A 288,358-nucleotide genomic window follows, 5' to 3' on the forward strand; every position below is an offset into this window, starting at 1 on the left:
TGAATAACAAAGGGATGCTTCACTAGGGCTGGGCACAAGGGCTTGAAGATGCAAACAAAAGGTGAACCAACAGTTACCAACTCAACCCCTCAGGGTGTCCCGTCCAGGGGTATGAAGGCGAGGCTTCGCAGGCCTACAGCCAGGGATTCACACTTCAGGCCACCCCTTTTCCAAAAGCATTATGCATGGGTCCAGTCCTTTTGCCCAGTGGGTGTAGCCTTGTTCAGGCCCTCCACACAGTTCCTCTGTTTGCCGGCCACTCCTAACTATCCACCAGGGCTCGCATTGGCCCCCTGCCAGCAGTAGGCTACTTCTCATCCTGACTCTCAGACCCAGCTCCCAAGCTGCCCAGCCTTCTCTCCGCAGCCAGCTCCCAGTCTGCAGCCTCCAGCCTGCTACTGCTCACATGCCTTCAAAGCCAGTCAGGGGCATTTATAGTATAAATCATGGATAGGCCACAGGCTGTGAATTTTTGTTTATTGCCCATGACCTGTCCATGACTTTTACTAAAAATACGCATGACTAAATCATAACCTTACACATGGAGTAAGATATTTTAGTATTTGTGGGCCAAGATTACATTGAACTGATCCATAAGGTTTCAATGAGTTTTAACTATATAGGAAGTTTGAAAAGTCTGTGTTATACTGTTACTGAGATTATGAGGGCCAAAAAAGGTCTGACACAGGGTGCTAAATTTCATAAAGGACCCATTTTAATTAATTTTAATTCCTAAACAGATTTACTTGTAAAATTCTCAGTAAATTCCTTCTGTATTCAATGAGTAACTGCTGTAACTTTGGGGCAGATATGCTATATTTTCCATATGTGACAAAGAGACTGAAACCCAGCGTTAAATGCAAAAAGAATGGTTACCTACCGTACAGTAAGTGTGGTTCTTCAAGAGATCATAGCCAGCGCGGATCCCACTGTAGGTGTACATGTCCCTCGTGCACACAAGCTCAAAACTGAACAATAGTGGCTGTTGGGGCTGTGCCGCTTCCTATTCCCATGCAAGGGCACAAAGGATGGAGCAGCCTTAACTTGCCTCAGTTCCCCCACAATTCAAAGCCCATGGTAGCTGAAGGACTCTGAATGCAGGGATGAAGTCATCTGTAGTGGGATCCACACTGACTATATCATCTCGAAGAACCAGTTACTGTAGAGTAAATAATCATTCTTCAGAGAGTATTTGTCAGTGTGGACCCCACTGTAGGTGACTGGCAAGCAGTATCCTCTTCAGGAGTGGGGTTGAGGAGTATCAACTGCATCCAAGATCCAAGAGTTGGGATGTGATTGGACCAATGACATGCTCTGGGAGACATAGGATTCTATCATATATAAGTTATTATCACCATAGTATCTGAGCACCTTCCAACAGTGCATTAAGCAATACGAGTAACATCAGTCACATGTTTGGTCTCTCATCTTCTTCTCAGGGGAGAAATTCATGCAGTGGAATATTTTGTTTTGGAATTTTTAAAATTTATATTACACATACAGACTCACAGCTATATGTTTATATTAGAGAAGATAGGTTAAAGAAATGTACCTTGCACTCGGAATGGAAGTTGATGAGGTTTGTGATGGTCCTCAGTTCCTGCGGGAGTTCATTACAGTCTCAGACCACCCCATGAAACCTGTGTCTCCTGCACAGACAAACTTCATTCTGATTGTAGAGAGCTGCACTGTGCCAGGGGAGTGGAGCTGTCCACCATGATCTTCATCCTGGATCTTCAGTCAATCTTTTAGATACCCTGGGCACCGGCTATTGAGTGCCTTGAAGATAAGTGCCAAGACCTTGATTTAATATTCTTTGGGAAGCCAAAGCAGGGAGTGCAGGACAGGTTTGATATGTTCCCAGTAGCCGGTGTTGCTGAGGAGATAAACGGCAGTGTTCTGTTCTAATACTAGTCGTTGGAGTTTCCTACACGCTGAAGGCTTCATGCCCAGCTATACTGCATTGCTATAGTCCAGCAGAGAGATGATGAAGGTGTGAATAATTGAGGCCAGGCCATTATTTGTCAGGATGGGATGGAATTCCTAGCCAACCAGAGATTGTAGAAAGCATTACTCACAGATGCTGTTATGTGAGAGATTCAGTGTGAACCTCAGCAAGCAATGAAGAGACTTCACTCAGACACTATTCATGCTATAAGGCAGGTAATACTCCCACTTATCACTTTTAACCTGGCTACACTTTACACCTATGCAGTGCAGGTTCAAGCTCAAAATGAGGATAACAGTTACAAGCCATGTTTTAAATAGGGAGGGAGGCAAGGGGAGGGAACGTGTTAGGAGGCCATAACACTGTTTGGTGCACCAGTGTGAGGAGGACACAGGTGGCTTTCTGTCACCTTTCCATTGCCCTGATCCTGGCACCTGACAAGGCTGAACAAGCCCACGGCACAAGTTAGAGCAGTCTTGACAGGTATTGACTCCCAAGGAGCCATTCTGTTGGCTAGCCCACCTGAAATATATGCAAGAGGATCCAGATGAGAATTCCACTACATAAGGACAGGTTTCAGAGTAACAGCTGTGTTAGTCTGTATTCGCAAAAAGAAAAGGTGTACTTGTGGCACCTTAGAGACTAACCAATTTATTTGAGCATAAGCTTTCGTGAGCTACAGCTCACTTCATCGGATACATACTGTGGAAAATACAGAAGATGTTTGTTTTTATACACACAAATCATGAAAAAATGGGTGTTTATTACTACAAAAGATTTTCTCTCCCCCCACCCCACTCTCCTGCTGGTAATAGCTTATCTAAAGTGATCACTCTTCTTACAATGTGTATGATAATCAAGGTGGGCCATTTCCAGCATAAATCCAGGTTTTCTCCCCCCTCCCCACACCTCCCCAAACAAACCCACTCTCCTGTTGGTAATAGCTTATCTAAAGTGGTCACTCTGCTCAAATAAATTGGTTAGTCTCTAAGGTGCCACAAGTACTCCTTTTCTTCTTACGACATAAGGAGAATGTTCATCTACTGCCTTAAAGTAGCTTTAAGTTCCCTTTACACTGATAGAATAGTACAAAGGGGATGCATTAAAGGCCAAGTATCTGGCCTGCTATTGTTGGATTCTAGAAGGCAAAGCCCATTTTCAAGGAATACCAATTTTGATCAAAAACACTTAATTTCCTTTTAAAGGAATATATACACACACACACACACACACACATTATCAAATGCTAAAATATCAGTTGATTTTATTTGCAAAGGTCAGGTATAGGAACACATCTTTATGAATTATAATAAAATTTGAACAACTTTCAGTCTTGTTTCATTTTCTGATTATCACAAGTTTGTTAAAAACAACTAACATACTTTTTTTTTTAAATTGTGTAGTCAGAGGCACATCACATGATTATTTTCAGGTTTCCCTTATTTCCCTTTGTCAAACTGAATTAAATCACAAATTGCCAACATAAATGAAATATCAGCTCCAACAGTACAAATTATTTACTTATTACACAATTAGTATTTAAAATTAATTTGACATATTTATGTGTCTATAAACAGTGATTTCTTGTGTTGTATAAAATTTCACAACAATTTTGTGCGGATGGAGAAATTAACCCAGTAACTATTTTAAAATTACAAAGTCACAATATAGCTGTTTAAAATCAAAATCACCAGTAAAACAAGAATACAAGTTAAATTCCAGAAGGCAACATTTTTACATGGTCCAACAGATTCAAGCTCAGGGTAAAAAATTAAAACAACTTTCTTTCCTTGTCTTCCAGTTTAAAAACTATGCAGGTTTGTATGTAATATTAGGCTTCCTAGGATTTTGAAGATACTTAGAAATCATTCAGAATTTATGAACAGCTTATCCACCAACATTTCTCGAAAGAGATAATTGTTATCTGAAACTATTACAAGTAGTCAGTCTAAACATAATGGTGGATCTACACTAACGGCCTGACTCATGAACCCTTGAAGTCAATAAAGGTCTTTCTGTTGATTTCAATGGACTTTGGATCAGGCCTGATGGACCTAACCAGGGTGCTCAGCACTCTACATCCTTCAGGGTAGGCACTAGGATTTGGAAACTGCTCTAAGGACACAGGCAGATTGAGAAAGGTGGGTGTGGCTACTTGTCGTTGCCGCAGTTCAGCCCATCCACACACCAAACACTGTTTTTCCCAGAAGAGGTTTGGCACATCCACACAAAGTGTCTTACAGCCATGGTTGTCCCGGTGTATTTTGGGACTTCAGAAGCACCTATCCCATAGTTCCCATAGCTCCCACAGCTTGTAGCAGCGGATTAGAGTAATTTCTAAACATAAGGTACTGCGCTGTGGGATGGAGTTAGGTGGCCTGGATAAACTTGTGCAGCTGCAATGCTCTTAGTTTCCCACGTACACTGGGAAGAAATTATTAAACTGCATTGACTGAGACAGACCTGAGTCCAAGACTTTGTCTCAAGCTTTGTAACCAATAAAACAAAGTGCCCAGATATTAAAAAGTGCTCAGCAATCAGCAGTCGTCCCCATGCAGAGCACTTTATAATAGATGGCCATTTCACTGATCTGCTAAAGGGGAGCTCAGTAGTTTTGAAAATGTGGCCCAGGGTGGTTGTACGGTGTCACTAATACTTTTCGATACTATTGGTACGTCCTACAGTATCTCATGCTATTTGCTGGTCTCTATGGGATACGTGCATCTGGTATCATCCTTAATATATTATATCAAATGTTAGGAGAAACAACTCTAAATGACAGTAATCATTGTCAGTGCTATTCAGAAGCTGTCCACTATGGCCCACATAACTAATATTGGGTAGCATTGCTTTTTTTGGGTATTACCTCTGGCAGTTTGGGGAATGTGCCTGTGTCCAGTTATGAATCCCATTTGACATTATGAACACTATTTGTACTTGTAACAGTCAGTGTGCATTCGAATCACCATTTTGTGGCAGAAAACAGACTATACCTGAAAAACCGAAAGAGGGCCATAGACCTTGAACAGCCATACCCGAGTGGAACAATGGAGCCTACCGGCCAACCCATTGACTTTTAAGAACCCTCTGCCAGCAAACCTACCCAGTGGGGTCGGAGAATGGAAAATGCCAGTATAAGAAGAAAAGCAGAGAGAGGTCTCAGAACCTGGTTTTAAAAACAACATGCTCTCTGGCAAGGGGTGAAACCACTCTCAGAACCAAAAGACTCATCAAGGAGGAATGGGGCAAGAGGGACCTTACTCCCCTGAAAGACACTGAACAGAATCCAAAAGACTCAGAAATGGTGAGGTCTCTGAGAGAGGGAAATGCGTTCAGGTATTTGTTGTTTTCTATAGATCTGTAACTCTCTTATGCTGTTTGAGAGACAAGTGTGTAAGAAGTTCTTTTGCAAAGCTTGTGTATTCCTTACTTTAAGTGTCCCAGGGTTCTCAAAGAGTTAAACTGTACTCTGGAGTGCCGATGGTGGGTGGACTCTAGGAGAGCATGCATAAGCTAGTGGTATACTTTTCGGGGGTTCAGCACAGGGCAAAAGGCCGTTGGGCCACAGGGTCCCACATTCCAAGAAGGGGTGCCAGACAGGGAGTCTGCGCCCTTGAAGTGTTCCTGAGACACCTAAGACACAGTGCCTGGAAGTTGCTCAGATCCAGACGCTTGGAAAGCACAGGGGATCCAAAGTTTGGCCAATATAGCAGAGTGGCGATCATCCAAAGGGGAGACTGAATCAGGGCTGTAACACCATAACCAAATTATTTTTTGTCATTTAAATGATACACAGTCTGATGGAGAATCATTAAAAAAACCCTACATGAACAATTTAATTTTAACGAAGTGAGAATATAGATACATCTGGATTTCACTTGAATCATCATTTTTACTGCTTCTTGGCTAAATGCTGATCTTACATACATCATCATTGTCATAAATATAAAGGGAAGGGTAAACCCCTTTGAAATCCCTCCTGGCCAGGGGAAAGTTCCTCTCACCTGTAAAGGGTTAAGAAGCTAAAGGTAACCTCGCTGGCACCTGACCAAAATGACCAATGAGGAGACAAGATACTTTCAAAAGCTGGGAGGAGGGAGAGAAACAAAGGGTCTGTGTCTGTCTGTAGTCGTCTTGGCCGGGGACAGAACAGGAATGGAGTCTTAGAACTTTTAGTAAGTAATCTAGCTAGGTATGTGTTAGATTATGATTTCTTTAAATGGCTGAGAAAAGAATTGTGCTGAATAGAATAACTATTTCTGTCTGTGTATCTTTTTTGTAACTTAAGGTTTTGCCTAGAGGGGTTCTCTATGTTTTTGAATCTAATTACCCTGTAAGATATCTACCATCCTGATTTTACAGGGGGGATTTCTTTATTTCTATTTACTTCTATTTTTTATTAAAAGTCTTCTTGTAAAACACTGAATGCTTTTTCATTGTTCTCAGATCCAAGGGTTTGGGTCTGTGGTCACCTATGCAAATTGGTGAGGCTTTTTATCCAACATTTCCCAGGAAAGGGGGGGTGCAAGGGTTGGGAGGATTGTTCATTGTTCTTAAGATCCAAGGGTCTGGGTCTGTAGTCACCTAGGCAAATTGGTGAGGCTTTTTACCAAACCTTGTCCAGGAAGTGGGGTGCAAGGTTTTGGGAAGTATTTTGGGGGGAAAGACGCGTCCAAACAGCTCTTCCCCAGTAACCAGTATTAGTTTGGTGGTGGTAGCGGCAAGGACAAAGGGTGGAATATTTTGTACCTTGGGGAAGTTTTGACCTAAGCTGGTAAAGATAAGCTTAGGAGGTTTTTCATGCAGGTCCCCACATCTGTACCCTAGAGTTCAGAGTGGGGGAGGAACCTTGACAATCATCATGTCAGTGGAACTACTCCAAATGTACACCAATGTGACAGAGACCAGATTCTGGACTCATTTACACTTTTAGGAAAGACAGGAGTAACTCCACTGAAATCAATGGAGCTGCACCAGTGTAAAACTGGCATAAGTGAAGAGTATAAGGTCCATAATCTGGACCATTGTCTTCAGGAATTGATTGACAAGATAGAGGACTAAGCCATCAAAAAGTATATCAATTAAGCTGATTGTTTTTAAATTGCTACTAGCTCTCAATTTTAGTGGAAATCACAATATAACAATGCATCTTAAAACCATAAAAAGAAAAGGAGTACTTGTGGCACCTTAGAGACTACCAAATTTATTAGAGCATAAGCTTTTGTGAGCTACAGCTTACTTCATCGGATGCATACAGTGGAAAATATAGTGGGGAGATTTTATATACACAGAGAACACGACACAGTGGTTGTTTCATGTTCTCTGTGTATATAAAATCTCCCCACTATATTTTCCACTGTATGCATCCAATGAAGTGAGCTGTAGCTCACGAAAGCTTATGCTCTAATAAATTTGGTAGTCTCTAAGGTGCCGCAAGTACTCCTTTTCTTTTTATGGATACAGACTAACACGGCTGCTACTCTGAAACCTGTCTTAAAACCATCTTATGTTGATACGGTCACCCAATAGTTAAATATGCAGGACATTGCTCAAAGCACAATCACTCTTTAAATACAATTCTGGGATTGGCTGTATCCATTTTGTTTTATTAACTCCATTAACCCTGGCAACTGATTCCAGCAGTAATACTGTGTTGGTTTAGTTTCTACATTCTCCCAGACCTTGCAAAGTAAAGCTAATATTATTAATTATTTCTAAGCTTAAGCAATAAATTGCCTTGAGCCCTAAGGTATGGGGTCATATTTTTAAACACCACTCCTGCAGCTGGAGTTTACATGTGGCTCATATTCAGAGGCAGTTTTGAATATGATATTGCTGAAATAGAGAAGAATTATTTTCCTGTATTCCAGGTTCCTTGGTTCACAGTCCTGTGCTTTCCAGGCATGCAGCCAAGTCCGGTCCTGTCTTCCCCTCCCCCTCCCTGTTTAAGAAAACCCATTTTAAGGCAGCTTTCTTTTACATCATTCATTTCTCTGAACTTGGGTTGAATATCCATTCTGTCAAATCCAGTTTGCTGCCCTCAGAATCTAATACAACAGATCTTTCTTACACCTCAGCAGCTAAGCAGCCACAGAAAGGTTTTAATGGCAAACTGATATTTAATTTCTAAAATTATTATTATGTTTGAAAAGAGGTGAAAGGTTTATGATGAACAAAGATGGCTCTGCCACTGGGGTGAAACAAATACACCTTCATCCCAATATTATAACTCCATTCCCATTTCTAATTTAGCCAAATAGCTCTTTCAGATCAAGTATCCACACAGGGGAATTGCTCCAATGCCCTGGCACAGAGCATGTGTGAACATTCCAGTAGGGGACTCCACAGCAAAAGTAGCAGAACTTCTGTGAATGCAGTAGAACCTCAGAGTTATGAACACGTTGGGAATGGAGGTTGTTCATAACTCTGAAATGTTCGTAACTCGGAACAAAATGTTATGGTTGTTCTTTCAAAGGTTTACAAATGAACATCGACTTAATACAGCTTTGAAACTTTACTATAAAGAAGAAAAATGCTTTTTTAAATCTTAATTTAAATGAAACAAGCACTGAAACAGTTTCCTTACCTTGTCAAACCTTTTTAAAAAACTTTCCCCGTACTTTTAGTAGTTTATGTTTAACACAGTACTGTAGTGTACAGTATTTGCTCCTTTTTTTATTTTTTTCTCTCTGCTGCCTGATTACATACTTCTGATTCCAAATGAGGTGTGTAGTTGATCGGTTAGTTCATAACTCTGAGGTTCAACTAAAGTTTAGTAATGATAGCAGAGGCCTGGGAGGCACATTCAAAGGTGTCATTAAGATCTTGGTCACAGAACTCCCTTTGGTTTCAATGGGAATTCTGCAACAGAGGATCACTTACAGGATCAGGTCTTTGATGAGTATACATGCAGCTAAGGCAAGTTACAGTGTCCCACCAAAATTTTGATCAGGAATCATCCTAGACACCAACTACTGCATTTCAGTTTTAAATATTCACTACAGTACTGGGGCAGGAGTTGATTTTCAAAGACACACCGCAAGGTGCAACATATTCAGGGGCAGATGGCAAGGAGCCCATTTGCTGGGGATTACTGATGTGTGAAGATACTTTGCTTTGATCAGAGCAAAGCTCTCAGCCGAAAACATGGACATTTATAAAGATGAAAACCTGTCCCGCCAGCAGTGAATTTGTATCATAATGGTGTCACTACAATGACACAAGACAGCTGGAATATGGGGAAAGGATCTTAAAGAATACAGAGATGTTTTAAATTATCTCTCAAGATAATTATACTAATCCTATAGATGCAGTATAAGAAGATATAGAATAATGTATCCTATGGACTACAATCTACAGCCAGTATGAAAACTTTGAAGACTTAAGGTCTCCATTTAGCCACAGAACAAGTAGCAGCTGAGTACCAGCAGGGAAAGCTCCCCCATACCGCATCACCAATGTCCTTTAACCACTACGTTATAGTGTTGACAAGTAACCACCAGATGCTAGTTTATACCAGCTTGTAGGCTCACTGCATTATTGCCTTAACTTATACCTACCTACGCCTCATCTAGCAAATATCTATACTTATAGGCTACACTAGGGATAAGAAGTTACTTCAGGCTCAGTGCCTATTCAGTCCCTGCCGGGATGACTGCACTTACTGCCAAATATGGTGGGTTTCTGTGATGTAGGCATCTAGCCACAGGGAACTGGACTCCCATAACCAACTCACTTCATTTACAGTCCGATGATAGCTTTCTGCTACCAACTGGCACAAGTAAGATTTGAATCACTAATTTAGAGCTGAAAGTCTCTGTATCTCCTTATGAATACTCTGAGTTTTTCAATGCCCCTACTGTAGAAGATACTGCAGTATCAGCCCAACTTTAATGTTATTCTCAGTCCAATCTTAATTTTGGAAATTTGTTAAGGAGCAGCTGTTTTTCATGACAGGTATATATTACTCATCCACCAACAACTGTATTAAAAAAAGTAAACAATCCTGAGCATACAATTGACTGAGCTGGGTTTAATGTTAGCAAATGTGTTCCCCAAACCTAGGGCCAAAGTCTCTACTGGTGTAAATAAGTGAAACTCCACTGAAGTTAATGGAACTGTGCCCATAATTCTTTACATTGGGAAGGTCTAATATTACTGTTGCATAATCTTAAGAATCTGCAAACCCTTTAGACATGGCAAATACATCTGAGCTTTAAAAACTGATTAATTTGCTATAGCATTTCCCCGTTATGAAAAAGTTCACAATTTGTGATAAGCTTCGTGAAGGAGGAGCAATGAAAAATAGGTTACTTAGCAATAACAGTAGTTCTCCAGATTTATTGCCTCTTCAGATCCACAATCTAGGAGCCATGCACTATGCCTCATGAGTCCCAGAATCAATTCAAAGCAGTGAACCGATATGCAACTTAATGTATACACTCAAGACTGTCAAACAGAGATTGATAGAGGCCCATGCTTCACATTTCTTCAATACCTCTTTCAGCTCCCAGAATCATTACTAATTCAAAAGAAATGGGAAAGAAAGAAGAACAAGTGTAGATCTGCAGAGACAATAAATTTAGAGAACAGCCAAGAATCCTTTCTTCTTCCTTCATAATTACTCACTAGTTTAGAAGATTAGCTAAAAATACCAATCTAACCTAGAAGGAGGAAGAGGAATATTTAATTATAGATTAAAATAAACTCACAGACAGAGAGAGAACAGTGCCATGTAAAGATTTGGATGACCTCCATGCAGCTGCTTTATAAATCACTGCTATGGATATGTTACCAAGGCAAGCTACAGAAGCTGCTATTGCTCTGTCTGAATGAGCTTTATGGCTTTCTTGAATCTGGATTCCTGCCTGTGTAAAAAGCATGCTAGAATGCATATATCCACTCAGGTAATCTTTATAACAAGATTGAACTCCCCCTGGATTTCTCAAATGCTATCAGTAGACAGGAAGATTAATGCTGTCCAAATAATAACGAATAGTACACTTCTCATCCAAAATACAAGTCTAGCAGCACCAAGGAATACTGTGGACTAGGAAAATACATTAGAAGATTAAGATGAAAAACCAAAACCACCTTCTGTAAAAACCTAGGTGGGACTTAAAATGACTTTGTCTTTCTCAAAGACATTAAAGGATGGCTTTATTCCATGAGAATTTTAATCTCACCAATTTGGTCAAAGTACCAACAGGAACCATGATATGGAAAACAACGTTAGAAAGTCCATTAGGTGACAGAACAAAATTCAATGTCTCAACACTTTTGTTTAAATACTACTTTTCATTATACAGGTTCCAATTCATATAAGGACTGATCTTGGGAGATGCTGACTATTTTAAATGCCTATTGAAGCCAATAGGAATTGAAAACACTGAGTAACTTGCAGGAACATACTCATAATGCATAGCTCTAGTGCTAACGATGCCAGGCAAAAATGCTGAAGCTGTTAATTAAAAATAGAGATTTAAACAAAAGTAGCTTTGTATTGATTCTCAGCACCCTTGTTTTTCTCACTCTTGACAGTAATCAGAGAGGGGAGGTCTGATGTCCTATAAACTCCTGTCCGCATCCTCCCCTGGCAAGATCTCAGTTCAGAGATACAGCCTTCGAAGCTGAGGTTCCCTTCTGAATCATCACAGGATCGTGTGCCACTGTCTTCCAGTTTAACTCCATCCACATCAATTACTCTGTTTACAGAAGTGGGAAGATTATCCCTACCACCAGGAGGATTAAGGCTTCTGTTGGTCTTTGTTTTGTGAGAGCTTTGCTCACAGAAGTTTCCTGCAGCCCCTGGGGAATCTTTTTTCTTTCTGTGGTTCATACCTAACAAAGAATAATAATAATAAAAACACAAATTATGTATCTTCTGATTTATTGTAAACAGTTACAGTCTTTAAATTACACTGGGCAAACTCTTCTCTCAGGTCCTCACGGCAAGTAGTCAACCAGGGTATTCTACTATTCCACTGGGAGATTTATGTATGTACCAATAAGGACGGGGAAAAAATGCCAGTTTGGTACCTACTCAGGTGAATTTTGCCATAATTTAGTCTGTACCTTTCTTAGTTTAGAAATTGTAATTAGCATTATCCAATGTATACAAAAATGAGCATACAGTAAATGATGCCTTAATAGAACAAATTATTGTCCAGGATGAATCTCTACTGACTCCCCAAAAATTTTAACACCAGCAGGGGCAAACCCAAAGAGGAAGGATGCAACATTTCCAGCATCAGCCAGAGGATGAAAAAATAATGGAACAAAATGGGAGGACCACATTTCTTCATTTTATCACCTTATTGAAATATTATTTTTACTCAGCTCGAGATTCATCTGTTCCCAGAAGTTGCAATTCATTCTATTAAGCTGAAAGCTGCCAATTATGGACTGCTAGATTTCAGTGTAAGACCCAATGTAGCATATAGTAGGATGAGAAATAGCCTAGTTTGTTAATGGGGGGGAACACACCTTGTTTGAACAATGCTTGACAATTTTTGCCACCGGACTCCTCGTTGTTTTTGACAATCCTTGATTGTGTCTGATTTCTTAAAATAAAAGTTTAAGGGCTGAGAACAGTATCCACAATTGAGAGGAATTGTTACAGCTTGGGTCCATTCTCTGGCATTAATCATGCAATCTTATCATTATATCCCTGGTGCTCCCCTATCCCAAGTCTTCCCCATCCATGCTGGTAGGTCTCTCACATATTTTGTACAGTGCCCAAAATCGGTGCTTTGGGCTGAGCACTCAGGCTGAGCTTTTCAAAGGTATGCATACACTTAGAAAGCGTGTCATGTTAGCAAATACGTTTTAACTATATAATAAACATGATTTTGCCCAAAGTGAGAACTTTAATTACCCAGATACCTGTTGGAAAAATAATATGGAAAACACAAAATCTTCAATATGTTCTTGGAATGTGTTGGGAACAATATTTCATTTCAGAAGGTGGAGGAAGGTTGTTTTACATGTGAATCTGAAGGTGAAAGGCAACTTGAAAGTGACCATGAAATGATAGATTTCATTATTCTAAGGGAAGAAAGGAGTGATGGAATCAGAATAAGGAGAATGGACGTCAAAAAAGCAAACTTTAACAAACTCAGAGAACTGGAATGCAAGGTCCCATAGGAAAAACATCTAAGGAAAAAGATTGTTCAGGAGAGCTGGCAGTTTTTCAGAGAGACAATATTAAAGGCGAAACAATCAACCATCCTGATATGAAGGAAAGACAGGAAAGAAAGACACCAATATGGCTGCATCAAGAGCTCTTTAATGACCTGAAAATCAAAAATGAATCCTACAAAATGTGGAAACATGGACAAATTGCTAAGGACGGGTACAAAAGAATAGCACAAGCATGCGGAGACACCATTGGAAAGGGTAAGGCACAAAATGAGTTACACCTAGAAAGGGATATAAAAAGCAAAAAGAAGAGGGTCTACAAATACACGAGGAGCAAGAGAAAGACAAAGAAAAGTGCACACCTACTATTTAGTAGGGAAGGAGACCTATGAATGACATCAAGAAGACTGAGGACTGTAATACCTATTTTGTTTCAGTCTTCACTAGAAAGGTTAATTGTGTCTAGATGCATAGCACAATTAATATTAACAACAAGAGGGAGAGCAGGGAAGGAACAGGTTAAAGACATTTAGATAAGTTAGATGTATTCAAATCAGCAGGGCCTGACAAAATTCAGGGAAGGGTACTTAAGGAGCTAGATGAAGCAATCTCCAAGCCATTAGCAATTATCTTTCAGAACTCACAAAGGATGGGTGAGGTCTCAGAGGGCTGGAGAAGTGTAAACACAGTACATATCCTTAAAAGGGTGAACAAAAAGAAATCATAGATCAGTCTGCATAACTTCAATACCTGGAAAATACGGGAACAAATTATTTAACAATCAATTTCTAAGCCCATAGAGGATAATAGCCAACATGGATTTGTCAAGTGCAAATCATACCAAACCAATCTAATTTCCTTCTTTGACAGGGATAATCATGGAATCATAGAATATCAGGGTTGGAAGGGACCTCAGGAGATCATCTAGTCCAACTCCCCTCCTCAAAGCAGGACCAATCGCCAATTTTTGCCCTAGATCCCTAAATGGCCCCCTCAAGGATTGAACTCACAAACCTGGGTTTAGCAGGCTAATGCTCAAACCGCTGAGCTATCCCTCCCCCACATGGCCTAGTGAATGATGGGGGAAGCAATAGCTGTGGTATATCTTGATTTTAGTAAAACTTTTGACACAGGACCACCTGACACACTTATAAGTAAAGTTGGAAAATATGGCTTAGAAGGAATAACCATAATTTAGCCGCTCAACAGGCTGAAAACCACACTCAAAGATCAGTTGCTTTCAAACTGGGAGGATGTATCTAGTGGGGTCCTGCAGGGGTCTGTCCTGGGTCCAGTACTATTTCAATATTTTCGTTAATAACTTGGATAGTGGAGTGGAGAGTATCCTTGTAACATTTTCAGATGACACCAAGCTGGAAGGGATTGTAAACACTTTGGAGGATAGGATTAGGCTTCAAAACAACTTTGATAAACTGGAGAATTGGTCTGAAATCAACAAGATGAAATTCAGTAAAGATAAGTGCAAAGTACTACACTTAGGGAAAAAAATTAAATGCACAACTACAAAACGGGAAATTACTGGGTCAGAGGTCCCCAAACTGTGGGGCGTGCACCCCTTGTGGAGGGCATGGAGGAATACTTGGGGTGAGGGGCACAGCTGGGGCTCAGGCCAGCCCCCACAACACCTAGCTCTCTGCTCCTGCCCTGGCCCAAGGTGCCGGCCTCACACCGAAGTCCCCGCCCTGCCCCTGCCCCCAGCCTTGGCCCCCTTACTCCTGTCCATGTTCTTCCCCTCCCTGGAGCTGCAGCTCCACTCTGGGCCCCGGGGCGGGGGGGTGCAGGGGGGAGAAGGAGGACAGGGTAAGGCAGACTCAACCCTGAAAAGTTTGGGGACCACTGGCCTAGGTAGTAGTACTACTGAAACAAATCTGGGGTTTATAGCGGGTCACAATTTGAATCAGAGTCAACAATGTGATGCAGTTACAAAAAAGTCTAATATTCTGCGGTGTATGAACAGGAGTGTTAGATGTAAGACATGGGAGGTAATTGTTCTGCTTTACATATCACTGGTTAGGCTTCAGCTGGAGTACTAGCTCAAGTTTTGAGTGCTACACTTCAAGAAAGATGTGGAGAAACTGGAAAGAATCCAGAGGAGAGCAATCAAAATGATAAATGGTTTAGAAATCTGACCTATAAGGAAAAGTTAAAAAAATGAGTACGTTTATTAGTCTTGAGAAAAGAAGACTGAGGGAGGACCTGATACAGCCCTTAATGTATTTGAAGACTGTTAATAAAGAAGGCTGTCTTCAGCTGTTCTCAAAAGTCCACTGAAGTAAAGCAAGAAGTAATTGGCTTAATCTGAAGCAACGAACATTTAGGTTAGATATTTCTAACTATAAGGATAGTTAAGCACTAGAATAGGTTACCGAGGGAGGTTGTAGAATCCCTGTCACTGGAGATTTTTAAGAACAGGTTAGACAAACACATGTCAGGGATGGTCTATGCATACTTGGTCCTGCCTCTTTGCAGGGGGATAAACTACATTGTCTCTCAAGGTTCCTTGCAGCCCTACATTAGTATGATTCTGTAAGAGCAATCATGTTTAAGAATATGATAGCTGGTTGTCATTAACCCTAGAGTGGAGCTCTCAGTTTAACCTCAAGCAGAAAACACATTTTTCAACATCATTTCCACTACATGCATCCGACGAAGTGGGTATTAACCCACGAAAGCTTATGCTCCAATACATCTGTTAGTCTATAAGGTGCCACAGGACTCTTTGCCATTTTTCAGCATGACTTTTCCTGTCTACACAAACTGCTAAGCAGGGGTTAAAGCAGTTTGAAACATGAGGAGGGGGAACACTCCCTATACTTTTAGTAGAGGAGGGGGAGCAGAGTTAGGCTATAGATATTCAGGCCTGTCTGTAAAGGCCTATACTCTAAGAATTTAGGTGTATTCTTATCACTTGGCTAGTTATAGAGGTATAAAAGAATCAAAATCACTGTCTGCCAGTGTAAGGGCCTTCTCTTACTGTGACAGTCTGAGGCCCTGTTCTTAGGCTAAGGCCTTTGGCTAAGCAGCAGAGGCAGCCATAACCTGGGAAGCGAACGGTCGCGTCCTCACATTCCAACCTAGTCACATTGAAATAAGGTGCTATTCGGCTGTTAAGAATACAATCCTGTCCTGATAATGCCTATCGCCTCCAGAGAAAGGGAAGTGCCTAGAAGATGTAAAAGGAAACTTAGTTTGATAGCATCCTGTCTGGCGAGAACTCACTTATCAATAGCTGGGATGTGAAATCCTCATTTCTGTGTTTGTTCTATCACTGTAGTCCCCATTTCCCTATTGTTTGGCTGCATAATCTCTGTCTGGTTCTGTGATTGCTTCTGTCTGCTGTATAATTAATTTTGCTGGGTGTAAACTAATTAAGGTGGTGGGATATAATTGGTTAAATAATCATGTTACAATATGTTAGGATTGGTTAGTTAAATTTCAGTAAAATGATTGACAGGTTTCAGAGTAACAGCCGTGTTAGTCTGTCTTCGCAAAAAGAAAAGGAGTACTTGTGGCACCTTAGAGACTAACCAATTTATTAGAGCATAAGCTTTCGTGAGCTACTAAGCAGAACTCAAGTTTTACTAAATAGTCTGCAGTCAATCAGGAAGTGAGTGTGTGTGTGGGGGGGGAATGGGAACAGGGGTGGGGAAATTGGAATCATGTTTTGCTCAGGGCAGGAATGGAAACAGAGACACAGGTAAGGCTCTGTGGTGTCAGAGCTGGGAAGGGGGACACTAAGGAAGGAAACTGGAATCATGCTTGCTGGAAGTTCACCCCAATAAACATCTAATTGTTTGCACCTTTAGACTTCGGGTATTGTTGTTCTCTGTTCATGCGAGAAGGACTGGGGAAGTAAGTGAGTGAAGGAATAAGCCCCCTAACAAGCAGCGTTCCCTGACACTCTCCTTTAAGATCCAGAGGTTGTCATGTTTAACATCATGTTAGTTAAAACATGTCAGTTAACATGTTTTCTATGATGATATATTTTCCCACAGGCAAGTAGGGGATTTAACCACACAACTCCCATGGGGATATAATATAACCCATGGGAGTTGTATGGCAAATTCCATAGCTGACTTTGAAAATCTCAATTAATGTCTTTATATTTATTCTGTAACACACCTAGTACACTTCCGGGTACCATAAGATCTGGGTACCATAATTATTAATAAACATACTAATTAAGATCACTTTGATATGAAGATGTGTAAAATTGCCTAGGATGCAAATGAAAGCAAATTTCATGCTGTTGCAGAGAATCCTTGAGAAAACTTCTGTACAGAGAGGTTTCTATAAAATTAAACTACATTCCAAATAATGCAATAATATTCCACTGCTTTAGATAAAGTGAAGAGGGATGCCTCAAACCGGAAATGTTAGCTTTTTTTACTTCCCAGGGAACTAGATGAAATTCTAGATAAACCAACTGAGTAATAGCAGAGGAAAGGCAGGAAGCTTCTTCTGGTATGTCAGCCTGCTAAATTATAGCTACCCTTTAATGGGGCCATATCAGATATATTATTGTGTTTATGTGGTAATATGTCAAACAAAGCATCAGCTTGATCTGAACTACTGTTTGCGTGGCATGGGTGAATAAATACTGTACTCCTACTCCAGAACGTTTGTTCTATATGAGGCAATGAAATATTTCTCTTACTTCTCTTTATTCTATCCATAAGAACAGATCTCTGGCTCTACTTTCATGTCCTTTTAAAAATGGTATTCTCTGCAATGCCAGATTATACTAACAACAACGAGCAAGAACAACGAATAGTTTGCACTTATACACCAACTTCTGTCCAGGAATATAAAAATGTGATATTATTATTAATATTTTGTTATATAAATTAATGAAGCATCATATCACTGTGAGGAAGTACTGTGTTGTTCTCATTAAAGACATTTAAAATTTTTCTTTAGTGCCCTTTACCATCATATCTAAGCAATCAGTATTGTACAAAACGCCTTAAACTTCATTTTTTGCAAGGATAAAAATAGAGGAGATAAACAGCAAACACAATTAAGGTATAAAAATAATGAATGACATGGAGAGGGTAAACTGTGTGGTCCTATTTACTCTCTTATATTATAGGAATGGGATAATCAATGAAATTGAAAGTCAGCTAAGTGAACACTGATATAAGTCAATACTTTGTTATGCAGCACAGTTAGCCTGTGGAATTGCCATCTGATAGCATTACAGCCAAGGACCAGATGCTCAGCTGGTGTAAATTGTCCTAGCTCCATTGATTTCAAATGCAACAATTTCTACAAGTTGAAGAGCTGTCTACAAAAATTTAGAAGGATTAAAAAAGAACTGGAAGTACTTTAAGATCTACCAATGAAAAGCTCTGTGTAAGAACTAAGTATTATTGTTATACTTCTATGGATAATTAAAACATCTACAACTACACTGGAGCTCAGCTGTAACTAAAAAGGCTCACCAAGGTGAGTACAGATTGCACAGCTGGGCTCTTACATAGGATTATAAACAAACAAAAAGCAAAAGTTTGGAAGTCTGAATGCTTAGGAGGACATGTGCTCATGTTTGCAGTTTCCAAAGAGTTAATGAACAGGCAATTCCTTAGATAACCTCATCTTCTGGTTTCTTTCATCATTCCCTCCCTTTCGTTTAGAGTCTATATATTGTTACTATTCACTCATGCTGATTGTAAAAAATCCTACCATGAAAAGGTGTATGCATTTATGCAGAGTGCACAGTACTTCAGTGGATTTATTGCTCTTTTGTATGAACCATACCTTGAACTGAGAAGCAAATCTAAGCAAGGTACTTGGATTTTCTCAGGTAGTTTCTTTAAGACTCATGAAATATTTTATTGGGGGAATTCTGCACCACTGTGGAATGTAGAATTTTGCAAAATTCCCTGTTTTCTCTGAAGAATTTCTGGCCACCACTAGGGCCACTGGACTCTGCAGTGGCCAGCTTGCAGTGAGTTGAGCGCCCAGCCTGGCTAGGCTGGAGGCTGCATGCTCTTTGATCCTCATTCTCCCAGGGACGGGAGATGGCCTGGGACACCCAGCTAGCTCTGGCAAAGGGTGAGGAAGGGCAGGGCCGCAACACACCATGTCCCCCGGTGAGACAGTAAAGAAGTAGGAGGGGTGTAAAGGCTCTGGGGGTGCTGGTGTCTGGGCTGGGGGCTGCCCCATGGCTGGGCTCTGTGGAGAGGTGGGTGCTGGTGTCTGGGGGTGCCCCATGGCTTGGCTCTGGTGGGAGCGGTGTGTGGGTGTCTGGGCTGGGGGGGTGCCCTATGGCTGGGCTCTGGGGGAAAAGGGGTGTAGGTGTCTGGGCCAGGGGGTGCCCTGCAGCTGCGCTCTAGAGGGATGGGAGTTCATGTGTCTGGGCTCTGGGGGCCCCACACAGCTCCCTCCAGCTGGAACTGGGTTGCTGTAGGGGTTTCTTTAACTCTCTACTCCTGTGGGGTTTTTTTTCCTGTTGTCTGTATTGTTGACATATGTGTTGACAGGTATTTTGAAATAAATTATCACAATAATTTAAACTGGAGTGATTACTGTATATTGTGTTATTTTAACAAATAAAATATGCAGACTTTTTGAGAATTTTAAAATATTGTGCACAGTTTTTAATTTTTTGGCACAGAATTCCCCCAGGAGTAAATATTTGACCAAGTGCAGACATGCTCAAGGTAACTGAACATACTTTGGACATTTTAGAAAAGGATCTACCCACCAAACACATGGTATAATGCTCAGGATATAATACTTTGAGGAAGTAAATAAAATATTTTAGGGCTTGTTGGCATAGTCACGACCTTCTGCAATGCTATATGGTAAAACAGAGCAAAATTTAAACTACCTTGCTGACTCCAAAACCAGCCAGGACTGGGAACTAGTGCATTCCATCTCTGAGGTTAGGGAGGGAGGACCAGAGATGGAATGCAGCTAGAGTAAATAGGAGTAGTTCCATTTACTTAAATCTGATGTGGTGATTTACACCAGCCAATGATCTACTCCAAATATTTTACATTAACTACAAACCTTGTGAGCAGAAGGAGCACATAAATTGTGTGGCACAATTCCTATAACTAATTACTTAGTGGTGTTGAATGGCACCAGAATCCAATTCTTTTTCGTCAGAAAAACGGTAGCTTCAAGGTGTGGCCTTTAATACTGGTGATTTTGTAGATGGTCTTCTAGTCTCTGAGTCTGTACTGAACCAATATGTTGCTGGAGAGACCATATTTCAGATGTGACTTAAAACAGAGGATCTTCCACTGTGATAATTCAATATACGATGGCACTTTTCTTAGTGGGGTTTACCTTGATGCCCTAGCTAATTGCATTCTGTATGCCTCAAATTACTTCTGTAGTTTCATCTGGAAACAGTCCTACGCTGTTGGGAGTAGGACTGTAAGCTATTAGACACCGATACATGGCTGCCTTTCAGTGGGGATGAAATGATCCCCATACTGGTCTATAGTGTGCACATTATTTTATTATGTGCTTTGGGACCTTTGAGATGAAAATTACATTTCACATTTTTATAGGGCTTTCATTTAATTGTATAAAGCTATCATATTTAATTATGGCAAAAGCCCTCAATGGTGTCTGTGACACAAAGGTAAAGTACATGATCACTTGTCCTCAGAATAAAAATGAAAATCATTACATTCTGGTGTAATTCCACAGGGAGATTATTAGTTATCTGTTGTCAAAAAAGTCTGTCTCTGCCTTCAAACAGGGAATTGCAGCAAGGGGTTAAAAAGGGCTTTGTTTTCTTTCACAGAGACCAACAGCTGTAAGTTAATATACTGATACATTGGGAAAAATGGAGGCCTCAGTCAGCAAAAAAGGTTAAAAGATAAGGTGCTCCAACAGGCTTTGCAATCCTGCTGTGGAGAGGCCATCTCTAGAAGTGACAAGGGTAGTTCAGTCTCAATAGCTGAGACTGCCAAATGAAGGGGCCATTATGTTGGTGGCTTCACTTACAACTGAATTGAGAATACCAATTCACTTCAGAGACCAGTGAAAAATTGGTGACTCTTACAGAGTAAGAAAAAGAAATGATTGAGTACAGGATTTAGCCCATGAATCCAAAGACAGAAAATAATCTCTTTTCAGAGAATTCAATGTTGTTACTACTATTCAAAGTCGTCGTTGTTCTTACTCAAAGAATCAAAATACACTTTGTATGTGACAGGAGGTAACAAGGAATCCGAGAAGTAAAGATTTCTAAGATTTAAATACTTTGTTTTTCAAATTACAACATGGTTTACATTAATTGTAATAGACATACTACCCACACTGTATAAGTACTACAGGCCAATCTGCTTTCTTATCTGTCCGTAGGTGTGTGCCTGCAGCTGCCACTGATTTCAATGGGAGCTGCCAGAATCTAAATGCAACATCTGGCCCTATTTAAAGGGCCTGTATTTAGGATATTAAATTTTCTCCTCATAATTTCTCTACTATCAAGTTTGTCTCATTGTAATTTTGTTAGTTGATACCTATTAATATGTATGTTACAAGATCTGAACCGATACCACTATGTTAAATAGATGAACCAATATTAGGACATTTAAAATATAGTAAGGTTAATGTAATATTTACATTTTAATTGCATTCAATCTGTTAAATTAGGCCTGTAAGTTTCTACAAAGACAGAATATTTTTAAAATAATGAAGAAAATCAAAGCTTAAACCAGTCTTGTATAAGTAGGTATAGAATTTATTACTCCTGAAAGAACAAAGATACAAAATACATGTGAAAACTACATAAAGATCTCTACAAAGTGAAATTAGAAAGTAAGAAAAGTGAAAGTACAGCAGTTACACAGAAAGGTATGGCATGCATTAAAATATTGTAAGTTCATAATGTTTTTAAGTGCAAATGTTCTTATATCAGCTTCCATTGAAAAGGATGCAAATTGAATTCCATCTTGTACACTCATCAAAAGGACATTGACACAGATATATAAATATGTACATAAACATGTCTTAAATACACTTTGTGTGTTCTCCTATGGAGGCATCTGGATTACAAGTCTGTTTAAAATCTAATTTAAAGAATTAAACTGGTAGCATTTATAGAACATTTTGCAACTACTGTTAAGATAGAGCTTGTTTTGTTTTGTTAAGAGCAGCAGGATGCAATAGTTCACATTGCCATTTGTAAGCATGTAACAATCAAAGAAATATTTACAAATCATTGGCAGTACAGATAAGAAACAGGATCAAATACTCTCTGTAAAAAGATAAATAATTCAAATGTATATTTTCACATCACAAAGAAATGTGAAACAAATCATGGCACTGAAACATCAAAAATAACTTTAGCACAGAAACCTTTTCTTATATTTTTCATTAAAGAGTACAGTACAATGACTGTAAAATGTAAATGCCACAACACTCATTATCTATCACTTCTTGTTTCTGGTAATAGCAATTATTATGAGTTCATGTTTATGAGGAATAATACTGATCCGTGATACTGCTGAAACTTACATTCTAATGTCCTCCATTTTCTTAAAAATGGTCTGCTATAATAAGCTGTTTCAAATATGAAAACTTTGGGAATTATATTTTAATGCAATCTATTGCTTTGGGTACCAAAGGAGAAAAGAGAAACAGTGTAAGGGTTATATTTTTAGATAAAAATATAGTTTATTAAAGATTAAAAATATTCAAGATTTATCCTGTTTCTGTTTTACTGTAAACAGTGCTGCAATTTTCAACATATATTTAGAGTTCTTCCTACAACACCGGAACTGCCAAATGTTTTTTTTTTTTAAAAAATAGTGTGTGTGGGGGGGAGGAAATCATTAAACTTGTGATACTAAAAACCCTAATGATTTAATCTCATTGTTACTAATGGTTCAGAAAATGTTACTGAGTCACTGGTAAGCAGGTCAGATATTTCTATTTAAGTATTGTGTGATGTATGAGATTAAACCATAAATTACTTAATTATAGCATCAGAGGAGTAGCCATGTTAGTCTGTATCCACAAAAACAATGAGGAGTCTGGTGGCACCTTAAAGACTAACAAGATTTATTTGGGCATAAGCTTTCGTGGGTAAAATAACCACTTCCTGCATCTGAAGATGGATAAAAAACCACTACCGTGCATCTGAAGAAGTGGTTTTTTACCCACGAAAGCTTATGCCCAAATAAATCTGTTAGTCTTTAAGCTGCCACCAGACGCCTCGTTGTTTTAATTATAGCAAATATTGTGTTTGTTTTTTAATGTGTGCATTAAAGTCTCACACTGAAAGGTCACTTGCAGCCTTTCATTTTGTTTAGCACACACGTACTCAGTCCAGACAAAAATATGTTTTAAAGGCAACCAGAAATGTAACTTAACAGTGAATAAAGGAATAAAACTTATTTAAAATTAAAATGTAATGTGCAGAGATAGTTTTGTTTGTTTGTTGTAGTGATAAACAATATAAAGGGAAGATAATTTTACATAAAAGGAAAGACTATTAAAAACTAGAAATACCTGAATTGGATCTTTGATATCCAGAATTTTCCTGATTACCTGCCAGTGGAGTTGGTGGTGGATAGTTGGCTTCTGTGAGTTTACTGATATCTGATCGTGGTGTTGGTGGCGGCGGCAGTAAGGTGCTGTTAGGGCTACTAATATCTCCTTCAGCCACAAGAGTCAAGTCTGCTACATTTTCATCATCTATAGTCTGTATGCCTTCAGCCTGTAATTCTCTTGATTGCCTTTTCCATATTGTTGTATTGTTTTCCTGTACATGTGCAATTGGAGACAATGGGGCACTAAAAGGAACATCGTAAGTCTTCTGACTGTTGAGCGTTGTCAAAGCAGACTTATGTTTATTTTCTGAATGCCCTGTTTTCTTAATTGAATTTTCATTACAGTTTTGCATAGACTCCCGTTTTCCACTTGGCTGTGCACATTTATCCTTGCCATCATTTTTTGCAATTCTCTTGCTGAGACCTTTAGAGCTCACTGGTGTAGATGAGGGTGGTTCTTGTCCACTGGGAGGTAAACAAAGAAAATCAGGTAGAACAAGGTCTTCTTTCCTTAGCAGCCCACGTTGGTCATCTGCTCTGTTACTTTGAGCTTTGGATATGAGTTCAAAAAACTCTATTTAGAAGAAAACCCAAAATTGACAAATTTTTGTCAGAAAATGAAAGCCATTAAAATGTCAACCATTAGCATATTTATTCTCAATGAATACCTTCAGTTATTTTCAATGCTGCCTTGAAATTAGATTTTATATTAATTAGGAACTTTTTCAATTGCAGCAATGTTCACTAGCAGCATTATAATTAAGATAATCAAGATTGCTTCTGTAAGCAGTTTTGCAATTTAGAACAGCTGCATTTCACTCTGGGCTAAAATTCTGCATACCAAGTCTGCGTCCTAAACAAATTTTTTATTTTACGCATTAAAAATGAATCTTTATGTGTTTTTAATTCTTATTACATAACAAAGCTTTGGTCCTACTGAAATTTAACGGATTGTAAGATTAAGATGCACATTTGTATATTCTAAATGCTTCTTTGCACACCTCAATTTAAAAATAGTCAGCTCTCTGAAAGCTTATTGGTCCAGAATGTAGACAATCCTCTTACAAGACTTTTTTTTTTCCAGTTTAATAATAATGTGTCAATCTGGAACTTTTAGCCAAAACTTTGAATCTCATTGATGGAGTAGATTTAAGAGAAAAATCTTAGTTTTATCATAATGTTGTTTTGTGATTTAATATAATTTATATATGTGTAACTGATACACATTTAGGATAATTCATTATTTTGTTCTGGAAAGCCTCAAAGCTTAGCAACCAGAAATTTTAGACCTTGAGCCAAGAAGGATACCGCTCCCAAAAATGAAATAACTTAACTCCCAATGATAACTTAACCCTTTGGTACCAATCACCCAACTGCTTCAACATTGCTAAAATGGGAACTTCTCACATTCCCCTTACTCAGGAAGAAGGGCAGGATTACACCCTGGATCAAGCTCCAGGAGCTATTCTATCTTTACATTTCTGGAGATTAAAGTTCAAACTCATTTTAGGACCCACATGAAATCAGTTTTGTGGTTTCAACCCAGTTTACACTGATTGTCCAAATAAAAAAAATCAACAAATTTCACTGCAAAACCAAAATGTTTAGTTTTAGCAACAATGTTTTTTTGACATAATATGAAGTCAGATGTTACACTCCTAGAACTTACTTTACTTACAACTTTCTAACACTACTTTTGGGTGGTTTGGCAGAATCAGTAGGAGTGTTGTGTGAAAATAATTTTCAATAGGTTTGCAAAATGTTAGAAAATACATGGAGTTTGAACCTAAAGCATTTTGTAGCCCCAAAATATAATTTTTGCAAAGTTTTGCAAAATGGCAGTATGCACATCAAAACATAAAATATTTCAGAAATGTGTGTGTTTTGGACAAAAGCTGATTCTTCCTGAATTTTCAAATTTCATAAAGATTTTTCATTAAAAAATGTTCTATAATATTCAATAGGTCTTTCCCAAACTTGGATCAATTTCACAAAATCAAAATAAAATATGAAAGACTCAGATTCTGAGGTCTTCAAATTATGTTAATATTTCACTTGGCCTCAATAAGAAAATGAATTTATAAGAATGGGTAAAACAAGCTACTCAAGTAGCAAACAGAAATAAATCAATCAAAACGACATTAACATGTTTTGCAGCAACATTCAGAAACTAACAGCCATTCACAACAATGGTTTCAGCTACAGTACTTCCTTGTGTACAAACCTACAGACAGTTATTCACTTATATAAAGTAATTTGTGTGCAGCTTTTTGCAGGATCGGGCCCTTTGTTTGAACATCAGGTGGTAATAATGATGAAATTTAAATTTTTGCCCTAGCTAGCATATGTGTTCTGATTTTCACATTTTATTTTGAAGCTAGTGGGATAGGAAACTGTTTCAAATAATCCTTGAGATTGGTGGGTGGGAGGGAGTAATATATAAAGATATCGACCCTTAAAATGATCTTATTCCTTCACCTCCCTGTGACCTTTATTATCTCTCATTTTTTCACATCAGAAAACATACACGGAAAGGCAAATTCTGCTGTCATCAGTGAAATCCCCATGAAGTGATCGTCTCTCAAAGATGTAATTTAGGGAAGAATTTGGCTCAGAAAATGCAAAATGACCAGTTATGGCACAGCCTTGTCTCTTGTACCATTTCTAGCCACCTTTACAGAACATTTACTGAATGAAAAGTAATCTTTCTGTTCTTGTCCACCACCCCACACAACCACCACCACCCCTTTTCAAGTAGTGGTAATCTGGCTATCATAGGCTAAGGATAAAATTGTCAAAAGTGCCAAAGTGATTTAGGAGCCTAAGTCTCCCTTTCAAAAGTAACTTAGGCCCTTAGGAGCCTATGAGACTTTTGAAAAGGGGATCTAAGTCCAGACTTTAAAAGTTGTTTAGGCACCTAAAGATGCAGATAGACATCTAGTGTGTTTTCAAAAGTTCTTAGGCATCTAACACCCATTGATTTCTCTGGGAGTTAGTAACCTCAGCCCTTTTGAAAATCCTGTTAGGCATCTTAAGATGAGATAGGTGCCTACATACCTTTAAGAACCTGCAGGCATGTTTGAAAATTTTATCCTAGACTTCAATAAATTAGCAGTTCAAAGTTAACAGCAACAAGCATATAAGGAACTTGCCTGTTATTTTCGTCATACAGTGATAAATGCACAGTCCTTATGATTTCCACAGTCATGAATTGGAATTATCATTTTTCCTTGAACACTAATGTTATTACATATACTTAAAAAGTTGACATACCCTCTGCTTCGTCCAAATTAATTTTCTGATATTTTTTTCCCCCAATCTTTGCAAGAGATTCTTCTCTCTTTGATAGCCGAGCATCCCTAGCATTTTTTCCATTTTCGCCTTTTATTTTAATTGAATTAGACTTTCCTAGAGTTCTTCCCTCTCCCTGCATTAGAAGGAAAGTTAAAGTACTTCTTACAATTAGGATATACCACAAAATGTGCGTAATAGATTCTAAGTGAATAAAAAGGATATTTTATAAACAGCTCTCTCTGATTAAAAAATACAACAAATGTTATAGCTTAACCATTACAAAAAAGATTTAACACTGCACACCAAAAAAGAAAAAATCCCATTTACAAAGAGCAAATTGCTTGCACAGCAAAATTTACATGAAAGTAGTAGGCTCAAGCACTTGCCTTGGCTTTCCAAGAAAGTTAATGGGTTTTGATAAAGATGATCCACTCAGCTGATATAGAAAGCCAAGAATATAAAAGCCATAAAACACTCACTGCTACTCAATTCATGGTTGCACACTGGTGAAAAAGCAGGATTAAACCCCCACAGATGAAGTCTGACAGAAAGAATAGGATGATTTATAGCTGCAGCCAATTCAATTAGGTAATCTGGACACTGTTTTTAGCATAGATACCTGAAGCTTCTACTTTATGATGAGAGAAGAAAATAAAAGGTAATCTGAGTGGCAGAAATCATTTAAGAAAAACTTACTGTAGATGACTGATTTCTTGAAGTAGAAGTTACAACCGTACTTTGTTTTACTGGGGCGCCTTTTTGTCTATCTGTGAACATTAAAATAAAAATGTCTTCTATAATTATAAACATATCACTTCAGCAGAATATTAACATTTAAAATACAATGACACATAAAATACCCTGCTATGGGGCCCCCCAGAACAAGCTCTAGTAAAACCAGGGAAGATCAAACTTGACATCCCCAATATTTTTAAGTTAAATCAAGCAGAAAACAACCTAGTCTTTCCTGGATTTTCTGGGCTCAAATCATATGTATTATGAGTTTTTACACCTTTACTGAAAAGATGTGGCAGGGGTCAAAAAACTAAAGGGAAGACAGCTTTTCTTCACAATATTGAGTACAATAGCTGTTAACAAAATACATGAAAAGCAATGAGTGAGTAAAAATCTCTCTTCCTCTCTGTTCCTAAGCTTTCAATTTTCTTGACTTCTGTGATGACATAATTTCACTAGATCTGCAGTCACAGGGTTCAGTTTAGATGAAAACTGAGTCTTTTTTTAAAAACAGGAGATGCAGAAAAATGCATTAAGAAACCCCCAAATCCTTTCAGATCTGCTTTGTGCATCAACTGCCCTTTGGGAATCTCCATTTTTTCTCCATACACTGTTAAATTAAGCTCAGGGCTGCTTTAATTTACATCTGCCTGCAACAGACACAAAGGGCCAAAACCAGCTCAGGATCAGCTTGATGTAGGTTCATCCTGACAAAGCACTCTCTCTTTAATCATGCCTCTTTTTCCCTGGTGTATCAGGAAGCATATGTGGCATGAGAATGCCTATGTTGATTCTATGCTGCTCCAGGATCATCTTTCTACTGTGGTGATTCTGTGATGATTTACGAATGTTTAATGCCCAAAATAACTTGGCGGTGTAGAAAGAAGTGGGTCATTTGTGCCTAGTTCCTATATAACACTACCAATAGGGTTATAGAAGTTTTAAGGTAAATTACATTTTGTGGTCTGTCTCTCTTCAAAATGATTGGACAGATGACTCTGGTCCCCAAACAAAGTGATAAAATTTGACTCCCCTTCCCCCCAGCCAAATACAGCTCTCTTTATTTTACTCATTTCCCCTTCGAGATCCACCATTCTAAACATTTATTTTAATCTAATCTACATCCATTAACAAAATCACGTGATTTTTACCTATAAAGGGGGATACTAATGGTACATGGAACCTTTAATCTACAGGCCCCTGTTCTGAATCCAGTGAAGGTCAGTAGTGACAAAAAATAATTATTTAACTGCTGTTCTCTGGTCAATTTGAAGTGAATTAAGTCTTAGTTCAGCTTCTATTTCACAGAGATCCACCACCTCAAAAATCACAACTGGCACTCTTTTGCCAGTCTCTGCAGAGCCCAAGGATTGCATAGAGATGGAGACTGCACTGTCTTCTCACCTTACATGATCCATCTCTCCAGCAGTTGTAGCTGATACCCTAAGTTGTACCTGTCCTGTGGTAAAAGAGAGAACTTCATTCTCTAATGAACTAAGTGCTTGTAGGGTACTAAGGAGAAAAAATATTTTTTAAGAGTTACAAAATTTGCTATAAGATGAAAAGTCACACATTTACCTTTAATTCCTATAAAATGTTTTCCCATTCTATCCTATAAATCAAATCCTTCATCCTAACACTATTTACCTCATGTAAATTTATTTTTTCTATGAATGTAAAGTCAGGCTTAATGAGGCTCGTTACGCACTTCATAAAAACTTTCAGAACCTCTTACCTCTTCCTTTTGTTGGCTCTTTTTCATATAATACAACTCGTTGACCATCCAGATTAGATATAGGGACACCAAGATCTAGTGGTTCCTGATCACCATTCTGAAGTTAGATCACAGTTTGTGTAAAATAGAGAAAAACAATGGTTTTCAAAACAACTTGAATTTACAACTTGGTATTTAAAATAGAACACTAGCTAATACAGTTATACTTCAGCGTACCCCCAAGAATCCTCTGCTATCTTCCCTATAATTGTCAAACCAACACTGTCCATAATTGCTTTGATCATAATGGACACGAGTCATTTGTCTGCAACGTATTATGGACTGGCCAGTCTGACAACCCAACGGTAGACCTATAAGCTGTCAACAGTCTGGAGCTGATTTCTGTGCTTTCCAGGTTAATAGGGGCAACAGTTTTAATTGCTCTCAAATGACACCTTCTGGCTGACAGAGGAATGGAAAGAATGGACTATGGAGGAGGCTTATGTTCAGCCTTCCTCAGTTGGTATGTTTTGGTCTGAAATGAAGCCTCTTAAAAGGGAGCAGGAATTGGGGGGGGGGGGGGGGGGCACAGAAGGCCAAGACAAAGCAGGCCCAGACAAAGCCATAGTCAAACTATCTGAAGAATGAAGGCTATGACTATTGCATATTCTCATCCCAAAACACAGGCAGTTATAGAATACATTTTCATGCATAAAGATGAGCCTATACTAAATTTCTTGGAATACTCTATACTCTTTTCCAGACAAGCAATACTACAGATTTTACACCTGGGGTGGGCAAACTTTTTGGCCCGAGGACCACATCTGGGTATGGAAATTGTATGGCAGGCCATGAATGCTCACGACATTGGGGGTTGGGGTGCGGGAGGGGGTGATGGTTCCAGCTGGGGGTGCAGGCTCTGGGGTTGGGGGCACAGGAGGGTGCTCTGGGCTGGGACTGAGGGGTTTGGAGGGCAGGAGGGGGATCAGGGCTGGGGCAGGGGATTGGGGCACTGGAGGCGGTCAGGGATGCAGGCTCTGGGCAGCACTTACTTCTAGCAGCTCCCAGAAGTAGTGACACATCCCCCCGCCTCTGGCTCCCACGCAGAGGCGCGGCCAGGCAGTTCTGAGTGCTGCCCCATCCGCAGGCACCATCCCTGCAGCTCCTATTGGCCGAGTTTCCTGGGAATGGGAGCTGCGGGGGCCACGCCTGGGGTGGGGCAGCGTGTGAAGCCCCCCAGCTGAACCTATGCGTAGGAGCCAGAGGGAGGACACACTGATGCTTCCAGGAGATGCATGGAGCGGGGCAAGCCCCCAATCCTGCTCCCTGGCAGGAGCTCAAGGGCCATATTAAAAAGTCTAGAGGGCCGGATGAGGCCTTGGGCCGTAGTTCACCCCACCCCTGTTTTACACCAAAAGATACTTACTAGTTTTGCCACAAGTTCATTAAGATTTAAGCCATATTTTGCAACCACAGGCCGTAAAACTTCCGTTACTGGCTTAGTGGGTTTAGCCTTCAAACCAACTGATCTATTGATTGGAACAAGATCCAGCCTGAAACATATCAAATGTTGCAATAAGTGTTTGCTATTCAAATAAACCAAAAGTGAAAATGTTTGTAATCTAATCTAGGAACCAAATAAAGTGAGTTTGGATATAGTGTACTTCCATTAATAAGCAAAAATCCTCCCCACTCTTCTGCAAGCGCAGAGCACCTTCAGCACAGTGGAATCATTGCTGTTTCAGCAGACAGAATGAGGAAAGGTCAGGAGCCCACATACATCTGTAGTGACTCCTAGTGTAGCTACACAGAGCCTCCAGTCTTTTACCTCTTTCCTTGAAGGCTACTTGGACCATTATGATACAGCAGCTGTGGAGTAACTCTGTTCCTGTTCTACTGACTGCTATGTCAGGGCAGGCTCTGTGTAATCTGCTGAGACAAGTGGAACCAGCTGGGTGGATGATTGGGAAGAAATATAAACCCAGGGAAGAGCTCAGTGAGGGGTGGCTAGCCAGGCAGGAGAATAGGAGGGTTGTGGCTCTGTCCCTGCTGGCTGACACAAGCCTCAAAGGCCAGAAGACCCAGTGAGGGGTCGAAGCGGGGACCGGTGTTGGGGGAATTGGGACTGTAAAGCCATTGTAAATAAAAGAAAACAGGTGAAGCACCTACAAGAGGCGTCTGAGGCCCTTTCTTTTGCCAGCCCAAGCACAGGGTGCAGGGACAAGGGGAAGGAAACTTGTGCTGCCCTGTGACACGGAGAAAAATAGTTTTCCCACCTCTCCTAAGGAGGTCCATGGCATCCAGCCCAGCTAGTCAGGCTGGGCAATGGGAAAAGGATTTGAACCACAGCAAAGTCTAATGAACGTCCCAATTTATCAAACTGAAATGTATAAATTACTATTTCAGATAAAGTAAATTTATACTCAGGATGATACTGTTTTGTGAGAATAATGACTTTGCTATAAGAGGATTGGTATGAAACAGCAGTAAGAACAGCCGATAGAATGTTAACCTGAAATAAATATTAATACACTCCTGTTCAGAATCAATTATATCATTTTATAATGCTTTAGTAAAACCACATTTGGAATAAAGTCTCAGTTTAGTTTTAAGTATCACAACTTATCACAACATGCTGGGCATCACAACATGGGGAATAGATGGCCAGCCCTCTGTGGAGAAAGAGGTGGTTAGGGACTATTTAGAAAAGCTGGACGTGCACAAGTCCATGGGGCCGGACGAGTTGCATCCAAGAGTGCTAAAGGAACTGGCGGCTGTGATTGCAGAGCCATTGGCCATTATCTTTGAAAACTCGTGGCGAACGGGGGAAGTCCCGGATGACTGGAAAAAGGCTAATGTAGTGCCAATCTTTAAAAAAGGGAAGAAGGAGGATCCTGGGAACTATAGGCCAGTCAGCCTCACTTCAGTCCCCGGAAAAATCATGGAGCAGGTCCTCAAAGAATCAATCCTGAAGCACTTAAATGAGAGGAAAGTGATCAGGAACAGTCAGTATGGATTCACCAAGGGAAGGTCATGCCTGATTAATCTAATCGCCTTCTATGATGAGATTACTGGTTCTGTGGATGAAGGGAAAGCAGTGGATGTATTGTATCTTGACTTTAGCAAAGCTTTTGACACGGTCTCCCACAGTATTCTTGTCAGCAAGTTAAAGAAGTATGGGCTGGATGAATGCACTATAAGGTGGGTAGAAAGTTGGCTAGATTGTCGGGCTCAACAGGTAGTGATCAATGGCTCCATGTCTAGTTGGCAGCCGGTGTCAAGTGGAGTGCCACAGGGGTCGGTCCTGGGGCCGGTTTTGTTCAATATCTTCATAAATGATCTGGAGGATGGTGTGGATTGCACACTCAGCAAATTTGCGGATGATACTAAACTGGGAGGAGTGGTAGATACGCTGGAGGGCAGGGATAGGATACAGAGGGACCTTGACAAATTGGAGGATTGGGCCAAAAGAAATCTGATGAGGTTCAATAAGGATAAGTGCAGGGTCCTGCACTTAGGACGGAAGAACCCAATGCACAGCTACAGACTAGGGACCGAATGGCTAGGTAGCAGTTCTGCGGAAAAGGACCTAGGGGTGACAGTGGATGAGAAGCTGGATATGAGTCAGCAGTGTGCCCTTGTTGCCAAGAAGGCCAATGGCATTTTGGGATGTATAAGTAGGGGCATAGCGAGCAGATCGAGGGATGTGATGGTCCCCCTCTATTCGACATTGGTGAGGCCTCATCTGGAGTACTGTGTCCAGTTTTGGGCCCCACACTACAAGAAGGATATGGATAAATTGGAGAGAGTCCAGCGAAGGGCAACAAAAATGATTAGGGGTCTGGAACACATGACTTATGAGGAATGGCTGAGGATTGTTTAGTCTGCAGAAGAGAAGAATGAGGGGGGATTTGATAGCTGCTTTCAACTACCTGAGAGGTGGTTCCAGAGAGGATGGTTCTAGACTATTCTCAGTGGTGGAAGAGGACAGGACAAGGAGTAATGGTCTCAAGTTGCAGTGGGGGAGGTTTAGGTTGGATATTAGGAAAAACTTTTTCACTAGGAGGGTGGAATGCGTTGCCTAGGGAGGTGGTGGAATCTCCTTCCTTAGAAGTTTTTAAGGTCAGGCTTGACAAAGCCTTGGCTGGGATGATTTAATTGGGGATGGGTCCTGCTTTTGAGCAGGGGGTTGGACTAGATGACCTCCTGAGGTCCCTTCCAACCCTGATATTCTATGATTCTATCAGAGGGGTAGCCGTGTTAGTCTGGATCTGTAAAAGGGGCAAAGAGTCCTGTGGCACCTTATAGACTAACAGACGTATTGGAGCGTAAGCTTTCGTGGGTGAATACCCACTTCGTCAGTTGAAATTATGCAATCTCTCCAAACCTAATAATTGTTTTAGAGAAAGAGTAGCAACATATGGTATAACCATTTTAGAGCTAAAATAATTTGAAAACTGAACAAAACCACAAATAATAAGATTGCTCAGAGTCTTAGCGAGAATCAGTAAATTAATGAAGATGTATCCTTCTACAGAAATCAATCCTACAAAAGTAGACAAGTAACTTATAGATAAAATAAAGAAAATATTAATTAAAATACCAAAGGACTGCTAGGAAATTAAAGTATTTCTAGCTTGAAAAATGTGGTCTGAAAGTACAATAAAGCTAAATAAATAACTTGGTCAAGCAATGCTGAATGGGACAAATAGGTTCATAGAATCAAATACCAGGGTTGGAAGGGACCTCAGGAGGTCATCTAGTCCAACCCCCTGCTCAAAGCAAGACCCATCCCCAATTTTTTTACCCTAGATCCCTAAATGGCCCCTTCAAGGATTGAACTCACAACCCTGAGTTTAGCAGGCCAATGCTCAAACCACTGAGCTATCCCTCCCCCTAACTTATAACAGGTTGACTGTTTATAAGGATGTAAAAACTAAGGGGGAGACTATTAAGTTAGTGTGTTCCAAGGAATATATATTATGCCTTTTCTATTTCTAATTCCATTAGTCTTCTCCTTTATTTTCAATATAGTTTCTCCATGTTAAACATTGTATGTGCACCACACCATCAAGCCGGAATTCTTAGAAAACAGTGGCCACTGTAGCCACATATGTACTTCCTCATGGTACCATGTGTTCAGCTGGATGGTAAATAAAAATGGAACTACAATCAAAGAGATATAAAACTGTTATAGACAGACAGGTTGAAGGGGAACAATTTTCTTATTATGCTTGATTGTAACATCAGTATTTCCCCTGTACATCTGAGAAAAAAATTAATTGACTATTGGAGACTGAGATTTGTTATAGATTCCTATAAAGATTAATTCTAAACTTAATATGTAAGATTGCTAGGCAGCACTCCAGTTTCACATGTAAGAACAGAAACAACGATAGCGATGAACAGAGGATATTTATCTTTGAAGGAAGTATGTTTTAAGTACTCCATTGCAGAGAAGTTAAATTAATTCTTTGCATCAGTCGTCATTGCAGAGGATGTGAGTGAGATTCCCACATCTGAGACACTCTTTTTTGGTGACAAATCTGAGGAACTATACCAGACTGAGATGTCAATAGAGGAGGTTTTGGAACAAATGGATACATTAAACAGTAATAAGTCACCAGACCGGATGGTATTCATAGATTCATAGATTCATAGATATTTAGGTCAGAAGGGACCATTATGATCATCTAGTCTGACCTCCTGCACAATGCAGGCCACAGAATTTCACCCACCACTCCTAAAAAAGACCTCACACCTATATCTGTGCTATTGAAGTCCTCAAATTGTAGTTTGAAGACCTCAAGGAGCAGAGAATCCTCCAGCAAGTGACCCGTGCCCCATGCTACAGAGGAAGGCGAAAAACCTCCAGGGCCTTCCAATCTGCCCTGGAGGAAAATTCCTTCCCGACCCCAAATATGGCGATCAGCTAAACCCTGAGCATATGGGCAAGATTCATCAGCCAGATACTGCAGAAAATTCTTTCCCGGGTAACTTGGATCTTACCCCATCTAAAAACCCATCACAGGCCATTGGGCCTATTTACCATGAATATTTAATTACCAAAACCATGTTATCCCATCATACCATCTCCTCCATAAACTTATCGAGTTTAATCTTAAAGCAAGATAGATCTTTTGCCCCCACTACTTCCCTCGGAAGGCTATTCCAAAACTTCACTCCTCTGATGGTTAGAAACCTTCGTCTAATTTCTAATCTAAATTTCCTAGTGGCCAGTTTATATCCATTTGTTCTTGTGTCCACATTGGTATTGAGTTTAAATAATTCCTCTCCCTCTCTGGTATTTATCCCTCTGATATATTTATAGAGAGCAATCATATCTCCCCTCAACCTTCTTTTAGTTAGGCTAAACAAGCCAAGCTCCCTGAGTCTCCTTTCATAAGACAAGTTTTCCATTCCTCGGATCATCCTAGTAGCCCTTCTCTGTACCTGTTCCAGTTTGAATTCATCCTTCTTAAACATGGGAGACCAGAACTGCACACAGTATTCCAGGTGAGGTCTCACCAGTGCCTTATATAACGGTACTAAAACCTCCTTATCCCTACTGGAAATACCTCTCCTGATGCATCCCAAGACGACATTAGCTTTTTTCACAGCCATATCACATTGGCAGCTCATAGTCAACCTATGATCAACCAATACTCCAAGGTCCTTTTCCTCCTCCGTTACTTCTAGTTGATGCGTCCCTAGCTTATAACTAAAATTTTTGTTATTAATCCCTAAATGCATGACCTTACACTTCTCACTATTAAATTTCATCCTATTCCTATTACTCCAGTTTACAAGGTCATCCAGATCCTCCTGTAGGGTATCCCTGTCCTTCTCTAAATTAGCAATACCTCCCAGCTTTGTATCATCTGCAAACTTTATTAGCACACTCCCACTTTTTGTGCCCAGGTCAGTAATAAAAAGATTAAATAAGATTGGTCCCAAAACTGATCCTTGAGGAACTCCACTGGTAACCTCCCTCCAACTTGACAGTTCACCTTTCAGTAGGACCCGTTGTAGTCTCCCCTTTAACCAATTCCCTATCCACCTTTCAATTTTCCTATTGATGCCCATCTTATCCAATTTAACTAATAATTCCCCATGTGGCACAGTATCAAACGCCTTACTAAAATCTAAATAAATTAGATCCACTGCGTTTCCTTTATCTAAAAAATCTGTTACTCTCTCAAAGAAGGAAATCAGGTTGGTTTGGCACGATCTACCTTTTGTAAAACCATGTTGTATTTTGTCCCATTTACCATTGACTTCAATGTCCTTAACTACCTTCTCCTTCAAAATTTTTTCCAAGACCTTGCATACTACAGATGTCAAACTAACAGGCCTATAATTACTTGGATCACTTTTTTTCCCTTTCTTAAAAATAGGAACTATGTTAGCAATTCTCCAATTTTTTGGAGTATTCACTCAAGAGGAATTCAAATACAAAACTGCAGAACTACTAAGTATGGTATGTAACATATCATTAAAATCAGTGTCTAATCCAGATGACTGGAGGACACCAGTTTTTAAAAAAGGCTCCAGATGCGATCCTGGCAATTACAGGCCGGTAAGCCTAACTTCAGAACCAGGAAAATTGCTTGAAACTATAGTAAAGATCAGAATGATGAGACACACAGATTAACACAATTTGTTGGGGAAGAGTCAAAATGGCTTTTATAAAAGAAAATCATCCCTCACCAATCTATTAGAATTCTTTGACAACTGTTATCCAGTGGAGTTAATGTGCTAAGACTTTCAGAAAGCCTTTGACAAGGTCCCTCACCAAAGTCTCTTGAGCAAAGTACATGGACATGGGGTTAGAGCAGGGGTGGGCAAACCTTTTTGCCCGAGAGCCACCTCTGGGTTTGGAAATTGTATTGCGGGCCATGAATGCTCACGAAATTGGGGGTTGGGTTTCGGGGGTGGGCTGTGAGGGCTCCGGCTGGGGGTTGCAGGCTCTGGGGATGAAGGGGTGGGGGTGCAGGAGGGTGCTCCGGGCTGGGACCGAGGAGTTTGGAGGGCAGGAGGGGGATCAGGGCTGGGGAAGGAGGTTGGGGGGAAAGAGGGGGTCAGGGGTGCAGGCTCTGGGCAGTGCTTACCTCAAGCAGCTCCCAGAAGCAGCGGCATGTCACCTCTCCATTGTCTATGCAGAGGCGCAGCCAGGCAGCTCTGCACACTGCCCCGATTGCAGGCGCCGTCCCTGCAGTTCCCATTGGCTGCGGTTCCCAGACAATAGGAGCTGCGGGGGCGGCACTTGGGGTGGGGGCAGCGTGCAGCACCCCTTGGCTGCCCCGACACACAGGAGCCGGAGTGGGGACATGCCACTGCTTCTGGGAGCCGTGTAGAGTGGGGCAAGTCCCCGACCCTGCTCCCCAGCTGGAGCACCAGAGCAGAGCAAGCCCCAGAACCTGCTCCCCTGCTGGAGCTCAAGGCTGGATTAAAATGTCTGGATTAAAATGTCTGGAGGGCTGGATGCGGCCCCCAGGCTGTAGTTTCCCCACCACTGGATAAGAGGGAAGGTCCTCTTATGGATCAGTAACTGATTAAAAGTTAGGAAACAAAGGGTAGGAATAAATGGTTAGTTTTCAGAATGGACAGAGGTAAAAATGATTGGGTCTAAATTAGCTATTACCACTCAAGAAAGAGATCTTGGAGTCACTGTGGATAGTTCTCTGAAAACAACCACTCAATGTGCAGCGGCAGTCAAAAAAGCAAACAGAACATTGGGAATCATTAAGAAAAAGATAGATAAGACAGAAAATATTATATTGCCTCTATATAAATCCATGGTACGCTCACATCTTGAACACTGCATGCAGATGTGGTCACCCCATATCAAAAAAGATATACTGGAATTAGAAAAGATTCAGAAAAGGGCAACAAAAATGATTAGAGGTATGGAAGGGCTTCCATATGAAGAGTGAAAGACTGGGAATTTTTGAGCTTGGGAAAGAGATGACTAAGGGGGGGGATATGATAGAGGTCTATAAAATCATGACTGATGTGGAGAAAGTAAATAAGGAAGTGATATTTACTCCTTCTCATAACACAAGAACTAGGGGTCATCAAATGAAATTAATAGACAGCAGGTTTAAAACAAACAAAAGGAAATATTTTTTCACATAACGCACAGTCAACCTATGGAACTCCTTGCTAGAGGATGTTGTGAAGGCCAAGACTATAACAGGGTTCAAAAAAGAACTAGATAAGTTCATGAAGGATAGGTCCATCAAGGGCTATTAGCCAGGATGGGCAGGGATGGTGATCCTAGCTTCGGTTTGCCAGAAGCTGGGAATGAGTGACAGGGAATGGACCACTCAAGGATTACCTGTTCTGTTCATTCGCTCTAGGGCACCTGGCATTGGCCACTGTCAGAAGACAGGATACTGGGCTAGATGGACCTTTGGTCTGACCCAGGATGACCGTTCTTAAGTAGTTTCAGATAATTTAAAACTATCTATTAGCTCAACATTTTTATATATAGCTTGCATGAAGTATTATTTCATTTTGAGATAAATCTAAAAAAACAGATTAATATGTTCTAAAATAATTTTTAAAAAAATATATGGGAAATACAGGTGTCCCCCCTCCGGTCTCCTGCTAGTAATAGCTCACCTTACCTGATCACTCTCGTTACAGTGTGTATGGTAACACCCATTGTTTCATGTTCTCTGTGTATATAAATCTCCCCACTGTATTTTCCACTGAATGCATCCGATGAAGTGAGCTGTAGCTCATGAAAGCTTATGCTCAAATAAATTTGTTCGTCTCTAAGGTGCCACAAGCATACTAAATGTTATTCTGTGTTACACTCACCTTTATTTTATTGAACAGATATAACTCAGAATGCATTCTGGAGCATTTACATTAGCTGGAGCGGAAAATGTCACAAAAAGATAATATTTTTTCTCTTACCGAAATAAAGTACGCTTTTCTAAACGTAGATCCCGAGAATCCAAGATGCTACTGTCTTGATGCAATACAAGTGGCTATAGAGCATATGGTTGGAACAAAAGAAGAGAAAATATGTTAAATTGGGTACATGTCACTTGTTATATATCATTTAACAATATGTAACAGCTGCGCAGAACAAAAGAAGCCATTTTAAAATTAGCCCAGGAAGAGAGACAGAACTATTATTAAGCTTTGTGTGTATGGCTATTATTGTATTAATTTACAGCAAGCAACATGATTAGTTTCTTTTTTTCTCTGGCTAGTTCCAAAAGACGTAGGGGCCAATTCTGTGAGGTGCTTAGCAATTTCCTACTTCCATTAAAGTCAATGGGTATTGAGAGCTCTCAGCATCTCATACAAGGCCTGGGCACTTAAACATAAGGGGCTGAACAAACAGAATGATACATCAGAAAATACGACAAAATAATGTTGGCAGAAAGATTTAAAAGAACAGATTATTTTACAAGGAAGACAAGTAAATTAGGATCATAGTCACAGTTTTTAAATCTAGAAGGGATCATTAGTCTTATCTCTTGCATAACACTAGACAAAATCTTCATCAAGCCCATAACTTTTTTGAACCATAGCATCTCTTGTACAAAGATATCCAGTTCTGATTTAAAGACTTCAAATGATGGAGAATCCATCACCTCGCTTCATACATTGTTCCAATGGTTAAATACCCTCACTGTTAAAAAAAGTACACCTTATTTCTGATCTGAATTTGTCTAGCCTCAGCTTTCAATCACTGGATCTTGTTATGCCTTTTTCTGTCAGATTAAAGAGTTGTCTATCAAAAACTTCTTCTCCATGTAGATACTGTAGGTTGTTATGAAGTCACTGCTTAAACCTCTCTCAGACAAACTTAACAGACTGAAGTTCTTAATCTCCTCCCTCTAAGGCATGTTTTCCAGACCTCAAATCTTGTAGCTCTCTCCTGAACCCTTTCCATTTTTTCAATATCCTTTTAAAAATGTAGTATCAGAAATGGACACAGTATTCCAGTAATGATCTCACTAATATTCTTCCATTGAGCAACACACATAAATCCCATTATTGTCAATGTGAAGTCTGAATATAAAGTGGTAGAGTATTCCTCTAAATAATCAATAATCCCATATATGTAAACTGATTAGGAAGTCTGAGTTTTTGAAAAAAAGCATAGGAACATACAGTACCTTGTCTCCTCCAACTAAAAATAGGTCTACTGCAGCTATGTTAATGCCATGTTTCTCACAGAGCCCAGATAACATCTCTTTGACTGAGAATCCTGATTTAACAACCATTTTACAGGACGAGCCATCTGGAAGGTTTATACAGCAGTATTTTGAGGATTTCTCTTTATCAGGTAAAGATGCAGATACCCGAGAGGCATCAGACTTGTCAGAAACAAAAATGAAAGTTAAGAACAAATACACAATATTACAGTCCAACAAATCAAATTAAAAAAGGGAACACATTTTTAACCATGTTTGGGGTTTACCCTTCCTTCAGAATATTTCGATTACCAGGTAATTGTTTTAGAATTATTTCCACTTAAGACAAAGACGCTACCACAGACCAAACTTCACAAATCTAAACATACTTTAAAAATAGTTGAATTTTTGGATGGCGTTTTGCTTTCAGAAAAAACGTGTAAATCAAAGAACTTCAATATCTTGGGGGGGAGGGGTAGTGTAAAAGAGAGCCCACCCTGTAGAGTAGAGTAACATCTTGTGAAAATATATAAAGCATAAATAATTATAAAGTTGCTTAAGTTACAAATAAGTAACTGTCTACATTAACTAATTATCTGCATATGTAATGTACCACTGTTTTCCTATGACAGCACTACAGATATACGAAGATTCTATGTATAAAATGATTGATGCCTAGAAAAATCAATTTTCTCAAAAATTTTCTGCCACGTTATATACATCAACCAACGTCCTACAAGCAGAAATGCATCACAGAGAAATGGACGCTGGTAGTCTATGGTCCAGATTCACCCACACAGGTGGCAACAGGCTCCAAATTATGCCAAACTGCACTTCAAGTGCAGCCACCCCAGGAAAGGAGAAGTCAGCCCAGGGGGAAAGCAGGAGGCAGTACCACACTGCCTTCCCTGAAGTTTCCATGCAGCGTTTCTCAAACTGGAGTCCACGTACCGCTGGGGGTCCCCAAGTGTACTCCCAGGGTTCTGTGGGCCCCGCTGATCAACTCCTCCCCCTCCAGAGGTGCCGTGGGGCTAAGGCAGGCTCCCTACCTGCCCTGGCTCTGCGCCACTCCCGGAAGCAGCCAGCACGACCCTGTGGCCCCTGGGGGAATAACCGCTGGGAACTGCCCTACCAAATTCACAGTTCAATTTGACAAATTGCACGGTCATAGGATTTTAAAAATCTTACATTTCACGGCTTTAGATATTTAAATCTGAAATTTCAAGGTGTTGTAACTGTGGGGGTCCTGACCCAAACAGAGGTAGTGGGGGCAGTCACAAGGCTATTGTAGGGGGTCACGATATTGTCATCTTTACTTCTGCACTGCTACTGGCAGCAGGGCTGCCTTCAGAGCTGGCTCCCAGCCAGCAGCCATGGAGCTTCCTGCAGCCAGGGAAGTTCCCAGAGGTGGGTCTGATCTGGCCCTGGGAGTGGCCTGTGCAAGGGAAGAGAAAGTCCTGTCCCTCCCTAGCCCGGCAGCTCAAGCTCATCGCACAGTAGGAGCCCCCAGCCCAGACCGTCCCCGGGCCCACTGTTTCCCCAACCTATAAGGCCGGCCCTGCTCCTCCGAAAAGTGATGACCCTCTCCCATACCATGCGACTCTCACTTCTGCACTGCTGCTGGCGGCGCTGCCTTCAGAGCTGGGTGCCTGGCCAGAATCCACAGCTCTCCAGAATCCAGCTCTGAACACAGCACGGAAGTAAGGGTGTCAATACCGTGACCCTCCTTCAGTACCCAGATTTCACGAGGAAAACCAGATTTCACAGTTTGTGATACGTTTTTCACGGCTGTGAATTTGGTAAGGCCCTAATTATAGCCACGAAAAGTCATCTTAGTACACACAAAGCATTGTTTTTACAAGGTAATATTTTGAAGTATTTAATAAACACTCAGTTTAAATAGATGCTACCAATATGGCTCTTCACTGTTTATTTCTCTGCTTGCTCACTAGCATCACATATATCAACAAGAATCTGTCTGATTCTTAGAATCAAATTTGTAAGTCAAACAGGTACTGTCAGGATAAAAAAGGATATTTTAAAATTATATTCTTTTATACGCTTTGTTAAAATTCACTTTAAATCTAGGGTTATATTAAATTTTAAGTTTACTTTTCATTATTTATATTGTTTACTTTGTGCATTTCATTCAGCTTGGACTGTGAAGGTGGAACTACATTGTTTATAACTACTGTGTCTTCACTTCTTGTTTCTCCACATATGAGCATGTGTTGTGGTGTTTTAGTTGCAAATGCTGCTGGGGAATGCATCACTCTTTTATCCCTCAAACACTGGGAACAGAGTCAAGCTACAGTGATCAGGAGGAGGGACACTCAGCTTTGGGGCTGGAGAGAGCTGGGGCATCAAGGAAATGAGCTCAAACTCATATATAGTCAAGAGGAAGAGGACCAAAAAGCAATTCAACAGGCAATTGCTCATGGCAGAGTTAAGAGCTGCAGTGGCTGGGAGGCAAGGTGGGTCAGTTTGTAAAGAGCTTTAGTGTCCTTGGATTGAAAGACCCTATAAAACCTTTATTATAATGTCCAAAGGAACAGGAGAGTTGGGGTAGCTAGGAGACAGGATAGCTTGTAGATGGCAGGACAATTTTAAAAAGCAGGTATATGAAATGCATAAAAGAGATATTTATCCTTCGATTATAAGCAAGATAGTTTAGGATCACAAGTAGCACTATAAGTGTTCTTTAAAAATATTTAACTATTCATCTGACAACCTGTTTAAACAACCAGACCCTTCTTATTTCACAAAATGAGTATAGCTCATTGTATAGCTAAAAAAAATTTAAAGTTCAGTCCAAAAAGTATTATGAAATTTACATTCAAATACATATATACATTTTGTTTATTTATACTATTGCAGAAAAATGGGGCTATTATTGATTTCCTAGGTAACAATCACTCCCATTTTTTTTCATTCCTCTCATACTATTTGATTCTAAGGAGCTGGCCCTTACCAGTTCAAGACTTGCAGCTGATGACATAGAGCCTTGTGATTCACGTCTGCAAAATAATCCGTTGGTATGCATAGAATCTGAGAGTGGGAAAAGCAGAGTGATAAGTAGAAATGCTTGCTTTTACTATTCATTAAAGGTGCTACAAAACCTCAAGTCATCTGGCTAAAATATTCATTTTCTGATCTGGGAAAGAAAAATTCCAAATCCTTGTACTATCTTCACATGCTGAACATTTAAACATCTTTTAAATGTAATTATTTATTGCTTATATAACACTACGGGTGTTCATGGCTTTTTGAAAAGACAAAGTCCCTGTTCTTGGAGGTGATTGCCTATATTTTAAAAAGTGACTACCAATTTACAATACCTTCAAGGTGCGTACCAGCTCCCTGAAAATCAGGCTCTTTTAAGGTGTCTCAAGTTGGACACCCAAAAATTGAGAACTGAATCCCTTGTCACTTATTAAAGTTTAGATCTATAACCTTAGTATCTGATTCTATAGCCCTCATTCACGTACATGGCCCCCCTGACATCAACTGGACAGCTCACAAGGCTTTTTCAAGAACCATGGTAGGCAGATGGTGTGGAAGAAGAAACAGCAGTAAATACAATGCCTTAGAGCAGCTGACTGCTGCAGTGGATTTCAGAATTTGTAGTTTTGTTTTTGCAATTTTTTTTAAAACTGTTTGCCTGTTAATTGTTTTGTGCAAGCCTCTGCAGTTGCCAAAATGTGGTGCTCTTTCATTGCAATGAACTACAGAGATGCAAATACTTTCACTAATAGAAATTACTTCAAACACAGTGCAATTAGCCCAGACCTCATTTATCTAAAAATAGTTTAGTGTTGCCATCATACAAGAGCTGCAATTTTCTCAACAAAAGCTACTGACTGACTAGCAGTTGAATGAACAGGCTACACAACCCAGTCTCTGCCAATTAGATTGTGTTTTAGTAACATTCTGTGCCTGTGGAATTCATTCTCCCTCCTTAAATTGTTCCTTTATGCCTCCTTCAGGGATTTTGTTTTGTTTTTTTATAGGGAGAAGTAATTTCCCTATCTGTAAACTAGGTTTCTACAACAAAGCACTCACCACTTTGACTGAGTGAGGGTTTCCTTCTGCAGTTCCAACTTACTAGACAGAGTGAAAAATCAATGGCTTGCAAAATTTTCTTTTCTCAGCTACACTCCTAGTAGAGGCTGGTTTCTGTGATTTCTTCAGCTGGATTGTTCCTTAGCTTTTTAACACACTTACAATAAAACTCAGGTAACAGACCTATAGAGTAAATCCCTTCTAAGAAAACATTTCTTCCTATGGAAACTGTAAGCCCATATTTTAAAATAAGGGTCTGAGAGGAACATCCCAATCATTTGTGAGAGGATGTGGGAACTTGTGCACTGTGACCATGGTGCCTACAAAACACAATGCACTAACTTTCTGATGAACTATCCTGACTTGGGGGAAAGGGAACTGGAATATTTTGGTTTTTTTACTCCATGTCTCTGCTTTGTTTTATCTTCTAAAAGTTACTTTGTCCCTGCAAGATGAATTGCTTGAACCTGTACAACCATGCTGTAGGACTGCAGTAGGGGGGCTCCTTTGAAGAACTACTCACCCCAGACAGAGAAGTGCTGGAGAGAAAGGGGCAGCCAGAAACTGGCTCAGAGATTGCATGTGACATGTCACCTGCTGTGAATGGGAGGCAACAGTTTCAGTTCCTAATGTTACCAGCCTGGTTGAAGTGGGTGGACTCACCAATCTAACCCCAAGGTAAAGTGGAGCTAAAGTCTCCTAGTCTGCCACAGACCTGCTTGTAAGGGGCCAATCTGTCTGCCCTGAGATGGGAGACAGACTCTGTAACTCTGGATCTACAGTAGTTGGTCGTGAAGGGAAGCAAAAGGAGCACCACAATTGCAGCACCATGAACTTCAGCTGAAGGAACTTGGGCATAGCCACACCTATGGCTTTATTTCCATATCTAGCTGTTTGGCCTTCATGGAGGAGTCAAGGTAGGATATGAATGTAAGAGAGGGTGAGAGTCAACTTACAGTGAGAGTGCAGCTGGGTGGACAGAAAAAAACCTCTTGGAAATTGGTGAAAGCACATTTAAACAGCTGAGGGAAATCCCATTGGTCCAGAACATCAAAATAATATTACCAATTTCTCATTCCCCAGCCTTTTGTCTACAGACCTCCAGGACTGTTCCTGGCTATTGTGGTGCAGGACATCACCATTTCCCTCTGTCACAGCTCAGCAGATCATTAAAAATCTCGGGTCATGTGTAGTAATGAGGTGTAGATTCCTTGCTGAGTGTTAACAGTGGGAGCAATTCTGTCTGTTAATAAAGCAATCTTGCAACAAAGCAGGACTTGGAAACTCACCATTTTGGTAGTCATCATTTTCCCTTTTTTTCTGCGATCTACCCACACTCTTACTTCTTGACCAGGAGAAAAATGTCCCTTTTTTTTTTCTCTCAGCATCTTCCTCTCCAGATTCTTCATTTAAGGACCTTCCTGACTTTGATTTTCCAATTAACTACCATCAAAACACAGATAAAACATTAGCTGGAGCACTCCTGCAAATATATTGTCTAAAGCATGGATTCTCAAACTCTCCCAAAGTGGACTATATCTTAAGAGAGAGAGGCTGGTTGATTGTCTTTTTGCCTTCTCATTATTATGTACGCCAGTTCCCCTGAGTCTGGTAATCAAATAACATGCCAGCACAACAACAAAAACTGCTCATATGGAAAAGTAATATTGGGAAAAAGTGACACAGCTGGAAACAAAAAGAAATACCAGAATAATGTGACTAATCAGCTCTCCACAGATTACTGGCAGTCTACGGACTACAGCTAGAGAACTAATGGTTTAGCAGGGTTATTGGATTTCCATTTACTTGGTTTTAAAAAAAAATATAGAATTTCGTATACTGTGTAGCAATCTACCTAGGCTTGAAATATAAATTAAAATTAAATACAGGTATCTGATAATGTCTTCCTTAACTAGCACTTACTTACATATAACAAATAATAGTCAATGATGAAAAGTATTAATGCAGATATATTTTTAATAATGTTATGCCCACATTTTCTTTTAATGAGCATTTATCTTTTTCACATTAAAATATTTTTTAAATGCTGAATTAAAGAAACAACAACCTCTACCCATAAAATAGTGGATGTCCCAAAAATACAGTGGCTGACATAAAAAAAACAAAGAGTTAAAAATTACCTTTACAGCTAAATAATGAATACTGTGGTAACATTATCTAGTTGCAAAGGTAAAACTCTCACATTTTAAAATGGTGATCAATGACTGTGGAAATAAGAATGAGCAAAGTTCTGATTCCTATGAAAGTATTAAAAAATTTTAAAGCTTCCAAATCTTTTGGAGTTTTTTTTAATTTTTATTTACCTAGACAAATTTTATAATAAAAAATGTTTAAACAACATGAAGAATTTGGCTGAAAACAGGCCAAGAAATTCAAAGAGTAAACTCATCAGTTACCAGCACAGACATCCAGTCACTGCCAGGAATTCTGGCTTTCCAGGTAGGACTTTTTATTATTAATTAATTAATTATTATATCATGTGGGATGAAGGTGTGAATTATTTCTTCTGAAAGATACCAGATTAATTCAAGTCCTCTTTTTCCATGGAATAGTTGCATCAGAAAAGCAAACTTCCCACATTGCCCTAACCAACATGCCTAAATCATATTCTACAGCAATAACCTTTTCACTTTGAAGGTCAAATATATTATTTCAAAAATCAAAGGGCAACAGTCAAGATTTGGGACAAATTCTCTGCTTCTCTGCTCAAAGGCAGCACAAAGAAAGCAGAAACCACCTACAAGTCTCCAGCTGGGGATTCCACAGGTATAAGGGAATCCCAAACAGGCAAGAGACCTGGTGTAGTCAACTTTTATATGTATCGTCCCACAACTCCTGGTGCAGAAGGATGTGACAGGCATAGGGAGAAGTGGGTAGAGCATGCTGGCTATCCCGCTAGCATGCTACCTTAGGAGACCATTGTCAGTTGATGCAAGTTAGAGCAACTCTAGAATATTCTCCAACCTGTGTTGGAGCAGCGAATCCGGAAGCTGTAATTGGATTTTGGTTATCACCTTCTCGTCCCCTTCATCTCTCTAGGGTTGTGTGGTGGAAGAGGATGTCTTTTGCTACCTGCTCTCTGATGCTCAGGTAGAGACAATCAAGTGCTTTTATCATGCATTCCTTAGGGCTCCCACAACCTGTCAGGGGAACAGATAATGGAGCAGCCAAAGCTCCCTCCTCTCTCCCCTTCAATGTACCAGGTGGCCAACCCGTGACGTTGTGATTATCAACTGTAGAGAACTGCTGCTCAGTGTCCCCTACTTCCTTCCTGTAGCAACAGGGCCGATTCAATCATTTCAGTTTAAAAATCTCAGAACATGGCTCATAGGTAGTTTTCAATTCATATATATCATCAGATACAAGCTTTCTTAACACAATCACCCTTAAGGATCAGAAGCTGGATACTACTCTAGTAAAGGGATAAATTCTAAGGATGAAAGGGAAGTTCATTTTCCATCATTATTTAACCCTTGACCTCTCTGCTGGATGGACAGCAAGGATGATATTTTGAGACAGTAGCAGTGGTGGGTGTTGTGACATAGGCAATTGTCCACTGGGAACTTGACTGAAATTACCAACTCACTCCACCTAGGTCATTGAAAGCACCCCTCAATTGTACTAGTATTCACTACTAACCCTGGCTGAATTGTAACTGGCTACCTGCGGTTGAAAATACCAAAACTTAGTTTTCTAGCAATTGTGGACTTCAATCAAAATCAACTTCTGAATTAGCGCATGAAGTATAATTACCTCATTTCATTAGCTGTAGAACAAAATGCATTTATTTAAGCAATACATAAGGGAGTTAGTAACTTCTGTTATAACGGACAAAAACCTATCCACAAATAAAACAATTTGTACATTAAGACTTGGCAACTAGATACTTTGTCAGCGCTAGTAAATTTGAAAACTCATTAGCTTCTATACATTCTTGTTGATCTTCCAACAAGTTTGGGGAGTGGGAGGAGAAGTTCAGCTACAGATAAGAACTTAGTTTTCAGAAAAGTAACAATTTAATCAAAAGTTACCTTTTTTGGTGTTGAGATATGGGACCGCTCTGAGCTGATACTGTGTTTAGATGTAGGGCTGCTGGGAACACGCTGTGGATCAGGAATAGGGCGACCTTCTACTTCAGCCAGAATGCATTCTTGGTAAAGCGGGGATTTCAGAAAGCGAGTATAGCTATCAAACTTCATCAGATTAAAAATCTGAAATGTAAATGCAGTGAGATAATGGTTATACAAGATTAAATCTCATATGAAGAATGCAGGCCTATTTTTCAAGAATTACGTTCTTAAAACTCAGAGCATTAATGTGAAGACATAACAGGCTTGCTTTTGTTGAAGTCAGTGGGAGTTGTGCACCAATTTCAAATGAAATAGAACTGAGTCCTAGTCTCTTAGCATAAGGCTTTATTTTTACATAAGGTCCAAGAATGGTCAAAATGAAAACCAATGTAGATTAAAAAAAAGGTTACTTACCTTTCGTAATTGTTCTTCAAGATGTGTTGCTCATGTCCATTCCATTCTAGGTGTGCATGCATTCCATTCTACATGTGCGGCTGTTGGAGATTTTTGCCTTAGCGGTATCCGTAGGGTCAGCTGTGGCGCACTCTAAAGTGCTGCGCTCATGTGTCAGTATATTAGGCACTGCCGGCCTTAAGCCCTTTCAGTTCCTTCTTGCCGGAAACTCCAACACAGGGGCAGGAGGGCGGGTAATGAAATGGACATGAGCAACACATCTCGAAGAACAACAGTTATGAAAGGTAGGTAACTGTTTTTTCTTCTTCTAGTGCTTGCTCATGTCGATCACATTCTAGGTGATTCACAAGCAGTATCCCTGGAGGTGGGCTCAGAGTTCATGGTTGTGCGGCTTGCAACACTGCTCTACCAAAGCTAACATTGTCTCAGGCTTGCTGGGTAAGCGCATAAACATGTGGACAGATGACCAGGTAGTGGCCCAGCAGATATCCTGAATTGACACCTGGACCAGGAAGGCTGCCGATGAAGCCTGCGCCCTAGTCAAGTGGCCAATCACTGTCGCCGGGAGAGGCACCTTCACCAGATCATAGCAGTAACAGATGCAGGCCGTGATCCAGGATAAAATCCTGTGAGCAGACGCTGTGCAACGTTTCATCCTGTCCACCACTGCAACAAACAACTGTGTTGACTTGCAAAATGGCTTAGTCCTGTCAATGAAGTAAGCGCTCTGATCTCAGAGACCATATGGGCAGACGTTATTGTGACCAGGAAAGAAACTTTCCAGGAGAGGAGGAGAAGGGAGCAGGAAGCTAGAGGCTCAAAGGGAGAACCCATGAGCCGTGACAGCATGAGGTTCAGGTCCCAGGGTGGGATGGGATCCCCGATGTGCAGGTAGTGACACTCCAGACCTTTCAAAACCCAGTTTGTCATGTCATGACCGAAGACCAACCTGCCCTGGAGCAGAGGATGGAAGGCCGAAATAGAGGCCAAGTGGACTTTGATTGATGACAAGGACAACCGTTGGAGCTTGAGATGCAGAAGATAGTTCAGGATCGCCTGCAGAGAAGCCTGCTCAGCCCGGATACTCCGGTCCGAGGTCCAGCACATAAACCTCTTCCACTTGGCCAGGTAAGTCACTCTGGTCAAGGGCTTTCTGCTACCCAACAAGATCTGTTGGACATGGGCTGAGCATTCCTCCTCATTCAGCCATGCCGTAGCCATGCTGTCAAGTGCAACACCGCCAGATTTGGGTGAAGAAGACTGCTGTGGGTCTGGGACAGCAGGTCCGGCCAGAGGAGTAGCTGCAGCAGGGTGGCTACTGAAAGATCCAGCAGCATGCCGGACCAGTGCTGTCAAGGCCACGTGGGGGCTATCACAATAACCTTCACCCTATCCTCTTTGATCTTCGCAAGGATTCTCTGGGTCAACAGCACTGGCTGGAAGGGGCCCCAACCATGGGAGCAGAAAAGCATCTGACAAGTAGCCCATGTCCATCCCCCGGATCAAACAGAACACGTGACATTTCCTGACCTGATGGGATGCAAACAAGTCCACCTGGGGAGTCCCCTACCTCCAGAAGATCATACTGACTGCCTCCGAATGGAACAACCACTCATGGTGAGACAAGAAGGTCCTACTGAGGTGATCTGCTAACACGTTCCTGGTCCCAGGCAGATGCATGGCTACCAGATGAATAGCATGCTGCACACAGAAGTCCCAAAAGTGGAGAGCTTCTTGGCAAAGGGCTGACCATCTGGCTCCGCCCTGCCTGTTGATGTAATACATCGCAGCGGTATTGTCCGTTAGGACCTGCATTACTTTGTTCCTCAAGTGAGACAAGAAAGCCTGGCAGGCCAGGCAAACCGCTTTGAGCTCTCTGACGTTGATATGGAGGGCCAGATCGTTCCATAGCCAGCAGCCTTGCATGCTGAGATCGCCCAGTGGGCTCTCCAGCCCAGGTCCAAAGCATCAGAGATCAGGGTCAGCGACAACGATGGGGCCGTGAAGGGAACTCCTTCCAGCACCGACCCGGAGTCCAACCACCAATCCAGGCACAACCAGATGTGATCCAGCACCCTGACTACCCAGTCTAGGTTGTGTCTGTTGGGTATATAGATCAACGCCAGCCACACTTGCACAGGCGGAGATGGAGCCAGGCATGACAGATCATGTATGTACATGTGGCCATGTGGCCCAACAACCAAAGGCAGGTGTGAGTAGTCGTGACTGGGTGGTTCTTCACATGGGAGATCAGGTCCGAGACGGCCTGAAAACGCCTCCGGAAGGAAGGCTCTGGCTTGTGTGGAGAACTCTATTCATTGGACCAGCCTTAATGTGGATTTTTTCTCGTTTGTCAACAGGCCCAGGTTGTGACAGGTGGAACACACCAGACTGATGCTCCTCTACACTTGTTCCTGAGACCAGCTCTTGATGAGCCAATCATCAAGATATGGAAAGACCTGGACCCCTCAATGCCTCAGGTAAGTGGCCACTGGTGCCATACATTTTGTGAACACTCTTGGCGCCGATGAGAGGCCAAAGGGCAGAGCCGTGAATTGGAAATGACGTCCACCCACTACGGAGGAAACGTCTGTGATCTTGGAATATGGAAATAAGTGTCCTTCAAGTCAAGGGTGGCGTACCAGTCTCCTGGATCCAGGGAGGGGATGATGGAGGCCAGGGAGACCATGTGAAACTTCTACTTCTTGAGGCATTGCAGGTCCAGAATGAGTCTCAGGCCCACTTTTGCTTTCAGGATTAGGAAGTAGAAGGAGTAGAATCCTTTTCCTTTCATGTCCCGAGGGACCTCCTCTACTGCCCCCAAGTGCAGGAGGTTAGCCCCGAGATACCATCACCAGCATCCAGTGGTCCGAGGTGACCCGAGACCAGGCCAAATGGTAGGGATGAAGATGGTCGAGGAAAGAACAACGTGGATCCGGGGAGCTGACTGGGGTGTCACTCTCGAGCGCACCTTCAAAGTGAATGCTTCTGGCCCCTGGGATGCTTTGCCAGGCCGGGCTGCGGGGATGAGCAGGAGGAGGAAGGGCAGTGACTAAAGCTCGTGTCTCTATCCCTTCTCTCACAGACTTCTGTCGAGGCTGCCAAGGCCTTGGTGGTGGCGGCCGGAATTTCTTCCTCGCTGATTGTGGTATATGCAGACCCAGGGAACGAAGGGTGGCCCGAGTGTACTTTAGGCCATGCAGCTGTGCATCTGTCTGCTCTGCGAAGAGACCATTCCCATCAAATGGGAAATCTTGAATTGAGGCCTGCATTTCTTGGGACAGGCTAGTGGTCTGAAGCCAGGAACCGCGCCTCATGACCACCCCAGCTCCGAGCCAGCTGTGTCCCACACCATTTGAAGGAAGTACTACTGCAGTACCCTCCTCCACCATGGCGCCAAACTCCTGGGCCAAGTCCTGGGGCAGGGACTCCTTGAACTTACGGAGGGAGTCCCATAAGTTAAAATCATATCTGCCCAAAAAACCCGGTGGTTCACCATCCAGAACTGAAGGCTGGCTGTTGTATAAATTTTCCTCCCAAAATGGTCCAGCCTCTTGGCCTCTTTATTTTTGGGGGTTGAACTGCTGTGTTTTGCTTGTCCTTTTCGTTGGCCAGAGAGACGACCAGCTAGCCTGGAGCCATGTACTCGAACCCCTTGGCTGGGATGAAGTACTTTTTCTCAGCCCTCTTGGAGGTGGGAGGGATGGACAATGGGGTTTGTCAGAAGGCCATGGCAATTTTCAAGACCCCATCATGCACTGGTAGTGCAACACGAGCAGGGGTAGACGCCAAAAGAACATTGAATGGGGTGTCTACATGCTCAGCCATTTCCCCTACCTCTAGGCCCAAGTTCTCGGCCACCCATCAAAGCAGAGCCAGGTGCTCTTTAAAATCATCCGGCGGGCCCATCACCGCCTCATCCAGGGATGAGGAAGACTGTACTGCCCGAGAGAGGCCCCAGGGCATCATCACATGCGGAGGAAGGGGGTTTTGGGGCGGACACTCGCTCCTCTACCACGACCTACGAGTGCTGTCAACTGTTGCTCCGAGGTGGTGGCTGATGAATGGTACAAAGAGGGCATCAGCATCACAGGCATGCTCCACGCACTCCAGTAGGGCCACTGCGTTGGCCACTGGTCTTGTTGCCAAGGCAGCATTGCAGAGGTTGACAAACCCTCAGATGCTCAATTGCACTGGTGATGCCTCAGCGAGGGGAAGAGGAGTGAGTGCCCATCCTGAAACCCCCTTCCTTCATGGGGGATGATGCCGGCGGTACAGTCATCCTCATCCCTGGACAAGGCGGTGCCTGAATCTGTCGGCTAACCGTCGCCACTGGAGACCAGCACTTCAAATAGGAGGACCAGTACCACAATGGAGATCGTTCCCACAGCGTGGTGGATGGTGTTCTGCACCGAGAAGACTACCGGCAGGAAGATGAACAGTTCCAGCAATATGGTAACCAGCACCTCCCCCTAGGTGACCCACATTGAGAGGGTGGAGACCGTGATTGCGGTACTGGTGATTTGGGGTGAGCCGCAGAGGACCTGGGCTGCGAAGCCAGAGATCCGTGGCATGGAGCTGGAGAGTACTGCCTTGGCTCTGAGGATCGGTGGCACTCAACTGCCCTCTGGGTGGTCCTGATGACTAGCTTGCTCTCATAGGGAGCCTTTGCCACTTCCTGTGGCACATGAGGTGCCGCAGAGCTGGTAGAGGCCTCTGCTCTCTAAGCACAGGGAAAGCCTGGGAAGGCATCAGTCCCGCCACAAGTCTGGGTCTCCTATTGCTCCCAGGAGTCAGTGGTGGATCCCTTGTGGCGGCAGGGGCCCCGATTGGGGAGACACATCCATGTGGCTTTGGTGTGGGCGGGCAGCCTGAACTGGGTCCTTTGCCCTATACCCAATGGCCTTTCTTGCCGGGTGCCAGGGAGCCCTGCTTCTTGGCCTTCTTTTTGGGCACCGGTGACAGAGTGTGGTGCCGGGTGGAGCTCAGTGTCGGGGGTGTGCTACGCACCCAGGCCGAGGTACTACGGGTAGAGTCCGGCCAGGAAGGTTCGGAAGCTGGGTGGCGAGCAGCCTCCATGAGGAGGGTCCTCAGATGGATATCGCACTTTTTCTGGGTCCTGGGTCAAAAGTTTTTGCAAATGCAACACTCGTCCTTCACATGCGACTCCCCCAGGTACTTCAGGCAGCTGCTGTGGGGTCACTAACAGGCAAAGGCCTGTTGCAGTCCACGCAGGGCTTAAACCCCAGAGACCGGGGCATGCCCCGCCTGGGGCCAAGTCCGCATTGGGACTCTAACTTTTAACTACACTTAACAACTACATTACACTAACTATTATGAACAAACTATTTACAAGGCCCTAAGGCTCACAGTCAGACGAGACAAAAAATGCTAGCCCTTGCTAGGCAAGGAAAAGGCGCTCTGACTAACCACCACAGGCAGTAAGAAAGAACTGAGAGGGCATAGGGCCGACATCACCTAATATACCGATGCCTGAGCGCGGCACTCAAGAGGGTGCTATAGCTGACCCTAGAGATACCACTGGGGAAAAATCTCCGATGACCGCACATGTGGGTGTGTGCACACTTAGAATGGAATCAACATGAGCAAGCACTCGAAGAAGAATCAATGTTTTTTAACATATACAAAAATAATTTAATTAAATCAGATTTTTTAAGTAAATTAAAAACATGTTTCTTTTTAAAATTCTATTTTAAAATTAAATTTGAAATTATGAGAACCTACAAAGCCTAAACTTACTCTATTAAAATCATTTACATCATTTTAGAAAAATTAAGCAGTATATATTTACTGCCAAAGTCTTAAAGAAAGTTGAACCACTTGAATTGATGCACGGCAGCCAGAAAACTTTTACCCTACCAGCATCCGTCAGGTCAGCCTGGGTGCCTCCTGGAGTTGCGCCTTCATGGCGCTCAATATAGAGCTCTGCCGACTCACCACCCCCCTCAGTTCCTTCTTGCGGGCTACTCCGACAGAGGGATAGGAGAGTGGGTATTGGAAAGGACATGAAGAACGCATCTCAAAGAACAGATATGAGAAGGAGAATAACCGTTTTTCTTCTTCAAGTGTTGTTCATGTCAATTCCAATCAGATGACTCACAAGCCCAAGCTCAGGAGAGGGAGTCAGAGTCATCCACTGATTGGAGCACCACTCTTCCAAAGGCAACATCGTCTCTGGCCTGCTGGGTGATTGCGTAGTGCGTGGTGAAAGTTTGTATGGAGAACCACACCGCTGCTCTGCAGATTTCCTGGGTGGGAACACCGTTAAAGAGGCCTGAGTCCTGGTGGAGTGCGCAGTGATCAGGGGAGCAGGCACCTACCAGGTTGTAGCACTCACGGATGCAAGATGTGATCCATGACAAAATCCATTGAGAAGAGTCAAGAAGACCTTTCATTCTGTCTGCCACTACCACAAATAACCAGATGGACTTTTGGAATGGCTTCATTCTCTCAATGTAGAAGGCTAGTGCTCTGTGGACATCCAATGAGCGAAGCCTCTGCTCCCTGACACTTGAGTGTGGCATAGGATAGAACACTGGGAGGAAGATGTCCTGGCTAATGTGAAACTGGGAGGCAACCTTTGGGAGGAAAGCTGGGTGAGGCCTGAGCTGATCCTTGTCCTTATAGAACACAGTGTTAGGAGGTTCTGATGTTAAGGCCTTGAGCTCAGACACCCTCCTGGCTGAGGTTATCACTACCAGAAACACCACCTTGTATGAGAGTTAGAGTAGGGAGCATGTTGCCAAAAGTTCAAAGGGCAGACCCATGAGTCTGGAAAGGACTAGATTGAAGTCCCAAACTGGTACAGGCTGTCGGACATGTGGGTATAGCCTGTCGAGACCTTTAAGGAAACAGCTGACCATAGGATTAGCAAAGCCCAAGCGGACCTCTGCGCCTGGGTGGAAGGCAGAGATGGTGGCCAAGTGAACCCTTATTGACGACATGGACAGCCCCTGCTGCTTGAGATGGAGAGGACAGTCCAGTATAAGTGGTACAGAGGCGAGCATTGGGGACCAACGGTGCTGCATCGACCAGATTGAAAATCTCTTCCACTTGGCGAGGTATGTGACCCTCGTGGAAGGTTTCCTACTGCCAAGGAGGACTTGTCTAACCAGATCCGAGCAGGAGAGCTCCATTGGGTTCAGCCATGGAGCTTCCACACCATGAGGTGTAGCGACTTGAGGTTCGGGTGTTGGAGACAGCCGTGATCCTGCATTAGTAAGTCCAGGAAGAACAGCAAGGTGACTGGGGCTTCCATGGACATTTCCAGGAGTAATGTGTACAAGTGCTGACGGGGCCAGGCTGGAGCTATCAATATGACTGAGGCTTGCTCCCTCCGTACCTTGAGGAGCACCTTGTGGATGAGAGGGATAGGTGGAAATGCATATAGGAGATGGCCTCCCCATGGGAGGAGGAACATGTCTGCGATGGAGCCCAGGCTGTGACTCAGGAAGGAACAAAACTGCTGGCACTTCCTGTTGCGTTGTGTGGAAAACCACCCTGATGGAAGATTGAGTTCACAACATCCAGGCAAAGGGACCACTCTTGGCTGTGGAATGATCTGCTGAGATAGTCCACCAACTCATTCTGTACTCCAGGGAGGTATGATGCTTGCAGATGTATTGAATGCTCTACACAGAAGTCCCACAGCATGAGGGGAGAGGAACATGCATCCCCGTTTGTTGATATAAAACATTGCCATGGTGATGTCTGTCATAACTTATACACATCTCCCTGTCAAGTGGGCTCAGAAAGTCTGGCAGGCCAGGTGCACGGCTCTCAGCATTCTGACATAGATATGGAGAGCGAGTTCTGCCTGCGATCACAGGCCTTCTGTTCTGAGTTCTCCCAAATGTGCTCCTCAGCCCAAGGCTGACACTTCCATCACTAGCGAGAGAGACGGCTGAGGGCTGTTGAAGGAGACCACTGCACATACTACCTGTGGGTCAAGCCACCACACGAGGGAGCTGAGTATTGGGCGAGGCAGGGTTACGTCTTGTCCAAACTGTCCCGGACTGGCCAACACACTAACACTAGCCACGACTGAGAAGGTCAAAGTCTGAGTCTGGCATGCTGTACTATTTAGGTACAAGTCACCATGTGTCCCTGTAGTTTCAGGCAATTCCTTGCTGTGGTGGTGGGGAACTGCCTGAGACCTTGCCGAGGGACCGAAACCTTGCTTCTGGGAGGTATGCCCTGGCCTGTGTCGAATCCAGTACTGCCCCTATAAACTCCATCCTCTGAACCGGGGACAGTGTTGATTTCCCTTCATTCAGAAGGAGGCCCAGTTCATCGAACATCATTCTTATGAAGTTGACTTGTGCCTCCACTTGAGACCTGGAGCAGCCCTTGATGAGCAGGAACGCAGCCACGACTACCATTTACTTAGTGAACACTTGAGGTGGTGCTGATAGGCTGAATAGGAGGACTGTGAACTGGTAGTGGGTGGTGTTCACCACAAACTTAAGGGACAGAATTATTGCTATGTGAAAGTACACATCTTCAAGTCGAGGGCAGCATACCAGTCTCTTGGATCCAATGAAGGGATGATGGAGGCCAAAGAGACCATGCAGAACTTGAGCATCTTCATGAACTTGTTGAGTTCTCAGAGATCTAGGATGGGCCTGAGCCCACCTTTGGCATTCGGTAGTAGGAAGTATCGGGAATAGAAACCCTTGCCCTTCTGCTCCTGAGGAACCTCTTCCATTGCCCCTAACGAAAGGAGTGAGTGCACCTCCTATATAAGGAGTTGCTCATGAGAGGGGTCCCTGAAGAAGGACGGGGAAGGGTGGTGCAAGGGTGGGAGGGCACAGAATTGGATGGAATATCTGCTCTCTACCGTGCGGAGTACCCAGCAGTCTGAACTGATACGGGGCAATGCACGGTAGAAAGGGGATAGTCGGGACGAAAAGGTAAGACAGGGTAGATCCAGTTTTTGTCCTGGGGCGCTGTCCTCGACCGCACCCTCAAATGGCTGTTCTGGAGCTGGAAGGTGGTTTGGGCTGGCCAGAGCTCTGCCCTGAGGACAGGTGCAGCCTTTTTTGCTGCTCCTATGCCTCCTCTGAGGAGCATCCAGCTGGTTCTGCAGTTGGTAGAACTGCGAGGGAGGCTGCAGCCGGAAGTGCCTGCGCTGAGTTGCGGGAGTATGGAGGCCCAAGGACTTGAGGGTGGCCCTGGAGTCCTTTAAACTGTGGAGTCTTATCTGTTTTCTTGGAAAAGAGGGCCGAACCCTCAAAGGGGGGGTCGTCAATGGTCTGTTGGACCTCGTAGGGAAGACCCGAGACCTGCAACCAGGAACTCCTCCTCATTGCCACCCCTGTGGCCATTGCGCAGGAGGCAGCATCTGCCCCATCCAACACTGCCTGTAGGGAAGCTCGTGCAATTAGTTTCCCTTCTTCCACCAGAGCAGAGAATTCCACACTGGAGTTGTGCAGCAGCAGCTCTGCAAATTTGGCCATCATGCCGCACGTGTTATACAAGTATCTGCTCACGATGGCCTGCTGGTTCGATACGAAAAGCTGCAACCCCCCAGTGGAGTAGATCTTCCTTCCAAACAGATCTAGTTTTTTTTAGCACCCCTATTTTTAGGGGAGGGCCCCTGGTGGTCCTGGTGCTCATGCTGATTAGCTGCATCGACCACCAGGAAATCAGGGGGTGGGTGGGTATTTAAGTGTTCATATCCTCTTGAGGAAACAAAGTACTGCCTTTCATTTCTCTTGGGGAAAAAGAGGCTAGGGTCTGCCACAAGGTCTTTGTGGTCTCAGTGGTAGTCTTAATTAACAGCAAGGCAATATGGGCGGGGCTGAAGAGGGTGAGGATATCTACCATGGGGTCAGCATCCTCTCCTCCTCTGCCTGGATCCCCAGGTTCTGGGCCTCCTGTCACAGCAGCTGCTGTAGGACCCTGTTGTCTTCCAAGGCTAGAGCCGTCAATGTCCCTGCCACAGTCTCATCTGGGGAGAATGAGGAGGAAAGCACTGGAAACGGGCCCTGCTCACTCCCCTCAGTGCCCAGGGGGTCACGTGGCACCCAGTATTGCTGCAATGCCATGTCAGCAGCATGCGGTGCCGGGGTCGCTGAGATCATCGGTGCCAATGTAGTCGGTGCCGAAGTCACTGATGCCAGCGGTGTCGGCACCGCAGGCAAAGGGAGGGGCGTCGGTGCTGCCGATGCCTGCGGTGGGACGAAGGAAGCCAATATTACCAATGCAGATCTGGACCTCGACCCCTAGTTCTGTCCTTGGCCTTGATGATATGCCCAGGGCATCCAGAGGGGCCACCGAGGTGGGGGTTGCCACTGAGGTGGCCACAGTGCCGGAAAGGGCTGGAGGTCACGCCGGGACCTTCTGTTCCTGGTCCTATCGGAGCAGTAGGATTCTGCCTCCGACTCCGAGGTCTCCGAGAAGGAGGACCACAGAGGAGCAATGCTCCACGGTGCCGGTGAGTGGTGCCGGGAACGGGGGGGACCTGTGTGGCTCCCCCACGTGGGTGGACCATGCCTGGGAAAGGTGTGCTGGAGATGGAGATTGGTGTGCCATCATTGCCGGCTTACTCCTTGATGGGATCGGGCGGTCACCGGCGACTTGTCCCTCCTCTGTTGGGAGGACGGCGCCGTGAGGCGCATAAGGTCCTGAGTTGCCTTGAATGCCTCTGACATAGAGGGGAGCTGGAGCTCTCCACCATGGCAGTTCAGAGAGCAGCGAGGGTTCAGACTCAACTGGACCCCTGGGAGGGGACGTGGCCCGGTTTGAGTCACCCTGCCACAGGCTCCTTGGGTTTGGAAGGGGAGAGCAACCCCTCTCTGGCCTTTTCTTTTTCTTGGGCACCAGGGACTGAGACTGGTGCCTCACAGAAGTTTGTCTATGGGCAGAGCCGTGGCGGTGCTGCGACTCCTCGTGGCCCTTTCACGGCAAAGGCTTACGCATCGTCAGTGCTGGGTGTGGGTTCTGCTGACCCCGGGTCAGATTGTGTCCAGAGTGCAGCCTCCATGAGAAGGATCTTGAGCCTTTGCTCCCGGTCTTTTAAGGTCCTAGGGCAAAATCCTTTGCAAATTCTGCACCTCTCCTTCTGGTGGCTCTTAAGCATAAATTTTCCACAGTCCCCGCAAAGTTTGAACCCTGGGGACCGAGGCATACCCCGGTGCCGGGGGAGCGTTGGTGTGTGTGTGTGTGGGGGGGGCACTAGACCCCCAAAAGGAAATTTATGTCCTAACTACTAATACTAAATTAACACTAGTAAACAACTGAGAACTAACTATTAACACTAAAAGTGCACACTGCCCAAATGCATTTGCAAAGCAAGAGCAACAGTTTGTTCCAGCTAGCCATCACCGGCGGTAAGAAGGAACTGAGGGGGTGGCCGGTCGGCAGGGCTCTATATTGAATGCCATGAAGGTGCGACTCCAGCGGGAGCCCAGGCCGACTGAACAGATGCTGCTAAGGGAAGTTTTCTGGCTGCCGTACACACACGCACACACACCTGATTGGAATTGACATGAACAACCACTTGAAGAAGAAGGGGAAATTGCTATCCATGCCCTTCTAAATCCTGCATTATATTCTGTAACAACTTTCCTTTAATCTCCAAGCAGGTATACAAGCAGCCTTGTCACAGTAATAACAGAGATAGAGAGAGAGAGAGTGCGCAAAACATGCCAACCCCTTCACTTTATGCACAGTCATTGTAGTCTTAATGCAGTGCTTTAAGTTTAAGTTACTTTATCATCAGTTGATTACCATTTGCCCTGTATTATTATTTCCCTAACATGTGCTCCATCCCCAGCTTGCCTGAATTTAACATCACTCTCATTATACCCAACAGTATGCTTTAGAAACTGTTCCTCCAGAAAGCCTATAACTAGACTAATCAGAAACTGGAGCAAAGTGAATTCTCATTATTAACCCCATCAATACAAGAATTCAGAGTCTCTGTTGTACATCGCCTAGAGAAAATGGTACTCAAACTGCTACAGTCATTTATGAGTTTTAATCCTGAGGATGAGAAGTAAAACAGTAGAGCAGATTATGTTCCCCATGTGTCAGGAATGTAGTATCACCTAAGAAATTACTTGCATGTCCAGATATAGCACTTTCAAGGCCTTTAAGTATCTTCCAGAGGTATATTTCAGAAAATGGAAATGTAAATCTTTGGTTGAATTGTAGCATATTTTGTTCATATGTGCAAAGCACTATTGATGTTATCACTTCTACGTACAGAGGAATAAGAGAAATATAGCTTTTTTATTTTATTTTTTTTAGCAACTTAAGTAGACCTCTCTGCTCCTTGTAGGACTGCTTCGGTTTCCTGCAGAGAAGCTCTTGCTACGTGCACTGGCAGAGAGGTTTAACAGTGTGACGTTATATGATTAAAACATGATAGATCATTGTTGCTACCACTGTTATATAATTGCAACAAATCTTATACAAAATGTGTCAAGTAAGCTGTTAATAGAAAAGTTATGATTTGCTGAATATGATTATGCTATTTGTATGCATGTGTCATTTGTATCTGAAGTTATGAATATTAACTATGTATCTGTATTGCAAATGTTTGCTTCTGTGGTAAGACCAACAAGATATTTAGCCAGCACATTGTGAAGGAACTATTCAAGTTGAATGGCCCATCAATGAAGACTTAACTCACAATGGACTATGGAAGACACCTATCTACACTTAATGGACTTTCCTGAGGACGTTCTAACTAGAGTATGGGTAATGGCCTCTGCTATGATTAAGTAAAGCATGCATGGACATGTGACTTGTCCATGTGACTCCAAACCTCATCTTGTTACCTGTAATTTTCCACAAACTAGAACAATGGGTTTTCCCTTCACTTGGCAGAAGCTATAAAAGGCCCTGGAAACATCTCCATTTTGCCTTTTTCCTGCTCAAACCTCTGGACTATGGACTTATAGTAATGGGAGCATTCTAACCAAAGGACTTCCAAGGATTTGGAAGCAACCAGAGACTTAACAAGCCAGCAGTTTATTCCATCACTGCTAAAAGCCTGATCCAAGAACTTTGCAATTATTGTATGTATTTGACTCTTTTAGCGAATTTTAACTCTCACCTTTCTCTTTCTTTCTTTTTTTCTCTTTCTTTCTTATAAATAAACCTTTAGATATTAGATACTAAAGGATTGGCAACAGTGTGATTATTGTGTAATATCTGAGTTATATATTGACCTGGGTATGTGGTTGGTCCATTGGGATCAGAAGAACCCTTTTGTTTGATGAAATTGGTTTTAAATAACCACTCATCATTAAGTCTAGTGTCTAGGTGTTGAATCTAGGACTGGAATACCTAAGGAGGCTGCATTTCTGACTTCTTGTTAGCCAGTGTGGTGAGACAGAAGTTTACTTTTGTTGCTTGATTGGTATATCTCATGGAAGAATAACCACTGGTTTTGGGGTATGTCTGCCCTTTTTCCCAGTAGCTTGTCCTGAATTTGGTATTCTCAGTTGTGACCCACGGAGACAATCAGTAATCCAGGAAGGGAGATTCTGGCAGTCAGAAACAAAATCCTTTTGGAAAAAAATATGCAAAATGCTAAGATGACAAACTCTATAACCCCAGAGGAAGCAGAATGCAGAATAATTATTTATATTCTTAGAAGCAGCTATAGGCTATCAATATCCTTTTAATTCAGGTCATTTTTATGCTAGAAATATGTGTACTACAGTTTATCTTCAAACGGGCTATGTTGTCTTTGGACCCTGAAATGTCTGTTTCTATGCTACTAAAACATAAAAACAGACACCTAACTAGATATTTTAAGGCTATCTTTATCCCAGTTAAGAAAGGTTGCTTCAACAAATATCTTCTCCTGTTCTGGATTCTGTTCTGGAGCAACAGGAATCATAGGATCATTTGGATTAGAAAAGAGTATGTCATATAATCAATCCTCTGCAATGTGAAGAATATACACTGCAAGGGAATGGACTACAGTATTACCCAGTAAAGCAGTGTTTCTGAACTTGGAGGTCATGGGATAGGTCTTGGGGGTGGGAGGGTGTTTCACAAGCAGGGCCAGCATTAGGGGGCTAGAAGCAGGGAAATTGCAAGGGGCCCTATGTCACAGGGGACCCCAGGAAGCTAATATATATGTTTCAGCCCCGAGCCATGCAGGATGGCTGAAGCCCCGCGCCGTACAGGGTGGCTGAAGCCCGAAGCCCTCAGCCTAAGGTGGGGGGGTCACAAGATTTTTTAGCAGGGAGATCACACTTTTTTTATTTATTCCAAACAGGATTGCCAGCACAAAAAGTTTAAGGAAACACTGCACTACAAGGTCTCCTTCATTTGTGTTCAACTCCAGTATTTGGGTCATGAAAAAAATCAAAATAATAAATAATAAACCACAACAATAAATGTTTACTACTTCAAACCTGGATGGCCCAGCTTAAGTATGGAATAAAAAGACTTTGCAGAAAATAGTTTCCATTTAAGACAGGATAATCTATTACTGCGCCAAAGGTATATTCACAGAAGAATATACAATAAGTTACAGCAGAAATTGCATTTTAAAAGGTCTCAGTTCCATATCTGACAGGTTGCTAGTAATTTACAATGTGGTTGTGTGCAACATGTGCTAGGCACTTTCCAGTTAGAGGAAGATACAGTACCTGCCAATCTACATTCTCTGAAAGAATACAAAGTAAGGCTTTGTCCGAGCTAGGACTAAGATGCTAACGGAAACACCATTAGCTTAATTTTAGCTGGTCAAGTTATAGCCTAGGTTCCTGAGAATTCCTCTTTTAAAATTGTTTCTAGGGCCTACCCACTCTGATAATAGGTATGTAGTAGCACAAATGCAACACATCAAAAGAGTAAGAAAATTAGACCAGCAGACTCTGTAGAAAGTATTCCCAATTGTTCAGTAACTGTTTTGTTCTGAATGCAAAAGGTTATAATATTTAAATTGCATCAACCTTTAGAGTTTTTTCAGAGACAAAGCTTTAAAACGCCCCTTATTTGACCATTTCATCAAAGTAAAAGCAAAAGTCCCTAAAGACAAACACTTTCATGAACCATTTGGGTTGAAAATGGCAGAAATGTATCCAAATAGCATTATTTATACTATCCCTTATTGCTGAAGTAACATTTCAATTGAATTAAGATTTTTAGATTGTTTGATGTGTTAACAGTTAGTAGTCTCATACAACAAACGTGCGCACGTGCACACACACACACACCCCCCCTTATGCAAATTCTCCCATGCAAACTCCTGTGTGGGAATTCCAAGGTACAATTACTAGATTACATAACCTGTTTTTATATTTGCTATCATCTATTTTCTTCGTACATGTGACAAAAAATGCAGCAAGTGAAAATGTTTGTTTGTTTAAAAATACATAAACAAATATATAACACATTAAAGGAAAAAGTAAATTACATATGTTAATAAAGAGCAGTTAAATATTTAGTAGTTACCTGAAGCTGCTGTTCTTTGAACATATCTGGACGTGGAGCACTGAGAATATCATCCGCCAACTGTGCCTGGCTATCAATATTAACTGGGGTTGTAGCTTTGCTACACAAAAACCTGCTGAAGATCTCCCGAGCTCTGTAAGAAAGCTACAAAACAGAATTCTTATCAGCATTAATTTATTTTTACAAAACAAGACATAAAAACATAATAATGACCATACTGGTCAGACCAATGGTCCATCTAGACCAGTACCCTGTCTTCCGACAGAGGCAGATGCCAGATGATTCAGAGGGATCAAACAAAACAGGGCACTTATTCAAGTGATCCACGCCCTGTAACCCAGTCCCAGCTTCTTGCACTCAGATGTTTAAGGACATCCAGAGAATGGGGTTCCGTCCCTGACCATCTTGGCTAGTAGACATTGATGCATCTGTCCTCCATGATCTTATCTAATTCTTTGTGGAACCCACTTATACTTTTGGCCTTCACTACATTCCCTGGTCATAAATTCCACAGGTTGACTGTGTGTTCTGTGAAGAACTGCTTCCTTTTTTGCTTTAAACCTGCTGCCTATTAAATTTATTGTGTTATTCCTACTGCTTGTGTTATGTGAAGGGGTAAATAATTTTTCCCTATTCACTTTCTCCACACCATTCATGATTTTATAGACTTCAATCATATCCCTCCTTATTCGTCTCTTTTCTAAGATGAACAGTCCCAGTCTTTAATTTCTCCTCATATGGAAGTAGTTCCATACCCTTAATCATTTTTGTTACCCTTTTCTCTACCTTTTCCAATTCTAATATAACGATTTTGAGATGGGGCAACTATAACTGGATGCAATATTCAAGGTGTGGATGTACCATGGCCTTTTATATTTATAGAGGCTTTATGATCTTTTCTATTTTATTATCAATTATTTTCCTATTGGTTCCTAACAGGCCGTTAGCTTTTTGGACTGCCAGTGTACATTAAGCAGATATTTTCAGAGAACTAGCCACAATGCCTCCAAGATCTCTTTTTTGAGTGATAACTGCTAATTTAGACAGCATCATTTTGTATGTAGAGTTGGGATTATATTTTCCAATGTGCATTACTTTGCATTTCTCAACATTGAATTTCATCTGCCATTTTGTTGCCCAGTCACCCAGTTTTGTGAAATCCCTTTGTAACTCTTTGCAGTTAACTTTGGATCTAACTATCCTGAGTAATTAGATATCATTTGCAAATTTTGCCATCTCACTGTTCACTGCCTTTTCCGGATGATTTATGAATGTGTTTAACACCACAGATTCCAGTACAGATCCTTGGGGGACCCCGCTATCTACCTCTCTCTATTCTGAAAACTGACCATTTATTCCTACCTTTTAACCAGTTACTGACCCATGAGAGGACCTTCCCTCTTATCCCATGACTGTCTACTTTGCTTAAGAGCCTTTGTTGAGGGACTTTGTCAAAGGCTTTCTGAAAATCCAAGTACACTGTAACCACTGGATCACCCTTGATCACGTTTGTTCACCCTCTCAAAAGATCTACTGGATTGGTGAGGCATGATTTCCATTTACTAAAGCTGTGTTGACTCTTCCCCCAACATATTGTGTTCATCTATGTGTCTGATAATTCTATTCTTTACTATAGTTTCAGCCACTGTGTCAGGTACTGAAGTTAGGCTTACCCGCCTGTAATTGCCAGGATGGCCTCTGGAGCCTTTTCTAAAAATTGGCGTCACATTAGCTATCCGCCAGTTTTCTAGTACAGGGGCTGATTTAAGTGATAGGTTACATTCCATAGTTAGTAGCTCTGCAATTTCATAGTTGAGTTGCTTCAGAACTATTGGGTGATAACCATCTGGTCCTGGTGACTTATTACTGTTTAATTTATCCATTTGTTCCAAAACCACCTCCACTGGCACCTCAATCTGGAACAGTTCCTCAGATCTGTCACCTGAAAAGAATGGCTCAAGTGTGGAAATCTCCCTCACATTCTCTGCAGTGCAGACCAATGAAAAGAATTCATTTAGCTTCTCCACAACGGAACTGTCTTCCTTGAGTGCTCCTTTAGCACCTCAGCCAGTGGCCCCACTCACTAGTATGGTTCCTGCTTCTGATGTGTTTATAACAATCCAACTGTATGTTAAATATGCTATTGCTGTACACTCTAGTTCCCAAATGAAAAAGATAAGCAATTATGTATCTCAGTATATGGGGAGCCTTAATTTGGTCTCTAGAGAAAAGGAAGGAGCTTAGTTTTTCAATCTTTCAAATAAACACTGATGTCTTTTGCCCACCTACATTACTCCTTTTGTTTTCCTTTGTTGAGATTTAAAAATCTAAAAGATACTGTTTATTGCAATTTTAGTAAACATCTCTTTTTGTAAATTTTTAGGTTGCCAACATTTTTATTCCCTTTAACATTACAAATATTTTTGTCAGAGCAGTTCCTAAGTAATTAAATGTTCCGATCAAGAGAATTTACCATAAAATTTAAAATATTCAAAGTGCAATAATAATAAATGTCAAGCCTGTCAAATGTTTCTTCAAAAGTATAATAAAAGCTTGTGACTTAGTGTTTTTTAAAAAAAAATCATTAAAAAATTCTTTAAGACTTAAATTAGAGAAGGCAGTAAAATTTAACCATATACTTGAATATCTGCAGTAAAAAAAAATCTTGATCTTTCTATTTTTTACTTGCTTATTTTATAAACAACTAAATTCTGAATACAATGAAAGGAAATTAAACCAAATTGGGTTCAATACCCTTAGGTGGTTTCAGAAAAACAAGGGAGTACTAGTGAAAGGCTTTTGACACAATCCCACATGATATTCTCATAAACCAACAACAGAAATGTGGTATAGATTAAATTACTATAAGGTGGGTGTAAAACTGATTTAAAGATATAGCATAGTTATCAGTGGTTTGCTGGGGGGATGTAGTGGGGTCCTGGAGGGGACTGTCCTATGTCCAGTACTATTCAATATTTTCATTAATGACCTGGATAATAGAGTGGTGAGTATGCTTTAAAATTTGCTGATGATACCAAGATGGGAGGGATTGAAAACCCTTGGGAGGATAGGCTTAGAATTAAAAATGACCAGATAAATTGAGGGATCATTCTGAAATCAACAAGATGAAATTCAATAAAGACAAGTTCAAAGTAGTGCATTTAAGATGGAAAAAAATCAAATGCACAACTACAAAATGGGAAATAACTGGCTAGGTGGTAGTACTGCCAAAAAGCATCTACGGGTTATGGTGAGTCGCAAATTGAATATGAGCCAACAATGTGATGCAGTTGTGAAAAAAAGCGAATATCATTATGTGGTGTTTTAACTGAAGTATCATATGTAAAACATGGGAGGTAACTGCCCTGCTCTACTCTGCACTGGTGAGGCCTCAGCCACAGTACTGTGTCCAGTTTTGGGTGACACACTTTAAGAAAGATGTTGACAAACTGGAGAGAGCCCAGAGGAGAGCAACCAAAATGAAAAAAGGTTTAATAAATCTCACCTATAAGGAAAGATTAAAAAAACTTGGTACATTTAGTTTTTAGAAAGAAAGACCGAGGGGAGAAAAGATAACAGCCTTCAAGTATGTTAAAGGACAGTTATAAAGAGGACAGTACTCAACTGTTATCCATGTCCACTGAAGGTAGGACAAGAAGTAATCAGCTTCATCAATGGAAAGGGAGATTTAGGTTAGATGTTACAAAAACTTTCTAGCTGTAACGATACTTATGCATTAAAATAGGCTTTCAAGGCAAATTATGGAATCCTCGTCATTGGAGGATTTTAAGAACTGGTTAGACAAACATCTGTCAGGGACTGTCTAGGTTTGCTTGGTCCTGCCTCAGCACAGGGAACTGGACTAGATAACCTCTTGAGGTCCCTTCCAGTCCTACATTTCTATAATTCTACAAAAGTAGGGTGTCCCACAAAATAAGGACTAAATAAGGACTCAAATAAGGACTAAATGGAATAGAAAGGCCTTTCACAGAGTCCTAAATATAACTACAATTGGATTCTGGGAGATACTCTCATAGAACTGAGATCACCAGGAGAGACCCCTGAAACAAAATGACTGTGTCCCCAGTCCAGCTCAGATAGAACCGCAAGACAAAGACCAAGAACAGTCCAAATTATCTCAATTGCCTTGGAGGAGAATAGCTTTTAGCTAGCAACTTTATACCTGAATATATAGCATTATTTTACCTCTTTTTTGTCATGTGCAGGTACATGGTTAAAATATTCACAGGCCTGCCAGAATAAAATATTTTCTTCACTAAACTCTTTCCGTAGAAATTCCTAGGGGAAAAGATAAGAATACAAAACATATGTCACAAAATAAAGACAAGTTGCTTACATTTTAAAACAACATATTTATAGGGGGAGAAGAGGGGAGGAGAAGTTGGAGTTTGCATAATGTTGGGATTTTTTTTAAGTAATGAAAATGTTATTATTGGTCTCAGAATCAGGCTTTTTAAAAAAATAATTCCTAAGTTTAGAATCAGATTTCCCAAACACTGACCCTTTCCATTTATTTCAAACTTGTTCAATTTGCAATACTGAATCAAGTTACAATCAACTATTTCAATGTACGAAGACTGTTTAAAACTGTGCATTGTGAGACTGGTTCACAGACTAACGAACAAGATTTTAATAAGGATTTCAATAATTTTTAGTAATACTAAAATAGTTACACTGTAGGGAAGTTGCTTATCTTTAACTGAAGTTCTAACAGGGTACAATGGAGACAGTGAAAATGTTTCCCTAGAGTGCAATTTTTAATCATGTAAGTGGTCCTCACTTACATCCTTTGCTAGTTGCTTAAATTGGTATCAGCCTTACTATATTTTTTAAAAATCTTTAATTAGAATAAAACCTTTCTAAATATAGCACTTGAGGCTGCCACTTTGCTGAAAAGAGGTAATTTGTGACATTAGCAGTGTGAATGCCCAGTAGAAGAGGCTGAAACCAGGTGAAACCAATTTCCAACCTGATTTAATAATAATTCCTTATCATAAAAGAATTAATATTTAAGGAGTTTAATTCTTAAATATAAACATTTCTTTTTAACTTTTAAACCAATATTAAAGCACATCAGAAACTGGTTTACAATCTATTCAACCGTCTCCATAGAGCCACAAATTACATAATTTTTCAGTAAGGCTAATACTAAACTCAGAAAGACTTAAGTGTCATTTAAAACTAAAAAGAAAGTCACTCTTTATTCACAAATGCTGAGAACTTTAGGCTGCTAGGCTGAGCAAAATAGAAGCAATGGCAAGAAACAAACATACAACTCAAGGCAAAGCACTTTTTAATATATTAAACAAGCATTTTACTTTCACCCCTCTCCCTCTGGATGGGCTCTTTGTTAATGTGTTCATTAAAGTGTTACTCTATTTAGGATGGAAAGAAGTTCTAGTTTGCGCTTATTTATCCAGGACATTTTGTCTTTTTATTTCCTAATATCAAATGTATAACACAGGGTTTGTGTATGAAAGGAAAGTTACTCACCCTGTGCAGTAACTGAGGTTCTTTGAGATGGGTGGCCCTATGAGTGTTCGAATTCAGGTGTTGGTGTATCCCTGCGCCTTTGATCGGAGAATTTCAGCAGCAGTGTCCGTCCAGGTTGTGCATGCGCTGTCCTTGTCTCGCGCTATATAGTGCATGCGACCCAACCCCTCTCAGTCCGGAAATTGAACTCCGAAGTAGAGGGGAGGAGAGTGGGTGGTAGATCACCCCCAGGGACACCCATCTCAAAGAACATAAGTTACTGCAGAGGGTGAGTAACCTTTTCTTCCTCTTCGAGGAGTGTCCCTGTGGGTGCTCCACTTCAGGTGACTGTCAAGCAGTGCCCTACAATTGGATGGAAGGGGCTTCAGAGTTGCCTGTGTAAGTGATGATAATACTGTAAGATCTACCAATGCATCTGATCTTGAACTCTGGTTGATTGCACAGTGTTTTGTAAATGTGTGTACAGAAGCCCAAGTGGCTGCTCTACATATGTCCAGTAGCTTTTCTAAACAACAAAATCATGAAGTTGAAAGGGATCAGGTAGAGTGAGTTCTGATCCCCAATGGGATTGAAGGTTCTTTTGTTGATAACAGAGGTGGATGCACCCGGAGATCCATTTAGATGGTCTCTGTGTAGAGAAAGCGGAGCCTTGTAGAACACTCCGTACTGGAAATGTAAACCCTCGGAGATTTTTTGAAAGGCTTACTTTTGTCAAGGTAGAACAGTAGCACACACCTGATGTCTAGGGTACGTAATACTGACTCCCGCATGTTCCTGTCAGGTTTAGGGAAGAATGGGGAAAGATGGATTGGTTGGGTTACACTGAAGGAGGAAGATTCTTTAGGTAGAAATTTTGGGTGCGACCTTGTCCTTGAAAAAGATGGTGTAAGGTGAGTGTGCCAGGAAGGTCCCTAACTCACCCACTCAGCGGGCTGATGTTATAGCCACTAAGAACACCACTTTCATCGATAGATGTATCAGAGAGCATGTTGCTACGGGTTCGAATGGGGGTACAGTGAGGCAGCATAACACTGAAGTTCAAATCCCAGGGTGGAGTAGGTACACACACTTCGGGATAAACATTCTTGATACCCGTAAGAAAATGTTTGGTGATCGGATGGGCAAATCTCAATGTCCCATTAATATTGTAGTGAAAAACAGTAATAGCCGCAAGATGTACCTTGACTGAGCTAATGGAGAGCCTCCAGATGTCTTTAGTCTCAAAATATAGTCCAATATCCAGGGTAGGGGTATGGAAATGGCACTAATATGTTTGTTCTGGCACCACATGTGGAACCTCTTCCATTTGTGAAAGTAAGTATCACACGTGGTTGTCCTTCTACTGTTTAGCAATATGTCTTTAACCCGGTCCAAACAGGCTAGTTTGTCATGATAGAGCCATGTAGAAGCCATGCTTTCAAGTGAAGTCTCTCCAGCTTCGGGTGGTGAACCCATCCAGCAACCTGTGATAGAATTTCTCGCAGAGGTGGAAGAGTGAATGGTGAGCATACCCCCGTCTGCAATAGGTACAAGTACCAAGTCTGTCTGGGCCACGCTGGGATTATCAATATGACTTTGACCTTGTTGGTACATATTTTGTGTATCACCCTTGATAACAGGGGGATCAGAGGGAATGCATATAACATGTATGCATCACATTTGAAGAGGAAGGCATCCCACAGGGACTGCAGCCCCATACCTGCTCTTGAGCAGAATTGTGGGCATTTGTTGTTCCAGGATGTTGCAATGGATGGGTGACCGCAGTGTCTGAATATGTTTTGTAGGACTGTGTTATTTAGTTCCCATTCACGATCCTGGGAAAATTCTCTGCTCAATGTATCCCTTGTAGTATTTTGATGACTTGGGAGGTACAAGGCTTAGATGTTGACATTGTGCCAGACACACCAGTTCCACAGTTCCATGGCTTCAGTGCATAGGGGATGTGAACTGTGTCCCCAGCAGGGTGTGTGAACTGTGCCCCTCCCTGTTGATTTATATAAAACATGCAGGCAATGTTATCTGTCATTACCTGTATATTCTCCTTCCTGATCAGTGGCAGGAAGTGCAAGCACGTGTTGTGAACTGCAAGCAGTTCTAAGAGGTTTATATGTAAGAGTATCTTACAAAGAGACCACCTGTCCCAAATCCTGTGGTGTTGTAGATGGGCTCCCCAGCCTACCAAGGAGGCATCGGTTGTGATTATTATTGAAGGTGGAGTCTGAGGGCAAAGGACTTCCATGCACACATTGTTGGATTGCATCCACCAGTGTAGAGAGTCTTTGGCATTGCAAGGCGTCTGTTTAGGCTGTGTTTGTGTGGTATGTAGATGATTCTTAGCCAGCCCCGAAGACAACACATGTGAAGATGTGCATATCATACCAGGAATGTGGTTGCCACCATATGTCCTAATAGTTGGAGGCAGGTTCGTGCTGGATATGTGAGGACTGTTCAATGATGATGAGATGAGGTTGGATAGAGTGGTGAACCTGTTCATTGGTAATGATGCTCTGGCTTCTAGAGAGTCGAGATGGGCCCCAATGAAGTCTAACTTCTGTAAGGGATTTAGAGTTGATTTTTGTATGTTTTTTTGTAAACCCAGTCTCAGGAAGAGGTTGAGTGTCCTGTGTGTAATGTCGAGGGAGTCTGCCTGAGTGGGAGCTTTTAATAGACAATCTTCCAGATGGTGAATATTATTACACCTTGTTTGCGGAGATTCGCTGCCACCACTGCAAGAATTTTGGAGAACACTCATGGTGCTGGCAAGAAACTGAAAGGCAGAACTTTGAATTGGTAATGTTCTGTTCCCAGAGTAAATCTGAGAAACATCCTGTGAGCAGGGTGTATGGTTATGTGGAAATAAGCATCTTGGAGGTCGAGAGCTAAAAACCAGTCCCTCTTTCAGTGCTAGTGGGACCATCTGGAACCGTTGGATCCTTATGAATCTGTTGAGATTTCTGAGGTCTAGAATAGGCCTCCATCCTCCATTCTTTTTCTGGGTTAAGAAGTAGTGGGAATAAAAGCCCTTCCCTCTGTGTTGAGCTGGTATTGGTTATACAGCACCCATATGTAACAGATGGTTTACTTTCTGCCATAGAAGTTGTTCATGAAAAAGGTCTGTGAAGAAGGATGGGGAGGGAGACTGGGTTGGGGGGATGGAGATGAATGGTATTGCGTAGCCTGTATGGATTATTTCAAGGACCCATTTGTCTGTGGTGATGGAAATCCGCGCTGAATAGAAAGGGGTCAAAAGGTGGCCAAAAACAGAGGATGGACACGCTTCAGCACTGATGGGTGGGGAGGTTGCTCGAACCCTCGACCAAATCCGCAAAATTGTTGTTTAGCAGAGGATAGCTGAGACGCAGATGCTTGAGGCGGAGGTGGTCGACGCCTCGAAGGTCTCTGCCTTCATAGCCTGTCACTTTGTCTTGCAGTGTTTCTGTTGTTGAGCATATGGGGCGACCGTGTGTGCTGGTAGGGAGAATATCTACCTGTTTTCTTTTGGTTGCAGGTGTATACGTCCCCAAGGTGCGGAGAGTTGCCCAAGAGTCCTTCAGGGTGTGGAGGGCTTGGTCTGTCTTTGAGGCAAACAGTTTCTGGCCATCAAAGAGGAGGTCCTCCATTGCAGACTGGACTTCCCTGGGGAAACCGGACACGTGAAGCCACGACACTTGGTGCATAACAATGGCAGTAGCCGTGATCATGCTGCCAGGGCTGCCACATCTAGGGAAGCCTGTAGGGTGGTTTTGGCCAGAAGCTCACCCTCAGTTAAGATGGATTTGAACTCATCCCTTTTCTCTTCTGGAATATCATTAATAAATTCTGCAAGTTTGGAGTAGTTTACGTGGTTGTACTTTGCCATCAATGCTGAGTAACTGGTAATTCGTAACTGCAAGGTTGCTGAAGGGTAGGCCGTCTGACCAAAAAGTTATAGTCATTTCCACTCCTTGGAGGTGGATCTATATCAATGTTGTCTATCGTGCTGGTTGACGACTAGAGAGTTCAGTGCTGCGTGGGAAAATAATAAGTGTATCCCCTTTGAAGGAACATAATACTTTGCATTAGCTCTCTTGCAGGTGGATGTTATTGTTCCTGGAGTCTGCCATATGGTTTTGGCTGGTTTCATGAATGCATCATTTATTGGAAGCACTATTTTTGAAGCCAATTAACTCTGCAGAATGTGGGACTCTGGGACATTCTCTAGCGCGACCTCCTGGCAGTCTGCAACTCTCCTGAAGCGTTCTTGAAAGTGTTTGAAATTGTCCACGGCTGTGGGTGGTGAAGGCATTATGGCCTCATCTGTGGAAGAGGAGGAAATATTGACAGGTGGTGTCGTGTACTGTTCCAGGGCTTCCTCTTGTTCCTCAAAGCTCTCCTCAATGGGCTCTGATAGTGCAGCCACAGAGGGTGATGGGAGAGACTGACGCCTTTCCCTGTGCAGACTCGGGGGCTTGGTATATTGCAGCCCTGGTGTCACAATAAGGCCACTCTGTGAGGAATGGCATACGTGGAGGCAGGCCATGCCAGTTCTGGGTGTTAGGACCGGATGAGGTCTGAGCCGTACAGGTAATCCTAGCAGGAGTAGGTTGGACAGGAGAGGAGTGGTGCAATGAGAAAACACCCTCCTTCTCATTATCCTCTTCCTCAATGGAAAATGGAAGGGCCAGCAGTTAATCAGGTTGGCCTGGTACCATGTATACCAGGAAATACATCAGTGCTGAAGAGCGGGTATTCAGGCATCGATGATACCAATAAGTCCTTATGTTGCAGGAAATGGTGTGATGCTAATGGTTTTGGCACAGAAGTAGTCGATGCCAATGGCATCATTGAAGCTGTGGATGTCAGTGCCAATGCCTAGGTGCTCTGTGTTGTCAGGTGGTGGCACTATATGCCACAAGGGAAGTCTCGGTCCGCATCTTTCAGAGGTTCCACTGGTACCACAACAGAGGAGATGGGCTTTTGTTTGCCTCTTGACTCAGAGTCTGCCCACTTGGGTTCAGCAGAAGGTATGGCATGGGCGGCGCTGGAGGTTCCTCATGCCTCATACATACTCAGCCACAGTGTGGTCCATACCAAGGATATCGAATGAACTGCAGACCACTTCTTTTTCGGGGGTGCTTTTGAAGGAGAAAATGCTGTTCTTTTCCCTGTTACTTTTTAGTAGGGTGTCTGCTGGCTGGAATGAGATGTCAGGCACAGAGACTTTTCCATAAGGATAAGTTTTAGATGCAGGTTTCTGTTCTTCCCGGTGTGAGCCTTTAAGTTATGGCAGTGAAAACACTTTTGTGGGATGTGTGTCTCACCTAAGCATCGGACACATTGAGAGTTACCATACAATACCCTGATAGCTTCCTGGCAGGAAAGGAAGAGCTTGAAACCCGGTGAATCGGGCATGGCTTGAATTATGGTAAGGGTAGGAAATAAATTTTTAAAAAATTGATAAAAATAAAGGAGGAAGAAAAAGGGTAGGTAACTCTAACTAGTAAACAAACAACTACTCTAACTATTCTACACAGTAAATAAAGATATCAGCTATCACACTGCTGAGAGCTCTGTCTCAGGCCAAGGACAGTTGAGAAGGAACTGAGAGAGATCAGGTCGCGGAACAAGATAGGCGCTGAAAACAGCGCAAGACAGTGACATCGCGTGCGCGACCCGGATGAACGCTGCTGCTGAAATTCTCTAAAGATGCAGAGATGCATCAACAGGAAGTGGAGCACCCACAGGACACTCCTTGGAGAAGAACTGCAGCTTGTGTGCATGCATCAAGGACTCTGCAAGTCAGGTGTGTGTAAAACTATGCTCTTCAAACTCAGGCCCTGGAGGATTAGCACACTGTACTTTCTTATTTTAAAATAACTGGACATATTATTTTGTAATGGGATGCTAGGGAGACAGAAGGTGTGCATTTTGCCATTAAAGGCTCAGCACATCTCTTCAATGACTTCTCTCTTTCTCATGAGAGTGAATCATTAAGTCCATACATAGATTCAGATCTCTCCTTTATTTGCTGATGCAATTATAAAGAGACCCTGTAGATTCTGCTTTTTTTGTCTGGCTATCTTCTGATGTCGTTTTGCAAACATTTTCGTAGTACAGTTACTTCATTTAGGTTAAGCAAATTGTATAAAATTATGAGTGATCCTCTCTAAATGTTGCAAAAATGCGTTAAAGAAATTTCCATCAACACTGGCAAAAATGTCCACCATTTCAACAAATCTTTTCCAGAGATCCTAGTTGTTGCTAGGATAATTAAAAGCCTAAGGAACAGAAAGGACTGTTTTGGGTGTGAAGGCTTTCTGCAGAATTTAACACATACCCCTTACATTTTTATTTAGTTTGCTTGTGAAAATAGTTTTGACAACATTAACTCATTTTCTTGACTCAGATCTGTGTTCTGCAACAGGCTTTGTGTGACTGTGGCCAAGTCAAATAACCTGTAAGTGCCTCACAATTTCCTTATTTTTAAAATGGGGATAACATTACTTATTCCCTCACAAAGGTGCTGCGAGGTTTAATTCACACTTGGGAAATGCACCTGTCCAGTATAACTGGACAGACTTGCACATCAATTGAAAGAAACTTCCATGTGGACAAAACAAAGTTTTGATCATGCAAATAGCTGACTAGTCTATCAATTCTTTAAAAATTATTTAGAAAGACATTTACAACTGTAAAAATAGTATCTTGCCTACGGTTGCAAATCCAGTTGAATGCCACTGACATAGGAGATATGGAAGCCTTACTAAATATTCAGTCACAAAGGATAAGGGAAAAATGTTCATTGCCATCAGCTAAAAGAGTATTGGACATCCACTGTACTACAGTATGTAGGAACCTGCAGGTTTTCTTTAAACTTGGTCCAGCTGAAAAGACAGTTAGTTTTTTCTAATAAATATGCTTGAAGTGTCAATCCTTTTGAGTTACAATAATCTCTTGACTCTAAAATCTAAGGACAGTGCCAAGAAAAACAGAAAACAAGCACAGGAAAAAATCTTTGCAGAGATATTAGATGTTTTGGAAGCCCCCTTCTTGCCCCTCACTACTTACTGAGAAAAATCTAACTCCAACAGGATCCTGCAGAAGACGTTCAAATGAAACGGCCCAGCTTGCAACTCTTCTTTCTCGGAGTCGTCGACAGCTCTGTACACTAGGAAGACTAGCATTGCTACTCAGGCTATTATCACTGATACAGTCTTTTAAATCACTACTGTTTAGCTCTGTTGAAAAAGCACAAAGACACCTGCCAGTAGAATTATTTTTTTTCTATTCTCCTTTCCTTCGTAACGTTTTAGTGGGCTTTTCATGACACCTATTGATGTTCACAATACCACAGACTTCACAAAACACTCTTCACTCTTTTAAGACCAACTGCACTGAAAAATAACCTTCTCTCAAAATTCTCTCCTATCTGATTACAAAGGTAATTAACTATTGTAAGGGCAATAATGCACTTCTTTGGAGCAACTACTGCTAAGAGCACCAATGAGCCAGGATGAGGGGAGACAGTCTCCAATCCCCACCACTCTGAACCAGCACTTTGGGCACATATGCCCTAGGAGTACCCCACCATTTCACGATCACCAGGGGGACTTCAGTTCTCCACAGAATTTCCCAATAGGAATGGTCCTTTAACAGGAATCCATAATTCATCAGGAAGTGTCAGTAACACCAGGCAACAAAGCCTTATGTGCAGTTCCAAACTCTATGAGTTGATTTGTGTGGATGGGATTTGTGTGTGATATTGACTACTGAATATGGAAAATGAGGGAAAGGATGCAACTGAGGAAGGGAGTAGGTAATAAATTGGCCCCAGAGGTACCTTCTCATCCTTGGACAGCCAGAGCTTTGCAGTACACACTCCAAACTTGGTCAGTGAGCGTTCTGACACTGGCAGGGACTCTTCCCTGCTCTACGTACAGCAGCAAAAGGACTGCAAGAAACCTTGGGGCCCTAGTGACCTCCAAATCCATGTGGGGCAAACAACCCATGGTAAGGATCTTCTTAGAGCCTGCTAATGTTCAGCCTCCCCTTCTTAGGGGATGCTGCATTCTTCTTAAAGTGATACTGCCCCTAAAAAATTCTCTGGAAGGCTAATAAGGCGGCAGTAACCTAGTTTACTACACCATTCCAGTGTTTCTAAATAGAATGTTTCACCCTCTTTGGAAAAACAAAAGTAAGAAGTGCAGCTAAAAATATTTTCTATCTGAACTTAGGAAAAAACAAAAACATTTAAAATAAGAAACCACTAGTCCAACTACATACCACAAAACAATGTTGATAAAATATTCTCATTACCCCACAGATATATATAAACTATGTTAAAAGCTGTAATATGATGTTGCTGTGATTTAAGAACACCAAAAAGGCTGGCTGCAACTAAAAAGGCTAAGAGAGGATGATAGCTGTTGTTCATTGCAAGGATGAAATTGTAGGTGAAGAACAATAATAACCCCAATACACCTAACAAACATACCTAACAAACAGACTTAGGCCAATTACACCCACCTCCAAACAAAAACAATAAAACAACACAACCCCTGCAAGAGTAAAAATATTGCAGGCAGAAGTCTAGCAGCACAGTGGGCGATGTCAAATTTATTGCACTGCATGTAGCACGTATGATTACCTGCCTCATATGCAGGAGCTGTAGGTGTGCATGTGGTGCAAATTACTCATGTCCCCCAGAGACATAGGCACCAACTTCTCCTGGCGCCGGTGTGTGCTAGACCCCCTCCCTATCCCACCCCAACTCCACCCCTGCCCTGCCCCCATTCCAACCCCTTTCCCAAAGTCCCCGCCCCAACTCCACCCCCTCCTTGCCCCTATTGGACTCCTTCCCCAAATCCCCACCCTGGCCCCACCTCTTCCCCGCTTCCTCCCCTGAGCATGCCGCGTTCCCGATCCTCTCCCCTCCCTCCCAGAGCAATGCTGCAGAGGACCTGGAGGTACCAGTGATATAGGGAAAAGTAGAAAAGATGTCCTGGAGGTCAAATTTTGGTTGGTAGGTAAGAGATTAAGGTCCAGGACCTCCCTGGTAACATTCTGTGAAATGCTTCCAGTTCCATGAGCAGGGCCAGAAAGACAGGCAGAACTCTAAGGTCTCAATGTGTGGATGAGACAATGGTGAAGAGAGGAGGATTTAAAGGTTTATTACAAACTGGGAACCTTTTGGGAAAGGAGGAGCCTATGCAGAAAGGACGGGCTCCACCTAAACCAAAATGGAACCAGTCTGCTGGCATGTAAAATTAAAAAGGTTAAAGGGTTAAATTAAAGAGGATTTTTTAAACTAAGGGCTGGGTGAAAGCCAACAGGCACAGAGGACCATATGGTACAGGCAGAGACTTCCCTTATGGATACATTTATTAAAGGGGAAGTCTATATCCTCGTAAAGATAATAGGAAAGAAGTTGGTAAAGTACAAATAGTAGATAGTGAGGAAAAAATCAAACATGAGAGTCCCATTTAAATATAACACTTGAAGGCAAGCAACTGAATATTGACAAACTGTACAAGTGCTTATATACAACTGCTAAAATGGGCAAATTAGAGTGCCTAGTAGTAAATGAGGATAATGATGTAAGAGGCATCACAGGAACTTGGTGAAATGAGGATAATCAACGGGATACAGTAATACCAGGGTACAAAACATAAAAGAATGACAGAGTAGGTCATGCTGGTGTATGTGAAAGAAAGCATAGAGTCAAATACAATAAAAATCTTAAATGAATCAAACTGTACCAAAGAATCACTATGGATAGAAATTCTATGCTTGAACAATAAGAGAACAGTAGTAGGAACATACTACCAACCACTGACCAAGATGGCGACAGTGACTGTGAAATGCTCAGGGAGATTTAAAAGAATAACAGAAAATGCAATAATAAAAGGGAATTTCAACTATCGTCATGTTGACTGGGTAATATCACCTCAGGACGTAGAGATAAAACTTCTAGACACCATAAATGACTGCTTCTTGGAGCATCTTATCCTGGAGAGGCAATTCTTGATTTAGTCCTAAGTGGAGCACAGGATCTAGTCCAAGTGGTGAATACATCTGAACTGCTCAGGAAGAGCAAACATAATGTAATTAAATTTAACATCACTGAAGGGGGGAAAATGCCAAAGAAACCAAACACAGTAGCATTTAATATCAAAAAGGGGAACTAAACAAAATGAAGAAGGTAGTTAAACGGAAATTAAAAGGAACAGCTGAAAGGTCAAATGGCTGTACGGGGACTATTTAAAAACACCAAAACAGAGGTTCACAATAAATGTATACCCCAAATAAAAAAACCCCTAGAAGGACCAAAAAATGCCACCATCGCTAAACAGCAGAGTAAAAGAGGCAGAGGCAAAACCACATCCTTTGAAAATCTGTAGTCAAATCCCAGTGATGAAAAGAAAAAGGAGCATAAACTTTGATAAGTCAAGGGTAAAAGTATATTACTCCTGGGGCAATTCTGCGCCATTGCGGAATACAGAATTTTGCAGAATTCCCTGTTTTCCCCGCAGAATTTCCGGCCACCACTAGGGGCCGCTGAACTCTGCAGAGCCCAGCTCGCAGTGAATGGAGTGCCCAGCCTAGCTAGGCTGGAGGCTACACACTCTTTGATCCTCATTCTTCCCCAGATGAGAGAGGGCCTGGGAGATCCAGCCAGCTCTGGCACAGGGTGAGGAAGGGCAGGGCCACACCACACCATGTCCCCTGGTGGAACAGTAAAGAAGTTGGGGGGAGTAAAGGCTCTAGGGATGCTGGTGTCTGGGCTGTGTTGGGGGGAGCTGGTGTCTGGAGGCTGTGGGAAGGGTGGGCTGGTGTCTGCCCCATGGCTTGGCTCTGCGGGGCAGGGGTGTGCTGGTGTCTGGGGGGTGTCCCATGGCTAGGGTCTGCAGGAGGGTAGGAAGTGCCCCATGGCTTGGCTCTGGAGGGATGGGAGTTCAGGTGTCTGGGCTCTGGGGGCCACACACAGCTCCCTCCAACACCCTGCAACTGGAACTGGGTTGTTGTAAGGGTTTCTTTAACTCTCTACTCCTAGGGGAATCTTTTTTGCTATTGTCTGTATTGACATACTTGTTGACAAGTATTTTGCAATAAATTATCAAAATAATTGAAACGAGTGATTATATTGTGCTATTTTGACAAATAAAATATGCAGAATTTTGGAGAATTTTAAAATATTGTGCACAGAATTTTTAATTTTTTGGTGCAGAATTCCCCACAGGAGTATATAATAAGGCACTCCAAGAAAGAACTTGAAGAACAACTAGCAAAAGACACATAAACTAACCAACTTTTTTAAAAGTACATTAGAAGCATGAAACCTGTCCAACAGTCAGTGGCACCACCAAACAATTGAGGTGCTAAAGGAGCACTCAAGGAAAATATGGCCATTGAGGAGAAGCTAAATGAGTTATTTGCATCCGTCTTCACTACAGAGGATGTGGTGGAGATTCCCACGCCTGAGCCTTTCTTTTTAGGACACAAATCTAAGGAACTGTCCCAGATTGAGGTTTCAGTAGAGGAGGCTTCAGAACAAATTGATAAATTAAATAGTAATAAGTCAAGAGGACCAGATGGTATTTGTGACATTCTATACCTCAGGGGAGCACCCTGTAACCCCCAAATTCCTCATTTCTATATAACTGTGATATTGCATATAAAGAATGCCATATAAGGTATCAGGGGAAAGGTTATGACCTGCTGAAAGCTATTGTTCTAGCTAAATATGTATATCATCAATGCATATGAAATTATAAGAATTGTGTGGTTTTCACTAAAATATGCTGTGGGAAGTGCCAAGATACTAGCTCTCCAGAGACAATGACAAGGGAAGAGGTAACCAACGCCCCCGGGTGGGTGCTAAACAACCATCAACAGCTGCTGTCCAGCAAAGGAGTTACAATTCAATGACTCACCTGCACAAGGCCACACCAGGGGAATTGCTCAACCTTGTCTGGTGACCCAGCAATGCCCAACAAACATGTCTGGATTTTCATTCTCCAAGCACATGGACTAAGGGTATAAAACAGAACACAGAGGCCCACTGCTTTGCCTTTCTTCTGCCCCACCTATGCTGCAAGCAACAAGGACACTCAGAAGACTGAAAACTCCAACAGAGGAGACTGGTCCAGGTTTAAGGATCAAACCTATATATAAAGGACTGTAATATCCAGTGGGAAGAGAAAAAATTCTTAATCTAGATCTTACCCAGTCTAATAGGGTTGAGAGTTTAGACTGCATGCTTACATTTTATTTTCTTTTGGTAACTAACTCTGACTTTTTGCCCATCACTTATAATCACTTAAAATCTATCTTTTGTAATCAATAAACTTGTTTAACTGTTTATCTTTACCAGTGAGTTTGCCTGAAGTGTTTGGTAAATCTGCTCAGAGAATCTACTTTCCATTGATGAAGTGGTGAACCAATTAATAAATTTGCACTGCTCATCTAGAGCAGTCCAAGACGGTATATTCCTGAGGTACAAGGCCAGGAGCAGGGGGGGATTTGGCTGGTGCCCTTCTCTGTGTGATTCATGAGTGGCTCTGGGAGCATTCATGCAATCTAGCTCAGTGTGGGACTCCACATTCGGTTGTGCTGAGTGACAACAGCTTGCTGCTTGTCACCAGCAAAGCAATGTGAGAGACAGTCCAGGTTGGAGAGTTAAGGGGGCACAGCAGTTCCACGGTCCCAGGCTGTGCCCCAGGGATCCCGTCACAATATTCATTCAAGAGTTCTGAAGGAACTCAAATATGACATTGCAGAACAACTAATTGGTATATAACCTATCACTTAAATCAATCTCTGTAACAGATGACTGGAGAGTAGCTAATGTAATGCCATTTAAAAAAAAAACAAAAAAAAAACTCCAGAGGCAATCCTAGCAATTACAGGTCAGTTAGCCTAACTTCAGGACCAGACATACTGGATGAAACTATACTAAAGAACAGAATTGTAAGACATATAGATGAACACGATATGTTTGGGAAGAGTCAACACGCCATTTGCAAAGGGAAATGTCTCCTCACCAATCTATTAGAATTCTTTGAGGGGGCCAACAAGCATGTTAACAAGGGTGGTCCAGTGGATATAGTGTACGTGGACTTTCAGAAAGACTGACAAGACCACCAAAGGCTGTTAAGCAAAGTAGACAGTCATGGGATAAGAGGGAAGGTTCTCTCATGGATCAATGACTGGTTAAAAGATAGGAAACAAAGAGTAGGCATAAAGGGTCAGTTTTCAAAATGGAGAGAGGTAAATAGCGGGGTCCCGCAAGGTTCTGTACTGGAATCTGTGGTGTTCAATATATTCCTAAATCATCTGGAAAAGGCAGTGAAGTGTGAGGTGGCAAAGTTTGCAAATGATACTAAATTACTCAAGATAGAGCCAAAGCAGACTACAAAGAGTTACAAAGGGACCTCACAAAACTGAGTAACTGGGCAACAAAATGACAGATGAAATTCAGTGTTGACAAATGCAAAGTAATGCACATTGGAAAACATAATCCCAACTCTACATACAAAATGATGTGGTCTAAATTAGCAGTTATCACTCAAGAAAGAGGAATGAACAGAGGGGAAGCAAACAGAGGGAGTTTGCCTTGAAGCTATCCGAGAAGAGTGCTCTTGAGGTAGGTGCTGCATTGGGGGGGCTGTGTTTTGAGTTAATGGGATAGGTATCTGAGTGTTTCTGCTGTGACCATCTGTTTGACTAGTGTGTGACTGGTGCTTGTTGCAGGGACTGCTTGACTACATGTTTGTTTGTTTGAAAAGTGTGAACAGGGAGTGCTTTGTTCCAGGTAGGCCTTGAGTGGTGGTTGATTGAAGCGTGAAACAGAACATAAGAATGGCCATCCTGGGTCAGACCAAAGGTCCATCTAGCCCAGTATCCTGTCTTCTGACAGTGGCCAATGCCAGGTGCCCTAGAGCGAATGAACAGAACAGGTAATCCTTGAGTGGTCCATTCCCTGTCGCTCATTCCCAGCTTCTGGCAAACCAAAGCTAGGGACACCATCCCTACCCATCCTGGCTAATAGCCATTGATGCACCTATCCTCCATGAATTTATCTAGTTCTTTTTTGAACCATGTTATAGTCTTGGCCTTCACAATGTCCTCTGGCAAAGCGTTGACTCTGTGTTGTGTGAAGAAATACTTCCTTTTGTTTGTTTGAAACCTGCTGCCTATTAATTTCATTTGGTGACCCCTAGTTCTTGTGTTATGAGGAGTAAATAACACTTCCTTATTTACTTTCTCCACACCAGTCATGGTTTAAAAGACCTCAATCATATCCCGCCTTAGTCGTCTCTTTTCCAACCTGAAAAGTCCCAGTCTTATTCATCTCTCCTCATACAGAAGCCGTTCCATACCCCTAATAATTTTTGTTGCCCTTTTCTGAATATTTTCTAATTCCTTTTTTGAGATGGGGTGACCAGATCTGCACACAGTATTCCAGAAGTGGGCGTACCATGGATTTATGTAGAGGCAATATGAATTTTTTGTCTTAATAATAAGGCTCTATGTTTGTCATGGATTCCATGACTTTCCGTGACCTTGGTGACTTCTGCAGCAGCCTAGTGCAGCTGGCTTGGGAGCCGCCTGAGCAGCTCAGGCAGCCCCTGGGCCAGTCACACTGGCTGCTGCTGGGGCAGTCTTGGGCCCCCCTTACCCCTAGCAGCAAGAGGTTTTTTTTGGGGGGGGCGCTCAGGGCTAGGGTGCGGGGCAGTGCTTACCGGGGGATACGGGGCTCCCAGAAAAGTAACAGGAACTTCCCTCCCTCAGCTGCTAGTTCCATGTGCTGCCTCCACCTGCAGGCACCGACCCCGCAGCTCCCATTGGCCACAGTTCCCAGCCAATAGGAGCTGGGAGTTGGGCCACAAGAACCATCTTAAAATAGTCCCAGAATTGTAAATATTTACAGATTTTATTAAACCAATTCAGATTATTTCAGAAAGGGAATTTTTTAACTATTAATATGAATAACTATTCCAAAACAATTCACCTGAAAGATCCTTTCTAATCCCAAACACATGCTCAGTCAGTGTCCTTCCAAAATCTGCACAGATTTCTGCAATGGTTTCAGTTAATCTGAAAACATGGGACAAGATTTTTTTCCCAGAAGTATTAATAAATGCCTCTATTTATTTTACTTTCTGCAATCTGTTTCAATGACTGGGATTAAGGTAATTTCAGAGTAGAGTAGGTGTGAATTTACAAATTAAAATTACTTTGCTTTGCACAAACCTCTGATGGAGCTGTGCAGATGGCAAATGTGAGAGTCAGCTAGACAGAAAAATCTGAGATTTGTCTGCTCAGTGCAGAAAATAAACATTCTGTTGTACACGGTCTCCACTAGTTCTCTTGTGGCTTCTCAGTCTGAATTCCTGCCCCCTTACCTATCCCCAAATGGTTTCTGAAAGCAATACTCACAGTCCCTCTCAAAACAGTTTTGGGAGGGCCTTCAGAATTCCTCATTTTATTCCAGTCCCTGCAAGTGCTGCTGGTTCTTTGTTATACCTAACTACTGCCTCCAAGGACTCCATTTCCACTTTGTATACACAATCCTCTTGGCTAGTCACATCTAATTACACACACTCAGGGGTGAAAGTAAATTAAAGGACTTACTGGTACGCCGGAGTCCTGAGCAGGGGGTGTCGCCTCAACCAGAAGAGGCAGGGCCTTAAATCCCCAGGCCCTTTAAATCTTGATTTAAAGGGCCCGGGGCTCCAGCTGTGGTAGTGGAGGCTGGGAGCCCCGGGCCCTTTAAATCACCCCTGAGCTACCAGCTGCAGAGGCGGCTGGGAGCCCCGGGACTCGGGGGCAATTTAAAGGGTCCAGGGCTCCAGCTGCCACTACCGCAGCAGAGCCCCAGGCCCTTTAAATCACTGAGGAGCCCTGGGGGCTCCTGGCTGCCATCGCTACTCTGGGGCTCTGGCAGAGCTTTAAAGGGCCTGGGGCTCCGCTGTGGTAGCAGCTGCCGGAGGCCCGAGCCCTTTAAATCCCTGCCTGAGCCCTGCTGCCCAAGCCCTGGGGTAGCGGTGGCAGGGCTCCGGTGGGTGCTTAAAGGGCCCCGGGGCTCTAGCTGCTACTACCACCCCAGCCCTTTAAATCACTGCCGGAGCCCCACCACCACTCATCCAGGGCTTCGGCAGCAGGGCTCTGGTGGAGATTTAAAGGGCTGGGGTGGTAGCAGCGGCTGGAACTCCGGAGCTCTGCCGCCGCTACCCCAGGGCTCGGGCAGCAGGGCTCAAGTGGGAATTTAAAGGGTTGGGGCAGTAGCAGCAGCGGCAGCTGGAGCTTCGGGGCCCTTTAAATCCCCGCCGGAGCCCCGCTGCCGCTACCCCGGGGCTTTAAATTGACATCTGTGAAAGCTGGTACCAGTACGGCGCACTGGCTCTTGCCGGTATGCCGTACCAGGGCGTACCGGCTTAGTTTCACCTCTGCACACACTATTACTCAGTCAGATTCATCCTTCAAATTCCCTCCCCAAATACCCCACTGTGACACAAAGGTTCCTTGGCAAAGAGTCCCCTAATCTTTGCAAACAATTCTCACCTCAGACATGACAAACTCACTATACCAAACAAATGTCTTACCGGATATTTATCCATAAAGAGTCACATGTAAGGTGTCAACAGAAAGCTTATAACTTGTTAAAAGTCATAAACATTGTGAGATGTATGTACAGGTAAATTTAAAGACTAATGTATTTATACTGAAAGCGTGCTTTATGGACCTCAGGGGGAAATTAAACACATGGGGTTAATATGTCTCAGTGATGTCACCCTGTCCTGAAATACAAAGACTCAGTTGTTTAGCCTTGCTCAATCCCAAGACTTTCATGGAAAACCATCAGAGACAATTGTAAACAATCAAAACCTCTTAAAATGTAGAAAAGGAACATTACAACGAGGCAGGAGTTTCACCCGTCTATGAATAGAAACCAAAGACCGTTTCAATATAACAGAGAGGAGGGGGAAATCCTCTGAATCCTTTCATTCAGGAGACATCTTGAGTTCTCATGAAAAATTGGTTCCTGGTTCTATGAAGCCAGCCAGCTCTGCAACAGACTGAACTTTGGGGAGGCGGGGAACCTACTTTACTAGGTAAGAAAGGACCGGGTTCATGTTTTATGGTTTTGTTTTGCATTGCAATCATTTGTTTATAAACTCTCTTGTTTATAACTAAATCATAATTATTTCTTAAATAAACCTACATTTGTTTAATTATAAGTGCTCACAAGTGCTGTGTGGTTTACAAGAGAGGTGATTTAAGGTGGTTTAAGATTTTTTAAAGTACATCAGAAGCACGAAGGCTGCCAGTCAGTGCGCCAGTGGACAATCAAACTGCTAAAGAAGCACTCAAGGAAGACATGGCTGTTGCAGAGAAGCTAAATTAATTCTTTGCATCCATCTTCACTGCAGAGGATGTGGGGAAGAGTCACATACATGAGCCATTCCTTTTAGGAGACACATCTGAGGAACTATCCCAAATTGAAGTGTCAGTTGAGGAGGTTTGGGAACAAATTGATAAATTAAACAGTAATAAGTCACCAGAACCAGATGGTATTCACCCAAACATTCTGAAGGAACTTCTATATGAAACTGCTGTGTTATATAACCAAGTTATATAACCTATTGCTTAAATCAATCGCTGTACCAGATCACTGGCAGATAGCTATTGTAACACCAATTTTTAAAAAAGGCTCCAGAGGCCACCTTGGCAATTACAGGCTAGTAAGCCTAATTTCAGTACCAGGCAAATTGGTTTAAACTACAGTAAAGAACAGAATTATCAGACACATAGATGAACACAATAAGTTGGGGGGGAAGATTCAACACGGCTTTAGTAAAGGGAAATCATGCCTCACCAATCGATCAGAATTCGTTGAGGGGGATCAACAAACACGTGAACAAGGGTGATAGTGGATATTGTTTACGTGGATTTTCAGAAAGACTTTGACAAAGCTCCTCACCAAAGGCTCTTAAGCAAAGCAGACAGTCATGTGATAAGAGGGAAAGTCCTCTCATGGATCAGTAACTGATTAAAATATAGGTAACAAAGGGTAGGAATAAATGGTCAGTTTTCACAATAGAGAGCAATAAATAGCAGGATCCCCCAGTATCTGACTGGGACCAGCACTGTTCAACATGATCATAAATGATCTGAAAAAAGAGATAAACAGTGGGGTGGCAAAGTTTGAGGACAATGCTAAATTATTCAAGACAGTTAAGTCCAAAGCAGACTGCAAAGAGTTACAAAGGGATCTCACAAAACTGTGTGACTGGGCAAGAAAATAGCAGCTGAAATTCAATGTTGATAAAAGCAAAGTAATGCACACTGAAAAACATAATCCCAACTATAATACTAAATAATGGGGTCTAAATTAACTGTTATCACTCAAGCATGAGATCTTGGAGTCATTGTGGCTACATTTCTGAAAACAACTTCTCAGTGTGCAGCAGCCAAAAAAGGTACCAGAATATTCGGAATCATTAGAAAAGGGATAGATAATACAGAAAAATATCATAATGTCTCTATATTAATCTATGGTACGCCCACACCTTGAATATTGTGTGCAGCTCTGGTTGCCCCATCCCAAAAAATATATATTAGAATTGGAAAAAGTACAGAGAAGGGCAACAAAAAAGATTAGGGGTTTGGAAGAGCTTCCATAGAAGAAGATATTAAAAAGACTGGGACTGTTGAGCGTAGAAAAGAGACAACTAAGGGGGGATATGACAGAGGCCTATAAAATCATGAATGTAAAGAAAGTGAATAAGGAAACATTATTTACCCCTTTACATACACACAAACCAGGGGTCATCCAATTACATTAATAGTCAGGAGGTTTAAAACAAACACAAGGAAGTCCTTCTTCACACAACACATAGATGACCTCTGGAACTCATTATTATGGGATGTTGCAAAGACCAAAATATAACTGGATTAAAAAAAGAATTAGATAAGTTCATGGAGGATAGATCCATCTATGGCTATTAGCCAAGATGGTCAGCGATGCAACCCCATGCTTTGGATGTCCCTAAGCCAACGTTTCTCAAATGCAGCCACCCAGGGGTTTTCGTGTGGCCACAACAGCCTAGTGGACGATGGTGGGGTTGGAGGTCAGAAGCAAAGCATCGGCCCCTCCCACCCACTCCTTTTTGCTCCTGGATATGCCGCCCTACACCACCTCTGGAGAGAGGTGAGGCACAACTCTGCAGGAGTAAGGCGAGTTCTTGACCCACCTTGTGGGGAGAGGGTTTGGTCAGCAGGTTCCAGCAACGGGACATCAGGAGCCTGGCCATGCAGCCCTGGTCTCCAATCACAGGGCAGTGAGTACTGACCCCTCTGGCTCCAGCCACACAGCCCTGGCCTCCAGCTGTGTGGCAGCAAACACTGGCCCTTAGCTACAGTCCCAAGCTCCTGCCATGCAGTGGCAGGTGCTGGCCCCAGGCACTGATGACCTCCAGCCCCAGCTGCACGGGAGCGGGCTCCACCATGGGGCTTTGGGCATCAATCCCTGGCTCTGGCCACGGAGCCACAGGTGCTGACACCTGGCTCTGGCCATCGAGCTTCAGTTGGCCTCTGGACCCCAGTTCCAGCCGTGTGTTGGCAGGTGCTGGCCCCAGGCTCCAGCCGCACAGCACCAGTGCTGATCCCCTGCCCTAGCTTCACAGCAGCAGGCACTGACCCATGGCTCTGTTCCTGGGCTCTGGCCACATGGTGACAGGAGCCAGCCCCGGGTGCCAACCCCTGGCCCAGGCTGAGCAGCAGCAAGCGCTGGCTCCAGTCACACAGCAGTGGGCAATGACTCCTGGCTCCAGGCACGCAGCCCCGGGTTCCGGCACCCAGCTCCGGGCGGGCTCTGGCCCTGCGGCAGCAGGCACTGGTCCCAGGCGCTGACCCACAGCTCCGGCTGCACGTCAATGAGCGCCAAACACACAGTTCCTGGCCCCAGCTCTGGGCTCTGGCCGCGGGCACTGAACTATGGCCCTAGCCGCATGGCAGCAGACAACAGGCACTGGCTCTGGACACGCAACGGTGGGACTCATCACCCATCCTCACTGGCTCCCGCTGCCTCCCACACCCCGCATCCATCCCACGCGGACTCTGGCCCCTGCTGCCTCCCCTTGTGGCCTACCCCGCCCCATCCAGGGCTTAATGGGTCCTGGGGCTTGCTGAGAAAAGTGATATTAACAAACATGCAAGTATCCACTTTTCACAGCAGACTTACTAGCCATCTGTGAAAAGTGATAAATGAGATTAACAAACATACAAGTATCACTTTTCATAGCCTTCCAGGAAGCTACTAAGTGTGCTGTGATATTAACAAATATACAAATATCATTCCCCAAGTGGGAGGCAGCATTATTTTTGTTATTGAGTCTGCCAAAAAAAAACCTACAAATATACGTTACAATGATTTGCATGTGTATCTGTGCATATTTAATTGTTTTTCCTAAAGTTAATTAAGTATTTTAGGAAACAGTGTCAGTGAGACCATCAGTAAGAGTTGGTGGCCGCACTCTAAGGCCATCAAAAAATTGGTTGTGAGAACCCCTGCCCTAAGCCTCCAACTCTCAGAAGGTGGGAGTGGACGACAGGGAGTGGATGATCACTTGATAAATTGCCCTGTTCTGTTCATTCCCTCAGAAGCATCTGGTACCAGATACTGTCAGAAGGCGGGAAACTGGGCTAAATGGACCATTGGTCTGACACAGTATGACCAATCTCATGTTATTTAAAACCAGTAAAGTGGGGCACATTGTTCTTTTGGGGCAGAGGATCACAGGGGAATGATTCAAAGTGCCTCATGACCTGGGGTGAATATATTGTCAACCTGCAAGGTGAAGGAAGGGCTGACATAGCCCTGAGGAGACTGCTTGATTTCCTGAAAGACTGGTGGCCTTGGGGAGCAGACACCAAACCAGACACAGGCAATACTCTCTCAGGCTGGAGGCAGAGGGTAACAAGGTGATTCTCAGTCCTGAGTGCCCCCAGAATGGTGACACCCACATCATGCTTTTATCTCCATAAGGGCTAGCATCTGGCTCACTTTGGCTTTTCTGGTTGAAACCAAAGATTAACAGTTTGTTGCATCTAGGAATCCTTTGGGACACTTCTCTGAAAAAAAAAATAGTAGGCTTGAGTGATCAAAGTTACTCTTTGCCTTTGTCCCAAAATTTCTTAAAAACGGTTATTTTCCTCCAGCCCCTCACAGACATCTATACAGACTTATGACATTCAAATATGCTATGAAATGACTATTCACATTGACTCCTCTCAGCCTTCTTTGTCCATGAGTCAGTATGCTCCAGGACATTTTTACACTGCATTTTATTTCATCCTATTCTAGGACCACTGCTACCATCTGTCAAGGAGCAATTGTAGTTTTGTGCCTCATTTTCTTCCAACAAACAATAAATTTTTTTTCTTTTATTCTTTAACTGAGTGGGCACCAATGATACTGCCAAGAATGACCTTGAGTGGATCACTGCAGACTACATGGCTCTGGGAATAGGGATAAAGGAGTTTGAGGCGCAAGTGGTGCCTCCCTGTGGAAGGAAAAGGCCCGGTTAGAGACCGTCGAATTGTGGAAGTCAACAAATGGCTACGCACGTGGTGTCAGAGAGAAGGCTTTGGATTCTTTGACCATGGGATGGTGTTCCAAGAAGGAGGAGTGCTAGGCAGAGACAGGCTCAACCTAACGAAGAGAGGGAAGAGCATCTTCGCAAGCAGGCTGGCTAACCTAGTGAGGAGGGCTTTAAACTAGATTCACCAGGGGAAGGAGACCAAAGCCCTGAGGTAAGTGGGGAAGTGGGATACCGGGAGGAAGCACAAGCAGGAGAGCGCACGAGGGGAGGACTCCTGCCTCATACTGAGAAAGAGGGACGATCGGCAAATTATCTCAAGTGCCTGTACACAAATGCAAGAAGCCTGGGAAACCTGGAAGTCCTGGCACAGTAAAGGAATTATGATGTGATTGGAATAACAGAGACTTGGTGGGATAAGTCACATGATTGGAGTACTGTCATGGATGGATATAAACTGTTCAGGAAGGACAGGCAGGGCAGAAAAGGCAGTATGACTGGTCAGAGCTCCGGTATGAAACTGCAGAAAAACCTGAGAGTCTCTGGATTAAGTTTAGACATGTGAGCAACAAGGGTGATGTCGTGGTATGGGAGTCTGCTATAGACCACCAGACCAGGGGGATGAGGTGGATGAGGCTTTCTTCTGGCAACTAACAGAAGTTACGAGATCGCAGGCCCTGGTTCTCATGGGAGACTTCAATCACCCTGATATCTGATGGGAGAGCAATACAGCGGTGCACACACAATCCAGGAAGTTTTTGGAAACTGTAGGGGACAATTTCCTGGTGCAAGTGCTGGAGGAACCAACAAGGGGCAGAGCTCTTCTTGACCTGCTGCTCACAAACTGGGAAGAATTAGTAAGGGAAGCAAAAGTGGATGGGAACCTGGGAGGCAGAGACCATGAGATGGTTGAGTTCAGGATCCTGACACAAGGAAGAAAGGACAGCAGCAGAATACGGACCCTGGACTTCAGAAAAGCAGACTTTGACTCCCTCAGGGAACTGATAGGCAGGATCCCCTGGAAGAATAACATGAGGGAGAAAGCAGTCCAGGAGAGCTGGCTGTATTTTAAAGATCCTTACTGAGGTTGCAGGAACAAACCATCCCGATGTGTAGAAAGAATAGTAAATATGGCAGGCGACCAGCTTGGCTTAACAGTGAAATCCTTGCTGATCTTATACACAAAAAAGAAGCTTACAAGAAGTGGAAGATTGGACAAATGACCAGGGAGGAGTATAAAAATATTGCTTAGGCATGCAGGAGGCAAATCAGGAAGGCCAAATCACACTTGGAGTTGCAGCTAGCAGAAAATGTGAGCCCTTTACTGAATGACGGAGGCAACCTAGTGACAGATGAAAAAGCTGATGTACTCAATGCTTTTTTTGCCTCTGTCTTCACGAATAAGGTCAGCTCCCAGACTGCTGCACTGGGCAGCACAGCATGGGGAGGAGGTGACCAGCCCTCTGTAAAGAAAGGAGTGGTTCAGGACTATTTAGAAAAGCTGGACGAGCACAAGTCCATGGGACCAGATGCACTGCATCTGAGGGTGCTAAAGGAGTTGGCGGATGTGATTGCAGAGCCATTAGCCATTATCTTTGAAAACTCCTGGCGATCGGGGGAAGTCCCGGAAGACTGGAAAAAGGCTAATGTAGTGTCCATCTTTAAAAAGGGGAAGGAGGAGAATCCAGGGAACTACAGGCCAGTCAGCCTTACCTTGGTCCCTGGAAAAATCATGGAGCAGGTCCTCAAGGAATCAATTCTGAAGCACTTAGAGGAGAGGAAAGTGATCAGGAAGAGTCAGCATGGATTCACCAAGGGCAAGTCATGCCTGACTAATCTAATTGCCTTCTATGACGAGATAACTGGCTCTGTGGGTGAGGGGAAAGTAGTCGACGTGTTGTTCCTTGACTTTAGCAAAGCTTTTGACACGCTCTCCCACAGTATTCTTGCCATCATGTTAAAGAAGTATGGGCTGGATGAATGGACTATAAAGTGGATAGAAAGCTGGCTAGATCATTGGGCTCTATGGGTGGCGATCAATGGCTCCATTTCTAGTTGGCAGCCGGTATCAAGTGGAATGCTCCAACCGTCGGTCCTGGGGACAGTTTTGTTCAATATCTTCGTTAATGATCTGGAGGATGGCGTGGACTGCACCCTCAGCAAGTCTGCAGATGACACTAAACTGGGAGGAGTGGTAGATACGCTGGAGGGTAGGGATAGGATAAAGAGGGACCTAGACAAATTAGAGGATTGGGCCAAAAGAAATCTGATGAGGTTCAACAAGGACAAGTGCAGAGTCCTGCACTTAGGACAGAAGAATCCCATGCACCGCTACAAACTAGGGACCAAATGGCTAGGCAGCAGTTCTGCAGAAAAGGGTTACAGTGGATGAGAAGCTGGATATGAGTCAACAGTTTGCCCTTGTTGTCGAGAAGGCTAATGGCATTTTGGGCTGTGTAAGTAGGGGCACTGCCAGCAGATCGAGGGATGTGATTGTTCCCCTCTATTTGACATTGGTGAGGCCTCATAGAATCATAGAATATGAGGGTTGGAAGGGACCTCAGGAGGTCATCTAGTCCAACCCCCTGCTCAAAAGCAGGACCCATCCTCAATTAAATCATCCCAGCAGACGGCTTTGTCAAGCCTGACCTTAAAAACTTCTAAGGAAGGAGATTCCACCATCTCCCTAGGCAACGCATTCCAGTGTTTCACCACCCTCCTAGTGAAAAAGTTTTTCCTAATATCCAACCTAAACCTCCCCCACTGCAACTTGAGACCATTACTCCTTGTCCTGTCCTCTTCCACCACTGAGAATAGTCTAGAACCATCCTCTCTGGAACTACCTCTCAGGTAGTTGAAAGCAGCTATCAAATCCCCCCTCATTCTTCTCTTCCGCAGACTAAACAATCCCAGTTCCCTCAGCCTCTCCTGATAACTCATGTGTTCCAGACCCCTAATCATTTTTGTTGCCCTTCGCTGGACTCTCTCCAATTTATCCACATTCTTCTTGTAGTGTGGGGCCCAAAACTGGACACAGTACTCCAGATGAGGCCTCACCAATGTCGAATAGAGGGGGACCATCACATCCCTCGATCTGCTCGCTATGCCCCTACTTATACATCCCAAAATGCCATTGGCCTTCTTGGCAACAAGGGCACACTGCTGACTCATATCCAGCTTCTCGTCCACTGTCACCCCTAGGTCCTTTTCCGCAGAACTGCTGCCTAGCCATTCGGTCCCTAGTCTGTAGCTGTGCATTGGGTTCTTCTGTCCTAAGTGCAGGACTCTGCACTTATCCTTATTGAACCTCATCAGATTTCTTTTGGCCCAATCCTCCAATTTGTCTAGGTCCCTCTGTATCCTATCCCTGCCCTCCAGCATATCTACCACTCCTCCCAGTTTAGTATCATCCGCAAATTTGCTGAGAGTGCAATCCACACCATCCTCCAGATCATTTATGAAGATATTGAACAAAACCGGCCCCAGGACCGACCTCATCTGGAGTACTGCATCCAGTTTTGGGCCCCACACTACAAGAAGGATGTGGAAAAATTGGAAGAAGTCCAGCGGAGGGCAACAAAAATTATTAGGGGGCTGGAGCACATGACTTATGAGGAGAGGCTGAGGGAACTAGGATTGTTTAGTCTGCAGAAGAGAAGAATGAGGGGGGATTTGACAGCTGCTTTCAACTACCTGAAAGGGGGTTCCAAAGAGGATGGATCTAGACTGTTCTCAGTGGTAGCAGATGACAGAACAAGGAGTAAGGGTCTCAAGTTGCAGAGGGGAAGGTTTAGGTTGGATGTTAGGAAAAAAAATTTCACTATGAGCGTGGTGAAGCACTGGAATGGGTTACCTAGGGAGGTGGTGGAATCTCCTTCTTTAGAGGTTTTCAATGTCAGGCTTGACAAAGCCTTGTCTGGGATTATTTAGTTGGGGATTAGGTCCTGCTTTGAGCAGGGGGTGGGACTAGATGACCTCCTGAGGTCCCTTCCAACCCTGATATTGTAGGATTCTATGAATACATACTATGGACAAAATTTTTTTTTTCAAGTCTTGTTCAATTTGCCACTTTGGTTTTCTATACTCAAATCTGAATAGATGATTCAAAACACAGAAGTATATTAACCTTAGTAAATGTACAACATGTAAGCAGCTGCACCACCATGCCGATACTAAAACATGCTATTGTCTAAGGGGAGAAACAGAAATCTATCTATAAAACATCTAGCAAATTAATTCTCTTTATGGCTGAAAAGATAGCACACATCATGATATACCTATAGGAATTTTCCCAATTTTTCAATAAAAATAAAAATTAAGAGGAGGAAATCTGCCACTCTATGGACAGGCAGTCTCTTTCATTTTATTTTCTTGTTTACGTACATGTGTGACAGATTGGCTAACTTACTCTACACAAACCTAAATCCTTCAAAAGAAGCATGATACACCTTTTGAGTTATTTTTATTTTATTTTATTTACAAAACAGATTGCTATTCCATAGAACACACATTATTGTTATCAATTAAATATTGAAAAAAGTGTTAAAAAATAATCTGGCTTTGAAAGCTCTCATTTAAACCTTGCAAAAGAATAAGATTAGAATATATTTCAGTGATGATTTATTTGTATGCAGCTATTAATAAAATCTACATAAATATTTCAGACAACAAACTTTTTTATCATGAGCAGCTCAGCACATTCCTGATAATTACTAACTGCCTAGGGTTGCAGGATGAAGACATTCTATAAAACCATTAAAGACATTACCTGGATAAAGCTGATAAGAGCCACTGTTGTGCCACTTAACCAAATACTTCAAACCATTCACTGAAAACCATCCTCCTGAATCCATACCAAACTCAGCTGTAATTGCCCAAAGCACATTGGGTGAAGATTCTTTCCTCAGCTTGGAACATTTTTCCTTTGTAACTTCTTCCTGGATAAGGCAAGCTAATGCCTTTTCCTCCAACAATTCCATTTAGCCTTTTACACACTTATGAGAAAACTGATTCTTTTCCCTCATGGCTTCAAGCTGAAGAAACCAACAGTATACTTAATACAGAGCACTGTAAAATGCTACATAAATAATTTAAAGAAAAGACCTTTCACCACTGTTGCTAAAGGAGCTTTAATTATTTATGTCACAGTGGAATCCATCTACTGTAACTGTGGACTAGTGGTATCAGAACTAAAAGATAAGTCATAGGTCTGTTAGAGGAGACAATTCAGGTATTTGCAACTTAGATAAGAATAGCGTTTTAGTTTTTTAGAATTGTCACATTTTTATTGTATCTTCTGTGGTTGTGTTTTAAAAATGTAGTTCTATATTATTTTGCAGTTGTAAACATTCTAAGCTTTCCAAACAGATTACTTATGAAAAAATAAACTGGTTCTGGTGATGAGAACAACAAAAAATCCACAAGCAGCAGCAATTACAATGAAATACTATATAAGAGCTCAAAATTCAGAGTTTAAAGATTCACATACATGCAATTACTATTCTTTGAAAGTAAAAAGTAATAATAGACACCCACTTTGTGGAACTAATCGGGGTGGTGGGGAGTGACAGGTCAGAAATTACATACCTCAAAATTCTGAAGTGTTAAATTACCTCACCTACTATCTGGGTATTTCAGTGACCAATAAATGCCCACATCTCTGAGAAGGAAGGCCAGGTGGATGAGTGCTGATATACTGTAAATATATACCCACTGATCTTGTCAACACTATATTATGCCTAAAATTTCCCCCTTGTGAAACTCCATCAGTGACAGCAATGGTAAGAGAGGAGTGAAGACATCTGGCATTTTAACTACAGTCTCTCTAAACGGCACAATGTTTAAAACACCAGCAAACCTGAATTCTATTGTTGCTAGTGCTCCCACTGTTGCTGTACCAATAGTACCAATAGTTGGAAGTGTGAGGAGAAAAGACTACTGTAGACATAGCCTCAGAGAACAAGAATTACAAGCAGTGAAATAAAAATGGTTTCTGAAGATCCCAGGGCAAAGACGCAGTATAGTTACTGATCCGTACCAATAACCTCATTTCTCAATTTTATTATTTTCTGCATTTTGAATGGCTGTGAGTAGGGTGACCAGATAGCAAGTGTGAAAAATATTGACAGGGGTTGGGTGATAATAGGTGCCTATATAAGAAAAAGCCCCAAAAATCAGAACTGTCCCTATAAAATCAGGACATCTGGTCACCCTAGCTGAGTCATTATGCAAATCAGATTTTATTGTTTATTTCTCAGTTATTATTCAGTAATTCTGAATCCCTGTTCTTTAGCTAAAAGAAAAGGAGTACTTGTGGCACCTTAGAGACTAACCAATTTATTTGAGCATGAGCTTTCGTGAGCTACAGCTCACTTAGCTGATCGCCATTAGTCAATCTGAAGAGAAAGGGTAGTGTATGTACAGTTATTCCTGAATAACTCCATACCAGTTATGCAAATCCCTCTGTTCTCATTGGCTACTGCCCTTAATATTTCTCCAAAAATATGCACACAGGAAAAACAGCCAGTTTTTTGAATGCTCAAAAGTTGGTATTTTTATTGCCCTGAGGACTGAATTTGGTGTGTGAACTGGGAGTTTGTTTAGAGCTCAAAATTCAGCTTCAAGTAAGTTAGATCTAGAAGCGCTCTTCACCTTGCACAAAGTGCAGCTGGTCAGTTGAGGGCAGAAGGATGGAGGAGGGGAAATACAGGAGGAAGTGAGGTTAGAGGCTTAGCCTTCCTTCAGCGACAGCCTGTAAGACTTATTTTCACATATCTTCAAGGGAAATGTACTTACTATAATTTTCCCATATTGATCTTTTTCCTCCCACCCATTGAAGAAAATGACAACATTTTCAAACTTTGGTGTCTTAAGTTAGGTAAATGGCTTGATATTAGGAGATGCTCAAACCCTATCAAATCCTGCTGATTTAAATGAGTACAGTGGCTGCACAGCACTTCTGAAAATTAAGCCATTTATTTAATTTGTCTCAACCTGGATTCCGGTACATAACTGAAGGTGCCTAAATCTGAAAATTTGGCCAGTGGTGACTTTTTATTTTGGTGGTGACAACTCAAACATGCACATTTGGAGTTACTACACAATCTGACTGAATATGGCTTTGAGCAATCAGCATCCAAAGCCAGACTCTAATGTAAAGTTTTTACATAACATGAGGCACTAGTGATTTGAGAGATAAAAGTTGGTGTGCCCCCTGTTCTAGTTACAAGGATAGATTTAAAAACATATAATTATTTTTACAAGTGGATATACTGACATAAATGGCTTGTATAGATAAGGGAAATTTGCACTGTGTTAACTATATTAATGTTGCTACACTGGAACAAATTCCTCTAACCTAGACAAGCCTGAAAATATGTAATTCTGTGGGTCTTCTAATGAAGTGCTTATATAAAAAAAATAGAAAAAATTCATTGCTGTGACATTTTCAAAGAAAGTAAAAGTCTGAAATTGCCATACAGACATTAATCAGAACATTATACTTAGTGCAGCTCTAGCTGAAATTAGTTAAGATTTTATTTCTATTCAGTTTTTCTTGTTTCACTCCCTTCTCTTGGGTCTTATTTTTCCAGTTTACCTTCTATACAGTTAAACATTTATTAAATATTACTCTTCATATAGTCTACATTTTATAGCTTTGTACAGAATTTAGGATCCACTGGTACCTTAAAAATTGAGAGAGTGTATGGTGTTAAATCTTCAGCACTACCTGAAAAGACAGCTAAAATACTAGGATATAGAACAGAATACTGAGTGCAAGTTACAATCTGTTCTTTTACCTCAGCAACCTACACAGCCCTCAGACTTCACGACTCTACCAAATTCTACAGTATTAATTGTGAAAACACAATTATCCCTAGACTTGAAAATAACTTCAGTAACAATACTGGAGAAGCAGAACCTGACAAGCCAGAGATCTCCAATAAAACTGACAAATGGAAGTACATTGTGCTTGATGTTACTATCAAGGGAGTGCTACTTCAGGGATCCCATTTCATCAGCCAATGGAGATTAGACATGCCATGAAGGAGAAATACTTTTCATTGTAGACAAGCAGATAATGCATAATCTTTTTTCAGACCAACAAATTTATAATACATAAACTTTCAGGACACAAAAATCATTTCTTGGGGAATTAGTAGTCTGTACAATATGCAGATTAGTAAACCTACAAACACTGTGTTTATGTTAGTTTATGTCTTGACTGCAGAGAAAAGGATGTGTTTTTACACTGAGATGGGAAACTCAAGAGAGCTAACTGGATGTAAAATCATAGTGGAGACAAGGCATTATAGTTTTTATCTCGATGTAGTTAGTCAGGGTCAACCCTACACCTTTCACCTAGGGTTTTTATCTTGAGTAGCTACATTGAGGTAAAAACAACCTGTGCCTTGTCTCCGCTAGAATATTCCATCAAGACAGACTACTCACTGTAAAAACACACCTTTTTACAGTGAAGATATAGCCTTTGTTTAAGAAACAAGAGATGAAGTAGGTGCACACTGTCTTTTTTCCTGTTATCCCATGGCCAATTAGTGGTTGGGCTTCAAACAGATTCTATGTTCTACCTCCCATCCAAGTGCTGTGACAGTGGTGACAGCTGAAAAAGTGAAAATACCTGATGGGATAAGTTAGCTGCTAGCAAAATGACACAGTGAACTCTGTCTAGGGTTTTATTTCTGGCTGAGGCCCAAACAGACCTCATTTTTTTTTTATAAGAAATGACAAAGAAAGATAGGGGAGGAATGAATAATGAGAGTTGCTGTGAATATATTTGCCTACTCTTCCACTTAGATCAAAAACAGGCAACTAATCCTACCCTCCTCCAGCTTCAGAATCTTCCTTTTGTTTTAGTTCGCTTTTTCCTTAAACAGGTGTTTGCATCCTTTTACCTAGTTAAACAGTATATATGAAAGCCAAAATGAGTAAAATACATGCAAGACTGATCCTTTGCAGGACCAAGTGAGGCAACTCTAGAAGCAAACCACCTCTACTGTAAACTAAGCTATACTAAAGGCCTTGTATACCGTTAAGGAATATTTAAACTGTTCCAGCTAAACTGGTTTCTAACACAACTTGATTGGTTATTATGGATGGGCCCAAATGGTGCAAGGGCCATGCTAAAAGAGCATGCTCTAGCCTATGTAGAACACATTTTTGGTTTTTTTTTTTTAAATGTCCAGCATGGATTGAACTTCTTCAGTCACTAGTTACAACTTAGCTAAAAAAATATTTTGTTTTTAAATAAGGTTCTACCAAACTTTTTCCAGCTGCCAAACCATATTAGAACCTTAATTAGCTGAAACTACCACTCAACTGAATTTAAACACAATTCTTTATCTCTGTTTGAAGCCCGGCATAGTAGGAGGCCCAGGTAGCAATGTTAATCTAAATGGTGGATTTTGGTTCAGAGTTCTCAAAAGAAAGAGTCAGATAGCTTCTTCTCAGTTCCTCATGGCTCAACACAAAATGTAGCATAGACAGTGACTCTACCCAACAGTTATCCCAGAACAGCAAGAACTTCAGGCTGGGTTACATTTATTCAGGTTTTAAGGATGCCATCTTATTTATCCAACACGAAAGCACTACTTCATTATAAAAAGACACTCCTTTTAGCCCCAACAAGAGCTCTGAGATCACACCTAACCTATGAGCTAGAAGCCGTCTCTGCAAGACAAAACAGTAAAAAACTTGTTTTAACATGTAAAATGAAATGCTGCTGATGAAAAATGCAATGGTAAAAGAATATACAGGACATAAAGGATATTTAAAAAATGAGAGAGTTTTTATCAATTACCAATTTTATAATATCCCACGAGATCAACTTTTTAAATAAATCACAAATGAAGAATTCTAATTGTAATAACATGTGTGTATTTAAATCCATATGCCACAAAGAATTTATGTAGGTAAACAAAGGAATATGACCTGAAAAACATGAGGCCTGATCCTTCAGGATTTTCATAGGCACAATTCCTACTGAAGTCAGTGTATCATGAAGGATTGCAAGATGGGCCCATCATGTCTATCAAGCAAACACTTCTTGTCATATGACATTTAATTTATCACACTTTACCACACTATTTAATGTGGGAACTTTGATTTTCTGAATACTAATAAAAGTGTCAACAAATTTTAGCTTACCTCCATCAGACACAGTTGCAGACTACAATAAAAGAGAGAGAAAGAGATGAGTTACATAAATTTCATGACAATACAGAGAGAAACTTTTCTGAGTAACATACAATACTGAAAGTGCTGATCAGTCTTTGCATTTTGGCCCAGAAAATCAATCAGCCCCAGGTGACATGTGGGAGAGACAGTATAAATGAGTCAGCAGTTATTTTCCAACAGCTGCTGCCTCCCCCCTAACAAACTTCTCCCAAGCTATTGAACTAACGTCTTATAGCCTGATCCCAAAAATATTTATTGGGCAACATGCTTCTCAATGTCTGTAGTCACACTGAGTTCAACAGGACTGCTTACAAAGTTACTTGTGTGTACATGTTTTTAAGATCTGATCCTTATATTCTTAAAGGTAACCTTCAAAGGTTAAAAAAAAAGTTGTATCCTTTTTTGTCCCTCTATGACGTATAAAGAAGATCTGAGAGGTTCTCTTTTTTTCCCACCTTTTTTTTTTACAATAGAAATTCAGGCTGGACTCTATATGTCTTTACTGGGGGAAACAAAAAGATGTTTTTACATTGAGTTAGCCATCTTGATGTAAAATCCTAGTGGAGACAAAGTACAGGTAGTTTTTACCTCAGTGTAGCTAGTTAAGGTACAACTTATACCTCCCAACACACTATGTCGAAGTAAAAGTATTTATCTCAACTAGCTATGCTGAGAGAGCCATTACCTGTCTCCAACAGGATTTCACATCAAATTTTGCAGTGTTGACATAGCGTAGGGCCCTAGGATGAGTGGGCAACCATGATGACAATGTGGGTTTGTCTACGCAACACTTCTTACCTTGAATTCCCAATTAATTTAAGGTAGTTAAAACTTTTGTAAAAGCTAGTGGGTGGACATTCCCCGAACATGTGTTACAGTACACATATATTTGCTCTTTACCCTGAGCTGAGCAGAAGTTAAGAGATGGAAGCAATTTTTAGTCAGACTGAACTTTTTCTGTTCATTCTTTTTTGTTAGCATCCATTCAAACAACTAACATTTTAAATAGGGAAAGTCCTTATTGATTATTCAAAAATCCTTGTCCTTTTAATTAACTTATTAAATGCTCACATTTTTACCCCCTAGTGGTCTTCTAACAAGACCAGAAAAGTTCAGACCATTCATTTATGGTATTTCCCAAATAAGGGACAATCAGTGCGGGAAAAAACACTTACATATCTCCTTTCAGGATGTGTACATCATAAAGAAACAAAAAATAGGGCAGAGGCCAAATTAAAAAGCAAAACCAAAAAACAAAAACCCACAAAAACTTTCAGTCACCTTTAAAACTTTAATTGCATTTTTTAAATGAAGTCCTTTCTATAATATTTAAGGACTAGATCAATAATATTGAGTGGTATAAATTAGTACAGCTCCATTAGCTTCACCAGCTGAGGACTTGGTCCCATTTTTTTTTTAAAAAAAATTCAGTTAGTAGTAATTTCGAATTTTCAAAGCCTGTCATTTTATTATGCTAATGTTAATCAAAATAGATTTTTAATCATTGCTTTTCTTTTCATGCATCACTGAAAAAACATTTCTTTTGAAGTTATATAAAAATAAATCTCTCCCTTTGAATTTGTAAAGCATAATAATATAATCCAAGCAGCATCTGTGAATCTCCTTCAAACTCATTCAACAGCACCACCTAGGCACTCTAGCATTTGGGATGATGCTATTCATGAAGGTGCATAAAATATTTTATGCTAACTTATAAGAAAGTATTCTGCATGACAGTCTAGCAACTATTCCACATTCAAATCTGGCATTTTACAATAATTCATAATTGTAAAGTTACTTTTAAAATGGAATCTACATGATTGAAAACTGTGTACTAAATATAATCCACTACATAGTACTTATTGAACTCTTATGAAAGTAACAGATCAATGACTGTTTTTAGATTCCTTTTGTTTTACTCATACATATTGCATGGTGAAACTTTGGTTATACTGAATACTATGACTTCAGCACCATTACTCAGAACATAAACAACAAAGACTGCCAAAAAGGTAATAAAAATAACAAATGAATATAGGTGTACTTTTCAGGCAAAAAGTAATCAGATTACTTCTCAGAATATATTTTTAGGTCTAGTCTGTTACCTTAGCATATCTGTTTGCATCTTAATTCAAACATTAATGGTGTTCCTTTTTTGCTATATTTGAAAGGCATCAATGGAAATGAACAGAATCTTCACAAGCGCCTTTAAGAGTGTGTCATTTACTTCCCATTCAGTAATTAGGCAGTTAAAAACTGTAAAGTAACATTTCTTAGCCCTGGTCTACACTACAAAGTTAGGTCAATGCAACGCAGCTTACATCGACCTAACTCTCTAAGTGTCTACATTAAAATTTCTCTCCCACTGATGTAACTGCCCACTACACCTACTTAATAACTGCACCTCCACAAGAGGTGTAGAGTCAATGTCGATGTAGTTCGGTTGAAGCAGTGTCAGTGTAGACACTGCGTAGCTTACATTGACTGTTGCTGATGTTGAGAAGCTGTCCCACAATGCCCCACACTGACAGTTCAATCAGTGCAAGTGCTCTGGTGAGGACGCGCACCACTGACACAAGAAGCAAAGTGTAGACACACTCAAGCAATGTAATTACTGCACAGCTATATGCCGATGTAAGTTAGGTCTACTTAAATTTTGTAGTGTTGACATGCCCTTAAGGAAGAATAGTATGATTTCCAAACAAACATTAAAAGAACTCCTCCAGTTAACTGACTTTAGTGCTTGTGATAGGTGATAGAAGGCTTTAACTCAACTGATTTAGCATGTGTTATAGACAGAGTGCCTTGTCCACACTATGCAGTGTAGTTGTAGCCGTGTCATTGCCACAGAGACAAGGTGAGTGAGGTAATATTTTTTACTGGACCATCGTCTGTTGGTGAGAGAGACAACTAAATGCAAGGTGCAACAGATTGTTTAGCATAAGTAGTTAGCACATATTTTAAGGGACTCTTCAAGGTAGAATGGCCAGTTAACACCTCTACAGTCATATGACAAAAAGACGGAGTTAGCAGGTTTGTTGTAATAAGCCATATCAATTGCACCACTAAATCAATGATATACCTGAGACACTTGGACAATGTTTTCATCCTCTGGAGATTAAACTCCCTCATAGATTTCCACCACAACTTCAACCACAACCACTTACCCATTAAACTCTCTCTGGAACACTTCCACACTAGCATCAACTTCCTGGACAATCATCTGGAACAATGGAATCCAGAGAACCATATACAAGAAACCCACATATCACCGCATCTACCTTCATAGATTCTGTAACCATCCCAAACACACCAAGAAATCTGTTATCCATAACCAGGCACTCAGCTACCACAGAATATGCACTGTAGAGGAAGTCCGGTATATACACCTTAACACATTTAAAACCACCTTTACAAAAAGAGGACACTCCATCAGAGAAGTAGATCGCATCATGGAACAGGCCACCCAGACAACCTGAAAGAACCTGCTTCTATACAGAAATAAAACTCCATCTGACCACACACCCCTAGTTGTCACCTACCACCCCAGACTGGAACCCATATGGAGTATCATCAAACAACTACAACTCAAACGCAATGGGGACACTATCCTGAAAAAAATCTTTCCCAAACACCCCACTTCTGGCATTCAAACCACCCCCCCAACTTCTCCAAGCTCATCATCAGAAGCAAGCTCCCCACAGACCAGGACACACCAACTCAAAGCAGCACCAGATCCTGATAGAACAACAGATGCAAAACCTGCAGACATATCTCCATTGCTACAATGATCACCTGTCAAGATTCATGGATCCTAGACATGCCTATTACAACAACATGTGGTACACCTCATCCAGTATATTAAATGCTCCAATAACAACTATGTGGGTGAAGCCAGACTATCACTATGCTCTCAAATGAAAATGATAAAAGACAAAAACCACTCACCTGTGGGTGAACACTTTTCACAAAGCCAATCAGTCTATATCTGACCTATCAATCCCCATCCTCAAAGGAAACCTGCACAGTACATTCAAAAGATGAGCCTAGGAGCTTAAATTTATATCTCCGCTAGACACTGAAAATCATTGAACAGAGTCACTGGATTTATGGCTTATTACAACAATCTGTAACGCACTAAGGTCATGTCTACATTTACAAGCTTACAGTCGCACAACTGTACCAATACAGCTGTGCCGCTGGAAGATTGCTCACGCAGCCACGTTATGCCGATAGGAGAAAGCTCTCCCAGCAACATAATAAAACCAGCTCAACGAGTGGCGATAGCTATGTCAGCAGGAAAGCATCTCCTGCTGACATAGCACTATGCACACGAGCATTTATGCCGGCAAAACATATGTCGGTCAGGGGAGTTTTTTTTCACACCCCGGAGCGACACAAGTTTTGCCAACGTAAGTGTGAATGGAAACATGGCCTATCTCCCTCTTTTTGTCCTATGACTGCAGAGGTGTTACCGGATACTCTACCTAGAATAGTCCCTTACAATATGTGCTAATTACTTATTCTAAACAATCTGTTACATCTTGCATTTAGCTGTGACGCTCAGAGTACCTTTCCCAGCCTGAAGAGGAGCTCTGTGTGGCTCGAAAGCTTGTCTCTCTCACCAACAGAAGTTGGTCCAATAAAAGATATTACCTCATCCACCTGCTCTGCCTACAGTAGACTTTTAAAACATATTAGGGCTTGTCTATACGGGGACAGTCAGGTACATTAAAATGAATTAACTCATGGTGTGAAGTTCATTGTGCATCAATTAATGCCACACACAATAGACACACTATTCAGCAGGTTTCAGAGTAGCAGCCGTGTTAGTCTGCATCCGCAAAAAGAAAAGGAGTACTTGTGGCACCTTAGAAACTAACCAATTTATTTGAGCATAAACTTTCGTGAGCTACAGCTCACTTCATCAGATGCATTCAGTGGAAAATACAGTGGGGAGATTTATATACATAGGGAACATGAAACAACAGGTGTTGCCATACACACTGTGATGAGAGTGATCAGGTAAGGAGAGCTATTACCAGCAGGAGAGCGCAGGGGGAGGGGGGGCCTTTTGTAGTGATAATCAAGGTGGGCCATTTCCAGCAGTTGACAAGAACATCTGAGGAACAGTGGTGGGGGGGAATAAACACAGGGAAACAGTTTTATTTTGTGTAATGACCCATCCACTCCTAGTCTTTATTCAAGCCTAAATTAATTGTATGCAGTTTGCAAATTCATTCCAATTCAGCAGTCTCTCGTTGGAGTCTGTTTTTGAAGTTTTTTTGTTGAAGAATTGCCACTTTTAGGTCTGTAATCAAGTGACCAAAGAGATTGAAGTGTTCTCCAACTGGTTTTTGAATGTTATAATTCTTGATGTCTGATATGTGTCCATTTAGTCTTTTACGCAGAGACTGTCCAGTTTGACCAATGTACATGGCAGAGGGGCATTGCTGGCACATGATGGCATATATCACATTGGTAGATGTGCAGGTGAATGAGCCTCTGATAGTGTGGCTGATGTGATTAGGCCCTATGATGGTGTCCCCTGAATAGATATGTGGACACAGTGGCCTGAAGTCACCGTAGTTTAAACCTCCTCCAAGCTACAGCAAATTAAGGCCACTTTACTTCTGAATGAGCGTGTCCATGCAAGAGTTTAATGTGCATTTAATTTATGAACATTAACTTCACACCATCAGTTAATTCATCTTAAATTTTCTGAGGCCTGATCTACACTTAAAAGATAGGTGGACATAGCTATGTTGCTCAGAGCATAGGTGCCGACTCCATGCGTGCTCCGAGCACCCACAGAAAAAGAATAGGGGATGCTCAGCACCCACAAGCCAGAGTGGCTCTGGCCCCAGGGCTGGCTACGGATCAGCTGTTCACCGCCCCAGGGGAGGTGAAGAGGAGTGAGCCGTGGGCATGCAGGGTGGGGTCTCAGGGGAAGAGGTGGAGCGAGAGCGGAGCACCCACTAGGGAGGAAGGAAAAAAAACAAACGAACAAAAAAAACTCAGTGCCTATGGCTCTGAGGTGACCCACTGAAAGAGACAAGCTTTCAAACTCCACAGAACTCTTCTTCAAGATACATAAGTACATTTTAAGATAGCCTAATCTATAATTTAAACTAATCTGCCTTTGACAGCTGTATTTAGTACTAGTTAAAGTTGTTAATGATTGCATTTGAATTTACAGTAATGGGTTCTAAACGTGTTTGTAAATGCTTAAAAAAATTCAATTTACCTTTGTCAGAAACAGTATGCAGTCAGCATTCAAAGGCAGCAATTTCTCGCTTTAAATCTTCAGTAAAAGCTTGTCTAGATTTGTCCATGAGAGAAAGTTGCAAGACCTGATTTTGTAAGTAGTATGGTGATCTCACTTTAACACTTTATGGGTCATGTTCTACTCTCAGTTGTCTATGTAGAATACTACTCAGAGCACTTATGGAACAGATTTGATACAGTATGTGTATAAATATGATTTCACGGAAATAACTTTTTAACATGGAACCAGTAAAAATTGGTAAGCTATTTAGATTCTACAGTATACATGCACAGATCACTGATTTTATTCAACATTTACACACCTCTCTGATTCCTACACAATTGCATAATTCCTACCTCAAGTAAAATGATAAAATACCATAAAATCACCTGGCTACTCTCATTTATTGCTCAAAAGAACCTGGAACCTAATTTTAATGATATTTCTAAACATAATAAAATATTTTATTAAAAGAAAACCTGTTACTACAGTTTATTTGAACTCTGAGAAACCCTTAGACTTTTATTTTGCTATTTCATATCAGATATGCAATTTTGTTTTTTTACAAAAGTATTTAAGTTAGCTAAAAGATTGTGAGAATAGCCAAGAGTAGAAATCTGAATCGTATTAATCATTCAAAATATTTTCACATCCAAATTAGAACTCAAGAGATCCTGGTTTCCAAATAACTTCAATAATAAAGACATGTTTATATGCCAGGAGTGTGGTGGTAACCAATAAATGAAATTAAAAAAAAAAAAGAAAAAAAAAAGAATTAAAGGCCTGCAAAAACAAAAACATCTTGTAGTATCTTCCTCGGCAGGAATCCTTCCTGCTTACCCACTTGGTATGTCTATGCATGTAGGAGGTAGACACTAATGTTCTTCCTTGCAGCTTATTACAGAGTCCTGATTACCTATGATTAAAGTAAGGCGCTTACAGTGCAAAAGACAGCAACATAAGCCATGGCCTCCCTATTGGCCTCCCCATGGACTCCCTATGGAAAGGAGTCCAGGAGAGCTGCCTGTATTTTAAAGAATCCTTATTGAGATGATAGGAACAAACCATCCCGATGTGTAGAAAGAATAGTAAATATGGCAGGCAACCAGCTTGGTTTAACAGTGAAATCCTTGCTGATCTTAAACACAAAAAAGAAGCTTACAAGAAGTGGAAGATTGGACAAATGACCAGGGAGGAGTATAAAATATTATGCATGCAGGAGTGAAATCAGGAAGGCCAAATCACACTTGGAGTTGCAGCTAGCAAGAGATGTTAAGAGTAACAAGAAGAGTTCCTTCACGTATGTTAGCAGCAAGAAGAAAGTCAAGAGAAGTAGTGAGACCCTTACTGAATGAGGGAGGCAACCTAGTGACAGAGGATGTGGAAAAAGCTAATGTACTCAATGCTTTTTTTGCCTCTGTCTTCACGAACAAGGTCAGCTCCCAGACTGCTGCACTGGGCAGCACAGCATGGGGAGGAGGCGACCAGCCCTCTGTGAAGAAAGAAGTGGTTCGGGACTATTTAGAAAAGCTGGACAACCACAAGTCCATGGGGCCGGACGCACTGCATCCGAGAGTGCTAAAGGAGTTGGTGGATGTGATTGCAGAGACATTGGCCATTATCTCTGAAAACTCATGGTGATCAGGGGAGGTCCCGGAAGACTGGAAAAAGGCTAATGTAGTGCCCATCTTTAAAAAAGGGAAGGAGGAGGATCCGGGGAACTACAGGCCAGTCAGCCTCACCTCAGTCCCTGGAAATATCATGGAGCAGGTCCTCAAGGAATCAATTCTGAAGCACTTAGAGGAGAGGAAAGTGATCAGGAACAGTCAGCATGGATTCACCAAGGGCAAGTCATGCCTGACTAACCTAATTGTCTTCTATGATGAGATAACTGGCTCTGTGGATGAGGGGAAAGCAGTGGATGTGTTATTCCTTGACTTCAGCAAAGCTTTTGACATGGTCTCCCACAGTATTCTTGCCAGCAAGTTAAAGAAGTATGGGCTGGATGAATGGACTATAAAGTGGATAGAAAGCTGGCTAGATCATCGAGCTCAACGGGTAGTGATCAATGGCTCCATGTCTAGTTGGCAGCCGGTATCAAGCGGAGTGCTCCAACGGTTGGTTTTGTTCAATATCTTCATTAATGATCTGGAGGATGGCGTGGACTCCACCCTCAGCAAGTTTGCAGATAACACTAACCTGGGAGGAGAGGTAGATCCACTGGATGGTAGGGATAGGATACAGAGGGACCTAGACAAATTAGAGGATTGGGCCAAAAGAAATCTGATGAGGTTCAACAAGGACAAGTCCTGCACTTAGGACGGAAGAATCCCATGCACCGCTACAAACTAGGGATTAGGGGTTACAGTGGACGAGAAGCTGGATATGAGTCAACAGTTTGCCCTTGTTGTCGAGAAGGCTAATGGCATTTTGGGCTGTGTAAGTAGGGGCACTGCCAGCAGATCGAGGGACGTGATTGTTCCCCTCTATTTGACATTGGTGAGGCCTCATCTGGAGTACTGCGTCCAGTTTGGGGCCCCACACTACAAGAGGGATGTGGAAAAATTGGAAAAAGTCCAGTGGAGGGCAACAAAAATTATTAGGGGACTGGAGCACACGACTTATGAGGAGAGGCTGAGGGAACTGGGATTGTTTAGTCTGCAGAAGAGAAGAATGAGGGGAATGAAGATTTGATAGCTGCTTTCAACTACCTGAAAGGGGGTTCCAAAGAGGATGGATCTAGACTGTTCTCAGTGGTACCAGATGACAGAAAAAAGGAGTAATGGTCGCAAGTTGAAGTGGAGGAGGTTTAGGTTGGATGTTAGGGGAAAAAAATTTCACTATGAGGGTGGTGAAGTACTGGAATGGGTTACCTAGGGAGGTGGCGGAATCTCCTTCCTTAGAGTTTTTAAGGTCAGGCTTGGCAAAGTCCTGGCTGGGATGATTTAGTTGGGGACTGGTCCTGCTCTGAGCAGGGGGTTGGACTAGATGACCTCCTGAGGTCCCTTCCAACCCTTATATTCTATGATTCTATTATCATATTCCACATGGACCGTCTGAGGCTCCAGGAAGGGGAAATTCCTTCAAGGCATATCCAATAGCCTTAAGTTCCAGTTGAGAGATACTCTGTGAAATTCCTCTGTGCACCACTGTCCTAGCAAGTAAGGAAGACCATATGGTCATCCCAATTCCTCAAGTTCATCAAGAGTTTCACTGCAGCTTGTTTCAAGAAAGGCTTATCTTAGAGTAGTTTATTGGGAGATGCCAGCTATTTGAGGGAAGGCACTACTCTTTCATATTAGCAGTACCACAGACTTTAATTGTCTTACAAAGTTAAAATGGTAAGTTATGATTCTGGGATAGAGGGGGGTTGAAAGCAGTTGCCTTTTGACATCCTCAGCAATGACTGATACAGCACAGAACAATGTTATTTAATAAAGGCATTGGTTTCAATCTGATAGCTGCTTAAGGGTGTACAACTTGAGATGTCAACTGCACGGGGAAGTCTAAAAATATCCTGAAGTTTATCTTTCAGGGACAGAAGCTGGATTTCGAAATTGTTGCAACATTTAGAAGTCTACATACCTTTGGCAGCCAGCACTTCAGAACATACCATAGTTTTGAATCAAAGGACATAAAACTACGTGTCATATATTTGTCATCCCTTAACCTTCTCTTTGGTCAACTAAATAGATTAAGCTCCTCTAATCTATCATCATACGACAGGGACTCATCCTCATGGACTCTTCTCTGAATCTTCTCCAATTTTTTAACACACTTCTTGAATTAGGCACACCAAAACTGGATACAATATTTCAGTATAATCTCATTTGTGCCAAACACAAAAGTAATATAACCTCTTTACTCCTACTTGAGAGTCCCCTATTTATACACCAAGAATTGCATTAGCCCTTTTGGACACAGTATCACTCTAGGAGCTCATGTTCAGCTGATTATCCATTACTGCTTCCCACCATTCTGTAAGTATGGCCTGTAAGTCTTTGCTCCTAGCTGTATGACCGTATATCTGGTCATAATGAAATATATATATATATTGTTTGTGTGCACCCATCTTACAAACAATCCAGACCACCCTGTATCAGTGACCTGTTCTCCTCATTTTTACCATTCCCACAATCATTGTGTCATCTGAAAAATTTTAGCAGTAATGATTGTATGTCTTCTTCCAAGTCATTGATAAAAAAGCTCAACAGCATAGGGCCAAAAACTGATCCCTGAGGGGCCTCACTATCAACACACTCAATAGAAAATGATTACAATTGCATTTTCATAACCATCAGTCAGTAGTTTCTTAATGAAAATGTCATAGTACCAAGCCCTACAGAAGTCTAACTGTATTACATCAACACTGTTATCTTTATCAATCAAGCATCAGAGGGGTAGCAGTGTTAGTCTGGATCTGTAAAAGTGGCAAAGAGTCCTGTGGCACCTTACAGACTAACAGACGTATTGGAGCATAAGCTTTCATGGGTGAATACATCCACGCATCCGATGAAGTGGGTATTCACCCACGAAAGCTTATGCTCCAATACGTCTGTTACTCTATAAGATGCCACAGGACTCTTTGCAACTTATTAATCAAATATGTATTCACATCAAACAAAGATAAAAAGTGAGATTGACAAGACCTATTTTCCATAAACCCATGTTGATTGGCATTAATTACACTAATTATATTACCCTCCTTCAGTTCTTTATTGAATCCCATATCAGCTATCCGACTGTTTTGCCCATAATAATGTTTTTAGCAGAAGTTGCGATTTTCAAGGAGCCTGAAATTCAATGGGAGTTGAGTGCCTAGCTCTCTTAGACACCCTTGAAAAATCTCAGAAAGAAGTGTAGAACATTTTGTAAACACTTATATCATGCACTAGCCTGCAATAAACCGTGATAGGGTTCCTAGATGACAACACTACAGTAGCCTTAACGGGATACGCCATTACTTTCCTCCTACATCTAGCCCTCTAAACTAAACCAATATTTGGGGTTCCAGATTACAACAATATGGGGAAAATATCAGATACATGCACCCGCCTCCAACTCTCATCTTCTCATATGCCTTTTGGCTTTGCCCCTTCAGTTCATCCATTTCAGCCTGATGTTAACGCATCTCAGTGAGAGCAGACTCCTCTGTCCATGTCCCATAATTGAGACTAAGTGGAGGCTGTAAATTCCAGAAACTATTTACCCTTCAGAACCTCTTTCTAGAAGCTATGAAGTTCAATTATTTTGAGGACTTCTGTGTGAAGTTACTAATACAACAGGAATCTTAATAAAAACAAGATTAGTAAAAGAAATTGAAATTTAAAAATATATATATGGTTTGTTAAAAACAGACCAAGGTTTACAGATCTCAAGCAAAACTACATAAGGTATTCATCTTGTATGTCCAGACAGGCAGCCTCACTGGCTGTCCTCGCACCACCAGATCTTTGCTGTGGACAGAGATCTCCCTCACTGATGTTCTCACGACTTGCTTATTAAGCCTATAAATTGGGATCAGTGTGCAAGTCAACACATTTCCTCTGATCCAAGACAGCTATCTCCACTTTCCAAAGTGCTTTTCTCAAGATACCTATACACACAGAATATGGTCTGGGGACTAGCTTCATTCTCTAGGAGATGGACCACTGAGGACACCAAGACTCTTGCGATTCATACCCACCTTTCAAACATTTAACTACCTAGTTCAGAGAATGCATTTCACACATGAGGTTGTCTGGTTGTATTAGTTTTGATCAACCTCTTGATAAACTATCCCAAGCACTTTTTTTTTTTTTCCAAGATATATGAATTATGGCCAGTTGCCCAGATCCTCTGTCACACCATCAGAAGCATTACGTTATGTATCCTTTTTTTAACATTTTAAATTTATTAAATTTGAGTGTTTGCAAAAGTTTACAGTTTTTACTGTACTGTACTTCCATGACCCTTCTGGGGATTTTACGCCATAATTTGGGAAACCCTATTCTAAAATATATTTGACAATCAAAATTTAAAATATATAGATATAATATAATAAAAGATATATTTGTTAAATATATTTTAGAACTTTACTCTTGCATTTTCATTGTAATTAGTCATCTCAAATATATTTCTTGACCTAAACACCAGTAATTAATATTATTTCTACCTTCTTTTTAAAAAATGGTTGTAATTGATTTTCTGATGTAAGATTTTGTGAACAAGATCCTCACCCCAAAGCCAATTAAATAAGGCATGTTAGATAGCTTATTGCTTTCAGTTCTCTTATGAAAGAGGGTATTTACAATAGCTAATGGGAAAGACATTGTAAAAGTAACAATTCACAGGGAAAAAGAATCAATTTAAACTGCTGCACATTGTTACTCAATGGAGAATTAACTGAATATCTTTTCTACAGAATGTCCTTTAAAATTGTTTTCTTATCACATACTTTATCTAAGCTACATAAAAACAAAATATGCATAGCAAATCTGGCAAAGAAGAATAAATATTTTATTGCCACATTCAGAATTCCTCTAAGAGCTAGGTGATCCTATCAAAACAACTTTTTTTGCATGAACAAAAACAATTAAATAACATTTAAATCAAATGGCTAAAAATAAAATCCACTCTTAAAATGATTTTGATTAAAAACTATGTATGTGCTTTCAATAAAATACAAATAAAATATTGTACTATTTATGATAAAGAAAAGATATATGTAATACATAATGCACATACATTAATAAACAGGTATATATTATGAACAGCTGAATTTGTAAGTATTAGCCACATTTAAGTTTTTCAGTTAAACTTCAGAGTAAATCTGAATGTTAGGTTATATGATCAGGCTCTTTATACACAATTTCCTTAACGTAGGTAGCTATGATGAAAAAATAAAATATATGCCAATCAGAGTTTGTGTTAAAGAAAATCATATATTATTCCAAAAGTTTCTGATCTAACATTGTTTTAATGTAGAAGAGACAAAAACTAAGCCAAAAAAACGCAATAACTCTGAAGCCGATTATAATACTCTCCTCTAATTTTCACTGCAACACTGCCTTGCGTTGGCTAAATATAATTCATATCACTTACCCGCTCTTCAAAAGAAACAGCAGTTATTTTTGCTAACAGTACTCTTCCTAAATTCATCTTCACTTAAGATTGAAAAAAAATTCCTTGACCCATCAGCTACTCAAAGATTAAAATATATGATTCAGCCCTATTCTGTGCCTGTACATGCCAGTAAAGTTTAAAGGCATTTCGTATGAAGTTCTATTTTACTCCCTTTATGTTACCCATAGCAACAGGCCACTGCAGGAAGCTGTGGTTCGTCAGGGATTCAGATTAGATCTCAATTATCTCTCACAAAAATGCAAGATCAGTTCATATAAATCATGCTGTGATTTCATTTAAAGTATATCCTATAACAAATCAGGAAAATAAAATGAAGTGTGGTTGTGTGATAACCATTTATACAGTAAACCAGCTTCTAATAACTTGGCTTTTAATAAATCATTACTGTTAACCACCTTTGTTGTAGTTGTAGAAACATTTCCATAATAAACCACTGTTTTTCAGAGGTTTACACTGACAGACCAGTAGAAAGTAAAGCACCTCAGAATGGCCTGTTACATTAAACTTTTAAAGTGGCTAGCACTACAACTTACATGTAAAGATCTACATGACAAGGAAACTTTGTATACAGGGTTCATAGATTCATAGATACTAAGGTCAGAAGGGACCATTATGATCATCTAGTCTGACCTCCTGAACAATGCAGGCCACAGAATCTCACCCACCCACTCCTGAGAAAAGCCTCACCTATGTCTGAGCTACTGAAGTCTTCAAATAGTGGTTTAAAGACTTCAAGGAGCAGAGAATCCTCCAGCAAGTGACCCGTGCCCCATGCTACAGAGGAAGGCGAAAAACCTCCAGGGCCTCTTCCAATCTGCCCTGGAGGAAAATTCCTTCCCGACCCCAAATATGGCAATCAGCTAAACCCTGAGCATATGGGCAAGATTCACCAGGCAGATACTACAGAAAATTCTTTCCTGGGTAACTCAGATCGCACCCCATCTAACATCCCATCACAGGCCATTTGTTCAACTCATGAGCAAACTATTTCAGAGCAAAATTCTGCTCTCAGATCATCATAGCAGAGCTCGACTGATATTCTGCACTCCCTGCTTACTGTACACACTACCCATGCTTCACTGATGTCAAAGGTAGATATATATAGGTACTGTAGGAAGAGCAGAAGAAGAAATCCATCATGTGACTCTAAGAGTGGACAAAGCCTACTAAATTTGTCTTTTATCGGTGTTTTTATTCAAGTGATTAAATTTGTCCACAGTAGCAAATTTCACAAAGTCTGCTGCCATTTACAAAAAAAATCAAAAACTCAATTGCTTTTATTTCTGCAACATTCATAATACAAATATATTATTTAAAAGCCTCTAGAATTGCCTGCTGCATCATTTCTAATGTATTCCCTCTGTGGACCTGCTTAAAGCACTTCACAAACATGAATTCAGCCTTACAATACCCTTGTCAGGTTTGCAAGTATAAACCTCCTTTTACAGAGGGAGAAACTGAGGCACAGGGAAGTTTTAATGCCTTTATACAAGATCACTTAGCAAGTTAGCATCAGAGGCAGTTGACGACTTAGATCTACTACTATTCCCATCCCACGTTCTAACCGCTAGACAACACACACTCTTTGTTTAGTACAGCAAGTAACCAACATTTATGTCCCTTACTGATTTCATTTAGAGTGAGATTAGAGAACAAAGTTTACTCCAAACACAAGATGAAGGTAGAGGTAACAAGCCCTATTATGCAAGCATTCCAGAAACACAGACATAAGGTATGTAATTGAACAATATACATTCTGTGAATTGGGACTGGTTTGGATTTGATTTTCATCCTTTAAATTTTATTTATCAGTGCAAGTGTCTAGTGCCTTTGAAGTAAACTTGAAGAAAGAAACTTTGTTACACATATTATATCCTCCATTATTTAGGGGCTTAGCGTGCCAATCAACTAAATGGTCTTGTCAGAACAATATTAACTTTACCACATGTGACAATTAAGCATTAAAAACTAAAGCAAGCATCACCAGGAAAGGTTTTATGTTTAAACATTACATATTGCTTTTTCTGAACCACATTAAACTAGTAAAGCTATTCTCAAAGAATCAACAACAGTTTATAAAATCACCAATATTTTTTAAATTTAGCATTAAGTGCCAAATTCTAGTTTTCTGTGCAAAGCCGGAACAAACAGGTTTTTGCAAGGGGATCTCTGTGGGGGCAGAAACCCTTAATATCCACAGAATGCTGCCTGTGCAGCAACTGTAGTCAATTCTATTGTTGCAAGTGCGCTGGCCATGTAAATGCCCATCCTACAACACCACTTCAGAAAGAACCATCTCAGTCTACCTCTCCATGGAACATAAGGATTTCAGCACAATATCTTGTGTGGCCTGCACCACCCACTGCATAGTAAAACAAAAGTGGTTCCCTTACATTTGATGCAATATGATTCACCTCAAATAATTTTGGTTCTCTTTTGCAGTATCTATTTTATTTTACCATCCCACCACTACCATCACCTCCCGCAACCCTCCCAAATATTTTTTGTGCAGACTTTGTCGCAGAATACAAAACATTTCCTTTGCTGGGTATAAAATGGTGACTGATCTAGGTCTGGGAAACCTGATCTTTGGGGTTAGCTCTCGCTCCTCTCCTCGTGAGTGTAGAGGCCTACACTGGGAAAAGGAAATTTTTCTATCCTTTAAACTTCAAGTCTTTCTGCTGTAAAATTTCATAATTATCTCTGTGATCTGTCACATTCACATTTCATGTTCCTGGTTCACTACTCTGGTTGTTCTTCCTGATGTCTGTGAGAGTGCTCATCATATATAGAATTATTCTTTATGTTTAGTTCTTGTAGTTTATAAAAAAACTTTTCCATGGAAGTAACTGAGTCTGGGTCTTTCCTTCAGGAGTATAAACTTGAAACACTTAGATCACCTGTGATTCAGTATGATTGAAATCTGCTTTCCCTATGCCAAATAGTTTCCAAAAGCAGTACCTTGGAATTTATTTTTATACCCCGTTTATCATTTCATAAGTTATCAGGTTTCCCTCTTTCCTCATTGTTTCGGTCTACACAATTTTCAAGATTACTAACTTTTCCAAAGTCCACATACATGACTAAACATACGAATATTTCTATTCAGTGCATTATAAATCTGCCACAACACCTCTCCATTGGTTCCAAACGGAAACACCGCATTGGGAGTAAGGGTTTGTTGGAGAACCGACAAAGTATTCTAGGGCCAGGTTTGTTCTGGGAATTGTATCCTTGAGAATAGCACCTTTTTCTCCACTTATCCAAATGGAGTGCTTCCCAGAGAAAGTGAGATGACTGTTTGCTCACTTTGGACTTTTTCCATCAGGTACTGTACTGAGACAGTGAAGTGAGTTTGAACAGAGCATGAGGCGTGGCAGAGAACAGGATCTAAAGACCATGGTAGCACAGGATGAAATCCAGCTCTTGTTCTGTAGTGATTTTTGACAGCCTTATTATATTGCTCTTAATATTGCACCCAGCACTGCTTAATATTCTGATTTATGCTAAGCTCAGCCAACACAGACACTGTTCAACAAACTAGGCCATGGAGTTCCGTTTGGACTTCATCGCCTCATTGCACCAGGTCTTTAGAAGAGCCCTGATGTCTATGCTGGGCAACCTGACACCATGACGCTAGAACAGCTGGACTGCAGAAGGCATGACTTCAAATCACAAAATAGTGAGTAGCTTGTACAAGAACACAGCAACCATACTTACATGGATGCTGGGGACAAGGTGCATGACATTGTTACCTGAGATGAGGACAGGGCATCACAAGCAAGTCAGAGACTTCCTGGAGAATGTTCCTGTGGAAGCCCTTCAGAGGGAGCACAAATTAAGAGGATTCTTGTCTAAGATGTTCACTGAATGGTGAGTCAGAGTACCCCAGAAAGTATCCTGCTATGGAAAGACCAATTGAACTAGTGCAGCTCTAACACATGTGCTTCCTATCCACATAAGCACCAGAATGATTTGAAATAAACACATACAGCTGGAGACATTTGCAAGACTTGCTTGTAGCTGGTGTACGTACTCACAATAAAACACTAACATTAGGAACACTGTGTGTGGGCAATGTTTTATAAGGATTCCAAGCACTTGTACTTGGTGCAGGAAACCTAATAATTCTATAGTGTAACAGACAGAGTCACTGATTTTTATTTCACTGAAATGAACTTGCATTCCATGTGCACATTTTTTTTCATCTAGCTCACAACGAAAGCCTGTTAATGATGGTGGCTGCAAAGAAGCCCTTTTAAAAATTAATTTCCCTCTATTTTTTTCCGGAGTATCTCAACAGCTGCTGTATTCAAAATGTTAAATTATTTTGAAACTATGTTTGTATTTATAAACCAGCCAGAACAAAATCAGATAGCCCAAATTTGGAAGGGGCTAGTCTATAATACTCCAGCATATTAATTTACAGAAGCTATTAATGAAAAATGTTAAAATCATGACATAGCAGCTCTAAAATGACCAATTCAGATGTATCAACAGAGGCATCTGTAAGTCCACATTCATCTGCTTTGAAACTAAAAAGGGCTGAGGGGCATAAAACCCGGAATTATGTCTTTTTCTCTCCCCATCCTAGAAGAAGATATTTTTTTCCTTTTGTCTACATGGTTGCAGGAAGAGAAGCCTGAGAGAAAGGCAGAAATGACAGAAATGACAGAGTCAAGATTAGTTTTGGTTGAACAAAAAATGAACGTCAGTGAGCAAAAAGAAAGAAGAAAGCAAAAAATCTGCTAAGCAACTAGGAAAAGGGAAAGCTCTCGTAGTAAATTTGGAGCAGGCAGAAAACACTGTTTGGCTAAAATATCTTCATGCTCCTTTACCTTATATCACTCTTTTCTCATTCTTCACTATAGGACAAAGAAAATAACCATTTGCATGAAAAACGGAGCAAGAGAATTTTGTTAGGAACATCCCATTTAATTCAAATGCCCTTAGTTATTGAAATAAAAAAATAAGATAGGTGGAAGAAACACAGACAATAATATACAAATAAAATTACTTTTAAAAAATGATTTTCAAAAGTTTTCCATTAGCTGTCAACTAGTACTTTTTGGCAAGTTTTTGCCTGCTCCTAAGTAGTAAAAAGAGAACATACATTCCACTAGTAGAAAAGGAAAAAAGACTCCCATCCAATGCATTTTAATTTAACTATATCAGCAGAAGGCAAAATTTCTATTTAGGAATATATCCTAGCATATATACTCCTTTTGAATTTATACTTTACATAAACAATTCAAAGACTACACAACTGCAAAATTTGTTGAATACTAAGTTTTCCAATGTAACTCGTTTAGCAAAATGAAGAAGCCTAATTCAAATTGTTGTTGAGTGCCCTCTTCTGTCAACAAAAAATGCAAGTTTTACCAAGATTTTTGTGCACATATTTTCAAAGTTTAGATCCAAACAGACATTTGTTAAACAGAGAGCTAGTTTGAAAACAAATATTTTGTCCTCAAAGCCATATTTTAAACACTTAAAAGAAGTCTTTTGACCCCTTTAATTATAAATTGACTATTGAAATTAGCCTTTTTCATAATTCAAAAACATATTGTTGCTCGGTAAATACAACAGTTTTTTGCAAAGTGCTGATCAACGTATAAAGTTTAAGCCATCTGAATTTCCTTGACAGATAAAATTGTTTAAAAAAAAAAAAACAGGAGTGAATGTTAATTGCATGTCCAGAATGAAAGAAGATTTCATACGTGAATTACAGCCCAATAGTAAAATTTAATTAAATGACACATAAGGAGGATATGATTAAGTGACGGATCACCCACACACATTAAGCCTCTTTGAGCTTCCTCCTACCCCCAAACTGAGTTTCAGAGTTTCAGATTATTGCAGCCCCTGCATTAAAGGACTGCTCATTAGTAATGTAACTAGTGTACTCACTTCTCTTTTTAAGTCTAGCACTTCTAAAATACACATTTCCCTTTTCATTTTAAAAAACAGAGACTTTTCCTTAATCCTAAAATGAATCAGCAAAAAGAAGCTACAGTTTGAGACTTTCAAAAACCAAAGCCTAGTAATATATTTTGCCATTATCTGCAAAATGTGTGTGTTCTGACTAGCAAGAGATTAAGAAAAGAGAAAAAATGAAGCTCCAAAAAGTTCCAGAAGTTATATATTCTATAAACATTGTATAGAGTAAAAAGTTTTTATCTGGTAATTAATAATAAGCCATCGGTAATCTGAATTGTTGGCTGAATATCCAAACCAAAGAAAATCATCTAATCTATACACCTTGGAAACAACTGTGACAATTAACAGATACCTTTCTAAGTTTAAAAAAGCACCCTTATATCATGGATACAAGAGCATTACAGTTTGAAGAAAATAAAGTAACTGCCAATATGACAAAAAAGGAATAAAAACAAAATCCACTAGAGAAACAACTTTACAACTAGTGTACAGTTCCCACACTTGTAAAACTTTATGTTACTCAATCTATATTGAAAATACATCCATATAAACAGCATATTGATTAAATTCTCATTAGAGCTCATACAGAAAGTCAACTCATAAACACTTATAAACTTTGTTTTGTTAAAAGTCTAACTTCTTAGAAATACTTTGTATTGCATTAACAAAATTCCTTAGCTTTGAAAACTACCCTTTAAAGCATATTCCTGCCCTCTGTTCATTTTAGATAAACAAAACTTTATACTTACAGACACTTGAGTAAGAGTAAAAGCTTTCTCCATGTATAAATAGTGCCTGAGTAATGTTTCTCTCATTGTTAGGAAACAGTCCCCTTAACTTCACTGTTAAGCTCTTTCTGAAGTTGAACACATATTTACTTCTTGAGAGGCCAGTAAAATAAATGAAGCTTTCAACCTATTGTCCTTAATACTACCTCTCTCATTCTCCTCCTCCCCAGTGCATTCCCCGCCCTGACTAAGTACTGGTTCTGTATATATGCCTGTCTAAAGAACAAACTGCCTGCGCTCAATCTTTTAACACATTGTTTAGGCAAGTTATACATAATAATAAAGTTTCTGTCAAGATAACAAGATGCCACTGGAGAATCTTCTACTGCAAAACGCATTTAATGAAGGCCTAAGAGCCTCAGTTTTAACGTGTATGTCCAAACTTGTTTAGGTATTAAGTCAAATATTTTCCCCTCCAAATTAAACATTTTGTTTTTAATAAATTCCTCTTAAATGAACATTATATGAATGAATCAGGTCATCAACTTGTATTTTAAATATTATGTTTCAGAAACAAACTAACGTTAACTTAAAAAGAACACTTAAAATTGGTATAACTAAGCTTAGAGAAACTTCCTTGCTTTCTGTTTCTGGGCATGCAGCTGCATGTTTCTTCATGATCGCAATCACCTGTGCATATTATGCCATTTACCTCATCTTGCCTTTCTGCTCTCTGTCCTTCTGAGTAAGAAAAGTATTGAAATTTACAAGAATCCTGTTCCAGGTGAAGTATTCTTGTAAATTTCAATACCACACCTACTCATCAGAATGTAGCAGACAAGCAGGGCAGAGATACATGTGTAATATTATAAAGGAACCCAAACATGGTTTGCACAGCTAAGAAACTAGGATTTCATCTCTTTTTCAGCCTTTGGTTTGGAGACAGGCAGTAGGGAACGGGGTAGCAGTTTTTTCTGTATCAAGAGAACAGATAAAATGTATTTGGTGATTTCAGAATAACTTCTAACTAACAGGTGTCCATATGGTAGAAACACCTCAGGTGGCACCTTTTTGGTATTCTCACTTGACAAACTAACTTGCAAATGGATTGTAGAGACTGAATGGCACCAGCTTTTAGCAGAAGCCCCATCAAGTCAAAAGTGAAGCAGAGTATCAGAACAGTATGAGGGAAGCTTGCACTGCTGTTGCCCATGCTATACATATCCTGTGAATAAACAGAAGAATTCCATCTCTAGAGATGGCAATCCAACACATTTAATAAGCTCTTAATTCATTAAAACATGCACCAAGCCTCTAGCAGTCTCACTCAGCAACATCATGTGGGGCAGAAGCTCAATCACCCACCTACAGGGTGGCCAATTAAAAGCCATGAGAAAAAGTCACATCATCCAGAAGCAGAAACAGCAGAGTGGGGAGGGAAGGGTTAGGGGAACACTAGGCCAGCAAGTGACTTCTTGCCCCATCCCTGGACCTGAACTACACTGATGATTCACTGACCAAAAAAACTTAATTAACGCAGGGTTAAGGTTGCCTGGTAATAATCCTGTCCCCTTCCAGAATGCTCATTTCAGAAAACCCAAACTTTTGAAAACCAGGAAATATGGTAAGATACATGCCAATGCAACCTTAACTCTGACCCACTGGAGGTGGCAGTAGCCACTGGGAATTATCCCTTTCCCGGACACTTGATAGATCCAGTATGCCTCATTTCAGCACTGCTTTAAGTAGGTTGTCTTAGTAGCAGGGCACAGGTGTCTTCATTCTATGGGGATTGTCAGCAGTTAGCTGGGAAATGAGTATGGACTGTCAGTTTTATGATGGTTATGACATGATATGATAAAAGTATAGTTTTAGATGGCATTGTGTGCATAAAGGTGAAAGGGTTTGAAGATTTAGCAGATATTGTGTTCTTTTAGTGAGGTAAGCTAAATCTAAATGGGCGGCACATGTAATTAGCTCTTATTCAGTACAATGCAAAGGCAGCGTTATTGGCATATTGGAGCATCACTCAAGGAGGGCAGAGTTAAGGGTGTGTGGACACGTACCTTAACTCTGTATTTCCTGGTTTTCAGAAGTTTGAGTTTTGCTGAATCCAACATTCTGGAAGGGAACAGGATATCACCAGACAACCTTAACTCTGCTTTAATGAAATTTTTCGTCAATTAACGTCCTAGATGGGCGCCGTTAGTAAGCATTAATGCTCATTTAGGCAGTTTCAGTTATCATGTAGGTTTGCAGGTTAGCCCTACTCCTCAATAGATAGAGATTCTTGACAGTAGTAACAGCACCATGGGACCCAGGAGCTTGCTTTTACCCAACTGCACTGCAGAACAAACTTCAATTAACAATTTATTTGAGGGGAGGGGGCGTAAATTGGTTTGAATGCAGAGAAGGGGAAATACAGAGAGGACTCTGGGGAAAAGGTTAATAGTCACAATATAACAGCAATAAGTAAAGGCAAAGGAACTGGAGGGTAACAGAAAAGGGTCAATTAAACCAGGAAAGGGGGGGTGGGAAAGGACTAAACCAGGGGTCTCAAAGTCCTAGCCCGCAGGCCATCTGCAGCCCGAGAACCTCCCCACTGCGGCCCATCGAGGCGAAACGCATGCAGACACGCTGCCGGCAATGTCTGCCGCAGGCGCTACCCCACACGGCTCCTACTGGCTGGGGGAAAGGGACAGAGATACCATCATTAGTCACCAGGCAGAGTCAGCCATGGAGGCAGCATCATTAGTTGCCAGGCAGAGTCAGCCATGGAGGCAATGTCATCTTTTTCCGCAATGAATATAAACAAGTCAAAATACCAAACACAACTATCTGATGCACACCTTGCTGCAATCCTGAAGGTTTCAACTGCTTGGCCACTGAGGCCAAACATCAACAAACTGACAGAACTGAAGCATTGCCGGGTGTCTGGCAAACACTAAAAACTCTCTGGCAGATGAAGAATTGTATAAAGCGTATGACAGTTTTATTATTTCTAAGAAATTCAAAATAAAACATACAATATAAATGTTTTCTTTTCTGAACACCACCTTCAGTGACATTATTGGCCCACTGGAAGAATTTGAGGACTGGCATTGGCCGTAAGATAAATTGAGTTTGAGATCCCTGGGCTAAACAAACATTGAGTACAAAAAAGAGATTACAAAAACTGAGTGATGTTGGAAGAAAATAATGAGTAAAACAGGTATGATTAAAGGAAAAACATAAGACAAGAAGTAGTTCAAAACAAAAAAAAGAGCAGTAAGTAAATTAAAATCAGACAAGAGTTAAGATCTAAATAGGAAAAAATGAGAAATCACGAAATAAAAATAATTAACAAGGCAAACAGGCAAGGATTAATATAAAAATAGAAGAGCAAAAGTAAAGTACAAAAAAAAAAAATCTTGTGCTTCTTTCTTCCACTACTTTTATATCTTTAATGTTGTTTGTTTTGGGCCCAATCTTGCAAATGCTCACTACAGAGCACAGAACTTACTGCTGTGAGTAGCCATTAAGACTATTTGTGGAAATATGCATTTTCAAAATGGGGCCTTTTTGAATGTAACAGTCTTACATGAGTGAATCAGCTTGCACACTTTTTGAGATTATATAAATAATAAATGTTTACATCAAATGCAGAATGGTATTTTTAAGGTAGGTAAAATTTGATGCCCATCAACGCTGTCTGTGTCCCTTTAATCTATTATTACAAATTACAAAATATTTGCTGTATCAAAACAAACCTAGTAGTAATTATTGGAGTATACTGGTTAGCGATAACAGCCCTAACTCAGGAAATCACTTAAGCATGTGCTTAAGTCATTCCTATACAGAAAAGTACTTAAGCATCTACTAAAATCCAGTGGACTTAAATGGGCTTTAAACACATGCTCAGGTGTTTTCATGAATAGGGATGGCTTTCCAGAACTGGGCTTATAGGAAAAAAACAGGAGTTACAGTTCTGTCAGAGTTTCTGACATAAACCTAGCTCCTCAAGATTTATCAGTCATTATTTTTTTATTTTGGTTTTACAAATTATTTATAATCAGTTCAGTCATTTTTATTTAGAAATTGGAAAAATACACTCATTATTTCGCATGTTGGATTTTTGAAACAATTTGTAGACTATAAGCTGCTTAACTTTCTAAAATGAAATTTTGCAAGGAATTACTTCCTCAAAGGGACTATTTGCTTCTAAACACATGCATCCTGGAGAGGAGTACATGGCCATGCAGATGGTGTTGATGGGAGGGCTTTGGCCTCCTCAACCCTGGGATGCTGTTCTGGGAAGGAGGACTGCGGGGGAAAGATGTCATGCATCTGACCAACAAGGGAAATATTATCTTCAATTCGCCAACCTAGTGAGGAGAGCTTTAAACTAGGTTCAAAGGGGACAGGTGATTAAAGCCCAGAGGTATGTATAAAAAGTTGTAAAAATTATGGACAGGTCACGGGCAATAAACAAAAAAAATCACAGAAGCCCTGACCTGTCCCTGACTTTTACTAAAAATATCCCTGACAAAATGGGGAAGGAGGAGGGTCCAGCACCCTGTCCTTCCTGCAGCAGCTGGGAGCTACAGGGACCGCAGTGGCTGCGAGGGGTCCCCCTGCCGCCCTGTGGGGGGTCCCCGCTGCCAGCAAAAGCAAGGGAGCTGTGGGGGCTGGGCCTGCCAGCAGCAGAGGCTGGGGAGCTGTGTGGGGCCCCTGAGCAGCTCCAGCCTCCCTCTGCCACCACCACTAGGAGCTGGGGGGGGGTGTGCAGAAGGGGGACTGCCCATGGAGTCTAAGAGGCTGCAGGGGGTGCCCCTACCAGCGGTGGCGGCTGGGGAGCTGCGGGTGGCCCCCCAGCCACTGACCAGCTTTGCAGTCCCTTTGCCGCTGCCAGCAACTGGGAGCTACACCTACCCGCAGCCGCTAAGTAGCTCTGGGGTCCCTCTGCTGCTGCCACCGCCACCAGCGGCTAGGAGCTCGGGAGGGCGGTGCGGCTGCTCGTAGCAGCTGAGCAACTGCAGGGGGTGCCCCTGCCAGCAGCAGGGGCTGGGGAGCTGTGGGGGAGCACCCCGCCCACAGCCGCTGGGCAGCTCTGGGGTCCCTCGGCAGCTGCTCACAGCCAGTTGGTCAGTTGCGGGGGTGTCCCACCAACCGCAGCTGCTAGGCAGCTGCAAGAAGGTCCCACACCACTTGTGGAGGCTGGGCTGCCGCCGGGTCCCCTGCTGCCAGTAGCAGTCAGTCAGTTGCGAGGGCCTCCAGTGTCATGGAGGTTGCTGGAAGTCATGGAATTCTTGAAATAATCTTAGCCTTACTAATCATCTTTCTTGCCATGCTAAAGACCACCTTAACAGAGAACTAGATCTTTTTGTGTGCGTATGTTTTAGCGGGGTGATGAATTACAATAGGAGGATAGAAGCATCAAGAAGAAAGCAGGCTGGGGGGGGAGAGGCGGGAGGAGAGGTGCTTAGCATCCTAGATGTCTATACATAAAGGCAAGGATTATGGGGAATAAACAGGAAGAATTGGAAGCATTAGTATACCATTTAGTACATCACAGAGTTGGTGGGATAAATCTCATGCCTGGAATACTGGTATAGAGACGTATAGCTTCTGTATGAAGGACAGACGGGGAAAAGGAAGGTGTTGAATTATACATTAAGAATATATATGGTTGTTCTGGGGTCCAGAAGGATATGAGAGCCAAACCAGTTGAAAGACTCTGAATGAAGATAAAGTGAGTGCAAGTGGGGAAATAAGGGGTGACATGATGGTAGGAGTCTACTATAGACCACCAAATCAAGAAGAGGATGTGGATGAGGCATTTCTAGAACAAACAACAAAAATAGCCAAAACACAAGACCTGATAGTAATGGGTGACTAACTACTCAGATATCTGTTGGAAAAGTAATAAAGCAAAATACAAAATCTCCAATAGGTTCTTAGAATGTGTTGGTGACAACTTCTTGTTTCAAAAGGTAGAGGAAGTAACCAGAGGGGCAGCCATTTTAGGCTTGATTCAGACTAATAAAGAGGAATTAGTTGCAAAGTTGAAGGTGGAAGGCAACTTGGGTGAAAGTAATCCTGAAATGATGGTTTCATAATTCTAAGGAAAGAAAGGAATGAGTGCAGCAGAATGTGGACAATGGACTTCAAAAAACCAGACTTTAACAAACTCAGAAAACTAGTAGGTAAGATTCCATGGGCAGAAAACCTAACGGAAAAAGGAATTCAGGGAAGCTGTCAGTTTCTCAAAGAGACACTATTAGGAGCAAAAATGCAAAAGAAATATAGGAAGAATAGTAACCGATTCATATGGCCCCATCAGGAGCTCTTTAATGACCTAAAAATCAAAAAGGAATCCCACAAAAAAATGGAACCATGGACAAACTGCTAAAGAGAAGTACCAAAGAATAGCACAAGCATAGAAGGACAGGCACAATATGAGTTACACTTAGCAAGTGACAGAAAAGGCAGTTAGAAAAAGTTCTACAAATATATTAGAAGCAACAGAAAGACAAAGGAAAGTATAGTTTCACTACTTAGCAGGAAAGGAGAACTATAAATGACATCAAGAAGACTGAGGTGTTTAATGCATATTTTGATTATCTTCACTAAAATGGTTAATTGTGACGGGATGCCTAATGCTATTAATATTAAGAACAAGAGGGACGGAACACAGACCAGAAAAGGGAAAGAACAGATTAAAGGATATTTAGATAAATTAGATGTATTCAAATTGGCAGGACCTGACAAAATTCACCCTAGGGAATTAAGGAACTAGCCAAACCAGGAGTGATTTTCTTTAAAACTCATGTTGGACAGGTGCGGAGGTCCCAGAAGCCTGGAGAAAGGCAAACAGAACACCTGTCTTTAAATAGGGGAACAAAGGGGACCTGGGGAATTATAGACTAGTCAGCCTAATTTCAATATCTGTAAAGATACTGGAACAAATTAGTAAAATAATCAATTTGTAAGCACCTAGAGGATAACAGGATAATAAGGAATAGCCAGTATGGATTTGTCAAGACCAAATCATACCAAACCAACTTAATTTTCTTCTTTGACAGGGATAATGGCCTAGTGGATGGGAGAAAGCAGCAGATATTGGATATATCTTGATTTTATCACTTTTGACACAGTCCCATATTGTTAACCTATCCAACTATACTCTCAGCCCAGCAGAAGCAGCTGTTCTATCTCGGGGCCTCTCCTTCTGCCCCTCCACCCCCACGAACATGATACAGTTCTGTGGTGACCTAGAATCCTATTTTCGACGTCTCCGACTCAAGGAATATTTCCAAAATACCTCTGAACAACATACTAATCCACAGAGGTCTCCCTACCAACACTACAGAAAGAGGGATTCTAGGTGGACTCCTCCTGAGGGTCGAAACAGCAGACTGGACTTCTACATAGAGTGCTTCCGCCGATGTGCACGGGCTGAAATTGTGGAAAAGCAGCATCACTTGCCCCATAACCTCAGCCATGCGGAACGCAATGCCATCCACAGCCTCAGAAACAACTCTGACATCATAATCAAAAAGGCTGACAAAGGAGGTGCTGTTGTCATCATGAATAGGTCGGAATATGAACAAGAGGCTGCTCGGCAGCTCTCCAACACGAGTTTCTACAAGCCATTACCCTATGATCCCACTGAGAGTTACCAAAAGCAACTACAGCATTTGCTCAAGAAACTTCCTGAAAAAGCACAAGATCAAATCCGCACAGACACAGCCCTGGAACCCCGACCTGGGATATTCTATCTACTACCCAAGATCCATAAACCTGGAAATCCTGGGCGCCCCATCATCTCAGGCATTGGCACCCTGACAGCAGAATTGTCTGGCTATGTAGACTCCCTCCTCAGGCCCTACGCTACCAGCACTCCCAGCTACCTTCGAGACACCACTGACTTCCTGAGGAAACTTCAATCCATCAGTGATCTTCCTGATAACACCATCCTGGCCACTATGGATGTAGAAGCCCTCTACACCAACATTCCACACAAAGATGGACTACAAGCCGTCAAGAACACTATCCCCGATAATGTCACGGCTAACCTGGTGGCTGAACTTTGTGACTTTGTCCTTACCCATAACTATTTCACATTTGGGGACAATGTATACCTTCAGATCAGCGGCACTGCTATGGGTACCCGCATGGCCCCACAGTATGCCAACATTTTTATGGCTGATTTAGAACAACGCTTCCTCAGCTCTCGTCCCCTAAAGCCCCTACTCTACTTGCGCTATATTGATGACATCTTCATCATCTGGACCCATGGAAAAGAAGCCCTTGAGGAATTCCACCATGATTTCAACAATTTCCACCCCACAACCAACCTCAGCCTGGTCCAGTCCACACAAGAGATCCACTTCCTGGACACTACAGTGCTAATAAACAATGGTCACATAAACACCACCCTATACCGGAAACCTACTGACCGCTATTCCTACCTGCATGCCTCCAGCTTTCACCCTGACCACACCACACGATCCATCGTCTACAACCAAGCTCTACGATACAACCGCATTTGCTCCAACCCCTCAGACAGAGACAAACACCTACAAGATCTCTGTCAAGCTTTCTTACAACTACAATACCCACCTGCAGAAGTAAAGAAACAGATTGATAGAGCCAGAAGAGTTCCCAGAAGTTACCTACTACAGGACAGGCCTAACAAAGAAAATAACAGAACGCCACTAGCCGTCACCTTCAGCCCCCAACTAAAACCCCTCCAACGCATTATTAAGGATCTACAACCTATCCTAAAGGATGACCCAACACTCTCACAAATCTTGGGAGACAGGCCAGTCCTTGCTTACAGACAGCCCCACAACCTGAAGCAAATACTCACCAACAACCACATACCACACAACAGAACCACTAACCCAGGAACTTATCCTTGCAACAAAGCCCGTTGCCAATTGTGCCCACATATCTATTCAGGGGACACCATCACAGGGCCTAATCACATCAGCTACACTATCAGAGGCTCGTTCACCTGCACATCCACCAATGTGATATATGCCATCATGTGCCAATGCCCCTCTGCCATGTACATTGGTCAAACTGGACAGTCTCTACGTAAAAGAATAAATGGACACAAATCAGATGTCAAGAATTATAACATTCATAAACCAGTCGGAGAACACTTCAATCTCTCTGGTCACGCAATCACAGACATGAAGGTCGCTATCTTAAAACAAAAAAACTTCAAATCCAGACTCCAGCGAGAAACTGCTGAATTGGAATTCATTTGCAAATTGGATACTATTAATTTAGGCTTAAATAGAGACTGGGAATGGCTAAGTCATTATGCAAGGTAGCCTATTTCCTCTTGTTTTTTCCTACCCCCCCCCCCCCCCAGATGTTCTGGTTTAACTTGGATTTAAACTTGGAGAGTGGTCAGTTTGGATGAGCTATTACCAGCAGGAGAGTGAGTTTGTGTGTGTATGGGGGTGGGGGGGATGTGAGAAAACCTGGATTTGTGCAGGAAATAGCCCAACTTGATTATCATGCACATTGTGTAAAGAGTTGTCACTTTGGATGGGCTATCACCAGCAGGAGAGTGAATTTGTGTGGGGGGGTGGAGGGTGAGAAAACCTGGATTTGTGCTGGAAATGGCCCAACCTGATGATCACTTTAGATAAGCTATTACCAGCAGGACAGTGGGGTGGGAGGAGGTATTGGTTCATATTCTCTGTGTATATATAAAGTCTGCTGTAGTTTCCACGGTATGCATCCGATGAAGTGAGCTGTAGCTCACGAAAGCTCATGCTCAAATAAATTGGTTAGTCTCTAAGGTGCCACAAGTACTCCTTTTCTTTTTGCGAATACAGACTAACACGGCTGTTACTCTGAAATCTGAGTCCCATGTGACATTCTCATAATCAAACTAGGGAAATACAGTCTAGATGAAGTTACTATAAGGTAGGTGCATAATTGTTTGGAAAAAATACTCCATATCAATGGTTTATTATCAAACTGGAAGGACAATTCTACTGTGTACCTGCAGGGGTCTATGCTGGGTCCAGTTCCAGTCAACATTTTAATTAATTACTTGAATAATGGAGTAGAGGGTATACTTAACAAATTTGTGGAAGACACCAAGCTGGGAAGGGTTACAAGCACTTTGGATGATAGGATTAGAATTAAAAATTATCTTGATAAACTAGAGAATTAATCTGAAATCAGCAAGTTGAAATTCAATAATGACAAATGCAAAGTACTAAACTTAGGAAGCAAAACTCAAATGCTCAAATACAAAATGGGGAATAACTGGCTAGGTGGCAGTACTGCTGAAAAGAATAGGGGATCACAAATTGAACAAGAATCAATTACGTGATCTAGTTGTGAAAAAGATTAATATCATTCTGGGGTCTATTAACCGGAGTGTAATATGTAAGACACAGAAGGTAACTGTCCTGCTCTACTTGGCACTGGTGAGCTGGAGCCCTACGGCCAGTTCTGGGTGACAGTGTTAGGGGGCTTATTCCTTCACCCACTTACTTCCCTGGTCCTTCTCACATGAACAGAGAACAACAAACCCGAAGTCCAAAGGTGCAAACAATTTGATGTTTATCAGGGTGAACTTCCAGCAAGCATGATTCCAGTTTCCTTCCTTAGTGTCCCCCTTCCCAGCTCTGACACCACAGAGCCTTACACCTGTGTCCCTGTTCCCATTTCTGCCCTTAGCCAAACATGATTCCAATTTCCCCACCCCCATTCCGTTCCCATTTCCCCCACCCTCCCCAATTCCTGATTGACTGCAGACTATATAGTAAAACTTGAGTTCTGCTTAGCTATACCTTAACCAATCATTTTACTGAAATTTAACTAACCAATCCTAACATATTGTAACATGATTATTTAACCAATTATATCCCACCACCTTAATTAGTTTACACCCAGCAAAATTAATTATACAGCAGACAGAAACAATCACAGAACCAGAGATTATGCAGACAAACAATACGGAAATGGGGACTACAGTGATAGAACAAACACAGAAATGAGGATTTCACATCCCAGCTGTTGATAAGTGAGTTCTTGCCAGACAGGATGCTATCAAACTAAGTTTCCTTTTACATCTTCTAGGCACTTCCCTTTCTCTGGAGGCGATAGGCATTATCAGGACAGGATTGTATTCTTAACAGCCCCATAGCACCTTATTTCAAATGTGACTAGTTTGGAATGTGAGGATGTGACTATTCGCTTCCCATCTTATGGCTGCCTCTGTTGCTTAGCCAGAGGCCTTAGCCTAAGAACAGGGCCTCAGACTGTCACAGTAAGAGAAGGCTCTTACACCGGCAAGACAGTGATTTTGATTCTTTCTTTTATACCTCTATAACTAGCCAAGTGATAAGAATACACCTAAATTCTTAGAGTATTGGCCTTTACAGACAGGCCTGAATATCTATATCCTAACAGACACACCTTCACAAGAGAATCCAGAGGAGAAAAACAAAAATTAAAAAAGGTTTAATAAGTAAATAAATGGGCATGTTTACTCTTGAGAAAAGAAGACTGAAGAGGGGACCTCATAGCAGTCTTCAAATACATTATCAAGAGGACGGTGATCAATTGTTCTCTGTATCCAGTGAAGGTAGGACAAGAAGTAATCAGCTTCATCTGTAGTAATGAAGACTTAAGTTAGACAGTAGAAAAAACTTTCTAACTGCAAGGATAGTTAAGCACTGGAATAAGCTTCCAAGGGAGGCTGTGGAATTTCCATAATTGGAGGCTTTTAAAAACAAGTTAGACAAAAATATCTGTCAGGGGAAGTCTAGGTATACTTGATCCTTCCTCAGTGTGGGGGGCTGGAGTAGATGATCTCTCAAGATCCCTTCCAGTCCTACATTTCTATGAAACATATCATTTTATGTACATTTCTATCCTCATTAAATCTGTTATAATGTCACTCCAGGGAGCCTTTATATGTTTCAATATAGGATGACTTCCAAAGAACGGATACTAGAAGGAACACATTTAGGCTTGGTTCAAGAATGTGGATTGGAGACAATGCATTGAGAGGCCTACAAAAAAACTGTACAGAGGTCAGTCCTAAGCTAAAGAGGGAAGCAATTTTTGGGACAATTTGTAATGCAGGCAGGAGGGGAGGAGAGAAAAAACAAAGCAAATAATGTAGATATGTTTCAGAGTAGCAGCCATATTAGTCTGTATTTGCAAAAAGAAAAGGAGTACTTGTGGCACCTGAGAGACTAACAAATTTATTTGAGCATAAGCTTTCGTGAGCTACAGCTCACTTCATCGGATGCATTCAGACTCTTGACCTACATGATTAGTCCTTAACTAATTTTACTTCAGTTGATTGTGTTGCACCAATTGAAGTGTAACACCAACAGACCGCAGTTGTCAGTGGGCGGGATCGAACTTGGGAGCTCTGGAGCTTAGTGCATGAGCCTCTACTGCATTAGCTCACAGCAGTTTTATAGGGATAGCTTTTTATAAACATGGCTTTTAGCTCATGCAGTAGAGGCTCATGCACTGAACTCCAGAGGTCTCAGGTTCAATCCCACCCACCAATGACCAGGGTCTGTTGATATTACAGAAGTACCACCCACTGAGTTCACATTAGCCACCCTCAGTCAGTTTAAAATTTTGCCCTGCATCTACACTGTGGCTGCCTTACAGCATCTGAGATTTAGGCAGTAGTCTGTCACAGATGTCATTTTTGATGTCAGAGATTCACTAATTCACTAGCTAGAAGAAAAGGACTACTTGTGGCACCTTAGAGACTAACCAATTTATTTGAGCATGAGCTTTCGTGAGCTACAGCTCACTTCATCGGATGCATACCGTGGAAACTGCAGCAGACATTATATACACACAGAGATCATGAAACAATACCTCCTCCCACCCCACTGTCCTGCTGGTAATAGCTTATCTAAAGTGATCATCAAGTTGGGCCATTTCCAGCACAAATCCAGGTTTTCTCACCCTCCGCCCCACCCCCCACACAAACTCACTCTCCTGCTGGTAATAGCCCATCCAAAGTGACAACTCTCTTCACAATGTGTATGATAATCAAGGTGGGCCATTTCCTGCACAAATCTCACCCCCGCACCCGCCTCCAAAAACCACACACACAAACTCACTCTCCTGCTGGTAATAGCTCATCCAAAGTGACCACTCTCCCTACAATGTGCATGGTAATCAAGGTGAGACATTTCCAGCACAAATCCAGGCTCTCTCACCCCCCCCCGCTTTTTTCTGGGGAGACACACACACAGTTTTTGGAGGGGGGTGAGGGGGTGCAGGAAATGGCCCACCTTGATTATCATACACATTGTGAAGAGAGTTGTCACTTTGGATGGGCTATTACCAGCAGGAGAGTGAGTTTGGGGGGGGGGGGGCGGAGGGTGAGAAAACCTGGATTTGTGCTGGAAATGGCCCAACTTGATGATCACTTTAGATAAGCTATTACCAGCAGGACAGTAGGGTGGGAGGAGGTATTGTTCCATGATCTATGTGTGTATATAATGTCTTCTGCAGTTTCCACGGTATGCATCCGATGAAGTGAGCTGTAGCTCACGAAAGCTCATGCTCAAATAAATTGGTTAGTCTCTAAGGTGCCACAAGTACTCCTTTTCTTTTTGCGAATACAGACTAACACGGCTGTTACCCTGAAACCTGTCACTAGCTAGAGTCTCCTCTTCCTCTTCTGCCAAGCTCCCTTCAGCCACTGCACATGCTTCTCTCCAGTAAACTACTGGCCATGTCTTATTCCCTCTACACTATTCTAAACCAGCAATCCATCTCTAGACTTCCAGCTGCAAGTTGCCATTTGATGAGCCACTAGTTTTATCTATCTGCTTAATAACTAAATCCCGATCCTGACAACCCACATGAGTACTCCCACTGACTATTTTTCACTCCTTATAAAACTGCTAGGCCAACCAAGTGATGTCAGAGTGAGATGGATTCTATTCAGGCTTCAACAAAGTTAAGTATATTTCAAAATCTTTACTGTCAAATATGCATTGCCAAAGAAGAACACAGATCAACTCTCAAATTCCATGCTGAGTTTTCAAACTTGATTATTAGAAGAAAAATATTTTTATTTGTAAATTGGGTAGAGTTGTTCCAGAAGTCATTGAAAAAACAACTAACAGAAAACAGAAAACCTAACTGTTAAGGCTAATAAGTATCAAATAGGCCTAAACAGAGTGACTTACCTTGGACACCAGGTGGGTCAAGGAACTATCAACCCCCTACAGGCCAAAGTGGATGCTATCCAAAAATGGCCTGTCCCAAAGTCAAAGAAACAGGTCCAATCCTCCTTAGGCTTGGCCGGATATTACAGGCGATTTGTACTGCAATACAGCCAAATCGCTGCCCCACTGACAGACCTAACCAAAAAGAAACAGCCAAATGCCGTTCAGTGGACTGAAGAGTGTCAGAAGGCCTTTAACCAGCTTAAAGCGACACTCATGTCTGATCCTGTGCTAAGGGCCCCAGACTTTGACAAACCATTCCTAGTAACCACAGACGCGTCCGAGCTCGGTGTGGGAGCAGTTTTAATGCAGGAAGGACCGAATCAAGAATTCCACCCTGTAGTGTTTCTCAGCAAGAAGCTGTCTGAGAGGGAAAGCAACTGGTTAGTCAGTGAAAAAGAATGTTACGCCACTGTCTACGCTCTGGAAAAGCTATGCCCATATGTTTGGGGACGGTGTTTCCACCTGCAAACCGACCATGCTGCGCTACAGTGGCTTCATACTGCCACAGGAAATAAAAAAAAACTTATTCGGAGGAGTTTAGCTGCCCAAGATTTTGATTTTGACATCCAGCACATCTCAGGAGCTTCTAACAAAGTAGCTGATGCACTCTCCCATGAAAGTTTCCCAGAATCAACTGGTTAAAATCGTCCTTGAGATGTGGAAAATATTGTTAGTCTTTATATACTTGGTAATATATTTAGAGGTGCATGTGTCTTATTAACTCTGTTTTCTCCTAGAGCTCCAGGAAGAAATCACAGCCAGCGTTTCACACTATCTGAGATTTGGGGGGGGGGGTGTCATCAATATAAAGGGAAGGGTAAACACCTTTAAAATCCCTCCTGGCCAGAGGAAAAACCCTTTCACCTGTAAAGGGTTAAGAAGCTAGGATAACCTCACTGGCACCTGACCAAAATGACCAATGAGGAGACAAGATACTTTCAAAGCTGGAGGGAGGAGAAACAAAGGCTGTCTCTCTGTCTGTGTGATGCTTTTGCTGGGAACAGAAAAGGAATGGAGTCTTAGAACTTAGTAAGTAATCTAGCTAGATATGCATTAGATTCCGTTTTGTTTAAATGGCTGATAAAATAAGCTCTGCTAAATGGAATGTATATTCCTGTTTTTGTGTCTTTTTGTAACTTAAGGTTTTGCCTAGAGGAATTCTCTATGTTTTGAATCTGATTACCCTGTAAGGTATTTACCATCCTGATTTTACAGAGGTGATTCTTTTATTTTTTTCTTCAATTAAAATTCTTCTTTTAAGAACCTGATTGCTTTTTCATTGTTCTTAAGATCCAAGGGTTTGGGTCTGTGTTCACCTATGCAAATTGGTGAGGATTTTTATCAAGCCTTCCCCAGGAAAGGGGGTGTAGGGTTTGGGGAGGATTCGGGGGGGGAAAGACGTTTCCAAGCGGGCTCTTTCCCAGTTATATTTTTGTTAGACGCTTGGTGGTGGCAGCAATAAAGTCCAAGGGCAAAAGGTAAAATAGTTTGTACCTTGGGGAATTTTTAACCTAAGCTGGTAAAAATAAGCTTAGGGGGTTTTCATGCAGGTTCCCACATCTGTACCCTAGAGTTCAGAGCGGGGAAGGAAACTTGTGCCACTTTTTTCACTGTCACTTTTCAAGGGGAAGAAAATAAAACACTATTTACATCAGCCATAAAGGCATTGTATAATTTTTTTATTGACAATATCTTAGGTTAACTTACATAATGTACCGAGGGCTAATCATTCATGAGGAGTGCTATGAGCTTATACTCATGCCTATAAAACCGTATATTCTTTACCCGTGTTAAAGTCCAATTTAGTAATCCAATCAATAATTAAAAGCTGAAACTTTATTACAAGTTACATAACCATAAAATATTTTTATACAGTATTTTTCATAAAAAGGGCTAGAACATTTATCAGATTAACTCTATAAAGTCTTGGGGTGAAAACCTAGCTTCCAAGTCAATAGGAGTTTTTCTATTGACTTTGATAGGGGCAGAATTTCACTCAGCATGTACAAGTCTAGTACAAGTATAAAGGGGAACGTGATGCAGGAAAGCAGATTACAGTAAAAGGAGTGTTGTATACATAGCTGACTAATGTACTATTCCAAAAGGAGTCTATAATATGCTGAAGAAATTCTTACTAGTACATTTTCACGTGCCTAAATTTTTCTTTAGATTATACTGCTCGCTCTATGTTAGTGTCTTGTCTTTTGTCTTAAGCTAGATATGGCCACTAGTTTAAAGGAAGCACATTTAGAGGAAACTAAGTAGAAGAAACTTTTTTATAGGGCTTTCAAGCAATTAAAAATGAATCGTGATTAATCATGCAATTAATTGTGCTGTTAAACAATAATTGAATACCATTTATTTAAATATTTTGGATGTTTTCTACATTTTCAAATATATTCATTTCAATTACAACACAGAATATGAAATGTACAGTGCTCACTGTATATTTATTTTTATTACAAATATTTCCACTGTAAAAAACAAAATAAATAGTATTTTTCAGTTCCCCTCAAACAAGTACTGTAATGCAAGCTCTTTACCATGAAAGTTTAACTTACAAATTTAGAATTAAGTACAATAAAAAACTGCATTCAAAAATAAAACAACATAAAACTTTAGAGCCTACAAGTCCACTCTGTCCTACTTCTTGTTCAGCGAATCGCTAAGACAAACAAGTTAATTTACATTTGCAGGAGATAATGCTGCCCGCTTCTTTGTTTACAATGTCACCTGAAAGTGAGAACAGGCTTTCGCATGGCATTGTTGTAGCCAGCATCGTAAAATATTTACATGCCAGATGCGCTAAAAATTTGTATGTCCCTCCATGCTTCAACCATGATTCCAGAGGATATGTGTCCATGTTGATAATGGGTTCTGCTCGATAACAATCCAAAGCAGTGCGGACCAACATGTTCACTTTCATCATCTTAGTCAGATGCCACCAGCAGAAGGCTGATTTTTTTTTTTTTTTTGGTGGTTCAGGTTCTGTAGTTTCCGCATCAGAGTGTTGCTCTTTTAAGACTTCTGAAAGCACGCTCCACACCTCATCCCTGAGATTTTGGAAGGCATTTCAGATTCTTAAACCTTGCATCAACTGTTGTAGCTATCTTTAGAAATCTCACATTGGTTACTTCTTTGTGTTTTGTCAAATCAGCAGTGAAAGTGTTCTTAAAATGAACAACATGTGCTGGGTCATCGTCAGAGACTGCTATAACATGAAATATATGGCAGAATGTGGGTAAAACAGAGCAGAGGACATACCATACCAGGGTGCCAAACTCTTGGGCCAGACCTTCAGGGAGGGATTCCTGGAATTTTTTAAGGCCATCCCAGAGATTAAAATTGTACCACTTGATGGCTTGCCACCCGAAATTGCAGGCTGGCGGCTGAATAAATTTTTCTCCCAAATAAATTGAGTTTTTTTGGCCTCTTTGTTTTTGGGAGTTGAGGAGGTGGGGACCTGCTTGTCTTTCTCGTTGGCCGCAGACACAACCAGCAAGCCGCCAGGGGGAGTGAGGGGGGAAGGTATTCAAAACCTTCGGCCAGCACAAATAACTTTTCTCTCAGTCCGTTCTGAGGTGGGAGGGATGGAGGAGGAGGTCTGCCACAAGGCCTTGGCTATTTTGAGGACCCCCTCTTGTACAGGCAGACACAACCAGCCCCCTTTCTTGTTATCCCATTAAAAATCAAATTTCTAGGTGTCTTTTTGTGAAGACCTGACTGCTAAAATATTGCTAGCAATTACTATACATAATGCTTCAACAGAATTTGTCTCTGATTTGTAAGGAGACAATGGACTATATTCTGCCCTTTGTGAATGACTGCAACTCCCAGGACCCAGAATTGTCAAAAAAGGTTTGGACTATAGCCATATGTTTGGTACTTTACACATCATTTTCTGTAACACTACATAGTCTTGGAATTATTGTGCATTTACTTGGCTCCCTCCCTACCTCTTTTTCCCCTCTCTGCAAGTTTATAGTAATCTTGTTTAAAATATCTGCCAGTAAAGATATCATCTAAGGGGTAAATTCTACAAGTCAAAGTTAGAATATAAAAATTTACCACTTCTGTCAATGCATAAACTGATTTCTGCAAGTAAGCAGGCACCTATGATATTACACAGTTCTGACCTCATAAGAATATTGTTTATTCATGTTTAAATCTCTGAATGACTCTTTTTTTAAAAAAGGAAGAGGCAGAATATTTTCAAATTAATTATAACAGTAAACATACAATATTTTACATTTAAATCGCTCCTTTAACAACAGGGAATCCGAAAGGAATCATACGACCACATTTGGGGAAGGAAACCAGGCAGACAATTGGTACATAGCACCAGTGCATAATGGCCTGAGAGAGGAAATGTTACTCAAACACACTGGAACAAACTCATACGCCTACAGAATGGGCTAACAAAAACTCAGTTGATTAAACTGACTGAGCTACATTCAAAATACCCACGTACAAGAAACTACATGGAATACAACTTATCCTGCTCATCAGTACTGAAGACTATATTCTGTTCTACTTTATTAGAAACAATGGTTGTTTGGTGATTATAATACTGAATTATAGTGCTGCAGTAATGCTACTATATTTAGAACTGGACAGGTCCATTCCAAACACTTTTTTTTTCCGTTCACTTATGACATTTTTCAAATTACTGCCTGAGCTAATATTTCTCACACTGGGTCTCCACTCAGATTATTTTGCTTTGATGTTTAAAGGACAGCCTACCATTTTAAACTTCTGAGTTTATGGTTAAAAAAAAAAATCACATTCTTTTAAAACTTCAGACTGGGATATAGATATGTTCTCAATAAGGAATATTTGCTTTTTTCTTTCTTCAAAATATTTGAGATATTTGGGGAGAGAGAAATAAAGTAATGAATAATTGGACTATAGGGTCACACAGTTCATGGCTTCTGTAGGCTGAGCACTCATTGCATCCCTCCATTTCCTGATTCCCCTTTTTTCTCACCCCCACGCTCAAGGCTCCATTTGCACACCCCCAATTCCCCACCCATGCCTGGGGCTTCATGTGCCCCAATTCCTCCTCCTTCCTGCACCCATGCTGGGGAACCATGTGCTCTCCCAATTTCCTTGCCCCCAAACCAGGATCCCCCATTCTTCCCTTCATGCCAGGGGCTTTGTGTTCCTTCCCATTCCTTCCTCCCCCCATGCCAAGGGCTCTGCATCTCGGTCTTTTTTCTCCCACCTCTGAAGTACCTTTCTTACTTCCAAATTGGAAGAGACAGGCAGATTAGTTGGTGTCCTATCTTTCTCTCCCCTCACCCCACCATGGAGCAGCCTTTGGGGAGACAGCACTATAAGAGAGGAAGGAATGAAGCCTCCTTCAACCTCCTCTCCCTCTAGCTCCCCTTGCTGATTGAGCATCTGTTCCATAGTAGTTAGGCAGCTGTCAGCACTATATTTGTTGCTTCCACAGATCCTGTATCATTGGCAAAATTACTAAAATATCACTCCCCAGGAATCATTTAAAAGTTTAGTATAATGTAATGTTTTATGTAAAGCTTAGTTACCTCAAGATCATCCAGTGAACGAGTAATGCTAAATCGCTTAGATCTTCCAAATGATCTCCGAACAGAGGAACGTTGGGGAGCCAGGGCTAATCCAACTGGATGTCCAAATTTGGCACCCTAAAACACAATAGAAAATATAGGGTTACTTATACTTGTATTTTATTTTAGTACTTTATTTACATAAAACTCCTCCTCAGAGACAACATCTGATTTCTAGAGATGTCCGTCTTTTATCCAGTTTTACAATTGTGTTGACAAGCATATTGAACACCAAGGAGGGAGATCTTCAATAAAAGCAATAAAAGTGAGTTAGGTTCCCATTTTGAATGGGTGTTAGGCACCTGTCTCCTGTTTGTGTCTCTGAAATTCTCTACCCAAGTGACTTACTTAAGTTAATGAGGTAACTTTTCCAGCCAAGGCCCCAGTCCTGCAAACATTTAGACACGAATGACTTTATGAACATGAGTAATCAGTGGGACTACTCATCTGCATAAAGTAAATTGTATGTGTAATCAGCAGCAACATGGGAGCCCATATCTGAACATAAGAGAGACCTACCCCTATGTTGTAATGACTATAAAATGCTTGCTCACATTTCCTCCATATGATGCTACAACAATACTAGAATCCATCTCACCCAATCTTTGATGCACTCTTTCTGTATGCTTTAAATACAGCTGGAACATTCCCTGAAATTTTGGAACTGATCGGATGCAGCACTCAAGTTATCATATTACATCCAGACAAACAGAACTGACATCAAATTGAGAGTAAAACTATCTTGTGTCCCCACTTTGATGACTGACATTCCCTTTTTATGGCCTAACATCAATAAATTCCCACTTTCTTGCATGAGGTCTAAAATGAAGTCATTGACTACTCTTTAGCTTTGGAGAATAGAGTTATATCGCCTCTCCTCAACCATAAATGGCATCATAATCCACCTCCAAAGAAAATCAAAACGGTTTTCTGGATTTCAAATGTCTCTATGGAGATGTTCCATCAAATTCAGTTCCTCTTTAGTGAGGGCCTCTTCTCTCATTTCCTTCTCTCTCTCCACACCAGCCACAGCTGGAGAGTCACTATTTTTGTTGCTCCATGAATCTGAAACTTCCCCCAATTTATCATCATCTTCTTCCTTTATGCCGTTTTTCCCAGTGAGGGTCGCAGTGGCGACATGGAGAATAGAGAGAACCAGACCTCCTTTTCTGCCGCAATATGTTCCAGCTCCTCCTGGGGGATTCCTCACTATTCCCAGGCCAGCCAGGAGATATAATCCCTCCAGTACATCCTGGGTCGGCCTTGGGGCCTCCAGCCAGTGCAACATGCCTGGCAAAGTTCCAATGGAAGCCTCCCAGGGGCATCCTTAACAGGTGCCCAAACCACCTCAACCAACTTCTCTTGATCCGGAGGAGTAGTGGCTCTACTCCAAGGCCATCCCAAATAGTCGAGCTCCTCACCCTGTCTCAGAGAGTAAGCCCAGTCACCCTACAAAGAAACTTCATTTCTGCGCTTGTACCTGCGATCTCATCCTTTCAGTCATTGCCCAAAGTTAATGACCACAGGTGAGGATCGGGATGTAAAGCAACCTGTAAATGGAGAGCTTTGTCCAAGAACTCAGCTCCCGCTTCACCACCACGGATCAGTACAGCGGCCGCATCACTGCCGCCGCTGCACCAATCCGCCAGTTGATCACATGCTCCCACTTGCCATCACTCACGAACGAGACCCCTAGATATTTGAACTCTTCCACTAAATGTAGCAGCTCCCCCTGCACCTAGAGAGAGCAGTCCACTTTATTCCAGGAGAGGGCCCATGACCTCTGTTTTGGAGGTGCTGATTCTCATCCCAGCATTCTTCACACTCAGCAGTTCAACATTCAAGTGTGCATCAGAGATCACAGTCTGAAGAAGCAAGAAGGACATCATCATCTGCAAACAGCAGAGATGCTACCTCCGAGTCCTCGTACCGGATGCACTCCACAGCTCGGCTGCACCTTGCTATCCTGGCCATGAAAATTATGAACAGGCGTGGGGACAAGACACACCTTTGGCGAAATCCATCACTCACCTTGAATGAACTCAACTTAATGCCAAGAATATGAATACAACTCTCACTCCGAGAATAGAGGGACCGGATAGCACGCAAAAGCGGCACCAGCACCTTATACTCCCGGCAGCACTTCCCATAAGACTTCAAAGGGAATGTAGTCATATGACTTCTCCAGGTCTATAAAACAAAGGTAGACTGGATTAGCAAACTCCCACGATCCCTTGAGTATCTGCGAGAAAGCAAAGAGCTGGTCAGTTGTTCCATGGCCAGGACAGAATCCACATTGTTCCTCCTGAATCCAAGGTTCAACTAATGGGCGTAACCTCCTCTCAAGCACCCTGGCATAGGCTTTGCCGAGGAGACTGAGGAGTGTCTCCTATAGTTGGAACACACCCTCTGGTATCCTTCCTTAAAGATTGGGACCACCAGCCCAGTTTGCCTGTCCAAAGGTACTGCACCAGCCCTCCACGCAACATTGAAGAGGCACATTAACCACTCCCAATTTATGTTGTCTTAAAATGTTCCTTTTAATTATATAATACTTAACTATCCCTTATTTCATCTGCTGTGGTGAGGAAGGATGCAAGTTGACAAGAATATGTATTGTAGGCTATGTTGTCATGGCTTTGTTGGTCCCAGGATATTAGAGAAACCTGGGGAGACCATTTTATTGGCCCAATTTCTCTTGGAGAGAGATACATGCTTTCAAGCTTACACAGAGTTCTTCTTCAGGTCTGGGAAATGTACTCAGAGTGTCACAACTAAATACAAAGGTGAAAAGAATGTTTAGCATAAGTAAACATATTTAGAGGGACCATTTCAGGTGAAATAGCCAGATAATACCTCTCCAGTCACAGGGGGGGAAGCACACAAAAAAAGAAGCAGAGAGGGTTGGTTTAATGGGTTATAGACCATTGTAAAAAGCCATAACTCCAGTGTCTCTGTTCCGTCCATGATTTTTAGGGTCTAGCAAAGTTATGAACTTAAGCTCTTAGGCTTGTTTTTTGAAGGCACTGTGCAGTTTTCCTTTGAGGATGATGACTGAGAAGTCAGATATAGAGTAATCGCTTTGTGAAAAGTGTTCACCAAGAAGTAAAAGGGTCTTTTTCTCTTTTATAATTTTTCTGTGCAACATTTCCCAGACCTGAAGAAGAGCTGTGACTCGAAACCTGGACTCTCTCACCAAGAGAAGTTGCTCCAATAAAAGATATTACCTTACCTACCTTATGTCTCAAGAATATTTATTAGTGACGACATGGTTTTTAAATGGCAGCTATTACTTTTCCTTCACGTTTTTTTTCTTTTCTGCCTTTATGAGAGTCACTGTTCCCAACTCTAAAATATTTCTGCTTTATTTTCCCCCTAAGTGTTTTGTTTTGCTATATTTGAAATTTACATTAAGCAAAAATAATTCCATTCTTATAATTAGATGTTCACAGCTGATTGTACAAAGTAGGGAAAAAAACAGAACACTATGAAGTTATATCACTGTTCTATAAGATGATATATTTTTGACATCTTCTCGGAAGAAAATGAATATCTGTTTATTTACCCACATGTATTCAATGCTATTCTTTAACAATAGGACTCTCATTGGTGACTTTGCAATTCTCATTGGTGTATATTTACTAGAGACTCCATTTGGAAGTCTTCTTTATTGTAAGACTATTGCCAAGGCCCAGTGTACTTTGCAGGAAGCTGGACCCAAAGTCTGGAGAAAGCCCTTCTTGTTTCTGGGCCATTTCAGGAAAGCTTTAAATAAGGAGGTTCTTAACTCACTATGAAAACAAATGATGCCCTATATTTTCAATTTTCAGTGTACTGACAATGAATAACTACACCATAGAAGCTGCCAGGGAGAAGCTGAAAAAGTAGACTCTTGAGGTTTTTGACAGCCAGGAACAATTTCAGACTGGAACAAGCACATCAGCTAGATATTTAAGCTACAAAATCATCATCAGTTTAGTATGCTGACATTCTAAGTTGCCATCCTTAGGTTTCAAGGTTAACACCCACTGAGCTAAACAGGGCATTTCATATCCCTTCAGAGTTGCATTGGTTCACACATGGTTTATATTTTAAGGCTCTTTGCAATCCTAAGATCTAAAATAACATTTGCCCCTGCAAAATGAAAGCTTAGATCTGAAGCAATACTCTGCAGCAGACTCCACAGCAAATTCAGCAGAATGCACCAATATTAATTATAGATAGTCAAAACAATAGTGTGGCACCTCAAGAGTTATTACCAGTGACACTCGATGTTCCTTGTATGTAAGGATCCAAGTTACTTGCATGTAAGTTTCAGAAAGTTTCACCACTTTTTAAACTATGGAAGTACCCACCTTTGCATTTATTAAATCTTTCATTTAGTGAGAAAAAACACAAATGAGGAATGAAAGGCAGGAGGAACTCCAAAGGCTGGCAACAACAGTAACATCAGTACTTTGAGGGCAAATGGCATACTGAAGCCAACCGAGAAAGTATTAAAGTATACTTCAATGCATGCTCCTCACTGCTCCTCTGTAGTATCATCAAAAACAAAAGTTTTCCCAGCAGGTATCCATCTTTCATAACAGAAGGATGATGAGAAAGAAAACTAAATATCAAAACTGGGCAAACACATCTGGAACAACGGAGAACATGACATTTTCACTTTGTTTCCCAGTGCAGCCCAAAGAGAACACAGAAATAATTGCCCAACATAGGTTTAAATGGTGGCAATCCCTGTGTGCTACTCTGAGTGGTTATCATGTGCGGATAAAATATAATGCAAAAGATTTTAGAAACTAATTACGTCTAAATTTGGGGAAGAGGAGGAGGCCTGCTTTAAGGTAACTCCAACTGCATTCTGAGGGAAAATGAAATTGATCTGCAATCTTCAGAATCACTAGATTTGGTTATTCAGCAAATGTTGATGCCTGAGTTTAAAACTAAAAGCCTCTTGGGTTATATAGGGTCTGTAAATACAGAGACACAGAATGAAAGGGAGGATGAAAAAACCACACTTAGAATCATGTAAGAGTACAAAACAGAATAGGAAATTAGCACCCAGTCAAAATTTGATGTAAGGTTTTCTGACACTTGTACAAAAATAAATATCGAGCACTTGGTTAGAATCCAGCCGTAGCATAATAAAGCAAATGAGAAATATGACCCCAATAAAGAAAGTGAGAAATATGGCCCATCTATACCAACAATAAAGTAATGCTAGAGAACTGCTGATAAAAAGGTGGAAACCAGTTAAAGTTAACCACTTGCCTGGCCAATTTGGACAAGGCCTAAGTGTTTTGAAGCGGCACTTAAAGAAAAAATGTTCCCTAAACCAATGGTCTCTATCTTGCATTGAAGAGCCGAGTTAGAGATACCTATGGGAGATGAACAGAACTAGACACTGCTAAAAAAAAAAAAAAAAGACTACTACTTGAATCTCTCTGCAAAATATTTAAATTTCCAAGTGATTGTTGAAGTCTCCCTTCCTCTGCCTTCTCTTTCCAGAGATTTTGTCTGTACAAATGGGCCTGGTCTCTGGAAGAGGAAATATGTTGGAAGTCTATTTATCTCATGCACAAAAAAAAAAAAAAAAAAAATCTTACAGGAACAGGTATCTCCAGTTAACTACAGCCAAAGACTTTTACTGAGAATCTACTGAGGAAAAAGCACTATGGCTTGAACAGAAAATAGCTATTACAATTAGAATCTGAAAATCAGCTCAGCTGTAGGAAGTCACAGCATTTATTTGCGTAAAGCAGTGGTCCCCAAACTATAGGGGGGACACATCAGGGCCAAGGCCAGCCCCCACGGGGGCGAGATGGGAGGACCACTGAGCCCCACTCCGCTGCCAGCTGCAGCTCCGCTCTGCCCCCAGCCACAGCTCTGGCCCCAGCTCCACTCCGCCCCAGCCCACCTCTGGCCCCAGCCGCACTCCGCCCCAGCCCACCTCTGGCCCCAGCCGCAGCTCCACTCTGCCCCCAGGCCAGCTCTGCCCTCAGTCCCTCTCCACCCGCAGGCCAGCCCTGCCTCTAGCCTCAGCTCCACCCCCATCCTCAGTTCAGCCCCTAGCTCTGCCTTCAGCCCAAGCTCCTCTGCTGAGCCAATTGTGCAGTAATGGGAGAGGGGGGTTGGACAGATTCCATTACTGGTAAACAGGGGTGTGACGGGAAAAGTTTGGGCACCACTGACGTAAAAGAAGATTTCAGAGGCTGTGTCTCTGATGTTTTCTACTAGTAACTGAAAGGTTTTAACATGCATGTAGTCAGTCAGTAATTAGAGGAACTATTAGGGAAAATGTAAATAGTACTCATTACCCTTATTATATACAGTAAAAGCAGTTTTAACCGGCACTTCAATGGGAAAGCTCTATAAACCAGCATTTCTGATCTTCATTGAAATTCCGGTTTATAGTCCAGCTGGCACAGGGCCAAAAGTGGACTGGAGCTTGGGAGGGAGTGTGGAGTGTGGGCACTCAGAGGGAGTTTGGGTGCGAGAGGGGGTTTGAGGCATGGGAGAGGGTGCAGGATCCAGGGGCCGCTTACCTCGGGTGGCTCCCCACAAGCAGCAACCTGTCCTGGCTGCTCCTAGGTGGAGATGTGGCAGGCAGTTCCATGCACTGCCCCCACCTCGCTAGCAACACAGCTCCAATTAGCCAATGGGAGCTGCGGGGGCAGTGCCAGTGGAAGGAGGCAGCGCACAGAGCTGTTTGCCATGCCTCCCCTTAGGAGCAGCCAGGAGAGGTCACCGCTTGCAGGGAGCCACCTGAGGGGAGCAGCCCCCAGATCCAGTACCCCAAGCCACTGCCCTGAGCCCCCTCCTGCACCCAAACTCCCTCTTAGTTAACCAGCATTTTCTACCCCCCATTCTCCCAACATGTCGGATAAAACAGCTTTTACCGTACTATGAACTACTGCAGAAAAATTTGTTAAGGATGAAGATGAATTTTTCAAAGCAGCATACTGCCATCTGGCTAAAAAATACTTTGAATCGTGCATACATACTAGATTAACTCTCTTTTTTTTTTGGTACAGAGTGCCAATGAAGTCTATTACAATTTATTAAATAGTGGTATAAGATATGTTCCCTACCTGAAACATATAATCTCTGGATCAATAAACCAAAATCAGGACAGTAGATAGATATTTGATCAGAGGCTGAAAAGGAAAGTCGAAATTCCTGAAGCCTAACCCTAGAATGGTAGAGAAACTAGAAAATTCCTCTGACAACTTAGGAAGTCTAATACCTGTTAATAAATATTAATCCTTTTAGTTTCTTTTTTTCTTGCATATTAATTTAAATATGAACTATTCTTCCAAAATCTTTATAGCATTACCAAAGTGTGTGTTTGAATTCTAATTGGTTTTTAACCTGTAAGTGACCTATATTTAGGAATTTCATATGATTGAGTGTTGAGCTGCATCTAGTTATCCTCAGCATTTACATATCTTTAAGAATCCAGGTGTCCTGCAGAAAAAACCCTCAAACTACTAAAAGTGTACACAAAAGTATAAACAAAACTGGGTGATATTGTTATAGCAGATTTTTCTATAAAAAAATTGCTAGTACAGATGAGTTCCATAAGAAATGAAAAAGTAACAATGTCCGGATTAGACCTCCCCTTATCTTATCACTCATGTAACGTAAAGATACCACCAAAAAATCCATAAGAAATTAAGTAAAATGAAAATGTCAAGACAAGACACATAGTAAAATTAATCATGAAAGTATTTTTCCCTCCAAAAACAAGTTTTTGTCTCAGACCCTATAAAAAGACAGAGGATTTTAAAAATTAGGTGAGGGAGTGCAAACTGTGGCATCCCACCAGTAACAGATAAGAAAAACACAGGGTACATCTACACTCCAGTGTAAGCTCAAGCTCAGACTCAAGCTCAAGCCTATCCGCCAGTTTTATCCACGCATAAATCATGCTAACTCAGGGCTTCGACCCAGAGTCCCAGTACCCTGTGGGGTTGCAGGATCTGAGACCAGGTCAGGCCTTGATCCAGGGTTCAAGCCCTATTGTTTTGTAGTGTAGACATAGCCTTGCTTGACTCAGGTCCTGGGAGTCCTCCAAAAAGTATCCCACAATCCCACGGACCAACGTCCTTTGTCCTCTCTATTCCAAGGATCTTGAATCTCCTCTATTGAAAAGAGAAGCAACCACCCTTGGCGTACTGCAGCAGCTCAGTGAGTCAATGTTAATCTTTCTGACCACTGAGTTGCAAATACCAGAGAGCATTCTGTGTTTGCAATGCAGACTGAACAGAACATCTCTTTTGTGAATCAAACTGCTTCAAGGTCACAGGAATTGGTGAATCTCTGGTGCAAAGCCAGGAAAACTGTGGACTTTAGTAAGAGTACTAGGAATGACCATACATACTAACAAACAGTGAAGAAGCTGGTAGCTTTGCAAATTTAACAAACTAGTGACCAGTACAAGGAGCAGATTAAGTAGCTCAAGAGTAAGTACCAGAAAACTAGAGACCAGAACCGCACCCCAGGAAACTTGCCAACATCATGCCCGTATTATGAGGCGTTTGACTGGGTGCTGGGCACTGTGCCCAGCGCGGAGCCAACCCTGATGCACAATGACCTAGTCAGCCAGGATGGTGCCCTGCTGGCTCCAGAATCCAGCATGGGGACTAATGGGAGAAACAGCAGTCACTGAATGGGGACACTGAAGTCACTCTGTTGCTGAAACTGGTTCCAGAGCAGGTTTTGGAGCAGGAGCAGCACATTCTGGGTCCATACTAGGAAGAGCTGATGCACCCCCAAAGGACAGCCCACTGCGGAGCCTGCAGCAGACGCAGACAAGATAGAAACTGATCTTAAGTCCACTAAGTTTTGGGTTCCATTTTAACGTTTAACAACACAGTAATAGAAGGAATTTCTGCTCCAGGAACCAGTGCAAAAGTTATGAGAAGCCCCAGTTAGCAGTGTGTATTTGTTAATGGCGGAGTGTATGCCAGCAGCATAGTTCCCCTCAACACCACCACATGGAGCTCAAAAAGGTAAGCAGGACACGTAAACAGTAAAGAATATCTTTTAAGTGTATAGTTTACAGAAAAACCAGAGATTTGTTTTGCTAGGACCATTCCTGTTTCTTAAAAATAATAGCCTTACATTGCCATGCCTGTATGTATGCCATTCTGTAACCATTCTATGGTCTATTGAGACTTAAGTTACTGAAAGAAGAAGTTCCTCACCTTGTGCAGTAACTATGGTTCTTCGAGATGTGTGCCCCTATGGATGCTCCACTGTAGGTGTGTATTCATCCCTGCGCTGCTGATCGGAGAACTTCGGTAGCAGTGTCTGTTGGGCCCCGACATCTGCGGTCTCTCCTCGTGCTGTGCCATGAGGCTAGTCAATGCACACGAGCTAACCCTCCTCAGTTCCTTCTCTACTGCAGAGTCATAGACAAGAACTCTGAAGTAGAGGGGAGGAGGGAGGGTTGCAGAGCACCCATAGGGCCACACATCATCTCGAAGAACCATCATTACTGCACAAGGTAACAACTTCTTCAATTTGTGACCCTGTGGGTGCTCCACTGTATGTGACCCCCAAGCAGTACCCCTTCTGGAGGGCTGGGACTTCAGAGTTGGATCAGTTACAGATGAAAGTACTGTGTAGCCAAAGATGGCATCAGAGGCGGAGTCCCCAGCGATCAGGTAGTGTTCTGAGAAAGTGTGGTCTGACGCCCATGTCGCCGCTCTACAGATCTCTGAGACAGGGACATTCTTGAAGGTGGCAAGAGATGAGGAGATCAATCTTGTGGAGTGTGTATGGATCGACTCCGGAGGGGTCATGTTACAAATTTGATAGGACTGTCTGATACAATTCGAGACCCACTTAGAGAGTCTTTGGGCAGATATTGCTGAGCCCGTGGATCTTTCCGCCATAGAGAGAGGAAAAGGCTAGAGGACTTTCCAAAGGCATTTGTCCTATCAAGGTAGAAGGACAGGGCTCTCCTAACATCTAGGATGTAGTATAGCCTCCCTATTGTCTTGGTGAGGCTTGAAGTAGAAGATTGCAAGGTGAATCAATCTGATTCATGTGAAACGGGGAGGTTACCTTCGGGATGAATTTTGGATATGGTCTGAGTGTAACCTTGTCTGGAAAAAATACTGTGTATGGGGGATGCGCCATCAGAACTGCTTTCTCTTCTATTCTTCAAGGTAATTGCTATCAGGAATGCTGTTTTCACTGATAGGTATGTAAGTGAACACGTGGCTACGGGTTTGAAGGGCGGCCTAGTCAGCCCTTTCAGTACCAGGTTTAGATCCCACATGGGGTAGAAAGTCAAGGTTGACGGAAAAGCTTTATTATACCCTTAAGGAACTTTTTAGTGGTTGGGTGTGACAGCACTGAATATCCCTCTAGAAGTTGGTGAAAGGCTGTAATAGCTGCTAGATGGACCGTAAGAGAGTTTATGGATAATCTTGACTTTATACGGATCAGAGCATAATCTAGGATGTGTGGAAGAGTCACAGATGTTGGGGAGATTTGTTGGGACATGCACCAAATCTGAAACCTGGACCACTTCTGCAGGTAAGTTTGTCGTGTGTAGGACTTTCTACTGTACAATACAAACCCTGGTATCTCCCTTGAGCAGGAGCTCTCTAGGTGTTGGAGCCAAGCAGGAACCATGCTTTGAGGCAGAGAATCCCTAAATTGGGATGCAGGATATGCCCTTTGTCCTGTGAGAGGAGGTGCAGAAAGGTTGGGAGAGAGATCGGCATGCACATCGCGAGCTGTGCTAGGTAAGAGTACCAGGTCTGTCTTGGCCAACTAGGAGCAATCAGGATGATGTTAGCTGCATCCCTTTTTATTTTTAGCAGGATCTTCAGTAGTAGAGAAAACACAGGAAAGGTGTAAAGAAAGTCTTTGTCCAACGGGAGTAGAAGGGTATTGCCCAGAGAGTGCTGCCCCATCCCCACCCTGGAGCAGTAGTGTGGACATTTCTTGTTCTGGTAGGTGGCAAACAGGTCTGTGGACAGCATTCCCTATCATGTGAATAAGTCATGGAGTACTGATAGGTGTATCTCCCACTCGTGATCATGTGAGAATTTGAGACTGAGATGGTCAGTTGTCAAGGTCTATTTTCCCAGGAGGTAAGCCGTGGACAGAGTTACATTGTGGGAGATGCATCAGTTCCATAATCTCATTGCCTCTGCGCATAGAGAGGGAGACTGCCCCCCCTTGCCAGTTGATGTAGTACATGCAGGCTATGTTGTCCATTAGGATCTTTGTATGTGAGATTCTGCGATCAGCAGGAAGAAATGGATGAAGGTGTTCCTGACTGCTCTCAGTTCAAGGAGACCAATGTGGAGAGACATCTCTGTAGGCAACCATTTGCCTTGCATCATGAGACTATTTAAATGCAAATCCCGCCCAATGAGTGATGCATTGGTGGTAAGGAGCAATGATGGTGATGTGTGCGAGAAGGGGATCCCTTTGCACACATTGGCTGGGACCTTCCACCAGTTAAAGGAGTTTTTGATCCTGGTGGGTAGTAACAGGGGTTTGTCCAGCCTGTGTCTGTTCTCTAAACCAAACAGAACCATAGTTGGAGGTATCGCATGTGGAATCTAGTGTGTGGTATCACCACCATGCCTGTTGACACGTGCCCCAAGAGTTCAAGGCAAAGTCTGGCTGGTATCTGTGGACTGTATTGAACAGTATCTATGAGCAAAACAAAGAAGAGAAACCTGTGTTGAAGTAGGAGGGCTTTGGCCTCTATGGCATCTAGGTCAACCCTTAGGAATGCCAGGCATTGCACTGGAGTGAGGGTTGACTTCTGGGTGTTGATCTGTAAACCCAGTTCTGTAACAAGTACAAGTGTATCATAGTGTTGATGGCTTTGTGGGCGTCTTGGAGAGATCAGGCTCTGAGGAGACAGTTGTCCAGATATGGGTAAATCCTTATCCCTTGTGAACGTAAGTTAGCAGCTACCACTGAGAGAAGTTTGGAAAATACTCTTGGGACCAATGATAGTCCGAAGGGGAGGACTCTGTATTAGTAATGGTAGTTTCCCAGAGTGAACCTGAGAAATTGCCTGCGAGCAAGTAAGATCGAGATGTGAAAGTAGGCATCCTGGATGTTAAGGGCCGAAAAACAGTCTCCCTGTTCCAGTGTTGGAATGATCACCAATGAGGTGACCATCTTGAACTTCTGAGCCTTGAAAAATTGTTGAGAGCTATGAGGTCCAATATGGGTCTCTAACCTCCCTTTATTTTAGGTATTAGGAAGTAACGACAGTAGAACCCCTTACCTTGTAGATGCTGAGATAGTAGTTCTATGGCTCCTAACTGGAGAAGATGATCTATCTCCTGTTGTAGTGAACTCTTATGAGAAGGGTCCCTGAAGGATGAGGAAGGGTATATCAGAGGGGGTATGGAGGTCAAATGGATGGGGTGCCCGGATCAGACAGACAATCTCTATAACCCATTGGTCCGACATTATGCGTTCCCAGGCATGGCGGAACACTGTGAATCGGTGGCCAAATGGGTATACAACCATGGTTGATTGCAGTTGTGGAGAGTGGTCTCACAGCGCCTCAACCTGCCTGTCAAAAGTGGCATTTACAGCAGTGGATTGGGACGAGGTTTGCAGACCGGACAGTTTGCGCTTCAGGAACTTCCCTTTCTCAATTTGCAGTTCATAATGGTGCTGAGGTTGATATTGAGCCATGTAAGGTCTGCACTGAGACTGGGGACTAAAACATCTCTTTTACCCCAGTCTATAGATTCCCAGTCACCAGAGGGTAGCCCTGGAATCCTTTAGAGTATATAGGGAGGCATCAGTCTTTTCAGCGAAGAGCTTTGTGTACTAAAAAGGAAGATATTCCACCTTGGACTGCACCTCTTTCAGGAATCCCAACAAATGGAGCTATAACACCCGTCACATCACCATGGAGATGGACCTAGGTACCATGTCGGTGGCATCACTATAATCGGCCCTTGATATTTTTGCTACTAATTGCCCCTTCTGTATGACGGTCTTGAAGGATTCCCAAAGCACCTCCGGCAGTTCGTCAATAAAATAATTGAGTTTGTTGTAATTTGTGTAGTCATATTTGGCCGTGAGCTAATTGGCAATATGAAACTGTAAGGTGGCCGACGAATATGCCTTCCTGCCAAAGAGATCAAGGCACTTCCAGTCTCTGCCATAGGGTGTAGCCCTGGACTGGTGTTGCCATCCGTGGGAATTGATTGCATCCACCAGAATGGAACTGGGTGTTGGGTGGGAAAAAAGGAACTCTGATTCATTTGCAGGGACATAATATTTTTTATCTGCCCGCTTGCAAGTTGGTGCCACCGATGCCAGGATTTGCCACTGTTTTGGCCAGGTCTAAAATGGCCTCATTGATTGGGAGGGTAATCTTTGATGAGGAGGAAGAGTGGCGGATATCCAGGAGCTGATGGTGCATATCCTTTACCGCCTCTAGTACTATGTAGAGGGTGACCACCATGCTCTTTGCCAGCTCCCAGAAAAGGTGGAAGTCATCTACCAGAGATGGTGGGGGAGGCATGACTGTTTCCTCCAGGAAGGAGGATGTGGTCTTTGGTGTTATGTCCTCCTCCATCTCCTGAGATGGTTCAGAGGTCTTAGATGCTGTCACCAATGGAGTATGCCTGGAGGGTTCTCAGGCAAGGCTAGGAGCCCATAATGCAGGCTGTCAGTGTGCCGCCCAAGGGTCACAATACAGCCATTGTGGTATAGGATCTGGTTGGGATGCCCATGGGTGGCCATACCAAGATTGTGGTGATGGTGAAGCCATTTGGGGGTACTGTCTCAGACCTTGCTGATAGTGGGTCTTGTATGGAGCCTGGGAGAAGTACTGTGAGACTGCTGCCTCTGGCTCACTGTCCGAACCCTCACTAGACAGTGGAGGAGCATGGCTTAGCTGAAGGGATATCCCTGTACCTGGTAAAGGCTCGATGCCGTGCTGTCAATACCGATAGGCAAGGACTCAGGTGCATCCCGTGCACAGACATCTCTGGGGTATGGTGGAATTCTACCAGTACTGAACATCCCAATGGTGGTTCCAGGGGAAATGGAGACCCTGTCTGTACCAGTCTCTGCAGAGCCTTGTGAGCCGCCACTGACAGTACCAAGGTAGACTCGCATACTGGGAGTGTCTTCTTTAGCTTGTTCTTATCTCTCGGTACTGAAGAGACATTGCCCATGCCCATACTGTCTGTGGACTTGTCAACAGTACTAGTAGCCAACAATTGTCATACATGGATGCCAGACTGTGATCTCTGCCCCAGTGGTGCCAAGAATATGGAGTGAGATAGAGATCGCTTGCAACTATCCTGAGGATCACTTAGCGGTCTTCCTGCCCTCTTCTTAGAGGACTTATGAGAGGAATCCCCAGCCTGCTAATTCAACCCACTTCCCTTAGAAATTGAAGGTTGTGGGGAAGACTCACATCTGTCAGGAGATTGAGGTCGGAGAACTGCCTCCACGAAGAGAATCTTCTGGTGGAGCTCTCTGTCCTTGAAGGATCTTGGACAGAGCTACTGGCAGAGGGTACACTTTTGCTGTATGTGACCCTCACCGAGGTAGCAGATGCACTGAGAGTGCTTATTCATGACCAGGATTGCCTCGCTGCATGTGTGGCACTTCTTGAAACCCAGGGAGCTGGGCATACCCTGCTAAGGGGAAGGGTCCCCCAGGAGCAAAAAAAGGTGGGGAAAAGGGTAGGAAAAAAATGAATGGAAGAACAACAACTAGAACTACAACTAGAATTGGGGACACTAACTGCGAAATGAAAACAGAAGAACAACAGCCTTAACAGACTCCTAATGGCTCCGTTTCTAGCCAGGGAGGTTGAGAAGGAACTGAGGAGGGTTAGCCCATGCACTCTGCCTAGCCTCATGGTGTAGCATGAGGAGAAACAGCACATGTGCAGGCCCAATGGACACTGCTACCAAAGTTCTCTGATCAGCAGCAGAGGGACACACACACACCTACAGTGGAGCACTCAAAGGGACACTACTTGAAGAAGAAACAGAGAATTGTGTGTCTGTGAATGTGTGTGTTTGGGGAAATGTTCCATTCACAAATCTAGTCTATTTCAGTTAGAGGTAGTCCATGAAGGTAACAAAATCATTTGTCCCAAATATGATTGCAGTTTGAAATTTTGTCCAGAAATGTACTGGGGAATGGGGAGGAGAAAGGCTGTGGATTTCTATGTGTTTGCATGCAGCCATAACAGTCCATGTGGAAGCTAACACAGCATCCTGTTGATTCCCTCATGAATTCTGATCCAATCCTGTGTGTTGATAGCTGCAAACTTTTCCTGAAGCAGGAACTCCAGATAGGTAGTCACATTCTGGGGAAAGGAATATTTTTCAGGGCCACCTCGGTAGCTGACCAGCTCAGACCACTCATAGATGTGCTGCTCAGTCACTACACGTTTAAATACTTCCGTTGCATAAACTTACAGGTTTTCAACCAGCAACTTGGAAAAACATCTGCCTTTGCTAGTCGGGCACCACAAAAAAAGCTATGTCCTCCAAAGTGTGGAAGGTCTGAAATCCTAGAATGACCACAGATGGCAGACTCCCCCACCTTCCCACCAACCAAAAAAACCCAAACCAAGTAGTTTTGTAATTTTCTAAAATTAAAAAAGCAGCGTTGCATTTTTAACTTACCATTGTGCCTGCAATTCTTTGCTGCGATTAATCAGTCTGTGTCCATGGAGCTTCTGTGTTCCTAAGTGTCCTTCTCACAATATAGTGAAGTTCAGTTTGTTAAAGTATCATTTTATGTCCTTGAAATTCCACAAGGAATTTTTCTGTGTTCCTGCAGTGAGCTATTTGAAACAATAATCCTCTGTGCCTTGTCCTTTCAGGGCCCCTTGACCTCTATTGGCTGCAGTACCTCCACAGCTCGCCCACACTACAACAGAAGCCTGGGCCAACATTCCTTCATAGATCATTTCAAGAGGAAGCATTTCCATGATAAACTTATGGTTAAAGTTCTGGAGAGGGCCAACAAGCAGGTCTGGTACCAAAGACACAGGAACTTACGGCTAGAGGAAAGGCATACCACAAGACAAGAGCAAAGACAGAGGCTGGCTGCACAGCTTGAGGACAGGGTTTCAGCACAGAGGCAGGCACTTGCCTCACAGCTCCTGGAACGGGAATGGTGGCTAAGGGAGAAGGACATAGCTTAGCAGAAAGAGCTGTTTGAGTGGCTCATATCACTAATGACTGCAAGAATAGCAGCTCCTGTTACATCACCCACACAACAGCCTGAGCCCCTGTGCGCTACCCTGTGCTGCAACCCAGAAGCAACTTGGAAGACTCCATGGCTGGGTGACACATGCTATCAAGCCCTGAGTTGCAGGGCAGGGCAACCTTTCCCTTGCAGCCTTCCATATTGACCCCCTTCTCTGTGGATGCCTCCATCTCCCTCCCACAGCACCACTTGCATGGCAAATGGGGAAAGAAGGGAAACAGGTGGTCAAGAGACATGCCACAGTTTCTATCTTGTACGTGGTTGTTATTTTCTTTTTCTTCCTGTAAGGTTCTGTTGTTATTTGTGTTTTGGTGTGGTAATGGCAACTGGCCTGCCTTGGAATGGGAGAATGTTTTACTTTTCTAAGCTTTTTGTTTCATCAAGCAACTGTATTTCTCTCTCTGCTTCACATCATATGATGTGTTTTCAAAAAAATAAAATTAAACATGATCAGGAATTAGTATGCAAAGGATATACATCAATATAGTTATCTATAGCAATTCAAATTTCTATCACTTCTTTAAATCATTCCATGCTATGTATTGCCCTTTCCCCCCTTTCACAAGTGGTCATGTCATTCATAAGTACATCACATGGCACTAAAATTCCACACCCCTCCTCGAACACTCCACATTCAATGAGCCCCCAACCCCACAAGCACATTTATAATGGTAGTAACTCCCCCTCTTCCACTGGGCCATGTAAGTCCATAATGTGGGAGCACAAAGCAGCCCTGACTTCTGTTGCCTGGGTGGATTCAGCTTCAGCGTTGGTAGATATACTTCTGGCTGAATGTACTGATTTAGGGGCCCTTCATTGTAATAGGTCCGTTCAAGGGGAAATGGTTCACCTCTGGCTTCACAGTGATTGTGAAGAACACAGCAAGCCACAATAAAGAAGACACCACTGATGACACTGGCATCCAAATGGGTCTGTAAACAACTTGAACTGGATTTCAATCTGCCAAAAGCACATTCAACAACCACTCTGCACCTGCTGAGAGTGCAATTAAGCCATCTTTTACCAGGGCCTCTGAAATCAGGGTATGGTCTCATAAGCCAAGGCAAAAGGAGGTATGCTAGTACCACCAAATAACGGTGGAGACAGTAACTCCATTTATGACAATGTCATTTGGTGGGAATAGTGTCCCCGCCTGTCCATGAATGTAGACTCCTGATCAGTGGAAAACCTTGGTATCATGAACTTTTCCACTGTAACCCATGTTAATGTTCATAAATTGCCCTCTCTAGTCCATGAGGGTCTGTATAATAATGGAGTAGTACCCTTTGAAGTTTATGTGCTCGAGGAGGGCAAACTATGGGCACATGAGTCCCATCAATTGCCTCAGCGCAGTTTGGAAACCCCATTCTTTCAAAGCAAGCAGTGACTTCAGGAATATCTTTTACGACCGCCACCTTGGGGTAAACCACATTGCCTGATTGCCTCAGAAATCTCATTGACCACGTTAATTACAGTCAGCTTTCCAACACCAAACTGGCTTGCAATGGACCTGCAGCAGTCTGGAGTAGTCAGCTTCCAGAAAGCTATAACAATCCACTTCTGGACCAGCAGGGTGGCCTCATGCATGTGTCTTTATGCTGCTGCCAATGCTCCAGAAACGTAGCTTTCTTCATGCTAAAGTTCTGGACCCACTGCTGGTCATCCCAGGTCTGCATGACTATGTAATTCCACCAGTCTGTGCTTGCGGCCCTGCTCCGGAAGCACCAGTCCACACAGAGGGCATCAGAAACTGTACTGAATGTACTGAGAAGCAGTCAGTTAATTCAAGTTTGCCAAGCCTGGATACTTCTCTTCTGCTGCCGCCTCCTATTCCATCACAAGTTGTCAGGTGCCTTTGGTGGGTCAGAAAACACCCACCAAAATGTCTACCAGCACCTCATAGAAGCTCTGCCCATTTCCTGAAACAGGAGTCAAAGCACAAGCAAGAGCAGTTTTTCAAAAAGTGCCTTCTCCATGTTGCTGGCTCTGGTAGCTGGGAATGCACTGAGCAAAATGATGCCTTGGCAAGATGTTTTAGTGGGCTGTTCAAATTTCCTGTAATGTTCAGGATGGACAGTTAAGTATTCCCACAGTGCGCCTCGGTCAAAGGGCTAGAACAGCCACATCTTGTGTGGACGCTAGGGAGTCCAGGATAAGGTTAGTTTGATTCAGGTTTGCACGCTGCAGTGTGGATGCCATAGCCCCAAGTTCGAGACTTGGTTAGAAAATTCCTAATTTAGGATTAACAATTAGCGTACATGCTCAAGACCTGGGTTCTCTAACCCAGGGTCAGCCGACTTGAGTCCCACTAACCCTGGCTTACATTGCAGTGTCAACATACCCCTGCAGCCCAGCTCTTTACCTTACAACAATGATGGTAATGTATCTATTCTTTCTCTATTCTGCATAGTGCTGTACTAAACTTTAATTAAATAATTCCATTTAAACCTGTTATTTACAATCTCAAATCATTATTTAATTCAAATACACAACAGAAGTATGCAGTGTTGTAGCCATGTTGGTTCCATGATATTAGAGAGAGACAAGGGGGGGATGAAAAATATAATTTTATTGGACCAGCTTCTGTTGGTGGTAAAGACAAGCTTTCTGTGTAAACTCAAAAGCTTGACTCTCCCATCCACAGAAGTTAATCCAGTAAAAGATATTACCTCACCCACCTTGATTAATTTAGAAAGTGACTGTTGTGAAAATCCTACTAGAAAGGATGTGTTTTTAGCAACTCACCATCCACAAAAACAAACCTAAGGTAAAGTCTAGCCAGATGTATGAGATTCAGCTGGCTAGAGAAAGTCAGGTGCTACAGCAAAAGATATATCCATGGTGTGCAACACTAGGCATTTGTACTCCCAGGACTAAGTATCAAGGGAGAGGTATGACACAAGACATCCCTTAATATTTTTATGCCGTAGAGTCAGAGAAGAAAGGGGACAACAGGAATGAGGAGGAGAGTGATAGAACACATTCCCTGTTATAATATCCAATTTCCTGTTCACTTTCTATACTTACAAACTAAAAAAATCCAGAATAAATATGCAGCTGTAAAATCAAAGCAAACCAGCACAACACAGAGAGGGCCTCCACAATCAATCATTAAAACATTCTGTTATTAGCTCAAACTCTCTTCTTTGGCCAGCGGAAACTGAGTAAAATATGGAGGTGCCACGATCAATTCAGAAAGAGTGCAAGTCTGGCTTTCTACTGGTAGCAATCTCTACCAATAGATCAAGGAGTAATATTAATGAGAATCCATCTTACCTTCTGAAGAATGTAACTAGTGACACACAGTTTTGTTTGAGAACAAAGCTTAAGGGGGATGAAGTGGGGGGGGAGGGGCGCGAAATCATTAGAACCATATCCAGGTCAATTATAGCCACTATGGATAGGTCTACACTGCTGCTGGGAGCATGCCTCCCAGCGAGGTTAGACAGATACACACACTAGTTCTGCTCAAGCTAGCGCACAAAAAAATAGCAGTGTAGATGCTGCAGCATAGGTGGGGCACAGGATAGCCACCCAAGCTCAGACCTCGGGGGTCGGACGGGTTTGGACTCTGGTAGCAAACCAAGCTGGTTACCCTCCTGCAGCATGCTCTCGAGCTCCCATATCCTCCCCCATATTTCCCCACCATACTTCTCTATCACTTTATGGATACACACTTATTTACAAATCTAGAAAATTCTACTCAAAACAAAAAGGTGAGCAAAATTAATTTTGTTCAAGTGCAAATGTCACCAATGTAGATAACTGAATTTCTAGAATTTTAGATATGTTCCCTCCTCCCTTCTCCATAGCATCTCCACCTGTCATATTCACCAACACCTATCTATGACTAACAGCATGTATACCTCTTCTATCCTGCTCAAAAACAAGTGTGCAGCAGAATCCATGCAATTCAGTTTTAACCTGCAGCGCCTCAATTGCTGAAAACATCTTTTACCAATCCAAAATGGAGACAAGTTGCTGAACCGACTAAAGGGCATGCCATTTTAGATTTGGTTTTGGTGAGTAGTGAAGACCTCATAGAAGAAATGGTTGTAGGGGATAATCTTGGTTCAAGTGATCATGAGCTAATTCAGTTCAAACTGAATGGAAGGATTAACAAAAATAAATCTGCAACTGGGGTTTTTGATTTCAAAAGGGCTGACTTTCAAAAATTAAGGAAATTAGTTAGGGAAGTGGATTGGACTGAAGAATTTATGGATCTAAAGGTAGAGGAGGCCTGGGATTACTTTAAATCAAAGCTGCAGAAGCTATCAGAAGCCTGCATCCCAAGAAAGAGGAAAAAATTCATAGGCAGGAGTTGTAGACCAAGCTGGATGAGCAAGCATCTCAGAGAGGTGATTAAGAAAAAGCAGAAAGCATACAGGGAGTGGAAGATGGGAGGGATCACCAAGGAAAGCTACCTTATTGAGATCAGAACACGTAGGGATAAAGTGAGACAGACTAAAAGTCAAGTAGAGTTGGACCTTGCAAAGGGAATTAAAACCAATAGTAAAAGGTTCTATAGCCATATAAATAAGAAGAAAACAAAGAAAGAAGTGGGACCGCTAAACACTGAGGATGGAGTAGAGGTCAAGGATAATCTAGGCATGGCCCAATATCTAAACAAATACTTTGCCTCAGTCTTTAATAAGGCTAAAGAGGATCTTAGGGATGATGGTAGTATGACAAATGGGAATGAGGATATGGAGGTAGATATTACCACATCTGAGGTAGAAGTGACACTCGAACAGTTTAATGGGACTAAATCGGGGGGCCCAGATAATCTTCATCCAAGAATATTAAAGGAATTGGCACCCGAAATTGCAAGCCCATTAGCAAGAATTTTTAATGAATCTGTAAACTCAGGAGTTGTACCATATGATTGGAGAATTGCTAACACAGATCCTATTTTTAAGAAAGGGAAAAAAGGTGATCCGGGTAACTACAGGCCTGTTAGTTTGACATCTGTAGTATGCAAGGTCTTGGAAAAAATTCTGAAGGAGAAGGTAGTTAAGGACATTGAAGTCAATGGTAAATGGGACAAAATACAACATGATTTTACAAAAGGTAGATCGTGCCAAACCAACCTGATCTCCTTCTTTGAGAAAGTAACAGATTTTTTAGACAAAGGAAACGCAGTGGATCTAATTTACCTAGATTTCAGTAAGGTGTTTGATACGGTGCCACATGGGGAATTATTAGTTAAATTGGAAAAGATGGGGATCAATATGAACATTGAAAGGTGGATAAGGAATTGGTTAAAGGGGAGACTACAACGGGTCCTACTGAAAGGTGAACTGTCAGGCTGGAGGGAGGTTACCAGTGGAGTTCCTCAAGGATCAGTTTTGGGACCAATCCTATTTAAACTTTTTATTACTGACCTCGGCACAAAAAGTGGGAGTGTGCCAGTAAAGTTTGTGGATGATACAAAGCTGGGAGGTATTGCCAATTTAGAGAAGGACTGGGATATCATACAGGAGGATCTGTATGACCTTGTAAACTGGAGTAATAGTAATAGGATGAAATTTAAGAGTGAGAAGTGTAAGGTTACGCATTTAGGGATTAATAACAAGAATTTTAGTTATAAGCTGGGGACACATCAATTAGAAGTAACAGAGGAGGAGAGGGACCTTAGAGTATTGGTTGATCATAGGATGACTATGAGACGCCAATGTGATATGGCTGTGAAAAAAGCTAATGCAGTCTTGGGATACATCAGGAGAGGTATTTCCAGTAGGGATAAGGAGGTTTTAGTACCATTATACAAGGCAGTGGTGAGACCTCACCTGGAATACTGTGTGCAGTTCTGGTCTCCCATGTTTAAGAAGGATGAATTCAAACTGGAACAGGTACAGAGAAGGGCTACTAAGATGATCCGAGGAATGGAAAACTTGTCTTATGAAAGGAAACTCAAGGAGCTTGGCTTGTTTAGCCTAACTAAAAGAAGGTTGAGGGGAGATATGATTGCTCTCTATAAATATATCAGAGGGATAAATACTAGAGAGGGAGAGGAATTATTTAAGCTCAGTACCAATGTGGACACAAGAACAAATGGATATAAACTGGCCACCAGAAAGTTTAGACTTGAAATTAGATGAAGGTTTCTAACCATCAGAGGAGTGAAGTTTTGAAATAGCCTTCCAAGGGAAGCAGTGGGGGCAAAAGATCTATCTGGCTTTAAGATTAAACTCGGTAAGTTTATGGAGGAGATGGTATGATGGGATAACATGATTTTGGCAATTAATTGATCTTTAAATATTCATGGTAAATAGGCCCAATGGCCTGTGATGGGATGTTAGATGGGGTGGGATCTGAGTTACCCAGGAAAGAATTTTCTGTAGTATCTGCCTGGTGAATCTTGCCCATATGCTCAGGGTTTAGCTGATCGCCATATTTGGGGTCGGGAAGGAATTTTCCTCCAGGGCAGATTGGAAGAGGCCCTGGAGGTTTTTCACCTTCCTCTGTAGCATGGGGCACAGGTCACTTGCTGGAGGATTCTCTGCTCCTTGAAGTCTTTAAACCACGGATTTGAGGACTTCAATAGCTCAGACATAGGTGAGGTTTTTCTCAGGAGTGGGTGGGTGAGATTCTGTGGCCTGCGTTGTGCAGGAGGTCAGACTAGATGATCATAATGGTCCCTTCTGACCTTAGTATCTATGAATAGGTGAATACATACCTATCTGAAAATAACCACCGCCTGAAATATAATCATAATTTTCCTCCGAACATAGCTTCATGAGAATTCTTATTATTTAAACATGTTTATTTGTCATTGTGAATAGGTTCTCTTGTTACATTTATTTTTGTTAAAAAGCAAAGTAACTGAAGAAGGGCGAGTACAGTCGCAGTTTGTGATAGCCTGTATCAGTATAGAAAAGGCTGTCTTTATGAGAGCACTAGGGAGGGAGTTTATCTGGGAGTGGTGTAGCATCAGTGTTGCGGGGGAGAGGTTGCAGTAAATGGAGAGGCTAGATACCATTAACTTGGGTTTGAACAGAGACTGGGAGTGGCTGGGTCATTACACATATTGAATCTATTTCCCTAAGTTAAGTATCCTCACACCTTCCTGTCAACTGTCTAAATGGGCCATCTTGATAATCACTACAAAAGTTTTTTTCTCCTGCTGATAATAGCTCATCTTAACTAATTAGCCTCTCACAGTTTGTATGGCAACTTCCACCTTATCTGTATATATATAATCTTCTTACTATATGTTCCGTTCTATGCATCCGATGAAGTGGGCTGTAGCTCACGAAAGCTTATGCTCTAATACATTTATTAGTCTCGAAGATGCCACGAGTGCTCCTGTCCTTAAACAACAGGTGATGATCTTGGTATGTTATGATAGCACCTCCTCTTACAATCACAAGCAGCAACATTAAGAGGAGGATGGAAATGTTTCAAAATGGAATTTAAAATTACAAAAAGTAAGCTGTACAAGAAGAGGGAAAGAGTTCCAAAGAGGTGATGCCTGAGAAAAAAGAATACAAAAACACTGTAATTATATGGCACATACCAAACTCTAGTTCAAATACAAAAATTACTGATGTATAATGGTTTCAACAGAAACCACCAAATTTCCTCCTCCATCAACACTCATGTCAGAGTTGGAACAAATTAGAAAATCCTTTGGTTTGGAGCTCTCCTACCTGCCTTTTGGCTCCCTTGGAGATGAAAGCGAGGCCACATTTTGGGGGAAAATACAGTTTTATCTCAATGGGATGTTAACTTTGAAACCCATGTGTGACAATTAAAATGGCAACACTGGTAACAATTTCACTTTTGATCAAAGCACACAACAAAAAACAAATATAATAAAATCATTCAGAGTTTTTAAGGCCAGAAAGCACAACTGTGATCATCTAATCTGACCCTCTGCAAAACAGAGGCCATCAATTTCAGTAAGCAGATCCTGCATCTAATTCAACAATTTGTGGTTGCACTGGAAGCTAAGATTACTGCAACCTGTCATGAACAAGTGTCAGGGAATCGGAACCTCCCTATCCTTCCTATGTAACTAATGGGGATCGGTATCCTGGCTAGAGGCCCCATATGGAAAAGGTTGAGAACCAATAAACTGGAGCATATGTTTTAGAAAGACATCCAATTTAATTTAAAGGCTCCCAATGATGGACAATTTACTATATCCCTTCATAATCCGTACCAGCAGTTAATTACACTCACTTTTAAAAATTTGCAACTTATTTCCAGTTTGAATGTATCTGACCTCAATTTCAACCTTGTTATGACGGTCTGCTACTATCAGAAAATGTACCCCTCTGTAGTTAATTACAGACTGTGATCAAGTCACCTCTTAACCTTCTATTTGATAAGCTAAATAGATTGAGCTCTTTCAGTTTTCACAAGAAGGCATATTTTCCACAACTCAAGTCATTCTTGCAGCTCTTCTCTGAACCATATAAATTGTGCTTAAAACACAGGGTTTACTAAATACTGTTCTTCTTGCTGATTGAAAATTAACGTTTTTCTATATATTGCAAAAGAGAAGTAGAATACATCTAACTGCACTAGTCCATTCTTCTTTCAAAGTGAGGAAGTTGACACGAGCAGAGATGAGATAGTTGAGGCACCTAAGAGCCATGATATCTTAGCCATCAGTTTCAGATAAGCCATAGATAGGACAAACAGTTCATAGAGACAAAGCATTGCTTTTTTCGCATTTGGTTGCCAACTATAACTGAGTTTTGTCTCCTAAACTACACACACATTCCCACAGTTTACATTTTACACTGCTGGTATTTAACAATATTACTATATCTGTAAAATCTCATCTCCTGGTCTGTGCTACAGTATTAAAATCCAAGAGCAGAATTTTATTTCAATTAGAGAAACTCTCTTGTTATCCTCAAGTTTTGTTTTGTTTTAAACGTTGTCATAACTTTCAGTTAATTCATGGTGTTTTCCTTTATCTTTAATTGCCCAGCCTGGTACTAGAGAGGACAAGCATGTAAATAACACGATATAGTATATACCACTAAAAAAAGAGAGTGGTTGTTTTCCAACTTCCAGTCCACTAACTACCTTTTTGTACCAGACGTTTTGAAAGTGGATACTTTAAGGGTATCAACAAATCTTTCATCATTACAAATATCGGTATCAGCTGTACTGTGTGACAAAAGAATGCTAAAACCACTATCGTGTCAGTATTTATAATTAAAATTAAGTACTTCTGTACAATCCCTTAAACAACAGTGATATCACAAGAAAGTTGTATTAATAACACCAGCAATATGGAAGTACTGGAGAGTGAAGAGTGCTCGGGCATGTGTTGTGTTTATATTATTTTAGGCATTAGTTATCTGGAAGTAAGATACTGGTTTGAAACCTAAGGACTCTGCGAGGGTAGCTGGGTTCCTAGGAACCACCCTGGGATGTTGGTTTGAAAAGTAGCAGTAGGAGAACAGCCACTGTAGGAGTGTGTGTCAAGATCTGACTGCTGAAGGTGATTGTTTGGGCAGACTGAAGTTGCCAAGAACGGTCTTTCCAGACAGCAAAGGCTGGTACATCAGGAATGACAGACGTCCAGGCTGCCAAGAGGCCAGTAGTGAGACTAGAGTGGGAGAACCTCAGACTCCAAGATTTATGAAAAGGAAGCGTGAACTGGGGTATGAAATAAGACTTTCTATGGCTTGAAAAGAACAGTGAACACTGCCAGAGGATCAGTACCAGAGTTCATTCATGGGTGTTAACTGTAAATAATAAAATATAAGTTCATTAATTCAGTCTGCAGTGGAGCTCTGGTGAATGGGGATTTCTGCAACAGCCTTTGAAAAAACACTTACCATACCTATCAAGAGACACCCATTCCTGGGGTAGTGTCATTGTAACAAAAAGGAGAGGAAGAGGGGTCCACCGAGGTTAAAATTTCCAAGTGAGAAGCTTGTTGGTGGCAGCACATTTCCACTACAAGCCTGTAGGAAACTCAGTGTTTGTGACAGTATTGCAAAACAAACAACTTCTATGCCAGTATTACTCTGGCTTAGTAACTGAAGAAAATTCAACGCATAGTTAGTTTGCCAGGAAGCAATATTACAAAGAACATTTTTTTCTGAGACTCAACCAGAGTTTATGCAGCACAGAAACTACTTATACAATCTCGGACGTTAGGACCTCCATGCTGCTGACTTAAAATGAGGTTACTTTTCAGTAAAATGTGGTCACTACAATTACATAGGTTTTTTAATCCATTATGCATTAATTCTGTTGCTTCCCACCAATTTTTTCATCCCATCAAGCTGCTGCTCCACATTTCTTGTCTCTTATTTCACATGCAGCTGAGAAATACTTTTATTTCTGTCCATTTCTAAATTGTTGTAGCTGTTCTACAGATATTCTGATTTGGCAACTGAAGCCTAGATGTACACTCATTCCACAAAGCCTTCACATTTCAGATGCAACACAGAATTTTTAGCACTTGAGCTTCAAATTGTAGTACCGAGCAAAGTAAGCACAGTTCTCTCCAGAGTCAATAGTAGCCTAATGGGTACGGTCTCTTGATTCTATTGAGTTTCTTGGTAAAAGAGAAAGCAACTATTACATTTCTTTAAAAAAAAAAAAAAAAAAAGCACAGCCTATTTATGATTGTCCCAGAATTTACCATTTTTAAAATTAATATTCTTTGGAAGGTTATAATATATCTGCAAGAATGGTATTAAATTATTCAATGTATTCATTATACTTACATTAGGTATAACTAATTTCTGACATTTAATATAGTAACTGTTTCATCTGGCAAGAAGTATAAAAGTTAACCTTCTTTAGAAAAGTGCCTCTTTTGAAGATTGGCGTTAGTATGAATTAATTTCAGATCCCACAGGTTTTGATTTTGGGAGATGGGGGGGGTTAGAGGGAGACGTGTTTTTGTTTTGTTTCTTGGTTGTTGGTTTTTTTGCTTGGTATTTTGTTTTGTTTTGTTTTTTTTTTTTTTTTGAGATACTAGCATCTTAAATCAGATCAGAGCACTACAATTCCAAAAATTATATTCAGTTGTACTGCATGAAAAACAGCAATCCAACGGTTACTGATTCCACCCTATAAATGGCAGGGCTAACAATCTCAACAAGGGAGCAAACAGAAGTGTAGAAGAAAGGGAAAAAATGGTTACTCACCTTCTCGTAACTGTTGTTCTTCGAGATGTGTTGTTCATGTCCATTCCAACCAGGTGTGTGCGTGCAAGCCAGCTGGAAGATTTTTCCTTAGCAGCGTCCGTAGGGTCAGCCTGGGTGCCCCCTGGAGTCGCGCCTTCATGGCACCCAATATAGGGCCCTGCCAACCCCCCATCCCCTCAGTTCCTTCTTGCCAGCTACTCCAACAGACGGGTAGGAAAGTGGGTATTGTGTTGTTCATGTCCATTCCAATACCCACTTTCCTACCCGTCTGTTGGAGTAGCTGGCAAGAAGGAACTGAGGGGATGGGGGGTTGGCAGGGCCCTATATTGGGTGCCATGAAGGCGCGACTCCAGGGGACACCCAGGCTGACCCTACGGACGCTGCTAAGGGAAAATCTTCCAGCTGGCTTACACGCAGCACGCACACACCTGGTTGGAATGGACATGAACAACACATCTCAAAGAACAACAGTTACGAGAAGGTGAATAACCGTTTTTTCTTCTTTGAGTTCATGTCCATTCCAACCAGGTGACTCACAAGCTAAAGTTCAGGAGGTGGGGTCAGAGTCATTTACTGATTGGAGCACGGCTCGCCCAAAGGCTGCATCATCTCAGGCTTGTTGTGTGATCACATAGTGTGTCGTAAACATGTGTATCGAGGACCACGTTGCCACTCTGCAGATTTCCTGGGTGGGGACCTGCACCAGGAATACAGCTGAGGAGGCCTGAGCCCTGGTGAAGTGAGTAGCAATCAGCGGGGCAGCCACCTTCGCCAGGTCATAACACTCCCAAACGCAGAATGTGATCCACGACGAAATGCATTAGGATGAGATAGGGAGGCCCTTCATCCCATCTGCCACCGCCACAAATAGCTGGACAGACTTCCGGAACAGCTTAGCTCTCCCTATATAAAGTGCCCTGTGTACATCCAATGAGTGAAGCTAGCCATCACCAGCAGTAAGAAGGAACTGAGAGGTGTGGGGTCAGCAGGGCCCTATATTGGCATGACTCCAATGAAGTCCCCCATGAAGGCACGACTCCAGGGGCACCAAGGCCGACCCTACGGACGCTGTTAAGGGAAAATTTTCCAGCTGGCATGCACAAGGCACATACATACCTGGTTAGAATGAACATGAAGAATCACTTGAAGAAGAAATGACAATTACGCAACAGAAAAAAGGAATATAAGATCCACACAGCTTTGCTATCAAATCCTTTGCAATTTAAAATACCTGCCTTCAGATATTTCAGCAAACCACAGTGGCTGATATGAAAACTCGTGGATATTATATAAAGAATTTTTGCATATAACTTCCATCCCATTCTAAACTTGAACACTTCAGTCTTTCTTGCTTTACCACCCAAGACCACCTCCACGTTAGAGTAGTTACATTGTCAGTTATAATTCAGACAAAGGAGCAAAACGGCTAAAAATAAGTATTATGCATCAACCAAAACTGCATTAACCAAATACAGGATTGATGACCAGTTTAATGTCAGCATTTTTTGCTTGAAGACAGTAATAATCAAGTTTTCTCAGATTTCATATATACTGTTACACTTTTTGACCAGCAGATAGACAAAAAATTGAGGTCTAGGTTGTTCCAGTTATGAGAAGAAACCAGTCATGGTCACATATTTCTTTGATGCAGTTTTGTTTATTTTCAAATGTACAAATTCCTGACTCTCTGAATACAGGGAGAATCAAACAGCTAGAAGGAGCTTCTTTTGCTCACAGCACCAAGAACATTCTTTTCAGCCTGCACCTTGGGCCCAAGGCTTCTTCCAGGGATAACCGCCGTGCTTTCAGTGGCTCTTTCAGGCTCTCTCTCCATCTCAGTCTTTCCCAGTTTTTTGTCTTCTGCCTTCCCAGACACACACACACACACACACACCCCTCTACCACCCAAAATAATATTCAACAAAAACTCCTAGATGGGTTTACATACCCCTGTTGTCATAGTGGGGGCTTCTCCTTACAGTCATGTTAACTGAAGGGCGTGTTCACATCTACCAACCTCAGTGAGGTTTTATCAACAAGTTTTCACCCAACTTATATTCATATATATGTGTGCACATATTATAGCAATATTTTAAGTAACCAAAGTTATTGTCATTATAACTTAGTCAAAATGTTTTGGAATTTAAAAATGGTCTTCAGAGAGACAGTTCAATACACAATAGGCTAATATGCTGTAGATTAGAATAAGGACTAACTCCCAATCCTTTGTTCCTGAAGAGGCATGGATTAATAAAGCCTTGTCATTTTCTATGTGGAGTGAAGTTGTAGCTGGGTCAGTCCCAGGATATTAGAGAGAAAAGGTGGGTGAGGTAATATTTTTACTGGACCAGTTCTGTTGTTGGTTAGACAAGCTTTTGAGTCACACAGAAAAGCTCTGTGTGGCTCAAAAGCTTGCCTCTCTCACCAACAGAAGTTGGTCCAATAAAATATATTACTTCACCCACCATGTCACTTTCTAGCAGTCCTGATATGTGACTTATGATGGTGACAATCTCAGAGAAAGCACTATTCATGGTTAAATCATGGGTCTGGAAATTGGGTGACCAGGGTTTTGATTTCCAGGTCTGCCCCTGATTGCAGCATAGCCTTGGGCTATTCATTTTGTGGTTCAGTTTCCCTATCTGTAAAATGGAGACGATACCTATTTCAAGGAGAATAAAGAGGTTTAATATATAAAGATGATTGCAACTGCATTTACATTATAAATCCACGTTTAACCCCTCTAGGATCCACAAAATGAACTCAAAATTCATGGGTTAGGAATGTGATCAAAGTAGAATTTTTCAAACAAAATTTGAAGTAAATTGGAGAAAGCATTCATTCCTGTATTAATACTAAAAACAAACTGCTTTTTTGTTATTTGATATTAAAAGAAGGAAAGAGATAAAAACTGAGTTTACTGGACTCATCTAGACTAGATCTAGTGAACAAAGATTAGTTGGTTAAATTCCAGTTTTAAAAGAGAAAATTTTAAATAGTAATGCAAGAATGACATGCCTGCTCCAATGATCTTAAAGTAGCCATCAAATGAATGCTGGAGGTTTACCCTTTCATGACAATCCGTCTAACCCTTTTCCTAATAGGAAGAAAAAACTGAATTGATTGCTACAGGGGCTTGTCAATGGGGTAAAAAAGAAAGTTATGAACCTTTCTGGTAACTGTTGTTCTTTGAGATGTGTTGCACATGTCCAGTCCAATGGAGGTATCTGTGCACCCCAAGCACAGTTGCCAGAAATTTTTCCCTTAGCGATATCCATTAGGTCAGCTCTAGCACCCTCTGGTGTTGCACACTCAGTGCTGGTATAAGGCCCTTCTGACCCTGCCCTCCTTCGGTTTCTTCTTACCGACAGCCTCCAAAGAGGGAATGCAGGGTGGATTTTGGAATGGACATGTGCAGCACATCTTGAAGAACAACAGTTACAAAAAAGTTAGTAACCAGTTTTTCTTCTCCGAGTGCTTGCACATGTCCATTCCAATACGACTCACAAGTTGACCCAGAGGTGGGTTCAGAGGTCAAGGGCAGGCTGACTGTAACACAGCCCAGCCGAAGCTGGCGTCATCTCTGGCCTGTTATGTAATGGCATGGTCGTCAGTTCGTATGTTCACCTCACACTAGGTTGCCTCCCTGCATATGTCCTGAATTGGTACCTGTGCTAAGAAAGCAGTGGAAGAGGCTTGAGATATTGTAGAGTGAGCAGTCAGGTTAGATGGGGGCAGGATGTTAGCGAGCATGTAACATGTCTTGATAAACTAAATAATCCACAGTGAGATTCTTTGTGCAGAAAATAGGGAGATCTCTCATCCTTTCTGCTATGAACAGCTAAGTAGTTCTGTGGAATGGTTTGCTCCTTTGCATGTAGTAGGCCAGGAAATGCCATACATCCAAAGAGTGGAGTCGCTGTTGCTCCCTGTTCACATGCGGTTTAGGCTAGAACATCAGCAAAAAAACTACTTGACTGCAATGGAACTGAGATACAACTTTTGGGAGGAACGATGGGTGCGGTCACAACTGGACCTTGTCTTTGAAAGAGACCACATATGGGAGTTCCAGAATGAGAGCTCAGATCTCTGAAAGCCATCTGACCAAGGTGATGGCCACTACTTTCCAAGAGAGGTGTAGCAGCGAGCATGTTGCCAATGGTTCAAACAGGGTTTGACAAGACCAGGTTTAGATCCCATAGAGGGGTGGGATCCCTGACCTGTGGGTACACCCTCTCCAGGCCCTTGAGGAACCTGACTACTATGTCGTGTGAAAAGACTGAAAGATTGTCGACCTTGGGATGGAAGGCTGAGATGGCTTCTAGCCCTTTCTGTCTTAAAAGGAGGTAGTCTAGAATGAGCTGCAGACGCAGGACTCATTGTTGTGAACACCAGATGGAGAACCTCTTCCATTTTGCCAGGTAGGTAGTGCTGGTAGATGGCTTTCTACTGCCCATCAGGTCTTCTTGGACTTCCTCCAAACAAACCAGCTCTTCTGGATTTAGCCATAGAGCATTCAGGCTGTCAGGTGCAGCGACGTAAGGTTCAGGTGAAGCATTCGACCCTAATCCCTGGATAACAAGTCTATGTGTGATGGAAGCTGTAAACACATCTCCATTGACATGGCCAGGAGAGAGGAGAACCAACGTTGTCTGGGCCATGCCGGGGCGATGAGGATGACCTGCACTCCGTCCCACTTGATCTTCATCAGAACCTTGTGGATCAGAGGGATAGGCAGAAAGGCATAGTACAGGTGCTTTGTCCATGGTATTAGGAACACATCTCCAAGAGACTCTAGGCTGTGGTCCCTGAGGGAACAGAATTGATGGCATTTCCTGTTAGATCAAACGTCAAACAAGACCATAGGGGGAGTCCCCCACCATCGGAAGGCGTCCCTTACAAAGTCTACATGGAGAAGAGAAAGACCCGCTGAGGCATTCTGCTAGCTGTTCTGAATCCTAGGAAGGTAGGAAGCTTCTAGTGTGATGCCCTGGTCAATGCAGAATAACGACAGACAGACAGCTTCCTAACACAGGGAGGAAGAATGTGCACCCTTCTGCCTGTTTATGTAGAACATGGCTGTCGTATCGTCAGTAAGGACTGAAACAGATTTGCCTGTCAAGAGGGGCAGAAATGCCTGCCAAGCTAAGTACACTGCCCTGAGTTCCCTGACATTGATTTGCAGGGACAGTTTTTCTTGGGTCCAGAGGTCTTATGTTCTGATAGGCCCTAAGTGGGCCCCCCCAGCCAAGGGCTGATGCATTGCATACCAGCGACAGGGATGGACAAGGTCTCGAGAAGGGTACCCCTTTGTATATCATGCTCCTGTCCAGCCACTGTTGTAGTGAGGTTAGGACCTGGGCCGGGGCTATAAGAATCAAGTCCAAGAGGTGACGAGGGGGGAGTAGACTATGATTAGCCAGGCTTGCAGAAGCCTGAGTTGGAGCCTTGCGTGCTGTAGTAGGTATGTGCATAACGTAATGTGGCTCAGGAGGCTCAGACACTGTTGTGCAGTCACAATCAGATGGCTTTGGAAAGATCTTAACAGGGACACGATTCTGAGAAACCAGTCCTTCAGAAGTACAGCTCTCGCTTGCACTGGGTTGCGTACTGCCCCATGAACTCTATCCTGTGGATTAGGGTGGACTTCTGGAAGTTCAACACAAGGCCCAACGCATTGAAGGTTGATTGGATGACCATATGTCAACCTTTATTTGAGCTCTAGACCATCCCTTGATCAGACAGTTGTTGAGGTATAGGAATATGTGGACTCCTGTTTTCCTTAGAAAGGCCACTACTACCGCTACACATTTCATGAATACCTGTGGGGGCAGCTGACAGCCCTAATGGGAGCACTGTGAACTGGTAGGGATTTTGGTTTACTACAAACCTTAGGAAATGTCTGTGACCAGGGAAGATTGCAATATGGAAGTAAGCGTCCTTTAGATCAAGGGCGACATACCAATCCCCAGGATCCAGCGAGGGAATAAGGAAGGCAAGGAGACCATGCAGAACTTCAGGTTCTTGAAATATCGGTTAAGACTGCTCAGGTCTAAAATTGGTCTGAGACATACACCCCTTTGGTTTTCAAGATTAGGAAGTAGTGGGAATAGAACCCTCTTCCCCTCAAGTGAGGAAGAACCTACTCTACAGCTCCCACCTGAAGGAGGATTGGACTTCTTGCTGAAGGGTCCCTGAAAGGGGGCAGGGGAAGAAAGAGGGGAATGGACAGGAATTGGATGGTGTAACCCTGTTTTATGATATTGAGGCCCCATCGATCTGAAGTAATCTGGGTCCAGGAATCCAGGAAATAGGAAAGGGAGTTCGAAAACAGGTGTGTAGCTGGATCCAATGTAGAAGGGATTGTAATGCTGACCTAGAGAGTCTCATCAAAATGAGTGCTTTGACAACCCGAGGTGCCTGGAGGCTGGCTGAGTAGGGCCCGTTAAGAATGACTGAGGAGGGGGCCTGCGTCTAAACCTCCTGTTTCTTCTCCTCTGTTGTTCCTGCCTGGCTGTTTGAGGAAAGTAACTGCTGCAGTCTGCATTGTTTTCTTGGATCTGCCAGTACACAGAGACCCAAGCACTTCAAAGTTGCCTTTGAGTCCTTTCGGCCAGGCAGCCTAGCATCCGTCTGCTCTGAGAAGAGCAATGAACCCTCGAAAGCCAGGTCCTGGATGGTGTGTTACACCTCCTGAGGAAGCCCCAGTGATTGCAACCAGGAGCTCCTACGTATCGTCACCGCAGTCACCATTGATCTGGCCGCAGAGGTAGCAGCATCCAGGGCTGCTTGTAGGGAGGCCCAGGATACAGTTTTTCCTTTCTTGACAAGGGAGGAAAACTCCTGTCTGGAGTCTTGGGGAAGAAGGTGATTGAATTTGAGCAACAACTCCCACATGTTGAAGTTGTAGCACCCCAGCAAGGCCTGCTGGTTTACTACATGCAGTTGCAGGACCCCTGAGGAGTAGGCCTTGCGCCCAAAGAGGTCTAGCCTTTTAGGATCCTTCAACTTGGGAGTGGAGCCCGGTTGACCCTGGCAGTCTCATTCATTGGCCATCACAACCACCAACCACATCCTGGAAGTGTGTGAAAAGGAACTCATACCCCTTAGCCAGAACAAAGTATTTACACTGAGTGTTTTGCCATTGGCAGAAGGGAGGCAGGCGTTTGCTGAAGGGCCTTAATAGAGTCTGTGATGGTGTCATGTAGCAGCAGGGCCACTCTGGATGGACCCACTGGTGACAGGATGTCTAAGAGGCCATGTGTCACCTCCTTAACCACCTCCACTTGGACCCCTAGGTTTGAAGCTACCCGCTACCTGCTGCAGGGTCAGCAGGGCCTTATACCAGCATGTGATGCCAGAAGGCGCTAGAGCCAACCCAACAGATACTGCCATGGGAAAAATTTCTGGCACCTGTGTGGGTGCACAAATACTTACATTGAAATGGATATGTCAAACATCAAAGGAGGAGTATTTTCCCACCAAAATTGAAGTTAGAATAGTGGTGGTCATCACAATTATACAAGCCTGCTATTTTGGTAGACCCTGGCTTCAAAAATGAAAATGGAAACTGTCAGTCCCAGCATCCCCATACTTTTGCAGAGCTCCTGGGGTGTTCTTTTCCTACAATTCTTTAGCAATTCCACAAGAGGCCAGGGGCACGTAAGAGCCTCAAGTTTGGTGGAACAGTGAAGAAAGGAGATATGGTAGGCAGCACCGAAGTGGCATGTGGGCAGCACAGAGTGGAGAAGGAGGCCTGGGGGCAACAGTAGAGCAGAGGCCATTTCACTTCCACTGCAGCCCTTAAGCAGATTACATATGGACTCATCAGAGCCTCACACCCCTGCCTTCTACAAACCTTAAGTTAGTTTAGAGGCTTCCCACCGGCTTGCAATCCTCACTAGGTTTATTAGAAGTCTCAGTCATTCCTAGGAGTTTATTAAGTTAAATAAGCCTTGGTAGCCTAAAGCTCCTGGGGTGTCTAAAGGCTTGCAGAGAGTGGGAGAGCTCCCAAAAATCCTCCTAAGATACCCTGACAGAACTCTACTCCTGTGAAACTCCTTAGATTCACATGAGAGAGGCTCCCCTGCAAAGTTCTCAAGAGGTGCACAGGAATAGGGCGCCCTTCCTGAAGATCTCAGGAAGCCCGCAGAAACAGTGGCAAGTGTTGGCTCCACACCCCATGCCTTCTCTTCCTGTCTGATGTTATGACTATTTTAAAAACTAAAGTAACTCCCAAACAAAAAACTCTGTAGAGATTCAATTATGACAGACACACATCTGTGAAAATCCTTATATGAACATTGTCGTTAGTAAAATAAAGCTAATAAAAGTCTGGACATTTGAAATAGTAAAGGAAGTTTACCTTTGCCTTTCTACTTTTTCAGGTGTTTGTATTTAAATTTTACCTCTTCTCTGAATTCCTTTTTAAAAGGTTGGGTTTTTCCAACAATGTTCTTTGTACAGTGTTTTATCCTTAAGTTACTGAAATATTCTCTCAACTTTAACTTCATCTTAACTTCTTTTGTGTCTGGAAATTAATTAGCATATTAATTAACAGATATTTTTATGCAAGAGGATGTTATTAAGCCTTCCCCATTTGTGGCAATTGCAGAGGTGAGAAAGAAGGAAGGTGGGAAGAATAGCTCAGAAGGTCTCCATATTAACACCTCTATGTACAACTTTATAATTACAAATGTTACACAAATTAAAAGTTTTATTAAACATATGTAACAGTATAACTTCAGAGTGTTTTCCAGTACCCTATATATGAACATTCTTACCTTTTTAGCTTCTTTAGACTTTCTAATATTGTGTTGAGGACCAAACTTCTTGTGTGTGCAAAACACATTCTTAGACCATTCATTTTTATGAGATGTTAACTGGGGCTGGCCAAAGCTGCCATCAACTCTGTATCTGTCAGCTGGAATCTTATTCATTGGAGGGGGAAGAGTGCCACAGTTAATACTTGACCAGCCATCTGTAGAATCTGTATAAGACTCCTGGTCACTGGCATTTCCATGTTGCCATTCTTGTAAGACATGAACAGGCAACCATCTCTGATTGCCTATGCCTGCAGTACTCTTCTTGGATGGCGGCACTGAACTTCGAGAAGAAACTAGTGGAACTTCAATACGAGTTGAAGGACTTAAGTGCTTACTTAAATTTTGTGATTTGTCATTCTGAATTATTTCTAAAGGAGTGTTTCCTTCTTGTTCTTGACAGAAGCCATTCCAAAGGGAAGCATGTTGATTCTGTCCCCTTCCAACTGGATTTTCCCATATACTATTAGGAATATGTTTATTTGGATTGCCTCCTAAATCAACCACCAAAACTCTACTGCTTTTTTCCTCTTGGTTAAAATTTCCAATACCACTATCACTGTTGCTGCTTGTACTGTTATTCTGATGAGCATCTGCATCGCCATCAAGAAAAGCCCTTGCTCGCATTCCCTCAATCAGCTCACCCATATCCCTATAGAGGACAGAGATAAATTGAAGAACAGGTAAAGATGATGTTGGAAATTCTAAACAGCCATTTGTGTCTGGATCTGCTGTACACTCCAGTCCAAAACGTCTTGCTATACCTTGGTGAATTTTATGATGAAATAATTCCGGATCCACCATGAACACATGACAAGATGTCCTCAGAACCCCTTCATCTTCTTGAGCCAAGCTTGCATCATCATTTGTCTGCATGGTAACTAGCCCAAAAAATCGTCTATCATCAGGGCACACAGCACTAAATGCCAGTTTCTCAGCAGGATATTCTGCTACTACACCAGACTTGTCACTGCAGAGCTGAATACAGTCATGCATAATCTTCATCATCACCAATGAATGGATTTTCTGTTCTGCCCGAAGGCGTCTCATACATCCCCGAATAGCCTGCAAACTGTCATTTTCCAGATTTGAGCTTGTTGAAGGAAGTTCAATCGAGCCTAGGTAACCTACCACCATAGCAACATTTAAAATACTTGCATCTAACCCAAAGTCCTCTGGATTTTCCAGTCCAATTTGAAAAACTAAATCATCATGCAACACTTTGGATATTTCTTCCTTTGAAAGTAGATTAGGATTGTTATTTATACTTTCATGTCCAGTTTCAAATTTAGTAGCAGCAGTCTCAGAAAGGGCTCTTTGTTTTGGTACTGAATTCTCTGCATTACCAGCACAAAAACTAGGATTTTCAAAGATCATGTTGAAAATTCCACCAGACTGCATTTCTTCAACAACCTTCTCTGCTCTATTTATACCCAAGGCTTTAGAGTCAGGCTTTGGCTTCAGCCACCCTTTCCCATCATAAAAACCAACTTCTTCATCACTAGAACATGAGTCAATATGACTGTTGCCTTCAGCAATGACCATGTGCAGGACTCCAGAACATTTTCCTATTAGTTTTACCACATCTTCATGAGAAGCTTGTTTTACATTAATTTCATTAATTGCAAATATTTGATCTCCTGCTTTAAGTCCAACATAATCTGCAGGACTTCCTTTCATAACGCAGCTCAGAACACAGGGAGCTTGTCCAGAAAGGGTGAACCCATAGCCAGCTCTTCCTCTTGCAACTTCCACGCTTCTTATCCGAGGAGGAGCATGCATATTGAGTCGACGTTTCACTGTTTCCCCTGGTCTATACATTTTGGTTAATCTCTGGAACAGGAGGAACCCTTAATTAGTCCAATTCTTATTCATGTTTCACTTAAGTGCTTTCCTGGAATCCCAGTTCCTTTATCTGCAGAAGTCCTAAAGAATAAATAAATAAATAAAAATTTATTTAATACTTTATATTTTCCTTTTTTGTTCTTCTTACTGTTTGGGAATACATTTATCAAAATTACTATAAAAGATATCAAAATAATAAAATATAGGCACAGGATCATGATCTCTTGCTACTTTATTCATTCCAAAGCAAAACTGAACAGACCTCAATGTTGATGCAAAAATTATATTAATAAAATGATAACTTTTAAAATATTAACTTGTTACAACTCAATATTAAGATATAGCTACAACAGGGGCTCCCCAATTTTTGGCAGAACAACCTCATTTTAATTATTTCCTGATTGGACCCCATAAAGCAAGGACACCACCATTTTGAAAAGCAAAATGCAAAGCAAAAGGTCGCAGCATGACCTTGCACACACCGTATTCGAAAGGTCATGTTGAGCGAAGCAAAATGGCATCCTTTGTGCTTGACAGCAAGACCCCATTTGAGGTCATGACCCACAGTTTGGGAACCACTGAGCCATAAATATGTTACAGCCATAATACTTGAAAATAGGACAATACATATTATGTTTTATTATGTTTAGCTAGTTATGTTGCAAAATGCTAACATTAACCAAAGATATTCCAGAATTTCTGCTATCACCCAAGGACAAACACATGTCAGAAAAGATAGCCCAACCTAGGCATAAAACCATGTTTTCTTACCCCACAAGTAGCTGCATTTTAAACTTTACCTTGCTTTATCTTCATACCATTTTCTTTTCTGCTGTATTTAAAAGATGGATTGGTTATTTAAATGTGTGCTTTGTACAAAATAGTTAATAGAAGTTTAATTGCTATAACAAACAGATTGTAACTCTGAGGAGCTTAGTCAAGGGACAAACTCCTAAAAGTGTCTTATCTAGACCAGGACACCTCCCTCTGTAAAATACCAGTTTGATACAAAAGTAATCCTTATTTCAAGAAGACAAACTACGTAAAACATTCATGTTTTAGGAAGAGACCTGATTGTGGAAAGGAACATAGGATGCAGTATCCGTGTAATAAATCTGGGTAAAACTACACAAAGAATTCTAGAAATATCTTTGATGAAGATAATTTTATAATTATTCTAAAAACTTGATTCAGAAAAGCCTCTAGGAAAATCATGTAGTTGGAAGTGTTTAAAACTTTCTGTTTATTTCTTATATGTTCACAAATACCTTTGTGAAATGTATACTTGCAAAGATGTTAGCTAAAGAAAAAGCTCCTAATATCACTGCTATGTAATAGTAAAATGCTTTATGTACCAGCATAGAATCTGATGACCTTGCTAAACTAATTACTAATGTAAGAAACTATTTAAATATAGAATTACTCACAGTAATTACTCTTATTAATTACTCAGAGTGCTTAAGCAACTCTCACCCAACTCAGGAAGACAAGAAGAATAATCTTTCCAAAAACTGTCATGTAGAACAAACAACTTTTTTAAATAACTATTTAAACTAATGACTCTCTTAAAGAATTATTTAATATTGAAAGACTGTTTTAAAAAACTGAAAACTTTATATAAAGAACAGTATTGTTTGGACTTTTTAGAAACAGAATTTCATTTCCTGTTAAACTCTGTTAAAATTGAAGAAATATCTCAGAAAATTGATTGAATAAAAAGAGAGAGTTAAAACTAACTTTAAAAGTTGTCTGATGCGTTCCTGCCACAAAAACAAAATCAATTAGAAATGTTGTATATTCATTAAACAAACTGCATATTCAAGAGCTGAAGGTGTCACTTAAACCAACCCCCAAGGAATGGACCAATGAGTGACAGCAATAAGCTTTGAATCTAAACAAGCCTGAAAGAGGTGTATTTTCTTATAATTTCATGGAAATAGTAAGAATATAAAAACTCTGAAGTGAGCACTTCTCAGACACACACAACCTCTGCTATCCTGCTTAAACAGCAAGCACTTATCATATATCCTGTCCATTTCTACAAACAAGCAGCCATAAGAGCTAAGAAAAACAGAGAAGACTAAGAAGAAATAAAAACCAAGGAAACCTCCCAACACGTCAACATGGATGGGTGAGAAAAAGTTAACCAAGACACTGCCAAGGGATTAGATTAAAACTGCTATGATTTTACTGGGATATAAAAATGCTGTTGTAAATTAAAATACCAACAGTTTCCCCTGTTAATCACCAAATGATTATTAGTCCATGTATTCCTGGAGAGGAAATGGGGCTAAATATTAGTGAACAAAAATAGTAGGATTTAAAATTCTTGATATTCATATCTCAAGACAGCTCCTTAAATGGCTTCTTTTAAGCAACAGATTTAAATATTTTTTTCAATTTCATAGGATTTAGTTAAGATTGCTTACATCGCCCATCTATAAACTATTTGTTGTTAATAACTAGACAGGATACCACCTCCCCTTAAGCAAATTATTTTGCCCATACACTATTTTGCCCAAACAGTTTTTAAGTATCTGGTAAGATACTAAGACTGAATTCACAATAATTTAGGGAAACAATATTAATTGGTCTTAACTTAACAAAGTATGCCCCACCCCCTAAAGGCAGTCCACTTTCAAGGTTATAATTAGGGCTCTACCAAATTCACGGCCATGAAAAACATATCACGGACCGTGAAATCTGGTCTCTCCCTGTGAAATCTGGTCTTTTGTGTGCTTTTACCCTATATTATACAGATTTCACAGGGGGAGACCAGCGTATCTCAAATTGGGGGCCCTGACCAAAAAGGGAGCTACAGGGGGTCACAGTATTGCCACCCTTTCAACTGCCCCACTCTGAAGGCATGCAGAAGAAGAGCAGCAGATGTTGGCCGGGCACCCAGCTCTGAAGCAGTGCTCCACCAGCAGCAGCGCAGAAGTAAGGGTGGTAGTATCATACCATACCATGTCACCTTTATTTCTGCGCTGCTGCCTTCAGAGCTGGGGAGCCAGAGAGTGGTGGTTGCTGACTGAGGGCTCAGCTCTGCAGGCAGCAACACAGAAGTGAGGTTGACAATACTATACCATGCCATCCTTACTTCTACACTACTGCTGCTGGCAGCGGCTCTGCCTTCAGAGCTGGGCTCCCAACCAGCAGCCACCGCTCTCCAACCGCCCAGCTCTGAAGGCAGAGCCGCTGCCACCACCAGCAGTAGTAAGGGTAGCAGTACCGCAACTCCCCCTACAATAACCTTACGGCCCCCCAAAACTACTTTTTGGATCAGGACCCCTACAATTACAACAGCATGAAATTTCAGATTTAAATAGCTAAAATTGTGAAATTTGCAATTTTTTAAAATCATATGATCATGACATTGACCAAAATGCACTGTGAATTTGGTAGGGTCCTAGTTATAATCTCTGTTAAAAGCTCTCCACAGACACACATACAGAAGAGATTGTAACATAAGCAACCAGTCTATCATTGGTGTACTGTTACTTGTGTTGTTTTATTTAATGTTTTTTTCTCCTTTCTAATAAAATAGACATGGTTAATAATTGAGGTTAATTTGCTTGATCTTAATCATGGTGTCCCCTAAGGTATATAAATGAATCCCTGTGCCTAAGTTTTCATCTACACTACAAGCTACAGATGTGTGTGACACTGGTAGACAAAGTGCCAGCCTATGCCCAGGCCCCCAAGCCTCACTGTTCACTGACAAATGCATAGCTGGAAACCAATCTGGCTCACCTATGTGTTAGCATTATTAAAATAGATGTTTAGTTTATAAGAATGTGTTTAGACTTGATGAAATGTGTGTAGGATGCTGCATGTATTGATGAGACACGGTGGGTGAGGTAATATCTTTTATTGAACCAACTTCTGTTGGTGAGAAGGACAAGCTTTCGAGCTTGTCTTGATCTCACTTATAACATTTGTATCCCATGGTATAAAGTTATACTGAGTGTTTTCACCGTAAGCCTCTGTAACTGTAACTCACCAACCAGGAAAGAAGCATTAATTAACGTAAAGTGTTCGTCCTGCACACAAGATGGCCCAAAGAAACCAAAATGAGCCATTGTGAAACATCAAAGGACTAAGACTTTGCTGATTGCCCTACACGCACACCCATTAAGAGGAGATAGGGCTCAAACACCTGTCCCATCAGTTTGAATGCTGTGGGAAGGAAATAAAAATCCCTGACCAAAAGTAACTGTATCACTGTGCTGCTTAGAATTTGGAGAAGGCAATATTTCTAAGCATAAGCAAGTGATCCCCAAGCTGCTTAGCTTAGGTTACCCCTAAAGGACATAAAGAGCTGGCACATTACAGCAGCTTCTATTTCTCTCTGGAACCTAAGACTAACTCATTTGAGTGTGTCCTATTTACAAGGTTAAAGCAGGTAAACACTCTCTTACTTCTCTTCTTAGTTAATAAATCTTTAGTTAGTTTATTATAGGATTGGCTACAAAGATTGTCTTTGGTTGCAATCTGAGGAATAACTGACCTGGAGTAAGTGCCTCGTTCTTTGGGACTGGGAACAACCTGAATATTGTTGTGAATTTTGGTTTAAGGGATCACCTATCACAAAGTTAGGCTTACCTGGGTGGCAAGATAGACAGTCCCCTTGGGTACCCTGGTCTGTGACTATGTTCAGGCACCACAACAGCCTTTGGAGTTCACAGTAGATTCGAGAAACCTAAGTACAGCAGAACCTCAGAGTTACAAACACCTCAGGAATGGAGGTTGTTCATAACTCTGAACAAATCATTATGGTTGCTCTTTCAAAAGTTTATAGCTGAACATTGACTTAATATAGCTTTGAAACTTTACTATGCAGAAAAAAATGCTGCTTTTAACCATCTTAATTTACATGAAACAAGCAGAGAAACAGTTTCCTTACCTTGCCAAATCTTTTTTTTCCCTTTTTTTTAAAAAACTTTCCCTTTTTCTTTAGTGGTTTACGTTTAACATAGTATTGTACTGAACAGTATTTACTCTTTTTTTTTTTGGTCTCTGCTGCCTGATTGCATACTTTCAATTCCAAAGGAGGTGTGTGGTTGACCGGTCAGTTCATAACTTTGGTGTTCACAACTCTGAGGTTCTACCATATAGAACTCACAGCCAGTTTGGGTTTGTGCCCTGGTTTGTAACAGTATGCCCTGAGGCTGGTACTCATGCTTGCGAGCTACTCCAGATAAGTCTGACAGTGTAATTCCCCCTGCTTGTGTACAAATACTTGCACTAGCTCTCATCGAACTCGTGCTAATATAAATAGCAGTGTAGCCATGGTAGCACTGGTAAAGACAGCAGAGGCATGACTAACTGTGCCAAGTACAAACCTGCCTGAAAGCCCACTAAATCAGAGCTAGCATGAGAGCATGTATGCAAGCAGGGGAATCATACCCTTATCTCGTAATGTAGACATAGCCTAAAGTAGAGGGAGTCATACCCCTGGACTGGCAGTAAGAGAAAAAATTAGTAAGAGCTGGCCTACCATTTCTTATTTTTCTAAATTAAATATTGTAAGTGATTTTTAAAATAAAATTACTTGGCATCCAACAATTTAAGTTTACCCACTTTCCACCTCACAAAGGTATCACTGAAAAATTATTAATAGTCAATTCTTACAATACTTCTCATATCCAGATCAAAAAGTGATTTGTAATGAGGGCAAGTGTCATTATCCCCACTTTACAGATGGAGAAGCAGAGGCAGACAAATTGACTTGCCCAATATAACAACAGCTCAGTGGCAAATCTAGGTCTCCTGACTCTTAGCCTGGTGTTCTTATACTGGACATGCTGCCTCCCTTCACAATAAATGTGATAGTACAGCCAGAGTATCTACTATCACTGTAAGAGTCACTGTCTCAGTTTTGATGTTATTTAAAATGACTAATTCTATTTTAATACAGGAGATGTGGATATCATCATTTCACCTACTGAATACTTGTGCAGCAGACTGTCAGCTCACTGCATCCTTACTAACTTACTATATGCTGCAGAATAATACTCATCAATTAAGTCAGAGAGCAGCCTTCAGACGTGAAATATATTAAATAATACTTAGGAATATACTAGTTATTTGGACTAATACTAATTGACAACAGTTTTTAAAAAATACATCTGCAGGTAGGTACCCTGGAACACATTCTACTTGATGTAAGTAGGAAGGGTCTACATAGGTTTTGTTCATAAAAGTCAGGTTTCCACATTCATGGATCAGACTACCCACCTGACCACACAATGCATCACATCTGATCATGTAGAACAGCAATATGGTTCTGTGTTATGCTCATCCCTTAATTTAAAGTGGCCTACCACGTGGTCTGGAAAGCAAAAAAATTAAAAAGTAGTGAGAACAACAACAACGACAAAGAGACGGATAGAGTGCATGATCCAGTAAGGGAAAGAAGGGACATGAAATTAGACAGGTATGAAATGCGGGAGAAAAAGGTGGACGGGAACCCTGAAAACTGTTACTTGCCTGTATTCTAAGTGTTGTTCTTTGAGATATTGGTGCAGATATGTATTCCACTCAGGTATGCACATGCCCATCACATTGAAGCTAGAGAACTTTATCCAGCAGTACCTGTAGAAGCAGTGCTCATGCTCTGTGGTTCTAGCCCCTCGCCAGGCTATTTAAGGACAGCACTGGCCTGACTCCCCTCAGTTCCTTCATACATCAAGACTAGAGACTGTGATGCACAGGGGACGGAGAGTGGGTCATGGAACACACGCATGCATCCACATCTTGAAGAACAAGTTACCATCTTTTCTTCTTTAAGTGGTTACAGACAGGTATTCCACTTAGGTCACCCACAAGCAGTATTCATATGATGTGGGACTCAAAGTTTACTTAAACAATGACTGCAGGACTGCCTTCCTAAAAAGTTTGCATCTGACCTACACATAGTGGTAATTGAATAGTGCCTAGTAAAAAGTATGTACAAAAGACCAGGTGGCAGCCCTGCAAATGTCCAATACTGAAACATCATGGAGGAATGTTACCACTGTCACTTGAGCTCTCATTGAATGACCTCACAATCTCTGTAGGGGCATGGTCTGAGCTATTTCATATGCTGATGTAATGAAGTTATCCACCTGGAAATCATTCGCACAGAGACCACCTGACCCAAAGGGCGTAATTCTTTCCAGGTAAAATGTCAAGCATCATCTTACAATCAACACGTGAAGCCATTGTTCATTTGCATTGATTTAGGAAAGAACACTGGTAAATTAAGCATTTAGTTAAGATGAAATCATGAAACTATATTCAATAAAAACTTTGGATGTGGCCATAGGTCCACTTTGTCCTTGAAAAACTGTGTGTATGTGGGTTCTGTCATTAAGACCTGTAGCTGCCATCCTCTCCTTGCAGTTGGTATAGCCAACATGATACAAGGCAGTGGTTAGATGGCCCAGCTCCATCCCATGTACCAGAGGAATCAAGGTGCTGATCAGCACTCCTGTTAGAAGATGATGAAGAACCTCTCTGATCTCTGGAGTGATCTTGGTTCATCTTACAGGTCCTTTTACTTGGAGGACCAGAGGAAGGAGAATGATCCCTTTTCCTCTTAGGGCAATCATCAGACTTCAAACTGGAGCAACATTTCATGTCAGCTCGAAGAAGACTACAGAACTGGTTGATTAGTGGAGGTCCCCAGTGCCAAAGCAGGCCTCATGGCCTGTTCCAAAAGGTGTGGCTTTAAGCACAAGTCTCTTGCCACCAGTGCTCTCTTTCTGAATATTTTACTGATGGAACACCTTTCTTTAATATGCCCTTCTCCCAGCAGAACAAACACCACATGGCCGCCGCCCCCCCCCCCCCCCCCGCGGGTCACTAGTGGAGACAGACAATGCTCCACATGACAGACAATGCTTAAACCCTGGTGAGGGCATCTCCCGGGATAACTATCTAACCTAGTGGTCCCCAACCTTTCTGTGGGAATAGCATATTCCTATTCCCAGAAGACTGTGGCGGGCGCCAGACACCCCGCCACCGAAATGCCACCAAGAAGCGGCAGCGGGAAGAAGCATCGCTGCCGAAATGCTGCCAAGAAACGGCAACGCTTCTCAGCGGCATTTTGGCGGGCAGTTCTCCAACAGCCATGCTCGGCAGCGGCCTTTCAGCGGCACGGTGTCCTGCGGGCACACACAACTGTCCTGGCAGGCGCCATTGTGCCCACGGGGACCCCTGATCTAACCTAACTAAATGCTGCAAACTAAATAAAGGGTACTACTAAACTAAACTATATACAATGAAACCTAAGAAAACTGAGAATGTAGAAGTGCTCGTGGCAGGGGCAGTGTGCCTAGGAGCCGGACCTCCTGCTGGCCGCTTCCGGGGCGGAGCATGGTGTCAGAACAGATAGGAACTAGCCTGCCTTAGCCAAGCAGCACCGCCGACCGGATTTTTAATGGCCCGGTTGGCGGTGCTGACCATAGCCACCGCAATCCAGTGCCTTCCATTCCGCGACCCAGTTCTGGGTCACACCCCGCAGTTTGAAAACCACTGCTACATACCACTAAGTATCCTAAAAAATCAGGTCATTGATGTCCCAAATGGAGCACACAAAATTAATGGATATTTTTTACCTTAAGTAAGTACCTAACGCTTACCAGTTTCCAAGATCAGGTGCATTCACACTGGAATGGCCATAGATAACCTTTGCAAATATTATTTTTTTGGTTGATCATTGAAAAACAAAGAATCAAGAATTTCAAAGTTACAATTCACACTCTAGTCATAATTTGACCTCCTGGCATGTACTTAGACTAAAACTGATAAAGCACTTTGAACATGGACAGCAATACATGTACACACTCTTTTGCTAAGAGTGACATTTGTGCTTGCAACATCTGAAACTTTAAATGCTTTACAAAACAAAAAGCATTCATTGGCATCTCAGGCCTAGCTTTTCAAGCATGTTAGTTATTTCACTACTCTAATAATGAAAGTATTATTTAAATGGTCAGAGATTGCTTCTCACCCTCTTGTGGTTGATCCTTGGAAATGAATTCTCCTGGATTGGAAAAGGACTCTTAGTTGAAGACTCAACTCCAGGATGTGCTCCTGTTAGAGGACGTTTTTAAGCATTTGTGAATGACAAAAGTTTTGTCCTTCAATTGGCAGTGTAGACAAAGCCTAATACTTTGCACTTACATAATGCTTTCCATCCAAGGGTTAAGAAGTGCTTTACAAACATTAATCAATCTCACACCACCTTTGTTAGGAATCAGTGGCAGAAAACAGAACCACAGCTACCTTACACCCAGTCCTATGCCTGAAAAAGAGGAATATCCTACTTCCATTAGGCCACACTCTTGAGTTTCCTAAAATATTAATGTACATCCAATTATCTCCATTATATTACTATACTGTAATAATTTCTACCTTAGTACACTATGTTTGGAACTAAAACAGTGTTTAATCCATTTAGGGTAAATACAAAAATGGTTGCAGCATGTTACTGAATTCATTTTTAAGTTTAAATAATATTTTAAATTCATTTTTAAATTCATTTTGTCATAGGCTTCTGATGACATCATTAAGTAGGATGACATGGTTGCTATAAAAATAACCACTCACTAAACGCCAAGATACCTGCAGAGGAGATTCCCTAACATTTTCCAAAATGCTAGTGGGGGTTATGCATGCATGTTAAGAGCAAAACAGGCCCATTAATTAATTAAATACTCTTTGGAAAACATAAATGGTAATATGATCCCATGCAAAAAAGTATAATTTTATGACATTTCCATATCTCTGTTAAGGGTTAATAACAATAAAAAGTTACTACTGTAATTTGATAAAAGGTTTCACAGATTGTATTGACATTGGAATATTTTTTTCAGCTTAGTAAATGAGACTGCATATGGTGTTTTATTACCTTGAAAACTTTGTATCACCTTACAGAAAGAAACATTTCCTTGTGTACACAGGCACTAAATGCAGCTGTTACAGGAGGGCAGGGGTTCTCAAACTTCATTGCACCGTGACTGCACGACCTCAGGAGGGGGGAACCGAAGCCTGAGCCCACCCGAGCCCCACTTCCCCGGGCGGGGGCAGCAACACGTAGGGCTGAAATCAGGCTTCAGCTTCAGGTGGTGGGGCTCAGGCTTCGGCCCTGGGCCCCAGCAAGTCTAAGCCAGCCCTGGCAACCCCATTAAAATGGAGTTCTGACCCACTTTGGGGTTCCGACCCACAGTTTGAGAATCGTTGCAGCAGTGTAAATCCACTGAAGTTAGTTTACACCAGCATAACAAAGCAAGAATTTGCCTCATAAACCACATTGCCCTTGTTGCTGAACTACAAAATGGTATACTGAATCAGAAGTAAAACTTGCAAGTTCTCTGACACCATACATTCTTGTGTACATTTGTGATCAACCTGCTGTGAGATCCAAGGCACAACATAGCATAAATAGAGACAGAATCTGGTTTGCAATTGTCCTTGGGCTGTACCTGTCTCCTACAAACATTAAATTTCCTCAAACAGCTATTTTTGCGTTTTCACTGTAGTTTGCCAGCTGCCAGCTGTCTGCATTTCCACTGAGGCTTTCCTGCCATTTCTCAAACTCTCTATTGGGGGGCAGGAGGAACTGTCTTATTTCATGCATCTGCTCCTATTAACCCACGACAATAAAAAAAGCACAAATAGAAACAGGAGATATATTCAGAAATTAATTTAAGAAATAGCTCCAGTGGGCTAAGAGGTAGTATGTGAAAATTAGGACTATAGGGCTGAGTATTCAGCTCATCTTGAAAGTCTGTTACCCATGCAACCATACAATTGATTGTTTGTCTGTCACGGAAAAAGAAGAGGACGGGGGGAAACTGTTGAGGTAACGGTGTTCCCTGGTTGATATTTTCCACCCCTACTCCAGGTTATAAACATTTTTTTTTCTATCCAAGAACTGGACAGGACTCTAAAGTACATCAATGCAGAACTGCCTCTGTTGAGTAACAGGCAGCACTCCTTTCCCCAAGTATGCCTCCACAGAGCTCTCATAAATCAAAACTTTTTTTGCTCAGTGTTGAAATGTGGCATATTTACAGTCAAATGACACAACTGAAGGAAACTGTGATAGCAAAAACACCAGCAAACCCTCAGCAAAAATTATTTGAGTGGGCACCACCAGAATGAATGGGGTGTGTGTTTGTGTTCTTGCTCTAAATTTGTGTGCATTAACTTGGTTCGTGTGAAAGGTACTGGTACAGCAAAGACAGCAGCTATTCCACACTGCACGGCCAATATACCAATTCTATTTTGCAGAAACAATTTGCAGGAGTGAGAATTCCTTTAGTTTCCACATTTATTAAATCTTTGGCCTCTTTTCCAGGAATGACAACAATGGTGCCACTAACGGTGGCATTTTTTGCTTTGTGGACAGTGGGTCATTGGGAACTGGATTGAGATATTAGTGAACATTCTTACTTAAAAATACTATCTCATTATTAGCAAAACATACTGCTTATATCTGTATCAGAAGGAATTGCTTTGCCAGAATATAGTTAAGTAGTGGAGGTATACCTAAAAAATTAGTAGAAGTTAATCTGGTTTCTCCTCAAGAGCAGGCATAAGGAAGGCAATCTTTCCCTAAGGACCTTATCTGAGTGTGCGATCAAAGTGCAAAAGGAAATTTATATGTGCTTTGTAGATTCTGAGAAGGCATTTGATAAAATCAAATACAACAAGATGATACATATTCTTGAAGAATATTGACTTTCAAGATACACAATTAATAAAAAGCCTACATTGGAGACAGAAAGCAGCAATCTGAATGAACTATGCACTATCAAAGCACGGCAGCACTGAGAAAGAATGCAACCTTGGTGTACACCTATCTCCGCAGTTATTTAACATATGTAGACGTTATAATGAGGAAAAGTTTAGAAGACATCCAACCAGGACATACAGGCCAATGACATATACATCAATAACATAAGATACATCAGTGACCTAGTTTGCATTGCTTAGACCAGTGATACTCAGACTGAGGCTCAGGAGCCGCAAGAGGCTCTTTAATGTGTCTCCTGCAGATCTTTGTAGCACATATTAAACCACTGTGGTTTTAATTATTAACCAACCTAAGAGTGCAGCGGGTCTCCGTGCACTGCCTGCGCCCGCAAGCACTGCCCCCGGAGCTCCCATTGGCCGGTTTCCGGCCAATGGGAGCTGTGAGGACAGTGCTGGGGGGGAGCAGTGCATGGAGCCACCTCCCCCCCACCCGGGGTGCGCACAAATGTACCAGCAGCAGCCAGCTGCTTCCGGGAGCAGCATGGGGCCCCGCTGCGCCGCACAGGCAGGCAGCCTGCCTGAGCGCCCCGCTGCGCCGCAGGCCTTTTAGAGGTTCGGACTCGGAGATCACAAGGGGGAAGAGGAGGCCAGACAGAAATGTTAGTCATGGCGGACCAGACAGAAATGTTAGATGGGCCGCATCCGGCCCACGGGCCATATTTTGCCCACCCTTGATATATATAGAGAGAGTAAATGAAACAATGAATTCATACTGCTGTGGTTCATTGGGTAATTTTTATCGCTCATTTGGCTCCTGAGCCAATGAGATCTGAGTAGCACTGGCTGAGTCTAAGGAAGAACTTCAGAGCATGCTTATTGCTGCAAACAATGTCAGCAAGAAATATGGAGTGAGGATCGACATTAGGAAGACAGAAAGTACGATAATAAACAAACACAGAGACCAGAGGCGCCAACTTTCTAATTTCCCCAGGGGTGCTCAACCCCTGCTCCGCCCCAGGCCCCGCCCCCACTCAACCCCTTCCCCCAAGACCCCACCCTGCCCCACCTCTTTCCACCTCCACTCCACCCCCACCCACCCCACCCTTATCCGCCTCTTCCTGCTCCTTCTCCTCCCTCTTCCCCCCTCCCCAGCATCTCCAGCCCACCACTGAACAGCTGATCCTCAGCAGACAGGAGGCGCTGGGGAGGGCGGAGGAGCAGGAGCTGATCGGCAGGGCTGACAGTGGGTGCTGAGCATCCACTATTTTTTTTCCATGGGTGTTCCCGCCCCGAAGCATCCAGGGAGTTGGCACCTATGACAGAGATGCACAAGACAGGCAACACCTATTACTTGATGGTTGAGAGGTGAAATAAGTGTAGGGAGTCTAACAACACTAAACAGAAGATGTGATGAAGAAATCAAAAGAAGGATACAGTTTGCAAAAGTATTCAACAACTTCCAAAGACTTCTGTGTTATCAAAAATTAAAACTCCATATATCCTCACTAAATTGCTACGGTGCTATCTACAGTCAATTCTCCTGTATGGAGACACGTAAGGAGGACACTGAGAGAAGACTCAAAGCATCCAAGCTTTGGTGTTACAGATGAAAGTTACAAATTATCTGGAAAACTATGAATGAAGCAGTGATGAGAAGGATGAGTTTTAAAAGAGCTCAATTACCTAAGACCCTAGGTCAGGAGTTCTCAAACTTCAGTGCACTGTGACCCGCTACTGACAACAAAAATTACTGTATGATCCCAGGAGGGGGGACCAAAGCCTGAGCCCTGCCACCCCAGGCAGGGCTTTGGGGGGGGGGCGGCAAAGGTCAAGGATTTCAGCCCCAGGCAGGGGACCTGTAATCTGAGCCCTGCCACCCAGGGCTGAAACTGAGTTCTGAGCCCCACCACCCAAGGAAGTGGGGCTTTGGCCCCTGCCCCCAGCAAGTCTAATGCCAGCCCTAGCAACCCCATTAAAATGGGGTCACGACACACTTTGGGGTCTGACCCACAGTTTGAGAACTGTTGCCCTAGGTAAAAGAATAACATCTTTTTGTGGACACAAAAAGCTCACCGATCACAGAGCGACTCACATCAGAAAAGAGTGCAGGCAAACTAGGAAGAGGAAGAAAAGAGAGCCAGTCATATCAGAAATATCTTCAGATGAACTGGTATCCAAAGGAAAGTATCCTCTCAGGAATAAACATATTCATAATATTTTCTAATAAACTGGGAGTCTAAATCCTGCCACTGCTACCAACTCCTTGTGTGCCCTTGGGCAAGTCACCTAATCTCTCCCCCTCATTTTCCCCATCTGTAAAAATGGAATCATACACACTCACTTTCCAGAGGTATCAGGAGGATTAGTAGATGTAAAACACTTTGAACACAAATAGTGCTACACAATTTCCAAGTATTATTATCAGTAATGTGCCGAGGCTTTGGTTTATAAATCATTTTCCTAAAGGACCATCAATCACAGCAGTAACCTTTCTGTGCCTCTGCAAAGTGGAGATAATAGCGTTTCCCCACCTCACAAGAGTACTGAAGTAAATTCATTAACAGGGCAGGCAGATACAACAGCGAGTGGGGTCAGGTAGCTGTGAGAGAGTTGGGGGACCAGGAGCAGTTTACTGTACCCCCTCCCCCAGCCAAGCAACTGTTGCACGCTACTCTCCAAACAGCGTTACACGTTAACCACCTTATCGAAGCAGCCTCAGCCTCCCTGGAGGGTGAAGCCGCTGGGATTGGGAGGGAAAAGCAGCACTCGGGTCGGTTGGGAGCGTTTGAAAAGCAAGCAGTAAAATCGGGAGCCCAACAAACAAATCCCCACCTCCCTGCAAAGCCCAGCTTGTAACGGAACCACTCCCCGCCACACACACAGCAGCGCTCGGGGTGTCTAACTTCTGCACGCTACCCCCCTCCCCCGATTCCCCTCAGGTCTCTCCCCTCCCCCACTTTACTCCTTCCACCCCCCCCCCCGTCTCGAGTAGGGTCCCGCGCACACAGTCGGTTTGGTCGGGGGGGGGGGGGGGGGGGAAGGGAGCACGGCTCCCAGACCCACTCACCTCCGTTCCCCAGGACTCCAGCGCCTCACCGAGTCACCAGCTCGCCACCGGTCACCGGGGCGACGGGCGCCTGTCTCCACCACCCAGCACCTCGGCCACTGGCTGCAGGGAGCTGTCAGTCACTCACCCGGCAAGACTGGGGGTCGGGTTCCCGACCGGAGAGAAGAGACAATACAAAGAACCTGGAACTACAGCTCCCAGCATGCACCGCTGCCAGTCCGCCACCGCCTTGGGCCGCTGCGCGTTGCATGCCGGAAGCTGTAGTTTTCTTCTTGCTCCAACGTCTCACAGGGGCGCGGTGGGCAGCGCACAACTCTTCAGCGTGGGGACGGGAGCGTGCCCATCCTCCACCGGCGGAGTTATAATACGCATGCGCAGACTTCGCCTCCCCCCCCCCCCCCCCCCGAGGGGCTCGAGGCTGGGATCTGGGGCAGTCGTTGGGGCTCGAGGTGCGAGGCCGGTAGCAGGCGGGGGAAATGGCGGCGGGGGGGAGAGAGGGCGCTCTCAGGATAACAGGGGCTGGAAGTTCGTAAAGTCAGGAGCGTGAGGCGTGTACGAGGCAGGCAGGGCTAGGCGGACAACTTTTCGCTTTAAAGCAGATTTTATTTAAACCAAATACATTTACTTTTAAAAATAAACCCTATTTAAAATTAAATGTGAATTTATGACAATCTGATTCAGGGCTCAGTTTCCTGTAACCCATGAAAATCCTTAACAATATATGCAAAAAATATTAAGCCATACATGCTTAGAATCAGGTTCTAGTTTTAAAGAAAGTGGAAATACTGAACTCCTGGAAGCCCTTGAAGCCAGTCTGTTGAAGTGCTTAGCTGGCTTTTAAAAGCAAGAGCCTCTTCTACAGGTGCTGAGAGAGACTATTTTCTTCATTTTTTTCCAACTAGCTCAGTTCAATGACTAGCTCATTGGAAGTTAAGAAACCAATTAGGAGTTGAAAAAGCAGGAAAGCTTGTTTCCTCTTTCAATCTATGAATAAAACATGGGTGTGAGGGGGTGAGATTTTCTAGTTCTAAAGTCAGTTCAATTCACTAACGTAATACTTCCATTGTTTAATGCATCCATTAGTTATAAATACAAAACAAGTTTTGATATTTTTCTTATGTATTCAGCACAATTTAGTTTAATTTTAAGTAAGAAAAATTGTAAAATACAGTTTTTATGAATTTTAATTGAATTCCTATTGCCATCCAAATGCAACTTGACTAAAAATTAATCATCTCATAAATAAGAGATGTCATTCACATTTTCTAACAAAAAAATGTAAAAATTAAGAATCAGGCTAAATGTATGGAAAGCTATATAATTGTTTAAATAGAGATGTATAAATATAATGTATCCTTATAGTTGGAAAAACAAGTACCAAATTATACCAACCAAAGAGAATTAACCTCACTTTAGGAAAATAACAAATATATTAATGCAAAGCAAGATTAAAATTGATTATTTTAATCAAGGTGTCCTACTTGCTGATTGAAATCATGATAAAAATTGGTGATTTAAATCAGTCCATCCTGAGACAGGGACCTGACATGTCATTTGGAATGTGAGACAGGAACCTGGAGGGCTTGGAAGGAGCACAAGGCAGGGGGAGAGGGAAAGTGTTATACTTGGGTGGTAGTGCAAAGTGAAGGGGGCAGGAGGCAGGGAGCACCAGCAGACTCAGAGGAGCAAATCAGATGGGATACAAGGCAGATGCCATTGGGGAAGTGAAAATAGAGAGTGGAGGAGGTAGCGCGAGGCTTGAGCAGGCAGAGGGTAGCTCAGTGGAAGAGGAGACAAGAAGTGCCCATCGGGGCAGAGCAAGTGTAGCAGGAGCTAAGACCCAAATGGTTAGGCAATATTGCCAGCTTCTACAATTTTATCACAAAGTGCATTATATTTGAGGTTTTCTTACAGCCAAATTACAGAAATCAGGACAGCATGAGAATCTCATCTGCTTTCATTAAAAAAAAAAAAAAAAAAGTAAACTTCTAGACTTCCTGGTTGCAGAGAAAAGCTTGTAAATGAGCTTGCAGTGAGAGCACCTTAAATGCTCAGAAACCAAATGGCAAATAAAAAGAACCCAAACTTATTTTTAAAAAAATCTCATGCTTTTTGAATTGTGGAATTGGCAATACAGATTATGGGGCCTCAAGTAGCGGTTAGTATGCAAGGAGATCAAGAAACAGGTGGGCTGTACCACTGTTTCTCAACCAGGGGTATATGTACCTCTGGGGGTAAACCAACACATCTAGATATTTGCCTAGTTTTACAACAGACTACACTAGGAAAGTCAGTACAAACTAAAATATCATATAGACAATGACTTGTTTATACTGCTCTATACACTGAAATGTAAGTACAGTATTTATATTCCAATTGATTTATTTTATAATTGTACGTAAAAATGAGAAAATAAGCAATTTTTCAGTAAGTGTGCTGTGACACTTTTGTATTTTTATGTCTGATTTTGTAAGCAAATAGTTTTTAAGTGAGGTGAAACTTGGGGGTACACAAGGGACAGTGGACGAGAAGCTGGATATGAGTCAACAGTGTGCCCTTGTTGCCAAGAAGGCCAATGGCATTTTGGGATGTATAAGTAGGGGCATTGCCAGCAGATCGAGGGACGTGATCGTTCCTCTCTATTCGACATTGGTGAGGTCTCATCTGGAGTACTGTGTCCAGTTTTGCGCCCCACACTACAAGAAGGATGTGGAAAAACTGGAGAGAGTCCAGCGAAGGGCAACAAAAATGATTAGGGGTCTGGAACACATAACTTATGAGGAGAGGCTGAGGGAACTGGGATTGTTTAGTCTACGGAAGAGAAGAATGAGGGGGGATTTGATAGCTGCTTTCAACTACCTGAAAGGGGGTTCCAAAGAGGATGGATCTAGACTATTCTCAGTGGTAGAAGAGCACAGGACAAGGAGTAATGGTCTCAAGTTGCAGTGGGGGAGATTTAGGTTGGATATTAGGAAAAACTTTTTCACTAGGAGGGTGGTGAAACACTGGAATGCGTTACCTAGGGAGGTGGTGGAATCCCCTTCCTTAGAAGTTTTTAAGGTCAGGCTTGATAAAGCCCTGGCTGGGATGATTTAATTGGGGATTGGTCCTGCTCTGAGCAGGGGGTTGGACTAGATGACCTCCAGAGGTCCCTTCCAACTCTGATATTCTATGATTCTAAGACAAATCAGACTCTTGAAAGGGATACTGTAGTCTGGAAAGGTTGAGAGCCACTGGGCTATATGATGCAGGTCATTGTCATAGGAATGCAAGATGGGCAGTAGTTCGTCTGCTGTTGCCTCAACAAAGTGCAACCTAACCATAGCTTTTAATGGAGAGATTGATAACGTCTATTCCGATGAAGGGAATTATGGAAGGGATTGTGTTGGAAGAAAAGAATAGTTAACGTAAACATGAAGAAGTAAAAACAACGGAATCCTTGTGGCACCTTGGAGACTAACAACTTTATTTGGACATAAGCTTTCGTGGGCTAGAACCCACTTCATGAGATGCATGGAGTGGAAATTACAGGAGCAGATATAAATACACAGCAAATGAAAAGATGGGAGTGCCTTACCAAGTGGGAGGTCAGTCTAATGAGACAATTCAATTAACAGTAGCATACCAAGGGAGGAAAAATCACTTTTGTAGTGGTAATGAGAGTGACCCATTTCGAACAGTTAACAAGAAGGTGTGAGTAGGGGGAAGTTAGTATGGGGGAAATTAGGTTTTGTAATGACCCAACCACTCCCAGTCTTTATTCAGGCCTAATTTGATGGTGTCCAGTTTGCAAATTAATTCCAGTTCTGCAGTTTCACGTTGGAGTCTGTTTTTGAAGTTTTTTTGTTGAAAAATTGCCAGTATTAGGTATATTATTGAGTGACCAGGGAGATTGAAGTGTTCTCCGAATGGTTTTTGAATGTTATAGTGCCTGATGTCAGATGTGTGTCCATTTATTCTTTTGCATAGAGACTGTCCGGTTTGGCCAATGTACATAGCAGAGGGGCATTGCTGGCACATGATGGCATATATCACGTTGGTAGATGTGCAGGTGAACGAGCCCCTGATGGTGTGGCTGATGTGGTTAGGTCTTATGATGGTGTCCCTTGAATAGATATATGGACAGAGTTGGCACCAGGCTTTGTTGCAGGGTTTGGTTCCTGGGTTGGTGTGTTTGTTGTGTAGTGTGTAGTTGCTGGTAAGTATTTGCTTCAAGTTGGGGGGCTGCCTGTAAGCGAGGACTGGCCTGTCTCCCAAGGTCTGTGAGAGTGAGGGACTGTGCTTCAGGATAGGTTATAGGTCCTTGATGATGCGCTGGAGAGGTTTTAGTCGGGGGCTGTAGGTGACGGCTAGTGGCATTCGGTTTCTTTCTTTGTTGGGCCTGTCTTGTAGTGAAGTGAAGAAACAGATTGACAGAGACAGAAGGGTACCCAGAAGTCACCTACTACAAGACAGGCCGAAGAAAGAAAGTAACAGAACAGGAGCTTCATGGAGGATTCCTGCTCCATCTCCAGACACGTTAACAGGCTGTACTGGCCGCGAATGCATCCCAATTCTTCAGGGCAAATCAAACATTCAACACAATTGCTTTTAACCCCTGTAGTGTAGTTACAAATGTGCACTCACCAGAGGTACCTTCTCCACCTTCAGGTTCCGGGAACCCGCCTTGGGAGGGTATTGTCTCCAGGATAATGAAAACGTCCTGGCTGCTGGGGAGAATGGATTCTCCACTTGCCTGCTGCACATTCTCCTCCTTTTCCTCATCCACAAAATCCTTCTCCATGTTGCATCAGACTCCCCCCTTGTAGGTGTCCACGGACACTGGTGGGGTAGTGTGGCATGCAGCTGATCGTAGAAGCAGCATGTATGGGGCTCTGACCCGGAGCAACCATTTGCCTCCTTTGTCTTTTGGTAGGCTTGCCTGAGCTCCTTAACTTTCACCCAGCAAGTTTCCCTGGTGTAGCCTTTCCCCACCATACCCTGTGTGATTTTGGCATATATATATTAGCATTTCTTCTTTTTGATCGAAGTTCTGCCTGCACAGATTCTTCTCCCCATACAGCAATCAGATCCAGTGTCTCCAGTTCGGTCCATGCTGGAGCTTGTTTGCAATTCTGGGACTGCATAGTCACCTATGCTGCTGAACTTCCCATGCTGACCAAACAGGAAACGAAATTCAAAAGTTCCTGGGGCTTTTCCTGTGTACCTGGCTAGTGCATCGGAGTTGAAAGTGCTGTCCAGAGGGATCACATTGGAGCACTCTGGGATAGCCCCCAGAGGCCAATACCATTGAATTGCACAATGTTGCATCTGCACAACCCAGGAAGGTTGATTTTAGTGCTCCTTCCCTCGCCAGGGAGGAGTGCAGCAGTCGATTTTAAGAGCCCTTTAGGTCGACGGAATGGAATTGGTTGTGTAGCCGTATTGCTTATAAAATCAACCTAACACGGCTAAATTTGACCTAACCTCGCCGTGTAGACCAGGGCCAAGAAGCAGTCGTTTAACACATCAACAGATTGCTTCTCTACATTTTGTCCTTTGTAATATTTGACCAATTTATAAGCAGCTAGTTGAAGTCCCCCATTATTATTATATTGTTTGACTTTGCTTCCTTTTTGATTTCACTCAGCATTGTGCACGCAATATCCTTTTCTTGATCAGGAGGTTAGTAGTGCCTTAGTAGCATGTTTGTGTTCTTTCCATTTGGGCTTTTTATCCATACAGAGTCAACTGTCAACCACTTAGAATTTTTAATCTTGATAAATGCTATGGTGTCTTTTGAATAGATCAGTACTCCCCCATCTCTTTGGCCTAATCTGCTTTTGTATAGTTTCAGGAATTACAATACCCATTGATTAACATTCCACCATGTTTCATTAGTAATTATAATAAGATCCTCTTCCATTACCAGGCATTCTAGTTCAAATATTTTTGCTTTTAAGCTTGCATTTATATAGAGGCATTCATAAACACACACACAGTAGAGAGAGAGAGAGAGAGAAATTTATTTTTAGACTTGCAACAAGAGTTCCACTAAACAGGATGACAACCTTCCCCTGCACCGCCCAAAACCTGCTTAGCGCCATAGAGGAGGGTGAGAGACTGGGAATGGAGTGCAAGTGAATTGGGTGAGTCTATTTACATTGTTTAGTAATCAACACAATGGATATCCATATATATAAAAATGGTTTTTGGATTGCCATTTTCAAATGAATGAGTACTTTGTTATTAATGTAAATTGAAATGCATTGTGTTGTAACCCTTCTGCCAGGTGAAGCCAGCAGTAACAAGGGCCGGGTTCAGTATCTAGGGTCTCCTTTTCAATAATACAACACAAAACTGGCTTGAGCCCCCTCCCAGTGACCTGGGATAATTACACACCACCCCCTGGGCACCTCTAAGAGGCAATACTTAGACTCTGAGCTTGCGAGAGGGGGAGTGTAGCAAAAACTTTTAATAAAAGGAGGGAATTAACTCAGCATTTATTTGGGAAAACACTGCAACTAAGGTTCATAAACACAAACCATGAGCGAAAGACCCACCCCCAAGTAAGTTGAGCAATGTCCTTTTCCCCTCAGGGTCTTAAGTCAAGCAACTCAAAAGTCCCTTTAACATGCCTGTCCCTTCTCTATACCCCACTCACAGTTGCTGTCCTTGGCCAGTGCAGCCCCAGAGTTCAGGAGTTCATCTGCAGAGTTCACCTCCCACACTGTGTGGAAAGCAGGGAGTGGGGTAAGGAGGCACCTTACATGCTGCACTGCTCAGGCACTCGCTCTGCTCTGGCCCTCTCCACCAGCTTCTCTGCTCTGCTGGCCGCTTGCGAGTGAGTGAAGAATGTATGGTAATTAACTGAGAAAGGACAACAGGGCCAAATGGTGAAGAAGGGAGTGGAGGGGTCAAGAGGCACCAACTTTATCATCAATCACCTGGATGGCAGATTAATGACCCTAAAGCAAAGGCATACACCCCAAGGATGAGATAAGGAGTTGAGCCAAAGGGACAGATGATAAACAGCTGTGGATCCTCCCAGCACCAACTCAAAATAATGCTAATTAAGAGCAACCTTGAATAACTCGTGATTGACAGCTCCAGTGTGACACAGCAAGGTCCATAGACTTGTATGGGAACTTATCACTATAAAAAAAGGTTTTATTGCCAGGGGACTTTGGGTTAGTTCTGCATCAACACTGGGACTTCGAATGCATTCGACAGAGGCCCAGCTCCCCCTCCCTCACGCACAGTGCAGTGCAGTTTCACCTGGCCACTGAAACTGACTGCACAACACTAAGGACTAGTAACTAAGATCCAGCTGCAGAACCTTTTTGGGGTAGGTGTGTGGAAGCATATGCTGATTTCAATGCTTAAATTGTACTCTCAATAAATATGGCATTTATATAAATATAATAAAGGGGATAACCCTTTACAAGATTCCATGTGCTTCTTAGAAGCATAATGATATCACCTCTGCAGCATGTAACAAGACTCTCAATTGCATCTAAATTAGCTCTTTTATTATACAATGGAGAGAGGAAGGGTCAAATGGTGTCTAGGACCCTTAAACAGGGCCCACACCTACAAGTACCTCTCTCAACTCATTGGGCTTTGGAACCCATGTTCCCTATCTAGTGAGTGCCGTTCAGTTGAGTCCCTCCATTGGGGTAGGCCAGGTCCTGTTCTGCTGCCATTAGTTCACACAACAAGGATAACCACCCTTTATTACTCCTGCCCCAATAACAAGGAGACTGGGGATCCAACACCAGCCACAAGTGATCATTTGGGCAAGCAACCCCGTCATGCTGAGTGTCTAGGCAGGGTGGGTGTGTCCATGCAAACAAGATCAGCTTCTGAAGTCTTTTTCCACAGCTCACCACTAGATGTCAGCGAAGAGCTCATACAGACTGCTTACAGCTTACTTGCTCTGTCAGGAACACATTCTAAATCTTGGTATAAGCTTTATTAAAAAACAATTGATTCGTTACTACTTGACTTTATGCATCTGATGTACTGTAGCCATGGTAAATTATCACATCTTGAAGTAGGTCTTTTTATGAGTCTCGTAGTTTTGTATTAAAGGAAATATAAAAAGGATTATTTTTCAAAAAACTGAACACAGCACTTTTGTAAAAGACATCATCGTAAGACAACGATATTCCAAATAGTATAGTAAGATGTTAAGTTTTCTATTGTACATATAGTTAATTGGTCCTTAGAGGTTTCAAATTTAACAGTCAAGTCTCAAAAAAAGTACCTGATACTTACTAGCCTGAGGATTGATCTAGTAGCATGTAAACGAAACAAAAAAAACCCTGAACAAAATTTTAAACAATCTATTTTCCTAGTAAAAAGAAAAGGAGTACTTGTGGCACCTTAGAGACTAACCAATTTATTTGAGCATGAGCTTTCGTGAGCTACAGCTCACTTCATCGGGCATCCGATGAAGTGAGCAAAGCTCATGCTCAAATAAATTGGTTAGTCTCTAAGGTGCCACAAGTACTCCTTTTCTTTTTGCGAATACAGACTAACACGGCTGTTACTCTGAAACCTGTCATATTTTCCTAGTCTAGATGTAGCCTACAGTTTGCATTCCTAAGACAGTCTTCAAGTTGGTTGTTCAGATGTGGGGGAAGGTAGCTGTTATAGGGCAGCCCCACTTGGAGTGCCCTTCTGGGGCAGGTTGCAGCATGACAGGCATGCCTGCCTCAGTTTCTCCTCAGATGACCCAATAACTTCATTTCAAGATTTCTTGTCTCAATCTTACTCGTCCTTGGGGCTGGTTTCTTACAACAATATAGTCCAAATAATCTATAACAAAAGTTCCAAAGACGTCATCCATTTCTCATGTCAGTGCAAGCAGTTGTTAAAAGTCATAGAATCATAGAATATCAGGGTTGGAAGGGACCCCAGAAGGTCATCTAGTCCAACCCCCTGCTCAAAGCAGGACCAATTCCCAGTTAAATAATCCCAGCCAGGGCTTTGTCAAGCCTGACCTTAAAAACCTCTAAGGAAGGAGATTCTACCACCTCCCTAGGTAACGCATTCCAGTGTTTCACCACCCTCTTAGTGAAAAAGTTTTTCCTAATATCCAATCTAAACCTCCCCCACTGCAACTTGAGACCATTACTCCTCGTTCTGTCATCTGCTACCATTGAGAACAGTCTAGAGCCATCCTCTTTGGAACCCCCTTTCAGGTAGTTGAAAGCAGCTATCAAATCCCCCCTCATTCTTCTCTTCTGCAGACTAAACAATCCCAGCTCCCTCAGCCTCTCCTCATAACTCATGTGTTCCAGTCCCCTAATCATTTTTGTTGCCCTTCGCTGGACTCTCTCCAATTTATCCACATCCTTCTTGAAGTGTGGGGCCCAAAACTGGACACAGTACTCCAGATGAGGCCTCACCAATGTCGAATAGAGGGGAACGATCACATCCCTCGATCTGCTCGCTATGCCCCTACTTATACATCCCAAAATGCCATTGGCCTTCTTGGCAACAAGGGCACACTGCTGACTCATATCCAGCTTCTCGTCCACTGTCACCCCTAGGTCCTTTTCCGCAGAACTGCTGCCTAGCCATTCGGTCCCTAGTCTGTAGCTGTGCATTGGGTTCTTCCGTCCTAAGTGCAGGACCCTGCACTTATCCTTATTGAACCTCATCAGATTCCTTTTGGCCCAATCTTCCAATTGGTCTAGGTCCTTCTGTATCCTATCCCTCCCCTCCAGCGTATCTACCACTCCTCCCAGTGTAGTATCATCCGCAAATTTGCTGAGAGTGCAATCCACACCATCCTCCAGATCATTTATGAAGATATTGAATAAAACCGGCCCCAGGACCAACCCTTGGGGCACTCCACTTGATACCGGCTGCCAACTAGACATGGAGCCATTGATCACGACCCGTTGAGCCCGACAATCTAGCCAGCTTTCTACCCACCTTATAGTGCATTCATCCAGCCCATACTTCCTTAACTTGCTGACAAGAATACTATGGGAGACCGTGTCAAAAGCTTTGCTAAAGTCAAGAAACAATACATCCACTGCTTTCCCTTCATCCACAGAACCAATAATCTCATCATAAAAGGCGATTAGATTAGTCAGGCATGACCTTCCCTTGGTGAATCCATGCTGACTGTTCCTGATCACTTTCCTCTCATGCAAGTGCTTCAGGATTGATTCTTTGAGGACCTGCTCCATGATTTTTCCAGGGACTGAGGTGAGGCTGACTGGCCTGTAGTTCCCAGGATCTTCCTTCTTCCCTTTTTTAAAGATTGGCACTACATTAGCCTTTTTCCAGTCATCCGGGACTTCCCCGGTTCGCCACGAGTTTTCAAAGATAATGGCCAGTGGCTCTGCAATCACAGCCGCCAATTCCTTCAGCACTCTCGGATGCAACTCGTCCGGCCCCATGGACTTGTGCACGTCCAGCTTTTCTAAATAGTCCCTAACTGCCTCTATCTCCACAGAGGGCTGGCCATCTCTTCTGCATTTTGTGATGCCCAGCGCAGCAGTCTGGGAGCTGACCTTGTTAGTGAAAACAGAGGCAAAAAAAGCATTGAGTACATTAGCTTTTTCCACATCCTCTGTCACTAGGTTGCCTCCTTCATTCAGTAAGGGGCCCACACTTTCCTTGGCTTTCTTCTTGTTGCCAACATACCTGAAGAAACCCTTCTTGTTACTCTTGACATCTCTCGCTAGCTGCAGCTCCAGGTGCGATTTGGCCCTCCTGATTTCATTCCTACATGCCAGAGCAATATTTTTATACTCTTCCCTGGTCATATGTCCAACCTTCCACTTCTTGTAAGCTTCTTTTTTATGTTTAAGATCCGCTAGGGTTTCACCATTAAGCCAAGCTGGTCGCCTGCCATATTTACTATTCTTTCGACTCATTGGGATGGTTTGTCCCTGTAACCTCAACAGGGATTCCTTGAAATACAGCCAGCTCTCCTGGACTCCTTTCCCCTTCAAGTTAGTCCCCCAGGGGATCCTGGCCATCCGTTCCCTGAGGGAGTCGAAGTCTGCTTTCCTGAAGTCCAGGGTCCTTATCCTGCTGCTTACCTTTCTTCCCTGCGTCAGGATCCTGAACTCAACCAACTCATGGTCACTGCCTCCCAGATTCCCATCCACTTTTGCTTCCCCCACTAATTCTACCCGGTTTGTGAGCAGCAGGTCAAGAAAAGCGCCCCCCCTAGCACTTGCGCCAGGAAATTGTCCCCTACGCTTTCCAAAAACTTCCTGGATTGTCTATGCACCGCTGTATTGCTCTCCCAGCAGATATCAGGAAAATTAAAGTCACCCATGAGAATCAGGGCATGCGATCTAGTAGCTTCCGTGAGCTGCCGGAAGAAAGCCTCATCCACCTCATCCCCCTGGTCCGGTGGTCTATAGCAGACTCCCACCACTACATCACTCTTGTTGCACACACTTCTAAACTTAATCCAGAGACACTCAGGTTTTTCTGCAGTTTCGTACCGGAGCTCTGAGCAGTCATACTGCTCCCTTACATACAGTGCTACTCCCCCACCTTTTCTGCCCTGCCTGTCCTTCCTGAACAGTTTATAACCATCCATGACAGTACTCCAGTCATGTGAGTTATCCCACCAAGTCTCTGTTATTCCGATCACGTCATAGTTCCTTGACATCACCAGGACCTCCAGTTCTCCCTGCTTGTTTCCAAGGCTTTGTGCATTTGTATATAAGCACTTGAGATAACCTGTTGATCGCCCCTCATTGCCAGTATGAGGCAGGAGCCCTCCCCTCACAGACATTCCTGCCTGTGCTTCCTCCCGGTATCCCGCTTTCCCACTTACCTCAGGGCTTTGGTCTCCTTCCCCCGGTGAACCTAGTTTAAAGCCCTCCTCACTAGGTTAGCCAGCCTGCTGGCAAGGATGCTCTTCCCTCTCTTCGTAAGATGGAGCCCGTCTCTGCCCAGCACTCCTCCTTCATGGAACACCATCCCATGGTCAAAGAAACCAAAGCCTTCTCTCCGACACCACCTGCGTAGCCATTCATTGACTTCCACGATTCGACGCTCCCTACCTAGGCCTTTTCCTTCCACGGGGAGGATGGACGAGAACACCACTTGCGCCTCCAACTCCTTTATCCTTCTTCCTAGAGCCACATAGTCCGCAGTGATCCGCTCAAGATCATTCTTGGCAGTATCATTGGTGCCCACGTGGAGAAGCAGGAAGGGGTAGCGATCCGAGGGCTTGATGAGTCTCGGCAGTCTCTCCGTCACATCGCAAATCTTAGACCCTGGCAAGCAGCAGACTTCTTGGTTTTCCCGGTCAGGGCGGCAGATAGATGACTCAGTTCCCCGGAGGAGAGAGTCCCCGACCACCACCACCCGCCTTCTCCTCTTGGGAGTGGTGGTCGTGGAACCCCCAACCTCAGGACAGCGCATCTCAAGCCTTCCAACCAGCGGAGTCTCCTTCTGCTTTCTCGCCCCAGACATATCATTTGGTCCACTCTCCGCAACGATACCTGTGGAGAGAACATGAAAGCGGTTAGTTACCTGTGTCTGCGTTGCTGGAACCCGGACATTCCGCTTACCTCTTCTGGACATCTCATCCCTCAATGCCCCATATACCGCACACTGGCATCCGTGCCCACATCTGGACAGTCTGTCAGTCCTCTTCTGTCCTACCAGGACAGCCGCTCCAGCCCTTCCAACTGGAGTGCAATCCCTGTCTTCCCAGTAGGACCCTCCATAGCCTCTATGCTGGAAGCATCTTTGCCGGGGGAGCATCCCTCATTCTTTTGGGACCGCTGACTGTTTCCAGCCCTGGAGATGTCAGCTTCTCCCCTGTTTCCAGCCCTCCTCAGCCCTTAACGCCAGCTTTGCAGATGACAGCCAGCAGGCAACTCCCTTAGCTGATTCTCCTCCTGCCTTTAGCCCTCTCTAGTCCTTTGGCCCTGACTTAGGGACACCAGACAGCAAACCCATCTTGCTGATCTCCTGCCTTCCGCCAGCAGCCACCTTCTGCTTCCTTCCAGAACTCCTCCAGTCGCTGGGGCTGGCCTATGGCAGCTCTCACCTGCCCTTCCTGACTGAACCCATCTACTCTGACTCATTGGATTTCTTGCTGATCCTTTTTTAGTGTCCAGGAGCTGCCTCACCCTTTTAATTGGCCAAATGGGAGCACCTGCTCTGGCACAGGAGCACTGAACCTCCTTCATGTATTGAGGCCAACCACCCTCTGATAGTGGTGTTTTAGAGATGCTAATTAACCTCTTTTCAAAGGTTTAACTTCCTGGCCTTGCAAACAGACCCTGGTCTACCAGATGACATCCATTCTATATCTCTCTCTTCATGCATTTAACAATTGAGCTTGTAGATGTTGATAACTTAGTTTTAACATAATTCTATTCCATTTTGAATATCACGTGTTAACAAATACCACAGTACCTTCTCACACAGGAGTCTTATTATCTATTTAAAAATTTTGCAGCACAGTGATTGATTTAGAGAAATGGATTTAGAATTCCAACCACATTCTCCATTAAAACAACAATTTTAAGGTTGGTTCAAAATCTGGCCTAAGCAAGTTAAGAATCTGTCTTTAGAAATTAGCCATCTGTAGCTAATTTGGATACTTTTTCACTTTTGTTAATGAACACACTTAGAATTACTCATTCTCATTATGAATGTTTGTTCTGATAAAGCACTTGGTCTGACTGCCGCAGAAAAAAATCTGTGGGAAAATGAAAGTGTGTTAACCTGAAAAAATTATGAATAAATCAAATTGCAAAAAAAAAAAAGGGGGGGGCAACATGTTTGAAACTTTTTGTCAAAACATTATAAAAAAAATGAACACTAATTTGAAGATGTATCCTCAGGCATATACACACAGGAAGTATGCTACCCATAAAACTTGGGGAAATTGATTTAGTAATTTAGAGGACAGATGGTTTGTGTTTGCTTGCTGACACAATAACACCAAATGTTCACAAACTTATTTTTCAAATTTTCCTGTCAATTGCATTACCATCATAGGATCTGATCCTGGAAACATGTACATAGCTTAGTAATGTACTCACCTGAATACTCTCATTGATCAGTGCAAAAGTGCTCACAGAATCGGTATGTCAGCTTACGCCTTTGAAACTCTGTTCTGGTCAGTTGGTGTTTCCTATGCATCCAGAGAACAACAACAAGGTGGGTAAAAGAAGAGACATCGAGATGAGAACCTGAATGAGTTTTAGCTATGTGAACAGGAAAAGAAGGCCAGACCTCAGAAATACTGGAGGAAGAAATGGCAAGACTTGTAAATAGCCTGGATTTGTGGGGCTAGAGAACAGAATCAAAGATGAATGTTTTAGAGGATGATGGTGCTATCAGTAGTTACAGAGAAAGGAGGGAGCAGAGGACTTGGAAGAGAAGATAAGGCTTCCATTTTCCCATATTTAGATTAATTTGACTGGGAGACACTACAAGGAAATTCCCCCCCTTCCCTGTTTTTTTAAAGTTTTAGGCTGTGTGTGCATGAGCAAAAACAAGAGATGAAGAGTTCTCTGTATGCTCAAAAGCTTGACACTCTAATCTCATCAACATAAGTTGGTACAATAAAAAATATTACCTCACTTACCTTGTCTCTCTAGTTGCTATCATCAACATAGGAAAATCTTTTCTACTTACAATGGAATCCTGTTATAAGTGGGGCTTGGAAAAAATTACCTAACATCTTTCTGGGGTAAAAAAATACTTGTGCTGCCATGCTCAGAGTCTTGTAGAATAAAAATAGTAATACCACTTTGTGTACACCATTAATTATTTGACTAACATTTCAGAACAGGACTGCATAAAGTAGATGTTATCATACTGAATTTGTCTTGCATTTGTTCTTTTATTCCTTGTTATTCATATTTTCTCTCCTTCAACATTGTATCTGGGTGTCTTTCTCCATTTTGTTGTTTTTAAGTCTAGTTTTCTCTCCCACCCTCTCTCTCCTTACCAGTTTTTGTTTGCTCCCTCCTTCTGCTATGTTCTCTTTCAGTCTCTCCTTCCTTCACCTTTCCTTTCTCCTTAATTGCTTACTTCTTTCCAAATTTCTCACTTTCTCATGTCTCCCCTTAGCCTTCTTTAACTTCTCTTCCACCACCATGCACACAGTTTTCTTTCCCCTAAATCACATATGTGCACAGAAGCAATATCTCAATCTTGTAAAGACTACCAGACATTTTAATGTTAGAACAAGGTGTTCAACATATAATTGGGGCTAACTGAATCTCTCAAAAGCTTAACAATCTTTACCTGCAGCCAACTCACATAAAGGGTGTAAAATTTGTTCTTACATTTGAAAACAAAATTGGAGAAATTACAACAAGGCTGTGGGCTATCCCTATGCGCATATACCCCAGGCTAGAACTTATCACCATCCCACTGTGCTTTCTGTTTACGTAGGGAATGTCTACATTTGCAGTCATAGAGTGTGATAGCAGCTCATGCGGACATATCCAAGCAGGGGTGGCCCTAGACTAGCTGCCAGCAACTGGTGCCCTAGGCAAACCATGCAATCGCAACCCCAAGGGCAAATCCCAAGGGCTGAGGTTTTTTGTAAACTGGGAAACATTTTGTCCCTTTTTTTCCTTTTAAACTTAAAAAACATTAAACAGAAGCTTAATTATTCAGTTTGTCTGTCCGTCCATCCATCCAGTGTTTCTGAGATCAGATAAAATAGAGACACGAAATTTTCAGAATAGATTTGTACACGACAGAGATGATATTTCAGTCCAATGATGCATTAAAAATGTTAATTATAATTTTTATTACAAATCTAAAATCATCCATTATGCTATCCTGCTTTAACTGCCATTACCACCACATCCAATATAGAAAGAAATAAGAAAACTCTTCAATAAACCTTAACCTATATATACCAATATACCTATATATAACCTGTATATACAAAACACCCCAAATAAAAAACATTCTTTGCTCTTAAAACATGGCTTTTCTTGCTTTAAGTTTTGAAAATTCACTGGTTCTTTTAGATCCAGTTTTCCAGCTATTTTATGCTCTATTGACATTGTGGCAGGTCCAACAAGTCTCTCTTGCACCATTGTTGAACGCAGATATGTTTTTATCAAATTTTAACTTTTAAGCTACTACCTTCCCCTCTAGCTACAGGCACTGGCAAAGTTAAAAGAATGCGTAGAGCTATAACAAAGTTTGGAAAACAGTTTATTTTCACAAACAAACTTCACTACTTCTTCAGGAGTGGAATGTTTCTTAAGTCGTCTTGAAAAAGCCTGAAGCTCAATACACGAATCTGTAGCATCAGTGTCTTTTGAATTTTCGTGAGTCAATGCCGACTCCAGTTTTATACAAAATTCTCTTATCTGTTTTGCTTGATCACACAAATTTTCTTCATCAATAGAAAAAAGGAAAAACTATCGTAATTCAAGTTCTGTCCAATTTTGAAAACATTCCAAATGTTCTATACTTCTTTCATGTGAAGAGAGAATTGAAGATGTTTTTCCAGTCCTTCGAACCATTTTCAGTAAGTGATGTACCAATTACTTGATTTCTAAACAACTTGCAGCAAAAGCAAAACACAGAGTCCTTCAACACTGAATATTATAACCAGTTTTGATTAATTTCTTCCCCATTAATGAGTTTCCTCTTGTAATGCTAAGCAGAGAATTTTCTTTTTTTTCCATCCTTAGGGAAGGGAAATTCATGAACTTGTTTGAGTTCATGTTCCACAAATATTTGCCGCACAGTCATCACATCATGAAGCTGGATCCCCATACTATAACTTGTTTGTAACTTCCTCATCCTTTCTTCCTTCTACTTCATTTACTTCCATTTCTGCACGTGTCTCTGAAGGTGACTACATTTTCTCCAGTTCCAGATCAGTCTGATGCTGTGAGCTGCCTTCATCTAGAAGTAAGTTTCCATCATCTTGAGTTTCCAAACTGTTTTTTTTGGATGTGAGTTAACCTCCTCTCCAAGTAAAATTCCTGTATCTGGATGCTGTGAACTGCTTAAAGAAAAGATATTTCAGGAAGGATCCCTGCTGTTTTGCTTGGTCCTTTTCCTTCTCAACCTTTCGTTTACGATACTCAGCTCCTGAGGGTTTCCCTTTTTCTGCCATGGGGCATTTGAATATTGTTATGTACTGTGCTCCCAACTGCAAGCATTAAAGCGTTAAGGATGGCTGACCTCATGGTTGGTGATTTAAACCACATTGTAGCCATCCCAACACATCTTTTCACTGCTTAAAGGATCAATGATTAGTAACATACACTCACTTACCTATTAAAACAGTTAGTTATAGCATTTACACAGAAACAAAAATTACTTTTTTCAACGTTATAATCCGACACTTTGTTTGAAAGTAATCCCCTTCCTCATGGTTACCTGCTTGGAGCGTGACGTCATCACTTTCGTAGTCTATTAAGCTTTAACACTGTTACTTTTCTTTTATGGAGCTTATTTATTACATGTGAACCAGTTATAACAAAGAAAAGTTAATAATTATACAGCCCGATAATAACGCTAAGGTTTAATAACTAAAGATACTCACATTTTGGATTTATAATGCTGAAAGACGTTATTCTTTGGTGACAAGAAACACAATTTTGCACAGTATTCGCTTGATTCTTAACCATCTACCTGCGACCAGGGCCAGATTAAACTTTTTTGGGCCTGGCACCAGACGTATTTGTGGGCCCCCATGGGGGCAATGGAGCATGGTGTTGGGGGCGTCAGTCCCCAGAGTGAGGGGCTGGCCAGGGACATGGCCTGGGTGACCCTGCTCCGCCCAGCCCAGTGGAAGAGCACTAGTTACAAATCAGCAGTTGCCAGACGCACAGTGGCCTGCTTGGCCCTGTGCTGCCAGCGTGCCCCTTCCCCTCGGGGCAGGCTATGCCATGCCACACCCCCCCCCGCCAATTCCCTAAGACCAGAGCCTCCCCGGACCCACTATGCCCATCACCCCCCACCCAGATCCTGCCACAAATGCACATCTCCCTGGCCAACATCACCCTTGCCCACAGCCCCACCACAACTGCCCAGAAGCCCCACTCCCTAGTGCCCCAAGACACACAGATCTTCCCCCGCCTCCCAACCCTCCAGAGACCCCCCTCCCCGCCGCACTCACCGGCCCTCTGGGAGGCGACTCAAGCCGCCAGCTGCAGCCAGGGCTGGTCCCGGAGTGTGGAATTGCTCCAGCCCCTCGGGAGTGGTGCGATCAGCCAGGTCAAGGCCTGTCCCAGACGAGCTCCCTCAGGACCCACTTACCTGGAGGGACCCAGCCAAGCCCCCCACACTGTCCCTCCCCCACAACTGGCTGAGACTGGCCAGGTTTCTGCACCAGTCCCAGGCAGCTCAGCTCCGGGGAGACAGGTGGGCCCCACAGGTGATGGGAAGCAGAGACTGTCCAGACTGGAGGTGCACTGGGGTCTGGCCAGGGGGCAGAAAGGAGCCAGCAGGTGGGGCCAGGGGTTGAAGAGGGGCCGTTGGCTGGCAGACAGGCTGAGAGAAGCAAGGAGTGGCGGGGGGGGGAGCCTGTGGGCTGATGGGACCTCAGGGCACAGTGCAAGTAGAGCAGGCCAGGGCCCCTTCTGAGCATGGGCCCAGTTCCATGGTGCCACTGGCACCATTGTGAACCCGGTGTTGCCTGCGACATGTGTTAAAATGACCGTTTGACATGCATCAACTCGCGATATCTCCACTCTACATGAATTTCCGGCTGTGTGACCTTGCTGTGTATTTGAGTTAGGTATCACTAGCATTGCAGCTCTTGCCGCTGGTGGATGCGTTTCGTTGTGGTTGACTTATTGCTTATCAAAATTGTGGAGTGGGTCATCTTGATGCTACGTCACAAATTGAAAAAAGAATTTGCTAAAATATTTATTTTTGCAGTAAATAAAAGATTTTGACATAAATTCTCAGAAATGTAGAGAAATGAACTATAATTCATATTCCCTTGTACACACATGGGAATTGAAATAATGACATCTTTATTGTTTTATGTGTTTCTTTCCATCTTTCATTTTTTTTTTAAATTTGATTTTTTTCATCAAATTTGGTGCCCCATTTAACTTGGCACCCTAAGTGACAGCCTAGTTTGCCTATATGGAAGGGCCACCCCTGTATCCAAGATAGCTTTAATCTAGTTAGCTTGGATACCAGAAGCAGACACCGCTTGCTTTACTCAGGTGGCTAGTCCATGCTGATTGCCCAGGGTTCCAGGCAGGCTTGTACCTCCCGGGCTGAAGCATGAGCTGCCATGGCTTCACTCTTCTGATACCCAAGATAGCTAGATGAAAGCTACCTTAGGTATGTCCACTCAAAGTACATTCTGTGACAAAGTTCCTTCTCTACCTTGGTGGGTCCTGCACTTATTGGCGGATTTGCTCACTTCAGAGATTCACGGCAGCCCTCAGTTTGGCCACTTTTGCTAGTGGCTCAAATGTGCCATTCACTCGGCTAGCCTCATCACTAGCCAGCATGGGGAAAGGGAGAAGAACAATCCCCACAGTCTCTGCTGACCCACCTAGTGGGTCAGGGGATAGGCCAGGGACCTTCCTCTCTGGTGGGACTGTCAGTCCAGGTCACCGCCTCTTGTCTCAAATAGGGAGTTGAGGGGAATGTGGGGGAACCCCGGCCCGCCCTCTACTCTGGGTTCCAGCCCAGGGCCCTGTGGATTCCAACCGTATATAGTATCTCTTGTAACAGCTGCATGACAGCTCCAGCTCCATGACAGCTCCAGCTCCCTGGGCTACTTCCCCATGGCTTCCTCCCAACACCTTCTTTATCCTCAACACAGGACCTTCCTCCTGATGTCTGGTAACACTTGTACTTCACAGTCCTCCAGCAGTACGCCTACTCACTCTCAGCTTCTTGCTCCCAGCTCCTCACCTGTGCCTCACTGACTGAAGTGAGGTCCTTTTTAAAACCAGGTGCCCTGATTAGCCTGCCTGTCCTAATTGATTCTGGTAACTTCTTAAATTGCTCCAGGTGTCCTAATTAGCCTGCCTTAATTGGTTCCAGCAACTCCCTGATAGTTCTGGAACAACCCATTATCTTACTCAGGGAAAAGGGACCTGCTTAATCTGGGGCTAATATATCTACCTTTGATCACTAGTCCTGTAGCCACTGGCCTGACCCCGTCACAATTCATATTCCATGATTGCAGTGTAGACAAACCCTAAATCAGCAGTTTTAAAATAATTTCTTAAACTGAGGGAGACAGCAGCCAGTGTGGCACAGATTGAGCACAAAGGAATTTGGACAGAGTATGAATGTTTCTCAGAGGAAGATTCGACTGTTCGTTAACTAAATTAAACCACTAAAAAAGTAGCTTATTTTTGAATGAGAAAACCTACTTCTTAGTGACAGAGTAAAACCTTCCAGTATAACTATGGAGGTAAAAGTCAAACAGCACGTAAGTCAGGCTGAGGGCTATGCAGTTTACTGCACAAAGTTCAAAGATGGGTTGGGCCTGTTGTTGCCAAGTGATGGAATTTAATTATTTTAAGGTTCAAACAGCTACTTTAAATACATTTATTTATTTAGTTATTGCTTCCATTGTGGAGTGAGGTAGGAGTTTCTTTAATAATAGATAGCACAGACAATAGGTACCGAAGTGAAATTATCTGAATTTGACAAATAGGGAGCGTTGTCTGAATGCATCAGCCCACTTAAAGTTTGACCAGGGATGGAACCAGAGTGGTTATGCACCCAAGGCCAGTTATAATTTTGCCAGAACCAAAGTGCTCAAAAATAAAATAATATGAACTAATACATTACACTGACCAAATATATCTTTGAAGTAAGCATTAGTGTATCTTCATCTCACAGGATGTTGGTATCAGAAAGATATAAATAGGTATATATGTATATAGAAAGAGCAGTAGCACAGCTAGCTTTATGCTAAATAAAATAGACTGTACAAACAACTTCTAAGATAAATTCAGAGAGGGGATGTAGTCTAGTGAATAAATTGGAAAATGGCACAGTTCTTGCCACTAGCTATGGCCTAGGGTATGTTTACACAGCAGGTGGGAGGATGCTTCCGAGAACAGGTAGACAAACACATTAGTTTGAGTTGAGCTATCACTGTGAAAATAGCAGTGTGATTGTGGCGGCATTGGCAGTGGCTTGGGCTAGCCACCTGAGGACATACCCAGGAGGTAAGGTGAGTTTGTACTCAGTTAGCCTGAGGCACAGTGTGTGTCACCATGGTCACACTGCTAATTTTAGCAGTTTGAGCAGAACTAGCATGTCTGACTACCCATGCTGGGAATAACCTTCCCAGCTGCTGTATAGACATACCCTTAGGCGACATCTACATTACACACTGATGGCAGTGACATGTAAGGTCTATGTAGCTACATGCTGCAGTGAGAAAAGCAAGCTGTGTCCACACTGTGGTGTATAGCTACTTGTATCAGTGAAAAGCTTCAGCAGCTCCCCACTGCCAGACCCTTTCACTATGGTGAGGAATGGCTCTGGGAGAGGGGAGGCAGTGGGCTTTCCCAACTGCCTCCCCCAGCCAGAGTCTTTCCCTGTAGCCGGGGAAGGTACCAGCAGTAGGGAGTTGGCAAAGCAGGAAGTCAGCAGGGAAAGATTCAAGCAGCCAGGAGCTGGCAGAGCCTTCCCCTGCAGCTACTCCCAGGGGAATTCTGCAGCACTGCACAGGTGCAGAATTCATGTCATCCACAGATTTCTTTGCTTCCCCACAAAAAAATGACTTCTCAGGAGAAACAAAGGGAAGCTGCAAGAGAGGTCACTTGCTCCTCTCAGGCAGACCAGGGCAGCTGGCAGAGACATAAACCAGCATGGGAGGGAACTGGGCATGGGAAGACGTCAATCACCACCGGGGTGTGAGGCTGCTCAGGCATGTAAATGAGTGAACAAAACAGACTGTCTCTCTGGCTTGCTATTGCAGCATGCTTGGTGTGGAGGGGCAGGGCTTTGGGGTGTTTGGAGGTAAGGGTGAGGCAGGCTCTGTCCCCTCAGCAGAGCATAATGTTGCAGCCTGCCTGCTTAGTTGTTCCCATTGTTGTTAGTGAATTGTTCTCATCAATTCCCCCAGGAACATAAAACAGGTGTAAACATTTTTAAGTCCCATTTACATTGCCAGAATGGTGTAAAGGAGCCTTATTGTAAATGACGGTATGCATTTATAAGTGATCAGAACTAGTCAAAATTTTTGAACTGAAAAATTTTCCTATCAAAATGTGCTTTATGAACTGTTTACTACTGACCTTTCTGAAGATGGTCAATAGCTAATATAAATTGTGAGTTTGATTCCTCAGCATTCACTTGCCTATGATATACATACTGAGCATATGATTGCTTATATTTGTTGACTAATAACTAGAAATAAATGGTCAAACCTAGGTACATTACTATTAGAGAAAGGGGGGTTGGGGATTTCTGCCAATGCTCCCCACTACCATTCTCTTGCCATTCTCCATCTAGTGTATTGTAGCTTAAATAAATTACCAAAATAACTGAAACTGGCGTGATTATATTGCATTATTTTGACGAATAAAATATGCAGAATTTTGCAGAATTTAAAAATATAGTGCGCAGAATTTTTAATTTTTTGCACAGAATTCCCCCAGGAGTACCTACTGCAGAGAAAGACTCTAGCAGCAGGGAACTGCCAGATCCTCTCCCTGCTGTGAGTGGTTTTCCTGTGGAAAGGAAAGGCTCTAGCAACAGGAAAGTAGCAGGAACAATACATTGCTAAAAATAGCAATGTAGACATGGCAGTATGGCTTAGGCAAGTCAAGAGCTGTGTAGCATCTGTGCTCGGGTACACACCCACACTCTTCAGATGTGTCTTTACTCTACTCACCTAAGCTGTGCCTCACTGTCTACACAGCTATTTACACTCATGGTGAAAGGGGGCTATCAAAGTATGTAATCTAAAGAAGCATGCAGTGTGGACATATCTTTAGTTTCTCTGTATTTAACATGGGTATATGAACAATAGTTACCTTATATTTAACCTGTGTACATGATCAATATTACCTACATGACAAAGGTGTTTTGAGGGTTAAATTAAATGTCAAGTGCTTTGAAATGCTTGGATGCCAAGTACTATTATATAAATGCAAAGCACCATTTGAGAATTCTGGTCTGTAGCCACTAAGAAGAATACTCTCTTATGATTGAGTCTAATCAGCCCTTAGATGGGCAACTCTTGCTTCACAAATACAGCAGGAGCAGTGTGAACTTGACAGTAGAAATATTTGTTTCTCAAAGAGATAGCATATCAGCAGTTCAGATAATCTAGATCAGAGTTATTTGTTCAAGATGATTTTTAATGAAATACTCTATAAATAAAGACAACAAGAATGCTGCTAGTACTTCATCTTGATGACTTCTATACCATCCTTTAGGATTTCAGCTGCCTCTTGTGGTATATTAATGTTGACCACCCTCCCTTCATTTAAACCACTCCTTATAATATACTACTTCCATGTACCGTATCAAAATTATTTCACCAGCAAGAGAGATTGTTCTGGAAAAGTGTTATTAAAAATAAATGTTATACCACACTTTGAGATACCCTGGATGACCCAAATATGTGGCTATTATATCTCTGTATTGTGTTTTAGAATGAAAACTCCTTGAGGCAGTAGCAATGTCTTCCACTGTTTTGCACTGTCCCAAGCACACTATCTGTCCAGCAAATAATAAATAAGGTTATCTTTGTCTTTATTTCACTTGAGGGAGATCTATATCTAAATATAAAATGTATACACACAGTACAATATGTTTCTTTTGTGATAGAGAATAAATGGAGTTTTCTAATTGTTCGTTGATCATAAAGTCAACAGATTCCAGTTAGTAATGAAAAAAATTATACATTTAATATGAAAAGCAACTTCAAGTACTTTCAATACAGTTTAGTATTCAGTATATAGTTTTTATTTTTTTTATCAAAAGTGTATTTGGGAGATTATTTAATATTTCATTTTTGAGTACTGTTCATTTTTGCATGGAGTTTAAAATGTCCTGTGTTTGGTGATCTCAACTAGCTCTTCACAAGAATTATAGTTCACGCCACACAACCTCTGCATGTGTTTCAAAACTGAGTCTGGCTTGGACAAAGTCAGAAATGCAGTGAATGTGTCTGGAAAATACACTACTGTATTCTTCCACAGTAGGTCAGGTTGCAGACCTTGGTATGAAGCAGTACACAAGACTGCTGCTTGTAAAATAATACCTGACCTTAGCATAAATAGTACAGTAAATTTCATTTCCCAGAGCTATTCGTCCCTTAACCATTCAGTACAAAAATAGTTACAATTAGGTATATATTGCACCAATTTCCTCACTGTTATTACTTAACTCCACAAGATCCTGGATAGTTCTCACCCTGCATTAACTGTTCTCTTTGTTTCACTAGGATTACACTAAGATATTAATTTCCATAGAAAACATGGGAAAAGGGCAACAGACACACATAAGTTGTGTGATAGTGGATTTCTATAACATTGTTAAATAGTGTAGTTTAGCAGCATTCACAAAGGAAACTACACATTAGACTTGGAGATCATTTTCTCCAGTAGGTTCATCATTCTCTCCTGTAGCTGCAGGCTTTGAACTTGAATGATGTTTTGCTGATCTAGAATCCTGCGCACCTCCCTACAGGTTTCTTCCATAGCTCTGCTTAACTTCTTTTGTTCTTCCAACATGGCTTCCATTAGTTTTAGTTTCTTCTTTTGGAAACTACAGCTTTGAAGCTTTCTTTTCTTAACTGGTCTTTCTTCAGCTCTGAAATACAAATATTTTTTAAACATTAAACTCATATATCTGGTAAACTATAAGTAGGGCCTAAAATTTTATAGCCCTTTCTTGATCAAGTTATGTCTACTAGGGCTGATAAAAACCAACTTTATCCTACTATAGCTTTTTAAAAGTGCATTTTTACAGTTATATCATTTAGAAAAAGTTACTACTGAGCTTCTGGAAAAGAGCCAGGAATTTCCTTGTTTTTAACAAGGGTTTACTTTACATAATGCAAGTCAGAATATTCGCCTTTTATCGGATTTTCTTACCCTTTAAGCACCAAAGTTTTATTGTGAGAGGTTGGTTACTGTCTTTGAAGAACCCATCTTGTTAAAAATATATTTATACTGGACTTGGAATTCTAACTCCATAGCTACAGTAAACATCTCATCACCAGGCACTGCTACTTTAGGGCAAGATTGTAGCCCATTGTTACAGATCCTGCAGAGCTCTGCACCAATGAGGCTGTTCCCACTGTGGTGTAAGCCAAATCTCAAATTGTGTCCTTGCAGTACTTTCTCTTTGTGTCTCTCAATCAGTCCTTAAATTGCTGCCTGTAATTTGCCCAGAGACCTACCACCATATAGGGAGGTGTCTGGTAAGAGAAATTAACTACTACTAGACAAAATAAAGTTCTTAAGAAAATCAAATAGACTATTTCTGATCTTTGGAGAAAAATCTATGAGTTAAGTCAGCTCAACTCAAAGGCTACATAGGTGGATAAGACTACACATCCAGCCATGTTATAAATTAGCTGATGTGCCTCTGCCTGGATGTGTCAGAGCTCCCTCAACTAGGGAAATAGCATCTTTAATAGCATGCACCTGCTGTATGTCCTTATCTGAAATCTGTATGACTGTTACTTTTTTTTTTCTTTTGGGGTGGGGGGATGTCACATCTTCACAAATTGCTATTTGCTCAATGGTGCATCAAGATCAGTTTCTGGGTTTTGGAATATAGTGCTCAAATTGTTACTCAATTAGCAAGGGTCCTCACTCAGTGCACCACCTCTGAATGGTCAGTACTAGTCAGTCTTCTACACTAGGGCTTTGCAGCAGCAATGTAATGAAGAAGAAAGAGGGGTAACAGACAAACAGTAACTCTTGTTCCCCAAATGTATTGCTACCAAAGAACGACACTGACCTTCACCCTTGTTCATTCTACTTCAGAGCCTACTTGTAAACAGTGCTTCAATAAGTGGAGAAAAATTGGGAGACTGTTAAGGGAGGGAGTGAAAGGGGTATTTGCATCCTCAGTCTATGGAAAGTAGGGATCAAGAAAATTGTGTGTGCCTCTCTACAGTCAATCACTGCTCAAAAGGTTTCTGTGACCATATGGCTAAGCACAAATCTCCTAGCGTGTGGTTCTGTAGAGGCAATACTGCTGGAGAACAAGAGCAACTACTGACATGATGATCTGGAAGGAAACAGAGAAAATAATTGCTGATAAAATTTGGAGATCATGATTGGCAGAATAGTAAATGATGAGGACAGGGCAGTCATTTAGAGTGATCTGTGTTCTCCTAGTAAGGTAGGCCCAATCAAACAAAATGTGTTTTAATACAGCCAAATGCAAGGTCAGACATCTAGAAATGACGAATGCAATACATAATAGGGGTCTGTAATAAATATAAAGGGAAGGGTAACCACCTTTCTGTATACAGTGCTATAAAATCCCTCCTGACCAGAGGCAAAACCCTTTCACCTGTAAAGGGTTAAGAAGCTAAGGTAACCTTGCTGGCACCTGATGCAAAATGACCAATGAGGGGACAAGATACTTTCAAATCTGGAGGGGGGCGGGGAACAAAGGGTTCTGTCAGTCTGTGTGATGCTTTTGCCAGGAACAGATCAGGAATGCAGCCTTACAACTCCTGTAAAGTTAGTAAGTAATGTAGCTAGAAAATGCATTAGATTTTCTTTTGTTTAATGGTTTGTAAAATAAGCTGTGCTGGAGGGAATCTATATTCCTGTTTTTGTGTCTTTTTGTAACTTAAGGTTTTGCCTAGAGGGATTCTCTATGTTTTGAATCTGATTACCCTGTAAGGTATTTACCACCCTGATTTTACAGAGGTGATTCTTTTCCCTTTTCTTTAATTAAAATTCTTCTTTTAAGAACCTGATTGATTTTTCATTGTTCTTAAGAGCCAAGCGTTTGGGTCTGTGTTCATCTGTACCAATTGGTGAGGATTATTATCAAGCCTTCCCCAGGAAAGGGGGTGTGGGCTTGGGGAGGGATATTTTGGGGGAAGATGTCTCCAAGTGATCTCTTTCCCTGTTCTTTGTTTAAAACGTTTGGTGGTGGCAGCATACTGTTCAAGGACAAAGCAAAGTTTGTACCTTGGGGAAGTTTTTAACCTAAGCTGGTAAGAGTAAGCTTAGGCGGTCTTTCATGCAGGTCCCCACATCTGTACCCTAGAGTTCAGAGTGGGGAAGGAACTTTGACATGGTGGCAGAGCGGTGGCATCATTTTGAACCAGAGATTATTTTGAACCAGAAGCACAGTAGGATTTTAAAAGGACATTTTTTTTTCCTTTGGGCTGCTTGGAAGCAGCTTTTAAGTTGAAAGCAGTTAGAGTTTTTCTGTCTCTTTGCCTGGAGACAGAGCATCTCCATAACAAAAGGATTTTTCTCTAAGATGAGACCTTTTTTTCTGATAGCTGTTCTCAGGTTACAGCACACCAAATTTTACAAGCCAGGTTTTTTTTCTTTCTAACTCTCGGGTGTAAAGTTAGTTAAAAACAGAGAGGTTACGATGTCAGAATGCAATGTTCAACAGAAGCTGAGGAAAGATAGAAGGAATATGAAAGATGGGTAGAACTCAAACTAATGGAGATTGATGCACAAGCAGCCAAAGACAAAACCAGGGGGGAGGCAAAAGAAAAAGAAATGGAGGTTGCCTACAGGAGAGCTATGGAGGCAAACGAAAAAGAAATGGAGGAGAGGGAAAAAGAGAGGAAGCATGCACTGGAGATAGAAAAGGCAAAGGCTCAGCAGAATATTCCAGATAACCCTAACAATCCTTCCCCAACAATCCACAAATGGGAGCGACTAAGTCCACAGTATGATGAATCCAGTGATATTGCTGAATATTTTCTCACCTTTGAGAGACTGTGCACACTCCATAAAATTCCTGAAACTCACAAGATGACCACATTGGTCGCAAAATTGACTGGAAGAGCTCTGGACATATTCAATAAGATTCCTATTGATGAGGCTTCTGACTATAATATATTCAAGGATTTGATTTTAAAGCAATTTCAAGTTACACCTGAAACTAACAGAGTAAAATTTCAAACCCTTATGAGAGGGCCTGGACTAAGTAATGTGGCTTATGTAAACCAGATGACAGATCTATTTGATAAATGGCTCAACGGACGGGCTGTAACTAACTTTGGAGGAATGCGGGATTTGATGATATAGGAGCAATTCCTGAATACGTCCAAGGAGGATATAAAACAGTGTTTATAGGATAAGAAAATGGACTCAGCAGGAAGTCTGGCTTCTTATGCTGATCAATACGAGCAGTCCCAGACTGCCAGAGAAGTGGGCCAAACCAGAACAAAATGGGTGGAGTGAGGAGAGAGAAACAACCCTGGTCGCAGTTGGAGCGGATACCAGAAGGGACACCCTCACACCACACCCTACTACCGGGGGCAGCTCAAGGCCCCAACTACACACCAAGGAACAGACACCTTATCGTCCCATCACACCGTTCTCCATCAACCCACCTCGCCCCAGTGACCCGTCAGCTGGATGATGTTTTAAATGTAACGAGCCAGGGCATGTAAAGGCCAACTGCCTCAAGAACCCCAACAGACTACAGATCATTGCACCGGAATCACGCCAGAGGGCCTCAGGCCCAGATGCCTCCCAGATACCCTCAGAGCGGAGGGAAACTGTGAGTGTGAACGGGAAGAAGGTCACAGCATGGAGGGACATCGGAGTATAAGTGTTGGCTAACCGTGCTTCCTTAGTGGACCCTAATTTAATCGACCCAGAGGTCCAAGTGATGATTCAACCCTTCAAGTCAAACTCTTTTGACTTGCCTACAGCCAAGTTGCCTGTCCAGTACAAGGGCTGGTCAGGAACATGGACTTTTGCAGCCTATGATGATTATCCCATCCCCATGCTGTTGGGGGAAGACTTGGCCAATCATGTGAAGCTAGCCAAGAGGGTAGGAATGGTCACCCGCAGCCAGGGTAAGCAAGCTGTCACACCTAGCTCTGTTCCAGAAACTTCTACCAAGACCCGGTCAGAGGTGATGGAACCGGACCCCATGCCAACGTCTGCAACAGCAGTAGTGGATCCAGTCACAGACACCCAGACAGAGCCAGTCCCAGAACCGGAACCAGCGGAACAACCAGCACCAGAACCATTGCCAGCACTGAATCCAGTACTTGCAACCCCAACATCAGAGGGCCCCACCGAACCTGCACTGGCAGCAGCAGATAACCCTACACAAGAGGCTCAGCTGGAGCCTGATCCCCAACATAGTACACCAGTGGAGAGCGGTTCACAGTCAACGGAAACAGTCCCATCACCTGCATCGCTTCCAGAGGGACCAAGCCCAGGTCCGCAATCCAATGAGGAACTGATGTCTCTGGCATCAGGGGAACAGTTCCAGATCGAACAGGAAGCAGATGAAAGCCTCCAGAGAGCTTGGACGGTGGCACGAAGCAACCCACTGCTTCTCAGCTCTTCAATATCTACGCGCCGACATTCTCAGCCACCCCAGGACTGACTGATCAGGCATACCACTCCATTGACACAGGTAATGCTCACCCAATTAGAGCCCAACCTTACCGGGTGTCTCCTCAAGCTAAAACTGCTATAGAACGGGAGATCCAGGATATGCTACAGATGGGTGTAATCCGCCCCTCTGGCAGTGCATGGGCATCTCTAGTTCCCAAACCAGATGGGGAGATACACCATTTAGCTTATGGTAGTCCACGCAAAAACTTAACTCGCCCAGATAACTATCCAATGCCACGCACAGATGAACTTTTAGAGAAACTGGGACGGGCCCAGTTCATCTCTACCTTGGACTTCACCAAGGGGTACTTGCAGATACCGCTAGATGAATCCACCAAGGAAAGGTCAGCCTTCATGACACATGTCGGGCTGTATGAATTTAATATGCTCCCTTTCAGGCTGTGGAATGCACCCACCACCTTCCAAAAACTTGTAGATGGTCTCCTAGCAGGATTGGGAGAATATGCAGTCACCTACCTTGACAATGTGGCCATATTTTTGGATTTCTGGGCAGAACACCTGGAACATCTACAAAAAGTCTTCGAGCACATAAGGGAGGCAGGACTAACTGTTAAGGCTAAGAAGTGTCAAATAGGCCTAAACAGAGTGACTTAACTTGGACACCAGGTGGGTCAAGGAACTATCAACCCCCTACAGGCCAAAGTGGATGCTATCCAAAAATGGCCTGTCCCAAAGTCAAAGAAACAGGTCCAATCCTTCTTAGCCTTGGCCGGATATTATAGGCGATTTGTACTGTAATACAGCCAAATCGCCGCCCCACTGACAGACCTAACCAAAAAGAAACAGCCAAATACCGTTCAGTGGACTGAAGAGTGTCAGAAGGCCTTTAACCAGTTTAAAGCGACACTCATGTCTGACCCTGTGCTAAGGACCCCAGACTTTGACAAACCGTTCCTAGTAACCACAGATGCGTGTCTAAGCGTGGTGTGGGAGGAGTCTTAATGCAGGAAGGACTGAATCAAGAGTTCCATCCTGTTGTGTTTCTCAGAAAGGACCTGTCTGAGAGGGAAAGCCACTGGTCAATCAGTGAAAAGGAATGTTACGCCATTGTCTACGCTCTGGAAAAGCTATGCCCATACATTTGGGTACAGTGTTTTCACCTGCAAACTGACCATGCTGCGTTACAGTGGCTTCATACCGCCAAGGGAAATAACAAAAAGCTTATTCAGTGGAGTTTAGCTCTCCAAGATTTTGATTTTGACATCCAACACATCTCAGGAGCTTCCAACAAAGCAGCTGATGCACTCTTCCGTAAAAGTTTCTCATAATCAACTGGTTAAAATCATCCTTGAGATGTGGAAAATATTGTTAGTCTTTATACAGTTAGTAGTATATTTAGAGGTGCATGTGTCTTATTAACTCTGTTTTCTCCTAGAGCTCTAGGACGAAATCATAGCCAGCGTTTCACCCTATCTGTGATTTGGGTGGTATGTCATAAATATAAAGGGAAGGGTAACCACCTTTCTGTATACAGTGCTATAAAATCCCTCCTGGCCAGAGGCAAAACCCTTTCACCTGTAAAGGGTTAAGAAGCTAAGGTAACCTTGCTGGCACCTGATGCAAAATGACCAATGAGGGGACAAGATACTTTCAAATCTGGAGGGGGGGCGGGGAACAAAGGGTTCTGTCAGTCTGTGTGATGCTTTTGCCAGGAACAGATCAGGAACGCAGCCTTACAACTCCTGTAAAGTTAGTAAGTAATGTAGCTAGAAAATGCATTAGATTTTCTTTTGTTTAATGGTTTGTAAAATAAGCTGTGCTGGAGGGAATCTATATTCCTGTTTTTGTGTCTTTTTGTAACTTAAGGTTTTGCCTAGAAGGATTCTCTATGTTTTGAATCTGATTACCCTGTAAGGTATTTACCACCCTGATTTTACAGAGGTGATTCTTTTCCCTTTTCTTTAATTAAAATTCTTCTTTTAAGAACCTGATTGATTTTTCATTGTTCTTAAGAGCCAAGCGTTTGGGTCTGTGTTCACCTGTACCAATTGGTGAGGATTATTATCAAACCTTCCCCAGGAAAGGGGGTGTAGGGTTTGGGGGGGGGATACTTTTGGGGAAGACGTCTCCAAGTGATCTCTTTTCCTGTTCTTTGTTTAAAACACTTGGTGGTGGCAGCATACTGTTCAAGGACAAGGACAAGTTTGTACCTTGGGGAAGTTTTAAACCTAAACTGGTAAGAATAAGCTTAGGGGGTCTTTCGTGCAGGTCCCCACATCTGTACCCTAGAGTTCATATTTGGGAAGGAACCTTGACAGGGTCTGTATCCTGGAAAATAGTGACGGAAATAGATTTAGGTTTCATAGTGGACAAACTCCTCAACATGAGTTCCAAAGGTGATGCTGTGGCAAAAAAAGGGCTAATTCATTGGATGTATTAACAGGGGAGTAGTGAGTAGGAAGGTGATTTTACTTGTGTGTATGGCATTGGTGAGACCAGTACTAGAATATTGTGTCCATTTCTGGTGTGCATATTTTTTAAAAGATGCTGAAAAATTGGAGAGGGTGAAGAGAAGAGCCAGAAAAATTATTTGTGGGCTGGAGAAAATGCCTTAAAGAGCTCAATCTGGTTAGTTTATCAAAAAGAAGATAAAGAGCTGACTTGATCCTAATGAATAAGAACCTTCAAGGGGAGAAAATACTGGGCACTAAAGGGCTCTTCGGTCTAGTGCAGAAAGGCATAACAAGAACCAGTGGCTGGAAGTTAAAGCCAGGCAAATTCAAAATAGAAATACTTGTGATTAAGCATTAGAACGGACTACCAGGGAAATGGTGCATTATCTAGCTCTTGATGTCTTCAAATCAAGACTGAATACCTCTGTGGAATACATGATTTAGACAAAAACAGAGGTGAAAGTAAGCCAGTATGCACCGGTACGGTGTACCGGTAAGAGCCGGTGCGCCGTACCAGGACCGGCTTTCCGAGAGGGCAATTTAAAGCCCTGGGGTAGCAGCAGCGGGGCTGTGGCGGGGATTTAAAGGGCCCCAGAGCTCCAGCCGCTGCTAACCCCCCACCCCCAGGGCCCTTTAAATCCCGGCCTGAGCCCTGCTGCCTGAGCCCTGGGGTAGGGATAGGGGGGCTCTGGCGGGGATATAAAGAGCCCCGGAGCTCCAGCCACCGCTACTGCCCCGGCCCTTTAAATCCCCGCCGGACCCCTGCTGCCGAAGCCCTGGGGTAGTGGCGGTGGGGCTCTGGCGAGCATTTAAAGGGCCAGGGCGCTAGCAACAGCTGGAGCTCTGGGGCCCTTTAAATCCCCAATGGAGCCCGGTCACCACTGCAGCAGGGCTCAGGCGGGGATTTAAAGGGCTCGGGGCTCCGGCAGCTGCTACCACAGCAGAGCCCCAGGCCCTTTAAAGCTCTGCCAGAGCCCATAGCCCCAGGGTAGCAGTGGCAGCCGGGAGCCCCCAGGGCTCCTCAGTGATTTAAAGGGCCCAGGGCTCCGCTGCAGTAGCGGCAGCTGGAGCCCTGGGCCCTTTAAATCGCCCCCGAACCATGGGGCTCCCAGCCACCTCTGCAGCTGGTAGCTCGGGGGTGATTTAAAGGGCCCCAGGCTCCCAGCTGCCGCTACTGTAGCTGGAGCCCTGGCCCTTTAAATCAAGATTTAAAGGGCCCGGGGATTTAAGGCCCTGCCTCTTCCGGTTGAGGCCACGCCCCTTGCTCAGGACTCCGGCGTACCGGTAAGTCTTCTAACTTACTTTCACCCCTGGATAAAAACAAGTCATTGGGCTCAGTACTGGAATAACTGAGTGAAATTATATGATCTGTGTTATACAATAGGTCAGATTAGATGATATAATGGCCCTTCCTGGTGTTAAAATCTATTAATCTATTAAAATATTTCCCTTCCCCACCCGCTCCCAATATGAGAGAAATGGCAATATAGATGGCACCTCAGTGACATAAACAAGTCTATAAATTGTGTTCTGTCACTATTTTAACAATTGTCAGGCATATAAATTCTTCCTCAGAGAGAAAAAATGTTTTCAATCAGATGAAATCTATTTATAGTGTAGTTGGCAGTTTGATTTGGGGGGGGGGGTCACTAGAATACACTATTACATAAAGCTGTCAGATGTTTTATGGTTATTGCAATATAATGCAAGTTCTGTTAGTTCCCAAGAGCAAGACTCAAATAAAAATAGGTACCCCATTAAAAGAAAACAGATTCCAACTATTTCATCTCATCTACAAAATACTAGAAAATTCATTTGTTCTCATGTTAGTCACATTACAGCTCAGCAGCAAAATGTAAGTTGTTTTGGTTTTTTTTTTACAAGAGGGTCTCAGATTAAGGAATTCAGACAAAATGCACACATCTAGCTTAAACTACTTTTTGCTTTAAAAAAGAGAACATATATTTATACTGATCAAAATGTAAATCTTGGCACTTTCTAATATTATGAGAGTTGAATATTAAATCCAGTATTTTAAAAAAATTGTCATAAGATACACAACTGCCTTCTGCTGCATTAAAAAATATTTGGGAAGCTGACAAAGCTGGCACAAAGCTATTTTGGGGAACTTAAAAGTTTTCAAAGGTTTAAAGGTCAACTTAAGAAACACCTGTTTGAAATTTTTTACTCATTCATTGTTGCAAGTAACACTTAAGATAACTATAACTAAAGAAGAGAAAATTATTTTCAGTTTACTTTGTACATTTGACAACTCTGTGTATAGCTATCTATAGTTTCACTATAGTTAGTTTCTCCTGCTTCTGTGTGTTTCGGAAACCAACAGGAGAGAGATAAACATTTAAAAAATAGAAACATACAGGGATAAAAATACCAAAGTTGAGGGGAGGACTTAGGGATGGACGCAAGCGATTTTTCACTCAAGGACCCAATACTGCTTTTAATTCATTTTTAAAAAACTAAATAGATTAAACTGACATTGTCCCTTTAGTGAAAAGGACATATGCAAAAAATCAGAATGGATCCAAATTCTATAGCTAATACTTCTCTCCCTTGCTACTCATTCCCAACTGTTGCTGATATATAGGATGATATGTTAATTCCTCAAGATGAAATCACTTCTTAGCTCAGTATTTTCCATACTACCGCTAAAACAAATAGCTTCTCTCTCAACATGGCAACTGCCAGTGACTTTAATCCAGCAGTTGTCATTAGCAGCATTTCATGTCAGTCAAAATATAAGAATCTCCACCCTTTTCAGTTTAAATTATTATCAAGAGAACTGATGGAATTGTAGGATTCAGGCTTCTCTAAAGAGGTCAATCTATATAGCTTTTAAAAAAATACCTTATGACAATAACTCCCTCTTTTTATCCCCTTCCAAATATAGGTACCATTTATGCTGCATGTTTGTGTCACCTTTGGTCATGAAGGACAACAACTGCTTGTACAAGCAGGCCATGTCACTCATCTGACATAGTTATTCAAAACCATCAAGTTGTGTCTACAGAGCAACTTTTTTCACAGCACAACTGTGTGTCCAACTTGTGCACATCCACATCTACCATATTTGTTTAAAGGGGGTCTGTAGTACTGCATTGTGGGAAAATCTGGGTAGCCCTCTTATACTACTGCAGCAAGGGATAAAGTGTCCAGAGGGCATGCACATTAGTATTTTGTGGAGTAATATATTTGGGAGGTCCTACCACCCAGATTGGTGGGAGAAAGTCAGACCAGCCAATCTAGTCAAATAGCCACAGTTACAGGAAGACAGTAAGTTTAGGCTGATGGCAAAAGCAAAACATGGTTAACTGCCACATGGACATACAGCACATTTATAGCCACCTATGTAATTAAGCAGTTACATACTCTTTGAAGTTAGAATAATTTGGACTGCACACAGTCCTTTGAGTTTACCAACTGGGTAAGCACAGCTTAAACTGTTTTTGACTGAACCAGATTCTAACACTATTTGGCCAACTAGTGAGAATGAAACCAAATCATTTAGAAGCAAGTTCGAAACATATTTTAACCTAGGTCTCTTAGCGAGAGCACAGCTTTTAACACCTCAACACTTGCTGGCCAAACCGGTTAACTCCTGTTCAGCCACAGCAGAGTGTAAACCTGTTGTAAGGCCTGTATAAATCAGGACAACATCCACCTCAGAAAACCAAAATCTTTTATCATCATTTTTGGCCTGACCACACTACAATGAAACTTAGCTAGTGCTTTCATGCAACTTGTCACATGGTTTTCCTAATCAGTTGGAACAAGAACTGTGCTCTAAACCTGCTATTACACCACATGCCACAGACAACCTAGGACTGCATCTACATTTGCAAATTTTATGGACAAAATTCACTACCGGTGCAGCTCTACTAGTAGTAGAAATAGTAGAAACTGTAGTTACCAGTGTATCATGAAATCTTGCTTTGAGTGGCCTTTTCTACACCAACTGTTTTAGAGAAATCTTCCACTATTGCACTGGCACTGGAGCAAATAAAAAACAGCCACCAGTATTCTCACTGCAGGGGATGGGTTCTTCAGTTCCCCAGACTGTAGGAGGCAGATGTTTTGATTGGCTGGGTTGACACTCCAGATGATTCCTACCACTGAAGATCCCCTCCAGAATTTCCACTGCCTCCAAAGGTAAAGTAGCCTAGGAGTCTGGTCTTCTGTAGACTGTCCATAACCTGATTAATCTTTTCTTCTTTTTCCTTTTTGTTCTAGGGCCTCTTTCCTTCAGCTCTCCACTCTTTTAGTTTGGGGTTACTCGCTTTTTAAAGGTCATTTAAATTTACTTTACAGGGCTTTGGGAACTTTTTGCCAAGCTCCGCCTCTCAAATTAGCTCCTGGCAATGGATGAAAAAGCAAAAAAGAAGGGAAAGGGCAGAGTCAGTACCCTGTGCTCAGCACCCTTGGCCAAGTATATTAAAAGGGAAAGTGTTCCTTTTGCACCCTTAACCTTGGTGATACCATGGTTACGAAGCAGGCCACCAGCCCACCCCAACAGGATAGCATGGTGGCAGCTGTGGACAGACGAGGGGTCCAGAAAGACAAAATATTGACAAAAGTGCCCTGGACACCGGGGGCTCATACCATGGTCACTGATGCAGACTAGGCCCCATCACCAGGTGAAAGCAGGCAGTCAGCCTGGCCTGACAGGACAGCACAGTGACAGCTACAGACAAGTGAAGGGCCCAGAAAAACAAGGTGCTATGGAAAAAAGCACCCTGGACACCAGGGGCTCAATCCACGGCCACTAATGTAAACTGGCTCCATCACCAGATGTCCCATCCCAAGAGGACAGACCAGGAAGGATCCAGGAGCTCCAGCCAACAGAACTGGCTTAGGGTAACTCCCTGGGGCTCCAGTCACCACTCCAGCAGACAAAGCACCATGACAAGGGGCAGTACATATAGCCAGGGACCTCCCTCATTCTGCCACAGGCCGTGCTGCACCCCCTCTGATCCTCAGGGGTCCCAAGAACCAACAGTGTCACAGAGAAACCAGTATCTCACCATTGCCCCTTTTTCCCTTTACAGTGGGGTTGATGTGGCCATTTTGGACCCAGGTGGCCATTTTAGAACACGCTCTTGGCAGAGCCTCAGCAGCAGCCATCTTAGGGCCCTCATCTCACAGAAGAAATGAGCACAGGAGGAGACAAACATACAGGCCACTCTTTATCCATTTCCCCATCTTTCTTCCTGGTGTCTAGGTGGTGGGAAAAAGGGACCAGAAAGCAGATAATAAAGAATCTGAGGTGAAGGAAATCCAAGAGGATCACCAGGAACTCTTTTTCCCTGAACAGTATTATAAATCTATTCTGAGAAAACCAATAAGGCAATTGCTTATCTTCCCTGATACTCAGCCAAAAAGGGTAAAAAAGGGGTTGAGGATGAGGAGGATGTCAGAGAGACAAAATACCCATAAATAAGTTCCAGTGAACTCTACAGGTGACACTTACATTCTCACCCTGGCCTTATACCTTAAGGCTGTAAAAGTGGAATGGGAAAACCTGGCTAAGTCAAAGAGTTTGACAAAAAGAGCAAAAATCTATAACGTCCACCAATCAAAAAGTGTTCTTGGTGGTTTTACCTAAAATGGACACAGTCTTGTCAACTCTCATCAAGGACACTGTCTTCCACACTGAAGGGGACTTCCTACTGACAGAAGGTGGAATCAGTCGTATGCAGAGACTATGAATTGGCCTCAGCACCACTCAGAGCCTCAGCAACAGACACCTATTTTTGCCAGAGCAGTACTTGCTTATATTGAGTCCTCTCAGACATTCTCAAAAAAGTGAAAAGATCCAAGGGATTGGGCTCCTCAAAGAAAACCTCTAACATATGCTCTAGTTTCAGATGCTTTCAGGTTCTCCACCTGATCAATCGTGTCCAATGCAGTGGCAAGAGGGTGTATTTGGCCACTGACACGGAAGGCAGATATTTCCACAGAACAGGTTTCAGTTTCCATGTCCCTGGGGGAAAAAACCTCATCAGGGAACCAGCGGAAAGACCTGCTGCAAATCACAGGACAAACCAAAAAAATCTGTCTCCTCTGTTAATGGCAACAAACTCAGAATAGTTTTTAACCCATCTTTTCACTCTAGGCTGTCCATTCAAGGTTATGGAGCTTTATACAGATATGGTTGGAGACACAACATATTGTCTAAGAATGGTTGGGGGAAAGCCAGCTCCAATAAACTTTGTGACACCTTCTCCATGAATGTTCTTAAGAATAATCAAGGGCTCCACAACCTTCCCCTCGGAGGCAATCTATCTCTTTTTGTTCTCACCTGGTTTGCCTCCACCACAGACAAATGTGGAAGAGAGATCATTTCCCAGGGTTATGCCATAGAACTTAGAAAGACCTTCTGCCCCAGATGTCTTCTCTCTCAATAATCAAGAAGCTGTCCTAGATTTAAAGACTCAACAAGTCAATCCACTCTCAAGTCCAAAAGGAGACCGCTTAGTCCACCCTGGCAGCCATCACACAGGGGGATTTCCTAACCTCCATGGACTTGATGTGCACATATTTCTTCACCCCCATCTTTCCAACCCACAAACAGTACCTCCAGTTTGCATAGTACACCCTGCACATACATACAATGCCCTTCTTTTTGGCATGCCACCACCTCTATGGTATTCACAGTGGTCCTGGTGGTAATAGTGGCATCCCTACATTTTGATGTTATCCTGTAAGAGTCCCTTCCCTACAGAAGTCAGTCAGGGATGCTCAATTGACAGTACATACCTTTCAACAGCATGGGTTTATAATCAATCCAAAGAAAAGCCAGATCATCCCTACACAGACCATAGAACACCTGGGGGTTTTGCTGAATACCACACTCCACAGGGCTTTCCTCTCCAGAGACAGGCAGGCATGGATTCTGGAGCAAACATATAAGCCCACACTCCTGCATGAAGGACTTACTGCTACATAGTATTATGTTTGTTTTCGTGCATATACCTAGCCTCATGGGCAAATTTTCATTTCAATTGTTTACACTACTACATACTGATCTCCTCTACTCTCTGTAAGACTCCCCTCCATAGTAAATGGTCTCTCAGATGGTGGTTACATCTGAAGAGGGACACCATAATGATGGATGCTAGATTGAGGGGATGGGAGTTCACAGAACCCAACACATTGTACAAGGTCAGTGGTCAGGGACAGAATCTCATATGTCATTAATCATTTGGAACTGTGAGTGATTTGTCTAGCTCTTCCAGCACTCTTTCCCACTTAAAACTCCAGACACATACTTGTATTCACAGACAATACCACTGCCATGACATACATGAATGGACAAGGGGGCACACAGTCATGCTGATTACAAACAGAAACCATAACCTTTTTCAGTTAGGCTGAGAGATACATTGTCAGTTCGAACCATGCATATCAAAGGGAAACTGAATTCCATGGCAGATTGCCTCAGCCACAGAAGAGCAGTCCAAGGGGTGTGATGTCTCCACCAGAGGGAGTTCAATGACATAATCAAGACTTTTGGGAAACTAATATGGGATTTCTTTGCATCCAGTTCCGACACCAAGACAAATAGCTTCTATAGAAGGAGCAGAGATCTTTGGGCCAGGAGAATTAACATCTTCTCCCACATGTGGCCAAAGGCTCTTCATTTTTGCATTCCCTCCTTTTCCCATGATAACATGCAAGATCCAACCGTCACAGCAACGACAAGCTACAATGATTTTGACCACGCACCATTGGCCCAGACAACCTTGTTTTTTCAGACCTCAAGTTGCTGTCTGCAGCCCCTCCACTACCACTACAATTCATTCCAGATTTATTATCACAGGGCAATCTGTTCCATGGCAACCCAGCATCTGGAATCTGACTGCCTGATTACTGAGTGGTCACATTAAAAAACACTGCAGAGGCAACACTATTGTCTTCCACAGCAGCAGCAATATTGTCCTCAGTGCCCATTTGATCAGCCTTTCCCTGTTCCGAGGCACCACACTACTCCAGAAAGAGGGATAGATCAGAAATCAGTTGGGCTTGGGGTTCGGCCAGTCCACATGACTTCCCCTGGCACCCTTCAAGTGCCCATTTTGACTCCTTGGTCAGAGTACTGTTCCAGTCATTGCTCCTCCCTCCTCATCTCTCCCCACTGGGGACAAGCTGGCCTGCTTTCACAGTGCTTGGGGCTCAGTCACCACTGACAGCTGGTTCCAAAGCACCATCAGTTTGGGTTATGCCATTCAGTTCCTCTCCACACCTGCTTCCCCTCCCTCCCTCTTCAGGAACCCCCTCTCATGAGATACTGTTCCTTGAGCAGGTCTGTTTTCTGCTGGCTTTAGGAGCAGTGGAGGAGGTTCCACCAAAACACCAGGGTCATGGCTTCTACTCCGGATACCAAAATGCAAGGGAGGAGTAAGACCCATCCTCAACCTTCACAGCCTCAACAAATATATCAGGTACATGAGGTTCTCAATGGTCACTCTATCTACTGTTCTTCCTGCATTGTCTCAGAAAGACTGGTTTGCTGCTCTGGACCTTCATAGAATCATAGAATATCAGGGTTGGAAGGGACCCCAGAAGGTCATCTAGTCCAACCCCCTGCTCGAAGTAGGACCAATTCCCAGTTAAATCATCCCAGCCAGGGCTTTGTCAAGCCTGACCTTAAAAACCTCTAAGGAAGGAGATTCTACCACCTCCCTAGGTAACGCATTCCAGTGTTTCACCACCCTCTTAGTGAAAAAGTTTTTCCTAATATCCAATCTAAACCTCCCCCACTGCAACTTGAGACCATTACTCCTCGTTCTGTCATCTGCTACCATTGAGAACAGTCTAGAGCCATCCTCTTTGGAACCCCCTTTCAGGTAGTTGAAAGCAGCTATCAAATCCCCCCTCATTCTTCTCTTCTGCAGGCTAAACAATCCCAGCTCCCTCAGCCTCTCCTCATAACTCATATGTTCTAGACCCCTAATCATTTTTGTTGCCCTTCGCTGGACTCTCTCCAATTTATCCACATCCTTCTTGTAGTGTGGGGCCCAAAACTGGACACAGTACTCCAGATGAGGCCTCACCAATGTCGAATAGAGGGGAACGATCACGTCCCTCGATCTGCTCGCTATGCCCGTACTTATACAGTACAACTGTATTGTTCAGGACAACTACTTTCATGTGGTGATTTTGCTGAGCCACAGAAAGTTCCTTTGATTTGTTGTGGCAGAACACCACTTTGAGTACACAGGTACTTCAAATTCGGCCTCTCTTCAGCCCCCATATTTTTACTGAATGCATGGTCGTTGTTATGGTGTATGTCAGGAAGAAGGGAATTCACATCTGAACAACTGAGAGGCAGATCCAGAGATGAAGTTTTTGCTCATGTTGGCACCATACTGTGCTTTCTCGACCATCTGGGTCTCAATCCTAAACACTGGAAAGTCAACCTTAGCCCACACTCAAAAACTGAGTTTATTGGGGTCCTGTTAGATTCCCTGTCTGAAGCTTTCCACCTCACCTGTCAGTTGGCTGTTTTGCATGCCTTTTCCACAATCCTGATCATACCTCAAGCTCAAGGCAGATTGGGCCAGGCTCATTCTCATCGCCCCAGCATGGCCAAGACAGTGCTGGTTCTCCAAATTTTCGCACTCTCTATTCAGCTTCCCATACCACCGCTTCCTCCCTATCCCAACCTAGTCACTCAGAACCAACGCAGCACCTTGCATCCTTCACTCAGCTCCCTGCATCTCACAGTGTGTCTGCTGAATGAGGAGTAAGAGCAGTGTTCAGCAGCTGTCCAACAGGTCCTCCTTAACAGTAAAAAAGCATCCACTAGGATGGCCTATCCAGCAAAATGGAAATGATTTTCAGTGTGGTCATTAAGCCAACAGAAGCCAACCAATACTGGCCTATATCTAGGACATTTTGGAATACCTGCTCCACCTTCAGTTGTTGGGGCTAGTGTTTAGTTCATTGAAAGTGCATCTGGCAGCGATATCAGCATTTTATCCCCTCATTCAGGGGGAAAAAAAATCAGTCTTCTCCAATACCATGGTAACAAGATTCTTAAAAGGGCTCCTCTGTCTACATCCACCCAGTCTGAGAGCCAGTTCCTCTATGGGAACCTTAACACAGTCATAGCGTCCTTACTGGGATCTCTGCTCGAGCCCCTGGTGTCTTGTCCCGTTCTGTATTGTGTCAGAAAACTGCATTCCTGGCAGCGATAACCTCTGCAAAGAGTGTGAGAGAGTTGCAGACTCTTATAGCAGAGCCTCCTATACACAATTTTCCAAAGACAAGGTGACTCTATTATCCACCCACAATTTTTGTCTAAAGTGGTCTCTCAGTTTCATTTGAACCACATGGTATATTTACTTGTGTTCTTTTCTAAGCCGCACTCATCTCTGGAGAAGCAGCATCTCCATACCTTAGATGTCCAGTGACGGACATCTTTTATTTGGACAGGACTAAATCGTTTCATGCTTTACCTCATTTGTTTGTGACATAGGCAGATCACATGAAAGGTCATGTGGTCTCTTTGCAGATGATCTCCAAATGGATAACATCCTGCATCAAAAATGCATATGAAATAGCCTCAGCTATGCCCCTTCAGCAGATGTGAGTTCATTCTACGAGGGCATAAGCAACATCCATAGCACGCCTCAGTGACATTTCCATATTGGACATTTTCAGGGCTGCTGTGTGTCATTGATACATACATTCACAAACCATTACACCATAACCACATCTTCCAGGGCGGATGCAAGCTTTAGTACCATGGGCCTGTAGTCCTTATTTAGGTAGACTATGAGCGCTACTTCCTGGCGAGGGATACTACTTGTGAGTCACCTAAGTGGAATATACATCTGTATCTACTTGAAGAAGAAGAAACTGTTACTTACTGTTACGTGTTCTTTGAATCAGATATGTATTCCACAACCCACGCTCCATCCCCTCTGCATCGGAATCTTGTGTCTGGGCATTTGGTGAGAAGGAACTGGGGGGTGGGGAACGACACTAAATCACATAACCAAAGGAGGAGTGATGGCCATGAGGTGCAAATGCCGCCCCTCTGTGGGTACTGCTAGGCAAATTTCTCTTGCTCAAATGTGCTGGTATTGCACACACCTAAGTGGAATACACATTGGCACCATATCTCAAAGAACCATAGTTAAAATAATGACAGGTTTCAGAGGAACAGCCGTGTTAGTCTGTATTCGCAAAAAGAAAAGGAGTACTTGTGGCACCTTAGAGACTGGTCTCTGTGTATATAATGCCTTCTGCAGTTTCTACAGTATGCATCCGATGAAGTGAGCTGTAGCTCACGAAAGCTTATGCTCAAATAAATTGGTTAGTCTCTAAGGTGCCACAAGTACTCCTTTTCTTTTATAGTTAAAATAAGTTACCATTTCTTTCCTGACTCCCTTTCAGATAGTGGCATCTTTTACATTATGCTCTTATAACCCACCCAGAAATACTTCTAGTGCAAAATGAGGCTCATTGTATTCCCAGATACAAAAGGCTGTAATACCTATCACAAGTATCACTTTTAGCTGCTGGCAGTCCAAGGTTCAAACATCCTGCAGTTTTTCCTCAAGCCAGATGGACGAATACCTCAAACATTTTTTAAAAATACCTTGTTTGTATCAGCAAATATTCTACTGATTGTGTTTACAGGTAGATGTGTTTGCAGACAATGAATTTTATGTTATTATAGAATATTTGCAGAAATCAAATTTTGAATTTGCAGAAGAAACATGATTCTAGGAGTTATGCTGATCCAGTCAAGAAAGTTTGAATATCAGACATCAAATACTTACAATGAACTGGTAATTGTACAAGAATTACTTGTGAATTGATATATGGCTACAGACCAAGAGTTAGTCACAGACATTACTCCGTAAATACTTGTAAACAGGAAATACATTTAAAATCATCAGCTGCTTAGGGACAGCTACACTCATTGAAAGAAGTAGTCTCAGCTCTACTCCCTCAGCTCTCAAACTACTCAAATGCAGGCCTGAAAGCCCATTAACCCAGACTAGTTCGTGTGGTTTTGATTCTAGTTCAACAGTTTCACTATTGGATGACTGATTTGTAATTTTACTGTTATCCATAAAATCTTCCTATTGCACAGACTCATGATAAGGATCTCTAGGATGAACTTAATATTTTCTTCTGACAGAAGACTGCAATCAGTTCTTATTTCCACCACGTTTTGGGATGAAAACTGAAAGCAGTGAAGTCTGAAATGTGAGTCGTGTCTACAGCACTGCTTTAGGCTAAAATCATGCTGTCCAGGGGATTCAAGTGTTATCAACAACAGAAAAGCATGTTTGCATTCCTCATACTAACTATTACTTGAAAGAACTAACATTTTAAATTATATTTAATTTAATTATATTTAAAAGTGGCTGCAATGCACTTTAAAAGATGCTTGATGGAAAACTGAAGCATAACTGACAATTACATCAAGTCTGAACAAATACTCGATTTGCATTTTTAAAGCTCTCTCTCTCACACACATACACACTTTAATAATAGTTGACTCTATTGAAATATCATACTCATATTGAGGGAAATAGCAATGGCTAGAGCAAGGCAAAATACAGCTAAGAAACATGTTATACTTCCTACTCTGAAGCTTCCTACATTGTTATACATATGCACTGCAGTACTAGCCTGGGCCACTCCTACCTTGGTAGAAATGCTATGCCTCTCATAAGCAGAGGGACCCATGCTAAATTTTGACAATGCTGCGTGGTGTTTTGTGGTGCTGACCTATCCCCACAGACAAAAACAAACAAAAACAAAACCCTTAGTCTAGCTGTTTAGGTAAAGACCAGCAAACTCATCTCACTTGTGACTTAAGAAAAGCAATGGCAAGAGTGATTAATGTAAACATTCTACAGTTTTCCAATAACACAACAGAACTAGTCTAATGTGTGAAATATGAGAAAAGAAAAGAAAAAATTCCACCTCAACTTATAAGAAAGTAAGCTTGATGAGCTCTCTGAATGTTCATCTTCAAAACATTCTTCCCTTCCTTCGTACGTAAACTGGTTATACGGCAAGTACAGAGGTGTAGACTTAGCTGATGGAGACTGCGAGGCCTCAGTCTGTGATGTAGAAGGGCCTGGTTGCTGACTTTCATGCATTTTCACATCACTGTGGTCTGATACTTTAGACAGGATTCTATCAATGGTTTTATAATAAGGCCAGTCAGGTGCGACGGTTTCACTATCAGTCATGCATTTTAATTTCCTGTAAAGGCATACAAGAGAAAGGTCTGAAAACACAGAAACAAGCATTTCATACAGATCTTAAACTTCTATCTCAAAAATCTGTTTCAGTCACAAAAGATAACTCTGATCATTTGACAGGCAAACTGAAAATCCTTAATAAGAATAACATTAGACAGCAGTTTTTGGCCTTTGATATCAAGTGAGATCATCAGTTTATTTTCATGATTTTGTCCAGTGGTGAAAAGGTGCACGTTACCCCAAGTTGAGTTCAATACCAGTACTGAAAAATAACAGCTTCTACTAGCGAAGAGAATTCATTTAAATAATTTAATAATGAATACGCTTGTTATAACAGTGCTGGTTGCTCCCTCTTACAAAATGACAAATCTGATCAGGGTTTAAAACAGCATATTTTAATAAGAGTTACCAAACAGTAGATCGCGATCAACTGGTCGATCCTGGAGCCTCTGCCAGTCAACCATGATCTCCGGCCGCTAAATGTCCAGCGGCACAGCAGGGTTAAGGCAGGCTCCCTGCCTGCCCTGGCCCCATGCTGCTCCCAGAAGTAGTCAGCACACCCCTGAGGCCTTGGGGGAGGGAAGGGCAGGGGTCTCCACGCGCTGCTCCTGCCTACAAGCACCACCCCCACAGCTCCCATTGGCCAGAAATGGGAGCTGTGGGGGCAGTGCTTGCAGAGAGTGCATGGAGCCATGTGCCTTCCCCCCAGAAGGGCCGCATGGGTGCGATGGCCACTTCTCGGAGTGGTGTAGGGCTAGGGCAGGCAGGGAGCCTGCCTTAGTCCTACTGCGCCACCGACCGGGAGCCGCCCGAGGTATGTGCTGCTCTGCGGGAACCTGTACCCTTCCCCTGAGCCAGCACCCCATACTCACTCCTGCACCCTGAACCCCCTTCTGCACTCCAACCCCCTGCCCCAGACCTGAGCTTCCTCCCACAGCCAGCACCCCGTACCCTCTCCTGCATCCCAACACTCTGCCCTAAGCCCCAGCCCAGAGCTTACACCCCCTCTCACACCCCAACCCCCTGCCCCAGCCTGGTGACAGTGAGTAAGAGAGGAGACAGAGCAATGGAGGGACAGGGGGGTGAAGTGAGTGGGGCGGGGCCTCAGGGAAAGGGTGGGGTAGATCCTGAGTTGCACTTAAACTCAAAAAGTGATCTTGTGCCTAAAAAGGTTGGAGACTACTGAGCTAGTGAGAGTACCCCAGCCCCCTGTAAATGGAATTAGAACTGACCAACTATGTCATAGGCTTTACTCTAACAGATAATGGAAATTCTCCCTTAGGTGAAGTGGCAGGAGAATCTGGAGAAGGAGGATCTGAAGATGCTGGAAAGTTCTGAATGACTACGATGATTATCATAATGCCCAGAGTGGATATAAATCAATGTTTTTTTTTAAAATATATATATATATACACACACACATATATATATATATATATACACACACACACACACACACACACACACACACACACAATTGAATATTATTTAAATCAGGTTTTTTTTAAAATAAATCTGTTTAAAATTAAATTTGAAATTATGACACCCTATGTCAAGACCTAAACTCACTATAATCCATTAAAATAATTTATATAAATAAAAAGAAGATCAGTAAGCCCTCCTCAAATTTTAATGAATTAAAGCGTGCTGCTTTTTTAAATATATACAGAATTAGGGCAGAAACATCTTTAATTTCTGAGGTTAAAATCAAGCTTTAAAATGTGTGTCAATGTCATGTGCTGCATTACTAAGGATCCATATTGTTCTCAGTCTTTATAATGGACCGAATATTGGTATTTAGATTTTCCGAATGTTGTACTTTTAGATTCTGTTGTGCAGAAAAACTTTTGCTTTAATTATTTTTGGTTTCAGTTAAGATAGAAATCGGAGAGAGAATATTTCCTTCATTTGGACTAGTTCATTTAAAGTCGAGAAACTGACTGGAAGTTGAAAAGGCATAAATGCTTGTTTCTTCTTCCAATCTATTAAAAGCCAGGTGGGAGAAAATAAGATCCACTAATTCTAAAAACATGAAGAACATGAGGCCGGAGTTTCACAATTTTCAGATTTAGGCTCCTAAAGATGCAGATAGCTGTCTAAAGGGTTTTTCAAAAATGCCTATGTTGATTATTTCTTTAATTCCTATTGATTTCAATGGGAATTGGGAACCTACCCTACTTATGCACTTTTGGAAACCCCACTAGGCATCTATCTACATCTTTAGGCATCTAAATACCTTTGAAAATCTGGCCCATGGTGACCAGAACCAATTTGTCTAATCACTAAATACACTTAATACTTCCTTAATTTAATAAATCAGTTGATTTTACATAGAAGCATAGAATCGTAGGACTGGAAGGGACCTCAGGAGGTCTCCTAGTCCAGTCCTCTGCACTCAAGGCTGGACTAAGTATTATCTAGACCATCTCTGACAGGAGTTTGTCTAACTTGCTCTTAAAAATCTCCAGTGATGGAGATTCCACAACTTCTGTAGGCAATTTATTCCAGTGCTTAACCACCCTGACAATTAGAAAGTTTCTCCTAATGTTAGAGGTTAAAGAACAATTTCTCACTTCTCCTTGTAATAACCTTTTATATACATGTAAACTGTTATGTCCCCCGTCAGTCTTCTCTTCTCCAGACTAAACAATCTTTTCAATCTTCCCCCGATGTCATGTTTTCTAGACCTTTAATCATTTTTGTGGCTCTTATCTCTGGACTTTGTCCAATTTGTCCACATTTTTTCTGAAGTGTGGTGCCCAGAACTGGACACAATACTCCAGCGGAGGCCTAATCAGCACAGAGTAGAGCGGAAGAATTACTTCTTGTGTCTTGCTTACAATACTCCTGCAAATAAATCCCAGAATGGTGCTTGCTTTTTTTGCAACAGTGTTACACTGTTGACTCATATGTTGCTTGTGATCCACTATGACCCCCAGATCACTTTCCGCAGTACTCCTCCCTAGGCAGTCATTTCTCATTTTGTATATGTGCAAATGATTGTTCCTTCTTGCATTTGTCCTTATTGAATTTCTTCCTGTTTACTTCAGACCAACCTGAAAAACATGTTTCCTGTACATTTAAAGTTTTTAACTAATAAAAAATTTTAAAATGCTGCTTTTGTATATTTTTAATTGAATTCCAAGCTGGTTCTGCCAAACAGAAAGAGATTTCCACCTTCCGGAAACAGGAAGAGTACTGGGCTTGGATAGCTGATACAGTCCTTTTATTGGGGAATACCACAACACATTTTTTCCTGGGTCCATCTGCTGGTAGGAAGATATAACACCTACTGCTTCAGCTGCCACTAGGACCATTAGAGGAAAATAAACTTTAACAACATGATAACAATGGTGACAAATAGAGATGTGAATGTGGAAAGATTGAAGTTCTTCCTTTCCAATGGTCCAGCATGTGGCTCGCAAACTAGGGTGAAGTGACAACTACTGGCGGGACAGAAGTTAGGAACAACAAATTAGTTTGTTTGGGTTTTTAAGTAGTTTGTGTTCTTCTCTGAACTTTCAAAGTCTGATGAGGTTTTCCAGCTAGTGGTGAGCTGCATATTATAGCAATGCATAGCAAAGCCTGCACAGCACAGTCTGTGTTCTTATTCTCTCTATGCATTCCAAATTTTAATTTCATACATGCTTTACAAACTGCTGCTGTGATTTCACAATCAGATCAGATCACTGACAATATTATAGCTTCTTTGTTACAGAATACTTAACTATAGGACTGACTGTAAATGATCAACTTAATATCAAATACTTTTTGTTTAGTTTTTAAAATTCTTTGCAATAAAAGTATTTTTCTTCTATTGCTATACATTGCTAGGTACACACTGATCACCGCTGCATACTTCACAAGGGTTTCCCCATGCAAGTTACAGCAGCTCAGTACTATGTATTGGCAAGGCCTCATGTGCTCAGATTTCATTGTTTTAATGCAGAAAATCTCAAATTGTATTATCAATAAACTCACAATCTTAACACTAAATAAAGACTATAATGATAATTAAAATCTGGGTTTTCAGTGGGAGCTGCTGTTTATTGAGCTTCAAAGTCTAAATTAGGAACACCGGGCTCTTTTTGACTGAGTAGAAACTTTTAAGGGTAGGACTATCCTGTTCTGAATCAGATTCAGTAGAATCTTTGCCAACTACGGCTCTGCTTTCAGATGTCATCAGTCTCTTTGTCTCTACAACAAGAAAAGGAGTACTTGTGGCACCTTCATCGGATGCTGTAGCTCACGAAAGCTCATGCTCAAATAAATTGGTTAGTCTCTAAGGTGCCACAAGTACTCCTTTTTGCGAATACAGACTAACACGGCTGTTACTCTGAAACCTGTCTCTACAACAGCACTCAAATTACTCCCCCTGTATCTCAGTCATCCATTATTATGATTTTGAGCTAAATCTCATATCCTTACTCCAGCAAAATTCCCATTAAAGGGAGCAGGAGTTTTGCTTGAGTAAATGTGTAAGGATTTTATTCTTTATGCTTAAGTTCAGCTATGCACCATGGCCCTCCGTTTATGTAGTACTATCACACTTTTGAAGAAATATCCGCAGATTTGTCCATCAGCTGCTAGAGGATGCTATTATTCAGAACTAGAGGGTGTCCGAACACTCCTCTTGCTCTAAATGCAGTGTGTGGATTTCTGTCTTGCTGCCTTTGCTGCTTACTACAGCAACAGACTGGGAATATTGATCCCCACTGCAAACTGGGGGGAAGCACTCTGCTGACTTAAAAGGGGCAACAGTGAAGCTGATGCAGTCTGGACTCTGGGGTGGAGAAAGACAAAAGGGATGATACAGAGGGGAGAGGAAAAGATAGGGAGGGGGAGTTCAGAACAATGGAAAAGAAGTGGGAACATGGCAGATAGAGGCAAACAAAGGTCATACTGGGTGAAACAATATCCATTTATTCCAACTCTTTGTCTCTACAACAGCACTCAAATTACTCCCCCTGTATCACAGACATCCATTATTATGATTTTGCCAGAAAGTGGGAATGGATCACTTGATGATTTCCTGTTCTGTTCTTTCCCTCTGGGACACCTGGCATTGGCCACTGTTGGAAGACAGAATACTGGGCTAGATGGACCTTTAGTCTGACCCAGTATGGTTGTTCTTATGTTCTATGCACATAAGCTTTCTGATAAAATGATCAACCATAAAATTGCTAAGAATGTTAGTGATAAATGGTCATCACTGGTTTCAGAGTTCACTCCTCTCATTTTAGAATCTTTTGCTGAGATTGGAAGTGGAGTCTGAGGAGAAGAGTGGGACAGCTGAGGCCTCTCACCTCTATCAGACCAAATTTATCCCTAACATAGCTCAATTGAAATCAACAGACGGGAGGAATTAAGCTCACTGCTAGTCTCCCAACTTAGTGAATCAACATAGGATCAAGTCATTGGAGGATTTTTTTTGCAACTAAAGGCAAGATTCTTTTTAATGAAATATTAAATTCTATAGAAATGGACAGGACCAGAGTAATGCTAGTTTAGCGTGTTATCACCTACCTACTTAGTCTAAACCCAGAGGCAGTAGAGGGGTGATAGGACCCGTGAATAAGGCTCAGATTTTGCCATGGATATTTTTAGTAAAAACCACAGACAGTCACAGGCAATAAACAAAAATTAATGGATGCTCATGACCTGTCTGTGGTTTTTACTAAAAATATCCTGGACAAAATGGAGAGGGAGGAAGATCCAGCACCCACAGTGGCTGGGGGCCCTGGGGTCCTCTTGCCACCTCTTCCCCAGCAGTGGCTGGAAGTTCAGGGTCCCCATACCGCTAGCGGGAGCTCTGGGGTCTCCCCACTGCATGTGGGAGCTGGGAGCTCTGGAGTTTCCCCACCACCTGCGGGGGCTGGGAGCTGCTGGGGGCCCGCCGCCAGCAGCGGCTGAGATCTGGTGGGCTGCCTGCTGACAGCTCCAGCCCCAGGGCAGAAAATGTCAGAGGTCTCTGAAAGTCACAGATTCTGTGACTTCCATGACATAATCGTAGCTTTACCAATGAAAAAATAGAAGGAAGTAAACCTAGTATCTGCCTCTTGAGAAAAGACAGGGTATTAGGCACTCGGTCTACCCAAGACAGCAAATAGGGGAACCACACCCTATACTGAAGAGAAGGCAGGTGGGTGTGAGAGGGCTGAAGGGCCTAGTAAAGGAACTTTACATGTTTTGAGGCTTATCTAACAGGACTGTTGGCCCTTTACTGAAACTTTAGTGGGGTTTTTTGGTTTGCCTTCTCCCTGTACCAAAAGAAAGGGGAATGGCCAATGAGAAATCAAGATCCTGAGCCTGACAGTCCCCAGGGCCAACGGGGAGAGGCAAATGCTCCTAGTCAGCCCAATTGACAGAGCAGGTAGGCCAATGAGGGAGTCAGGAGCCCAGGGTCCTGTCCTCTGTGTGAGCTGGAGTTAACTGAACCAGAGTAGGGCAGAACTAAGGGGAGAGCAGCAGCAGCCAGAACCAGAGTGGCCGGAAAAGCAGCCCAGAAGGCAGAGCTGGGCTGGAGGCAGAGCAGCAGCAGCATGGAGGCAGAGCAGTCCAGAGCCAGGAGCAGCGCAGACCAGCCGTGCTGACAGGGAGCCAGGGTTGAGCTACAGTCGGGAGCTGTGGGCCTAGAGCTGGGCACTGAACGCCCTCTGTGCCACAAGTAACACTAGAGCCGAGTGCGGTGAGCAGCTGGGAAGAGTGGGGGGAGGGACCCCAGGCAGAGGGCCCAGTGCAAGGAGACATCGTCAAACAAGAGGTCTTGCAGGCTGGACTTGATGGGGGGACCATGACCCCGATGGGAGGGCCAATGCTTGGGAGAAGGGTTCCTGCCAGCTAGAGCCTGAGGGCATGTGGCAACCGCCAGAGCAGGTGTCTGACCCACAGTGTCACCACAGCATAGCCAGGGCTTGAGAAGGAGTCCTGGGACATGTGAAGAATAAACTGTGAACTTCCCTTATATCCCAGAGACTGCTGTTTGTGGTTTCCCCATGCCAAAAGGGCAGGATTACTTGTTTCCTTTAGCCAGTCTGATTTTTTCCTTATTTTTCTTACTGTCTTGCTGTTCAGTAAATTGTATTTGATTTGAACTTAATGTAGTGCTCAGTGGGCCAGGGTAGTGGCGGTTGTGGAGAGAGTACTGCGGGCTGGGGACACCCTAGTTCCTGTCCTAAGTGGCCATGACAAGACTGGGGGTTAAGCCTCCCAGTAATTCTGGGACCACCTTAACTGGGGTTACAAGGACTCTGCCGCATGGAAGAGGAGTCTTCAACTCCCTGTACCCAGATGCCTGCCTGACCTTGGAGAGAGGACAGAGATCCTTTCACTGTCCGATTCCACAGGGGTAGTGCAGAAGCCAGGGAAGTTCCCCACAAGAGTGGGACCATTCCCCCGCTTACACGTATATAAACTAAATAGGCTTAGGAACTGTTTAATAAAATACAGATTTTTTCATCTCTAAGACACTAGTTTAAATCCAGCCCAGATCAGAAGTCACTGAAAATTATGTCAAATGAGTTCGTGATCTCAGTCCAGTTTCCAGTGGACAGAAATTCAAAGTACAAAAAACATTACCACCACAACTGGCAATCTTGTTGGCCATGTTATTACAGAGGAATCAACAGCTAAATGAGCACTGATATCTAATTAACCACTTTCCAGGACCTTCTGTCATCTGGGTTGAGGCACACTGGTGGAGCAAATTGTATTTATATTGCCTGTTTTGTGGATAACAAGGACTGTATTCTCTATATCAATTAATCCAGCAATTTCATGAGTATTAAAATACCTTTAAAATAAAATTACTAAAACATTAAAATTTAGAAAGTTTTTAAAGACCATCTGTCATAAATATAAAGGGAAGGGTAACAACCTTCCTATATACAGTACTATAAAATCCCTCCTGGCCAGAGGCAAAAAATCCTTTTACCTGTAAAGGGTTGAGAAGCTCAGGTAACCTGGCTGGCACTTGACCAAAAGGACCAATAAGGGGACAAGATACTTTCAAATCAGGGGTGGGAGAGAAAGGTTTTGGTCTGTCTGTTCTGTGTGCTTGCCGGACACAGATCAAGGAAGCAAGCAATCCAACTCCATTAGAATTAGTAAGTACTAGCAAGGGAATGTGTTAGCTTATTTTTGTTTTGGCTTGTGATTTTCTCTGTGCTGAGAGGAAGGTGTATTCCTGGTTTTCTTTTTGTAACTTAAAGTTTGGCCCAGAGGGAAATCCTGTTTTTGAATCTGATTGCCCTGTAAGATTATCTTCCGCTATAATTTTACAGAGGTGCTTCTTTTACCTTTTTTCTTTATAATAAATTTCTGTTTCTTTTAGAATCTGATTGGGTTTTTTTTTTAGTGTCCTAAAAAACCCCAAGGTTGATCTGTGCTCATCTTATTTATTCTCAAGCCTCCCTAGGAAAGGGGGTGTGGGGGGCTTGGGGAATATTAGGGGGGAGTAGGAACTCCAAGTAGTCCTTTCCCTGATACTTTGTTAAATCACTTGGTGGTGGCAGCGTTAGCTAATCCAAGGTACAAGGGAGAATTTGTGCCTTGGGGAGTGTTTAACCTAAGCTGGTAGAAATAAGCTTAGGGGGTCCTCTCATGTGGGTCCCCATGTCTGTACCCTAGAGTTCAGAGTGGGGAGTTCTACTTAGAACAAATACTTATAATCTATAATTTGGTTTTTTTACTCTCTCTGTTCAACACACTATTGCTGGGTTGTGGGGAGAATTAATTATTATTATAGTATTTGTTTGATATTACTACTAGCCTGGAGGAATGGAAACAAGCTTCATCTCCTGGGGTTTCTGAAAAAAGCTTTCAAAATAAATAATAAATAACACTGCTCATGCACCAATCAATGACACAGGAGAGAAAAATGTAGGAAAGCACAATACTTAAATTGTGGGTCTGCTATGAATTATTGATACTGAAGAGAAAGCTGGTAAAATATTCAAATTTAACTTTCTGCAGTAATTTGCTGCACTTATCTTTGGTCATTTGCTGCAGCAATGGTCAAAGATTCCAGTCATTTAATATCATGGAATATGGTGAAGAATTACACAAGGCACTATGTTTAATTGCTATCATGTACACATGAAAATAAAAATAATAATCTACGATTAAGATCATGAGACTGATTCAGATTTACTAGTGATTAACATTAATTGACTGCAATTCAAATTAAAATGTAACAGCTACATCCTGTTTCCACAAATGTTTGGGGGAAGGAGAGAGGAGCCGGTTTAAAAAAAAAATTATGAATTTGCATTCTCACAGCCTTTATTTTTAAAGCATCAAAACGAATTAGTCAAAACTATAATATTGTTTAGTGTGCATATTCTATAAACCTTGTCTTTTGTTTTACAAGACATTACATATTATATCAGTAGTAATATAATAATAGCAGCTCTAAAGCTTGTCTCTTTCACCAACATAAGTGGGTCCAATGAAAGAGACACACACCCTTGTCTCTCTCTAATACTGTACATTGGCACACATTAAGATCAATATATTAGTGATGATAGGAATGTATTTTCTTTTAGAAGGACTAATTGTAGGTTTGCGGGTGCTGAATGCCCAAGTAGCCAACACAATAGAAAGAACTTCAGGACATATTCTAAGCGATTCTAAACTGCAGGAGACGAGTTAGTAATGTAAGCAGAACTCTTGATACTCACTGTATCAGAAACCTTAACTTTCAATTGCAGCACGCTTGACTCAGCCCTTCACCTCCCAAGATAGATAAATGGGAGTACATGCAGTTTACTGCACAGATGCCTTTCACACAGAACATTAAAAACCAGTGTCCTATCTGTCCTAAATAGATACATAAGTTTCCATTGCACTTTTTGTTATAGTAGGATTTTGCCCAGCAGTATCTGCACTACATTTTAGGTTAGGCCCTTGGTTGCTGTGGTGAATGAAGTGATTCCTTTATATATTGCAGACAAGCAAACATTTATTTTAGGCAAGGTGCTTATTACCATGAAGTCGCTGGGACTATCCATAGTAGTACCTAAACTGCCTACCAGATCAGACCATCTATTCCAATCTCCTATTTCTGACAGTGGCAAATACCAAATGCGTCACAGGAAGATGCAAGGAACCTCTTCGTGGACAATTGTGGAATAGACTGCTCATAGGGAAAGTTTCTTCCTAGCCCCAGACAATTCATGGTGCATGAGGAATTATATACTTTATATGTTTTTAAAATTATATCTAATTTAAACGACCAATGTTCTCATTATCTTACAAAACGTCTCATCTTTTAAAAAATACTACTTCGCTCTTGGTCTCAATGATATCTAGTTGCAATGAGTTCCACCTGCTAATTATGTGTTTTGTAAAAAGTATCTTCCGTAATTGGTTTTAAATTTAATTGAATAACTTTGTTATTATAGGGAAAGGGAAGCACCTGGTTTACCTTCGCTATACCATTTGTTACTTTGTATGCCTCTGTCATGTTGCCTTTTATTGATTTGTCTCCTTTTTAAACTAAAAGTCCCAAACTTTTCAGTATTTCCCCATATGGAATTTTTTTCAAGGGGAGGGCTTACTGTTGATTTATATAACAATATTATTATATTGTAGTATTATTTTTAAAACCCATTCCTTATGTATTCTAACATTTTGTCCGCTTTTTAGACTGCTGCTGCATAATGAACAAAGACTTCCATTGAGAACCATGAGTACTACATTCAGTAGCAACATTTGCAGGATCAGCCATAAAGTGCTATGGAATCCTTCAGGTTGAAAGTCATTATATAAATATGTAAGAGGATTATTAATTACAAATTTACCTATTTTCCATTTTAGATCCCTGAAGCTGCAAGTAACCATTAACCGCTCCATGCGATGTCCCAGCACGCAGTGCACCAGCAACATCACATTCACCATTAAATATGCCTGTATCATAGAACCAGCAGAGGTGCTCAGGTAAGTGGCTGCCTTTTTACACTGTAGGGTTGTTTTGGCTCGATTTGGGGGGGGGGGGGTTAATATTTTTCTTTCTGAACTCGTAATACGTGGATAAACATCAGAATTTTCTGGCTCCATGCTCTAACCTGATTCCTTTTGATGGTGACATCACTGGCAAACTATTATTATGTGATAAGCATCTTAGTAATACCACAGACAGATGATAGACAGATATCTCATGAAATAAAAGTCTGCAATTTGTGACTGGGATGGTGGAGGGAAATAATGATTTACATGCTAAATGACCTGGTTATCCTGCTACTTTTGCTAAATACTTGTAGATCCATTTTAACAACTCCATATAGTTGTTACAAAATACTGTCTGAATACAGAGCATTTTTCACACTTCCATGCCCTCCATTTCAGTTCACACCACAATGCATTAAAATGTGATGCATGATGTGATCTCCAAGTATCCTCCAGACACCCATAACATGAATTGAAACTCAGGTGTCCAAAAGCAAAGCAGACAGCAGAATAGTAACCAGTAGTTCCACTGTAATGTTTCCCTTCTTCACATATTAATGAGAAATAATTAGAAAACACAACAAATTGGGAGTAATCTCTTTTGCTTGTCTGTTTACTTTACATCACATTGTCTTCAAATAATATTAGGAAACTTAAGTCTACATTATACAACAAAAAAACCATCTGATGTTTATAAGTGTATTTCTGACTCCAGAATATATTAAAACAGTAACATGCCAACACAGGGAAGTCTTCAAGCCCTCCAAAGTTGGCATCTTAATGAGCACTGCAGCTCAGTGCAATTTGATACACCTCACAGCATGCATTGAAAGTGCTTCTGGAAGTTAATGAAAACATACAGGAATGAAAAAGTAAAATTTCCTCCATAGTTTGTATGTTTTACTCCCTCCCCTCCCAATGCTGCTTAACAGAAAATATTAATTTGAAAAAATTGAGACTGTGTGATTGATAATAAAAGAAAGAAAATTCAGAACAAAGGCTTACAGAAACAACCACTGCACATAGCCATTACAGTACTCGAAATATCATGCAGTATTTCTGGACACCTGTAAAACCTAGGTACAATGAGATGTATCTGTTAGCAGAGAGGCTTCATGATTTAGTGAGCTAAGCAAAGGCCTGGTAGTCAAGAACTACTGAGTTCTAATTCTGGGTTTGAGGGTGACTTGCTTTGTAACCTTGGGGAAATAATGACCTCAGTTCCAGTCTCCCTATCTGTAAAATGGGGGTGGATAATACTTTCACACCTTCCTCAGAGACCTGTTGTGAGGATTAAGTAGGTGTTTGTAAAGCACTTTGAAGATGTTAAGTGCTGAGTATAAAATACCAGCTTTCACATTACAGAAAATACCTTAAAGACAATATTAATGGATCTGACAAACTGAGAAAGGGGAAATTCAAAGTTAAAGGGGCTTACAGCATTCACCCTAGTTTTCTATTTGATGAGTGATAGCTGCATGAAATACAGCAAGTGTGCCCCCAAAGAAAAGCAAGCAATTTTAACATGATCTGCTGCTGTAATAACCTTTTTTATTATTAAAACTAGCTTTGTGTGGAGATGAAATAAAAGAACCATATATTTGATTTTCTTGCATCACAAACACATAACTATATGACCACTCAGGATTTCCAGTATGTGGCAGTTTGTGTCTCTCAGCGGTAAGATTTTTTTTTAAAGCAGATATATTCAAATATTTCTGCTAAGTTCTGATTTTTTCTAAACAACAAATGTGTGAAGGTCTCAATCTTTCAAGCCAACTTTCCCTCATGACTGACATTGCCTCGTCTTTATGTTCTAGACACCGCTTCCCCCTTCCCCCACTCTCTTAGAGCAGTATTTACAGAGGACATTGATTCTCTCTCTGCAGATAGAATAGTTGTTTCGCTAGAGCTGCTTATAGCAGTGTGTGTCACTCAGTAATAAGACATCCAATTATTTTTGGCCCTATGAAGTATTACCCTTCTTCTTGCAATGCCAAAAATTGGGAACTTCATTCCTAAATAAATTATTTTGTATTTGAACTTTTACTTGTAACACTGATTCTAACTGGCCACTTCAAACTGCAGTAGTTTAACTGCCAGGAACTGCTGACAAGCTAACATTATCACTCCACTAAACAAGAAAATCTGTTTTAACACCAAATACATTTTCATTCCAATATTTCATAGCACCATTAATTAACTATAAAGAAACAAAGTTGTGCCAGAGTTTGAAAATAAATGGGAGAGAAAATAATAAAGATGTAATAGTACTGGCAGGAGAGATTTTTAAAAGCGATATGAACAATCTTTAATCTTTTATCTATAGATTTCCTGTATGAGACTTTTTCTGAAAGGCAAATAACTCTGCGTCGTCCCTGCTAAAATCTCTCGAAATAAAAAGAATTAACTGAAGCTTACCTGTACTGGAATGTCATATTTGTAATTTTTATCTTTATTTCCTCTCCGTGGCGAATTTCTCCAGTCATTTCAAAGAGTTTGTTAGCCATTTTCTCATAAACTTTGGCATTCCTTTTAGTTTGTTTCAGTTCATCAAAAAATTCTTCCCAAACCAGCATTAAACCTCTCATTTCTGCATCAGTCCAGTTTCTGGCCCTTCTGTGTTTCTCAGTCTGAGAAGAAACAATGTAACTGGGAATTTCTGCTGCAGCCATTGCTGATTGACCTAAAAGGGTTTTAAAAGAGGACACTTAATATAGATTGAGTTTTTAGTTTAGGTTTTTGTAGTGCAAGACATGCATATGTGGATAAAGAATTTGAATGACAACAGAACATATGAAACCTTTTTGCAACAGCTTGAAGCTTGAGTGCACAAAATGGGGCCTACATCTGACAGGCAGGAATTTAGTTAAAAGCTTTTAAACAGAGAAACGTCATTTTGATGTCACGTTACCATAGCAACAGAGCAACTGCATAAGCTACAACAACAAAAACCTTTTAACTGAAAGCCAAAGAATCAGGACAAAGTTGACAGGCCATCAATATTAAAGCTTTTAAACACTTTAGGTTTAACAAAAAAAGATCTATGCAGCCTTTGAGAACCTACTTTTAAGTTTCTACTTCTTTTTAGCTTTCTCTTACCTTTTAGGCAGACAATCTGCTAGCAGGGGGTCCTGGTTGCCTGAATGAGCTTTTAAGTTGTGCCTTGACAGACTCTCTAGGAGGTTGCAAGGACTGAGGCCATGTGCACACACACAAACACACACACAGCTTTTTACAAAGATTTTTTGTAAAAAGCTTCACACACCTTCACGAAAATATATCTGTGTATCTACAAAATAATAAATGTTTAAGCAGCCAGTCTCCTTAAAAAAGTGCCTGCATCATTTTTTAGGAACACACACAAAAATAGCTTTTCAGTGTTTATTACTTACACACACACACAGACACACATATACATATGTATATTTATATTTTTATATATATATATAGCCACTTTTTTTCCTAAGATGCTTTCCTGCTGCTAAGCACATACTGTAGTCCTGTCAATATGAATTTGCCTTTTGTAAGTATCTATAACTGTATGTGTATTTTGTATTCCCAGTAATTTAGATGCTATTTATGCTATTTTATGCAGCCTGTGTGCTGCCTCAGGACTGTAGCAGAGGCATTTCACCCGCTTTATGGAGAACCTAAAAGGATTATTCATTGAATTTAAAAAAAAAAAGGCTGCAAGATACTTAGATGGTAAATAAATTGCTTTGTTGTGAAGTAAGCATTTTATGGTAGTTTTCTATGTACAGAGCTAAATTCTGTTCACATTTACACCAGTGAAACACCATTGATTCATCATATTAAACTGTATGACACACACTATGGGTCAGATTTTGCCCTTTCTTACACCCACGTAATCCCATAATGTCTATCATAAAAGAATAAGATTCATGGAATCGATCAGTTCTAGCAATATGACTGGTTAATGCACAAGGCATTAATTCTCTATATTCCAAATTAAACAGCATCTTGTATAAAAACACACATCATTGTTTGTTTTCAATTTCAGCATATAACAGCAATAACGACCTCACTGCAGGGTATTTCCTGGAGATTAATGACAGGCGGGGGTTAATGGCCTGAGGCTCACCCAGCCAGTCCTTAATCCCTAGGAAATGTTCTGTACCTCAATCCTTAATGCTTAAGTATCCTATAAATCGTAAGTCTTTTCATAACCACATCCTTGATCTTAACAGTAGTTTAAAAACTACACAGATTAGTTTGCATCCTGGAAAGGGTGAGGGGAGCCCACAATGCCCATAAAAGGCACATGAAATAAAACCTTTAACTCATCACTGCCTGGTCTCCATGTTATGTATTTTATTGTTCATTCCAAATTGCACAAACAAAGGAACTGTGGAATATGTGATGAAAAAAAATCAGAATTTCTCTATTTAGTAATTTTTACTCCAAACCCACTGAAAAATCTCCATGTGAGAAATATACCTACTGAGTGACAGGCTTCCTTAACAAAACCTAGCCTCCAAACAACATTACTTTTTAACTGCTAATATGACAGCCTAACACCTATTACCCTTTTAAAATTTGTAAATAGCACCATATGCTGTCACAATGATCTTGCATGGTTTGTCTCTTGAGTGCCCAGCTGGAGACATCACATGATTGGTAGACAGATGGTGGTCAGAAACGGATCAACTTGTGACAGGTTCATTTTATTAATTTTTATATATCCAGCACACCATAATGAGTTGCATGCACATTATTAATAAAAACAATACCAAATTCAACTGAATAGTTTTGAAGCCAATGACAGAGGCCCTGCAGGAGAAACTTAAGGAACTAAGAAGCTGGCTCAGAAAAAATGGTCCTTAAGCTATTGCTAGAATATTGAGTGTCTGATCTGGGACCAAATAACGATCTTGCAGAAACCTCTATCCAAATTGACCCCAGATTGCTTTTCAGACTTTATTAAGAAATTATAGGAATTGTTTTACCCTGACATTCATCCACTAGGGCTCTGAAAATGTTTTGTATTATTTTTATTGCAACCAATCATGTATTAGACACTTTACATAAAAAGAGAGAATGATATGGTCCCTGCTTTGAAGAGTTTACAGTCTAGTTTTAGACAGGACACAACTAGCAAGGGTAAGAAACAGGAGGAAGGAGCGGGGATGGAAGGGAACAAGGACAGCAGCAGTAACTTCTTTGAGTGATTGTCCACATGTATTTCACTTCTGATCTACAGGTGCCCTGTGTGCATGAGTTACAATTATTTTAAATAGCAGCATGCTGGGGCCACACCTGTGCTCCAGATGCTCTTGTGCTTTCTCCCCTCTCCCACCCCGGCTGCATCTGAGGGCATAAGGGGCAGAGTGGGCCCAACCATCCCTCTGTTCCTTTTTAATTTCTCATGGCAGCCAGATCTTACCCCCGCAGTGCCTATTTCTCTTCCAGTTACTGTTTTTTTAAATTAATTAGTATAGTTGTTAGTTTAGTAAAGTTTAACATGTGTTTAAAGAAAGAGACACTTAAAAATTGAAAGATTTTATCCCAGTACCAGAACTTCGCTGCAGTGGCGGAATCCAAGTCTCCAGGGTTCAGGTCCTGTCCCTTCTGTAAGGAAGCCATTCCTATTCATTATGAATATTATAAGTGCCTCTTCTGCTTGGTGAAGCACACATTCCAGATAAGTGCTTGATACATTGCTCTTGTCATAGGAGGACACAAAAAGCGAGCAAATCCCACCTCAGGCTTTTCCTCCTGGAACACTCCATTTGAGCCTGAGGGAAAAAGACTAGACCATCTATGCTAGTGGTCTGGTAAGTTTCAGATCTACTCCAGGCTCCAAGATTCATTCTTCATCAGAAATGCTGCACTCTCCAACTTCTGAGTCATGAAGAGCAACTCACGCTATTAACTCAAAAAATTAATAGTGATTAAAAAAATTAATAGTGATTCATCGCAGTTTTAATCATACTGTTAAACAATAGAAAACCAGTTGAAATTTATTAAATATTTTGGATGTTTTTCTACATTTTCAAATATATTGATTTCAGTTACAACATAGAATACCAAGTGTACAGTGCTCAATTTATATTATTTTTATTACAAATATTTGCACTGTGAAAATGATAAACAAAAGTAGTATTTTTCAATTCACCTAATGCAAGTTCCATAGAACAATCTCTTTATCGTGAAGGCACAACTTACAAATGTAGAATTTTTTTGTTACATAACTGCACTCAAAACCAAACAATGTAAAACTTTAGAGCCTACAAGTCCACTCAGTCCTACTTGTTCAGCCAATCGCTAAAACAAACAAGTTTGTTTACATTTATTGGAGATAATATTGCCTGCTTCTTATTTACAATGTCACCTGAAAGTGAAAACAGGCATTCGCAAGGCACTTTTGTAGCTGGCATTGCAAAGTATTTACATGCCAGATCTGCTAAACATTTGTATGCCCCTTCATGCTTCGGCAAGCATTCAAGAGGACATGCTTCCATACTGATGACGCTTGTTAAAAAAAAAAAAAGTGTTAATTAAATTTGTGACTGAACTCCTTGGGGGAGAACTGTATGTCTCCTGTTCTGTGTTTTACCCGCATTCTGCCATATATTTCATGTTACAGCATTCTCAGATGATCACCCAGCACGTTGTTCGTTTTCAGAACACACTCACTGCAGATTTGACAAAACGCAAAGAAGGTACCAATGTGAACCAGCGGAACAGCGGGGAACCAGCTGAGCAGCGGGGGACAGCAGAGCAGCAAACAGCAGGAGTTTGCCTGGGATCTGTGTTGGTGAGTATCTGGTATCTGAGTGTGTGTTTGATGAGAGGATCGGAGTGTTTGTAGCGAGGGCAGCTTGAAAGTTTGAGCGAGTGCTTGATTGGTTGGCTGAAAAGGGCGGGAGTTGGGAGTGTTTTGTTTCAGGTGAGCCTGGCTGTTTAAAAAAGCCGGTGCTCCGCGAACCAGCTGAGCAGCGGGGGACCAGCTGAGCAGCAAACAGCAGGAGTTTGCCTGGGAGTTCACCTAGGGTGAGCCCACTGAGGCTTACACCCTAACGACTTGTCTGAGTAATTACTGCATCTCCTGAGGAAGCTCGTAGTAGGACGGTAATATGGATGGGGAGTGTTCAGCTGTTGTGACCTGCACTGGATGAGCCATGTTTGTCTTTCTTCCACAGGACAGAAGCGACTTTGTGTGTACAAAGTGCAAGCTGGTCTCCATATTGGAAGAGAAGGTTCAAGGTCTGGAGCAACAGGTATCGACCCCCTGCGTTGCATAAGAGAAACTGAAGATTTCCTGGACAGACGTCAGGATATGCTTCTACAGGCACGAGGTTCTGAAGATTCAGAGCAGGCTGCGCAGCGGGGACAGGAGGACGGTGAAGAAATTTGGCAACATGTGACCTCCAGAAGAAGAAGGGGAAACGTCCATGTACCAGCAATGCAGATACAGGTAAGTAACCGTTTTCATGTTCTCTCCACAGGTACCACTGCGGGAGGTGGCACAGATGATACATCTGGGGGAAGGGAGCAGAAGGAGATCCCACCAGTTGAAAGGCATGAGATGCACTGTCCTAAGGTTGGGGGTTCCACGACCACCACTCCCAAGAGAAGGAGGCGGGTGGTGGTGGTCAGGGACTCTCTCCTCGGGGGACTGAGTCATCTATCTGCCACCCTGACCAGGAAAACAGAGAAGTCTGCTACTTGCCAGGGGCTAAGATTCACGATGTGACAGAGAGTCTGCCGAGACTCATCAAGCCCTCGGACCTCTACCCCTTCCTGCTTTTACACGTGGGCACCAATGATACTGCCAAGAATGACCTTGAGCGGATCACTGCAGACTACGTGGCTCTGGGAAGAAGGATAAAGGAGTATGAGGCACAAGTGGTGTTCTCGTCCATCCTCCCCGTGGAAGGAAAAGGGCGGGGTAGGGATCGTCGAATTGTGGAAGTCAATGAATGGCTACACAGGTGGTGTAGGAGAGAAGGCTTTGGATTCTTCGACCATGGGATGGTGTTCCAAGAAGGAGGAGTGCTAGGCAGAGACGGGCTCCACTTAACGAAGAGAGCATCTTCGCGAGCAGGCTGGCTAACCTAATGAGGAGGGCTTTAAACTAGGTTCACCGGGGGAAGGAGACCAAAGCCCTGAGGTAAGTGGGGAAGCGGGATACCGGGAGGAAGCATGAGCAGGAGCGTGTGAGAGGGCAGGGGTCCTGCCTCATACTGAGAATGAGGGGCAATCAGCGGGTTATCTCAAGTGCCTATATACAAATGCACAAAGCCTGGGAAACAAGCAGGGAGAACTGGAGGTCCTGGCAAAGTCAGGGAATTATGATGTGATTGGAATAACAGAGACTTGGTGGGATAATTCACATGACTGGAGTACTGTCATGGATGGGTATAAACTGTTCAGGAAGGATAGGGAGGCCAGAAAAGGTGGGGGAGTTGCACTGTATGTAAGGGAGCAGTATGACTACTCAGAGCTCAAGTATGAAACTACAGAAAAACCTGAGAGTCTCTGGATTAAGTTTAGAAGCGTGAGCAACAAGGGTGATCTCATGGTGGGAGTCTGCTATAGACCACCGGACCAGGGGGATGAGGTGGACGAGGCTTTCTTCCGGCAACTCGCAGAAGCTACTAGATCGCATGCCCTGGTTCTCATGGGCAACTTCAATCATCCTGATATCTGCTGGGAGAGCAATACAGCGGTGCACACACAATCCAGGAAGTTTTTGGAAAATGTAGGGGACAATTTCCTGGTGCAAGTGCTGGAGGAACCAACTAGGGGCGGAGCTCTTCTTGACCTGCTGCTCACAAACCGGGAAGAATTAGTAGGGGAAGCAAAAGTGGATGGGAACCTGGGAGGCAGTGACCATGAGATGGTCAAGTTCCGGATCCTGACACAAGGAAGAAAGGAAAGCAGCAGAATACGGACCCTGGACTTCAGAAAAGCAGACTTTGACTCCCTCAGGGAACTGACGGGCAAGATCCCCTGGGAAAATAACATGAGGGGGAAAGGAGTCAAGGAGAGCTGGCTGTATTTTAAAGAATCCTTATTGAGGTTACAGGGACAAACCATCCCGATGTGTAGAAAGAATAGTAAATATGGCAGGCAACCAGCTTGTCTTAAGAGTGAAATCCTTGCTGATCTTAAACACAAAAAAGAGGCTTACAAGAAGTGGAAGATTGGACAAATGACCAGGGATGAGTATATAAATATTGCTCGGGCATGTAGGAATGAAATCAGGAAGGCTAAATCACACCTGGAGTTGCAGCTAGTGAGGGATGTTAAGAGTAACAAGAAGGGTTTCTTCAGGTATGTTGGCAATAAGAAGAAAGCCAAGGAGAGTGTGGGCCCCTTACTGAATGAGGGAGGCAACCTAGTGACAGAGGATGTGCAAAAAGCTAATGTACTCAATGCTTTTTTTGCCTCTGTCTTCACGAACAAGATCAGCTCCCAGACTACTGCACTGGGCAGCACAGCATGGGGAGGAGGTGGCCAGCCCTCTGTGAAGGAAGAAGTGGTTCGGGACTATTTAGAAAAACTGGACGTGCACAAGTCCATGGGGCTGGATGCATTGCATCTGAGAGTGCTAAAGGAATTGGCGGATGTGATTGCAGAGCCATTGGCCATTATCTTTGAAAACTCATGGCGATTGGGGAAAGTCCCAGAAGACTGGAAAAAGGCTAATGTAGTGCCAATCTTTAAAAAAGGGAAGAAGGAGGATCCTGGGAACTACAGGCCAGTCAGCCTCACCTCAGTCCCCGGAAAAATCATGGAGCATGTCCTCAAAGAATCAATTCTGAAGCACTTAGATGAGAGGAAAGTGATCAGGAAGAGTCAGCATGGATTCACCAAGGGAAAGTCATGCCTGACTAATCTAATTGCCTTCTATGATGAGATAACTGGTTCTGTGGATGAAGGGAAAGCAGTGGACGTGTTATTCCTCGACTTTAGCAAAGCTTTTGACGCGGTCTCCCATCTCTTGTCAGCAAGTTAAAGAAGTATGGGCTGGATGGATGCACTACAAGGTGGGTATAAAGTTGGCTAGATTGTTGGGCTCAACGGGTAGCGATCAATGGCTCCATGTCTAGTTGGCAGCCGGTATCTAGCAGAGTGCCCCAAGGGTCAGTCCTGGGGCCGGTTTTGTTCAATATCTTCATTAATTATCTGGAGGATGGTGTGGATTGCACCCTCAGCAAGTTTGCGGATGACACTAAACTCGGAGGAGTGGTAGATATCACTGGAGGGTAGGAGGGTAGGGATAGGATACAGAGGGACCTAGACAAATTGGAGGATTGGGCCAAAAGAAATCTGATGAGGTTCAACAAGGACAAGTGCAGAGTCCTGCACTTAGGACGGAAGAATCCAATGCACCGCTACAGACTAGGGACCGAATGGCTAGGCAGCAGTTCTGCAGAAAAGGACTTAGGGGTGACAGTGGATGAGAAGCTGGATATGAGTCAACAGTGTGCCCTTGTTGCCAAGAAGGCCAATGGCATTTTGGGGTGTATAAGTAGGGGCATAGCCAGCAGATCGAGGGACATGATCGTTCCCCTCTATTCGACACTGGTGAGGCCTCATCTGGAGTACTGTGTCCAGTTTTGGGCCCCACACTACAAGAAGGATGTGGATAAATTGGAGAGAGTCCAGCGAAGGGCAACAAAAATGATTAGGGGTCTGGAACACATGACTTATGTGGAGAGGCTGAGGGAACTGGGATTGTTTAGTCTACGGAAGAGAAGAATGAGGGGGGATTTGATAGCTGCTTTTAACTACCTGAAAGGTGGATCCAAAGAGGATGGATCTAGACTATTCTCAGTGATAGCAGATGACAGGACAAGGAATAATGGTCTCAAGTTGCAGTGGGGGAGATTTAGGTTGGATATTAGGAAAAACTTTTTCACTAGGAGGGTGGTGAAACACTGGAATGCGTTACCTAGGGAGGTAGTGGAATCCCCTTCCTTAGAAGTTTTTAAGATCAGGCTTGACAAAGCCCTGGCTGGGATGATTTAGTTGGGATTGGTCCTGCTCTGGGCAGGGGGTGGGACTAGATGGCCTCCAGAGGTCCCTTCCAACTCTATTATTCTATGATTCTATGAAATTTCTAAAGATAGCTACAGCACTCAACCCAAGATTTAAGAATTTGAAGTGCCTTCCAAAATCTGATTGGGACAGGGTGTGGAGCATGCTTTCAGAAGTCTTTAAAGGGCAACACTCCGACGCGGAGAGTATAGAACTCAAACCAGCAGAAAAGAAAATCAGCCTTCTGCTGGTGGCATCTGACTCAGATGATGAAAATGAACATGCATTGGTCTGCACTGCTTTGGATTGTTGTCAAGCAGAACCCATCATCAGCATGGATGCATGTCCTCTGGAATGGTGGTTGAAGCATTGTGACATTGTGAACAAAAAACGGGCAGTATTATCTCCTGCAAATATAGACATATTTGTTTGTCTGAGTGATTGGCTGGTCAAGAAGCAGGACTCAGTGGACTTGTAAGCTCTAAATTTTTAGATTTACATTTACATTTTATTTTTGAACACAGTTTTTTTTGTACACAAGTCTACATTTGTAAATTCGACTTTCATGATAAAGAGATTGCACCACAGTACTTGTATTAAGTGAATTGACAAATACTATTTCTTTTATTTTACAGTGCAAATATTTATAATTCAAAATAAATATAAAGTAAGCACTGTACACTTCGTATTCTGTGTTGTAAATGAAAGCAATATATTTGAAAATGTGGACAACATCCAAAAATATTTATATAAATAGTATTCTGTTATTGTTTAACAGCGCGATTAATCCCACGATAATTTTTTTAATCGCACAATTAATCACAATTAATATTTTAATCTCTTGACAGCCCTAATTTTTATTAATGATGGAAATCTACTGACGACACAAAGTTGGGAGGCACTCTCAATACAGGGAAGGATGCATTATTATACAGGAGGAACTGGATGACCTCGAGGACAGGAGTAATACAAATAGTAATAGAAACGGGATGAAATTTAATAGTACCAAAGTACAAGGTCATGCAATTAGGAATTAACAGCAAGAATTTCTGCTATAAGCTGTGGGCTCATCAGCTGAAAGTGACAGTGGAGACATAGGTGCATTGGTCGATAGCAGGATGACCATGAGCCACCAATGTAACGTGGCTGTAGAAAAGACAAATGTAGACTTAGGATTTATTAGGCAAGGTATTTCCAGTAGAAATAGCGAAGTATTGGTGCCCTTGTACAAGGCCCGAGTAAGAATACTGTGTACATCTACGTTCAAGAAAGATGAAGTCAGACAGGAACAGGTTCAGAGAAGAGCTACTAGGATGATCAGTGGAATAGAGGGACTATTTTACAAGAGGAGATATTTAAAAAGATTGGCATGTTTAGCTTAGCAAAACAAAATGTGTGAGAGAGGATATAATTGTTCTCTATAAATAAATCAGGGAGTAAAATCAGGGGGTGAAAATCTATTAAAGTTTAAGTACAATGCTGGCACAAAACCAAATGGGTATAAACTGGCCATGAATAAATTTAAGCTGGAAATAAGGTTTCTAAATATCAGAGGAGTGAGGTTCTGGAACAGCCTCCCAGTAGGTGTTGTGGGGCAAACAAACTAATTAGTTTTAAGATAGACCTTGATACATTTTTGAGTGGGATTGTATGATGGGGCAGCCTGCAGTAGTGGGGGGCTGGGCTTGGCTCAGCAGTCCAGTACATGTCTTATGTTCCTAAAATCTCATGCTTCAGGATTTCAGCTGGTCATCTTTAGGAGGTCAGAAAGGAAAGTTTTTCCCCCAGTGTATTCTATGGTGGTGTGAGGTTTTTTTCTTTTGTCTCCTTCATCTGAAGCATCGGAGATGGCCATGGCTGGAGATGGAATATTGGACGGGGTGGGCCAGTGCTCTGAGATGGCACTGAGAATTTTCTCTCAGATACTTGGCTGGTGGATCTTGCTCACATGCTCAAGATCTAACCATATTTGGTGTCAGAAAGGAATTTTACTACAGGTCAGACTAACAGAGACCTTGGGGTTTTGTTTTTGTTTTATTTAATAAAAAATAAAAATGCTGTTCATGTGCATTTTAATTGAATTTCCATGCAATTAGAGCTTGACACACATCACAAGTGAAAAATTAATCGTCATCTAGTAAATAAGAAATGCATCATTCACCATTTATACGTAGTAAAATTAAGAATTGGATTAAATCATAGAATATCAGGGTTGGAAGGGACCGCAGGAGGTCATCTAGTCCAACCCTCTGCTCAAAGCGGGACCAATCCGCAACTAAATTATCCCAGCCAGGGCTTTGTCAAGCAGGGCCATAAAAACCTCTAAGGAAGGAGATTCCACCACCTCCCTAGGTAACCCATTCCAGTGCTTCACTACACACCTAGTGAAATTTTTTTTCCTAATATCCAACCTAAACCTCCCCCACTGCACCTTGAGACCATTACTCCTTGTTCTGTCATCTGGTACCACTGAGAACAGCCTAGATCCATCCTCTTTGGAACCCCCTTTCAGGTAGCTGAAAGCAGCTATCAAATCCCCCCTCATTCTTCTCTTCTGAAGACTAAACATACCCAGTTCTCTCAGCCTCTCCTCATAAGTCACATGTTCCAGTCCCCTAATCATTTTTGTTGCCCTCTGCTGCACGCTTTCCAATTTTTCCACATCCTTCTTGTAGTGTGAGGCCCAAAACTGGACACAGTACTCCAGATGAGGCCTCACCAATGCCGAATAGAGGGGAATGATCACGTCCCTCAATCTGCTGGCAATGCTTCTACTTATACAGCCCAAAATGCCATTGGCCTTCTTGGCAACAAGGGCACACTGTTGACTCATATCCAGCTTCTTGTCCACTGTAACCCCTAAGTCCTTTTCTGCAGAAATGCTGCCTAGTCACTCGGTCCCTAGTCTGTAGCAGTGCATGGGATTCTTCCGTCCTAAGTGCAGGACTCTGCACTTGTCCTTGTTGAACCTCATCAGATTTCTTTTGGCCCAATCCTCTAATTTGTCTAGGTCCCTCTGTATCCTATCCCTACCCTCCAGCATATCTAGCACTCTTCCCAGTTTAGTGTCATCCGCAAACTTGCTGAGGGTGCAATCCACGCCATCCTCCAAATCATTAATGAAGATATTGAACAAAACCGGCCCCAGGGCCAACCCTTGGGCACTCCGCTTGATACCGGCTGCCAACTGTAAGTTATGTAAGTTAAACTATATAATTGCTTAAATAAATGTGTATAGTTATAGTGTAGCCCTCTGATAAGAAGCACCAAGTTTAGTGTAAGGCTATATTTAATTTCAAATATGTTTTCATTGTTTCCAAGTAATGAGAATGAATCTTTCTTGAGGAAAATAATTTAAAATGCAAATGCAAAATACAATTAAAACAGATGATTTCAAATCAAGGTTTCCTGCGTGCTGATTTAAATCATGATTAAAACAAGTTATTTAAATCTCTTTTATTTCAGTCAATCCACCCTTCTAAAAAGGAACCACAAGCCTTGGAGCCTGGGAGCTGGGGCTCCTAGAGCTTTCAGGCTCTGGGCTCCCCATCAGTCTGCCAAATGTACTGCTGAGGTGGCAGGAAAGCAGGCAGGTTGCTGAGGGAAGGCAGAGTTTCCCTGGAACTTTGTTGAAATTGAACGGTCTTTGTGAGACATTTCAATTTTGCCCAAGTGGCAAATTCCAACAAAAAAACATTTAATCAGAATTTTTCCAACCAGCTCTGGTCTTGCAGTCATTCCGTCTGAGAGAGAAGAATGGAAAAAGATGCAGAGATAGATATCAGAGAAGTGGACAAACGGTGCATCAGTGTACCACCATTGTCTAAAGGAGAGATCAATGTGATGAAAGACTAGATCAGATATGTAAGAAGGGTCAAAATTGTACTTAGCCTTGAAGTTAGTCTATGGAACTCATTGCCACAAGATATCATTGAGAAGTAGATGTTTGTATTAGTAATTATTAGATTCAGAATTACATTAAGGATTTTTAAAAGTTTGGAAGGAATATAATCCCTATGCTTCAGGGTATAACAAATACGGTTAGGAAGAAACATCCCTATGTGCTGGTTATATTCCATGACTGATTGCTTTGGAAGCATCTAGTGTCAGCCATTGTCAAAGACAGGATACTGGACTAGATGGACCATTAGTCTCATGTGTTCCTAGGATAATTAAACATGTTGCTATGCAGACAAAGAGCTAGTAGAGGAATTCATAGCACCAGCAATGTGATTAGATTAATGGGCTGTGAATATGATTTAGCAGCTGTGTTTATTATCTGTATTGGAATATATGGGCTTTGTGTTAACAAATGTACAAGACATATGAGAGAGAGAGAACTTGCAGTGGAATTGAACTAAACAACAGATATATTGGGGATTTATGGGCACTTGAGCTGGTGGCAAAGCTCAATTGAAGAGCTATGAATCCAGAATGTGACCACCTTTTAGAAATGGTGCAAAATCTTCCTATTTGATAAATCTTTTCTACAGTAACTAAAATATTGAAAGCATCAGTTGCACCTCTCTTTCTCCCCACACACACATCTATCCAAAACAAAAACTTTATATAACTCAAAAAGTGAGCAGAGCTGAAGACTCAAAGTTCCAAGTCCCCACAAGGAACTTCACTATTGCTAATCTACTTCACTGTAACAAAATGATGCTCACATGCTATGGTGATGGGAGGCAGTACAAAATCTCCACAACACAATAACCTTAACTCTGACCCCAAATAAGTACTATTTCTTCATCAGTAAAAAAACAACAACACAGTACCTTTCAGGAAGAGAAACAAAAATTATATAGATAGATTAAAGACAAACTGACCAGCCTCAATTGCAAGTTACCATAATTTATACGACATTATTTTCCAGAAACAGCTATAAGTACTTGGCAAAAGAGTCCATTGTTAATTTATCAATATCTTTACTGGTATTTTCTATTCAGGTAGATAATGAAAACAAACTATTTTAATATTAAAAGATAAATAACAAATATTCCTTAAAATAATCCAACAGTCTGTGTTAGAGTTAAGGGCTTTGTGACTAAATATGTTTTCCTCTAGTCTCTTTAATAAATAATAATAATAATGTTTGCTTCATAAGTGAAGAATGTCAGTCTAGTGTCCTTAACTATTTCTTTTAAGTGCTTGGATTCTGTAAATGATGTATTAGGTACACTGTTGTCATAAAACTGCTGTGTTTTGTTTTGTTTTTTTTAATAGTACCTACAGACAAAGTCTTGGTTTAATTTATTTAAGTCTCTGTGCATCCCTCATGTTTTAAATGTTAACTGCCTCCATCAGCAAAATGGGAATGCATCTAATACACTAACTCCTTTTGCCCTGGCATAGACTCCCTTGCATATTCATTCCTTGATTCAGCAAAGCACCGAAGCATGTGCTTAACTTTAAGTACATGATTTAATCCAATTTAAGGCCTTGTCTACACTTGAACATTTTGCCACTTTTAACTTTAGTTAAATTGTCAAAGCCCTCTAGCTAGACACAGGTACACTGCTATGAAAGTGCTTATTGAGGTATAGTATATTCTGAAGCAATATGTATACTCAATGAAGTGTATAGTATATATTCTGAAACAATATGTGTACTCAGTGAAGCAAAGTAAGCTATGCTGGTGTGACGCACCTTCTACCAATATAACTGTGTCCACACTAGAGCTTTTATCAGCATAACTATGTCAGTAAAAAAATCACACCCCTTAATGAAATAGTTATGCTGATAACACTTTTTAAGTGTAGACCAGACCTAAATCAATGGAACTTAAGTAAATGCTTAAATTTAAACATTTTCTTAAGTGCTGAGCTGGATAGGGATTGATGTAAGCATGTCTGTCCTTAAAGCATTTTGCTGAATCGAGGCATACATCACCAACCATATACTTTCATTGTAAAATTCCTTATTTTAGACAAGAAAAAAAAGTAGTAGTAAAGTGTCCATAAGAGATCACAGGGGCTCTGTAACAGGCTGTAGAAACTATGGGGGACAGACAGGCAGAGTTTCTGGAAATTTAAATGTGTGGTACACAGAGAACAAAGACATAGTTACATAGACACAAATACCACACTTTCCTGCTTGAATTTGTAGATAAAGAGTCTAGTGTATCTCAGAGTTTCGCTGACTCCTGACAACTGTTTGCAAGCTCTAACAGTATGGAACAATCTAAGGGGGTTTGCTGTGTTCTTTTCCTGAAAAGTGAGCAATAAATACAATTTCAGTGAAAACCAACCACTTCCCTAGTTGATGGTTTCCTGAATCCAGGCTCAAGAGGGTTGACCTTGATCCTGATTGCTTACTGGTGTAAGTAATACTGCTTATGTTTGTATCTTTACTACATTTTAGGACACTAAATATTAGTATATCTATAGTGCATTTTAAACTGTCAATATAATGCTAACTCAAATAATTCTTCAGAGATATGTTTGACTAAGAAACTGTGTGTTTGAATCTAAGAAATTTGAAAAGAATCACTTTCACTCAGAAATCTGCATTTGAGAGTTTATGCCATGTTTGTATTCTGTACTGTTTCTGTACATCAGAGTGTGTAAGAAAAACATCCTTGCTAGACAGGAAAGAGGAAAAAAACAGAGGTTTTGCACTGCTTTCATGACACCCTTTTTTTTCAGTCTTGTTTCTGTAGTAAGAGTAACAGTGCCATTGTGGTCCTTTGAGGATTGGTAATTAAACAATAGTTAGAAAAATACTTTAAAGAAGCTTTTAGGCCCTATCAAACATAACTCATCCTAACCTGATTCAAACACCATTAGGCCAAGAAAAGAGTTTGAAACTTACACATGATTCCAGCTAAAACAATTTTAACACAGTTTGGGTGGCAAGTATTAGAGCCATGTTGAATAAATGGTTCTAGCTTGTTTTTGTTCCAGAAGGAGAGTGCTTTTGGCCCAATATCAAAAACCACTAGGCTTGGAGAAGCTACAGTAAGAATCTCTGGCCGTTTTGTGCCAGAACACCAGTCTTACTCTTCAGAGTGTGCTACTAGCTTGGCAGCCTGCTAAATCCACCTAGCAGCTGTTTGTAGCCACATGCGGAGTTCCTGATTCTCTGCCAAAAAACACTATGGAAGCACAACATAGGAAAGTTCACAGCTCCTTTAACTACAGTGCCTCTTCAGCTGACAGGCATACTCCAGATGAAAGACAGCAATCATGGAACCGTAGGGTTAGAAGGGACTGCAAGGGTCATCTAATCTAACCTCCTGCCAAGATGCAGGATTTATTGTGTCTAAGCCATCCAAGACAGATGCCTGTTTGAAAACCTCCAGTGAAGGAGCTTCCACAGCCTCCTGAGGCAGTCTGTTCTATTGTCCTACTGTTCTTACAGTTAGGAAGTTTTCCCTGAGATTTAATCTAAATCTGCTATGCTGTAGTTTGAACCCATTGGCTCTTGTCCTGCCGTCTGTGGCAGAAGAGAACAACTTTTCTCCATCTTTTTTATGGCATCCTTTCAAGTATCTGAAGACCACTATCATATCCCCCTTAATCTCCTTTTTTGCCAAACTAAACATACCCAGTTCCTTCAGCTTTTGCTCATATGGCATGCATTCTATCCCTTTGATCATCTTTGTTGCTCACCTCTGGCTTCTCTACATCCTTTCTAAAAATTGGTACCAAAATTGGGCATAGTACTCCAGCTGAGATCTAACCAGTGCCACGCAGAGCGTTACAGTCACCTCTTGTGACTTGCATGCTATGCCTCTATTAATACAATCTACAATCCCATTTTCCTTTTTTCTAACAACATTGCATTGCTGACTCATGTTGAGGTTGTGATCCCAGATCCTTCTCAGCCGTGCTGCTGCCAACCCAGTTTTCCCCCATTCTATTTGGTTTTTCTTCCCTAAGTGTAATACCTTGTCTTTTTGAATTTCCTTTTGTCGTCTATAGCCCAGGGCTCCAATTTATCAAGATCCCTCTGAATTTTAGCTCTATCCTCCAACATATTGGCAACCCCCCCACTAGCTTTGTGTCACCTGCAAACTGTGCTCTCTATACCTGCATTCAGGTAATTAACAAAGATGTTACCAGACGCCTAACAGATTCCTGTGGAACCCCACTTGAGACCTTTCTCTAATCTGACATCATTCCATTAATAGTTACTTTTGTTTGCTGTTGTTTAACCAATTGTGTGTCTACTTAATGGTAGTTCTGTCAAGCCCGCATTTCTCCAGCTTACTTATCAGAATGTCATGTGGGACTGTGTCAAAAGCCTTGCTGAAGTCCAGGTATATTATGTCTACCGCATTCCCCCATCCACCAAACCAGTTACCCTGTCAAAGAAGGAAATCAAGCTGGTTTGGCTGGTAAATCCGGGCTGGCTGCTAATGATTACCCCTTCATCCTCCAGGTATTTGCGAATTGAATGTTTTATACTTTGCTCTAGCTTCCCAGGTATCGAGCTAGGCTGACTGGTCTATGGTTTCCCAGCTCCTCCTTTTCCCTCTTTTTAAAGATGGGCACAATGTTAGCCCTTCTTCAGTCTTCTGGGACCTCTCCTGTCATCCATGAGTTTGCACATATTATTGCCAGTGGCTCTGAGATTTCTTCGGCTAATTCCTTCAGTATCTTTGGGTGAATAGCATCCGGCCCCACTGATTTGAATTCATTCAGATTGGTCAGAAGATCTCTGATGTGTTCTTTACTTATCCCGATCTGCATCCCTTCCCCTTTATTGTCCATGGTAACTTTGCTAGTCGTCCGGTTACATTTTATTTTTTGAGAGAAAACTGAAGCAGAGTAGGTCACCTAAATCACCTAAAAGTGGTAAGGAAGAAGTTTCTCTCAGACTCCATCTCAATGAGGATAGCTAGGGGGATGCTTCTATTCTACAATTTAATCAGCCACAAATTTAAAAAAATAGAAATTAAAGATGTCTGCCAAAAAATCCAAGAGAGAAGCACAAGTGTGCCCCCAGCTCTAGTTTGCTGTTCTGCCTAGAGGCTCCCAGGCATCCACCCTTTTCCTCTTGCAAAATTCTGTTCAGTTGTCCAGTGCTGATGGAGAAATTTATAAGGATGAAAACATTTCATAAAGAATATTTAAGGCACAGGATACTTCCATTTTAGTTAATTAAGAAGCCAAATACTGAAATGTAGAGAACATTCAGGTATCATTGGCTGGTGGTAAAGTTGTATCAGAAATCCAAATTCTTGAAAATATTCCTAATGCATAAAATTAAGACAGTAATAATTAATACTTATTGCAGTCTGCCCACTCCTAAGACTCTCCAAAAATTAAGAGCCAAATTCACCAGTGCCATTTAGACTTCGAATGACTTACAGCAGCAATACATTTGGCTGGCATGGTTCCATCTGAAGCTGTGGCCATGACAGCAGTAACCCCAAAGTGAATTCTGTCATTTCTGAAATGGGTTGCCAAACAATTCCAGTCATCTCAAAAAGCCTCAAAATCTTTTATAATGGGAGATATGCATATCTCCCAAGAACCGTTGAAGTGGCAGGATGTGCACTGCAGGTGTCAGTTTGTCCTGACTTTGTTTCCAAAGCCATACTGTAATGGATATAGGAGCTTTTAGCATTCCCATCAGAGAACTGGATAGAAAAAAACTATTCTCCCCAGATCGGAATAGCATGCGTTTCCGGCAGATACTCTCTCTGTGTCATCCCATAGTATGGCATGCTGTACCATGGCCTATGAAGCCCTGTTGCTTAAATTATGGTCTGTCATTATTAACCTCAGGATTGCTTAAATGGTCTTTCACTGATTTTTTTAAGAGGTTCTAGACAAAATTTTTAGGCAATTAGACACCAAGTTGCAACTTCAAGATAAAGCCAAGGCTAGAACCCTCAACATTAACTTAGCATCTCCTACAATGCAAAGGAGAGATAACAAACCTTCCAAAGGTGGGAGAAGAGTTTAAGATATTGTTGACCCTGTTAGCTGAAGCAGTTAGCCAGCATTCAGGGCGTTACAGACTGTTTCCATTATGAGGAGGAATTAATTATATGGAGTCAGGTATTTCTTTGGTGTATTCCTGTTTATTTACAAAATCCTGTTCAAAGTGCACAAAGTCCTGTTTCCTTGAACACAGCAGGAATAAACAGCAAGAGACAGTTCATTGCTCTCAGACCCAAATCTGTCTTTCCAGTCAGCACTCTGCCCAACAGAAGCTCACTCTCTCTCTTGGCTTCTGAGGGCCATATTAGCAGTGCTTCTCTGGCTGTCCCTGACTTCCTCTAGCTCCTTTTTCTTCTAGCTTTCCGCTTCTTACACCCAGACACACACATACATAGCTGCAATCCAGTCAGTCCCCAGACCGCATGGTTCAGTTTCTACTCCAGCCTTAAAAAAAAAAAAAGGAGTACTTGTGGCACCTTAGAGACCAACAAATTTATTTGAGCATAAGCTTTCGTGAGCTACAGCTCACTTCATCTGATGCATGCAGCTGTTGCTCACAAAAGCTTATGCTCAAATAAATTTGTTAGTCTCTAAGGTGCCACAAGTACTCCTTTTCTTTTTGTGAATACAGACTAACATGGCTGCTACTCTGAAACCTGTCATTATTCCAGCCTTGACATGCTGGTCCATGATTTGGTTGGTAGCTTCTATCACTAAACAAAACGGCTCTTAATTGCTCCCTCATTTAGGGTGAATGAAAGGTGGCTAGCACACCTATCAGCTTAAATGAGGTCTGTGGTTGCCCACAGATCAAAGACATACCTACTAGCAGTTACCAACATCCTCACCAATTTTATCACTCAAGACAGAGACAAAGCTCAAGGAATTCATTCGGTCTCCAAAACCAATGCAAACTTATGAGCCACCTCCAGATTTAGGAGCCAAACTTCTCTAATTCAACCATCAAATACACCAAAGATCAGTATTCTTAGATGCCGAAATAATTGTTAAGATGGCATGTCTTCTTTTTTCCCATCTTATTTAATGTAATTATGGATGTTCTAATTGTCCATACAAATGTCTTCTTTAAAAAAATCCTATGAATCTTTTAGTCTCAATATCCTGTGGCAGAGAGTTTCACAGGTCAGTTATGCCTTGTGTAAAAAAAGAAGTTTCTACATCAGTTTTAAATATGTTGCCTTTTAGTTTCCTTGGATGACACCTTTGCTCTTGTAAAATAAAATAAAGGTAAATAAGAACATCCATCTATATTTTCCATTATCTAGTATAATCTATTGTTTTGTTTTCCCTCAATCATCTCTCTAAACTATATGCTCCCAATATTTTCAGTCTCTCCTGACACTGACATCTTTTCATACCTATAATAATTTTAATCATCCTTTTTTGGACTCCTATATTATGCTGAGTGACCAGAATTGATCACAGTATTTCAGGTGAAAGAACGCTATTGATTTAGGTCACCATGTTATTTTAATAATATTATTTTCTGTTCCATTATTTATCCATCATAATATTTGGTTTGTATTTTTGACCACTGCTGTATACTGAGTAGAAGTCTTCATTGACCTGTCCTCCTGTCCCCCAACACTCCCCACCACAACCATCCCCTCTCTGTTGCTCTACCTGTCCACAGCTGCCTTTTATCTGCCACTCCACCAGCATACACTAACCTCTCAAAAACTTCCCTCCTCAGCACCAATCAGCTCCATCTTGTATATTGGCATTATCAGCTGGCAAACTGTCAGATAACTAATCTCCCTTGGCATCTTCTGAGAAGCAAGGAAGCTCCTACTTTGAAGTGCTTATTTCTAGTTACCACATAGAGACCAGGATGTTCGTACACTCTCTTTCTCTCCAGACCACATGGAAGGAAAACCATGGGCAGTGTCTCTGCTTCTGATGGGACCACCACCAAACACTTTTCCAAGTGCGAAGGGAAGCAGAAAAGTTATTCCACTTCTCTATCCACATGAGAGGCTGTCAGGGTTCCTTCCCCACTCTGAACTCTAGGGTACAGATGTGGGGACCCGCATGAAAGACCCCCTAAGCTTATTTCTACCAGTTTAGGTTAAAACTTCCCCAAGGGACAAATTCTTTGCCCTTGGATTAGGTAAAACGCTGCCACCACCAAGTGATTTAACAAACAACCAGGGAGAGGACCACTTGGAGTTCCTATTTCCCTAAAATATCCCTATCCCCCCCCAACCCCTTACACCCCCTTTCCTGGGGAGGCTTGAGAATAAACAAGATGAGCCCAGACCAGCCTTGGATTTTTAAGACCCAAAAAACCCAATCAGATTCTTAAAAAACAGAACTTTATTCGAAGAACAAAAAAAGATAAGAGAACAACTCTAAGATCAGAATGGAAGATAATCTTACAGGCAGTCAGATTTAAAAATAGAGACTCTCTCTTGGGAAAACCTTAAGTTACAAAAATGGGAATACACATTTCCTCCAGCACAGCAAATTTCACAAGCCAAAACAAAGAAAACCTAATGCATTTTCTAGCTAGATTACTTACTAACTTTACAGGAGTTGGAGGGCTTGCATCCTTGATCTGTTCCCGGCAGAGGTATCACACAGACAGACAAAAGCCTTCCCCCCCCCCGCCCTCCAGATTTGAAAGTATCTTGTCCCCTCATTCGTCATTTTGGGTCAGGTGCCAGCCAGGTTACCTGAGCTTCTTAACCCTTTACAGGTAAAAGGACTTTGCCTCTGGCCAGGCACTGTATACAGAAAGGTGTTTACTCTTCCCTTTATATTTATGACAGAGGCAGAGAAGGGATTCTTCTTGCCCTATCTGAGGTTAGAGGTTGCTGCCAAAAGCATAAGGGTATGTCTACACAGCAGCTGGGAGCGAGTCTCCCAGCCCGGATAGACAGACTTGCTCTAGTGGGGCATGAGCTAGTAGATGTTGCAGTTCGGGCTGGATCTTGGGCAGGTGTGAAAGCCTCAGCTCTGGCAGGGACTCTGAAATTAAGATTTATCTTCCTGTCATTATTCATTCAATCTAAATGTTCAGTATTCCTATGTAGAGATTGCAAAGGCATGTCTCACCAAGGCAGGAATGTGTCTGTAAGAAGGGACTGCATGCACTTTCCTTGCCAAAAAGATGGAACAATATAGGTCAGATCATTGCAATTGGTTATCAAGTAAGATTCAGAAGACATGCACCACTTTACCAGATCAGGGAAATGGTTTCAATGGTGGGAACGGTCAAGGATTCTGTCTCTGGAAGATAATATAATTTATTTACAAATGGATACGCTGAGACACAGGCTTTGGGCAGATTTTTCAAAAGAGCCCACTAATTCTGGGTACCTTAATTTTGGATTGTCCAAACTGAGATGCCGATGGACTGATTTTCAGAGGTACTGAGCTTCCACAACTCTAAGTGAAGTCAGTGGGTGCTATGAAAATTTTGCTCCAAGTGAGTCACTGGTAGACATGAATAGAGCTCAGGAATTCCACTTGTCAGTCACATTACTAAACACTCAAGGACATTGTTTTCTTCAGAACCACGTGGAACTGCCAAGGGGCCCCAGTGTTCATAAGCAAACCTCTAGCTGCTCAGAAGATTTTCATATTTAAAATAGCCATAGTGATAGCATAGCCAGGAATATTCTTAAAGAAAACAAAGGAAAACACTAAATCTGACTGCAGAGACTCAAAACTAAGCAGCTTACAAACAAAAACACACCATGTTTAAAATAATGTGTTCTAAGTTATAAAAGTGGCCAGTGTTTTTATTTACTGTGCAAAATGAAAGCAACAGTGTGTTACCCAAGGGGGGCAGTCTGTGTAACTGTTTAAAACAGCCTGTCATAAATATAAAGGGAAGGGTAAACCCCTTTAAAATCCCTCCTGGCCAGAGGAAAACTCCTCTCACCTGTAAAGGGTTAAGAAGCTAAAGGTAACCTCACTGGCACCTGACCAAAATGACCAATGAGGAGACAAGATACTTTCAAAAGCTGGGAGGAGGGAGAGAAACAAAGGGTCTGTGTGTCTGTCTATATGCTGCTTTTGTCGGGGGTAGAACAGGAATGGAGTCTTAGAACTTTTAGTAAGTAATCTAGCTAGGTATGCATTAGATTATGATTTCTTTAAATGGCTGAGAAAAGAATTGTGCTGAATAGAATAACTATTTCTGTCTGTGCATCTTTTTTGTAACTTAAGGTTTTGCCTAGAGGAATTCTCTATATTTTGCATCTAATTACCCTGTAAGGTATCTACCATCCTGATTTTACAGAGGGGATTTCTTTACTTCTGTTTACTCCTATTTCTATTAAAAGTCTTCTTGTAAGAAAACTGAATGCTTTTTCATTGTTCTCAGATCCAAGGGCTTGGGTCTGTGGTCACCTATGCAAATTGGTGAGGCTTTTTACCAAACCTTGTCCAGGAAGTGGGGTGCAAGGTTTTGGGAAGTATTTGTGAGGAAAGACGTTTCCAAACAGCTCTTCCCCAGTAACCAGTATTTGTTTGGTGGTGGTAGCGGCCAATCCAAGGACAAAGGGTGGAATATTTTGTACCTTGGGGAAGTTTTGACCTAAGCTGGTAAAGATAAGCTTAGAAGGTTTTCATGCAGATCCCCACATCTGTACCCTAGCGTTCAGAGTGGGGAAGGAACCTTGACACAGCTTGAGTTAACTTTAGTTCCTGTTTTGATATGGAATTCAGAAGAGTTCTGCATCCTATTCTGATAACCTTCAAGACTGTCCAACTAATCAGTAAATGTTTTCTGCTAGGATCTCATTAGCAACATAAGAGAAAGTGTTCATCTCTTCTGACATATTCCAAGCTAGCTCCATTCTCTGTTGTAACATGGCACAAAGGGTATGTCTACACTGCAGTTAAACAATCCACAGCTGGCTTGTGTCAGTTGACTCAGGCTCATGGGGGGTCAGGTTGAGGGGCTATAAAACTGCAGTGTAGATATCCGGACTCAAGGTGGAGCCCAGGCTATGGGACCCTCCCCGCTTGTGGAATCCCAGAGCCGAGGCTCCAGCCTGAGCTGGTTATCTACACTGTAGCTATAGCCTCACAACCCAAGTCCTGCAAGTCAGCTGACACAGGCTAACTGCAGGTGTTTAATTACAAGTGTACACATACCCAAAGACTGAGGCCTCAAGTAGTGGCTCAAGATGTCCCAATCTTAGCTATGGCATCCTAAAGTTATAGTTTTGTCAGTTTATTTAACATTCCCCTTTTCTGCATACTACACCTCACATCAACTGGCTCGGAGGATTAAACCAAGCCCAACTCATAGCTTTTAAGGAAAAAAACCAAACCTCTTCATCAGGTGTCAGTGTGAAGTAATGGAAGACTAACCTAATCACCAACAATCCCATTTGAGTGGTATGTTTTTGTCAATATACCAGGAAGAGCTACTTCAGTGAAGTACTGACCTGGCAGGGCCATTGAATATATGTCAAACCATTGCTGTAGCTAACACAAATGTTTCAAGTGATCACTGACTAGCGCACAGGTACCACAGCACACTGAGTCACCAAGTCTAGGACTGAAACTTCTATACCACCCCAAGACAGTCTTGAGTAAATTTTTTAAGGTCTAGTGCAGTAATGAGAACAGTTCAGTCTATTAAATCACGTTTATACAGTGATTGCTAAGATACCGGGAACATTTCTGTAAAACACATAATATCCGCTAGGGGATGGGGATGGCAGAAGCCAATCCTGTCATCCATGCTAGACGCACACACAAATTGTTGGGGGGTGGGGGAGGGAGGTTTGTCTTTGAACAATCGCTTTTCCCTATAGCAATGGCATACCCAGCCCAGTTAAAATTTGTTTTGTAGTGGAAGAAGAAGAAATATTCTCCTCTGAAAAACTACACTCATGAACATTTGTACATTACGGATATAGGTCACATTAAAGTTGGTTTAAACCATCATCAATTATTAATCTTTTAAAAAAAGTATAGAACAGCCAAGACGACCTTATATATTGATTATGTATAAAATCTCTCTCACACACACACTGAGCATGTATTTGAATAGAATAAGAACAAATAATTTTTTCAGTATGAAAAAAAATCATCATTGCTTTTTACCAAGTAAGCTCAAGCCAAAATGATCTTTGCTGTACCAAGTAAACTAAAGCCCTCCTATACATAAATAGGATAGTGCCCACAATGATAGCCATTGCTACAACGTGGTTCCATTTTTAGCGCAGGCAGGAACTTAACGTTCACAAGCTATACTAAATGTTTTAACAGTCCAGAGCTTTAGCACAGGTCATTAACATGGGGATTAAGTTACAGTTTACACTACACAATGGAACAATATTATAAACAAATCAGAGGAGAGTGTTATAGCGGGTTTCAATAACATGACTCAATAGGAATTGCCATAGTTGATCAAACAAGTGGTCCACCTATTTCAGTATCTTGTCACTGACTGTGACCATTACCAGATGCTTCAGAGAAAAGTGAAATAAAACCTGAAATGGGCAATTATGGAATAACCTTCCCCAGGAGGAAGTTTCTTACTAACCCCATCAGAAGGCTAGTTTAGTTCCTGAAGCATAAAGGTTTTTATCCCTTCTAAACTATTGGGATTTTTTGCTAATTTTAAATATCCTAAGTAATGTAACTTTGGTTATTCTCATTATTCATGTATTTGTAGACAAGCATCTGTGGGTTCATCTACATTAGCCCTTTTCCTTTAAGGCTTCCCACTTCTCCAGCATACATGAAGCAGCTCCACCAGGGGGATCACCAGTTTAGATAGGGATCCAGGATGCTGGCATTTTAAATGCCTTGTTACATAACCTTGCTTAGAGCAAGTCTGCACCTGATACTGTGCTTAAAATGCTCACGCCTTGTCAGTGCTAGTACTTTCACCTCAGCTCAGTCAGTGGTAGTAACAGTAGGAATTTTACAAAATATTTCTTGGTATATACAGGACAATACTATCCACTAGGTGTTTTATAGCACCATTAAAATGCTCAGATGGCAGCAATGTAAGGACCTGCATAGAGCAGAGCAGGCTTTTTAAACACAGTTTTAAAAAAATTAATATCTTTTTTAACATTTTGGCCCTATGGTTACATCTCACAGCAGCAGATTCACGTGGCTATGTTATAGCTGTGGTAGTGTGTATAATGGACTTCCACCTTGAACAGTCCCTTTCAAGACTTCTTTCTTTCACAAGAGTCAGTATGGGAGGATTTAGGTTTCTTAACTCACTCAAAATTGTATCTTCCAACCTCAGTCGTGGTCAACCTTTTGTTCTACTTCCTTCTACTTCAGGTCTGTAAACCTTCTACCAAAGTGTACCTTCTTCTGCACACTGTACATGACCTGACAATTGCAATCATCTTGTTCTCCACTGGTGAAAGATCAAGTCTTGTGATCTATGTCAAGCTTATTTATTTGCTTATTGTTGTAACTTTACAAAGAGCTATTCTCTCAATACCAAGTGCAGAACAGATTGTTCTCTTGTTTGGAGCACCCAATGTTTCAAACATGTTTAGTTAGTAGTTTTCCTCAACCCTCTTCCACACAACTGTAACCACTAGCTAGTCTCTCTCAGTGGGGAATTGTGAAGGCAACATGATGAAGGAGAAGAGGAGGTTACTTACCTGTAACTGGAGGTTCTTCAAGATGCATGGTCCCTATTTGTATTCCAAACGTGGATGGACATGCACACCATGTGCCGGAGCCAGAAATTTTCGGCAGCAGTGTCCACTAACCTGCATGCAAGTCGTTCATTACCTTGTGCTCCAGGTAAGTTTATAAGAGACTGTGCGGGGTGATGCACTCTTTACCCTCTTGTCACTAAATAGGGCTGCGCACAGCAGAGGGGATGGTGGGTGTGTATTGGAATATAAATAGAGACCACACATCTCGAAGAACCTCCAGTTACTGGTAAGTAACCTCCTCTTCTTCTTTGAAAGGTGATCCATATATGTAGTCCAAACACAGGTGAGTACCAAGCAGTGATCAGCTCGGAGGTGGGTATGGGGATGCCAGAGGTATAGCCATCTGCAGAACACCGCAGCCCACAGTCGTGTCTTCGGCTGCCCCTCAGTCAATGGTATAGTGGGTGGTGAAAAATGTACAAAAGCACCAGGTCACCACTCAGCAGATGTCATACCAGGGGACATCCGCTAGGTAGGCAGAAGTTGTTGCTTTCACCTTCGTGAAGTGGGCCATAATTCTGCGAGGTAGTGTGGCATTGAACTGCGCATAGAACTCCGTGATGCAATAGAGATCTACTTGGATATGAGCTGTGAGGAGAGGGCCAGGCCCTTCCTCAATGACTATGAAGAGGTGTGGAAAGTGTAAGTCATGTCTAGGTAGAACATGAGTGCGTGGTAGATGACCATGGAATGCAGGGTCCTGTCTGGGGGAAAGGCGTGCGGTTTAGGGTGGAAGATGGAGAGATGGATGGATTGGTTGAGGTGAAACTCTAAGACTACTTTTGGAAGAAACTTAGGGCGAAGGCATAACGAGATCTTGTCCTTATGGAACACAGAATATGCGGGATCAGCCATCATGATTGCCAATTCGCTGACCTGCCTAGTGGAAGTGATGGCCACAAGGGAGATGAACTTCATGGATAAGTGAGAAAGAGAGAGGGAGCACATGGCCAGAGGCATGAAGGGAGGTCTGGTGAGGGCAGAGAGCACAAGATTTAGGTCCTAAGAAGGGGTAGGTTTAAGAACCGGTGGGAAACTCTTCCCAAACATCAATTGTCTGTCCATCGGCAGGAGGAAGGCACTAAGAGCCACCAGGTGGACACAGACAGAGCTAAGGATGATGCCTGAGGTCTTAAGTTCTAAGAGGTAGTCCAGAATGATGGGGACAGAGATGTCCTTGAGGGGGAGATGCTGGCATTGTGCCCAGAAGTGAAGCGCTTCCATTATACTGCGTAGTACACCCATGAGGAAGCTTGTCTGCTGTGCATAAGCATGTGCCACACTGGTGTCAAACAGGCATTGTCTACGTGTGATCCCCATCCAAAAACCAGGCCATCAGTTGAAGTGGGCCTCTCCTGGGATAGTTGGGCTCTGCCCTGGTCCTGGGTGATGAGATCGGGCAGATCAGGGAGATGGATTAGGGAGTGGGCAGAGAGTCTGAGTAGATCTGGAACTGTTGGGGCCAGAACAGGACTCCTAGGAGGATTGTGGCCCAGTCGCGGCGGATCTTGCACAGAATTTGGGGGAGAAGGGGAATGGGGAAAAGGCGTATAGGAGGCTGCCTTGCCATGGAATGAGAAGAGCATTGCCCTGGAAGTCTCGGCCTTTGGCACCCCTGGAACAATAAAGGGGGAACTTGTGGTTTTCGCAAGTGGCGAAATGGTCCCAGTGAGGGGTGCCCCAACCATGTCAGATGGAACGGAGAGTGGGGTCGTGGAGCTCCCACTTGTGATTGAGGTACCAAGTCTGCCTGAGTATGTCTGCCAGGGAGTTCTACCCCCCTGGGAGGTATGCCATGTGGAGTTACATGGCACAGCCACCAATTCCAGAGGCAGATGGATTCTGTGCAAAGTGACTGGGATCTGGTTCCTCCCTGTCTGTTTATGTATGCTACTGCTGTGGTATTGGCTGAGAGGAGCTGAATGTGTAGGTTGTGGATAAGAGGCAAGAATGCGCGGCAGGCTAACTGAACTGTCCGGAGCTTTAGGATGGTGATATGCATGCATGCCTTGCAATGAGTCCAAGCCCCTTGTGCAGCATGGCCATCTAGGTGGGCACCACAACGAACAAAGGCAGCGTCCATGGTAAGGGTGATGGTGGGGTCGGGAGTGCCAAATGCTAGCACCTTGGCAGAATTCATCTACCAGGAGAAGAAGGTGCTGACCAGCCTCAGGACAGTCTGGGCAGTGTCCAGGTGATTGATGTGGGGCTTTCAAACTAACAGGAGCCACAGTTGTAGACAGCACATGTGCAGGTGGGCATGCAGCATCATAAGTGCAGGCCACCATGTGGTTGAGGAAGCAGAGACAGTGACGCAGTGTGGTGTGGGGGCTGTGGCTTAGGGTCACTAAGTGGGCCATCAGGGCAGTGAAATAATCTGCCAGGAGGAAGGCTTGAGCTGCCATGGAATCTAAGTGTGCCCTGATGAAATGGATTGTCTGTGTCAGGACAAGCACAGATTTCTCCTTGTTCACACAGACACCTACAGAAGCAATGAGTGAGTGGAGAGTGAGGATGGCCAACATTTCGGTGAGGGTTGGCGCCACTACAAACCAGTCGTCTAAGTAAGGGAACACAGAGTACCCTAGTCATCGTAGTTGGGCTGCGATGACCACAACGACCTTGGTGAAGACTCTTGGGGCTATGATGATGCTGAAGGGGAGAACTCTGAACTGGTAGTGTTTGTCACCCACATGGAAGTGAAGAAACTTGTGGTGGGCCAGATGTATATCAATATAGAAATATGCATCCTTCATGTTGAGAGCTGAGAACCATGCCCCTTGGGGAAGGGAGCGGATGATTGATCTGAGCCTCACCATAAGGAATTTGGTCTTTCTGATGAAGGTGTTGAGTAGGTGGAGATCGAGGATAGGGCAGAGCCCGCCTCTCTTCTTTGGGATGAGAAAGTACAGGAAATAGAAGCTCTTGCTGACAAAGAGTGGGCATGGGTTCAATCACACCCTTCGTTAGGAGGGCATCTGCCTTATATTGTAGGAGGTTGCGATGAGAGAGACTCTCATGAAGCACCGGGGGGGTGGGCCCAGTGGGAGGGGAAGGTAAGAAACTCAATAGAGTAGCCATGTTTTACAATCTCGAATACCCAATGATGCATGGTGATCTTGCCCCTAGGGTGGGTGAAGAGAGCAAGATGGCCCCCAAAGGTGGTAATGGGGGCCGGAAATGATGATGAGGGGGGTTCACAACAGGCATGTCAAAACTGGGCCTTTAGTTGGTGCGTTGGAATGGTTTTAATTTTGACAGAACTGTTCATGGAGAAAAATTCAGCATTCTTGTTTCATTTCGATAATACTGAACATTTCCTTTTGACTATCATTTTGATGTAGTTTAAACGCACATTAAAATATTCATTATATTATATATTTGTATGTCTTATTTAATATTTTATAAAGATTTGACATTATCAAAACAAAATTTTGGCTGACTGTCGTGGACGCTGTGATCTGGGGTGCTGTTGGGCAGGCTCCTGATACTGTGTGTACATGGGCTAGTACAGTGCATAGGGGTACGGCCGGAAGGGTGGCTTCTGTTGCTTGCGCCGGGGTGTAAATCCCAAGAGACTGGAGAGTCACTCTCGAGTCCTTCAGGAAGTGGAGAGACTCATCTGTCTTCTCCAAGAATAACTTGTCCTTGTCAAAGGGGAAGTCCTGGATGTTGATCTGAACCTCCCTGGGGAAGCTGGAGGATTGCAGCCAGGCCTCTCGCTGCATGACGATGCCAGTGGCCAGGGAGCAGGAGGATGCATCTGCCACATCCACCACCACTTGAAGACTAACCAGGGCAATCAACCATGCCTTGAAATGTTGTTGTTTGTCCTGCATAGATCCTCCAAGAACTCCGCTAGCTTGGCATAGTTATTGAAATCATACTTCACTAGCAGAGCCTGATAGTTGGATATGCAGAACTGCAGGGCCATGGAGGAGTAAATTTTGCATCCCAGGAGGTCTAGGCGCTTTGCTGCCCTATCAGGAGGAGTAGAGGTGTGTGAGTGCTGCCTCGCCTATTCAGTCACCATGTGCACCACCAGCGAAGCAGGGGTGAGCAAAAGGGAAATCAGCCCCTTTGGATGGCACAAAATACCTGCATTCTACCTTCTTAGGTGTGGGGTCACAGGACGCTGGTACGTGCCAGACCACCCGTGAAGGTTGAAGGATTGCGTCGTTTATGGGCAATGCAATGCAGGATGTTATGCTAGGCTGGAGGATATCCAGCAGCTGATCGTGTTGGTCCTGGACTTCTTCCAAAGAGATCCCCAAATCCAGGGCCACCATCTTCAGCAGCTCCTTGAATTGGTAGTGATCATCAGGAGGTGAGAGGGTTGGGGGAAATCAGTGCTTTGTTTGGAGAGAAGGAGGCCACTCTTGAGACCACAGAGGACCGGCGTTACTGGCTCTTGCTCCATCTCTGCCTCTGGGTCTGGTGCAGGGACCCTGTGACCAGAGTCCCAGAGGACCCACGCTGAGGTCACTCAATTAGTGTGAACTTCAAAGAATGGGACAGATAATCCCCAAAACTGGTGGATATTCCAATATTGAGATTTGCCAAACAAGCACAAAACAGTTTCTATAATACCTACTGGTTACCTAGAAGCCAAAACACAGTTCCCTTAAAGCAACCCAGCCTTGGGCCTCCACCCAGACACCTATGTCAAATATGATAAGGATTACTAAAAATCTTATTCACCATATAAGAAAGTTCTACTAATCCCAAAGGATCAGGTTAATGAATATTTCAGATCTTACCCAAATACACGCTTACAGCCAATTCTTATTAACTAAACTAAAATTTGTTTAAAAAGAAGAGAGAGAGAGAAAGTATTGGTTAAAAGATCAATATACATACAGACATGAGTACAGTTCTGAGATCAGATTCATAATAGAGATGATGAACTTTGTAGTTGCAAAGAGTTCTTTCAGAATTAGTCCATAGGTTATAGTCCAATGTCCATATTCAGGGTGATCCAGTTAGAACTGGAGATCTCAGTCTTCTGACTTAAGCTTCCACAGCATAAAGCATCAAGCAGATCTGAGATAAAAAGGATCAGGACCAAAGGGGTTTTTATACAGTTCCAGGCCTCCTCTTGACAGATCGGAGTCCTTAGATGAACAATAGGCAATCATGGAGACTTTGAAGTAGACCTATTTCCTAAGCATCACCGGTAATTAGCTACTCAGATTAACATAAGGCAGTTGGCTGTTTTTCTACCATTCGCTGGTGATTTGCTATACATTTCAAAGAGATGAATACAGTGATATTACTATGTTTACAGTTCATTTAAGTGTTAAGATGTCCTTTTGATCTCTGAATTAACAGAATACAGCATAGACAGGGACTGTTTGATTACATTGTTAACCTCCAACAATATATATGTAAACACATAAAAACACAAACATTATCTACCAAAATTTCTCTAAGAGTTGAATTTGGGTCAGTTAGCTTGCAAGCTGCTTAACCCTTTCTGGCCAGGTGTCACACTTTGTATAAGATTCATTGCAGTTATATAACAGTCGTAGCAACAATGATTTGCATGGTCATACTCTAATCAGATAATGTCACAGGCCCAAGTGGAAGGGGTGAGGCCTGCTAAGGTGGATATGGGTAGTAGTATGGGTCCCAGGTGACCAGTGTGCCCATGAGTCAAGTCCTGGGAATACTGCAGGGATCCTGCATACCTTGCCTGGTGCAGCGGTTGTTCCCAGGCGTCCGAGCTACACCCGAACACTGGGGAGAAAAAGCCCCTGCTGAAAAGCCTTGGAGTCCAAAGAGACCTTTGGTAGCAGTGGAGCAGTCACTGCAGGTGATCCCGCAACCTTTGGATGCGGTCTCCATCCCAGGAGCAGTGGAAAGGACTTACAGATGTCAGAGTGCACAGCAAATGCACATCTCCCAGGCAGTATAAGCAACTGTGGTGCTCTTGGAGAACCAGTTAGGGCATGAGGTGCAGTTCTTAAACCCTGGAATACAGGGCACAGACCCCCGACAAAGTTGTGTGGGCCCCGAGCAGGGCAACTAACTACACTAACTAACAACAGACTTTGTACACAATTAACAAACAAACAAACAAACAAGCTAACTATATACAATGGACAGTCATTCTCGTAGAAACTACGAGCATGGGGAAGAGAGGATTCTAACTCAAACTATGTGGCGGTAAGAGGGAACTGAGGGTGCATCGCTTCGCATGGCCTCTTATAACCTTGCCTGGAGCACAAGACAACATACGACATGTGTGTGGGTCAACAGACACTGTTGCTGAAAACTTTCAGCTCCAGCACATGACGCGCAATTGCACCCGTATTTGGAATACATATAGGGACCATCACTCAAAGAAGAACAAGTGGTTGCATACCTAACTAACTTCTGTTATCTAAATGTATTGCATCCACAGATGTGCACTAGCCTCTTCTACTGCCCCTGCACTTAAGAGATTTACAGGATTTGCCTAAGTTCGAGAGGAAATGAGGGAAAGTTGAATGGGGGGGGGGGCTTTATGTTCTTGGTTCTAGAAAGCTGGAACAGAGCAGCATGCACACACCCACTCAACTGTTTTGAAAAGAACCCAGTTCAGGTTATGTCATCACATACCGTGGCACATAATTAGTAGCGGTTGAAAATTTTTTGACGAAACAGTTTATCATCAGAAAATGCAGCTTAATTGAAATCTAAATGTTTCACAGGAATGTTTTAATTTTGACAGAACTGTTGATGGGGAAAAATTCAGCATTCTTGTTTCATTTCGATAATACTGAACATTTCCTTTTGACTATCATTTTGATGTAGTTTAAACGCACGTTAAAATATTCATTATATTATATATTTGTATGTCTTATTTAATATTTTATAAAGATTTGACATTATCAAAACAAAATTTCTGATGGTCTGAATTGAAATATTTGGGAATTCATGTTCCACAGGAAATTTCCTTTTTTTTTTTTTTTTTGGATTGAAAATAAAATCAAAATGTTGGAATTTCCCACAGAATGCAAATTCAGTTTTCTGACTTGCTCTACACATTAACACTCTGTGTAGCTCTGCAGAGACAATACATTTGAAGAACAAAAGTTACTTAATAAAGTAATTTTTTCATGCATGGACTGCTTATTGTTGTGGTTCGGCTAAGATAGTGTTTTAAGAAAAATCCTGTCTACAGCAGAAAGGAAAACCATGATATAGCATGTTAGAAAACATTTAAAACTAGGGCTGACAAGCACTTTAAAAAATGAATTGCAATTAATTGTGCTGTTAAACAATAATAGAATACTATTTATATAAATATTTGTGGATGTTGTCTACATTTTTCAAATATGTTGATTTCAATTGCAACACAAAAAGAAAAGGAGTACTTGTGGCACCTTAGAGACTAACCAATTTATTTGAGCATGAGCTTTCATGAGCTACAGCTCACTTCATCGGATGCATACCGTGGAAACTGCAGAAGACATTATATACACACAGAGACCATGAAACAATACCTCCTCCCACCCCACTGTCCTGCTGGTAATAGCTTATACAAAGTGTACAGTGCTCATTTTATATTTATTTTTTATTATAAATATTTGCACTGTAAAAATAAGATAGTATTTTTCAAGTCACTTAATACAAGTACTCTAGTGAAATCTCTTTATCATGAAAGTTGAACTTACAAACGTAGAATTATGTACAAAAAATAGCTGCATTCAAAATAAAACAATGAAAAACTTTAGAGCCTACAGAGCCCACTCAGTCCTACTTCTTATTCAGCCAATTGCTCAAACAAGTTTGTTTACATTTGCAGGAGATAATACTGCCCGCTTCTTTTTTACAATGTCACCTAAAAGTGAGAACAGGCATTTGCATGGCACTGTTGTAGCCGGCATTGCAAGATATTTACATGCCAGATGCACTAAAGATTCATACATTCCTTCATGCTTGTCTTAGTGATTGGCTGAACAAGAAATAGGACTGAGTGGCCTTGTAGGCTCTAAAGTTTTACATTTTGTTTTGTTTTTGAGTGGAGTTATGTAACAAAAAAAATCTACATTTGTAAATTGCGCTTTCACAATAAAGATATTGCTATATGGTACTTGTATGAGATTAATTGAAAAATATTTCTTGTTTATGATTTTTACAGTGCAAATATTTGTAATTAAAATAATATGAAGTGAGTACTGTACACTTTGTATTCTGTGTTGTAATTGAAATCAATATATTTGAAAACGTAGAAAAACATCCAAAATATTTAATAAATTTCAATTGGTATTCTATTGTTTAACAGTGTGATTAAAACGGCAATGAATCGCTATTAATTTTTTTAAGTTAATCACATGAGTTAACTGCAATTAATTGACAGCCCTAATTTAAACATATTGTGGATAGCATGATTCAAAGCTGCATTGTGGACATGGTTTGAAATGAATTCAAACACTGATATAATTTTCTTTGTAAGAGACACACTGGTATTTTGACTTGTAAAGTCATTCTTCTCAGGGGCAAGTGTCAGCTGATAGGACTTATGTACTTTGCAGTCTATGATTAAAGTCTCTGAACTAAGTGAACTTTTGAACTTCACTTTCAATAGCTATGCTGGAAGACAATATTTTTTATAAAAGTATTTCCTTTGATTGATATGAGACTGCAGTAAATCCCAGACCATCCCATAACTTCTATTTTTTCCTTGCTTCTTAGAAAAGTGAGTTTAGCCCAAGTCTGCCTTTGACATCTCAGAGCTAGTCTATGCTACAGAGGCATTGCTGATATAGCTATATTGGTATAGATCAGTGGTTCCCAAACCGGTGTTTGCAAAATGTTACAGGGGGTTCCCGGGAAAAAATTCCCTAATGGTGGACAGAGGTGTCCCTAGGGACCCCAGGCAGCATGGGGCCAGCTGCCTGGAGCTCCTGGACTTCCAAGAGCTAAGCAGATCAAAGCAAGCATATTTATCATACTGAGGAGATTTAAACTTCAAGACTCCTTATAAGAAATGGAAAGGGAGGTGGATTTTTTTTTTGCTGTTTTTAAAATTAAATAGGCAGCTAGTATTGTTTTTAAAATTATTA

The 288,358-nt window shown here is 42.2% G+C and overlaps 2 protein-coding genes across 8 annotated transcripts; both read right to left on the reverse strand.

Moving 5' to 3' along the window:
• Nucleotides 1–11,191: 11,191 nt before the first annotated feature.
• Nucleotides 11,192–194,743, reverse strand: RGS12 (regulator of G protein signaling 12). 7 transcript variants are annotated; one of them, XM_073342638.2, is made up of 21 exons: nt 194,597–194,743; nt 186,022–186,115; nt 184,387–184,483; nt 177,898–179,862; nt 143,760–143,918; nt 141,690–141,806; nt 101,810–101,831; nt 77,109–77,278; nt 68,754–68,846; nt 64,548–64,691; nt 48,648–48,827; nt 45,885–46,038; nt 43,505–43,581; nt 40,516–40,716; nt 39,299–39,372; nt 30,798–30,924; nt 29,393–29,489; nt 27,619–27,689; nt 26,902–27,055; nt 23,588–24,202; nt 11,192–11,788 (listed from the first exon to the last, which is right to left on the reverse strand). In XM_073342638.2, exons 4-21 carry the CDS (start codon nt 179,755–179,757, stop codon nt 11,430–11,432), a joined length of 4,674 nt encoding a protein of 1,557 aa, XP_073198739.1. In that variant the 5' UTR covers nt 179,758–179,862; nt 184,387–184,483; nt 186,022–186,115; nt 194,597–194,743; the 3' UTR covers nt 11,192–11,429. The 7 variants fall into 7 exon arrangements, with proteins under 7 accessions (XP_073198739.1, XP_073198738.1, XP_073198742.1 ...); XM_073342637.2 differs by lacking the exons at nt 184,387–184,483; nt 186,022–186,115; XM_073342641.2 differs by lacking the exons at nt 143,760–143,918; nt 184,387–184,483; nt 186,022–186,115.
• A 23,772-nt stretch (nt 194,744–218,515) lies between these two features.
• MSANTD1 (Myb/SANT DNA binding domain containing 1) lies at nt 218,516–253,536 on the reverse strand. Its single transcript, XM_073340144.1, has 4 exons — nt 253,518–253,536; nt 253,136–253,400; nt 239,484–239,768; nt 218,516–219,334 (listed from the first exon to the last, which is right to left on the reverse strand). Exons 2-4 carry the CDS (start codon nt 253,387–253,389, stop codon nt 219,094–219,096), a joined length of 780 nt encoding a protein of 259 aa, XP_073196245.1. The 5' UTR covers nt 253,390–253,400; nt 253,518–253,536; the 3' UTR covers nt 218,516–219,093.
• Between the last annotated feature and the right edge of the window lie 34,822 nt (nt 253,537–288,358).

Source organism: Lepidochelys kempii, chromosome 4, assembly GCF_965140285.1.
Source record: "Lepidochelys kempii isolate rLepKem1 chromosome 4, rLepKem1.hap1, whole genome shotgun sequence".
NCBI classification, from domain to species: domain Eukaryota; kingdom Metazoa; phylum Chordata; order Testudines; family Cheloniidae; genus Lepidochelys; species Lepidochelys kempii.

Bases quoted from the DNA above. Each gene is read 5' to 3' on its own strand.
- RGS12 (XM_073342637.2), bottom strand. From the start codon at position 179,757: ATGTATAGACCAGGGGAAACAGTGAAACGTCGACTCAATATGCATGCT. The intron at 143,919-177,897 runs GTAAGAATGTTC...TTTGTTTTATAG, and splicing joins AGTCTAAAGAAGCTAAAAAG to ACCTGGAGAAGTCATATGAC. The intron at 30,925-39,298 runs GTAAGAGAAAAA...GATATGTTTCAG, and splicing joins GAAAAGCGTACTTTATTTCG to GCTGGATCTTGTTCCAATCA.
- MSANTD1 (XM_073340144.1), bottom strand. From the start codon at position 253,389: ATGGCTGCAGCAGAAATTCCCAGTTACATTGTTTCTTCTCAGACTGAG. The intron at 239,769-253,135 runs GTAAGCTTCAGT...ATGCCTTTACAG, and splicing joins AATATGACATTCCAGTACAG to GAAATTAAAATGCATGACTG. The intron at 219,335-239,483 runs GTGGAATTTTTT...TTTGTATTTCAG, and splicing joins TTACTTTCTTATAAGTTGAG to AGCTGAAGAAAGACCAGTTA.